Source organism: Vulpes lagopus, chromosome 16, assembly GCF_018345385.1.
Source record: "Vulpes lagopus strain Blue_001 chromosome 16, ASM1834538v1, whole genome shotgun sequence".
In the NCBI taxonomy this organism is placed as follows: Eukaryota; Metazoa; Chordata; class Mammalia; order Carnivora; family Canidae; genus Vulpes; species Vulpes lagopus.
This window is the reverse complement of record NC_054839.1, coordinates 43,814,141-44,102,498: the sequence shown is the minus strand read 5'-3', so window position 1 is coordinate 44,102,498 and position 288,358 is coordinate 43,814,141. Positions and strand designations below refer to the sequence as shown.

The window sequence follows — 288,358 nt, the reverse complement described above, 5'->3', positions numbered from 1 at the left end:
CTATTTTCATTTCCTTTGCATACATACAGAGAAGATTGCTGGATCAAATAGTAGTTCTATTTTTAAGTCACCCAGGAATCTTCATACTGTCTTTCATAGTGACTGACTGTACCAATTTAAATTCTCACTAACACACAGAATGGTTCCCTTTTTTTCTATATTCTTGCCAATATTTATTATCTCACCTTTTTGATAATAGCCAATTTTAACAGGAATAAGGCAATTTCTCACAGTGATTTTGATTTCATTTCCCTGATGATTAGTGAGTATCTTTCATGCATCTAATGGCAACTTGTATACGTTCTTTAGAAAAATGCCTGTTTGGGTCCTCTGCCCATTTTTTACTTGGATTATTTGTATGTTGTTATTGAATTGGGTAAATTCCTTCTATATTTGGGATCATAATCCCTTATCAGATATTTGATTTGCAAATATTTTCGCTTATTATGTAAGTTAACTCCTCATTTTCTTGACTGTCTTTGCTGTGTAGAGGCTTTATAGTTGGATATAGTCTCACTTATTTATTTTTTCCTTTTGTTGCTTGAACTTTTGTTGTTATACTCCTCCAAAAAATGATGCCAAGACCAATATTAAGGAGGTTTTTTTCTTGTATTTTCTTCCAGTAGGTTTGTAGTTTCGGATCTTATATTTAAGTCTTTAATACAATTTGAGTTAATTTTTGTAAGTGATGTGATATAGGGGTCCAATTTCATTATTTTACATATGAATATCCAGTTTTCTCATTGACTATTCCTGGGCCCCTTGCCAAATATTAATTCTATATGAATGAGTTTATTTCTGGGCTCTCAATTCTCTTCCATTGCTCTATGTATCTGCCTCTGTTGATATTATACTGTTTTGATCACTGTAGGTTTGAGGTATACATTGAAATCAGGAAGTGTTATACCTCCAGTTTTGTTCTTTCTCAAGATTGTTTTAGCTATTTGGGGGTCTTTTGTAGTTCCATAGCAATTTTAGGACTATTTTTCTATTTCTATGAAAAATTTCATTGGAAGTTTGATAGAGATTACATTGAATTTATAGATGGCTTTGGGTAGTATGAACATTTTAGTAGTATTAATTGTTGTGATCCATGAGTAAGGGATATCTTTCCATGTGTTTGTGTTTTCTTCAATTTAATTCAGTAATGTCTTACAGTTTTCAGTATAATGATCTTTCACCTCCCTGGTTAAATTTACTCATAAGTATATTGTTGTTTTTGATGCTGTCATAAATGGGATTTTTCTTTATTTTTTTCAGACATTTCACTCTTAGTATATGCAAATGCTACTGATTTCTGTATGTTACTTCTGTGTCCTGCAATTTTACTAAATTCATTCATTAAGTTTTAATAGGTGTGTGTGTGCGCATGTGCACGCGTGCATGTGTGTGTGAAGTCTTTAGAGTTTTCTATATATAAGATCAGTCTTCTGCAAACAGACAGTTTTACTTCTTCCTTTTCTCTTTGGAATCCATTTATGTATGTATGTATGTATGTATGTATGTATGTATGTATGTAAGTATTTTCTTATTCCCTTCAGACTTTCAGAACTATGTTGAATAGAGTGGTGAGATGGCATCATTGTCTTGTTCTTTATTTAGAGGATAAGCTTTTAAGATTTTTACCATTGGAATATGACGTTTATTGTGGATTTGTCATACATGCCTTTTATTACGTTGAGGCATATTATTTCTACATACAATTTGTTGAGAGCTTTTATCATGAAAAGGTGTTGAATTTTGTCAAATGCTTTTTTCTATATATACTGAGATGACCGTGTGATTTTGTTCTTCATTCTGTTAATGTGATGTATATTTCTTGATTTGTTTATACTAAACCATCCTTGCATCCCAGGGGTAAATCCCACTTGATCATGGTATAACATCATTTTAATGTGCTATTGATTATAGTTGCTAGTATTTTGTGGAGGATTTTCACATTTCTACTCATCAAAGATACTTACCTATAGATTTCTGTTTTGGGATGATGTTGTTGTTGTTTAGTGTCCTTATCTGGCTTTTGTATAAACGTAATGCTATTTCCAAGTGTTCCTTATTTTGGAATAGTTTGGGAAGGATTGGCATTAATTTTTCCTTAAATTTTTTGTAAAATTCACCAGTAAAACTATCTGGTGCTGGTCTTCTATTTATTAGGAGGTTTTTGATTACTGATTCAATCTCCTTTACCATTATTGGTCTCTTCATGTTTTCTGTTACTTCATGCCTCAGACTCAGTAGGTTGTATATTTCAAGGAATTTATCCATTACTTCTAAGTTACTCAGTTTTTTGGCATATAATTGTTTAGAATAGCCTCTTATAGTCTTTTGTGTTTCTGTAGTATCAGATGTAATGTCTCCTCTTTCATTTATAATTTAAGTTTTAAAATTCTTTCTGTTATTTTCTTGGTTAGTCTAGCTAAAAAGTTTGTTGCTCTTTATCTTTAAAAAATTTGAATCTTAGTTTTATTGATTTTTTCTATTATCTTTCTAGTCTTCTCATTTTTCCTGCCTTAATTTTTATTATTTTCTTCCTTTTTCTCACTTTGGGCTCAGTTTCATCTTCTTTTTCTAATTCTTTGTGTATTTATTTGAGTTTTTTATTTTTTCTTAAAGTGAGCAGCTATTGCTATTATCTTTCCTCTTTGAACTGCTTTTGCTCTATCCCATAAGTTTTAGTATGTTGTGTTTTCATTTTTGTTTGTTTTGTGATACTTTCCAATTTTCCTTTTGATTTCCTTTTTGACCCTCTAACTGTTCAGGAGTATGTTGTTTCATATCCAAATTTGTGATTTTTTTTAGATTTTCCACCTGTTACTCATTTCTAATTTCATGCTATTGTGGTGGGAAAAGATACCTTATAATTTCAGTTTTCTTAAATCTGTTAAGGTGTGCTTTGTGGTTCAACATGCAATCTATACTGGGGAATGTTCTGTGTTGACTTGAAAAGAATGTATATTATGCTGCTGTCGGTTGGAGTCTGCTGAATATATGTTGTTAAGTCCACTTGAACTAACATATAATCCAAGGCCAGTGTTTTTCTATCTGAATGATCCAAACAATGTTTCAAGTGGGATATTGAAGTCCTCTATTATTATTGTATTGCTTTATACACCCGTCTTTAGTTGATGATATTTGCTTTAAATAAATAGTTGCTACAATACTGGGTGCATGTATAGTTATAATTATCACATATTGTCTTGATGAAATGACTGCTTTGTCACTATACAGTGAGCTACTCTGTTTCTTGTGACTGATTTTGACTGAAAAATCAATATTATCTGATGTAAGTATGGTCACTCTTGCTCTTCCTTGGTTACTATTTACATGGAATATCATTTTGCATTCCTTAACTTTCATTTTATGTGCGTCCTTAAAGCTAAAATGCCTTGTGGGCAGCATGTCATATTATTCTCCTCCAAGACTTCCATTTGATCTTTTTATGGTTTCTATTTCTTTTTGAAACTTCTTATGTTATTCATGTATTATTTTTCTCATGTTATTCATGTATTTCATTTAGTTATCTATTTGTGTTTCCTTGCATTTTATTGAGTTCCCTTAACACGATTATTTTGAATTCTTTGTCAGATAAATCATAGATCTTTATTTCTTTGGGAACAATTGCTAGAGCTTTTTAGTTTTCTTTAGTGGTGTCATATTTGTCTGCTTCTTTGTAATCTTCATAGCTTTGCATTTGTGTCCATGCATTTGAAGGAGCAAACACTTCTTCCAGTTTTTATAGTCTTGTATTAAAGAAAGTAAGACCTTCTGTCAGTTCCCTGGGCTGTTGCAATAATCTCTGGAATCACAGAAATACTGGGTTGAAGCTACTCCAAAGCTGTTATCAGGTGACAGTGGGGTTTGTGATTGGTGAACTTGTTACCAGGATCGTGGGCAAGGGTGGATCCTGTCTGGTTTCTGGATATATAAGACTGCCTCAGTACATTGTTGAGTCAGGTGGTGATGGGACAAGAGTCCTCTTCAGGGTTTATAGTTGGGTCTTCAGATAGGAGGCTTATTACCAGGTGTGCAGATGGTTGTAGCTCCCACCAGGCTCCTGGGAAGGCTCTGCCAAATCTCTGGATGAGTACCTGGGTAGGCAAGACTGGACCTTGACTAAGGAAGTCTAGAGATGAGCCCATGGCCATTTTAATTTAGTTTAGCCAAGATTTAGGTCTTCAGACTTGGCTCTGGAAGCATGGAGATCTCCAGACACAAGTGTGTCACCCACCAGATCTCTGAGTGGACTGGATTGCTCCCTGACTACTACTGGAGGGCTTAGAGTGGAGCATTGGGCCTTTTCAGGAGTTTTAGGGGCACAGACAGGAGTTTCTCCTTCCATGCCCCTATGCCAGCAGGAATGCTCATAAGGTGTGACTGCTGCGGGTGGGGGATGGAACTGGTTCAAGGCCTACTTCTGGGTGCATAGCCAAGGCCAAGATCTGTGTGCCTATTACTCAATACATAAGTAAGAGTAATTCCTCCTAGATCCCTTGGCATATGATACTTAGTGCAGGACCAAGGCCAAACAGGGTTGTAGCTAAGTCCACAGGGATATGGAGCCATGCCTTTGTAGCTGGGACCATGGTTGGTGGTTAGCTGCCAAGAATGAGACTGCCTTCTCACAATGGCTCCCCATGGTCTTGGACTGCACCAGAGTTTCACAATCACCTACCTGCACCCCAAAGCTCCCACAAAGGCATTTTTGTCTTTAGACAGATGTTAAATTATTATTGCTCAGGGAAGACTTGAGTGGGAAATGTCTTATCCAGCCATCTTGCTGACATCCCATAAAATATTGTGATACAACTTACTTCATACATATAATTTATCAGCATCCATTTCTGATATATCACTTTATTTTGCTTTTAGTATGATTAAATTTCTAACACTAAAAATTAAAACAACCAAAAATAAACAGTGTTGATATTGAGAAGAATTTCTAATAAAATACTTGTGAGTCTTCATTGGATCTGGTCATCTCTGCTCAATTTGAGACAGATTGATGATATATTAGCTTTAGTATCCTGTGGGGTTGGTCACAACTATGGTGGAAACTCCATCAGAACTTGATTTCTCTCTCCTAACTCTGCTTCCTTCCCCTCTTTTCTAGAGGTGTGGGTACCAAGGGCACTACTTAATAAGTCTAGTGCACAATAAAGTCTATCTCAGCAGCTGGGAAGCCAAGCAGCAACATTCATCAACTATTTGCCACATAGATTAAAACTCTCCAACAGAAGAGATTACTTTTGTTTCATTTAGCAGTGTATAATCAGCCCCAGCACAGTGGGTAGTACCTGATAGACTCTCAGAAATATTACCTGCATAGATTAAATATGAGTTGTAGAATATATACTAACATAAAACATGTTCATAATTTAAATATTAAGTAAAAAGTATATTGTAAGATTAATAATGTAAATTAATTTATATAAAATATGTATACATATGTAACATTTATCAAGAGAAAACTGTTAGCATGTTTCTGACTGTGGATAAATAGTTTAATCTTCTTGATCATTGATATTAAGAAAACTCTTCAATTACAATTTCTATAATTGAGTAATTATAACCTCTATGATTGATTCATTAAATAATTAAAGCTGAGTGCCTTTCTATGTTGTAATTTGAGACATTAGGTATAGAGAAGTGATCAAAACTGATGATAATTGAGGCAGGAAACAACTGAAGGGTCAGTCTATCATTCACATGTCACATGTTTAGATCTGGAATGGCTGATTGGGTCCAGTGTTGGTCCACATCAATCTCTTGGCTTCCCCATGTAGCCAGCTTGGGCTTTCTTACTGAATGGAGGCCTCAGGATATAAAGACATTTTATATGGTGACTGTTTTCCTCAGAGTGCACATTCCAAACGATTTATATAGCAGATGCCAGGTTTTTTATGATCTAGTATCAAGAGTCTTCCAGTATCACATTTGCTGAATTTTATTCATCAGATTATGCACAAAGGGAGGGCAGGTATGAACTATACTTTTCAGTGAGGAATGGATTCAACATACAGACAGAAGGAATTAATGGCTCTCATCTTGGATACAAGCTAATATATAATATTTCAAAATATCTCTGTTCTAGGTATGGATCCAGTTTTGCTTTCTGACCCATTCCTAAAACTTTTTTTATTTTGATAGATGAATTATCTGTTACACATATTGCTAAGTCAGATGTGTTTGGACTTAGCTCTACTATAATATTTTAGGATGTGTTTTCCCTTTTTGTTTCCTTTAAAATATTTGATATATATATATTAGTACTGATTTTTGGAAGTTTTGAAGCTTAATATTCATTTTCTTTCTATCATTAATAAAGTTTATAATCTGTTTTACTTGTAGTGTTTGCATTTTTAATTTATATTATGCTAAGATGTCTAAATATTAATTTAAATAAATTTATTCTTAATACAACAACTTTAATAACTGCCTAATGGCTCTGTACTGAGAAGCAGAAGAATAAGTACACTTTAAAAGATATTCTCTATCACCGCTTTGCTGATCAGGTTAATTACTTTGATGCTTTGTTAATTACTCAATTCTGGTTAATTACTTTGATACTTTGATATTTTTATCTATTTTAGTTATAATATTTCTTTTTTGTTTCTTTCCTTTTTCTTTTTTTTTTTTCTCAGTTTTATACCTTAATTTGACAATCAGTAATCAGTTCTCATCCACATTAACTGTCAGTAGATTTTTCAATGGGATCACAGGTACATGAGTAACCAATGTGTAGAGCTTGTTTGCTGAATCTTCATCCTTGTTATGTTTTCTGGACAACCGCACATGGATACAGTTTGGAAGATTCCTTATTCCTTTGACCCAGACAGCTTTACTGAGCCTTTGTCCATGCACACATCCAGAGTTCCCATCTCCTTCATGGAAAATTTCCAATATCTTTGAGTGTCTCAGGTGCGTGCTTCTTGGAACCCACTCCATGGATGCACTTGTGAATGTTGACAGTATACTCTCTAGTCACTACCTCATTGATGATTGAATGGCTCTTCTTGCCACCCTTTGAGGGAGCCAATATGCTAGGCCCTGGTTAGAAATGAAAGCAGATATAATGTTTCTATTTAAATAATGCATTTTGATCTTTATAACTTTTGTCTTCAGCTTTTCCTAATTCTAAATATTTATGGGATCCCTGGGTGGCGCAGTGGTTTGGCGCCTGCCTTTGGCCCAGGGCGCGATCCTGGGAACCCGGGATCGAGTCCCATGTCGGGCTCCCGGTGCATGGAGCCTGCTTCTCCCTCTGCCTGTGTCTCTGCCTCTCTCTCTCTCTCTGTATGACTATCAAAAATAAATAATTAAAAAAAATAAATATTTATAATATTTAAACTTTGTAATTAAAGTCCAATGTTTAGCCTGCTATCTCTATTTTAAATGGATTCAAACTTATGTTTAAAGAAATTAAACATAAAGAAATTTGTTTCTTGTTTTCAAGCAGTTTAACAAATATCTATTATTTGAACATTAAGAGAGCTGACATATCTATACCACATTTTCTTTCTCCAAGCACACTATAGTTATGTAGATATTACTCTACTCTCATCTAGCGTTGAACATTCTTCCCAAAATATGTTATTATTCTTTACTGGTTTGCTCATTTAATTCATATTTTATCCTATCATTTTGACTCTTTTTTTTTGCCCTTTTTTGTTTTAAATATGCATCCTTTTCTCTATATGCAAACTTTAGATGGAGTTGCGTAAGGATATTAAAATTTAGCTTCTCCCAAAACCGTCCAAAGAGGCAGAATTGATCTCTACTTTCTTGCTTAAGTTACTGAGAGAGCACAAAAGACTTCACAAGAGACGGAAGTCTTACAAGATGAATCTTGCCCTCCTCAAAATCTGCAGCTAGTTCTGCTGGTCATCTTTGATAAGTTACTATGGGCAAGTCTCAACATAACCTGGCAGTGAAATTGATTTCTTTTATGGGAGGCATTGCTTATTAAAAACAAAACAAAACAAAACAAACCAAAAAAACAACCATAGGTCCCAGCAGTTTTTGGAACTTCTTCTTCAGCTTGTAAGTAATGAAAGTCAGAATTCTCTTAGCAAATAAATGTGGAAAGGGTAGGGAGGTTCAGGAAACTGTGCATATTAGATAGAATGAATTTTCCATGTCAGGCAAAAGCCAGAATACTGAATTGACATCATTAAAATAATAAGAAATACAGTACTGAGTGTAGTGAGATCAGCACTCCCTGTCCTCTATGAGCCAGAGCTGATAGGAAAATATAATTAGGGAAGCTTTCATTTTTTTTCTCTTTTTTCCTTATTCCGTGCTTTCTTCTGTTTTATGTTTTGTTTCCCTTGTGTAGAAAGTTCTTTATTCTAGAAATACATTTTTGCTCATAAAGTACAAATGAATTAACGATAATCTATTCTGTAAGAATCAGTGTTTAGATAGTAGGAAGTCCTTTTAACAATTACATAGCTAACATTTTTATTTTTAAAGAACAAATACCTATTTTGCTAAATTTTAATTCCAGTATAGTTAACATACGGTGGTATATTAATTCCAGTATAGTTAATATATGGTGTTATATTAATTTCAGGTGTATACTATAGTGATTCAGCAACTCCATACATCACTAGGTACTCAGCATGACAAGTACACTCCTTAATCCTCATCTATTTCGCCCATCTCCCAACCCCTCTGATAACCATAAGTTTGTTCTCAACAGTTAAGAGACTGTTTTACTTGGCTTGTGTCTCCCTTTCTCTTTCTCTTTTTCTTTTCCTTGTTTGTATTGTTTCTTAAATCCCACGTTTGAGTGAAATCAAAAAAATATGCTACAGCCAATGTCAGAGACCTTATTGCCTATATTCTCTTCTAGGATTTTTATGGTTTTAGGTGTCACATTTAGGTCTTTAATCCATTTTGAGTTTATTTTTGTGTATGGTGTAAGAAAGTAATCCAGTTTCGGAACACCTGGGTGGCTCAGTGGTTGAGCATCTGCCTTTGGCTCAGGGCGTAATCCCCCAAGTCCCAGAATCGAGTCCCACATCTGGCTTCCTACCTGGAATCTGCTTCTCCCTCTGCCTATGTCTCTGCCTCTCTTTCTCTCTCTATCATGAATAAATAAATAAAATCTTTAAAAAAAGAAAGTGGCCCAGTTTCATTCTTTTCATGTGGCTGACAAGTTTTCTCAACCCTGTTTTTTGAAGAGAAATTCTTTTTCACATTGGATATTCATTCCTGATTTGTCAAAGATGAATTAACCATATAATTATGGATTCATTTCTGGATTTTCTATTCTGCAGCATTGATCTATGTGTCTTTGTGTGTGTGTGTGTGTGTGTGTGTGTGTGTGTGTGTGTGTGCCAGTACCATACTGGTTTGATTCCTATAGCTTGGTAATATAACTTGAATTCTAGAATTATGACACCTCCAGCTTTACTTTTATTTTTCAAAATTGCTTTGGCAATATGGGGTCTTTTGTGGTTCTATCTAAATTTTAGTATTTTGTTTAAGTTCTGTGAAAACTGCCATTGATATTTTGATAGGAATTACATTAAATCTGTATGTCACTTTGGGTAGTACAGCCCTTTTAACAATAAATGTTCTTCCAACCATGAACATGGAATGTCTTTCTACTTCTTGGTGTCACCTTCAGTCATCAGTGTTTTAGAGTATATGGGTCTTTCACTGCTTTGGTTAGGTTTATCCCTAGGTCTATTATTTTTCTTGCAATTTTAAATGGGATTGTTTTCTTAGTTTCTGCTGCTTCATTATTAGTGTATAGAAATGCAACAGATTTTTGCACGTTGATTTTGTATCCTGTGACTTTACTGAATTCCTTCAGGTAGTTTTTTGGTGGAGTCTTTAGGGTTTTCTGTATAGAATGTCATGTCATCTGCAAATAGTGAATGTTTTATTTCTTCTTTACCAATTTGGATACATTTTATTTCTTTTTTAAAAAAATATTTTTGATTTATTTATTCATAAGAGACACAGGGAGTGAGGCAGAGACACAGACAGAAAGAGAAGCAGGCTCCCTGTGAGGAGCCTGATGAGGGACTTGATCCCAGGACCCTGGAATCCCAACCTGAGCCAAAGGCTAATGCTCAACCACTGAACCACTCAGGTATACCCCATTTTATTTCCTTTTGCTGTCTAATTGCTTGCTGTGGCCAGGACTTCCAGCACTATGTTGAACAAAAGTGGTGAGAGGCAACATCCTTGCCTTGTTCCTGACATCTGGGAGAAAGCTCTGCCTTTTTCCCCATTGAGTATAATGTTCACTGTGGATTTTTCTTATTATAGCCTTTATTAGGTTGAGGTATATGTCTTCTAAACCTACTTTGTTGAGGGTTTTTATCATGAATGGATGTTCTATTTTGTCAAATGTTTTATCTGTGTCGTTGAGATGATTATATGGTTTTTATTTTTTCTCTAATTGACATGATATATGACGTTGATTGATTTATAAATATTGAACCAGCCCTGCATACTGGGCATAAGCTCCACTTGATTATGATGAATGATTTTTAAATATATTGTTGGATTCTGTTTGCTGGTATTTTGCTGAGGATTTTTGCATCTAATTTCATCAAAGATATTGGCCTCTAGAGCTCCTTTTTAGTGATGCCCTTACCTGGTTTTCTTATCAAGGCAATGCTGTTCTCATTGAATAAATTGGAAGTTTTTGTTCCTTTCCTTTATTTGGAATAGTTTGAAAAGAATAGGTATTAATTTTATTTTGAAGATTTGGTAGAATTTGTCTGTGAAGCCATCTGGTCCTGGAGTTTTGTTCATTGGGAGTTTATTGATTACTGATTCATTCTCCTTGCTGTTAATCAGTCTATTCCTATTTTCTATTTCTTCCTGCTTCAGTTTTGGTAATTTATATGTTTCTAAGAATTTATCTATTTCTTCTAGGTTGTCTAATTTATTGGCATATAGTTTTTCATAATATTCTCTTATAATATATATTTCTGTGATATTATTGTTTTTTTCTACCCTTTCATTTGAGATTTTGTTTATTTGAGACCTTCCTCTTTGTTTTTTGATGACTCTGGCTAGAGATTTATGAATTTTGTGGATCTTTTTAAAAAAGCAGCTCCATGTTTCATTCATCTGTTCCACTGTTTTGTTTTGGGTCTTTTTGCTTGTCTTGTGGTGTTTAAGTTTTTATAATATTTATTTCTGCTCTAATTTTTTACTATTTCCTTCCTCCTACTGGTTTTGGGTTTTGTTTGTTTTTATTTTTCTATCAATTAAGATATAAGTTTAGGTTGTTTATTTGAGCTTTTTCTAGCTTCTTGAGGTAGGCTTATATTGCTATAAATTTCCCTTTTATAACTGTGTTTTCTGTATCCCAAAGATCCTGGACCCTTGTGTCTTCATTTTCATTTGTCTCCATGTGTATTCTTTTATTCACTCTCTTATTTCTTTGTTGACCCATTCGTTGTTTGGTATCATGTCATTTAACCTCCATTTATTTGTGTTCTTTCCAGATTTTTTCTTGTGGTTAATTTCTCATTTCATAGCCTTGTGGTCAGAAAAGATGCAGGATATTACTTCAGTCTTTTTTAATTTAAGACTTGTTTTATGGCCTAATATGTGATCTATTGAAGACTGTTCCATGTGCACTTGAAAAGAATGTGAATTCTGGTGTTTTAGAATGGAATGTTCTGAATACATCTGTCAAGTACATCTGGTCCAGCTTGTCATTCAAAGTCATTGTTTCCTTGTTTATTTTTTGTTTAGATGATTTGTACATTGATATAATGGGGGAGTGGGATTAAACTACCCTACTATCATTGTGTTTTTAGCAATTAATTCCTTTATGTTTGTTACTGTTTTATATATTTGAGTGCTCCCATGTTGGGTGAATATATATTTACAATTGTTATATCTTCTGTTGTATTGTCCCCTTTATTATGATATAATGCCCTTTTTTGTCTCCTGTTACAGTCTCTATTTTAAGTCTAGTTTGTCCTATGAGTACCTTTATGATCAGTACTTTAAATTCCCTATCAGGTATGTTACTTATATCTGCTTCACTTAAGATATATGGCCTTGTCCTGTTCTTTCATTTGGGGCAAATTCCTTTGTCTTCACATTATGTCTAAGTGTCTGTGTCTGCCTCTGTGTGTTAGGAAAGTCAGCTACATCTCCTGTGCTTGAGGGTAATGGCCTTATGAAGAAGAGGTCCTGTTGTGCCCAGCAGTGTAGGGTCCCCTGTCTCCCAGGGCCTGGTGCTTCCAGGAGTGTCTCCAGTGTGCACTGTGGGCTCTGTATTGTTGTGTCCTGATTGCTTCGTCTTGCAGGCCCACCATCTGCAGAGGCTTTCTTTGTCTGCTGTGAGCAATTTCAACTAGGTGTACTGTGGTCTGCTTGTGAAATGTGACCTGTTGACACTGCTGCCAGAACCATGGCCCTGCAAAACTCCCAGGTCAGGTGTGATGGCGTGGGAGGGGACCCACTGCTTAAGATTGAGGCAAGCATGACTGTTCCACAAGAACAGGATGGGGTGGGGAGGGATAGGGAGGGTGGGCTTGGTGTAAGCAAGTGAGGTAGGGAGTGTTGGCCCTGTGGTTCCAGCAAGGCCCTCTGTGCTTATGCTGAGGGCCAAGGGAGGGAAGTGGCACCTGCCAGTTCCTTGTCACCAGAGGATTCTCTCCCTAAATGCTGCTTCTCTTGGACACACTTCCAAGATGAGCACATAAGCTCCCCACTGTGTGCTCCAGGTGCTCTTCAGATGGCTGCTTCCACACTGTATGTCCACAGGATGTTTGCCTGCCTTCTGTTCACGAGCAGCACAATGCCCTGCAGGCTTTATCTCAGCCAAGCCTCCTGACCTTTAGAGCTCCAGGCTTTAAGCCCCTCTGGTTGCAAGAACTTACAAAATTTGGCCCCTCTGCTTTCCATTGCCAAGTGCCATGGCCATTCGTTTTCCCTGGTCCTCCCCTGTGTGCTAGTGTCTCTTGCCCTTCTCAGTGACCATACCTCCCTCCCTACTATAGTGGCCATGATCCCCTACTCTCCTGAACTGCATTTCCTCACTTCCTACCTTCTTCCATGGCCTCTTCCCTACCTCTAGTTGTGGAGTTTATTCTGCTAGTCTTAAGGTCAGTTTCTGGAGTATTTAAGGTGATTTGATAGTTTCCTAAATGTCTGTGGGATGAGGCAAGCCTAGGGTCCTCCTTTTCTGTCGCCATTTCCCCTTGCCAATAGTGAAGATTTTAGTAGTGTCCCACAGTCTGGATATTTTCTGGACTCATCTTAAGGTATCAAAATGACTGCACTTTACACTTTCCATCCTAAAGAAATAGGTGTGCCATTTCTTTTGGATTTATGAGGCAGCATTGCCTCATATATCAATACTGCTCTGATCAGACAGTTACGATAGATTCATAATCATAGGAAATATCAGTGCCACAATATTACATATTATCCAATAGCTGTCAGTCACATGGAATACTGAAATGACCTCTTTAATGCAGCACCTTGGTGATAAAACTCTATGTGGAAAAAACAAAAAAAACAAAACAAAAAACAAAACTCTATGTGGGTAGGGCAGTATCTTCTAGAATTTAGTATCTATGTTGCACAAATGGCCATCAAATGATGCTGTGTTCTCAGTCTGGTACTCAGTACCAGAACTAAGGAGGAGAAAATTGGACCCTGTCACCCACATATACAGGGATTCATAAGGGAGTTTGTTTCTCCTGTTTCTGGAAGTTAACCCACATCATAATTAGAAACCCCATTTGGAGAGGGCACACAATAGGGGTACCACTAAATTTAAGGCTATTTGGTACTACTAGTGTTATTAGACCAGCAAACAAAGTAAGGGATTACTGTATGTCTAGGGTAATAGACCTTGCTTCTAAGAAGCACTAGATACTGCTACATAATGGGGTTAGGCAGGAAAATATCTGAAACTTGAGGGATTCACTGGGGCGTCTTTATCTTTGGGTGTTTCCATTCTTAGAAATAAAAGCAAAAAAGGCAATTGCAAAAACTGTGTTCTGAAAGGGAGAAGGAGTCAGACTCCATGTTAATGAGGATTTGTGTCACTTCTCTGGGCAGGCATTACAGAAAAATGAAAGTGCTATATGAGGGTGAACAGAATCTAAAATGATCCTTAATCCTTCCAATTTAAGGAATTTTAAAAAGATTTTAAGAAGCCTTTGTCCACAGGTCACCGAGAGAGTGGATTCAGTGCAGATTATGAGCAGAAGTGGATTTCAGACTCTAGCTAACTCTGTTCATACACTGCCTCATATCCCTTCACTCCACCTGCTCTTGAAGTTATTTCGAGCATGTTACTTTTCCCCTTGTATTTCCTAGAAGCTTCCTCAGCCAAATTAAGCTACAGAATGGAAAATTGCATGAGTTAATCCTTATGAGGTATCTCTCACCCAATGAATAAAGGATTTGTTTAAAAGAAGGTTTTTTTAATTCCCCAGCTTCCTTGATTTTTTTTTTTTTTAAGACAGTTCTGAAGAAGGTTCCATATGGTGTTGTGGAAGGTTTGAGAAAGATTAAATCCCTGTAGTCCCAGCAGTAATATGTCCATTAACGTAATTTTTATTGGCTTTTCACCCGTCTGTGTCTCACTTTTTTCACCCTTTCAATTTGTATTTCCTGATATCATGTCTCAAATAAACTATCTGCTGCCATGACTTTGTCTCAGGGATGGATGGGATCCTAGGATAAGATTGCATACACACACACAAATACACACACACATACACACCACAAAATCCTGGATTGCTTAAAAAAATTGTGCATCATCATATTTAACACAGTGCTTTTATCTCTTTGTTCATATGAAAGTCAACTTTTATTCTCCATGCCATCAAACATTTGAAGTTAGAAAAATAATAAATGAAAGCTTGGACCGAAATAAGCTAATTCAACTCTTTATCCATCTAATATGTGTATGTAGCAATAGCAGATTTTGCTGTCTCAAGGTTAAACTGAAAACAAAAGATACTTCCATGAGAAAGCGTAGTGTTTCTTGTAAAGACTTTAACCTTGGGATCCCTGGGTAGCGCAGCAGTTTGGCGCCTGCCTTTGGGCCAGGGCGCGATCCTGGAGACCCGGGATCGAATCCCACATCGGGCTCCGGGTGCATGGAGCCTGCTTCTCCCTCTGCCTGTGTCTCTGCCTCTCTCTCTCTCTGTGACTATCATAAATAAATAAGAATTAAAACAAAACAAAACAAAAACAAAAAACAAAAAAAAAACTTTAACCTTGCCAAATTACTTAACAAAAAGAAAAGATACAATTAGACAATGGGAAAGCATGCTAATTTTCATTCCTGCCTAGTTTAGGCTCATTATCAGAATAAAATGAATATTAAATAGGTTGCCTTAGGCCTTAAACTTTCAAAAAACAAGTTAGATTGTGAACTGTATTATTGTTATATATATATATTTCAGATTAAACTGCCTTGCTCTGCAATCTGAAGCTTCCCTTCACTATTTCACACGTAATTTCTGCAAGAATACTATTAGTTATTCAAAGCATTATACATTTTACCATGACTCAAAGTATCATGTATATCTTAAATTACCTTATAAGCTCCTCTAAATTTAAATAAACCCTAGAAAATCCTACTTCACCACATAACTAAATAAAGGCTTTAATGGAACTGAATTTGATCTGGAAGAGAAATAGGGGAGATTATGCTTCTATTTTTATTCTTATTTAATATCTATAGGGATTAAATTTTTAAGTAAAAATTACATTTAACTTTAATACCCATTAAATATATATTAGTACGTGAATTCCAAATTACATTGCCATTTTGTTTTAAAATTATTTTCTATAAAAATTTTGTCATTACAATTTATAGATCCTTGCACAGATATAAAATATTTATCATGCACCTTTTTGTGTCTTATTTTTCTGAACTGCACAATGAATACACTATTGTACCAGCCCATATATGAGGGCTACATGGACTAATATTGTAAAAACCCTTAGAACAGTATCTGGAATTGTATATGCATTTTATTATTAGTTAAATACATATTTCAAACCTTAAATAACACTTATATGAATCAAAGAAATAAGTAGTAACCCAGTAATACACTATTCAAGAAGGGTAAAATTTTGGCGTTGCAATGACCAAAGCCATCCAGATTTAATTGTCAAGGCTAAATAAAATTTTTGATAATAAATTCTAATCTATGTGAGATATAAGTGATTCCTTATTTCCCACAAAATTCACTTTGTTGGGAATATCTAAGGTGCCTCCAGTAATAACAGCATGTTGTAGCCCCCCACCAACACCACCACCACAGTCATGGGTGGGATCCAGAACAGTTGGATATGGGAAATGTAGGACAGGTATAAAAATAACACCTCTGTTACTAAAAAGGCCTATTAAATGATAGAGTTTTACATCAATTGGTTGGGTGGTTTTATTAATACCGAAGTTCTGAAGTTGTCAACTATATCCAGTGTTAATTAACTGAGCTGATACCAGGTTCAGATGGTGGTTCTTAGTTGTCGGGTGTGGTGGCACTCATCTGTTCCTGCTTAAGTGGTAGAGGATCTGCATTATTTCTTATCACACAGCAAGCATGAATATCAGCATATTCATCTGGGTAGTCCTGGGGTAGCACTCTGCCATATACAGTTACATGGTGTGCCCAAAAGTATTGTGACACACACACAGTGGGTTTATGTAAGAGCTGCAAAGTCCCGAGCTTTTATATACAAGCAGAAAGAAATTGTGCTTTTGGACTCGATGATGATACCTTATCTCTCCAGGTAACTCACTGTATAAACAACTCTAAGAAATGGCCCAGAGGAAAGAGTGGTCAGAGCCTTGATTGGAACATTCAGGAAAATGCAGAGTACCACTGGCGACCCAAAGACCCTGCCTCCCAACCCAGCAATACCTATCTAAGTACCCTGTGTGATGCCTGTATATTACGATGTGTTTGAACTCTAGATGATGGGGAAACAATTCCCAGCTCCCTAGGACTGCTAAGAATCATTTGGCCTATTGATTTCCCTTGGCTCTTTCCTTGAACTTGGCCAATTACCTCAAAAGTACATGGATTAGTACACAGAAAACTTGAGGTTGCTCTCCAAAATTTTGAAATCCTCTCTTTGTGTTATAGCCTCCTATCTGGTGTTCTGTCTTATATGTGTACCTACCTAGGCCTCCCTGAATTCTTCCTTCTACCTCTTTAATCTTGCAATTCAGTGTGCTCTTATTTATAGCAGGATGCCCTTCGTGCAGTAAACTGAGATAATTGTAGGTTCCCTTTGCTTCCTCTCAGGAATCGTGATTTTGCCACTTGATAACTAATATCTGACAACTACTGTTTTATATGCATTAACATATATTAGCTATTTTATTTTATTTTATTTTTTTAAAAACCTATAGGTTTTATTTTTTTTAATTTTTTAATTTTATTTTATTATTTATGATAGTCAGAGAGAGAGAGAGAGAGAGAGAGAGAGGCAGAGACATAGGCAGAGGGAGAAGCAGGCTCCATGCACTGGGAGCCCGACGTGGGATTCGATCCCGGGTCTCCAGGATCGCGCCCTGGGTCAAAGGCAGGCGCTAAACCGCTGCGCCACCCAGGGATCCCTATATTAGCTATTTTAGATTTTTCTTTTATCTTCCTTTTATTCTTTCTTTTCCCTCCTTCCCTTTCTTTCTTTCTTTTCTTCTTTCTTTCTTCCTTCTTTCTTTCTTTCTTTCTTTCTTTCTTTCTTTCTTTCTTTCTTTCTTTCTTTCTTTCTTTCTTTTTATTTCTTTCTTCTTTCTTTCTCTTTCTCTCTTTCTTTCTTTCTTTCTTTCTTCTTTCTTTCTTCTTTCTTTCTTCTTTCTTTTTTTCCTTTTTCTTTCCTTCCTTCCTTCCTTCCTTCCTTCCTTCCTTCCAACAGAAGGATGTTAAAACCTGTTCCTGTTAATCCAGAAGTGGAAATTGTTTTCTTGTTTAGATCAACTATAAAATTTATTAAGAGAAGTGCTGCTATGTTACATCTATATTTTATTCTTGATAAATCAGAAATATATAAATGCTATTTCCATTATTTCTAATGTTTGAATCTGATACTTTAGGAGGAGTGTTTCAAATTATGCATTACTACAAGTTGCCTAGTATGTCTGTCCCCTAGCTATGATGACTTAATAATAAAAATTATCCTTTCATAGGAGTACCTATGTGGTTCATTCTGTTAAGCATCTGACTCTAGATTTTGGCTCAGGTTACAATCTCTGGGTCCTGGAACTGAGTCCCCGCATCTGGCACCATGCTCAGGAGGGAGTCTGTTTGAGGATTCTCTCTCTCTCCTTCTCACCTTGCCCTTCCTTCAGTGTCCTCTCTCTCTAACATAAATAAATCTTTTTTAAAAAGATTATCCTTTCATGGTACAGTGCAGTCTCAGAAAACTGACTTCAGTTGTGTCTCTGTGTCTGTGTATGTGTGAATCAAGCTGTATATTTATATACACTTAGAAATTATATCCTTTAGCATGTTATTGGAACTTATTAGCTAATTAATATCTTATTTGGAGACTTTAAATATACTTTGAATGTGAGAATAAGCTGTATTTTTCATAAGTGATTTTCTTGAACAACTAAAATCTATGTTTGAGCTATAGTTTAGGCAAGATTTTTTTTTAAGAGTTTATTTATTTATTCACTAGAGACAGAGAGAGAGAGAGAGGCAGAGACATAGGCAAAGAGAGTAGCAGGCTCCAGGCAGGGAGCCCACTGAGAGACTTGATCCCGGGATGCTGGGATCACGCCCTGAGCCAAAGGCAGATGCTCAACCGCTGAACCACTCAGGCGTCCCAGCAAGGTTTTTGTTTTGTTCTGTTGGTTTTTTTTTTGTTTTTTTTTCCAATGGCATATTAAAAAGAAAAATCCACCACAGAATGTTGCCCATCAATGCAAAAATGTCTTAATAATAGATACTAATAAAACACTGCATACATATAAAATGAAAAAAAGATATGCTAAAATACATTTGATAAAACTGAAAGCATATTTCTGATAAAAGCTTAGTCTACTGCAAACAGAAGAATGGATCGTTAACAAGATACCTTTAATTATCAGCTCATATTCTATTCAACAATGAAACTATTAGGCTCTTTAATTAAAATCTGGAATATGACAGACATACCTTCTAGTGCCATTATTAAAGAAATGAGGTATAGTTTAGTAAAATATATCAAAATTATTACCATTGTAGATTGTTTGAATATCTTCTTAGACAATTGCCAAAAATAAACAAAATACTATAAAATACTATATAAAGTGTATACTATATAAAGTGTGATGTGCTTGACAAAAATGTGCCCCAAAGTATCCACACATAGCAACTATTACTTAAAAATATACTTGAGAGAATCCCTGGGTGGCTCAGCAGTTTAGGGCCTGCCTTCGGCCCAGGGCATGATCCTGGAGTCCCGGGATCGAGTCCCACGTCAGGCTCCCAGCATGGAGCCTGTTTCTCTCTCCTCCTGTGTCTCTGCCTCTCTCTCTCTCTCTCTCTCTCTCTCTCTCTCTCTCTGTCTATCATAAATAAATAAAATAAATAAATCTTTAAATATATATACATATATACTTGAAATATTCAAAAGTTAAGTTTTGAGATTTGTTGTATTAATAGCAGATGTAATTTTTGACATTGTATAATAAAGTTGGCAGTATTTGAAAGTGCTTCATTATCTTCATTATTAAGTGAACCAATATAAATTTATTCAAAGTGCAAGAAAGATCAGTGGACTTTAGTGAAACAGTACAAAAAGTTTATTGATTTGTGTTTAGACCTGTGTAAGAACTATCCTTTAAGAAACTACTACTTGTGGAGTTGGTGGGGTAGTGTCAGAGAAGAATATAACTACCTAAAAAAATATTTACTCTCTTCCCTCTTTTCCACATGTATGTCTGAGTTAGGCTAGAACTTTTACATACTTCAAACAAAGCAACATATCACAATAGATAAAATATAAAAACAAATATGCAATATAGGAGGTTTTCATTGATTCAGATGTTAAGGGCAATGCTATTGTTCTCACTAATTTATTTTTGTTTTTTAAATATACCTATGGTCCAAATAATATATTATTTGTATTCATTTGTACTTATTATTTGAAATAAAATATTTTTGGGTTTTTTAGTTTTAATTTTTATAGTTACTAATAATAGATATAACCGACATAAACAGTATATCTTTGGGTCCTCAATAATTTCTTTCCTTCTTTCTTTCTTTCATTTTATTTCATTTCTTTCTTTAATTTCATTTCTTTCTTTCATTTATTCATTCATTTATTCATGAGAGACACAGAGAAAGGGCAGAGACATAGACAGAGGGAGAAACAGGCTCCCCGTGGGAAGCCTGATGCAGGACTCGATCCCAGAGCCCCTGGATCATGACCTGAGCCAAAGGCAGACACTCAACCAATGAGCCACCCAGGTATCCCTCTTCAATAATTTCTAGGAATATTAAGTGGTCATGAGACCACAGTGTTTGAAAGGTGCTGTCATAAAATAACAGTAATATACATTTAGTAGGGTTACTGGTAAAATGTACTTAGGACAGAATCAGATAGTGCTTTTTTATACTACTAGTTTTTTTTCCCTTTGTAATCATAATATTCACAATAATCCCTTATATGAGAATAATTGCTTGATATTGATACATTTACAGATTCTTGAGTTCCATCAAAATACATTAAGTAAATGTTCCAGGATTATCATTCATTATAAAGAGCAAGCCCTAAACATTTTATTTCCAATTTTATTTGGAGCCAAGATGAGTTGTGTGTTAGCTACAACACCTGTGCTTTTTGTGTATTTAAATTACAAATTTTCTACTATATAATATCTATTAGTGTTAACCATTCCTTGCATTGGTCTGTCTTCCCTCCAAGATTCAATTAGGAAAATATAAGCAAAAGCAAGTGTTTTAGAAGAACCATACACTGACTGTTAGTTGGCAGACTTGACAGTTGGGGATTGTAAATTCTATTTTCCCTTCCAAGGACAAGTGAGTATGACCGGAGCTTGGCACCATTTGCTTTAATATCCTTCTCTATAAAATGGGAATGATGCTAATGGTTCCCTGTGGTGCTCTGAAAGTGGAAGGTTACTAAAGTACTACTGTGAAATACTCAGATTTGAAGTGTCACCCCGGCACAATGTATTAAGAATTTGTAGAATTGTGAAGGTATAAGCCAATTTAAAGGAAGAATATCATCACAAATGTGGACTCTTTTTATGGAATGAACTTTAAATAAATATTGAGTCCCATTCAGTCCTAGAACTAAAGAAGTGTAGTACTTACTGTCAGGTCATTGGTTATTGAATATAAACACTATTTAAATAACAATATATGCAGCTGAATATTAGCAACATTGAAACCTAAACAAAAGGATGCTGAAACTATTATTTGGTCCTTCTAGGAAACCGTGGAGGTTAGAATAATGTATTACTTAACATGATTTTGTGGTATTTTTCTCAACAAAATGCTCCTCAACCCTTCACACACATTCATAGGCGGTTGGACCCAATCAGAGACATCCCATCTTTCCCAGGGCATAGTTCTTCTAGTCACAGTAGGTTTTGAGTCTTCTCTCATGCCTTAAGACACAAATGGCCTGGTCTGTGTATTTATGCTAGTGAATCACATTGGTAGGTGACTTAGCCTTAGCCCTACTTAGGTAAGAAGTGATTCTATGAGAAAAAAAGAAAACCAAGTGTCTGTTTTGAGAAGAGGCTTAACAGAAATAGGCAGATAACTTAGTATGACATTGAAAGGAAGTACAAGAAGTACAATAGCAGATAGATTTACAGCCAGGACATTAAAATTCAGGAAAACTTGAAATAGAGGAATTTCAGTAGACAGGGGTGGCAGGAAGGAGCAGGAAATAGTGGGAAGACTAACAGGCAATTAGTAGGAGGGGTGTTTCTCTGCAGTGTTTAATTAGGGTCTTCAACCCCTATTGTAAACATCAGAGATAGAGTCAAATCAACCGTAATGCTTTTGATAATTTCTTTATCTTACTGATCTCTTTCTGTAATTTAAGCCCCACTCCTGGTATTTTATAAGCGTTAGCCTATTTAAAACTCCTAACCAAATATGTGGACAAGAAAATGAAGCACTGCTATTTGCCCAGAGTAAGTGTGAGAATTATTTACTAATATGTCTCAATTTAAATCTTTGTGAGTTTGACACCAATGTTGATGTTTTTTTCCACTACAATAAAGGGTTTCCAGAATCTTCAGCATCAAATTAAATATGGAAAATTATAGATTTTTAAAATTCTGACTTGAAAACACCTCAAACAAGACCTAGCAAATAGAGCTGCTTCTACTAAAAAGTTTAGTTTCCAGAAAAGCAGCAGTGTGTCAAATGACATTCTTTGAAGGGAGACATTAATTATAGATCTGTTTTTCCAACAGATATGAACCATTGAGGTGGACAGATATCCACATTCTACACCCTGGGACATATGAATTCATAACCTTACATGACAAAAGGGACTTTGCAGATAGAATTACGTCAGTATCTTCATGCAGGAACATTATCCTGGATTATCTGGGTAGCCCAATGTAATTGTAAGGTTGTTTTTCTTTTTCTTGTAGTGTTTCAAGTTTTTATTTAAATTTTAGTTAGTTAACATATAGTGTAATATTAGTTTCAGAAGTAGAATTTAGTGATTCATCACATACACATAATACCTAGTGCTCATCACAAGTGCCCTCCTTAATAGCCGTCACCTATTTAGCCCACCCTCCCACTTACCTCCCCTCCAGCAACCCTGTTTGTTCTCTATAAAAGAGAGAGTGAGAGCAAGAGCGAGAGAGAGAGAGATGTAAACCATAAAAGAGACTCTAAATTGCAAAGAACTTTGTAAGCAGAAGAGAGAGATGGAAGAGTCTGAGTCATAGAAGGAAATGTAACAGAGGAAGCAGAAGCTGGAGTGATGGGATTACTGGCTTTGAAGATGGAAGAAGGTCATGAGCCAAGAAATGTAGGCAGTCTCTAGAAGCTGGAAAGCATAAATAAACAGTTTTCCTGTAGAAGCTCCAGAAGGAATGCATCCCTGCAGAGACCTTGACTTTTGGCCCATAGGACCCATTTCAGACCACTGATTTCCAGAATTATAAGTAATAAATTTGTTTTGTATTAAGCTTCTAAGTTTTTGATAATTGGTTATAGCAACAAGAAGAATCCAATAAATCATGCTAATACCAAAGTTAGCATCTTGCTTGGAAATTATCCCAAGTAATTTTTGGCTCAGAAGCCTGGGACTCCGGGTAGCAGGTGTAGACATCTGGCCCCCTGGTGAAACTAATACTGTTCAATTAGTTTCCATTGCTATGGTCTCTGAAAATATTGAATACTGGATTTTGTAAACATAGTTTTACCTGAGTTCATTATTTTAAGAACTAAGGATTGAATTGTTTTTCTAAATTGAACAGGTACTGAGTCACTGCTATGAAGATCTAGTATGTTCTTTTAAGGTTTTAGACTCTTTATAAGTGAGGCTTCTGAGGAATTTGCAATTAAATTAATACCACTCCCAGGACCCCAAAGGAACCATACCTATTCAGTAGGAGAGAAAGCCCAGTCAGAGTGCAACTAATGTGAGTCCTAGTTCTATTCAGGAATCAAGAAACCACTGGCAGTCTCTAAGCAAGATAAGAAATTGCATAATATTTTGGATTTTATGTAATTTAGGATTTCAGATACTTGGCTTTTGATACTCAAGGTTTAAAGCAAATGGTATTGAGCATCAATTCCTTTGATCTTTCCATTTTAATTTTCAAAGACATTTATTATTTTAATTTATTTTTCTCCTTCAGAACTTTATAACAAGAGGAGACTTAGATTTAAATTTGGTCCATCTCTATGCTATTTGCATGTTATTGTTGGAGTATCTTTAGGTTTCATCTTAATTTGGCCTTTTATTTTTAGTTTTATGTAAAGCTTTCCCTAAAACTGCTAGAAAAACAGCTTGAGAGTATAGTTACAGAGAAAATTCTGGACAATGCCTGTAATCCTCCCTGTGCAGTTGGCTAACTTGGGAAAGATGACTACTGCCTCAAATTGTGCACTATATCAGAAGACAAACTCTAGTGGATTTTCATTTCTGTATCTGTAGAGGTCTTCCTTCTTCACATGATAATTTAATAATTTCTTTTGTGAGTTCACACAATGTAGACTAATTTGACAATTCACAGGCTTACGTATGTTATTATGATGATATACACTCTCTAAAACAGTTTTCTTCTTTTAAGTGTATTTAGCGAAACTTTCATTTCTTTTCAAAATATGTGTAGGTAGCCCACTACGTACCATGTATTCTCATATGTTGGACAGTGGGGGAAAGAAGACAGGGAAGGGAATACTCCTAAGAAGATAGGGAAGGGGATATTTCAGGTTTAAGGACAACTTGGCCTTGGCATGGATTTAAATAGAACAGCGTTCTAATCCATGGTTTGTGCTGGAAACAAATCCATTCTAATGTGCTGGAAACAAAGTGTGGAGCATCTATCAGAATTCCCAGGAAGACCTTTGGGAAACAGGCTCCAGAATGGCTGAAGAAAACCATTGACTTACTGATTGATAGATAGATTGGCAAAAATAACTGTGTATTCTAAGCTGAGCTATTTTTTCTTTCTTTTGAGAGAAAACCCTGCATGGGTTTTCCCTTTGTCCCTCTATGTAGTCTTATTGAGGTACCTCTCCACATCAGGAAGTTCTAGTTCTGCATAGTAGCCTACAGTTTTAAACAACTTTTCCCAACCTAGTCTCTATTTGTATAAATGTAATATATCAGCCTCCATTTTAATTCCTTGTTTTATCTATCAACTTACTCAGACACAGACAGGGAAGAATCCCATTTACTGGGCTTTCTTCAGAAACTCCAACATGTTTTATGGCAAAAACTATAAGTTAAAATACAAATAGTGTACAGTATCTCAACATGAAGGGTTGGAAAAATGAGGGGGAACACCCAGACATGTGCATGCACACATGAGTGCACACATGTACACACACGTACACATGTACTCCTATTCTGGATGTGAATGGGTTTGTGCTGTGCTTTTTATTTAGGTATATCACTCCTTTGAGCCACTAAGCTTCAAAAAAAAGTATATGCTTACTGAAGAGAATGCTAAGGATAGAACTTGCTCAGGAATATGATGGCAATCTCATCAGAGGGAACCAATTACAAAGGCCAGAAGCAAGACAAAATAAGTGGTAAAGTGCATTAAGGAACAAAAACAAACAAATAAACCAACCCTGGTGGGAAGCCACTGGAAAATGGGCTTACATTTTGAATCAGAGTAATTTCCTGGAAACATCATTCTCCCTGTTTAAGTACCGATGCCATAAGGTTCAGTGACAAAATCTTTAGCAATATAACAGGTTTTCTTACATCGGTTTCTTGATCCATGCTGGCACATTTGCACAATATGATGCCCTGGTGTTAATGGAGAGTGCAGGGGGCAAAATCCATGTTAAGTGTTTTGCAGAGGGGAAACCGTCCACCTGTTAATGCAGAAAAGTTTATGAAAAAACACTCCAAGTACGATAGAGGCAGAAACTCAAAGAGAAAGTACAGCAGGCAACATGAATTGTCAGTTGCCTCATTTCTGTCTCCTGTGAATCTTTCTCACTGCTGTGAATACAGAATGTTCCTAAAATGAGTCCAACTTGGAGCAAAGTTGCATAAGCTCAGAGATGCATGAGGTCAGGTCTATGTCAGACTGAAGATAAAAAAGAAGAAAAAATATATATCTTGGGAATTCAGGGTAAGGTTGTCTTCATTTCCCCACTGTACAGTACTCTGAAAATTCTCATGGCCCTCTCATGGGCTCTGAGCTCTGCGTACTTCTCACTTAACTAAAGTCAATCTTTACCGTTGTATTATTGACCTAATTTAGCACCATGCTGATGTGCTGCAGATTCTGAAAAGTGTAATGACACACATTTAAAGCCTCTGAATGGGATCCTGTTCCTGGCATCACATAAGAATAGCTGAAGGCGGTGACATCATAGTCTCACAGTAACAAGGACAGACTGAAACTAGACTTCCCAGGATTAATGCCCACCTTGATCATACCAGGCTGGGCTACAGTGGGAAAATTTGTACCTTCCTTGCCTTCACTCCCAGATTGAAATAAAATGAATTATTTTCATCTTATAGGGTGGCAATGAAGATGATGGCATTTAATATTTACAATCACCCTTTGTCACAAGTGAGAGATTTATATGTTCATTAAATTAATTTCAAAAATTAATACTCTAGAGGGAGACCGATGTTACATTACAGGACTTCCTACGATCTGAAAGCATTGTTTAGTCATCTTGTATGTATTGTCATAGTAGTTTGTATTTCTCTTTTTCATAAAATTTTTTAATCTTATAAATTTTTTATGTATCATTTACTCCTCAAGAGGGTATAAACTCCAGGATAGCAGTGACTATCTTGTTATTTAATGGTTAACATACTGCATGACATGGTTAAATGATTTTAAAAATGTTAGGGCTGCCTTCAGCCCAGGGCCTGATCCTGCAGGCCCAGGATCAAGTCCCACATCGGGCTCCCTGCGTGGAGACTGCTTCTCCTCCTGCCTATGTCTCTGCCTCTCTTTCTCTCTCTGTGTGTCTCTCATGAATAAATAAATAAAATGTTTTTAGAAAATGTTAAATGAATGGTGGGAAAAAAGAGCTGGAAATCTGGGTGGCTCAGTGATTGGGTGCCTCTGGCTCAGGCCATGATCTTGGGGTCCTGGGGTTCTGGGATCAAGTCCCACATTGAGCTCCCCACAGGGAACCTGCTTCTCCCTCTGCCTATATCTCTGCCTCTCTCTTTCTCTGTGTCTCTCATGAATGAATAAGTAAAATCTTAAAAAAAAAAGAAAGAGCCATAGTTCAAATGATGTCTGATATGTACAAGTGACTGTAATAATACTTAGTAGACACTCATTTTTTGTTGAGTTGAATTGAATGATCTCTAGGCTATTCAGGCAAAAGATCAATAGGCTACTAAATGCTTTCATGTGGATCACACAATGTCTGTTGCAGTCATGAGTGTAATGCTGCAAGAAAACAGCCTGAGAGGATACAAATAGAGCACTTTCTGGACAATTCTCATTCCTATCCTGTGCTGCCTCAAAACTTCTAAAGGTAACTAACAGATTATCCAGTTTGAACTCCCAACATAGGAGAAGGCTGTTGATGAATTTGTAGGGTCATGACAATTCTATGTTTCTAGAGGTCCCCACTCTTTAGATTAAAATGAAAAAAATTGTTCTGTTATTTTTTTGACATTGTAGACAAATAGTCTACATGCCAATATGCATTTTTATGTCAGAATATATTTCCAAAAAGTTGTGGTTTATTTATTTTTTAAAGGTTTTTTTATTTTTTTACTTTTTATTTTTATGAGAGACATATGAGAGGCAGCGACCTAGACAGAGGGAGAAGCAGACTCCCTGCAGGGAGCCTGATGCAGGGCTCATTTCAGGACCCCAGGATCATGACCTGAGCCAAAGGCAGATGCTCAACCACTGAGGCACCCAGGTGCCCTAAAAGTTGTAATTTATTTTTAAATGAACATACAGTAAATGACTATTTTTAGTGTATAGTTCTTTAAATTTAACTCACATAATATATTCATTTTACTACCATGATAATCAGTATGGAGAATGTTCCAACATCTAAAATACTTTCTTATGCTGTCCACTTGTAGTCACACCTTTTATAACCCCTGATGCCACTGATATGTTACTAGAGTTTTGTCTGTTTTTTTATTCCACATAAATGGAATCATAGAACATGTAACCATCGGAGTCTACAATTCATACAAGTAGTGCCTGAATCAATAACTCATTCTTTTTATTGCTAAGAATAGTTTCTTTGAAGGAATTTGTCACTGTTTATTTATCCTCACACTGAAGAAAATTTAGGCATTTCCATTGTTGAGTAATTATGAGCTAAAAATCATAGAGAAGCTTTTTAAAACTACATGTTCTTCTAGTTGAAGAAATATAGTGACAGCGAGGGCAAAAAGTTTCAATGCCCATTATTCTTAAAGTCTATTGAGAAGTTAATTACATTCAAAGGTTTTCAAAAATCATATGGTCACATATGTGTCTTAAAGTTTTCTCTAGATGCTAAGATTTTATTCGAATATATTTGAAAGAATGAAGAATTGAGACTACTGAGTCATTCACACTTTCTTAATCTGCATTATGATTATATGTTAGTAAAACAGACAATGGGGCAGGGGCTGGGTGGCACATTCAGTTAAGCCACCCACTCTGGATTTTGGCTCAGGTCATGATCTCAAGTTCATGAGGCTGAGCCCTGCATCCAGCTCTGCGCTCAGCACAGAGTCTGCTTAAGACTCTCCCTCTGCCCTCCCCAACTGCCCCCTAAAAAAAATACATAAATACTAAAAAACAAAAAACATACAACTAAGTTTATACTTAGAATTATGTAGAGATTTTTCATCATTTTGTTCTGTGTTAAGATTATTGAGCCTAATCCCTCATAATTTCAGAAGAAGGGCCAGGGAACATGTATTTTCTTTACCCCCGTCCTAAGTGATTCAGATGAACACTCCAGGTTAAGATTGATGGCTCTAAATTTTTGAAATTGAAACCAGAACGACACTGGACAATATCTCACTCAAAGAAGATGGAATAAAACTAGTAGATTAGTTTCCATATATCATGTCATCTTAATCTGATTCTTAGTTAACTTTGAAATATTTCTTTTCTATTCAAATATTCAAAATCAGACTATTTTCTAGATGCCAGAGTTTTTATTACCAACCCCCCAAAAAGTTATTGGTAATTAATATTCTAATATAAAAAAGTATATTAACATTATACTGGATGAGACTGTCCTGTTTAGCCATATGTGACAGCTATGGCCCAATGTGGAGCCCACTGTAAAATTGGAGGTAATGTGCTGAGACTTTTTGTGAAGGGAAGGTGGTAGATCAATGCCAGGTCTCCTTTAACACTTGCTGTCATACAAGGATCAAGCACACTTCCAATGTTCAGTCATCTACCCTACATTTCCTTTTCCCTGTACTTCTGATACTCATACCAAATTGACTGAGATACTAAATTTAGCACATTATGCCACATTTTTCAGTACTTCACTATCAAATATGTCCTTTCTGTGCAATTCCCCTCACTGACTTAAATCAAAGTATACACACATGTCTCCTATTGCAGTTAAAATCACTCGTGAGGGATGCCTGGGTGGCTCAGGGGTTGAGCCTCTGCCTTCAGCTTAGGGTGTGATCCCAGATCGAGTCCCATATGAGGTTCCCTGTGAGGATCCTGCTTCTCCCTCTGCCTATGTCTCTGCCTTCTCTCTGTGTCTCTCATTAATAAATAAAATCTTAAAATAAATCTCTCTGAAAGGGGCACCTCAGTGGGTCAGTGGTTGAGCATCTGCCTTTGGCACAGGTCCTGATCTGGGAATCCTGGGATCAAGTCCCATATTGGGCTCCCCTCCAGGAGCCTGCTTCTCCCTCTGCCTGTGTCTCTGCCTCTCTCTCTGTGTCTCTTATGAATAAATTAATAAAATCTTTTAAAATAAAAAAAAATCTCTCTGGAAAAATTCACCTGTTTTCTTTCTTTTTCTTGGTGATATGAGTTGTGCTATTTAATTTCTGTGTTTCACAAGAAATAGTATATACTTAGACTAGTGTATCTGACTCATTGGTAGAAGAGCCAGAAAGGAATGACAAAGGTTACCTGCGGTATTAGAATCAATCAAAAAAAAAAAAAAAAAGAAAGAAAGAAAGAAAGAAAGAAAGAAAGAAGGTAATAGGAATGAGTTTTATCATTATTTAAAGTACCGCTTCTTCCCTAAATAACAATATTTGTTCCTCAAATAGGACTACAGATGACTGATTGGTAGATATGGAATTCATAGTTCTAAATTGGTACTATTTCCATTGAGCAATTTTGGTGTAAAAGAAACAGTCGCTGTGACAGATGATAAAAACAACAGGAAAAAGCAAAAACACAACAGTTGTATTGCTCTTGTTTAACAGAAATGCTCAATTTATGAACACATGCCTACTGGTCTGAACTGGTTAATTCAGCTAATGGAAAAAGTACCTTATTTCCTTTCCTTCTTTTTTTAAATCTATGGATTTATTTAAGAGTATTATCATTGGCCTTCTTAGGATAAATTCACTTTACAAACTGGCTTAATATCTGTTCCCTTCGTTCATGACTACGAGGTTAAGTAGGGATACAGGTAGACATATTATTCACATATGTTTAAGACCCTGATATTTGAAGTTTAAGAAGATTGAGCTCATATGTTCCGTGGCTTATTGGAGAAGTAGTAATATTATTCTTTTTTTGTGGAATGCTTGACATTCCACATGAACATGGTAAGTTCATAAATGTTCATCCTGTTAGAAGGGGAATATGTCAAGTTTATACTGTCAAGGTTAAGGGAAGTGAATCCTTTTACTTAATTTAGGTCATAAGCTTCTTAAACAAGCTTTTAATTTGAGTTTCTTACAAAAGATTATCTGAGCTACTGGGAATTCTTTCTAAAAGACTTACTTATGGACTCAATTAGTGAAGAGTTCCATCATCTTTGTGGCTTATAGTTCAATGAGGCTTTTTTTTAAATGCTGGCTTTGTTTTCATAAATGCCCAACCAGGTTAAAATAACATTTAAAAGCACATTTGTTAATGATGTTCACTAGCGCCACTTACACTTAGTGCTAGACAATTATGACACGATTTACTTATTTCTTTAGAATATTAACATTTCATAATGCTTGAATACTGTCCCACGCAAAGCTTCAAATTTAGTTTAAGAATTTTTATAATGCAAGTGCAGTTACACATTTAAAATCCCACTATCATAAACATAACTATTAATTCCACTTTCAACATCAAAAAGAGATCGAGCTTTAACATGCTCTTTTAAACAATTTCATTCTAATATGAAAAAAAAGACAGAGATGGCTTCTATATAAATTTTCTATTATTTTATCAAGGGGCTTTTTTTCCTTCCTCTTTCCTCTAAGTATGTAGAAATCAGCTTCATTGCAGCTGGTGTAACAATCAAGCTTCCCTTTGAGCACTTTAGAATGACTAGAAAGATCGTTTCTCTTTACCATGTCTGGGGCAACCTGGATGACCAATTAAACAGACAACCAAACAAATAGGCCTTGGTTAGTTTGGCATTTTTATGACATAAAAAAGAAAAATAAGTTTTTGTCTTAGGCATATATAAACATACAGAGCTGCATTTTTCTCTTCTGAGCAAAAAAATGTTACAGTAGATGTTATATAATGTCGGAATAAATATTCACAAGACAGGAGGTTCCAAACTAAGAACGTAATAAACCCGGAGCATGAAAACAGACCAAGCATATAGCAAAAAAAGTTACTTACCCATTTAATCACATTGCACATTTGTGGCTTTTCTGTTCTGAGAAAGCAAATAACTAACTACCTTTTGAGTTTTTAAAGTTTGTGGAGGAGTGAGGAGAATGGTTACTAAACATAAAGTGGGGGTATTTGGGATGGTTTTGATTGTTTTTGTTTCTGAGCAGGTAAAGTTTATAATAGCCTAGTATTTTGGCTTACAGTTGTGTAAATTTCATTTATATGTTTTTTCCCTAAGTACTGATCATTCTCTGTATTTACTATTGTTATTATCTCTTACGCCATTTTACAAAGAAGGAAACAAAACTAAGTACATGCTTAGGATCACAGGAGCATTGAGTAATGGAGCCAGGGATTAAAATAAGGCATTCTGGCTTTAGAACATGTTCTCTTTCAAAACACTATGTATGTAAGCATCCTTCGGAAGACTTTGAAGTGTACACTAATTAAAATATTAAAGGCCCAATGCAGAGTGAAGTAGTGGGCTTTGAAATCTTGCACTAGGATAATCTCTTATAATGAGGTTGGTATTATCTTTCTCCTATGAGATGCTTTTATTTTATTTGTAACATATCTGAGAGAAAATTAACTATTGCAAAGAAGTAATAAATATTATAAAAGGGGTTCTAATAATTCCTCAAGTCCTGTTTTATTTGATATCAAGTTATAAGTGTTATATCTACCATGCTTCTCTTAGTTAAGCACTGAGTGTTTATTATATAGAAAGAAGTTGAATTATCTATACTGGTTATTTGAAGTTCTTGGAAAATCAAGCATTGTATACTCATTACAAGGTATGCATACATCAAAATATAGTTATTTTTAACTATAAGAGGGAATTTTGAGACTTAAGTCAGGTCTCTGGAGGAACATCTCATAACTTTGGTCCTACTTCACACTGGCATCAGCCCTTCCTTTTAACCCATACCTCATGTTTTCTTAAAGTAGTGCTAGTTCAGCAGAGATCCACACTTGGGTATACCACCAATAAACCCATTTGACGGCTTTGTGGACATTTATCTGTCTTTGGTCTGCTGATTTTAATAGCCAGACATCCATTCTTAGCAGAAGAAAGTAACTATCCAGAGAGAGTCCAGGAATATAAAATATTCCAGCTACAAAAAATATTCAGGGTAACCATTATGGCAGGAATATGAAACTTTCTGGCTAACTTTAAGAAAAGGAAATTAAAGTGCTCTACAGACCCTCAAAGAAGTAACAAATGCTGATTTGTGATGTTCTCAAAGAGGAATTCCTTCCTCTCTGTGATTCCCTTGTATGAAAGAATAATTGGTGGATTCCAAATTAAGGATTTTCTTTGAAGTGCGTTTCTATGGATTCCGGCCAAATATATCAGCACATTTAGAAAATCATAATTGCAGAAGTGCCTTTCAGAGTATCTCAAATATGTCTTGGGGCTAGATCTAAGGTAAAACTCTTAAGGCTTCAGAAATTCCCCATTTTTAAACCCAGAAGCCAAAAACCATCTCTTGTGTCAAATGTACTAGAGACCTTCTAGACTACTTAAGAGGAGAATAAAGGACCACTACAGATGTCTATATCCCAGTCTTTAAAAGAAATCCTACTTCCAAAGCCTGTTGTCTAAAAGTGATATGGTCATTGAAAATAAACCTTGACAGAATATGATAGATATATCCCTGTACCTCTGAGTGTTCATCTGTAGCTCTATTTTTATGAAGGGTCTTGAATGCATTCTGTCTCAGTGAAATAGAATCAATATTGCAAATTTGAAACTTTGGAAATTAACCATTTCAGGATTGGGAAAGACCACTGCATGAATGGTTGCTGGATTAAATGCTATTGATTGCAAGTGTTCAATAAAATTCCATACATTTTAAAGGATTCCTAGGAAAAGTTAATGTCTACATATTGAGACTATCTCTTTATTCTTACTCTTTTCCCCCAAGTTTTTATTCACACCATTAACACCTAAAATACAATTTATTCCTAGATATGATAAATAACCAAGTATATCCATTTGATCCTGCATGGATTATTACTGCTTCTATTTCTATGTCTATAAATCTATGTGTGGACAAAATACAACTGGTTATAATTATGTCTGCATATTTCCTGTTTCTTTTAACCTAGTCAAAATATTCATATTTTTACAATTTTTACACTAATTTTCTTAAATTTTTGAGTTAACAAGTTTGTAAATGAACTTCTGATCTTTCTCACACAGTTTGGCATTTTCGTTTTCGAACTTACCCTAAATCTCTGTTAAAATCTTTAATTTCTTCTGTTTCTTGAGTACACAAATAGGTATCATGCCTATTCTGCTTATACCAAACAGTCCCCTTTCGTTTTCAAGTAGTTCCTCAAATACTTAACATGGATTCTTTCAACAATTATTACTCCCATTAAAAATAAACGTAGAACAAATATATCTTGAGATTTGTGTTTACTACCGGAAGAAAGACCTACTGGAAGACCATAATTTAGGCTGTCCATCATCAGCCTTGGGTAGCATTCACACAGGGGAACCATCTCCTGAGCTCCTGGGTATTATCATTCTTTATCAGGGTATCAGGGTATCATAATTTATCAGGGGCAAATTAAGGTATGCCCTAATTTGTCACATGGCTTAGAGTCGAGGTCCTCTGTTTTGTTTTATTATTATTTTTAAAGATTTATTTATTTATTTATTTATTTATTTATTTATTTATTTATGAGAGACAGAGAGAGAGAGAGAGAGAGAGAGAGAGAGAGAGGCAGAGACATAGGCAAAGGGATAAGCAGGCTCCATGCAGGGAGCCCAATGTAGGACTCGATCCTAGGACTCCAGGATCATGCCCTGGGCGGAAGGCAGGCGCTAAACCGCTGAGCCACCCAGGGATCCCTAAGGTCCTCTGTTTTAAAACAATATCTCTTCTAAATTTAGCAATAGGAAAATGAACCCTATTGCATAGATATAATTATAGCATAGATATAATTTTTAAAATATCCAAAATGAAAGAAGAAAGAAGCATAAAGGAATTGCTACTTTTAGTAAAGACATTATCAGTCATAGGAAAAATGTTCTAAATAAGAAAATAATACTAGTTGAGATCCAGAAATCAGGCAATTGTTAAAACTACTAGACTAAACTAATAACTTCAAAGCGTTCTATTTACCATGTATCATCTTAATTCTTTTCTTACTAAGATATTTTATTGCTGATTGTTCTAGATGATTTTCAGTATGAGCATATGGTTCATGTCATAATTAAAGTCAACAAACATTAAGATCTGTTTAAAAATAATTATATTCCACCAAACTTATATGGCATTTGGTTATTTTTTAACTATAGGATTCTAATTGGAATCTAGTTAAGTGTATTTGTTAAAGAAAGGGATGTATTTTGTTTTCACTAAGTTTCTTTTAATTCTTATGAGATTTTAAGCTTTGTCTTCTGCTTTTAAGTCCTAATAAAACAGTTTCAATAGAAAAAAAACTTCATTTTTCTCTGTCTCTCTCTATATTACATATACACATACTTACAGTTACTATATATACACACAGCACACATATGCATGTATATGAATTTGAATAAAAATAAGTTTTAACATTACTAGTTTTAGAGATGTCTATATTTTCTACTTGATTTCATTTTTATTCTGTGAGAAAAGCACTTTCTAGGGGATATCATTGTACATGCTTTGTTAAGGTTGACTTTTTTCCTATGATTTGGATTAGCAAAAATAAAGAAATAAAGGGCATTGAAAAGGGGAAAACTGTAAGCAAAATTGTTATTTTAAACTCTTTCACATATCTAAGTTACCTAGACAGTCTTTACTTATGGGATATTTCTGTTGTGTGTAAGTAGAGAGTTATTTCTTGAATCATTTACTATATTATATTAAATAAATGATAATAAACATATAGCAGGTTTATAATACACTAGATTAAACTTGAATATAGGTTATTATACTTTTTTTCTCAGCATAATCCTGTAACTGCTGCTTTACTCATTTCCTGTTACTCTTTTTTGGTTATTTGTAAACTTCTATCGTGTTAGCCTTCTAGGATGCTAATAATTTTATTGTCAAAATGAGTGATCCTGACAATTTAAACTTTGAGTTTTCAGTAAATTATAGGATGTAAAGAGAATAGAAACAAGTTATCACATTTTGTCTTAAACTGTAGATGACTTTGACAACAATCTTTCAATGTAAGTATTCAGGAAACTTGATAAAATATGCCATCAATTTTGATGCAAATTATTCTCAGACTTCTTGGTGATGTGTTAAGTATATGGCAGATGATTAATCATGCTAAATAAAGTAGATGCATTGATGTCGAAAAACAATTTTTAAGTTTTACTTTTCTGAGCTATAGGTTTACATTTTTATCTAGTTCCGGATCTTGAGGATTATGAACAACAGGTTAAGTCATGTAGTGTTATGTCAGTGTTATGTGCTAATAATCAAAATAGTATAAACACCTAAACTTGGTTAGACAGCTCAAGATCTCTCCTCCACATTATCTAGTGATCCCAAAAATATCCTTAAGTTCTCTCAGACTCATGAATTAAGGTAGAGGTCAAATTTAATTTTATGAATTTCTTTGTCTACTATTTTATGATGGTGATAAGTATGTCTCTAAAATATTGGGATATGGTAATTTTCTGAAATACAATAGGAAGGGTACTCTTGCAGATGCCTGAGAAACGTATCTAGGCATGTAGCCAAAATGTCTTTCTGTATACTTGAGATTTCTTTCCATTCCATTATTTAAGTTGAAAAGTACATGTAAATACCATATTCTATTAATAGTGCATCCTTGTTTTATATTAATATAAGATAATTTGTAAAGTTTCAAAGAACTAAAAATTCAAAATGTTGCACAGAAATCTTAGAGTATAACTTATGATCCTGATCCCAGAAGATATGCAGGAAATAGTCTGTCATTTTAAATATCACCTGGAACATAATCAGTTATCAAATTAAATAGTGAGACTCCATTAATTGTTAAGTATCTAAAAACGGTTAGGTTTTTTATAATAATTTTATAATATTTTTATAATTTATAATATTGCCAAAAACTAGGTGGGTCACTGTTTTGTTCTATGTTACTGAAGACAGTAGTAAAACAATCATATTTCTGGAAGATTTAAGAATTTAAGGAGGAGAGATGATCCCCTCTTTCATATGATTTATAAATAATACTGAAAGAGAACAAAAAACCACTAAATGATTAAAGAATAATGAAGATAATATAGAAGACAATGGAAGGTATATAATTTCTTACTGATTGGGTATGTATTTGTCTACAGACTTTTGTTTTAATGAAAGTTTGCAGTTATTGGGGATAAATAAGTGTTAGAATTGCTGGATATAATGGTAATTACAGGCCTACTGTTTTCATGTACCTCACTTTATTGGACTTTGCAGATACTACATTTTTTATAAATTTAAGGTTTGGGGCAACCCTGCATCAAGCAAGTATATTGGTACCATTTTTCCAACAACTTTGGGCTCCTCAAACTGTACTATATCAGACAGCAAACTTAGATGTTGTATTATTCTGACTGTCCCATCAACCACGCACTCCCTCATCTCTTTTCTTCTCCTCAAACCTCCCTATTCCCTGAGACACAATAGTGAAATTAGGGTGGCTTAGTCAGTTAAGCCTTAACTGACTGGGTGGCTCAGTCAGTTAAGCATCTGAATCTTGGTTACAACTCAGGTCATGGTCGCAGGGTGATGGCTTAGGCTCGTGCTCAGCATGGAGTCTACCTGAGATTCTCTCCCTTTCCCTCTCCCTCTGGTCTCTCTCTCTCTCTCTCTCTCTCTCTTTCTCAAATAAATAAATTAATTAAATCTTTAAAAAAAATACTGAAATTAGGCCAATCATTAACCCTACAATGGCCTCTAATGGTCAAGCGAAAGGAAGAGTCGTACATCTCTCACTGCAAATCAAAAGCTAGAAATGATTAAGTTTAGTCAAGAAGCCATGCCAAAAGTGAGAAAGGCCAAGAGCTAAGTTTCTTGCAACAGTCAGCCAAAGTGGCAAAGGCAACGAAACAGTTCTTAAAGGGAAATAAAAGTGCTACTACAGTGCACAAAAAAATGATGAGCGTGAGACAGCCCTACTGCTGATATGGACAAAGTTTTAGGGATCTAGGTAGAAGATCAATGCAGCCACACCATTTCCTAAAACCAACGCCTAATCCAGAACAGGGTCCTAGGTGAAGGCTGAGAGAAGTGAGGCAGCTGCAGGAGAGTTTGAAGCTAACAGAGGTTAGTTCATGAGACTTACAGAAAGAAGCCATCTCCATAACATAAAAATGCAAGGTGAAGCAGCAAGTGCTGATGCAGAAACTGCAGCAACTTACCCAGAAGGTCTAGCCAAGATCATTAATGAAGGTGGCTGCACTAACCAATAGATGATCAATATGAACAAAGTGGCCTTTTATTGGAAGAAGATGCCATCTAGTGATTCCATAACTAGAGAGGAGAAGTCAATGCCTGGCTTCAAAGCTTCAAAGGAGAGCAGCTGATGCAGCTGGTGAATTTAAGCCAGTGCTCATTAATCATTCCCCAAATCCTAGTGCCCTTAAGAATTATGCTAAACCTACTATGCATGTGCTTGATAAACAGAACAACAAAGTCTTCATGACAACACATCTGTTTACAATGTAGGCTACTGAGTATTTTAAGTCCACTTTTGAAAACTTACTCAGAAAAAAAATTCCTTTGAAAATATTAGTCCCTGCTCATTGACAATGTAGCTGATCACCCAAGAGATCCAATGAAGATGTACAGTGATATAAATGTTTCCTTGCCTGCTAACACAATGCCCATGCTATAGCCCATGTGGATAAAAAACTAATTTTGACTTAAATCCTTATTTAAGAAATACATTTTATAAGGCTACAGTTTCCAAAGATAGTGATTCCTGTGATAGATCTGATCTGGGCAAAGTAAATGGAAAACCTTCTGGAAGGGAATTCACCATTCTAGATGCCTTGAGGACATTCATGATTCATGAGAACACGTCAAATATCAGTGTGAACAGGAGTTTGGAAGAGATTACAATCCTTACAGGTGACTTTAAGGATTTCAAAACTTCAGTGGAGGAAGTAATGCAGATATGGTGGAAAGAGCAAAAGAACTAGAATTAGAAGCGGGGGGGAGGAGGGCTGAAGATGTAACTGAATTGCTACAATTTCATGATAAAACTTCAGTGGATGAAGAGTTGTTTCTTAGAGATGAGCAAAGGAAGTGGTTTCTTGAGATGGAATCTACTCCTGGTAAAGATGCTACGAAGATCATTGAAATAATAACAAAAGATTTACAGTATTACATAAACTTCATTGATAAAGCAGTAGCAGGTTTGAGAGGACTGACTTCATTTTTTTTATTTGATTTAAATTCAGTTTGCCAACATATAGTATGACACCCAGTGCTCAGCACATCATGTGCTTTCCTTAATGCCCATCACCCAGTTACCCCATCCCCTCACTGCCCTCTCATCTGCAACCCTTTGTTTCCCAGAGTTAGGAGTCTCTCATGATTTGTCCTCCTCTCTAATTTTTCCTCACTCAGTTTCTCTCCTTTCCTTTATGGTCCCCTGCACTACTTCTTATGTTCCACATATGAGTGAAACCATATGATAATTGTTTTTCTCTGATTGACTTATTTTCACTCAGCATAATACCTTCCAGTTCCATCTACATTGAAGCAAATGGTAGGTATTCATCCTCTATGATGGCTGAGTAATATTCCATTGTATATGTATGTCACATATTCTTTATCCTTTCATCTGTTGAAGGACATCGTGGCTCCTTTCACAGTAGGGCTATTGTGGTCACTGCTACTATGAACATTGTGGTGCACGTGTCTTGTTGTTTCACTACATCTATATCTGGGGTAAATGCCCATAATGCAATTTCTGGGTCATAGGATAGCTCTATTTTTAACTTCTTGAGGAACGTCCACATGTTTTCCAAAGTGGCTGCACCAGCTTGCATTTCCACCAACAGTGTAAGAGGGTTCCCCTGTCTCCACATCCTTGCCAACATTTCTTGTTTGCTATTCCAATTTTAAAGAATCTACAGAGGGTAAAACGCTATTAAACAGTAACACATGTGACAAGAGAAATTATTTGTGGAAGGAAGAGTCAATCGAAGTGTAAACTTCATTTTTGTCTTATTTTAAGAAAGTGCCACAGCCACCCCAGCTTTCATTAACCACCACCCTGATCAGTCACCAGTCATCAACATCAAGGCAAGACCCTTCATCAGCCAAAAGATTATGACTTGCTGAAAGCTCGGATGATGATTAACATTTTACCGATTCGTATTTTTTTAGATTAAAGTATGTGCATTGTTTTTTAAACATTATGCTTTGGCACACTTATTAGATTGTAGTATAGTATAAACATAACTTTTATATGCACTGGGGAACCAAAAGAGTTTATTTGACTACCTAATTGCAATATTTGCTTTATTGCAGTGTCTGGAACCAAACTCTCAACGTCTCTGAGGTACGCCTGCACTTGTTTGACTTTACTAGAAATTATAAACATGTTTCCCATAGTTCCATTTTCAACTCCAAGTGCCCTCCAAAATATTATCAGAATTAGAAATATATCTACTGTGTATCCATGTCAGAACTCGATATTGTCAGTTCGTTTTTTTAGTGTTTTTTTTTCCCATTCAGTTGTTAAATGGTGGTTTTAATTTGCATTTATCTAATGATTAGTAATGTTGAGCTCTATATGTGTTTATTTTGCAATCCTTTCACACCCTTTTGGTGAAATATCTGTTCATATTTTCTGTACATTCAGTTTTTATTTACATATTCGTCCTGTATCCTGAAATATTACTAAACTTACCTGTGAGTTCTAGAAGCACATCATTTCTTCTTTTTCTATTACACCAGAAAGGACACCAAGTGTGATGTTCAACAGTAGCGGTAGTACAGGACTTTCTGCCTTTTTCCTGATCTTAAGGGGGAATTTTTTGAATTGTTATGTATAATATTAGCTGTGGCTTTTGTGTGCGTGTGTGTAAATAGCCTTTATAAGATGGGAAAGGTCCCTTATATAACTAGATTGCTGAAAGTTTTTATCAGAAGTCAGTGATGAATCTTACCAAAAGCAGAGATTAGTTCTTATTTCCTAGGGTAAATATCAAGTCTCTGAGTCGTTCTCCCCAGACATGTGCCATTTCTGGATGAGTCACTCTGTGAGGGATAATTTCCCACATCCAACTGATGAGCTCCATCTCACAGTATTTAGCCATGCATGCATTGATTGGAGAGAGTGATTCAAAAAGAAATGCAAGGCAATACTTAAATATATATGTATCTTCAGCTCAGATACTGTTTTTGAGTATTTAAAAGACATATTAAATTTTAAAGCTTAGTCAATAATTAAATGCATTATTTCACCCTTACTCAACACCTTTTGTTCTGTATTCAACATCTCAGTCAAGGTCACCCCTATCCACTCATCTTTACAGATTTAGAAGTCTTGCTGTCAGCCTTATCCCCTAATATATAAAATTTGTAACTAGGTTTTATCTGTCTCCTATTCGGGAACCATGAAACAGGGTACCAATGAGTTTTATTGATGCTGTATCTAGGTCCATCCTTGTCTCTTTCTTTTTTCAACTTCATATAATCCTTATCAATGCATCTCTCCTCCAAATTTCTTAACTGTCTAATACATCCACCAAGTATTTCTCTATGAGAACTATTTGAAGTCTATGACAGTACTTAAAACGATTAATACTTCCCCCTTGACTAACATATAGTGTCCAAGATCTTCTGTATTATACTACTTTGTAAAAATGTTTCTTTGGTTTTCCATTTGAGCCTCCTCTCATTGTTCATCACTACTCTGGCCACATTCCAGTTAAACAGAGCCTTGCCTGTTTTTAGATGTGCTGCGTGCTCTGTTGTCTCAATGCTTTTAAAAAATTCTGTTTCAAAAAAAAAAAAAAAAAAAACTCTGTATCATCCTTTTGGATTCCTATGCTCCAACTCCATTTTCAAGATCTAGTCTAAATGCCCTCTTCTCTTCTAGGAGTGTAATGGATTTCCTCAGGGAAAATTTATTCATCTTCTATTGTATCAGGAGAATTTTGTACCCACATTTATTGATATATTTCATGAGTTATTTTATATACTAATATTATATCAATACTATTTATTGAGATATATAGATCTCCTTTCATTATTGTATTTTTCTGATATGTATTCTCAGCTCCTAGCAACTGCTCCATACATAGCAATTTATTAGTTATCTAAACCAATTAGTAGTGGTATGATATATCAAATACAACTTGATTCTATTATCTTCTCTTATACAGGGCTTAAGCCTAGTTATATATGTTAATATTTTCATATTCTAATAATATCATTTCATTCTAACTGCTAATCTATAGTCATTCTATTTTTCATTAGAGCTTAGAATTCTATAATTACAGCTTAATAAAAGGGACTAATGCATTTATGAATGATCTTCCTTAAAAATAATTCCATCATCTCTTAACTTTAACTTAGAGGTTATATTATTATTTTTTATGAGCATTGACATGGAAATAGCATATATTTAAAGTGTTCTTTATAATCATTTATGGATAAATCAGCTATTTTTCCATTATTACACATCTTTTCTAACATAGCATATGTGGAACTATGTAATTTTTAACATATTTGATTTCCAAAAACTGACTTAGAAAGAATATTTTACATCAAAGATTATTCCTTTCTCACAAAACTGAGTTAAATAGCATTTACTCTTTCAATATTCTTAAATGCTAATAAGCATAAATGTCATGAACTGTGATAGACACTGATACTTGCTTTCATAATGAAAGGGAAGATGTACAATAAAGAAATAATTATGATAAGAAGAGATAATGATGATTATAACCTTGAATAATGTTTATTTTATTTCAGGCGCTATTAACTCATTTAATACAATAAGCTGTGAGTGATCTGTTTGAGCTAGAGTAGGAATTCATTATGTAAGAGTTCACCTAATATGGCAGATCAATTTTATTTTATTCATTCTTTTATTCCTAGTACCTGGAAAAAGTTTTTGACAATAGTTATCTCAATAAATAAATATTTTGGAAGTTTATATTAATTGTACTATATAAGCAGTTAGTAATGATAACCAAATGACTTGTATCTTATTAGAAATCTGTACAATTTGTGGTTAAAATAATAAAATTCAGCATCATGTACTTTTATAATTGCTAACGTAAATATTTTATTCAACAAAATTTTCAAGTACAAATATAGATTTGAGAAAGCAATTTTGTGACATTTCAAGTACCCAGGATGTATTTGTAGCTTTTAAAATCATTATCTAAAGTTATGTAACTGTAAGTTCAGTTAATATGTAGTTAAATGACAGATGTAAAAATTGTAAGAATAAACTTCTTTATCTGTAAAGTTGCTCTAATTTTGCCTATATTTGTGAGTGCTCTGTGGATGTATCTTTATTTTTTCTTTTTTATTTTTTTTTGGATGTATCTTTAAAGATGAAAGTGTTACCTTCTGTTCTTTAAGTTTGGAGACTACTTTCTGGATTCAATTCTGAGTTTGGATAATTGTGTTTAGATGCTTTAACACCTAATTGATTATGCTACGTTTGTTTGATCATGGTTGAAATGTAATTTTAATGCTTGGTTGGTGATTCTTTTTTGGAATGTTTTAAATGGATTTGCTGCTTAGGAGTGAATTAGTTTTTTACACAGGTTGTCAGGAATCTTCCAGGCAGGGAAGCACATGTTTTGATTATCATCATTATTATTATTTTAACAAAGAGGGAAGATAGACGATAGAAACCCAGGAGGTAATTAGAAAGCAAGACTTGAACTGAATTCAAAACATGAACTCTGATTTGCTACTGTAATTTTTGCGAGGATGTTTTGGCTACTGCATCAATAAAACAATACTCAAATTTCTTTTATAACATGAAGTTTTCTTGTTAAGATAACTTTATCTAAAACTTTAGTGTCATTCATTAACAAAGTGAAAGGCTGTGAGAGGCAGTCCTTGAAAAATTTTGGTTGAAAAAAATCAAATAGTATTTTCGGTGTTCTTAATGTATTATTAGGTTAGCTATCTTGGTGTAAATATTGCCCTCAAAAGGGAATGAAAAGATACAAGACTTCTTAGACTCTCTTTTTGAAGATTATCTTGAGAACATGTTTTGAGACGCACTAGGCTAATTAAATCAATCTGGGAGTATATTCAGGAACAGGAAAGCATAATACTTATGTTTACAGCAGCCTCACTAACATTGCTTTCAAGGGGACTTTTGAAATTCACTTGAAATAAAATGTTTGTGTTCTAATCCAAAATCTCAGCTTCTAATTTTTTTTCAGCTTCTTTTCCATTTTGTTTCATTCTACTCCTTCCAGCCACTGCTCTGACTATAGTTATACAACATATGTGCTCCACTTCACAGCTGATGTGAAATTTCTTCTATAATTTATTTGATTTTTTTTTCTTTTCCTTAGCTTCCATGTACTATAAAGAAAAGGGTTTTTGGTTTGGTACCAATATTTGAGTGAGGAAAATGATAATTAGAATAAAAACAATGATTTAAATAACATGGAATTTTTCTTCCTCATGAAAAAAAAATGAATAGGTGACAGGGTCATTTTTGATGTTAATGGTTTTGGGTAATCTCTCTTATTCCTCCTTCCTTCTTATTCTTTCTCTGTGAATGATCTGGAGTCATAGTCCATGATGGGGGCTTTTACCATCACATCCATATTTCAGCCACCAGGAGGGAGACAACAAAGAAGGAAAAAGATAAACATTACACTAAACTCTTCTACTTACATCCCAGTTAAATCCCTTTAAATATAGACGCTAATATAGTGAAAGTGAGGCTTAGAAGTGTGTATTATTGCTGACTGATTTCCCAATTGAAATATGATATAGTTTAGAAATTCCATCCAAATTTTTCACATTCTTGATGTCTAGTGAGAAAACTAACTACTATTAAATACGTAGTTAGATGGAAAAGGAAAATGAAGGGGCGCTTGGGTTTCTTAGTTGTTAAGCACCGACTCTTGGTTTCAGCTCAGGTCATGATCTAGGGTCAGGAGGTTATTGAGCCCTCCATCGGGCTCTATGCTCAGCAGGACATCTGCTTGGGATTCTCTTCCTCTGCCCCTCTCCCAGCTTGCATGCTCTCTCTTTAAAATAAAAATAAATATTTAAAAAGAAAAAGGAAAATGTTAAAATTAATTGTCTAAAGAGAAGCCAATTCATAAAAATTACTTCACTTGTCAAAGTTAGCGATAATGCTTACATATCCATGTTAATGAGTAAATTTAGATTTTATCTAACTTGGCATCTGTCTCTCAGTTTCCCTTCCTTTTCTCCCCACCCCCATCCTCTTAATTTGGGAATATTTCAGGCTTTAATTCTTGGATCTCTTCTCTTCTACTTACATTCAGTTCCTTGGAGATTCTTCCACTCTCATGCTCTCATGCTTGTAAATATCACCAATATGCAAAGGAAATAAAAAATCTCTCCCTGATCTCCTGAGTTACATATTCAACTGCTTATTCCACATCTACACTTGAAGGTCTGGTAGATAGCTAACTCTACTTTAACATGTCCATTACTGAACTCCCAACACTACCCCCTCACCAAAACAAACAAACAAACAAACAAACAAACAAACAAAAAAGACGGCTCACCTAATATTTTCCCATCTCAGTTAATGACAACTCCATTCTTTCATTGTACAGGAAAAAATATTGGAGTCATCTTCAACAACTATCTTTATCTCTTGCTCTATAAGCAATCTGTTATTAATTATCCAAATTGGGGCTGTCTGTAACAGACTCTAACCTCTTCTTACCACCTTGACAATCTGTGCAGATCAGGTCAATATTATGTCTTCTCTGCATTGTAGCAGTGATTTCCTCAATGATTTCTTCCTTCCACACTCACCCTTCTATGTTTATTTCACCTCATAGTAGATGCTGAAGAAATGTAAGCCTGATTAAGTCATTTCTTCACTATAAATACTGTAGTGGCTCCCTCTTTCATTCTTAATAAAAGTCTAAGTCCATACAATGGCCTGCAAGGCCTTCCTATCCTTCCAGTAATTCTCCTATACAGTGTTTCACTCCCTCTACCCTACCTACACTAGCCACTCTCGCCAGAGAGATTTTGCAATGTGTGAGTCCTCAGCCTAAAGTGCTATTCATCCAGATTCCATACATCTAAATTTTTTACCACCTCCAAATGTCATATTCTCAATTAGACTTACTCTCACCAATTTAACATAGCAAAATTGCTCTCTTTATTCTACTTAATTTTTTCCCCATTTTCATGTTCCTAACAGACTGTCTAAACTTACTTAGTTTAATTGTTGTTTATTGCTTAATATTTGTCTTCCTGCAATAGAAGGCAAACCCTATAAAGACAGGAGGGGTTTTTTTTTGTACATGTATATTTATTTAATAATTAAATGACTATGCAAGAATGAAATCAAAATGGATTCAGGTAAGCTACTCCAATTAATAATCTGTAAATAGCTGTTTAAGGAATTTCAGTGAAAGTCATATTGAAATCTTGGTGACTTAGGAACAAATCAGGGATTCAGACCCATTAAATTATTATAAATTATAAAAATAAACTCAAATGAATTCTATTTTTCCACCTAACTTTCAGAGTGTTAACATAATTATGATGGCCAGTATGGAGATAAGAAATGGAAGTGTGAAAGTGTGAAAAGTGTTCAAAGGTGTCTTGTTTTCTACTGGTATGGACAATTTGCTGATCCAGTGGCAAGTATGTATTTGCTCAACAGGTTAACATAGTCTACTGAAAGCACCCTCGATATAATGCAGCAAAATTCTCATTCACTGATGGATTTTTGCAAAACAGTGTTCTCATGACAATTTTGCTTTCCTCACCTATTTAACTAGTGGTAGAAAATAAAGACATTTTCAAAAGCACTATACTTGGCAGTTATGATTTAATTTTAAATTACTAAAAGGTAATCTCGTTTTTTGTTTTTTTTTTTTTCAGATGAGCTAGATCCTTCATTACCTCTGAAGATGCTAAGAATTTGAGCTACAAAACCAGGAAAGCTAGTATACAGGAGTAAGGTAAGGACCAAACATGTGCCTATCCAAATAGGGGTTTATACTTTTATGACAAGACTAAGGGTAATATGATAGCATGACTGACTTTAATGCAGGAGGATAAACATGATTTTTTTTTTCCATTTTGAAAGATATCTACCATTGCCCTGTGGAAAATGGATGACAGAGCAACAGAGCAAGAACAGTGGAGGGAGACAGTTGATAAGACCACTGCATTAGCCTAAGAAAGAAAGAAATGTATTATGGTTATGGCAGTTGGGACAGAGACAAGTAGACAACGTAAAAAAAAAAATGTAGATGAGAGGATTGACGCAATTTAGGAAGACTGTCTAATGCAGCAAAGTAATATATCCTGCATTCTCTGTTTTCTAAATTCCATCTTCTTGGGCAAATTAATTATGCGAGAAGCTTTAGTGTCTTCACAATAATAATGGTAATTACCTCAAAGCGTTGTTGAGATAATTAAATGAGATTGTGAATATAAAGCTATTAACACAATGCCTGACACATAGAACTCAATAAGTAATTAATACCATTACTATTTATTGCTGGTATTAACATTAGTTAATGATTTTATATGCAGTGTGAAAATTAGAGAGGGATCCCAATGACTCTTAAGATTATGACTCGAACCAAACTGTGTGGATATGGGAAAAACTGAAGGAGAAGCAGGTTTAAAAGGCGGAGTTGAAATCTAAGATATGAAGTTTAAGTAAAAAAATCCATTTCTTTCTGAAAACACATTTTCATTGTACATTATATGAGAGAGTTTTTTTTTTTTTTTTTTTTTTTTTTTTTTTTTTTTTTTTTTTTTAATTAACTTTTATTGGTGTTTAATTTACCAACATACAGAAAAACACCCAGTGCTCATCCCGTCAAGTGTCCACCTCAGTGCCCGTCACCCATTCCCCTCCAACACCCGCCCTCCTCCCCTTCCACCACCCCTAGTTCGTTTCCCCGAGTTAGGAGTCTTTATGTTCTGTCTCCCTTCCTGATATTTCCCAACATTTCTTTTCCCTTCCTTTATATTCCCTTTCACTATTATTCATATTCCCCAAATGAATGAGAACATACACTGTTTGTCCTTCTCCGATTGACTTATTTCACTCAGCATAATACCCTCCAGTTCCATCCACGTTGAAGCAAATGGTGGGTATTTGTCGTTTCTAATTGCTGAGTAATATTCCATTGTATACATAAACCACATCTTCTTTATCCATTCATCTTTCGATGGACACCGAGGCTCCTTCCACAGTTTGGCTATTGTGGACATTGCTGATAGAAACATCGGGGTGCAGGTGTCCCGACGTTTCATTGCATCTGAATCTTTGGGGTAAATCCCCAACAGTGCAATTGCTGGGTCGTAGGGCAGGTCTATTTTTAACTCTTTGAGGAACCTCCACACAGTTTTCCAGAGTGGCTGCACCAGTTCACATTCCCACCAACAGTGTAAGAGGGTTCCCTTTTCTCCGCATCCTCTCCAACATTTGTTGTTTCCTGCCTTGTTAATTTTCCCCATTCTCACTGGTGTGAGGTGGTATCTCATTGTGGTTTTGATTTGTATTTCCCTGATGGCAAGTGATGCAGAGCATTTTCTCATGTGCATGTTGGCCATGTCCATGTCTTCCTCTGTGAGATTTCTCTTCATGTCTTTTGCCCATTTCATGATTGGATTGTTTGTTTCTTTGGTGTTGAGTTTAATAAGTTCTTTATAGATTTTGGAAACTAGCCCTTTATCTGATATGTCATTTGCAAATATCTTCTCCCATTCTGTAGGTTGTCTTTTAGTTTTGTTGACTGTATCCTTTGCTGTGCAAAAGCTTCTTATCTTGATGAAGTCCCAATAGTTCATTTTTGCTTTTGTTTCTTTTGCCTTCGTGGATGTATCTTGCAAGAAGTTACTGTGGCCAAGTTCAAAAAGGGTGTTGCCTGTGTTCTCCTCTAGGACTTTGATGGAATCTTGTCTCACATTTAGATCTCTCATCCATTTTGAGTTTATCTTTGTGTATGGTGAAAGAGAGTGGTCCAGTTTCATTCTTCTGCATGTGGATGTCCAATTTTCCCAGCACCATTTATTGAAGAGACTGTCTTTCTTCCAATGGATAGTCTTTCCTCCTTTATCGAATATTAGATGGCCGTACATTTCAGGGTCCACTTCTGGGTTCTCTATTCTGTTCCATTGATCTATGTGTCTGTTTTTGTGCCAGTACCACACTGTCTTGATGACCACAGCTTTGTAATACAACCTGAAATCTGGCATTGTGATGCCCCCAGCTAAGGTTTTCTTTTTTAAAATTCCCCTGGCTATTCGGGGTCTTTTCTGATTCCACACAAATCTTAAAATAATTTGTTCTAACTCTCTGAAGAAAGTCCATGGTATTTTGATAGGGATTGCATTAAACGTATAAATTGCCCTGGGTAACATTGACATTTTTACAATATTAATTCTGCCAATCCATGAGCATGGAATATTTTTCCATCTCTTTGTGTCTTCCTCAATTTCTTTCAGAAGTGTTCTATAGTTTTTAGGGTATAGATCTTTTACCTCTTTGGTTAGGTTTATTCCTAGGTATCTTATGCTTTTGGGTGCAATTGTAAATGGGATTGACTCCTTAATTTCTCTTTCTTCAGTCTCATTGTTAGTGTATAGAAATGCCATTGATTTCTGGGCATTGATTTTGTATCCTGCCACGCTACCAAATTGCTGTATGAGTTCTAGCAATCTTGGGGTGGAGGCTTTTGGGTTTTCTATGTAGAGTATCATGTCATCGGCGAAGAGGGAGAGTTTGACTTCTTCTTTGCCAATTTGAATGCCTTTAATGTCTTTTTGTTGTCTGATTGCTGAGGCGAGGACTTCCAGAACTATGTTGAACAGCAGTGGTGAGAGTGGACATCCCTGTCTTGTTCCTGATCTTAGGGGAAAGGCTCCCAGTGCTTCCCCATTGAGAATGATATTTGCTGTGGGCTTTTCGTAGATGGCTTTTAAGATGTCGAGGAAAGTTCCCTCTATCCCAACACTCTGAAGGGTTTTGATCAGGAATGGATGCTGTATTTTGTCAAATGCTTTCTCTGCATCTAATGAGAGTATCATATGGTTCTTGGTTTTTCTCTTGCTGATATGATGAATCACATTGATGGTTTTACGAGTGTTGAACCAGCCTTGTGTCCCAGGGATAAATCCTACTTGGTCATGGTGAATAATTTTCTTAATGTGTTGTTGGATCCTATTGGCTAGTATCTTGTTGAGAATTTTTGCATCCATGTTCATCAGGGATATTGGTCTGTAATTCTCCTTTTTGGTGGGGTCTTTGTCTGGTTTCGGAATTAAGGTGATGCTGGCCTCATAGAACGAATTTGGAAGTACTCCATCTCTTTCTATCTTTCCAAACAGCTTTAGTAGAATAGGTATGATTTCTTCTTTAAACGTTTGATAGAATTCCCCTGGGAAGCCATCTGGCCCTGGACTCTTGTGTCTTGGGAGGTTTTTGATGACTGCTTCAATTTCCTCCCTGGTTATTGGCCTGTTCAGGTTTTCTATTTCTTCCTGCTCCAGTTTTGGTAGTTTGTGGCTTTCCAGGAATGCGTCCATTTCTTCTAGATTTCCTAATTTATTGGCGTACAGCTGTTCATAATATGTTTTTAAAATCGTTTGTATTTCCTTGGTGTTGGTAGTGATGTCCCCTTTCTCATTCATGATTTTATTAATTTGAGTCTTCTCTCTCTTCTTTTTAATAAGGTTGGCTAATGGTTTATCTATCTTATTAATTCTTTCAAAGAACCAACTCCTGGTTCTGTTGATCTGTTCCACAGTTCTTTTGGTCTCGATATCATTGAGTTCTGCTCGAATTTTAATTAACTCTCTTCTTCTGCTGGGGGTGGGGTCTATTTGTTGCTTTTTCTCTAGTTCCTTTATGTGTAAGGTGAGCTTTTGAATTTGAGATCTTTCCAGTTTTTGAATGTATGCTTGTATTGCGATGTATTTCCCCCTCAGGACTGCTTTTGCTGCATCCCAAAGATTTTGAACGGTTGTATCTTCATTTTCATTAGTTTCCATGAATCTTTTTAATTCTTCCTTAATTTCCTGGTTGACCTTTTCATCTTTTAGCAGGATGGTCCTTAACCTCCACGTGTTTGTGGTCCTTCCATATTTCTTGTTGTGATTAAGTTCTAATTTCAAGGCATTATGGTCTGAGAATATACAGGGGACTATCCCGATCTTTTGGTATCGGTTCAGACCCGATTTGTGACCCAGTATGTGGTCTATTCTGGAGAAAGTTCCATGTGCACTTGAGAAGAATGTGTATTCAGTTGAGTTTGGATGTAAAGTTCTGTAGATATCTGTGAAATCCATCTGGTCCAGTGTATCATTTAAAGCTCTCGTTTCTTTGGAGATATTGTGCTTAGAAGACCTATCCAGGGTAGAAAGAGCTAGATTGAAGTCACCAAGTATAAGTGTATTATTATCAAGGTATTTCTTGAGTTTGGTTATTAATTGGTTTAAATATTTGGCAGCTCCCACATTCGGGGCATATATATTGAGGATTGTTAAGTCCTCTTGTTGGATAGATCCTTTGAGTATGAGATAGTGTCCCTCTTCATCTCTCACTATAGTCTTCGGGGTAAATTTTAATTTATCTGATATAAGGATGGCAACCCCTGCTTTCTTTTGAGGACCATTTGAATGGTAAATGGTTCTCCAACCTTTTATTTTCAGGTTGTAGGTGTCCTTCTGTCTAAAATGAGTCTCTTGTAGACAGCAAATAGATGGGTCCTGCTTTTTTATCCAGTCTGAAACCCTGCGCCTTTTGATGGGGTCATTAAGCCCGTTCACATTCAGAGTTACTATTGATAGATATGAGTTTAGTGTCATCATATCTATTCAGTCCTTGTTTTTGTGGATTGTTCCACTGAACTTCTTCTTAAAGGGGAATTTTAAGAGTCCCCCTTAAAATTTCTTGCAGAGCTGGTTTGGAGGTTACATATTCTTTCAGTTCCTGCCTGTCTTGGAAGCTCTTTATCTCTCCTTCCATTTTGAATGAAAGCCTTGCGGGGTAAAGTATTCTTGGTTGCATGTTCTTTTCATTTAGGACCCTGAATATATCCTGCCAGCCCTTTCTGGCCTGCCAGGTCTCTGTGGAGAGGTCTGCTGTTACCCTAATATTCCTCCCCATAAAAGTCAGGGACTTTTTTTCTCTTGCTGCTTTAAGGATCTTCTCCTTATCTTTGGAATTTGCAAGCTTCACTATTAAATGTCGAGGTGTTGAACGGTTTTTGTTGATTTTAGGGGGGGATCTCTCTATTTCCTGGATCTGAATGCCTGTTTCCCTTCCCAGATTCGGAAAGTTTTCAGCTAGGATTTGTTTAAATACATATTCTGGCCCTCTGTCCCTTTCCGCGCCCTCGGGAACCCCAATTAAACGTAGGTTTTTCTTCCTCAGGCTATCATTTATTTCCCTTAATCTATCCTCATGGTCTTTTAATTGCCTGTCTCTTTTTTCCTCAGTTTCCCTCTTTGCCATCAACTTGTCTTCTATGTCACTCACTCGTTCTTCCACCTCGTCAAGCCTCGTCGTTAGGACTTCTAGCTTGGATTGCATCTCATTTAATTGATTTTTAATTTCTGCCTGATTAGATCTAAATTCTGCAGTCATGAAGTCTCTTGAGTCCTTTATGGTTTTTTCTAGAGCCACCAGTAGCTGTAAAATAGTGCTTCTGAATTGGCTTTCTGACATTGAATTGTAATCCATATTTTGTAACTCTGTGGGAGAGTGGGCTGTTTCTGATTCTTTTTTTTGAGGGGTTTTCCTTCTAGTCATTTTGCTCAGTGCAGAGTGGCCAAAAACAAGTTGTATTGGGAAAAGGAGAAAAAGAGAGAGAAGGAAAGAAAAGAGAAAAAGAAAAAAGAGAAAGAAGAAAAAAATAGGGGAAAAAGAGAAGAAAAAGAAAGAAAAAGAAAGAAAGGAGAAAAAAGAAAAAAGGGGGGTGGGGGAAGCAATCAGAAATCAAGAAGAAAGAGAGAAAAAAAAGCACAAAACAAAACAAAACAAAAAAAAAACAAAAACAAAAACAAAAAAACAAAAAACAAAAAAAACCACGGGGGAGTATCTTCCGATTCTGTGTAGTTTAAGTCCCTTGACTTCCCTTGGAACTGGTCCGTCTCGCTGGTCTTCTGGGGGAGGGGCCTGCTGTGCTGATTCTCAGGTGTTGGCACTTGGGGGAGCTGCTCTGCCCCTGCCTGGTGCAGGGCTCGGTGGGGGTTGTTGACCCCGTGAGGCCCCGGGAGGAAGCCACAGTGGCGGGGGCAGCTCTGGGACCCTGGATCCAGCCCCCGCAGTAGCTCCGGGGCTCTCCTTCTGCAGGGCCTCGGGGCTCCGGGGCGGGGCCGCTGATCTGCTCAGTTCCAGGCAGGAGCGTCCTTGCTGTCCTGGGCCCTCCCGGCCTCTGCCTGTCCCGGGGGAGGCCGGATCCTGGGCTGTGTCCCGGCGCCCTGTGCTCCGGGGCCTGCGCTGTTGGATTCGCGCTCCCGGCGGTGCAGCCCCCTCCGCGGAGCCGCCGCCCGAGCCCCTCCGAGCTGTTCCCGGAGCCGCGCAGCCCCCTCCGCGCGGAGCTTCTTCCTCTGCGCGAGCCGCCGCCGCTGAGCTGTTCCCGGAGCCGCGCAGCCCCCTCCGCGCGGAGCTTCTTCCTCCGCCCGAGCCGCCGCCGCTGAGCTGTTCCCGGAGCCCCGCAGCCCCCTCCGCGGAGCCGCCGCCCGAGCCCCTCCGAGCTGCTCCGGGTCCCGCCGAGCGCTGCAGCCCTTAGGGAGCTCGGCGCATCTCCCGGGGCGCAGTTCCTCTGTCACTGTCCCAGGGAGCCCGAGGGCGTCCCCGCCTTTCTGGGGATCCTGCTCCAATTCCCGGGAGCCCCTTTCCGCGGGGAAGGTCGGTGCAGCTCCTGCTCCTCCGGGACGGGGCTCTCCTGCCCTGGGGACACTCGCCCCGGCCTCAGCCCGGCTCCTCGGGGCCCCTCCCCCTCGGAGGCCTTTTGTGTCTTTATTTCTTTTTCCCCATCTTCCTACCTGATAGAAGCGCGAACTCTTCTCCTGAGAGAGTTTTTATGCTGACTTTCAGAGATGCTTAATAGAGGCTTTCTACTGGTGAATAACAATAGCAGTTAATTCTGTGGCTCCACCTTCTTAATCCTCTTGTACCGGATAGAAGATCCCTCACTTTCCTGATCCTGAGGCTAGCGTGAGCACTGCGCCCCAGCAGAATTCCGAGAGAGGAACTGGAGGAGAAATTCACTTGCCTCTAAATCACACCCACCTCTCCAGCTGAAGGGAGGATTGTATAGGATTATAGAGGCTGATGTACCAAGGACAAAAGAACCTAGTATTTTTGTGTTTCATTTTTTTTTTTAAATGTAAGATGAAAACTTTGAAATCATAGTAGAAATTCAAATTATATTTAGCCAAAGCTTACAAGTTTTTCCAAAATAATAATTATTTTATGTTTACAGACATCTTAAGGTTACTCAAACAGATAGCATACTGATAATAAAAATCAGGGATAAAAGAGGGAGATTGTCCAGAACCAAAAATCACTGAGAGTGTAAGAAAAGAATTTCTGATCTTTTTCTCTCCTCAAACTTACAAGTAATAGCATTTTTTAATGAAGTTTCTTCCAGTTTGTCAGGCAAAAATTCTTGGTGTTATCCCTGATTCCTTATTTTCTCTCTCACCACATATCTAATCTATTAGCAAATATCGCTGGCTATCTTCAAGCTTTTATGAGAATATAACTGCTTTTATCATCTTCACTGCTACCACCCTAGTCCTAGACAGCTCCATCTCCAGCCTGGATTAGTACCATAGATTTTGGTCTTGAATCTTTGTCTCTAAATTTGACCCCTGACCTCTATGCTTCACATATTCTTTATATATCCAAATGATCATTTTAAAATGTAAATCTTATCGTATTACTCCTCTGTTCAAACTCTTGCAATGGTTTCTCACTTCCCACAGAGTAAAAGCCACAGATTTCACAATGCCCCACAAACCCTACACATCCTACCTTTCCCACCTCATTCTGCTCCATCCTGCTTGCTCTTCTTGATGTCGGTGTCTACCATACTCACCTCAGTCCAGCCACCCTGGGCCCCATTATTCTCTTTAGCCCACTTCTGGCAAACCCCCTTCTCCTGTGCAGTCACTGCTTCTTCTTTCTGAAGCACTTTTCCACCACATATCTGCTAGCTCTGTCATTTCTTCCAGTAGCTTATGAAACACTATCTTCTACATGAAACCTATCCTGAGTACTCTAGGTTAAGAGTTGACTCCTTTTCCAAGGAAAACCTCTTCCCCTTACCCTGAAGTACCTTCTTATCTATAGAATATAGCCCGTCTAACATGCTATAATGTGTAATTTTTATAATTATTTCTATTATTTTTTGCTTGGTGTCTGTGTCCCTCTCACCTTGGGCAAACTATATGATAGCGCTGAACTTTGTACTGATATCAAATATTGATATCACATACTAGTAGCCGTTCAAAAATACTACTGAGTGAATGAATGAATGGCGTCAGCTACATGAAAATCAGACAGACATTGCTGTGGTATTAGCTTCTATCTGGTATGCAGGCCAATCAAAGGTAACCTTTTCATTGTATTATACTGGTTAGAGCACTAATCAGAGCTTCTGAGTTTAACTGAAGTAAAAACTGCCCTAAAGTCTAGGTGATTCATTGGAGTTTTCATATGTTAGATGAGTCCTACCACTCTTTGATCCAATTAAGCTATTTGTTATTAGAGAAGTAAATAGATGCAAAGTTATGAGATCTTGCATGTGTGAAAATGCTGTCCAACAGTATAGTCCATGTATATATTGTTATATACTGTGTAATGCACAATGATGTTGAGATTTTTAATGCTGTCTCTCCCGTACAAAGCAAAATAAAGAATAAGTGAGAAGAGCAAAGGAGATCTTTTAACAGCTTGCTATAGCAAGGGGATCCGCCAGGTCCCTTGGATTTTGGCAGGAACTCAAAGGCAGGCAGGGAAATGGGAAGTCTTTATAGTGGAACAAAGGGAAGACTTCAGGTGTGTTTTGATTAGAGGCCATTGGCATGGGGGAGCTGGAGGCAGGCTAACTAGAAGCAAGGTACACAGTGGTTTTGATGAGGGGGTTGTATATTTGGCTTTCTCTGGTTGAGTCTAAGTTAGAAGGGGGGACAAAACTCAAGAAAGCTGTCAGTATTTAATCAAGTCCTGGACAGTTTAGGCTGATTGTTCCAGAAGTTATTGCTTAGCTTACCAGATTGTTACAAGGATAGCAATTGGGCTTCCTTCAATTCCAACTTACAGCAGGCTGGCTTCCTGGACTGGTTATTGCAGATAACGAGGCTGGTCTCCTAGGTAAGTTGCTGCAGGTTGTGGGGCAGAGTTCTATTTTTATATACATTCTGGCCATTGCCTATTTGTATATTCAGTCTCTCAGCATGTTCATGACCCAAGATAACATTAAGTACTTACTATGAATTTATGTTGTTCTCACAAAAACTATATATTTTATACTCTTATAATCTATATGCTATTGGTGAGATGCTTAAAATTTGGTAGTTCGGAGATTTGTCTTTGGTGATATAGTTAAGTGGTAATAATCAGATTAAAATTTAGGTATATATGACTCAGGAACTTTAAGAATTTTTTAACTCAAAATTATATACTTCCTACCACGATATAGATTTTAGCATATATTTTAAGGCTTGATATGAGGAATTATCACAGGTATTGTATAAATATGGGAAAATAATTATTGTGCAGGGAAAATAAAGACCTAAAAATCATTAATTAAGAAAAACTTGGGGCACCTGGTTGGTTCAGATGGTTAAGCATCTGCCTTCAGCTCAGGTAGTGATCTCAGGATCCTGGGATCCAGCCGCACACAGGGGGGAAATCCCTGCCTAGTGGGGAGTCTTTTCCCCTCCCCTAGCCCATACTGTCTCTCTCTCTCTCTCTTTCTCTCTCTCTCTCAAATAAATTAACAGATCTGAAAGTAAAAGAAAGGAAGAAGAAAGAAGAAAGAAAAGAAAGAAAGAAAGGAAGAAAGGAAGAAAAAGAAAGAAAGAAAGAAAGAAAGAAAGAAAGAAAGAAAGAAAGAAAGAAAGAAAGAAAGAAAGAAAGAAAGAAAGAAAGAAAGAAAGAAAGAAAGAAAGAAAGAAAGAAAGAAAGAAAGAAAGAAAGAAAGAAAGAAAGAAAGAAAGAAAGAAAGAAAGAAAGAAAGAAAAGAAAAATTCAAACTGAGGAGCCGGGTAGCTCAGTCTTACTTAAGTGTCTGACTCTTGATTTCAGCTCAAGTCTTGATCTCAGGGTCTTGAATTAAAAAACAAATAGACAACTCAAACTAGAATGATGCTTATGTAAATAGCTTACGCATACACAGGTTTATATATATGCTTACATATAGATAGATACATGATAGACAAGTAGCAATATTAATTTTTATACATCTATGTGCAAAATAGATAAAAATTAAATTTAAAGAAGCATGGCATTTATTATAATATTTCATTGCATCTTTAAACAAAAAAATCCTTAATATCACATTTCAAAAAATGTAAGAAATTTTAGTCTTTTATGCATTATCTCTACTTTCTCAGTACATGATATTTTCAAATAAAATCTTTCTCCAAGGACTATATATCCCAGTCACACTGTCATAAATATTCATGATGACTACATTCCACGTACTGATTTCATGTAAACAAATTTTATTTAACCTTTCAGCAAGTCTGCTTTCTTGCAGGAATTAAATACCCACAAGATCAAGTATGTTAATAACTAGCTAGGTCAGAAACCAACCAAACTGGGCCATAAAATATCATGTGAGTAAAAGGGAAAACTCAAAGATAAATTTTCCATATTAAAAATTCAGTGTAAGTTAAGTCCTGAATAAACTACTAGATTATTTTTTTCCACAAAATTAACTTTTACAGTGTGAAGTGAGTAGGCTTTCACCAAATTAATGTACAATTAATTGAACTAATCAATAATCTTATATTTTCATACACTCTATCATTTTAAAACCACAAACTAAACTGGAAAGATCATTAGAAATTCTAAGCATTACAAAAGAGGAAAAGAAGTCATTGGTTTATCTCCACAAATACATAGCTAGTCAAAGATCAGACTTAAGCCACAGATCTCTTAACTTCCATTTATTTTTGCTTTACTATCACACTGTCATTACCCTACCATAAATGCTTCCATCCTTTGTCCAGATCATATTTATAGATTCCAATATAATTTTAAGAGGTGTTGTCCAGTGGAGCATAGAACATGATTTATTCACGGCCATGACAGGGCAATTCCTCCATAATCACTTGTATTCAATGGCCCTGGAAATTAATAGAGTCAATATTATTTGTAGACAATCTACTATAGAAAACCTTGTGAATTATATTAATGGCTTTATTATAACCATAAACATCTTTATGTCTCTCAATAATTAGCATTTAAGAGGCCCAAACACTGCTCAGATGCAGATGGGAAAAATCAACATTAGTTTAAATATGCTTATTGTGCTTGTATATAGTGTTATTAATGGTGGGCATCAACAAATCAGGATTATTAATGATTTATTCAAACTCTCTTTAAAATCAAAGTCTAGTACTATACTTTCATATATTCCTTTATAATTTTGTATTATTTAGAGATAATATTCTCTGCAATTGAAGCAGTGGGAAAACTGACGGATGAAAACTTTACCCAAATGTCTTATCTGTTTTCATTATCACTAAATAAATGCAATCTGCTCTGGATAATCTTTGAACCAGTTAACGTTACAAAGTGAGTATCTGTAACATAAATATGATTGTACCACAGGAGTAAATTTTGAAATAATTTCTTTATGAATCTTTTTAAGGATTATAAATATGTTGATCTTATAAATACTTTTAAAGCGTGTCTTTAAAGGACTATACTCAAAATATCTTAAAATTATTCATATTTTATATTAATGAATATTAATACACTTTTAAAAAAGATTTATTTATTTATTTATTTAGTCATGGCAGACACAGAGAGAGAGAGAGAGAGAGACAGAGAGAGACAGAGAGAGAGAGAGAGAGAGGCCAAGACAGGAAGAGGGAGAAGCAGGCTCCATGCAGGGAGCCGGACGTGGGACTCGATCCCTCGTCTCCAGGATCATGCCCTGGGCTGAAGGGGGCGCTAAACTGCTGAGCCACCCGGGCTGCCCTGAATATTAATAATCATAAGTAGGAAGAGCCACCTTAAGGTGATTTAAAAACACCAATAAATGTATTGGTGTTTAAATGTATTTTTTTTTTTGTTTAAATGTATTTAAATGTGTATGTATAAAACAGCTTATATCTAGTAACTTCATTTAATAATGTAAAATGCATTATAGGCATTATTTATATATAATTATTTGTCATTTATATATGCTATATTTTATATTATTTATACACATATTTGTGGAAATATTTAGTTGAAACCATTATATTTTTTCATTTCCCATGTTTGATATTTAGAAATATTCTAAAGTAACATTTCTAAATGAATTAATCTATATTTTCATATTCTCATGCATAATCTTTTTTTTTTTCAAAAAGAACAGTTGTATTCAGAAAAAGCCATCCAATATAAAGTACACGAAGACCATTCAAACAGCTAACTCTGGCCAAAAAAAAAAAAAAAAAAATGCACAGTAGGATAAGCCTATAAAATTGTATAGTCAGAATTCAAATAGACTTAAATTCCCTAATCAATCAACTTAAAATGATACTTACTTAACCTTATAAAAACTAGTCACCTTCTCCGATTGATCTATTTCACTCAGCATAATACCCTCCAGGTCCATCCACGTCGAAACAAATGGTGGGTATTTGTCATTTCTAATGGCTGAGTAATATTCCTTTGTATACATAGACCACAGCTTCTTTATCCATTCATCTTTCCAAACATTATATGGTCTCATTCATTTGGGGAATATAAAAAATAGTGAAAGGTAATAAAGCGGAAAGGAGAGAAAATGAGTGAAAATATCAGTGAGGATAACAGAACATGAGAGACTCCTAACTCTGGGAAATGAACAAGGGGTAGTGGAAAGGGAGGTGGGCAGGGGGTTGGGGTGACTGGGTGATGGGCACTGAGGGGGGCACTTGACCGGATGAGCACTGGGTGATATGCTATATGCTCGCAAATTGAGCTCCAATAAAAAAAGACTTAAAGTATGTGAAACATAAAAAGTATATATATAGGTGATAACACAGTTATCACCAGACCACAGAGACACAGACCACATACACTTCTTCCTTGATTACATCTTTTGTATTCTAATGGCACAAGTTCATTTAGTGAAAAATGAAATATAAATCACTTAGGGTGATGCACTATAGGTGGATGTATGGAAACACCGCTTTAGTGCACTGTGTTCAGTGTACTTTTTGCACAACTTGTTCAACTATGAATCACTAATGAGGAATAGCACATTTGTTAAACATTGTTGAAGTATCAGTAAACTTATGGCCACCTGAACAATTTAATTTGGAAAACTGAAGAATAATCATATATGTTAAATCCTATGAAAAAAATCAAATTGAAAAAGATTTATTATACTGCAAAGCACCTTTTATAATAAACAGGTTTTCCTAATTGAGCCCATTTTATTCTGATCATTAAACTTATCTGTTTCAGTTGAACTACAAAAAAATAAAAACAAACAAAACAACAACAAAAATTAGTCACCAATTGGTGATGTCACAATCTATTTGGTTATTTATTTTTATCTATTTTTTATTTTTTTATTTTTTTTAATTTATTTTTAGATACTGCACATTTTTCTTTTTTTTTTTTTAAAGATTTTATGTATTTGTTCATGAAAGACACAGAGATAGAGGCAGAGATATTGGCAGAGGAAGAAGCAGGCTCCCTGTGGGGAGCCCGATGTGAGGCTCAAACCCAGGACCCCAGGATCATGACCTGAGCCAAAGGCAGCGGCTCAACAACTGAGTCACCCAGCCGTCCCTAGGTAATGCACATTTTTCAACCCTAATTCAAATAGATCAAACTAAACACTTAATTTCATTCATACACGTATTTATCACCTCGAGATCTCTTTTCCACATTCCAAAATGGAATAATTTCCCCACTGCATTGCTCACCATTTCACTCTTGCTTTCAGGGTGTTTGTATGTATGGATTCATATATTATGTTTAATTCAATTAAAATCTTTCATAAATACCAAGTTCTACTCTATTAAGCATCTCCTCAAATTAGGAAATGGTATTATTTCACAGCATGACTTGTCTAATGAAATCTAGTCAAACCTTTCGTTGTACTATTTTCACTGTACTTGTCCTACCTAAAATGTCTTCGTAGCTTGCTTTCTTCATCCATTCCATGTTTTATGCATTATTTCTATGGTCTGTCGCCAACATCTTTTCCCCATTTCAACATGTTCTGAATGCTCCCTTGCTTATTATCCTCTTAGAAACCCAGAGAGTCCATAATCTAATGTGTTTGGTTTTTTTGGTTTCAATTATACCCACAATGAAATTATAATCATTTGAGGTGAGGTATTAACTAATTCATTCTCTTCTTTTCTCTCTACCTCACTTTTTCTCCCCCCATGTTTTTTTTTCTATTTTTGAGAGAACTACATATAATATTTTCTTTTTGTTTTTTTTAAGCATTTAAGCATACTAAACACTAGTGAATTCAATAGAAATATTAATGGTTTTCTTGCTACTTCATTCTTAGAGTTTGCAGTTGATCTCATTCTCAGGAATGAAGAAATTTGAAGAGCTTGTTTTGTGTCAATTAATGCATTTATATATTAGTATATAACCTTCATGCCTATCTAAGTTGTACATGAATGTGGTATTTTATTATGATTTTAGAGATAAGGTAGATATTTATTAACATAGAAAGTGGTTCTGTGCAGTATTATTATGAAAAAAACAAAAGAAAAACATTGAAAAGGAAGAAAAATAGTACTAGGAAGAAATGAAAACTCCTACTCTCCTTGTCCCATCTGGCAACAATTATGGGCTGTGATTATGGGATGAAGGAAGAGGACACAGGTTGTATCACTGGGCACTCCTTTACTTCCTATTTATAACACAATTAATCTGGAAAATAAATACAGAAATAACATAGATTACTATTTTCCCCACCTCATCATCCTAATTCAAGCCACATATTACCTTAATATACTTTCTACATTCTAAAGATGTCTTGTTTTTCTAAAGTTCTTTTGAGGTTTAACTTATGTCACTATAAAGGTGAGACCCAGGATAAAACACAATATCACAGTAAATTTTAAGTACCATGGCATAGAAGAATAATCACCTCATATTTTCTACTTATTATTCATTCATTTCCAAAACATTGTTGCAAAGATATTGAAGACTAAAATACTTATAGGTCACCGGACAATTGCCATTTCAAGACACTCAATAGGACAGTATATTTATGCATTTGAGCAAATGGGCTTTGCAAAGTTATTACCCAAAAAATATCTAAAAGGAGACAATCTATATTTAAAGTGTTATGATTAATTCCTTTTGACATGGATTACAATGTGGCAAGACCCACTCTGGTCACTAAATTTGGAGATAGGTTATTTCCTGTTTATTATAAAAAAAATCACTAATTAGTGTAAACATTAAAATCAATGATTAACATTTGATTATTGAAGATAATAAAGGTAATTGTAAGAATAGTGACATTAATAGGTAATAGAGAAATAATATCCTCTCAATTTTTGTACCTGACTGTCAAATTTATTTCAGAAACAAAATTAATTAAATTTTATCTCAATTTTCTTTCTGACCTTGATTCCTTACCTGAGAGATGATATGTATTAATTGGCTTATTAAGAATCTTTCATAAGCTGCTGCCAGGATGATGTTTAACCATGTTACACTAGGAAATATTAGAACTCCCAAGATCCAGGGCAACAGAAAAATCAGTACACAGCTGGGTCTTCAGTTAAAAAGTTACTCCCTCTGCCAAAAAGGACAAAAATAAAATAGCTTTATCACTCTAAGGAAAAGATGGGTCACCTAGTTCTGATGAAGATGGAAATATATTCATATGAACCTTTCTAAAATATCCAATAATCCCCTTTATAATGAAAATACATAAAGATTGCTTTTTGATTTCCAGGTAGTTGTGTAGAGAATTTGCCAGTTAAGGGCCCTGCCACTTTACCTCTTGGAATTTCTTCTGTGTACCTTAGAGAAATAACTCCAACCTTGACTGCTACCACAGACTAATCAGTGATTTTTGTATATTTAATCTTGATGAAATATTAAGATTTAAATATATAGATATATATTGATTAGGCAATCAAGATATAATTAATTCTGAAAAATGATGGGCAGCCCAGGTGGCTCAGCGGTTTAGCGCCACCTTCAGTCCAGGGCGTGATCCCGGAGACCCGGGATCCAGTCCCATGTCAGGCTCCCTGCATTGGGCCTGCTTCTCCCTCTGCCTGTCTCTCTCTCTCTCTCTCTCTCTCTCTCTCTCTCTGTCTCTGTCTCTATGAATAAATAAATAAAATCTTAAAAAAATTCTGAAAAATTAAAAGAACACTTATTATGTATCAGGAAATATTACAGAGAGACAAAGGTACAAATGAGTTCTTAAGTCCAGCATTTTGGTTAACTACATGCACATTGGGAATTCAGAGTTTGCCTGTTGTATTTTAACACTATTTATATTTAACTCTAACCTTGAGAGCTTATAATAAGTCTTTGCGGAAGGGTGTTGTCTTTAAATTTGTAATTCATTATGAATTTGATTCTTAAAGTATTGAGTAATCTAATATCTGGAGAAAGAGCCTATAATGAATAGTACAGGAGCACCACTCTTATTTTACAGAAGAGATCACTGATTATCCTGTTTCTCTGAACAAGCTATTGTGTAATACTTTCAACAATATTTCCTATAGGCTTTCACAGCTTTTATCTTTTTTTTTTTCCTGAACATCGAGATATTGATCACTGGCTATTGGCTTGAAGTTCTTTGAGTGCTTTCTTCATAGGCAGTAGCATAATCCAAACAGGAAATAGTGGAGCATCTTGTGATAATTTTCTGCTTGCTACTTGTTATTTAAAAACAAAATATCAAAATGCATATCCACGTGGCATATTCTGTTTTCTGATTTTTGGTTTTGTTTTATCAGTATTTTTCAGTAAATATTTTATCATAATTTATTGTATTCTCAGCACTTCTGTGAATGCCTGGAATATAGTAAACACTCAATAAATGGTGGCTGAATTAATAGTCACTGAACTCTGAAAATCTAGAAAGATTCATTAAAAGCCTGATTCATTAAGTATAATCCAAGTGTATTGATTTATGGAATATATATTTTAGTCATTAGTACCCCCTCCAAAAAAATTCTTCACTTTTCCTAAGCAAGAACAAAGCAAGTAGCAATAGAAATTCACCTTGAAACTAATGTTATTGGTTTAAAATGTTAGTGATTAGTTTTGTGGGTTTTTAGTTTAAACAGAAAGAATTGATTTTTTTTTAAATGGGCTTTCTGTGGGTAAAAACCAGGGAGAAACATTAGTAGGGGAATGATGATGATGTGGGCATAAAAGGCACAAAACCTAGTGTTAAGTGAAAGTTTGTTTAAAATTATTTATTTATTCATGAGAGACACAGAGAAGCAGAGACCTAGGCAGAGGGAGAGGCAGGCTCCATGTGAGGAGCCTGATGCAGAACTTAACCCTAGAACCCCGGGATCACAACCTAGGCCAAAGGCAGAGGCTCAACCACTGAGCCACCAGGGCCCCTAAGTGGAAGTTTGATTGTCATTATTAAAAATATTTTCTAGCACAAGAATTAAGCATTTGTTCATTATTCATCATTTTGTAAATGTCTAATTGCAGTGATAAGAAAGTCATTTCATTTGTTTTGTTTTGTTTTGTTTTTCCTAAGGAGCATCATTCTATTAATTCATTTTCATTTCATGCTTCTTTCAAGACTTCATTTCTAAATATTTAAAGTTCAAACAATTCTCATGGCATTAGGGAATTTGTCTAGTTATTTAAAGATGCAAATGCATTTTGAGGAGAGCTGCACATCTCTAATTAATATTTCTATTTAAGAAAGGTAACCATTGTAAAATATTTATCAGAAGATAATCATAGAAAATTAAATTAATTAGAAAGATTACTTTGAACACTATCTCTTCATTATCTTTTAATATTTAAGTGCTATTAATGAGTATATATTTCTAAGATGAAATCTCAGTATTTTCTCTGTCTTCCTACCTTGATAGAAGCGCAAACTCTTCCCACTGTAGCATTCCAGCTGTTCTCTCTTTAAATCTCAGACTGAATTCGTAGGTTTTTCAGGATGATTTGAAAGTTATCTAGGTAAGTTGGTGGGGACAGGTGACTTGGGGACCCTACTCTTCCGCCATCTTGCCCCGCCTCCCAAAATCTCAGTATTTTGATCTGCATGGCATTTAGCAATGCATTTTCCTTTTAACTCTGAAAAATTAAGTACACATAAAATTACCTTTATGTACATTTTTCAGGAGGAAATTGAAAGTTTTAATAAAAGCATTACATAGGTTTAAATGAACTATTTATCAATGCTAATAAATTTTTCTTTCTAAAACTAAAACACAAGATGCAGTGGCTAATAGGGAAAAACATCTGTAATTGAATGATGCCAGTAGTAATGAAGAGGATGGATATGAACAGCTTTGGATTTTCATGTTTCCACTTCCCCGTCTATATTGCAGATTTAAAATGACAGGGTAGAAAGCAAATTTAGATGAAAATCTGACTTCTTCCCCTTTTGTGTAGATCTTTATTTTTCTAGAAGGATTCTAAACTAGTGTTCTGAATAGCAAATAATTACTCAGGTCTGCTCACCCTCACCTCCACCCTGACACACACACACACACACACACACACACACACACACCCCTAATGAATTGAGTAGATTAAACTCTATATCTCATGCATTGAATTTTATATTTCATTTTATGCTCTCCAATCGGTCAGCACAATAGGAAAAGATTTTTGGTTATGGCTTATACTTTGGAACTAGTTTACTTTCTGGATACCAAAGAGGATCCCTTTCTCTTACCAATGACCTGTTTTTCACAAATGAGATTTAAGATATTATCAGGAATTGCAAGGATGAAAACCTAACAAGTATAAATTTATTTGACCCCTATGTAATTTAATAGACATAAAGAAAAATAATTTTAATGCTTGTAACCATAATGAAAGGCTCAAGAAACAAAATTAAGTCCATAGCTTTAAGGGGGAAAATATAAACAAATGCTACAAGACAATGTCTTCTGAACAATGCTTTTAAAAATAGGTAACTTGGGCACCTGGGTGGCTCAGTTGGTTAAGTGCCTTTGGCTCAGGTCATGATTTTGGGCTCCGGGGGTGGAGCCCCACATTGGGCTCTCTGCTCAGAGGGGAGTCTGCTTCTCTCTCTTTCTCTCTCTGTACGTCTTACTCTCTCTCAAATAAAAAAAAAAATTAAAAATCTTTTAAAAAGTAAGTAATTTATTGCCTGTGGAAATCCCCACTTGACTCCTTCTCCACGCAATAATGTCTACGGAACAGCAACAATACCACATGTCTGAGTACCAGCGTAAGAGCAAAATTCAACTTTTCATCATCAAAAAATGATGTATTACCAAAATGTGGTTTTAGGGCAATATGCTCACAGTTTGGGAGAAATACATCTTACCAATTATTAAACCAAACATAAATGAGTTTTGTAATTTTGGGGAAAATATCACTGAATATTTACTTTCTTTAAATAACATGTCTGTCATGATAATATTGTTTTAATAAAAGAAGTAAAATGAGATTCCTGCTACTAAAATATTCTGTACTGATTTTGCCCCTCCATATAAAGCATTTCTTTTTATGTGCACGTTTTTTACAAAGCATTCTCACTATAAAGAATTCCTACATTCTTTTCTAATCAATTATAAAATAATAAATGCATTCTCTTTAAGGGATCATTTGCCAATGAATCTCCACTAAGAAGTGAGGGTGCTTTATATTGGCCAAGGTAGAGCTTGGGCATATTTAAACAATATTATCTTAATGTCAAAGACATTATGATTTGGTTTTGAGTAATAGATAAGGAAAAAAATCAAAAGACTGGAGAAATAAAAACATAAACATTCTATCCTATTAGGTTAAAAAAACTTAAACTCTAAGTTTTAAGAGTGCAATTAATTCAATAATCATTTATGTACAACAGTAATTTCATTTTTTATATTCATCTGTTTATCATATTTTAATTTATTTCATCACATTTAATGTTGAAATGTCTCTGCTATCCAGAGGCCTACTGCTCATAGAAGAAGTTATATGCATAAATTTCTGTGAAAAATAAACTTACTAATTGGTCTCCTCTATTTATTTAGATTTAGGACTGGAGGCACAAGCTGATTATCCTAATATTTTTTTAATGAAACACGTTTGCTAAGCAGTTTAGTAAATTGCTTATATATTAAGTAAATAAAGTAAGTTACTTAAAATGATAATTATTAATTAAAACATCCAATTGCCTTGCAACTTTTATTGTGATTACTAATCACCTATAATCTTTATTAATGCCATGACTCTAATAATCTTTACAATGCAATAGTTTCTTTCTTTTCCTCCATAAAATATTAAATTATAAGCAGTATTTCCTTTTGAAAGTTCCAAATTCAGTTCTGACTGGTGTTTCATCATAAAATTTCTCATATCATTTTGAGTTACATAATCTTTATTTTGTAGTAATATACATTTTTGACTATCTTGTAGACTCACCCCTGAAGAATAAGTGATACATATATTATCTACGAAATCATAGATACAAGACAGTAAAACTCAACTGTATCTTATTTCCTATGTTAAAAAAAGCTCTTTTTGTTATTAAGCCACAGTATATGAATACAGCCCCAACTTGGAAGGCATGTAGCTTGGATACTCTCATTTTACCTACACTGTAAATCCAGTATTTTATTCTAAATCATTCTTTTTCTTGCATTCCCATCAAAGATACTTTCCTAGCTTTATCTTTCTCTTTAGTGTCCTGCTTCTTGAAAGAGTAGTATCCAGATGCTGTCTCAGTTTTTACCTTAACTTTACTCCCAAGCCCATGTTATTCTGGCTTCTTATTTTATTGTTATTGTAATGAAATGTCCAAATACTAATTAACTAATGAACTCCCAACCATAATTTCCAATAAAGAATCTTAAGGCTTAGCTGGAATGTTCTTCCATATTTAACACTGTTCATCATACATATTTTCACATTATACCTTATTTATATTTTACTGGATATCATTCAAATCACATATTGTACAGTATATAGTAAGTTCACAATAAATCATTTTTATTATTTTTTAAGATTTTATTTATTTATTCATGAGGCACAGAGAGAGAGAGAGAAGCAGAGACACAGGCAGAGGGAGAAGCAGGCTCCATGCAGGGAGCGCGCGGGACTGGATCCCGGGTCTCCAGGATCAGGCCCTGGGCCGAAGGTGGTGCTAAACCGTTGAGCCACCTGGGCTGCCCAATAAGTAATTTTTAAATTTACTTGTTGGTACTGAAATTTTTGGACAAGTTACACATGTAGCTCGTTAATAGCAGTGGCTTAGTAAGATTGCTGTCCTCCTGTTTTCTAGTGTTGGAAAATTTAGCGTGGAAAACTTAACCACCTAAAAATAGGACTAGAGTAATTTTTGTATGGTCAAAGCATAATCCAATAAATGTAATATTGAAATATGTTACATTTTTTCCAAAATACATTTTGGTACTTAAATCACATACTTTTTTTTATATTAACAATTAAGTTCATTCTATTGTGAAAAGTTTTAGGAAATTACTAGTTTTTTTCCTTTTTTTTTTTTTTTAGTCTGAAAAAAACTTTTTTGAAAAGGTATTCAAAAACCATTTATAATAATGGTAAATAAAGATGCAGAATTCATTTTAGTGGTATTATTATTAGTGCTAACAATAAAACTTTATCTGCAGTTTTCCCAAGATATTTAAGGAAGAATAAACTTATCAAATATGAATATGTACTTTTTCTATCACTTAATATGAACTAATAAAATGCATTTAATATCTGTGATTAAAATGCATGAGTTCCCTCATGATTAAATCATTCTTGGTAATAGCTAGGTTCAAATTTTAATTATTTTAACTACTTGCTTAAAACATGGAGTTTCTATTTTATGCTCTGATTCTACTCCAGATTTCATGGGGGGTGGGGGGGGGTAGGAAGGATGAAAATTCAAGCTGTGAGATGGTCAGAAGGGGCTTTGGCGCCATCTTGCGGTTAATTATATTTTTGGTCCTGGTTTGTTTTCTTTCCCAGTTGCTGGCCAGGCCCCACAATGAAAGCAACAACATATATTTTGAATTCGTAAATTCCATGGCAACCCAGCACATCTGTAAATATCTTTTAATAAGCACGCAGGCTAGGCATCTTCTACTTAATCATTCGATGTTCCTTCTGGCTTTCATGCATTTTCTAAAGCAATTTCTGTCTCCTGACATGCTGCACTCTTTTATTCCCTCATCCCATATATCTGACTCTTATCTACTCTCCACTACCAAGGTGAAAATGACACTTCCTCCACAGAGCCCTCATAAACTCTTCTGTGTCTCAGTGGTTCATTTCTTTAAATAGGTATTATACCTAAAGTCAGTGAGAAAAACACAACTTGGGACCTCACTGTTTCAGAGGCAGCATGATATTATCTGCTCAACTGATTTAGAAATATTATTTTAAACAGTTTTTATTGTATTATGAAAAGATTAAAAATATATAAAACGAAGGAGAGTGTTTCTATGGGGCCCCATGTAGCCACTACTCGGGTACACAATTACTGATTCACGGCCTTTCTTTTTATCTGTAACCTTATAGCTCAAAGTGTATTCTAGGGACCAGTAGCATTGCCTTTGCCTAAGAGCTCGTTAGACATGAGGATTCTCCTTGTGCCACCACAGAAGTACTGAATCCAAGTCTGCATCTTAACAAGAATCCTAAATGAATCCTAAATGTTCTTATGCATTAAAGCTTGAGCAGCATTGGTCTTCAGTATGGCCCGCTTCTGTACCACTATCACAGTGGATTATTTTGAAGGAAGTTCCAAGGATAATCATAATATCCTTGAAAATATTTCAGTATATGGCTCACAAAGATTAGGAATGTTTTTAAAAAACATAATCACCACCCCATTATTATACCATTAATAGACTAAATCATTATCAATAGTTTTTAATATTAAATCTTCCTATTTAAGTCTGAATGTTTTCATTTAGGATTTGTTTATTAAAATTAGGACCCAAGGTACGCCTGGGTGGGTCAATGGTTAAGCATCCGTGTTCTGCTCAGGTCATGATCCCGGGTCCTGGAAAAGAGCCGTGTGTAGGGCTTCCTGCTCAGCAGGAATCTGCTTCTCCTTCGGCTCCTCCTCCTGGTCTGGTTCTCTCTGTCTGTCTCTGTCTCTGTCTCTGTCTCTCTCAAATAAATAAATAAAGTCTTTAAAAATAAATAAATAACTTAGGATCCAAACACAGCCACATATTGCATTTCGTTGAATTGTGCCTTAAATCTGGAAAGTTGTAGGTTTCCCCCTCACAACCGTTTTCCTTTTACTTAATAATTTATTTGTTAAATAAAGTGATTAATTTTGAAGAGTTTTTCATATGCAGTATCGTGCTGATTTTATGTCTAGGGTAAGAATGCATATAATAAGTCTGTTTCAGTTACATATAGCCACAATAACATGGTGTAACTAATTGCTCCAAAATTCTTGGCTTCACACAGCTGGACTTAATTACGTGTCTATGGTCAGTTATAGAGTAGCTAAGATGACTTACTGTTTTAATTTGTTTGGGCTGCTGTAACAAAAATACTATAAACTAGATGCCTAACAAACAAACAACAGAAATTTGTATCTCACAGTTTAATATATGGATTTTGCAGGGACATAAAAATTCATTATTTTGCACATACTGATACTGGCCAATCTCTCTCATATATTTGGGTTTAGCTTGAACAAGTAGGATGCCTTGGTTTTGTTTCTTCTGGTCTCTCATCCTTCAGAAAGTTATCCTAGGCTGATTCTCATAGCACATGTAGGAGTCAGAGAGAGCAAAAGCAAGCAAGTTTCCCTTGGATGTAGGCCCAGGGTGGGGAAATGAATCCACCTTTTAATGTGAAGCATTGCAGAAACATATCCCAAAGATTGTGGAAGAAGGAGGAGTGGAGAACCAGTCTCATTTTTTTTTTATTCAGTTGATCACATATTTTTTTAGAATATTTTACTGCAAATTTGAAAAATAATGTCAATGCCATGCCATTTCTAGGGAAGTTTCACTCACTTAAATATTAATTATTATATATTATTCTACCCTGCCAGCAGCTTTACTTTGGAGGTTATTATAGGTAAAATAATATTTTTTCATATTCTAGATTTTATTCTGAGTATCTTCCTAGATGTTTAACAAGTGTTTTCCCCTTCCAGTAAAGTTAATTGTGTTTTTTGTTTATTTTCCATAGCATTATTGGTCATTCTCTCATATATTGATCAAAACTCCATGTTAGGGGCACCTGAGTGGCTCAGTTGGTTAAGCCTCCAACTCTTGGTTTCAGCTCAGGTCATGATCTCAGGGTCCTGGGATCAAGGCCTACATCAGGCTCTACACTCTACCTGGAGTCTGCTTGAGATTCTCTCTCTCTCTCCCTCTGCCCCTCCCCCTGCTCATGCTATCTCTCCCTAAAACAAATTAATATAGTTTGGAAAACTTAGGTGATACACACACACACACACACACACTCACACACATACACACTCAAGTATATAAAGGCAAAGAAAAGAAAAGCAGAAATTTGATGTCCTTATACCCTGGTGGCCATCACCATCACCATTAGTCTTCTGCTACTCAGTAACTGAATGTCAGGATCTTCAGCCCTGGGCTGGTTTCTCATTCCTGTCTATCAGCTCGGATAAATACATACCTACTACTTTTCTTAAGGCCTCAGTAAATAGTACTCAGATTCCACAGGTATCCCAGGCAGGGTTCCATTTAGGCCAGTTTTTGCAGATGTTAGCCTGATACAACATATCTCCATTCCAGAACACCCAACTTAACCTACCTTTGAGATACTGATTAAGGAAAATAATAGAACATATATTGTTTTTGTAGGATTCATTAACAAGCCATTAATAAATAACACCTTATATAGAGTAAGAATTTCTAAATACAACCATTATTTATTTGAATTATTAGTACTCAAGTTATATTAAATAATGTTTTTAAAATATTTTATTGATTGATTGATTCAATGATTGATTTATTTGAGAGTGTGTGTGTGTACAAGTGGAGGGAGGGGCAGAGGGAGAGGAAGTGAGAGAATTTTCATACTGTGCTAATTAATTTAAATTTACCTAATACCACCATATGGAAATAACTTTTTATTTTAAAATATAAAGTTTTCTTTCTCTGGCTTTCCAAAAGAGATTTTTGTGGAGTTGTTTGTTTGTTTGTTTGTTTTGTTTTGGGGGGTGGGTTTTTGTTTTTCATTTCTCTTTAAAAAAAATTAAGTATAGTTGACACACAATGTTACATTATTTTCAGGTGTATGACATAGTGATTCAACTTCTTTATGTTATGCTGTGTTCACCACAAGTGTAGCTCCTATCTGCCACCACACAACACTATTACAATATCACTGACTATATTCCTTATGCTGTGCTTATTCCTGTGACATACTCACTGCATAACTGGAAGCCTTTTCTCCTACCTGGCCTTCACCCACCCACTATCCCATTCCCTCTGGTAGCCATCAGCTTGTTTTCTGTGTTTATAGGTCTGATTTTGCTCTTTGTTTGTTTATCATTTGTTTTGTTTTTCAGATTCTACATATGAGTGAAATCATGTGGTATTTGTCTTTCTCAGTCTGACTTATTTCACTCAGTGTAATACCTTCTAGGTCCATCGCTTGTCACAAATGGCAAAATCTCATCCTCAAAAAGAGATGTTTTGATTTGATTTCTTCATACACAATGAGCTGTTATCTTAATTATAATGCCTGGAAATTTTTATTGCTTTTTCTTATTTAAAAGACACATTTCTTTTATAAGCAGTATTCCTGAGGAGACTAAGAAATAGATTTTAAAGTACAATTGATTGTGATTTTCTCACTTTAAATACAATACATAGTACTGGACCAGAGACCTTAATGCCAAAACTAGAGACCCTAATACCATTTTAGGTGATACCCTTAATATGTCTGTGTCACCTAGGATAATACTATATCCTATAACAAATAAACCCACAAATGTCAGTAGTTTAATTCAGAGAGGTATATTTTCTTCTTTACGTGGAATCTAAAGATGGATATTTCTGGAACCTGTGAATTCCCCAAAGTCCATGAACTCACTGCTTCAAAAGAGTATTCAGATTCTCAGGCCGACAGAGGCTGCTCCATATGCATGTGGCCTCCAGGTTTCCCTGACATCAACCATTATCGAACAGACAAGAGAAGAAACAGTTTGAAAACTCAGTGGGAGGTTATCATGGCCCAGGTCTGGACATATTGTTATTACTTCTACCCACGTTCCATTGGCCAGAGCTGAAAGTCTCAGCCACACATAACTGAGAAGCGTTGATAAAAGTACTGTAACCATGTGCTTGGAGCTAAGAGAAAAGGGATTTCATGAAAAAGTAGCTTGTGACTTCCAGTGTTCTTGATACACATTGAACTTAATATGAGGTACATCAGGTGACACATAAAAATTGGTGTTGGGGAAAAATAGACTGTTAATTTGAAGGTCAGTTCTCTGACTTTAGCTCTACCATAACTTAGCTTAATCTCACTAGATCTGTATTTTCTCATCTGTAAAATATAATTCTTGGACCAATAAATTGATTTAACCAGTCTCAGATTTGTTTGAAAACACAAGACATTCTCCCTCTCTCCTTTTTCTTTCTTTTTTTCTTTTTCTTTGAGAGAGAGAATGCAAGCAGGGGGTAGGAGGAGAGGAAGGAGAGGGATAAGCAGACTCTGTGCTGAGCGTGGAGCCCAAGGAGGGGCTTGATCTCATGCCCCTGAGATCATGACCTGAGCTGAAATCAAGGGATCCTTGGCTGACTGAGCCACCAAGGTGCCCCTCCAAGATACTCTCTTAAAAATGCAAATACAGGGACACCCGGGTGCTCAGCAGCTGAGCATCAGCCGTTTGGCTCAGGGCATGATACCAGGGTCCTAGGACCGAGTCCCCATCAGATTCCCTACAGGGAGCCTGCTTCTCCCTCTGCCTATGTCTCTGCCTCTCTTTCTACGTCTCTCATGAATAATTTTTTAATTATGTACATAGTACACATATACCATATTACACCTAATCCCATATAGGTTGCAGAAATCCTATAATGCAGGCCTAATATTTGTAAATATAATAAAAACAAGTTATTTTAGGAAGTAACTTCCACATCTTGCATAAGAAATGCTTTATGCTTGCTTGCTATTAATACACTTAGTGAGAAAGTGTCTGCAAACATTGATGTATATATATTAATGTTTTTATCAGTGGGTGGAAGAAAGTTTGAGGAAAATGGAAAGCATTGCTGGCTGGCCAACCTTGTGTGACTTTAATAATAACTCATTGCAACGACAGTATTAGTTCATACCTATGTGAGGTACATATTTCTAATTTTGTGTCTTAATTATTTTTCAAAATGGGATAGACTGTGGGAAAAGATAGATTGATCAGATCTTTAAAAATCTGATAGATTTTGGAAATTGGGAATGTTGCCTTCATAGAAACAACATTTTTCATTTTTTTGAGTTGAATAGGGAACAGAGAAAATATATCTTTACTCTTACTTTCTTTCTCTGAATTGCTCATATATCACAGACCATAACATGGCATGAGAAAATTGATTCCACTGGGTATAAGTATTAAGGATCAAAACAATTCCATTAATTTTATCCATTACTCTTTTTCTGTCCTAACATTTGGACTAACTGGACAATGTCAGCTATTTTTGTGGTGATAAATAATAGGGCTATTATAGAACTAAGGTGTTTTTGGATCATTCACACTTGAGTTACAGGATGAAAAATGTAAGTTAAACTTAAAGGCTTTTAAAATATCAGTTTCCACCAAAATTTATAGTTAACCTATAATTTCTACTTGTATTTATGCCAATTTCATGAAAATTCTCCATTTTCTTAATTGACAACAAGATGTTTATGTAACTGCATACTCCATAATACCTACGTTGTTAGTATGCACAGAATTTCTGATTCTCCATCTCCTTAGTGAGGCTAACTATTTTTTGTGAGTTATGGAAAATTGAGATCTTAATGATCTTAATGGACATGATGAGTTGCCACAGAGATGTAACGAGGTAGAAATTCTGCTCACTCCCCCCCCCCCGAATTTATTCTTTCTCAGAAAATTTTATTTTCTTTTAATTCTGGAACATGTTTTTTGTGTGTGTGAACAAATCAAATGGAAAGAGAGAGTGCACTCCTAATTTAAAAAATACTTTGGGGGTCCCTGGGTAGCTCAGTCAGTTAAGTGTATGTCTTTGGTTCAGATCATGATCCCAGGGTCCTGGGATGGAGACTCACAGCTTCGAGCTCTTTGCTCAGCAGGAAATCTGCTTCTCACTTGTAAGTAAGTAAGTAAGTAAGTAAATAAATAAAATCTTTAAAAGAATACTTTGGAAACTAATGGTAGACAATAGCTTTCAAAGATAACATCTAAGGGGCAGCCCGGGTGGCTCAGTGGTTTAGCACCGCCTTCAGCCCAGGGCGTGATCCTGGAGACCTGAGATCGAGTCCTATGTTGGGCTCCCTGTGTGGAGCCTACTTCTGTCTCTGCGCCTCTCTGTATCTCTCATGAATAAATAAATAACATATATATTTTTTTTTTACAAAAAGAAAGATAACATCTAAGAAATGGATGAGGGGGCAAGGGATCGTACATGGGAACAATTCTGGAGATGAGTCTTTAGCAGTTGTATTTCCAAAGTTGATGAGCAATAGAACATCCTACAAAGCTTGGAGGCCTGAAAAAGCAGAATGGATGAATGCTGATCAATACAATCAAATCCAACATGTTAGAGGGCCTCAGCTTACTCCTAACAGCAGGGTGAAAAGAGATGAGAACATTCTGAAGTGACTTGTTCCAGTAGTGAAACTGACTAAGCATATCCTGAATTTACAAAGATTGTGTCTTTATTCCTCAGATGGAATGGGCTCTGACTAAAGAATAACTTCAACTTGGAAAAATGAAATTATGTTTTTTTAAAACATAATGCAGGGCTTAAAAATATATTCAGTTGATTTGTTTTGCACTATATACTTCTAAAAACAGTTTCATTTCTGTCTCAATGTTCCTCATTAAACAGACACATTATATCCGTAATAGAGAGGAGGAAACTGAAGGTTTTGAGGCTATGGGAGTAGCATAATACAGCCAGTATGTGGAAGAGAGGGAAGTCCATTTCAGGATTCCCGATAAACTCTCTGATTCTATCAAGCAGTGCTCCATGCCCTTACTAGTTAGGACATGCGGAGGTGGGTAAAACCAAACAAGCTTTTCTATGCAAAGATCACATTAATGATGTTATACTATGTAGTTTGGAAAGCACTACTCTGGATAGTTCTCTGATAATCATCTTGTACCTTGAGGTAATGCTGATGATGGAAACCAAGACTTAAAGTGGATAAATCAGAAATAGATTGTTTCCTCATGTCCTCAAACAGCCACCATGCATGCCTTGGACTACTTCTCTCCATAAAATTATATGATGTTAACATCACTATTATTTTGAGTTTTCATATTAGATTATATAGAACTGAAATTCATTTTACTTTACACACCCTATAAAATTTAAACTGTAGGGCATAATAAGAAACATTAAGTAATAAATAAATAATGGATAATATACTATGAAAAATAAGATCATACATAAAATTTTTCTATGAATGACAGAAGTAGAGACTGGGTCCCAGGACAGTGTGAGACTTTACATTATTTAGCTAACTTTAACATACCTTAAAAAAAATAAAAGAATAGATCATAGAGAAGGAGGAGAAGGTCAAAGATGAGAAAGAGGAAGAGGAGGAGTAAAAAATAGAGTAAGAAAATTGAGTAACCGGGGAGAAAGGTTGGCCGTTCACCTCTGCACTGTGCAAGGAAAATAGAGTTGTGACATAAAACTCCACTGTCTTGGTGCTTATGGCAGACACCTTTCAGTTTTGGAAATCTGTAAATGAAGCAATCAGAGCCTGATGCTCTGTCATATTTGAAGCATGTAAAATCACTTTCCCTATTGTGATTTGCATGCTTACAGGAAAACCTTCCGACCGTGATTTGGTTTGCCAAATTGATTTTTTGGCCGCCCAAGCAAGTATTAGTTTGTGTGACAGGTATATTGCTCACTGTGGATTAGTATATTAATTTATCTGCTGATATATATTTTAATTTTTTTGTGAGTTTAGTTAGTGTGAGTCAGCCTGATTAAATATGGGGAACTCTGGAACCCAGATAGAAATGTGTTTTTTCTAACCTGTTTGTTTCTACATTTTGCGTCTTTCTCACAGGATAGAAAAAGTTAAAAGAGTAATGCTTTTAAAAGAACCTGATACAGGAACTGGCCTATAAAAGGCCCCCGCAAATGTTCTCCCAGCTTTTTCCAGCACTCACTACCTGAGTGATCATTGATGAAGTGCCCAACTTCTGATTTCCTGTTTCCTCATAAGTATCAAAGAAATTAGCTTGACATTGTCGAGTCTTGTGAAGAGAAAACCTATGTGATGGTTGCATATTACAAAATGTTTCACCAATCTTAGCTTTCTCCCATATGGATATATAGTCCATTCATTCCAGACATTTTTGTGTAAGAGCAGCAAAAAATAAAATGGGGGGGGGGGTTGAGTTTCTGGACTGTTTATCAGGTTGTTTCATCTACTACCAGTATTACGGAGTATTTAAAACAGTATTATAGGAACGCCTGGGTAGCTCAACGGTTGAGTGTCTGCCTTTGACTCAGGTGTGATCCAGAATCCCAGGATCGAGTCCCACATTGGGCTCCCTGCATGGAGCCTGCTTCTCCCTCTGCCTATGTCTCTGCCTCTCTGTGTTTCTCAGGAATAAATATATAAAATCTTAAATAAAAACATATTATAAATATTCTCTAATAGTGCTGTAGATTATAGCGTATGTCAGGATACAACAAGGCCAACTATAAAAAAGTCAACTCAGAATTGGTTTGTTCAAAATTAGGCTAGTTTCTATGGAACCATCAGTAAGGACAGATTCTAGTACAGTAACCTTGTCTATAATTTGAGGACAATTATATTATTTGTTTATTTTTAAAAATATTTTATTCATTTATTCATGAGACAGAGAGAGAGAGACAGAGAGACAGAGAGAGAGGCAGAGACACAGGCAGAGGGAGAAGTAGGCCCCATGCAGGGAGCCTGATGTGGGACTCGATCCCGGGTCTCCAGGATCATGCCCTGGGCTGAAGGCAGTGCTAAACCACTGAGCCACCTGGGCTGCCCTGAGGACAATTTTAGATTTTTTTTTTTTGCCTCCTTTGTCTAGTTTTCATACTCTGCCCTTAGGCAGTTAAATTTTAATAATATCTGCTCTCCTTAAACATCACTTCGTCCTTTCCTAGGTGTTGATGAGAATCACTATTCTTAGAATCTTAAGTTCCTCTGTCATGTTAGTCTTGATAAATCATGTATATTTTCACCACTATAAGTCTGAGATCTAGGATGCACATAATCAAGAAGAATGCTATTCTCATAATTATAGCTTCTAACCTCTGATTCAGTGAGTTGACATAATCATCTTCATCAAAGATGACTTACACATATATTGGGAATGTAGGACAATTTACTTTGTCATTTTGTGGAAAGATGCATCTTAGAAGTAGAATTCAGAAGGTCTGTTAATATATTGTAACCACAGTGTAAGGTCTACTACACTTACCTCCACTTACACATCTATGGATAGCATCTTGAATGTCATTGAGTATGACATCTGATACTACTTTGATACTATTTTATTTCCAAAACCAATTTATAGTTATCAAACTTCCCATATTTCAGGGTAGACTTCACTTCTGTTTCTGCTATAATCTGTTTAAAAATCTAGTCTAGATTGTTACAGAATCATTTCATCTGTCCCTGACCCAGTACATTTTTTAAAAATACTTTTTTCTAATGTCTCTGAAATGTCAGTATGATGGTAAAGGATACTTTTCATCTCTGAAAAACTATTTTTTCTTAACTATTTTGATAATTATAATCAATTAGACATTTCATAAATACATAAATACATCTCTGGGTTTTTTTTCAGAGGAAAAAAACTCTTTTTTCTAAGTAATGATAAGAAATAAAAACTTTTACTAATTAGTAGTGTAGATATACTCAAGTGTAAACTCCATGAGAGCCTCAAGTTTATCTGATCAGTATTATTATCTGATCAGTATTATTTTCTCAGGACTCTCACAATGAACGAGAAGGTGGATGGATGCATGCATCTGTCACACACACACACACAAACACACACGAAAAAGCTCTGTGCATTCTGAAGATAGGAATTTTGGAAAAAGAAATGAGAAAATTTCATTTTACACTTTCTCAAATCCTCATCAAGCACATTGCCTATGTTTGTTTTTTAAATAATTGACTTACAGTGATAGTAGTAGTAATAAAACCTATTGATTTTAGAGCAATTATGGTAAGCCAGTCATTTTAAGTACTTTCATATATGAGTTCATTTAGTATCCACATTATTAATGTCCCAATTTTTCAATTGACGAGAATCAGGTATAGGAAGATAAATTATTGTACATAAATTCAAAGAAGCAAATGATTATCAAACCATTATATGGAATCTGTGCTCTTAAGCCTAAGACTATCCTGTCTGTCAAAATCTGAGTGGGGCAGTATTTATAAATCCAATTCCTGGACACCAATCCAACATTAAAACAGATTATGCATATTTAACATTTTTTCTTATTATCTGAGAATTTTAGTAAACACTGATTTAGAATAACTCCTTAATGTGAAGGATGTATAATGTCTTTTTCCACATTTTTTTGAGGCAGATTTAAAATTTTTTCTATTGATGCTATAGATCCACATATTTATATTTTAGCAAGCTGGCAAGCTTGCTAGATATTGTGAATTTGGATGTATACTATAGCACTACTTTGACAATAAGTGAGACTAAAATGTATATGTTTTAAGGATCTGTATTTCATTCAATAAAATTATTTTAAGTTTAATATTAAATGCAAATGAATGAAATGTAAAAGTTTAGTTTTACCCATATATTTTAGATTTTAATTCCTCCAGAGAAGTATCTAAAATACATAGCACACCCACATTCAATGTGCTACAAATAATATTTTGTATTTACATCTTGAAGTCAAGGCAGTGTTTTTGAAAAATGTGATACTCAACACACCATCAATTAGTCTACAGGTCATTTTTTGGTCCCAGGGAAAGAAGGGATGAAACAATTATTCTCCTATACATTTCACAAATTTGAAATGTAAGGTTAAGGTAATTGCTAGGAGCTTCTAAGCCACCTACAAAGGTAATAGTACATAATACATTCCGGGACAAAATGAGGTTCTGGAAAATAACCTTGCCAAATTACATGCTTGACTATTCAGAGCAGTGACATATAATGTGCAAGAGCAAATAACACCAAGAGTTTGGGCTATCTGATAATTTAGCTTACAATGGGTAAACACACTAGTATGGAGAGAATATGCCATCTTTTGTAAATGTGTTTTGACACAGGAAGGAAAAGTGCTTAATGACTTTTTGATCTGTTCATCATTGAGAATATATGCTACAGGAACAGGAATATTTTCTTTAATTCTTAATACTGGACACCTGGGTGGCTCAGCAGTAGAGCATCTGCCTTGGGCCCAGGGCGAGATCCTGGAGTCCTGGGATCAAGTCCTACATTAGGCTTCCTGCATGGAGCCTGCTTCTCTCTCTGCCTATGTCTCTGCCTCTCTCTCTCTCTCTCTCTCTGTGTCTGTCATGAATAAAAAATTCCTAATACTTCTTGGTCAGTATTGACAAAACTACTATGTGAGCAGCAGAAACCTTAATATAGACATAAAAGATTTTGCATCTGAATATCAATCCCAAAACTGCACTATTCAAAAAATAATTATCAGTCAAAAATATTCCTTTTATTTGGAGTCAGTGTTAAAGAGAATAGTGAAAGTCACTTGTTAAAATATCATGACCACTTAAGTTTTCTTGGATACCTGTTTGAATAAAGGGATGTAGGATCAAAACATATATATATATATATATATATATATATATATATTTTTTTTTTTTTTTTTTCAAATCTGGAACGCTCTCATGGTTAATGAAACACATGTTCTTAAGAATGTCTAAATTAGGGGGCAGCCCCCTTGGCTCAGTGGTTTAGCGCTGCCTTCAGCCTGGGTGTGATCCTGGAGACCCGGGATCAAGTCCCACGTCGGGCTCCCTGCATGGAGCCTGCTTCTCCCTCTGCCTGTGTCTCGGCCTCTCTCTCTCTCTCTCTGCTTCTTATGAATAAATAAATAAAATCTTAAAAAATAATAAAAGAACGTCTGAATTAGAGGACAAAGCTACAGATATTTTCTCATGGTATTCAATACAAGGTTAAGAGAAACTAATATTTCAGTGGGCCTCTTACAGCCAGTGTTACCACCACGGGTTTTGTAGCTTGAGCCAACTAAGAGTCACAGCCAAAATGTGATAACTTTTAATATAAAATAAGACCTTTAAGATTTTAGGATTTTTTAATAGGATTAAAAAGCCAATGTGTCAGTCTCTGAATTTAACTTCTCCCCATCAACTGATAATTTTTGTCGCGTATCTGTGAAAGAAATGATAATGAGGACATACTGAAAGTGTACATTGAAGCATGGGATTAAAAAAATTGAAAGACTTTTCAAAGTGTGAAGCTAATAAAAATATACACTTTAAATCAATTTTCCAGTATCTCCAAAGTCTCCTTATACCTAATGACATGCTTTTTAAATTGAAAAGAGTTGAAAGTAGTCTTTAGTCAGTATTTTCTTCATAACTCATGGATACAAATTGACCCCCAAAACTAAGGAAGCCTAGCAGAGCTGCAAATGACATGCTACTTACCATTCTTGACACCATATAATTTTGAGGTAAGATTTCTAACATGGTAACAGATGAATAAAGGTGTGATTATAGAACCTATGCTTTAAGCAAGCTCTTACTGGGTATACATATCTTGGAGAATATTTTACACATCATTTTTGCACTGTTCAAAAATAATTATGAATAATTTTAATATATGTTCTTTTATATTTACTGTTAATATTGCAAATAACTAAACTTAATGATCTGCATGCACACTAACTTTTGACTATTATTGAAATGTTAAAATTGTAAGACACAATGGTAGTATCTAATCAAAAAAATTATTTGAAATGCAAATATGATAGGGCACTTTAGTAACTCACTGAGAAATAAAGATGTTTCACAATAAATTAAATTATTTTATATTTTTTCCTTCAAGATATTGATTCAGCTTTGAAACATGCATCCTGTTATCCTGTAGAAATATGGCTGTAAAGACAAATCCTCGTGCTGGGAACAGGGACTCTAAGTAGGGGCTATAAAATAAGTGGTAAATTTCATTTAGCACATTTGGATCTAGAAATAGTCTTAATATTCTACTATACAGAAGACATTTCACTCATAATCACTAAAATAATGGTTTCTGTCATGGTATATGAGACACAATTCATAAGATTTGAAAGCAGTACTCAGCATTAACTGTAAACCTATTATGAGAGTCTTGTCCTGGAGCCTACAGCTTATGAAGTCATGCTCTTATCTCCTTCCAGTCTTATGCTACCCCATATGATGAGGCACTTAAAGGCCAGAGTAGACCATAATTCAGATCCTTCCTCTGTCCCTGCAGCCCCAAGCAAGTAGAGTGAACTGGAACATTGAATTTCCCAACCAAATAATCTTGAGCCTAATTCAAGGGGAGGACCTTCTGTCCTCTTGAAAGTCTGCTAATGTTGAGTCATTAACTCAAAGGCAACTCTGGTGGAGATACAGGCGGATCTTGGATATGTGTATGAGTTCCTTTGTAGTGCAGAACAGACTGGAAAAGAGAAGAGAAGAGGGATGACAAAGCACATGGATCCAGGGAAATGGGGGCCAGAAGCATAGGCCTACTATTCCCACATCATTCAATCCCAGCACAGAAATCCAAGGATTCTGAGAATTTGCATATTCAAAATTGACCTACCAGCTTATTCATATATATATGAATAAGCTGTATTTCTACATTAGGGAGGACAGACTTTTTTTAAATGATTTTTTAGCTTGATTAATAATTTTCAAATGCTTAGAAATATACAATGTGAGCCTTTGTTTATTATCAGGTATACTTCTTGTCCATAAAAATGAAGACCTCAGAGTATTCAGACTTCATGCATGGGAACTGATTTGCCTCAGAGTGCAAAATTGGAAGATGTCAAACCTTCATAAGGCTTAGCCTGGAAACTGACACAGCATAACTTCTGCTATATCCTATTGAGTCAGGCAGGTCACAGGCCAGTGCTGATGAGAAGGGATTACACTAATCCCTGAGTCATGGTTCACTGGACATCACTAAAACCTCTCAGAACATACTTAGAAAGATTAACTGGCATATTAAGTATTAGATCAGAAATTAATATAGTCAAAACTTAAGGCGTAATGATAGTTAGGAACCTGCTACAACTTTTCAATTGTGAGGTAAAAAGTATGAATGAGGAGGAAGATTTCACTGCACTTCTGTTAGAAACCATCAGGTGAACAAAGTTGAGTTTGTTGACTTTTTGCGACAAGAAGAATGTCCTTAGTGAGAAGTCATGCAGCATTTCAGTAAGAGATTATTAGGTAAGACTAGGATTTGACCTTGTGTAATGTGATTTGGGGGGAGCTTACCTATGGATTCAATGTTGTTGGGAGCCAGGGTAATTTTGGGATTTGTATCTAAGGATTTGTATCTAAATTAGTTTCCTGGGGCTGCTGTAGCAAAGTTTGACAAGCTGGAAGGTTTAAAACAACATAAATGTATTTTTTCACCATTCTGGAGACTAGAAGTTGAAAATTAAGGTGTGCACAAGACCATCAACCTCTGAGACTCTAGCTAGAATCCTTCACTGCTTCTTAGCTTCTGATGGTGGCTTTTAGTCTTTGTTTTGTAGCTGTGTCACTAGTCTCTTCCTCTGCCCTCCCATAGAATTAACCAGCATTTCCTCTTTCAAGGAGGACCCAACCTTACTCTAGTATGACTTCATCGTTATTGAACAAATGATACCCGTGATGACCCTATTTGCAGTTAAGATCACTTTCTGAGGTACTAGAGAAGGATCTCAACATATTTTTTGGTCCATAATTCAACCTGTAACAGTATTCTAATAATTGTTATCTAAAAGGTGAAATAATAAAGCAAAGTGAAAGTAGCAATTTAGGAAAGAAGCAGAGGTCATTCATATTAGCCAAGATTGGGGGAGGTGGGTAGGGGCGTTTGGTCATTTTTGTGGTTTGCACAATGAGTATGTTTTGTTTCTCAGTGTATAATAGATATGGTAATGGAGTGGTCTTGTTTTGTTTAGTTTCATCACAGCTACAGACTGGCCTTGTTCTATAAAATTACTGTACTCACCATGAGAACCCTGTGGCCTGGCTGGGAGGGATGGGCTGGTTTCTAGCAACATGAAGGCCAGTTGGTAGTGCCAGGTCAGCTCCCAGCTGGCGGGGACTACTTTGTTCTTTGTTGCAGTTCTAGGACTAAAAAAAAATAAAATAAAGTAGAGAGTCATCAACACTTCTAAGCTAATTGAAAGCAGAAAGTAAGAAAAAGGAAAAGAACCAATTACTCATATACTAAATAGAGATGTAAAGGATTAGGACTGGAGTTTAGGCAAATAAGGTTTTTTACTATTATGAGTTGGTGGGCCACTGGAATATTTATATGGGAATGTGATCAAGGAGTTAGAAATGTGATATGGAGCTCTGGAGTGTTTTAAGAAGAGATGGATTCACTATAAGAGATTATATGGGAAGACAAGATGGAACTTTGGATACCTATAATTAGGTTTTGGGAGAAAGAATGTGAGGCAACTAAGAGCATAGTTAGAGCTATTCCATTTGGCTATAGGACTCCAACAAATGGGAATATATTCCATAGGATAGGTAGACAAACCCTTATAGTAAAAGTAGAATAGTACTTAGAGATACATTGAAAGAAAACAAGGTGCTTTATTAAAAAGTTCATTCTCTAACAGAATTTTTAAAAGAACACCAAAATTCCTGCCTTTTGGTAAAGTTTCCAGACTGGACTTTATGAAGCCGGGTCCCTTATGATCCTGAGTCCACGATTCTATTAGAGGTGATGTAAACTGGTGGTGAGGTAGAGGAGATAAGTTGGACACTGATGGAGAGGTGGTTTACTGAAGCAAAATACTAAATCTTTGACCAGATGTTCTTAATTAGTACATGCAAGAATTTTTTTAGGGGTGCCTGGCTGCTTCAGCCACAAGACCCTACAATTCTTTTTTTTTTTTAACTTTTAATTTATTTATTCATAGGAGACACAGAAAGATAGAGGCAGAGACACAGGCAGAGGGAGAAACAGGCTCCATGCAGGGAACCCAACATGGGACTTGATCCCGGGTCTCCAGGGTCATGCCCTGGGCTGAAGGCAGATGCTCAACCACTAAGCCACCCAGGTGTCCTGAGCCTACGACTCTTAATCTCTGGGTCATGAGTTCAAGCCCCATGCTGGGTACAGAGATTACTTAAAGAAAAAAACAAACTTAAAAATTAAAAAAAAAATTAAAGCAAAGAAGGGCACTCAATAAAGAGTGATAATGTATGAGGAAGAGAGTTGAACAATATCTCTGAGTCAGGATAAAGGAATCAAAATTGCAGCGTTTCAAGTTACAATTGGCATAACAATTGGCATCCCTTTAAGAAAAGAGTTTAGAAACAGTATGTGGAAGCTTTTCTTTTCACAGATGACTTTTGTCTTGTTTGTAACAAAGCCAGAGTGTATAGGAACTTGGTAAGTGAAGATGCTTTCACACGGTAGGCCAAGTGTCCTCAGTATAGCATGAGAGGAGGACCTCTGCTGACATAAGAGGATCTGGAAGTGTTGAGGTGTTTGAAGCTTGGGGAATAAAACCATGGAAACACTGAAAATAGGGGGGAGGGTAGGAGATAAAGAACATCAAAATAATACCGGTTCCTAAGACTATCCAGGCAGGATAGTGCCTTTCTCTAAGTTTCAATGTGTAGAAGCTGACAAGGTGAATTTCGAAGTGATGTAGATTTTTAATTGGCATAGATGAAGTTCAAAAATAAATAAGTACAAGTGGAAAATTACTGGAAAGTGTTGCTCATATCATCCTTACAAAGGAGGAGCCAGGTGGAGCCTGAAAGCAAGTGAGCATGTTAAAGTGCCGTGAGAGAGCGGCAGTTCAGTGGTATGAGGTTATTGGCAATATTTCAGGAAATTGTAATCTGCTTGGTAGCAGTAGTCTATTTAAAATAACCATTTTTTTAAATTAAGAGGGTTAACTTAATGTTTATTGAAAATAGTGCTTATACTTAATAACATACTGAAAAAGCTCAGATAATTAATTGCCTTACATAGAAAAGAATAATTTACACTTGAGACGATATTTCAAGTACTTAGTATAACTTATTAAAATGGTTTTAATCAGGAATAATGCCAATTCAATTAGGAGAATAAAATAGTCTTTGCGGTAACAGGCCAAAAATCAAGTTTAGTAATGAATAAAGAATATCAGCAATAATGCCTCTATTTGCTAAAACAAGATGGAACCAAATCATTAATCTTCATTTATATTCTAGTTTAATAAAATGGCAACTATATATATGGTAAATAATTGAATAAAATAATTGAATACAAATGTTTGGTTTTATTCTCTGGAGGATTATGCATGGAAGTAGAGAAAATATGTAGAGATTGTGCAAAACCCCAAAGCATATGTCAGAAGAAAATTACTTTAATTTTTTGAAGAACAGATATGGTACAGTAGATGCATGGTCAGTTACATTTGATGGAATTGTATTGGTCAGCTTCGTGTGGTAGGAACACAGGGCATTTGGGATTAATCCTATACAGATTCTGTTTCTTTTACTAACTAGCTGTGTAACCTTGGGCGTTTATTGGCCTTTCTGAGATTCAGTGCCTCTTCCTCTTTGTAAAATGGTAACAATATTTATCTCTTAAAATTGTTGAAAAGATTAAATTGTTTCATGCAATTGGTATGTAAAAATTTCCAAGTATGGCATCCTTCACATAGTGGATAATAAAAAATGTTATCCTTCCTTTCTCACATTTGTCCACTCTACTTAATTTTTCCCCCTTTCAGAGAGCAAGTGTTACGTAGGAGACAGAGTCTGTAGAGCTCCTTGGCTCCATGGTGGCATGATCCACATTGTTCTCCTTGTAAGTACAACTCCCTGGGGACAGTGCAATGAGAATGTTGGCACATTTAGTCAAGGAGGAAGAAGAGAGGAAAAATGAGATTAAAATGAATCTTTGCAGATAATTATTTTTAGATGGAAGATTTATTATTATTTTTAAATGGAAACTAATGAAATGTATTATGATATCAAATAATCATTTGGGTTTGGAGGATTTGTCTTTGTTGTCTTTTGGTTGACATACAAAGAATACTCAACATACATTAAAGTCAGTACCAGGTGTTTGCTTGGTCTCTAACATCAAAACTACTACCAGAAGAAAACTGGCTGGTTCTGTTTTTTTAAAAACATGGTCCCTTTAGGGGGTGCTTTTCTCACAACAGTGAGATGACTGCCTGAGTGGGTTTATTCTAAAGTCAGCATTCTTAACTCCTCCTGAAGGTAACTAATTGTCAAACTCTTCAAAACTTGAAGGAGGCCCACAGATTCAGACGGTATGCAATCATGTCAGAAGTCCTCTAAACTAGCTCTAACATGTGTTTCAGAGAGATAATCACTTGATGATCCTGGTAGCAGACTGGCGAAAATACAAGGGCAAGAGAAAAAACTCCATCAGCACAGACATTTCTCTCATTCCTCAGTCCATAATGTGGTACACTTCTGGAATGAGGATATCAGAAATTGAAGAATGTATTTAACATATGTTTTTTTAAAAAAATGAAGTGCTACCAATGCAATTGCTGTCTTCATTGCTGTTCACATAGATGTTGTTTTTTTAATTATATATTATTTTTAAGATTTTATTTATTTATTCATGAGAGACCTTGAGAGGCAGAGACATAGGCAGAGGGAGAAGCAGGCTCTGTGTGGGGATCCCAGTGCAGAACTCAATCCCAGACCCCAGGATCATGACCTGAGCTGAAGGCAGATGCTCAACCACTGAGCCACCTAGGTGCCCCAGATGTTTATTTTTAACCAAATGTAACATAATTTCCTAGAATTCTGGCATTTATCTTAGATAGATGTACTTTCAAGAAATGTGTTTTCAATGTTTTTTATTAGTATTATGAATAATATAATATTAATTTTTAATAGTTTTGGTTAACTAGGAACAGCTTTCTCTAGCTATCTAGCTAACAACCACAAAACAAAAATGAACAGAGAATTTATTTGATTTCAAGTAGTCATAACTATTGCTATGTTCAAAAGCATCAATTTGAAATTATTTCATAAATAATTTTTGGTTGAAATGAGTGAAGAGATATCTTAAGCAACTTTACATAACAAAAATTATGGGTTTCAAGTCTATAATATTTGCTTATCTTGTTAAACTGTCCTCTTTTGAATTGATATAAACTGTCAATTTCCCTTGATAAGTTCAAATGTGCAGAAAGTACTTTCCCAGGCCAGATTGCCTTTAGACCATCTCCTTCTGTGAACTGGGAACTGTGAATTGATCTCTGGCTAGTCCTGAGCCCACCCCACATTCCTGTTTCTGATCACCATTTTCTTCAAGCCTGTTTATTACAAAGTTCCTAATTACCAAAAAAGAAAGAGGGTGGGCTCTCAGACTTATCCTCCCACCAGCAGATGAGGCTTTCTGTTCTCTCTTATTCTAAAACCCCCAACAGAATAAGAAAATAAAGCTTCATTTTAGAAGAATTTGTGAAATTTGGAGAATCAGATAGATGAGGAAACTTTAGGGGTATTTTTACATCAATTGGATGTTACCATTAATAGCCCTCATCCAGATAATTGAGAATTGTGGAATTTGTTCAATAGGCACCAATGGTGTGCTTGGAATAATACATAATTTTAAAGGCTTTTTAATCACAAATATTATATTGATTAAGTTTTGTGTGTGTTGCATCAAAGCTAGTTATTTAGTATATAGCTAAATTATAGTTTTTGTTTTCACATGTTGTAATGTCTTTGTATCACTACTATTATTTATGGGGCAAGGGTAAGATTGATGTTTTAAAGTTAGAAACTTTACTATAAATTAAATTATCTCTACCTGAGATCCACTTTCTTCCTTTCCCAACTATCAAGTGTAAGAGTAACTTGTATTCACGTCTATAGTTATACCAATCCTGTTTTACTTTGTCTTCCCCACTTGGATGTAAGATTCTTGAGTAAGGGAAATGTCCTTTTGTATCTTTATATCTTTAGTAACTAGAACAGTCACAAAATTCTGACTGGTACATAATTTTATTGGTGCGTTTACTAAGTAGATAATTCATGAAAGAATGGAATTATTTAGGAGGTTTTCTATTAAATCAAATATAAAAAAATAAACTGATGATTCTTTCAATCATTTAGTTACTATTTTAAGGACCCTGATACACCTTATTTTGTGAGTGCTCTTGAATGAAAATACAGTGTTGGGGCAGCCTGGGTGGCTCAGCGGTTTAGAGCCACATTTGGCCCAGGGTGTGATCCTGGAGGCCCGGGATGGAGGCCCACGTGTTGGTCTCCCTGTATGGAGCCTGCTTCTCCCTCTGCCTGTGTCTCTACCTCTCTCTCTCTGTTTCTCATGAATAAATAAATAAAGTCTTTAAAAATAATACTGTGCTAGTAAACATACTTTATTTTTCATTATATTTGCATTTTATATTTACCTTTTACCAATTTCTGAAGTTCAAACTACTTGATATATTTTTTTAAAGTTAGCCATCTGCTGTTCAAGCTCATTTAACATTGCAAAGTGTCAGAATTCAATCAGAGATCTGCAAATTAAGCAATGGTAACCAATTACTTGAATTAAGTGAGAAGTGAGAATGCATCATTTACTCTTAGACCTCCATTAGGTCTTGGCCTTCTGTTTCTAATAGAGTGGGAAGGTTGTATAAAAATGCTGAAGATGGAGGAGGAAGAGTCAAATACTGCAATTATTCATAGAAACAACTTACTAATTGAGAATAAAAAACACTGACCCTTCTGTCTCTGTGTCTCTTTCTCTCTCATCTCTCTCCTCTCAACTCTAGACTACCTGTTACCTTCCTCCAGAAGTAGACTTTAAGATCCCGTCGGATATAGTAAATTGCTATATTTGCACTGGTAAGAAAATTAGCATCAAGAAGAATTTAATCATCTTCAATTCATAATGCACATGACTTCATTTCACATATCATTTTGTATACTTTGGGTCCGTAAATATTGTAAATCATACGTATCACCTAAGATATTGGCAAAGGATGTTGCCTCCCACCTGGACATGTGAATTAGATTCTGATTGCTTATGTAAAAACTTACCATGAATTTAGTGGCTTTAGGAACACAAAAATTTTATCTTGTACTTCTGGAGGTCAGAAGTCTAAAATCAAGGGAACAGCATTGCTGTATTCCTTCTGGAAGCTTCAGGGGAAAATCTTTCCTAGCTCTTTACAGGATTTGTATGGATTGACTGAATTAGTTTGTGGCCCTTCTTTCATATGCAAAAATTTCTGACTCTGATACTCTTGTTTCTCTTTCTTAAGGATGCTTGTAATTACATTTCAATTATCAGGACAATCTAGGATAATCTCTCCATCTCAGGATCCTTGACTTGATTATATCTGCAGGATCTTATAAACCATGTAGGGTAACATGTTCATAGGTTCTGGGGCTTAGGGCATGAATATCTTTAGGAGGCCATTATTCAGACTACCACATTATGGACTTAAATGTTACATAAAAGATATAGTAGAAAATGAACTCTGCTTCTGTTAGGATATCCATATAATAGGATTACTCAAGAATAGAAATGGCCATATGGTTATATGACACTTGACAATATGGTCTCCATTTTAATACCCCTGCAAACTAATTGCATATCTTATGCTTAAATAATTTCACCAATAAGTTTGTAATGAGCTAAAACGTGTCTGCTGGGAAGTTATGTTCATCATGCCTTAGTATACAAAGACTTGGAATTTAATACTAATTTACTAAATCTATAGTGTTAGAAAATTTTATAAGCCTCTATAAGCCCTCTACCTTACTTTCTCATTTTTAAAGTGTAGATAATTATACATAACTTATAATTTAAAAGAAGAAAATTATAAAAATTCAAAAGTTAAATTATTTGTTATTAATATTAAAATAATTCTCATGCTCAACTTCATTTCCATTTCCCTTATGAGAGCAGGGTAATCACCTCCTATAGGAACTGGCAAGAAAAGTAAGATGGGACAACTTTTATTCCTTCAGTTTCACTAAAAACATGATATCGATTTTTGCAGTTAAATTTAGAATTTCCTAATTAAAAACTAATTTTCTACAGAGTTAAAATTGATATGAAAAGTTAATACTCTACTAACCAAATATTTTATCTAAGGAGATTATAGAAAAAAAGAAATAGAAGAAAAAGCTGATGGAATGAACTAATAAAAATTAAGGCAAAATCAATGATACTGAAAATAGAAAAAAATTGAAAAAAAAAGCTGCACAAAGTCAATATATGGTTCTTTGAAAAGATCAACACATTTTGTAGCATCTAGCCAGGCTAACCAAGAAAAAAAGAGAAAATATCATCTATGAAATTGAGGATCATCAATTTTTTTTGTTGTTGTTAAGATTTATTTATTCATGAGAGAGAGAGAGGCAGAGACACAGGCAGAGGGAGAAGCAGGCTCCATGCAGGGAGCCCGACGCGGGACTCGATCTGAATCTCCAAGGTCACACCCTGGGCTGAAGGTGGCGCTAAACCGCTGAGCCACCCGGGCTGCCCAAGGAATAGTGTTATAACAGGACATTAAAAGGATAAAAAAGGAGTATTACAACCAATATTATGCCCACAACTTTGATTATTTAGATAAAATTGACCAATTTTTAGAAGAGGCAAACTAGCAAAAATTATAGAAGGAGAGATAGATACTATTAATGTACCTGTATCAATTAAAGGATATGTCACTAATTAATAACTATCTGAAAGAGAACTTATAGTGCCCAAAATTATTTTACTCTTGAATTCTACCAAGTATTTAAGGAATAAGTGATACCAATTTAACAATAACTTCCAGAAAACAGAAACAGAGGAAAATTCCGAGAAGCCAGGATTACCCTAGTACCAAAATCAGATAAACCCAGTACAACAAAGGAAAATGACAGCTCAATATCTTTAATTAGCAGGTATAAAAATCCTCAACAAAATATCAGTAAATAAAATCCTTAATATATTTTTTCAAGATTTTTTAGTTCATGAGACACACACACACACACACACACACACAGAGGCCCAGAGACACAGGCAGAGGGAGAAGCAGGCTCCATGCAGGGAGCCCGACGTGGGACTCGATCCCGGGTCTCCAGGATCACAACCTGGGCGAAGGTGGCGCTAAACCGCTGAGCCATCCGGGCTGCCCTATATAAATTTTATACACAGTGATCACTGTGATTTATTACAGGTATATAAGGATGGTTCAGTATTTGAGAATCAGTGTAGTCTCCCACATCAACAGACTATGATAACATCAATGGATGGAAATAGAAGCATTTTATAAGATTCAACAATAATCCAAGATAAAAGCTCTTAGCAAGCTAAGAAACATGAGCATAACTTAATTTTGATAAAAAATTATAAAATATACAGCTAACATATTTTGAGAAATTGGATACCTTACCAAGATAGGGAAAATGGGAAGCATTTCCTCTTACCTCACTCCTGCTCAAAACATCATACTAGCAGCCCTGGCTCATGCAATAGGAAAAAAAGAAAATAAAATGTGTTCAGATTATGAAGAAATAAAACTCTCCATGCAGAAAACCCCTAAAAACCAACAAAATTTCCTCACACTGAAAAGTTACTACAAAAAGATTGTAAAATGCAAGGCAAGTTACAAAGGGCCATGGCTGTCATATATAGCAGCAATGAACTTTCAGAACTTGAAATTAAATATTATTTACAATTGCTCTCAGAAAAATTACATACTTAGCTATTAAGATTAACAAAATATTTATAGGGTTTCTATCCAGAGAACTACAAAATACTAATGAAAAAAAAATCAAAGCAGATCTGAATTAATGGAAAGCTAGTCCATTCTCATGGATTGGAAAGGTCAACATTGTATCAATTCTTCCCAACTTAATTTCCCAATTTAATTATTGGGAAATTTTCCCAATTTAATTTTTTTTTTCCAGAGGGACTGGTTCTTTATTTCAAAAAAGACACTTGTCAATTTTCAGTATCAAAACAGTTTGCACTATTGGTTTCTTTCTCCCAATCGGCACCCAAAGAGAGGCCACCAAAGGAAGAGTGCATTTTATGCCAATAAGCTGCAGGATGCACACCTAACAGAACTCACGGAAACCTCACCTAAAAGGGGAGTTGGGGAGGGAAAGAAACTTTTAAAAGATCAGCACACTGTCAGCCCACAGACTGTAGAGAGTTCTCAGCCAGACAGGGGTGGTCAATGTGCCCCACACCTAAAGAAGCAAAGTTTCAAAATAATATAAAATTTAAAAACAATTCTGTACATAAGCTATTCAAGATTTCTCCAGCACTAACTGATACAAAGCACAATGAAATGGCACTTTTAGAGGCAGCAGCTTTGGACCCAGAAAAGGGTGATGAGATGAGTTTGTTTCATGTCAAATCATTGAGTTATTCTTGCAAAAGAGTCTATCACTTTGGCAACATACAAGGAAGTCTTTATTTTCCGCAGATTGATACTTTTCTTGCTTCAATTAGCTTTTGTTTCTTTGCATAAACTTCCATGTATTCACAAGAATTACCATTTCTAGGTGCGTGTGGGTGGCTCAGTTGAGCGTCTGACTCTTGGTTTCTGCTCAGATAGTGATCTCAGGATCATTGGATCAAATCCCAGGGCGGTGTCACACGGAGCAGAGTCTGCTTAAGATTCTCTCTCCTCTCTCCTTCTGCCCCTCCCCACTGTGTTCTCTCTCTCTCTCTAAAAAAAAGAGACCATTTCTAAATTCCACATAAAAGTGAAATCATGTAGTGTCTGTCTTTTTCTGTCTGTATTTCACTTAGGGTAACACCCTCTATGTGTATGCAGGTTGTCACAATGGTAAGATTTCCTTCTTTTCTGGTGTAATGTATAGGATTGTTGAATCACTACTTTGACAGTTGAAACTAATACAACATTATATGTCAACTACACTTCAATTTACTTATTTTTATTTTTTATTTTTTTTTACACTTCAATTTAAAAAGAAAATAAAAGGAGTTACCATTTCTACATAAAATTCTTGAACCTGGAGCTCATCCTATCCTCAAACATATACAGAATTATGAGTAATTATAGCAGATTAGGGAATCCTTCAGAAGAGCAGGTGATGGTGGTAGGGAAGGGATCGGCTAAACCTCTATAGCTCAAGACAGACATAGATTCTTTCAGTTAAGTGTCCTGTGAAGTCATTTCACCATCATGTTCTTCAGACTTTTCACTAGTTATCTTATTTCTTAGATTAGAAAAGAAAAGCAGGGCAGTCCAGGTGGCTCAGCGGTTTAGCGCTGCCTTCGGCCCAGGGAGACCCAAGATTGAGTCCCACGTTGGGCTCCCTACATGGAGCCTGCTTCTCCCTCTGCCTGTGTCTCTGCCTCTCTCTCTCTCTCTCTCTCTCTCTCTCTCTCTATCTCTGTCTCTGTCTCTCATGAATAAATAAGTAAAATATTTTAAAAATTTTTTAAATATAAATTTTAAAATATTTTTAAAAATTTATATATAAGAAAAATAAAAGCATATAAGTGCATTCCACAAAGAAAATGATTCTTGGGGTGGTTATGACTTAATAAATCTTTAAAATACAAACAATAAAAAAAAATACAAACAATAGTTCAATAGCCTTATAATTAGCAATTTGAACTCCTTCCTTCCTCTGGAATCAACAGGAACCATTATTGTGCACAATACTGATTGGTCTCTTCCTGACCATCTTCAGAGATGACATGAATAAAAATAAGGCCAATTTACTACCCAGTAGCTGCTAACTGATTAACAAGGAAGTCTCTGAAACTTTTATTTTAGTTAGAATAATAAATTGTCTCTGTGAGCCTTCCTTATCCATCTTCTTCTGTAGTAAAACAAAAAATGATAGCCTGGACTACTAGCTCTATTATTACTGTTTTCATTATTATTACCAGGGCAAAGTTTAATCAATTATTTATAGCAAAATGTCATAGTAATTCTTAAAAGACAGCTACAGTGACCTCTGAGTTTGCATTTTTGAAGGTTTGAATGTTGTAGTTTGTGTAGATTTTTTTAAAATTTTTAACACCCAGATAAATTATGACAAAGGAGGATGAAAAATTCCATATTTCTTTTATAGATGCAGTATTTCTACTAATAAAGTATTTTTTTGCATTAGATTTACTGGAAGCATATTGCATTATTCATTTGTATTGACTGTGAGCTACCACTTGTAAATTATCTTTCTGGATGTACTTGTTTACCTAAGTTCCTCTCAATTTAAAATAAACAGTTGATATTTTGCACCAAAATGCAGGACAGATATTTATCCATATTAAATTTATTTAAAATCAGTTCATCATCCTACCTAGTAGTCTTTGGGTTTTTGTCATGTAAGGTGACAATTATTCTTCTCTGTGTTTAACAGTCCAAAAATCAGATGAAAATGTCTTTATGCATTAGATTAAAATATTAAGCAAAATAAGACTGAAGAAAAGATGCTGTACCACAAAATTAGGTAATATTTACCTATATTATAATCTTAGGCTCCACATCTTTATATCTTCAAACATTATCATAAACTTCCTGACAGAATTTTGTTAAAATCTGGATACTTACTCTATCAAATTTGTATCAACTACTAGAATAGTATTTATAAATAAAATACATGAGGGATGCTTGGGTGGCTCACTGGTTTGGCACCTGCCTTCAGCCCAGGGCATGATCCCAGAGTCCTGGGAGTGAGTCCCACATCAGGCTCCCTGCATGGAGCCCGCTTTCTCCCTCTGCCTGCGTCTCTGCCTCTCTCTTTCTCTCTGTGTCTCTCATGAATAAATAAATAAAAGCTTTAAAAATAAATAAATAAATAAATAAATAAATAAATAAATAAATAAAATCTACTATGCCTCTCCATATGTAGAAGATACTTTGTCATGCTTTATTTTTGTTTATTGATTAAAATCAATTCAAAAATTTTCCTAACACAAATACCACAAATTGTAATTAATTGTAATATTAATGTGAAGGAGAAAAATTTCCTCAAACATATATTTATGTCTCAATAGTCCTTATATTACCTAACTATAAAGGATCTCACCTCTAGCAGGCAGAATTTGGCTCCATGGTCTTCACTGCCTGTTATAATGTTTATAAATATGTTCTGCTATATGCAAAATGAAGTTTGCAGATAAAATTAAATTCATTGACCAGTTGACTAAGATTAGGGCATTATCTTGGATTATATGAAGGAAAGCCTAATATAATTGTATGTACTCTTAAAGTGTAGAATTTTCTCTGGCTGGATACAAGAAAGTATGACAGAAGGGGAAGTCAGACATTGAAAGCATGAAGATTTGATACCCTTTTGCTAATTTAAACATGGAGGAGCCCAGGAACCTCAGTCCCACAACCACAAGGAACTGAATCCTGCAAACCATCTGTATAAGCGTGGAAATGGAATTTTCCTTTAATCATCTAGGTAAGAGTCCTGCAGGGCCAATACCTTTATTTCAGTTTTGTGAAACCCATTCTGTGTTGGGCCTCTGACCTACAAAATCTGTGAGATAATGCATTTGATAATTTAAACATTATGTAATTTTGCTAATTTGTTTCAGCAGTAGAAAATGAATGCATCCCCTGATTATCAAATAGAGGTTTTGTTTCTGAATTATATACCTTATTTTGCAGTTTTCTAAATCTTCCAAAATAACAAATGAACCTATAAATATTTCTGAAAGCAGAATATTTCACCATAAAATGGTTTAAACAAAAAAACTTAAGTATATATATTTTAATATTAGCCAGAAACTACATTTTGACACTGCTTTAATATTATTTATTTTCCAAATAACAAACTTTAAACCTTTGATTTGATGTATTAGACTCCTCTCTAATGTTATTTTGGACACCTCTTTGACACTTGAATTTACTGCCATGTTCAGAATTATACATTTATTTAATCAAATATATAGCTCCTCTATTTTTGAAAGCATTAAAAGTAGTAAAAGAAGTGGGAAATAGGTAGGCTACTAAAAAGGTTATTTATTAGTCATAACCAGCAATCCTTAGTTGTGTTAGTGTATTCTGCTCCTTTTATTATTTATATCATTTTGAAAATCTTTCGAATTCTATAAGACTGTGATATGTTTATTTTATAGAATAAAGTAACTTTACCTGTATCTTTTCTTGAACACTACTTGAGAATTTGATGCTATTTTTAAAATTTCTTCTCACCTAACTATAACAAAAACAAAGTTAATAAACTATCGAGATGCCTGGGTGGCTCAGCAGTTGAGCGTCTGCTTTTGGCTCAGGGAGTGATCCTGGAGTCCTGGGATCGAGTCCTGCATCAGGTTCCCTGCATGGAGCCTGCTTCTCTCTCTGCCAGTGTTTCTGCCTCTCTCTCTCTCTGTGTCTCTCATGAATAAATAGAATTTTAAAAAATAATAATAATTAGTAGATATTGATATATAAGCATTAATTTATTCATGTAATCAAGCAATGATTGTTGTCATTTTTAAATACTAGCTTAGTCTGTTATTTTAAAAGTCTGGTAAAGTTTTGTTTTATTATTTAGAAATAAACCTCTGATTTACTATATAATAGAGTATTGATATTGGTAATGAATTTATAAATAAGTTCAATTACATAGGAATTTTTATAAGTAAAAATTATATTTAAAAAATTATTTGTGTTACAAAAAATATATACCTTAAATCCACAGCAATGTGATTTTAACTATTTCTTCCCTTACTATCCATACTTATTTAGAATAGAATAGACAGCAACATTTTTCTCTCACCCTTAATAAGCAAAAACTCTACTTTTATGCAATGTTTTAGAAGGAGTTTACATTTTCCAACATACATGTTCAATGTTACTATTGTTTTTTGAGGAAACAAAGAGAAGGAGCAAGCACATTTTTAAAAATATTTTATTTTAAAATGATCTCTACACCCAATGTGGGGCTCAAACGTCCTACCTTGTAATCCAGTCACATGCTCTAGGGACTGAGCCAGCCAGGCACCCCTGGGAGCAAACAAAGTTTTGATTAGTTGCATAAATCTTCTCATTGAGCCTAAAGGTAATTCTCTCCAATGTGTGCCATTCTTTATTGTCGTTTAAAAAAAAAATGACTGTTCTGAAGTTCAGAAGATTTAGGTCACACATTTGAATCATATCATTGGGATGATTAGGAGCCAGCCAGTCTTTAGAAACTAAAGTGTATCTGATTACAAAGATTGTGTTATTTGTACCACAGCAAAATGCTTCCAAATTCTCTAGATTGCCACCAAATTTTCTAATTTGTTTCTTTCCAGACCAACATCTGTTTACTATTATTGAATGTAGAATTTTAGGATTTTATAGCATAAATTCTTACTTAGTTTTGGAGCCCTTGCAGAATGGTTACCATATAATCAATGATAAATTACTGTTTAAGATCTTTAAGAATGTGTATATAATAAGATTTCTTCTCTTTCTTGAAACCCTATAATTTGAGTGTAGAGGGAAGTTTCAGCTTTGGGATCACACATAACTAGGAACTCTCAAAGATCTTTCCACTCTGAAACAGTCTATATACTTTCTGACTTATAAGGGGAAAGAAAATGACTCCTTATGAACTACCACTGTTATAGAAAGATATCAACAGTAGAAGAGCTGATCTGAATTGTGAGCAACAAGGAGAAACAAGTATCCTTGAGACAAAAGCACTAAAACAGCATATAAATCCTAGGGATAAGACATATTGTTCTACTTAAATTTATCCTAGAAATAGGAGGAGGATTAAATAGTAAAAAAGAATCTTTAAATGGCAGTTACTTCATTAATTTAAAGGAGAAAAGCTGTAAGATAGCCTTCGTCAATGAGATATTATTTCATAAAATTAAACAACCATTCATGATTTTTAAAAAATACTTTTGTTAAGAGTAGAATATAGTGATTCAGTGACAGGCCAACATTCCACTAATCAAATATACTAAAATATATTTACTAAAAATAGTAAATCTATAATAATTTTAAATAAATAAATAACGAATAAATTTTAAAAAATAATAAGGAATAAAAAGTAAACTATTATCTTTAAAGCTGTGGAACCAACCTGGACCAGAGTGCATAGAATTCTGGAAAGAGGAGAAACTTTAATAGATTATGTGAGAATTTGAAGGCCTCACTGGTGGTATCTAACCAACGCTGGTTCCGGCTGGTCTGGGAATTTAGTCCAGACACAGGCAAAGGGTTACTGCTTTGATGGAGAACTTTTGTCAAACCATGGAGTGGAATGACAAAACCAGGTATCTGAGGGGTCTCCACTTGGCTAGTTTTCCCCTCAATATAGATGCTAAATTTTATAGCTATGCCAGACAAGGGACTTGAGAACTAAACCAAAGACCTTAGAAAATCAGGGTTTTTCTCTTGAATAGACAAGTGTTTATTCAAGAGAGAGTCTCAAAGATTATATATAAGAAAAAAGCTTTTGAGACAGTGACACTGAACATCCTTTTTTGCTCTTTTTCAAGAAGTTTGCCTATTTTGGTGGATTTGGAATTTGGCTGGGAACTAGACCCGGAGGAGAGAAAACTGGGTAAGATTTTAGGTACTGTTAGGGTTTGAAATCTAAGAAATAGTGAAATGGATTATAAGGGAAAGGAGGGGAACTGAGTGGGAAAAATTAGAGAAGGAGACAAACCTTGAGAAACTCCTAACTCTGGGAAACAAACAAAGGGTGTGGAAGGGGAGGTGGGGGGGTGGGGGGGTAACTGGGTGAAGGGCACTGAGGAGGGCACTTCATGGGATGAGTACTAGGTGTGATATTATATGTTGGCAAATTGAATTGAAATTTAAAAAAAAAAGAGAAAACTATGAAACATCAAACTAGAGACTTGAAGATTCTCAAAAGCACAGATTGAAAACATTTGCCATATTTTAAAGCTATGTCAGTCTAAGCCAAAACTTCTAAAAAGCAATGCAATATTTTCACTCTCTTGTGACACTCTTGTGACATGCCAGGATCACAAGGAACAAAAATATAGAGGACTACGTATTAGATACAAGGACAGAGTAAAGAGGTAGTCTCGCTTTTACTGAAACTGCAACCCACGTTGACCTCAGCTTTGGGATTGTCTCTAGTATATCTGCTTAGCAAAGAGTAAACCTTCACTGGTTGAAGATATTAGCTGGACTCTCTAGATTTTTGTGAAAATGTGAAGCTTCTTATTCAAAACCACTTGTTATAAAAATAGACATGGCTATGTAAGAGAAAGAATACATGATAAAGGCAATAAATAACTATGTTGTTTAACAGCAGATTGAGCACAGGCATTAGCATCAGTGAAATGGATAATGGGTCATTAAGAATATCTAAGCTGAATCAGATTCCCTTAAATGAGGGGAAAGGCAAGAAATATGATGATCAACCCTCTATGTCTATTATAATCTGAACAATAAAACAAGAAAAATATAAAAAAAATTCTAAAAAAGGAAGTAGAACTATCATCTTTAGATTACTGGTAATAGAAAACACCAAAGACTCCACGAAGAATTTCATAGGACAGTTTTAAAAATAATGTACTATTTACCAGTGAAGACATAAAAACAAGCTTTAAAACTTCCCCTACTTATTTGAGCAATATACTTAGGAATAAGTAAAAAAAAAAAAAAAAAAAAAAAAAAAAAGTGAAGTCTAATTATTAGGAATTTATACAACTTTTCTGTAAAGAGTTAAAGAAGACAGAAATCATCAAAAGATATTGTATATCCATGAATTGGAAGAATTAATTTTGTAAGAATAATAGTTTTCCACACTTATTCTGTGGATATAATCCAATTCCAATCGGATTGTCCAAAGAATTTTCATGGACCCTACAAAGCCGATGGTACACATTTTTAATGATAAGAGCCAATCCTTTCCATCTGTTCTTTAAGTTTAATCACACTGCGATTCATAAAAAGCTAGATATTTTTATTGTAAAAAGTAACATGTGAAATATTAATATTCTGCATTTCCAATTATGTTTTGGGGGGACATAGAGTATATTGATAACAAGTATGAGGTTTTGAAGCTTTTGATTATATGTTTGAAATTAAAGTTTAACCTGGTATTGAATATAATATCTTTTAAATCTTATTGCATTCGTAATGGATGGTCAAAATTGGGAAAGGATACATTTTTGTTGGTAGTTTGATTAAATTCTGCAAAATCACTGATTTTATGTTTCTATATACTTTTGTTTTCTTTGTACTTTTAGAGCCACTTCATGAATTCAATTGAGATTTTTCTCTTCTAGTAACAATATGTTACTTTCAACAGCACAGTGTTAGCTTGATAAAATCATGTGTATCTAGATTTCAAGTGTATTAGCATTTCATGTGTTGGGTGCTTATATTTAAAGCCAGATCACTTTAATTGTTAACCAATTACAATTCATCTCTCAAATATTGTCTGTATTCAGTAGTAAAGACAGAAAATAAATGAGGTCAAACTGAAAAACTTGGGAAATCTAATTGAGATCTTTTCCTTGAGCCAATTCCAAATTAATGTTCTCTCAACCTTTCATAATTAAAATGTAATATTGTGTGGAGCAGTGCAATTAAACAGCAAAGCAGATGGTGGCAGAGGGGATAAAAATTAATCCTTAGCCACTTGTTGAGTCATAGGCTGTAGCTTCAATTTTAAAGAAGCATTATTGTAAAGTACCTAATTCACTAATGGAAATTCTCCAAGTTCCCAAAGTCAATCAAGAATTGAAAGTCTATGTTATCTTACCTATAAAATTTAGTGCAGTCTATCATGATGAGCACTGAGTAATGTGTAGAATTTTTGAATCATACTGTACACCCGAAACTAACAGAACACTGTATGTTAATTATACTTGAATTAAAAAATATAGAAATTTAGTGCAACCTAGGAAATATCATAATGAATGTTCATACATTTTTTTAAAGAATTTGTTTGTTTATTTGGCAGAGAGAGCCCAAGGAGAAGGAGCGACAGGCAGAGGAGAGGGGAGAAGCTGACTCTTTGCAGAATAGGGAGCCTAATGTGATGTGGCCTGGGATCCTAGGACCTGGCGATCACGAACTGAGCTGAATGGAGACGCTTAACTGACTGAGCCACCCAGGCACCCCTGAGTGTTCATAAATTATATCTCCTATAGTTATATGGCTACCATCAGAGGCTATCCAAAGAACACATTTTTTTTTTTTTTTTTAGTTCTCTTAAGTGAATACCCATTCAATTACAGCAGAGTTTCTCGATCTTGACACTTTTATCATTTCTTTCTTAGATTTTGGTTTGTCAATCATATTATAATATTACATTGCTGTGAGGGCTAGCCTGCGCATTGTAAAAGCTGCTAGTGGCAGCCTCGGTTTCTATCCACTAGATGCTATTAGCAACCCCCAGCTCAAAATGCAACAAACATGTCTCTAGATGCTGCCAAATGTTCACTGAAGGACAAACTTACCTCCGATAGGAAGCCACTCACCAATACCATAAAGTTGAAGTTTTTTAGGATAATGTCAATGCCTGTGATAACTTCATCTCTTTTATTATCATTTCTTTCTTAGATTTTTGCTCTATGAACACTAATCCTTCTGTGTGTTTCTGCATACACTCTGTGATTTCTAGCCTCTCTGTGGTTGCTTCTGTTTTCCTGCCTTCTAATCCTTTTGTGGCCACTTCATCTAACCATGTGATAAGCATCTTTTAGAACTTGATTAAAAAATATCCTCTCAAAGAAAGTTTTTCCTAATGCACAAAAGATGGACTAAATGCTTTGCTTTGGGCCTTCTTTCCTGCCTTGGTCTGTCTCTGACTTTGTACTCACTGCATTGCAGGCATGTCTGAGCAGAGAAGCATAATTCAGACCCTTTAACCCAAGCATCTAGCTCCACACACAAACTTTGGATGTTATTCAAATAAAGAACTGTAGGAGTAAACTGGAAAGATGCTTTGCCAGCAATATTAACTTTAATGTTAAACTATGATCTACCTATTTATCTATCATCTACTTTCTATCTCCCTGTCTGTGTCTATCCATCCATGCATCCATTGACTCATCCATCCAACCATCTATCTTCCTATCCATCTATCTGTATTTTTCTGAATGTAATTGCCCCAGTTACAGAGCTTGGTGGTAATGCTATACACCCATATATTGATGCGCTCATGCACACATTCATGCATTCATGCATACCATCCCATCCATCAAGTCATGGGGCAGGGCTCTGGGCTCCTGTGAGTATATGCACTCCCCCACCAGTATTCCATTGCCCTAAGGAATGCAATATTAAATAACAAATTAAAAATACCATGATAGGTAAGGAAAGGGCCTCAGAAAAGGAAAAGAGTTTTTTCCTGTTTTTCTTTTTTAACAAGGTTCACTACATTTTATTTTGAACTGAACCCCACAAATTACGTAGGTGGACCTCTTCCAGATGTATGAAAGTTTCATTTCTGTTCAATTAGAAAAATCAGAATATAACCACCGCTTAGGTTGTAACTATTTTAATTAATTTTTAGTACCATTAACATGCTTATGTAAGTGTTTGAACTTTAAACCCAGTCTTTGAAGATTATATATGAACAGATATCAGCATCATAGTTCATGATCTTTTATGACCCAATATTGAGTTTTAAATTTTAATAGTTAACATCTAAATGGAATGAACTACATTTGCATGCATCAACATAAATGTTTCAATAAGAAAACTCCTGGTTTAAGATGTAACTTTTAGATTTTTATAACTCAGTCTAATTTATATGACCCTATACTGCTTCCCCATTTTACTTGCCAGGTACTGCCAAATTTCAATTTGTGAGAACACTAATTTTCATTAGCAAGTCCCAAAATGTGACATAAAATTAGGATATGTAATCTTATAACTGCTGAGTAGCTAGTAAGATCACATGAAATTAGTATCACTACATACAAATGTTAGGCTTAGAAATAAATGAAAATGTCAAAAAGTACTTTTTCTTAACTTTTTTGATAACATGATTATTTTACATTTTATTAGTTCTCATTAAGACTTTTCCTTTTAAAATCTTACATTAGTTTTGTATTTGGAAGCTTATTATGTAAACAAAATCAGATAGATGATAGAGACTAAAACTTCTTTTCTCACTTCAACTATATTAAAGTTACAGCATGTAGTATTTGTCCTATGACTGGCTTATTTCTTTAGCATAGTATCTTCCAGATTCATTTATGTTGTCACACGTGGCAGGATTTCCTTCCTTTTAAAGGCTGAATAATACTCTATTATACATATATGCCATACGTTCTTTATTCATCTATCAGTGGACATCTGGGTTGTTTCCATATCTTACCTATTGCAGGGAGCAATGGGTATGAAGTTTCACTTATGCTAAATGAATAAGTTCTAGAGATCTCCTTTACAACATTGTGCCAATAGTTAACAACAACGTATTATACACTTAAAGATTTAAGAGGGTAAGGATACTTAGGTGACTCAGTTGAGTAAACATCTGTCTTCAGGTCAGATCATGATTCCAGAGTTCTGAGATCAAGCCCTGCATCAAGCTCCCTGCTCAGCAGAGTGTCTGCTTCTCCCTCTGCATCTACTCCCCCTCAAATAAATAAATAAAATCTTTTAAAAAGTAAAAAATAAAACTTGAAGAGTGTAGGTCTGATATTAAGCGTTCTTACCATAATAAAAATCAATCAATAAGACTAGCAATAGTTTGAATGTTATTTTTCTCAGTAACTGCGTATCTCTGATAAATGCATTGCTCTGAAATCTGCTTTGTTGGACTCTAAGTCTGACACTCCAATTGCCCCTCCCCCTCTTTGTTAGTTTTCTATAATTTTCTTCATGCCTTTAGTTTTAATCTAGTTGTGTATTAATACATAAAATCTGTTTATTGTGGGCAACATAGTTGGCTTGTCTATTATATTTACAACATGAATATTTTGTATATGTTTTAAGTATCTCAATTACTAAAAAGAAATTTGTGTTATTTGGGGGTTTCTGTGAGTTACTTCATTTCTTCCTAATAAATATCTTCTTTTCACACTTCTGTTAGTCCTATCTCAATAGGATGCATTAAAAAAAATAGGATGCATTTGTTTGGATCGTTCAATGCAATTTCCACTTTTTCAAGGCTAACCTTTACAGTAGTTGAATTCTTTGTAGACATAAGCTTAGATATAAGCATAGATATAAGGCAAACTTGGAATGCTGGAATTCCTCTTCAGTGACAGACGAGCAGTCAGGAAAATCATGACTTCCTTGTTCTTGTTTGTAGCTAAAATGATGGACTTACCCATTAGCAGGATTGGAGAAAGAACTCTATTTCTTATCAGCATCTTTTAAAAGTAAGCACAAGAGATAAATTTTCTTGCTAGTCGAACAGAGCTTCAGCTCTCAAATTCTGACTCTCAATACTTCTAGGAACAATCAGAGTAATTTACCTTTGCATATGAAAGCAAATTTTCAAAGAAATTAACAAATTTACCCCAGGACATAGTAAATGAATCATAATATGGCAATAAACTTATTCTAAGAATGTGGGACTGTTCAGATTAATTTATCCATCAATACATCATTTATGGTTCTAAGGACCAAATGCTTATTATTATATCCATAGGAGACAAAAAAAAAAGTTTGTGCTGAGTTAGATAATTCTAATTATAATTACACAAAACCCTACATAGGATAGGACACACTGCGAAATGTGTTGGATGCAGAAGGCAGGATGAAGCTAAAAAAATATCTATATATTAAGGTCAACTGTACAAAGATTTTTCTAGGAAGGTACTTGACATCCTCATGTGAAATAGCCCAGAAACCCTGAGGACAGGACCCCATAGATCTCTTGGAAATTTGAATTTAAGACCAGAGAAGAGAAAAGTCCTGATCCCTGACAACCTGTTGCTGGGCAACCTTATCTTACTGGGTCGCTTAGTAACAATCCTGCTGGTTCTTCTCCAAAGGATATTTTCATATTAAATAAATGCATTTTGCCAAAATCTTCTAAAATTCTATTTTAGCACCAAAGATCATAAATATTTAACATTTGTGCCTTTCAAAATATGATCTAAATAAGACTCTAGGAAAATCACAAGGGCTATATTCATCCGTAATTTTTGTTTTAATTTTACTGCCTAATATGGCGTAAAAGTCTTTTTAACATTATAAAAATTCCATGATTTGTATTCTGTGTATCTCCCGAGAAGATATAAACTATTTATTCTCCATTTTAAGGTAAGTCTTACTCTTCAAATTGACAGAGAACAACAACTCTATTTATCGGGAAAAACTCTTAATTGCAGGACATTTTTAAAAGTAAGAAAAAAGGGGCAATCATTGGTGACATTTTAAAATATGTTTATAATTTTATAGAAAATGCATCTCTCTTTTTTATTTCTTCTGAAAGCATTCAAATTCTTATATTTTTTAAAAAAATATCTACTGAATCTCTTCTTTTGGAAAGTGGCATAATTATAATATCAGTTTCTAGAATCAGACAAAATTGGTGGGGTGGGGAAAACAGCCTTATTTCAAATCTAGATAATCTGTCATAGACAGTTTTTCAGGTTAGTATTTCTCATCTTGCAAATCTTGCAGGAAAAGGATGAAAGTCCAGATTAAGAAAAAATTCATATGCTTCAAATTTATTCATAATATTCAGGTCAATTTTCCCATTTCCTATCCATCAAGCTGCAATGTAGGGAATGCTATGAAAAACAAGTATTACAAAAAAGACCGTTTCTTCAATACATTGATAGTTTTTACCTAATTTCTCAGATTAATTGAATTTAGCTAGTAGGTTTATTTTTAGGAAACATATGAGTGTCTTTATTTTTTATTTTTTTATTTTTTTTAAGATTTTATTTATTTATTCATGACAGACACACACACACACACACACACAGAGAGAGAGAGAGAGAGAGAGGGAGAGAGAGAGAGAGAGGCAGAGACACAAGCAGAGGGAGAAGCAGGCTCCATGCACGGAGCCTGATGTGGGACTGGATCCCTGGTCTCCAGGATCACATCCTGGGCTGCAGGCGGCCCTAAACTGCTGGGCCACCAGGGCTGCCCTATATGAATGTCTTTTGAGAGGAATTTATGCGATTATAGTTGCATGTAAATTTTTGAATTATTTATATTAGCTTTAGATATCAGTTGTATCCATTTCTTGGTAGATTAAAACATCCTAGAATTCATATAGTAGAACAGGTAAGGAAATGTCGGTGTATAACAACCCCTGCCCATTCACTCTCCCATATGGAAGCATTTTTTTAACTGAAAATGAAAATAAAGGGGTGAATATCCGTGAAAGCCCAAATTTAAATGGTCCTGAAGCTTTATAGTTTGTATTTATAAAAACAGGATCATATAATAGGTAAACTTTTGTGTCTGGCTCCTTTCACTTCACTTAATGTCATCAAGATTTATATTATAGGGTTATTACTACTTCATTCTTCTTGTTTGGCTGGATAATATTCCATTGTCTGACCATACTATGTTCTGTTTATCCATTTAGCAGTTGATGAAAATTTTGGTTGTTCCTAGATTTCTAGTATCAAGAAAAATGCTGCTATGAATATTTGCATACAACTTTGGGTGGATATGTTTTATTCCTCTGGGATATATATGTAATAGTGGAAACGCTTTACCATGTGGTAATTCCATGCAAAACATTTGAGGAATTTTAATCTTTTTTTTTCTCTTTGCCTTTCCATTTGGGAATTTTCTACTGACATATCTTTAAGTGCCTTTAAGTGCATGGATTCTTTTTTTTTTTTTTTTTTGGCTGCTGGTGAGCCCATTAAAGGCATTCTTTATTTCTGTTACTGTGTGTTTGATTTATAGCATTTCTTTCTGATTCTCTCTGAGTTCTCAGATCAGCTTATATAACATGTTTTCTTCAATGCTATCTGCTTTTTCCATTAGCTCCCTGAGCATAGTAATCATAGTGAATTTAAATCCTTATCTGGTCATCTCAAACTCCCTGCCATATTTGACTTTAGCTCTATTGCTTACTTTGTCTCTTACAACTGTTTAGCTTTTTAGTATATCTTTTAGTGTTCTGTTGAGAGCCTGACATGATATGGAGTGTGAAAGGAGTTCAGGTAAATGGGCCTTTAAAGGAAGTTTTCTGTTTTATCTGTTTAGGGGTTATGCTGTATGTGTTGTTTGCAATGGCTCCAAGTGTCAGAGGTGTACATTTCTGTCAGTTTCCTGGATTTTGTCTCCCTTCTTGGCTTTGAACTCCTCTAGAGAACTCCTTAGGTAGAATGTGAGCCTTGCTGCTCTTTTAGCTCTAATAACTTGATACTATATAGCAGCCCTATGGAAGTGGCGGTAAGGCGGTAAGGTGTGTGTGTGTGTGGGACCCATCCCATATTCCACTGATGAGGTCCCAGTCTTTTCCTAATGCTCCTTGGGCTATGACCTTCACAGAACCTAGGCCCCTAGACTATGACCCTCACTAAAGCTTCTCTGTCCCTGCCATACCCCTATCCTTGGGTGACACCGAGGTCAAGAGGAAGCTGGAGTTGGGTTTGTCCTTCTCTCAGGTTGGTTTGGCTCTACTAGAAGAGTTTCTGTGAGGCAGATTCAGTTAAAGAGAACAGAATGGTTTGGAAATATTTCCAAATGAAAACTTTTCTCCTTCTCTTACCCGTTTCCCTTCCAGGATGGAAGGATTTTTTTTTTTTCCTGATTGTCACTATGTGAGCCTGGTGAGGTTCCTAGAGGTAAAATTCAATAAAGTATGAGGGCCGCCTAAACCTGAGCCTTATGTAGAATTTTTATCTTACTGACTTGTCCACACTGAGCCTGCAGCAATTTATCAGAGTGTAAATCTTCCTACCTTGATACTAACTGCAGCACTTTCTGCTCCAAGCCTCCTCTTTGGGTAAGCTATGATTTTTGGTATTCACTTGTCTCTTCAGTATTCAGAGTGGTGGTTTGTCATGTGACTTTAATTCTTGGGTGGAATTAAGAAAAGTTGATTTTTAGTTTGTACAGCTTTTGGCTTGTTGAGAGACAGGTAATGATTTCCACACTGTTTATATATTAGGACAGAAACAGGAAGCCCCTGGCTCATCTTAGCACTTTCTGACAGTCCTTTATTTTGATGAAGCCAATTTATTGTTTTTTCTTTCATTGTTTTTGCTTTTGCTGTCATATCCCAGAAACCATTGTCTACTCCAAGATCATGAAAATTTAAACCTGTGTTTTTCTCTAAGAATTTCATAGTTTTAGTTTTTACATTTATGTCTTCGTATACTTTAATGTATATGATGTCAGATAGGGTTCCAAATTCATTCCTTTTTGTATATGTCCAGTTGTCCCTCCACAATTGTTGAAGACTTATTTCTCCCCTTGAATTGTCTTTGATGCCCCTGCTTAAAATCAACTGGTGATAAATTTTTGGATTTACTTCTGAATTCTTTATTCTATTCCATTGATGTATATACATCAATCCTATGCTGTTGTGAATCTATCTTGCTTGTTGTAGCTTTGTTTAAGTTTTGAAGTCAGAAAGTGTTGGTCTTTATATATATATAAATATATTGGACTATATATGTGGCTATCCACATCCCTTGCCTTTTCATATAAACTTTAGAGACTCATAAAATTCTGCAGAGGAGCCAGTGTGGATCTTGATAAAGATTGTGTTGAATCTGTAGAACAATTTAGGAAGTATTGTCATCTGAATGATACTGTCTTCAAATTTATAAGCATGGGATATGTTTCCATTCATGTAGGTTCTTAATTTTTTTCTAAGATGATTTAAGGTTTTGAGTGTACACGTCTTGCACTTCTTTTGTTAAAACCGTTCTAAGTATTTTATTCTTTTTGATGCTATTGTAAATACAATTGCTCTATTAATTTTATTATTTGTTTATTGCTAGAATATAGAAATACACTGATTTTTCCATATCAATCTTGTACCTGCAAATTTGCTGAACTCATTTACTAACATTTCTAATTTGTTGTTGTTATTTGTATAATGTTACCTAGAAATGGTGAGCATTGTGCTTGATCTTAAGAGAGAAGCCTTCATTCTTTCACAGTTCAATATAATACTGGCTGTGGATTTTTTGGTAGAGGTTGTTTTTTTTAGGTTGAAGTGTCTTCTATTCCTACTTTGTTGAACAATTTGTGATAAAGGAATACTGTTGTTTGTTAATGCAGTTTCGTGTGTGTTTGTGAGCTGAGATGACCATATATATATTTTCCCCCTTATTCTATAGCATATTACATAGATTTGTTTACTTCTATTGAATTTTGCTTGCATACCTGGAGTAAAGCACACTTTGGGAGGGTGCAACATTATTTTTGTATTTTCCTGAATTTGGTTTGAAAATATCTTGTTGACAATTCCTGCAACTACAGTCATGTGGGATATTGATCTGTTAACTTTTTTCTTGTGATGTCTTTGGTTTTATGGAATGAACTGGAAACTGTTACCACCCCTTTGAATTTTGGAGGAACTACAGAAGGATTCACCGTAATTTGTCTTTAAATGTTTGAAGTAATAACCAGTGGAGCCATCTGGCCCTGGACTTTTCTTTATTGGAACAGTTTGATTACCTATTCATCATATTTACTTGTAATAAGTACACACATATTTTCTATTTTCCTGAATTCAGTTTTTGTAGTTTGTGCATTCCTAGGAACTTGGCAATTTTATTTAGGTTATACATTGTCATAGAATTGTTTATAGTATTCCCTTATAGGACTGTTTTTATTTCTGCAAGGTTGATATTCACTGTCTCCTCTTTTTTTGAAAAAAAAACCTGATATTTGTCATTGATCTCTTCTCATTTGCTTGGTCTTTCTAGCAGTTTGTCAAGTTTGTTTATCTATTCAGAGAATCCGCGTTTTAAAAATATTCTTTACTGTTTTTCTCTTTTACCATTTATTCCTTTCTGCTCTGATCATTATTATCTCCTTTCCTCTTCTTGCTTTAGGTTTAGTTAAATTTTTTTTGTTTAAGTTTTAAGGTGGAACTTATCTTCATCCTATAGGATTTGGTATATTGTGGTATATTGGTTTTATATATTTATTCATTACAAAGTGTATTCTAATTTCCCTTGTGACTTCTATGGTAGTTATGTTTTAAGTTCTTATTAAGGAATATGTTTAATTTTCAAATATTTTTAGATTTCTCAAAGTTCCTTCCATTACTAATTTGTCTTTTTATGCCTTTGCGTTCAGATGAGTTTATATTATTTATTTCTGTTTCAATGTATTGAGAATTGTTTTATGGCCTAGCATATGGCCTATGCTGGTACCTCTGAACTTAAGCAGAATGTATTTTCTACTGTTGTCAGAATCATCTGTAGATTTCTCTTGGTTCTACCTGATGCATAGTAATTTTTAGATGTTTTATTTTCTCATTGATCTTTTTTCTAATTGTTCTAATATGATAAGCATTTACAGTCTTGAAGTATTATTACTGAATTATTTTTTTCCTTCCTTCAATTCTGTCAGTTTTTGTTTCGTTTATTTCTGGACTTTGTTGTTAGGTGTATGTATCTTTATAATTGTGATTTATTTGTGATGTATTGCCCCTTTTGCCTTTATAAGGCAATCTCCTATTTTTCTGGTAGCAATTTTGTCTTAATGTATATTTTGTCTGATGTTAATGGACCCCTCCAATTTTCTCTCCATTATTATTTGAATGGTATGTCTTTTTCCATTCTTTTATTTTCAAATCTCTATTTATATAAGTAAGATATATAGGTAGAGGTTATGAAATATGAGAAATCTCTCATGAAAAAACTATGCCATTCTTTTACCAATTAATATTTTGTGGCTTGCCATAGACTTTAGAAAAAAAATATGTCATCCCAAAAGACCTTCAAATAATGCAAGTATGTCCTTGCATCTCTTCGATATTTTTCTTATCTTTGGAATATTTCATCCAGTATGCATTCTGATTATAATCTGAAGATTTTTCTATCACTTTTATTCATTATTACTCTTATTGAATATTTTTGAAATAAATTTATATTTAAAATATCACTGGATCAAAATTATGACAGTTATCAGAAATATAAATTAAATTTGTTATTTTATACTAGGAATTGGCAGAAGAGAAAAATATTTTGAAATTCAAAAGGAGAATAAAAATATCAAAAGAATAAAATATCTAAAATAGTTAAAATAATATTATAACAAAATATTGGCATTGTGGTTTCTACCAATAAACTGTTGAAGAACAGAGATTGTATAGCAATTATAACTTGAAAGGATAAATGCATTTGAGGCAGTCAATTAGAAGTGAGCATGGTGGAACACATTATTATAGCAGAATACAAGATTATTTTGGAAATTAAGAAATTAACTAGGAAACAGCCACACAAAATTATAAAATGTATTCTTCTTATGATTAAAAGTAAAAAAAAAAACTTTGCTATGATATTTGGTAAAGTGATAAATAAGTAGATACTGAAAAAAGAAATTGACATTAAAATTAATTATAATTAATTTAGAATAAAATATTAAATCAAAATATAGAAAATAAATTAGTATTTAATCATACCATTTTAAAATATAAATTTTATAATACTGGATACCATAATTAGGCAAAAATTCTGTATATCTTTTAAGACTATAAAAACCGTAGGATTTTCTTTCAAAAGTATAAATTTGTGGTCCTCATGGTAACATATATTTTCCCATGTGCCAGAAGCAGTAACCAATACTAAACATTATTTATAAAGCATTTAAACATTTCTGTTAACATTTTAAAGTTAGTACATGTGCTAAATCAACAGTATTGGCCATTTGCTAAAATGATCCTTTGGTGTATTGATTTCTAACAAACTGGTTTCAGGCAAATGGCCTTTTAACCAATATGGCTAGATCAGAACGGAAAGGAATGTGGGAAGCATCTCAAGTCAATTTTTGTGGCGACATAGGGTGACTATTTCTTGAAGGGATTGAGAGCAATTCCATGCTGGAAAAGAACTAAGTTTTCTTTCACCTTCTCTGGATATATGAGGTCTATTTGCATAGCTATCTATACATGTATTGTACTGTGTTTATTTAAGCAAAAGAGTAAGGAAAAAAAGATAATTGGAGAAGAAAGTGGAAGGAAAGAGGAAAGTTAAGCAGAAAAGGTGAATAATAATAGAAAAAAGCATGAGTTCTAAACAAAAATAAATAAAATAGGAGATTTATGTTTGCTATTTAGTCTCCCTTTGTGAAGATCTGCTACTATCTTTTGATCAACACACAACTTTGGTAGTGCTTAGCAAAAGAATAGTGCTATCATTCTGTTAGTTCCCTGTACTCCCAGGAGAAGGATAACTAGTTTATAAGTGGGGTCAGAAACCTTACATGCTAAGTTTTTTATTTTTAAGCTAATAGAAGCATGCACACAAACACACACTGATAGAATAAACATTACAATGTATTCTATATAAACATCAGTATCAGTAAAAGGAAAAGAGATTAAAAATATAAAATCAAATAAACTAGCTTCAAGAACTTTACAGTTTTTTATTTGAATGGAGCTACTAACATATTTTCTCTTAAAACTAGTTATTTTGAATACTGTGTCAAAATAGACTGAAAGTGAGCAAAAGCAAGGACAAAGGTAGGAAAGATATTCCAATCATCCAGGTAAGAGATATGGGTTTGCTGTGCCTAACCAACGGAAGCAATGTTTCCAGAAAAATATAACAAAAAATAAAATGAAACACAAACCTGTAAGGTATGGAGTGAAGTATGATAGAGAAGGGAGGAGAAATTCAGCAAAAATATGGTAGCTGGTAAACTCTAATATTGTCCAATAAAAGGGAAGCTTCTGCAGCATAAAAGCATAAACCACATATTAGAATTCTTGTATGCCTCCATCTACAAATACTGAATTTGGTCACTTGAGAGCTGGAAGAGATTTAACTTACTCCGTAATATGGTTTCCCTTAGTCACCTGAAAACAACTTTCACAAAAGCAGAGTATTGAATGCCACCCCTGTAAAGGAAATCTGTGAGGGGTATCAAAACACCACAGAGAGGTTGAGAATTGCTTAGATTTTAAGTTATATGTTGAAGATAGATAAACAGGATTTGTGAGAGATTAAATATTAGAACAAGACAAGGTAATCAGCAATTACTAAAAAAATCAATCCAGACAATTAGAAGAATGGAGTGTCTATTTACTGAAATGTGAAAGTTTCCAGAAATAGTAAATTTGAAGAAAGAAGGAATCGGGAGTTCAGAGTTTTATATTATAATTTTAATATACCTATGAGATACCCAAGTGGTAAGTGAATATCCAAGTCTGGAATTCAGGACCTTTGTGGAGATGTACATTTAGAGTGGTCTTCATTTAGATAATGTTGAAAGCTAAAATATTAGGGGCACCTGGGTGGCTCAGTGGTTGAGCATCTGCCTTCACTTCACGTCCTGATCTGGGGTTCTGGGATTGAGTCCCACATAGGGCTCCCTGCAGGAAGCCTGCTTCTCCCTCTGCCTCTGCCTCTGCCTTTCTCTCTCTCTGTGTCTTTCATGAATAAATAAATAAATAATCTTAAAAAAATAAAGCTATCAGATTATATGAGGTAACAAAGGAGTGAATGTAGAAAACATGGCTAGGTCTATGCCCTGAACTTTGAATTATTAAAAAAGTGGGACACTGAGGATGAAGCCACAAAGGACACAACAATGATGACTGTAAACTAGTATTGAGGAGTTTTGCTATAAAGGGAAAAGTGAAATGGGAAACACCGGCAGAAGGAAATAGGTCAGGAGAGCTTTATCTTGAAGACAGAATGAATATTAGGATACTTGTCTAGTGGTGGGCTGAAAAATCTATTAGAAATGAAGGGAAACACAGTGATTCAGAAGAGAGAGCAGAGAGCAGTATCATTAAGTAGGTTGAGAGGGGATGGGATCTGCTCTACAAGTGGAAGTACTGATCTTTGCTGAATAGCATGAGAATCCATCTAAAGTACCAAAAAAAAAAAAAAAGCAGAGCATAGAAACAAAGAAATAGATAAGCTGTTCAGGTGGGAGAAGCTTGTGGCAGGATGTTTTTCTATTTTCTGAAAAATCTTTGAATTTTGTTGAGATAATTATTAAATCATTCATTTCATACCAAAAAAGGATTTATATTTAAGAGGTATCTGCTTAGTGAAAAGCTATTCATGAGGAGCAATCACAGGAATTAATTTGTACTAGGGACCACAGACAACTCCAACAGAAATTCTCTACTGGCAGTAACAGGTATGTCAGGAGGAGGAGAGGGAGAGTTGAAACTCATTTTTATTGGAGGGCATTGCTATGCTATGCTATGCTGATCTATACAATTTATACTCTTTCAAATGTGTATAGTAAATATTCATAAAATATCTTCTTATCTCCATGTTATTGCAAGAGATTGAGTCCCTGTGAAGCAATTTTCTCAAAAGCTATTAAGCTAGTTTCTAACACAAATTAGCCTGATACTAGCATGCTATTAACATGTTGTTGCTTAACATGTTCCTCTGAGTCTTGAATTTGATTTGAGTTAATGGTTACAATCAGAGATTTGAACAAATTCAAACTTCATTTTTTTGGAAGAATATTTTATACATTGTTCATGTACTTTCTAAAGCATCGCATCAAGAGGCATGTCCTATATGATTGTTTCCTCCTTTATACTCTTGACTCCCTTGGTTTCTGATGCATTAAGATATCCTGAATTTGTTCTTCCACATTTTCTGTACCTAGGTTTGGCCATTAACAGAAAAATCCTACTTCTTTTCAATGGGGAATGTATGTACCTAGTGAACCCAAATTTGATGCTAGAAGTTTTCGTTGCTTTTTGGTTGTTGTGGTAGATAATTTCTAAACATCAAGGCTGTGCTTCCTTCTATTCTGTATGCGCTTTTGTGTTATATCCAAACATAAACCTGAAGAGGCCTTCCAGCATCAATTGTTTGCCCTCTAGGAGGCCAGAAGTCTGGGCTATCTGCCTGATGAGAAACATCCTGGAGGATAAGACTCCAAATGATGACACACACCATGTGGAGAACAGCCAAGGATCCAGTCATCAAATGACCTTGAAAAGAAAGCCAATGGAATGGAAAACATAGATGAGCCATCTCTGATGACCCTTTCCTGAATTTCTGATTCTCACAATTGTGAGCTATTTATTGTTCATTGTTTAAAGCCACTAATATTTATTTAATACACCAACGGACAACTGAAAGAGTTGTCAGATGACTAACATTGGCATTTTATTTATTTTTTTAAAAATTTTTATTTATTTATTAGAGAGAGACTGTGCACACACACAAGGGGGGTGGGGTGGGGTGGATTGCAGAGGGAGAGGGAGAAGCAGATTCCTTAATAAGTGGGGAGCAGGAGTTGGGCTTGATCCCAGAATTCTGGGATCATGACCTGACACGAAGGCAGATGCTTATCCCACTGAACCACCTACCTGCCTCCTTCTTATCTCTCTTATTTCAGCTGATATTCTCTTCTCCCTGACTCATTCCAGTGCAGTGACTCTGGCCTCTTCGAGGTACCTTGAAACATTAATTATATTCTCAAACTCAGAGTCTTTGTGCTTGCTGTTCCCTCTGCAGGAAAGTACTTCTGTAAGATATTTGCATGGCTCGCTCCCACACTTTGTCCTGATATTTAGTCATTTGTCAATATTCCACTGTAATCTCCCATTACCACCTTGATTAAAACTGCAAACCCAACTTTACGGCTTAACATTACATATATTTTTTCTTCAGCTTTTTTCCCCAGAGCTCATATTACTTTCTAACTATAAAGTTAGAAAGCAAAATATAATTTTCAAAATATAGTTTTAAATATATTTAATTTTAAAATATACACTTTTATATATTTGCCTATATGCACAATATATTTAGAAACATATAAAGATATTCAAATATATTTTAATAAATATAAATATAATTTAAAGTACATTTTATTTTTTATTGTTGCTTTAAAGAGTTTTTTATTTATTCATGAAGGACACACAGAAAGAGGCAGAGACATAAACAGGAAGAAACGGGCTCCGTGCAGGGAACCTGACACGGGACAGGATCCCAGGACCCCGGCATCACGACCTGAGCCAAAGGCAGACGCTCAACCACTGAGCCACTCAGGTGCCCCTAAAAAACGTTTTAAAAATGCTCTTTAAATAATTTTCTTACAGTTACTATCCATTCACCAGAATGAAATATTCATGAAGACTGTAAATTTGTGTGTTTTGTTCACTGGTCTATCATCATTGACTGATAGGTTCTCAACAAATACTTGTTAATGCAAAAGGTTATCTTATCGAACTGAGCATCAAAATCTGGTAATTGTGGCTACAGCTCTTTATAACCCAGTGATATGTGGTACATGTGTTTAGCATCCACCTTTCACATCAAAATTTAGATTTAGGTATTTAAGAAGAAATATCAAACTGCTTACATTTTTCTATAATAAAATAAGTGAAACTGTACTTTCTTGCTGCTCACAATTATTCAAGATATAAAGGAAAACTAAACTTTGATAATGTCATCAAAGAGCTGTAGCTGACACAAAACCTGTATGTATTATACAACAATAAAGGGGAAAGAAATTAAATATGCCACTTTCAACATCTATTTTTAACTTCTTCAGCACTGTGATATTTACAAACCTTATTTTTTAAAATATAATTATCTAAAATAAGTCAAAGGTGTCATTTTGTAGCTATAAAACAGATGGAGGATGATGTTGAAATCTTGAAGCATAATTTCATGAAATGCTAATTGATCCCAGAGGTTGATTATTGCTTTAGTATTTCAAGAACGTTTCACTTAGATTTTCATAAATTTTCTCTTTCCCTCTCTTCTCTCTTCTTCTCTATCTACCTTTCGATAGATAGATGATAGATAGGTAGATAGATGATATAAAACCTATAAGCATCTGAAGACCTGTAAGGTATTTTGGTGTATGCAAAATCACATATAAATATCCTAAAGAGACATTGTAAATTGTTGTTGAGTTACTGTTAGACATTTCCTTCATATATAAATAAGGTATTTGCTATAATCACAGAGGGGCTGCTATTTACACATAATAATCAGGTTATTTGGTGTTGACTAGTTGTTTCCATGTCAACTGCATTCACTAACAGGAATTAGTCACCGAATAGTTGAGAGAGCCATCTGTGTACTCCAAGGACTAGCTTGTTGATGCAAATGGAATCGTGTTTTGTAAAAGGTTGAAATGACAGAAATATATGGATTATGTAATGTATCAATGAGGTTGCACAAAGTACATTTTCTTAATTGTTCATATTAAATTCTCTTGGTTATTATTGAATAATGCCATTTTACTTTAGGTGAGAAATACCATAATATATTAAACAGACTTTTAAAAAAATGAAGAAGGAAGAAAACAACAAATTAGCTTAATAGTTTAAACAATTTTGCCAAATTACCTTACCATGAAATTCGCTGTACATTTTGAGGTACCCAACCATTATGTACATTCTAATTCTTCAACTGGCTACATGCAATATTTTGCAAGTTTGAGAATTTTTAAATATTGGCAGGAAAACAAAAACAGTATATTTCAGTGGTAAAACGTTAAATCCATCCTGAATCTCTTTCCTCTTTACCGAGGCCACTTCTGTAAGCATGAATTTTTCTGTTCCAGGAAGATCAATTTTTAAGTAAAGATCCTTTATGACTATTTAGGAAATTCTTTAAATCTAATTTATTGAATCAAATTGGTTGCTCATCTGGGTTAAATACTCCTTTCTCAGGATAATAAATTCCCCACCCAGGCATCCAGTTTACTATCAAACAACTTTTGTTTGATCACCAAGATTTAATTTAATTTCCTCACTAAATATTTTATCACAGAATTTGCCTAATCCCAACCAGATAGCCATATTGGAAAATCCAATTTAAATCTTTTGAGTGTAGCTCCTCTTCCAGCCTATGAATATCAACCCATGACCTCTCTTTCTGAGGTATTATTAAGTCTCTGTCAAGATAGTGTTCTCTCCATCTGAGTTAGGGCTCATAAACAGATCTGTTTGATCAGTGGAGGTCATTTGGGGACGTTTGCTGTCAGGAAGCCCAGAAACCTCAAGTATATCCAATTGAAAGCCCCTTTTTGCTGAGGCTCAGAACCTTAGCTTAAAAGCAGCATGTTCCTCTGAGACCCTACAGCCTCCCTCTTAGGGATCCATATAACTGCAACAATAAGATAAACCACATAATGGTTTGTGCTATAATTTCTTTGTTCTGCTCCCAAATTTTGATTTCTAAGAATTAAGAAAGAAACCTTTTTAGTGTATCTTCAATTAACTTATCTTAGTTAGAAACATATTATTTTTTTTAAGATTTATTATTTATTTATACATGAGAGACACACAGAGAGAGAGGCAGAGACATAGGAAGAGGGACTTGATCTCGGGACTCTGGAATCATGCCCTGAGCCGAAGGCAGATACATAACCACTGAGCCACCCAGGTGTCACAAAACTTATATTCTTAATTTTATTTTTAACAACACTATTCTTTGTCTCTCTCCTATCCCCATCCCTTTTGTTAGAGTGTCTTTAAGCAAATATTCACAGGGAAGAGAACACACATCATATAAGATCAAAAGGTCTGAGAGATTAGATACTTTATAGCATAAACTTTGCCTTGAGTCTTCCATCAAAACCTTATAAAAATTTTCTTGAACCTATCTCATAATATCTGTTAAAAATATGGCATTAGGAAAATCTCTGCTCCAAAATTTTCCTCTTCTATGAAAAACAGATTTATTGATACCACTACAGAAAATGATCCCTCACTAGTTTGAGGCCCCCAAATCACAAAATGGACAAGTGTTATATGTTACGAACTATGGCCAAACTCTTGTGGCTTAGATCAAGTTGAACTCAGTCTAAGAGTACTCACTCTTGGACTGATTGCTATGATCCTATCTTAACCCATGCTTCTTCCCATCTTATCTACCAACTGGCCTTCTCAAATGGTCATTTAGAGATCAGTGCAAATGCATTATAGTTCATGTTAGGCACTCGTCTTTTTCAGAGTAACGAAATATTGTCAAAGCTTGTTAGTAGTTACACAAGATATGTAGACATTTAGAGATTATTTAGAATGGGTAGTATATAATCTGAGGCTCTATAATATGTACTAATTCTTTAATATGTAAGTTGGACCCTTAGATTAAAAAGACAAACAAGCAAATAAAAAAACAGAAACAAGCAAACAAACAAACAAAAAACCCTTGAACAGAAAAGTCAAAATGGGGGCACCTGGGTAGCTCAGTGGTTGAGCATCTGCCTTTGGTTCAGGCACGATCCCTGGGATTTGGGATTGAGTCCCGCATCGGGCTCCCCAGAGAGAGCCTGCTTCTTCCTTTGTCTATGTCTCTGCCTCTCTCTACCTCTCATGAATAAATAAATAAAATCTTTAAAAAAAAGTCAAAAATGGGAAAACCATGATAATAACTTTGGAGTCCATGAATTTCAGACACAAGGTCTTTGGAGGCTATCCCCAGTTCTTTCCTGTGTAAACATATGGGACTCTCATGCAGTTTTCATGTAATGAAAGGATGAATCCGCTGGGAAGTTCAAGGATAAATTTACTCTTTAATGTCTTTGTAAGCTTTGAAATATATCCTTGAGAAAATGTGACCCTAACTACCTATCTCCTGACTTTTTAAAAATAGACTAAATCTAGAAATACAAGATTTAGCTGGCAAACAGAAACTAATAAGAAATTATCCCATTGTCAAGTCTCCAAATCTTTGCTGAACATTTTGAAAGAGACTTAAAACAAAAGTAGAATAATACCCAGCATAAACTAATGACCCAGATAAAACAAATTCTCCCACTAAAGTTAGTAAATAACATCAGAGGAGGAATCCATTTGATAAAGATACCTATAGGTATCATATGCAAAATTATTTTGGAAAAATAATTGCTTTGCAATAGCTTAAGAAGATGAAGAAAAACATAGTAATCAATGAATGTGCTGTAAGAGAATCAAGTACTCAATTATTCATTTTACTCTTAACCTCAGAAAGAGAAATTTATTGAAATACTTAAAGATAGCTGTGGTACTTAATTTTATATATCAATTTGACTGGCCCACAAGGTGCACCGATACTTGAGTATGTCTCTGAGGGTGTTTCTAGATGAGATTAACATTTGAGTCAGTAGAATTTGTAAAGCAGACTTCCCACTCCAATGGCAGTGAGCCTGATCCAATCCATCAAAGACCTAAATAGAATAAAAGCTGAGTAAGAGAGAATTGTCTTTCTGCCTATCTTTGAGATGGGACACCAATCTTCCGTGTTTAGACTTGATTCAGACTAGAATTTACACCATTTGCTCTCCTGGTTTTCAGGCCTCTGGACTTGAACGGGAGCTCCACCATTAGCTGTCCTCAGTCTCTTGCTTGCCAACTGCAGATTTTAGGATTTCTCAGCCTCCATAATTACATAAGTCAATTCTATTTCTCTGGCAAACTAATACAGATTTTTGGCAGTGAGACTGGGGTTCTAGAAAAACAGAATTTTAAGGATGAGTTTTCTGAATTGCTTCTGGAGTTTCTGGAATTGGCTCTCTAATTTGCTTATATTTAAAGATGCTAGTGACTATTTCCAATAGTAAAGAGTACATGATACATGATCTGGCATTAGAGATATGCAAAATATCTCCCGGTTGGATTCTCCTAATCGAGCACTTATAAGAAATAAGAAGCTTGGTGACTGTGTATATGATATTTTCAAACATTTTTGGAAAACTAATGAATATTATGAAGCTAGCTGGTTGCTCCTAATGTCTGTCAACAAAGTAGTAAAAGAAAAGGATGCGCTCAGGGATTCAAATTCCCAGCTCAATCACCCCAGAAATGGCCTTATAGCTTCTATGTGTGCACTGAAGGAAATTTTTATCTTCTGTAGCCACAGGCAGAGTTTGCTGAAAATCACAGGCAGAGCCTCATTCTGTGATTGGCTAAATTACAATGCAAGTAGAACTCCCAATCTTGCAGGTGTCCATTAAAGTGAGGGCACTTACTGGGAAAGAATGAGATATTTTAAGTTGGAATGGGGATGACTGATATGCCTGATGAAACTGGAAACATCGACCTTGTAAATTCTGATAAATCTTCTTTGCTAACCGAAAGGTACCTCACCAATCCTAGCAATAGTAGCCTCCCCATCCCAGTTTGCATTGCTAGAGGAGATGATAATCGGCTCCCCTGAGGCAGTTGCCATTCAAGACAGTGCTGATTCTCCTCAGACTCACCCCCATCATTCCACTCTGCTTCTAGATCTAACTAGATTTAAGTCCAGCAGGCTCCTAAAGGTAAAGTACAGGATGTGACCCATAAGGAAGTGAGCAGTCCAAAAGGACTTCTTATGTTTTTGTTTTTTTAAATGTATATACACAGAAGCCCAGGAACATATGTGGGGATGGATATTGAGGGTATGATATAATGATGGAAGGAACATAAAGTTGGATGAGGCTAAATTTTGATATGGACTCACTAAAGCAGAGATTTTGCATTTAAGGCTGCAGCTTGGAAAGCTAGGATGGGCTCTAATTGATTTTTGGTTGGTTGGCTGAAAGATGAACTAAATAGTGGCCTACAGTGAGTAAATTAGAAATGCTAGACCTACTAAGGGAAAGATTCAAAGCCTCAAGGAGATTGAAATGTTAGAGCAGATTTATCCTGTGAGACATATGTGTCCACACTTATGCTGGGAGGGTCCAGAAGACATACTTTTACTCAACTATGAGAAAGAAATTTGGGAGGTGAGTTCCAGAATCCTTGAAGAGCTCTGTCATTGATCCTACCAATAGGCCAGACCTAACAGTGGTGCCTGGTGACTGCTGTCAATGAATTGGTAATTGGATCCCAGTGGGAGGACCAAGGGGCTGCCACTTGGCTGTGGTTACTATAATGGACAGCAGAGTTAAAGCAACAATCAGAATAGTCTGACTGACCAGACCCTATGATGTTGGCTAGTTAATCATAGTGTTCCTAGAAGTGACACAGATAGGAAGTCTAATAAATTCTTACTTGGTGTGTGTAAGTTAAAAAGTTTGAGATTAAAAAAAAAAAAAAAAACAAAGATCTATCCTGAATCATAAAAATGGAGAGTCATGTCTTCAAAATCAGTTCCCAGACTTGAGCTGGTGTAAGGGTCCAGAACTTTTTTTTTTTTTTGGTTTGTTTGTTTCGTTTTTATTTATAAATGTATTTTTTTATTGGTGTTCAATTTACCAACATATAGAATAACACCCAGTGCTCATCCAGAAATGTTTTGAATGAAGGGAAAGTTGTATCCCTTTGAGGAAGGACCTTTGCACACTGTCAAAAATTGACACTGTTAGTCTTTCTCACAGCCTTCCCCAAAGGGCCCTACAACCTTTTACCAAGGTAATTGTGCACTGGGGAAAAGGAAATAACGACTTCTTCTGGGGACTACTGGACAATGGTTTTTAAATGACATTAATTCCAAGAGCCCCAAAATACTACTGTGGTTTACCAGTCAGAAATGACTTACAGACATCATGTAATCAATGAAATTTTAGGTTAGGTCTGTCTCATAATGTGTAGAGTGGTTCCCAAACACACCTTATGGCTGTTTTGCTGAAATGTGTGTTTGGAGAAGATATTCTCAGAAGCTGACACAATACCCACATTGGTTCCCTGACCTGTGAAGTAAGGGCTATTATGGTGGGAAAGACTGAATGGAAGCCATAAGTGGACCTTTTTAAGTGTGTAATTAATTCCAACTTTTACCTTCTAACTGGTAGAGAATGTTTGACCCATATAAAGTTTATAGACAGCTGTACTATTCATTTTTAATCTCATGATTTGTTTCTCTTTTTTTTGTCTTTGTCTCTTCTTTTTCTCTTTCTCTTTCTTCTTTTCCTTCTTTACTTTCTCCTTCTCCTCCCCAGCAATATTAGTGTATATGTCTGTGTTACATTTGATGCATATCTGTAAGCCACATTAGATCATTTCTGGAAGATGATCAGATTTAAGTAAATGCATGAATAAATAAATGGCCGTATAAGCTATAATTTATATTTGGATCCAGTTCAATTCCTTTTTGTCTATTATAGTAAAATGTTACTTCAAAATTATATCATATTGAAAAAAATATCAAAAAGTAAAAAAAAAAAATTAAGAGTAAATATATTTGGAGACCATAAAAAAAATAAATAAAAGGACAAATCTGTTGGTAGTTAAAGCCACCAGCCGACTGAACTGTATATCTAAATGCAAGTAAATAACCACAACATATTTTGATTACTACAGAACGAGAAAACATTCCCATTTAAAGAAGAAGACTATTTGCTTGAACATAAGAATGGTATGCATACTCCCCATACTTCTGTTTTAGGCTGAAATATTCTATTGTTGTTTGCCTCTTGAGGATACACTTAAATTTTAATGAACATATCTGAAAGAAGGATTGAGTACAGTTCTATTTAGTAGGAAAAAATTATCCCCCTATGAGTATAATACTGAAACCAAGAATTGACACATAACCTGCTGCTTGGTAATAGAACCATCATTCTGGGGCAAGAGCTCTAAAGTTATCATATAAACTTTCATTCTGTACTGAATACCTCAGAGAGCTGAGCGGAGACAACCATAAAACCAAAGATAAACCATTTTATTCAAAGATCTGCAAACCTGAATTCTGAATTAGATATGTAAGAAAAAAAAACATCTAGCACTAGAAAGGCATCCATCAGAATAAGCTACATTATTAGTTCATGTTTTTAAGAATTAATATCATAAAATAATTTAAAATACTCTAAGTGGATTTTTTGAAGTATTCTCAAAAGAAAATGATGAGGTGATATCCATAATTAACAAGAACTAAAGGGCAAAATCATACAGAAATGAAAGAAAACTGAAAGGAAATTAGAAATCTTAGGAAGAGCATAGTCATTAAATTGATAATATAGTTAAACAAAGATGCAAACCATTAGATTAATCTTTTTTTTAATATTTTATTTATTTATTTGACAGAGAGAGAAAGAAAGAGAGAACAAGCAGGGGGAAGAGCAGAGGAAGAGGGAGAAGCTGACTCCCCACTGAGCAGGGAGCCTGATGCAGGGCTGGGTCTTAGGGTCCTGGGATCATGACCTGAGCTGAAGGCAGATGCTTAACTGATTGAGCCACCCGGGTGCCCCTAGATCAATCTTTATTAAAAACAATTCTGATCTATATCAGAAATAACCAATCTGGAAATTAAATAAAAAGCAAAAATTCTATTATCCATAATGACAGAAGTCATAAACTACATGGAAATAAATTATACAAATATTGTGCAAACTTTTTAGGAATAAAATGATAAAAAATAATATTAAAATAGATAAAAGGCATTAATAAATTGAGACATAAAATCACAGTGAAATGGCAAACTCAGCTTTATAAAGATGTTAATTCTCAATGAATTAATTGGCAAATTCAATGAAACTCCAGTCAAAAATCAAATAATTTGGTTGGTTGCTTCGTTAGTTATAGTTGTCCAGGTGATACTAAAATCCATAATAAAAATTATAAGGGGCTTCTGTTGCCATCCAAGACGGACCAACAGGGACTTAATTTATCTTTCTGTTTGAAACAAAGACAAAATAGCCAAAATATTTTAAATAACATATTTAAAGACACCAGACAGCCAACAAGGGGCAGTGACTGTGAGAGGTAAGAAGCAAACAAGATTACCCCTATCATTGCCTACCCTTAATTTCTTGATAGTGTTTCCAGGCCATGGTACAAGGGAAAAAAGGCAGATGACCCCAACAGACTTTTTGATTTGAGGAGAGTGAGCTGGAGGTTAATAAAGGCAGAGGTGACAATGGTGGTTCATAGATCAGAGTAACTAAGTGGAGGTAGACATCTAGAACACCTCACAGGGTACCTCCCAAATATTCAGCTAAATATTGATAAGCACACATGTGTGAGAATAAGGCCAGGAAAAGATCTAAAGAATGAGTGGTGACAATGCCAGTGTCCTGGACTCAGGACCTCCTCCTATAATCCATTGTGGAAAACCTCATGATTCAAGGTGCTAGGGTGAGCACACAGAGGGCATTGTGTGAGTAGTGAGAAGTAATGATCCCTAGTGGAGCACTGCTCTGCTTTTACCTAACAAATTTGGTAAACATTAGGTCAATTATCCTTCTAGGAAGCTTCCTCAAAAAACGAAGTGTACTTCATTTTGGAGACATATTTATTGCTGAGGGTGGTTTATTGAGTGGTTTCTCAAGATTCAAGATCTCTTACAAATGAGGGTGCATGTGTTCATGTTTTTAGGAGGTAGGTGTTTTAATTACTGACTTCAACACAATAAATAAAATTTAATGAGCTAAGTATCCCAGAAAGAAATTTTTTTTTTTAGATTGTTGAGACCACCCCGCTTCGAACCAACCAACATACACATACGGGATATACATCAATTACTGGGTACAGGTAATAGTACATCCAACATCCAAAGGGATTTGCCAGCCAAAGAGTAGGTCGTAAGTTTCACAGTTGAGTTTCAATAATTAAGTTGAATTTTTGTTTTTCAAGGACTTCTAAGGGCCATTGGACCAATCTGTCCTAATATCCAGACCATCAGTCAGGTGACACTCATCCATTCCATGGCATAACAAAGTGATAGTTTTAGGAAAGAAGGTGGAGAAGAGATCTAGAGTAATTGTAGGTGTTTTGTCTGGGAGGTACAGGAGTTGAGAACATTTGTTGTTTGCTAATACGTCAGAACAACTCAACAGGAAATGTCAGACCTAAGAGTGAGTTAAATTTAAGGTCCTTGCAGTGGTTTTTAAGATTTGTACCATGGTGTTTTCCTTCATGAGGAAGGATTCAGAAATGGTTCTAAGAGACAGAGATGACATTAATGTCCCTCTATCCTACTTGTCCTATATTCTAAGGTCGCCCCTCTCTAGGAGTCAAGTTGTTGTCTTCCTTCCACCATTACAAAATCAGTGTGTACCATTCCAGTATGTGTAAATTTACCTTTTGCTCAATTATCATCTCCCTTCATGAAGATCTTTTGTCTTGAAGGTTAGATAGAAAAGGAACAAGGTGATTTTCATAATCTTCTTTTTTAGAGATTTTATATATTTATTCATGAGAGACACACAGAGAGAGGCAGAGACACAGGCAGAGGGAAAAGCAGGCTCTCTGAAGGGAGCCCAATGTGGGACTCCATCCTGGAACTCAGACCCTCAACCACTGAGCCAGCCACCCAGGCATCCCTATAATCTTATAGATATCCACTGTCTTCCGCTTTGACCTACTGGTAGAAAGGGAACTCAGCAAGGAGTGTACTCAACAAATGCTAATTATCTTTATTGTATAAGACTGTTTCAATCCTAAATGAAAAATGTAGGTGTCTGGAACAAAATGACTATTGAATCCCTGAGGCCTTCTTTTGACTTGCTGATACCTGGAAATTCCGTCAACCAGATCAGCCTGGATTGCCACAGGGGAAGAATAAAGCATAGTACCCAGGAAAAGTCAGGATGGAATTACAAATTTTTGAAAAATGGCTATATATCCCCTGTACTTTTTGTCTTCATCATTATCTAGACTGAGAGGAAATGATCCCTTTCTAGAAATAGCACATTCAGGGACAGAACTGCCTTATTAAGGTCAAAGAAGTGAGGAAGATAGAGTCAGAAATCTTTGAGTGGATTTTTCGAGGAGTCTATTCTACTGCTCAGCAATACCAGATATCAGTGGATAGTGGGGAATGTGGAGCATCCATTAAATAACTTGACATGAGTCCAGTATTCAGAGGCTTCTGGGATAATGGCTGCACCATTGTTGGATGGGAAATAATCTGAAAAACGGAAAAGATGGCAAATAATAGTTTCGGTGCCAATGTGATGTAGCCAAGTCAGATGATTGACTGAAACGGCATCATCATAACCTGAAAACATATCATCAACTATACAGCACCACTGACAGCCCCTGAGAGGGGGCTCAAAATCAAATGTAGTCAACATGCCAAAAGCAGGTGGAGACAACACTTCTGTCAACCTGAGACAACTGGGTCAGCTTTGACAATCTGGCAAGCAGTTGTATCCTCTGCATTAGAAACAGAATTGTTTGCTTAGAACCTGGTTTGTGTTGGTGATGGACTTCCATGCCTGGTATGATGATGAATTCAGGCAGAAATGGTAGGAATCTGAATGTTGCTTGATTAGTAGATCGACTTCAGTCTGTCTCATCAGAGATTGTTTTCTTACAATGGTCATCTACATGCATAACTCAGCTCATCCAGTGGCTGAAATCAGTTTCAGTTTTAAATCTATCAGCCAATAGTTTTCCAAATGTCAGACAAATAGGCAGTCTATTAGCAATGGCCCAAGAGTTGGTAAAAATATAAGAAATTTCATTTGATAAAGTCTTGGGCAGAGCTATGAAAATGCCCTTGATATCTGTTCAATGAGGGAAGAAACAATATTCATGTTTGGTCCTGCTTAGCTGGTGCTGAGGTTCAACAGTGTTAGCAGCCTACTGTACACTATCAGGTTTTGACTTATCTAAATCATCATTGAAACAGGCCTGGAATTTAGGGCAAGATCTGTGAATTGAGAGTCTAGGTAATTCAATAGCTTTGCTTCAAGTAGCATAGTTAGGGCTAAATTTTCCCTAAAGTGATAGCTGCCAATTTTTCAGGTAAATATGAAATAATGCTGGGACCCAATTATCTGCATTCTTTAATATTGCATATCGATTTCCCAGGTAAGCCTCATTGGATCCTTTTTAACTTGCTGACCATTAGATTTGTGTTGACTTACTCTAAAATGGCAATATGATGAATGACAAGGTCTCATGAGTCAGGAGTTAGGTTTCAATCGGAGTAAAGTAGCAAGCTAATAACTTCTTTATAAAAATTGGAATAATTATTAACCATATCTGGAAAGTGAGTCCACAACTCAAAAGACGCATCCAAGTAGAGGCTGTTTCTCTTTGCTAGAAGCTCTAATCAGCAGAATCATCATTTACCAAGACATGTGGCTTTAAGAGATTACTAGGCTTGCAGTGCCCTAAATATAGAACATGTTCAGTTTACTGGATGGATTCTAAAGAGTTAGATCTGTTTGGTTTGGGTAACACTCAAAAAAGTGTGATGTGGGATGCCTGGGTGTCTCAGCAGTTGAGCGCCTGCCTTTTGCTCGGGTCATGACCCCGGATTCCTGGGTTCGACTCCCACATCAGGTTCCCTGCATGGAGCCTGCTTCTCCCTCTGCCTGGATCTCTGCCTCTCTCTCTCTCTCTCTCTCCTCCCCCCTCCATGTCTCTCATGAATAAATAAATAAATAAAAATCTTTTTAAAATGTCTGATGCGTGGTGTCCTATATATATAAAACCTCAGTTTAAGGTAGAAGGGAGCCAAGGAGAGACTTCGTTCCTCAACTGTCAAATAATCCTTATGAATCTACTCACATAGTTCTGAGAAACATTACTTACCAATAAGGCCCCTAATTTTCATCAGAATTCATCATTGACACCTTCTGGAGGAAGGTCCATGGACTAAGTCATGGTCATTGGATCCTAGTCTTCTGATTAGTCATACAACAGCATATCATCTACATAGTAAAGCTTTGGACATTAGAAATTAGAACCATTCATGCTAAACCCTCATCCACTCCAAACTGGCAAATGACAAGGTAGTTTAGATGCTCCTGGGGGAGTATTATGAACACATATTGGATACTTTATGTTATACCGTGAACTTTTCTTGAACCTGGTATGTCCAAGACTGCTTACCAAGTACTATCATTTTGTGTAATGGATTTGGATATAGTTGCAAAGTCTGTAGCAGCCAGGGCTATAGAGGCAACAAATGAGTTCACTTAAGCAAAGATCCATTCTAAGCTCCCTTTACCACTGAACATACAGGGCTAATGTATTGAGATACTGCATCTCACACTCCTGCTGCCTTTAAGTCTTTGATCAAAGTCATGATTTTTAGTTTCTCCTCTTGTATTCTATACTGAATGCTGGACCACCCAGGAAGTTGTAGAGAGGCAAGTTGGCATTTCTAGAGAGGTGGTTGTTCCTGATGAGAAGAACATCTTTTGGCACTCTAAAACAGGAGGCACGTACGTACAGCACATTAATTCCTGCTAAGCGTTATAGGTAGGAGCATCAATAATACAACTAATTGACTCAAAGGACCCTGTCAACAGAGTCATGTTAGCTCTCCTTTTCAACTGTGAACTCTGCCCAAGCAGAATAAGTGGAATAAGGGCCCCTTTTCCTTCCACAGTTGTGGGTAAAATAACAGCTTTAGTTTCTATATTCAACAGAGCTGTAATTGAGTCCCTTGCTTCAGAATTCCCCAGCATACTCAGACAGGTACATGTGGACATTGATTTTCTTTGATGACAAGGTGTCCTTAGCCCCACCTTATTTATCTTTTACTATAAAGTCTCTGACTTGTGAATAGAGGGGGAGAGATTGAAGGAATAAAGAGGGAAAGGGGTGTTCCATGCCATTAAACAAGGCTTGGCATTTACTTTTCGTTTGAACTTTATGGCGACAGGTGTGATTCAACCAAATAAACTGTCCTGTGTTTTGGTCTGATGTTGTATATTATCCATAGCATGGATCTCATTGCTACCATCATCTATTACAACCTTGGGAATCCCTGATTCAACCCCAGAAGGTATACAAGCTATATTTCTCAGACTTCTCATTTTACAAACATCCTTGAAAAGACAGTCCGGTACAAAGACAGACTGTAAGACTTGTAGTGATGCAGGGGACCCACAGTGGGTCATCTCCTGACAGTTGTAATTGACGTGAGTTTGTTGATGCTGTTTTTCTTGTGGTTTTCAGAAATGAATAGAGAACTTAACCCACCATATTTTACTCTTTCTTATATTAAGCAATTCGGAGACAAACGTACATGCTTATCCATCGGAATGAATTTTTGAGAAAGATTACTTACCTGTGTTTGCACTAAACAATACTAGGGTTAGGCAAAACTTATCTCTTTGTTCTGGAGAATGCCTATTTCTGAAAGATAAGAATGAACCAACTAAAATAACTTACTTATCAAGATTCCCAGTTCAATTATCAAATATACACATCAGTACACTTGCCTTCCTTTGCCCACCAATCAAAGCTCTACATTATAAACTAATGCCAACTGAACTATATCTCCACCTTGCAATACCATCCTTAAAAGTACACAGACCAGACTCTAATGCTCAATGCTCTCCACTGCATAGGTGATTATAATGCAATCTGTTACTAGGGCCCTGGCACTTTTTACCTGGCAAATCTGACAACAGTTTCTTTGCTATCCAGCTTTTTCCATTGCTTATTTTTACAAATGACATATTCTATTTTAGGAGAACTCCAAAATGACAATACTTAAAACTGTGTCATTTTTAAGCAAATGTCTTTAAAAATGTATATTGTGTATAGTTTTATTCACAGTAGGTAAAAAATTTATTTATACTTTGTATTTATATTATCACAAAGATAAATGATTTTCTTAGACCAATTTAAAAACATTTATAGCTTTTCATATACTATTCCACTGAAATAACAAATATTTAAACTTATAGTTCACTTTTTTATTCTTCAAAATTCTGCCACCAAATCAAATAATGTGCAATCAAAAGATTATATATTTTTATGCTGTTGGATTAAATTGGCAGTATTGAGGAATAAAATGAAAATAAATTGCAATAGTAAAAAAAAATACCTCTTTGAGGAATAAAATATGGGTAACATAAAACAAGAAAAATAAGCATAACCAAAGCAATCTATGCATTAAATTATCTCATTTCTTGATTTCTGAAATGTAATATTTTCAGTGGCTCTTAGATTTAGCCTGGGGATTCTGAGATGCACTTTTTATGGGATATATTTCAGCTGCTTAATTGGTACTAATGTTATCCCAGTATTGTTTTTATTTTGTCTTCAAGTGATCACTTCAGAGAGAAAGTAAAAATTTCACCACGTGGTGGTGCTGGTGGATAATATAAAAAGCGAATTATTCCCGGAGCACATCTTGAGAGAGCTGGTTATGGTGAGTTAAATAAAATTAAGGGAAGGACAGCTTCATTCACCTCTGTCATCCCCTATTTTTCATTTCTCCTTTTGACACAAAGAGTGTAAATTAGGCAGAATGGTTACTACCGGTGGCTTGGGTCCTTGCTAACTAGCAAGAGGAACAGAGATCTTTAACACAAATTTCATGGCTTTGGAGATTGACGATTAATGAGGCTATTATTTTCATTTTTAAATTGTCCCTGCTGCAGTATGAAAGATTGCTTCAATTACATACACTATTTTCATCCTTCCAAAAGGACAAATTTTTGTGTGACTGCCCATGTTTTCACCTAGCATGATGACCACTGGATTCTATTATCCTGTTCTGGATACAAATGCAAGTATTTTAACATGCCATCGAATGTTTTTATACCAAAATGAATAGTAAATACATGTACAAACTTGAGTAACTGCTCAATTATAGTTGATGTCAGGATATTTTCAGATGGGGAGTGGGTAAGCAAATGGCTCAATGTCATTTACTATTTATAATAATTGTTAGCGCTTGCCTCCAGAAATAAATTGCTTTATCAAAAGCAAGCTCTCTTAAAATGGTAACAGTTTTTCATATTTATTTGGCACTGTTTTTTACTAAGCTCAGCTTTGGTTTTCACATTTTAAAAAATGCATATATTATACAATTTTTATGAAGTGTTCAACCATGTATTACTTCAAACACTTAAACACAAGAGAAGTATGTCTCATATATATATATATGAGTATATATGTATATGTGTATATTTTATTATCTATTAACCAGGGGCAAGCTCATGAATTTCTTTTTTTTTTTTTTTTTTTTTTTTTTTTTTTTAATTAACTTTTATTGGTGTTTAATTTACCAACATACAGAAAAACACCCAGTGCTCATCCCGTCAAGTGTCCACCTCAGTGCCCGTCACCCATTCCCCTCCAACACCCGCCCTCCTCCCCTTCCACCACCCCTAGTTCGTTTCCCCGAGTTAGGAGTCTTTATGTTCTGTCTCCCTTCCTGATATTTCCCAACATTTCTTTTCCCTTCCTTTATATTCCTTTCACTATTATTCATATTCCCCAAATGAATGAGAACATACACTGTTTGTCCTTCTCCGATTGACTTATTTCACTCAGCATAATACCCTCCAGTTCCATCCACGTTGAAGCAAATGGTGGGTATTTGTCGTTTCTAATTGCTGAGTAATATTCCATTGTATACATAAACCACATCTTCTTTATCCATTCATCTTTCGATGGACACCGAGGCTCCTTCCACAGTTTGGCTATTGTGGCCATTGCTGATAGAAACATCGGGGTGCAGGTGTCCCGACGTTTCATTGCATCTGAATCTTTGGGGTAAATCCCCAACAGTGCAATTGCTGGGTCGTAGGGCAGGTCTATTTTTAACTCTTTGAGGAACCTCCACACAGTTTTCCAGAGTGGCTGCACCAGTTCACATTCCCACCAACAGTGTAAGAGGGTTCCCTTTTCTCCGCATCCTCTCCAACATTTGTTGTTTCCTGCCTTGTTAATTTTCCCCATTCTCACTGGTGTGAGGTGGTATCTCATTGTGGTTTTGATTTGTATTTCCCTGATGGCAAGTGATGCAGAGCATTTTCTCATGTGCATGTTGGCCATGTCCATGTCTTCCTCTGTGAGATTTCTCTTCATGTCTTTTGCCCATTTCATGATTGGATTGTTTGTTTCTTTGGTGTTGAGTTTAATAAGTTCTTTATAGATTTTGGAAACTAGCCCTTTATCTGATATGTCATTTGCAAATATCTTCTCCCATTCTGTAGGTTGTCTTTTAGTTTTGCTGACTGTATCCTTTGCTGTGCAAAAGCTTCTTATCTTGATGAAGTCCCAATAGTTCATTTTTGCTTTTGTTTCTTTTGCCTTCGTGGATGTATCTTGCAAGAAGTTACTGTGGCCAAGTTCAAAAAGGGTGTTGCCTGTGTTCTCCTCTAGGATTTTGATGGAATCTTGTCTCACATTTAGATCTCTCATCCATTTTGAGTTTATCTTTGTGTATGGTGAAAGAGAGTGGTCCAGTTTCATTCTTCTGCATGTGGATGTCCAATTTTCCCAGCACCATTTATTGAAGAGACTGTCTTTCTTCCAATGGATAGTCTTTCCTCCTTTATCGAATATTAGATGGCCGTACATTTCAGGGTCCACTTCTGGGTTCTCTATTCTGTTCCATTGATCTATGTGTCTGTTTTTGTGCCAGTACCACACTGTCTTGATGACCACAGCTTTGTAATACAACCTGAAATCTGGCATTGTGATGCCCCCAGCTAAGGTTTTCTTTTTTAAAATTCCCCTGGCTATTCGGGGTCTTTTCTGATTCCACACAAATCTTAAAATAATTTGTTCTAACTCTCTGAAGAAAGTCCATGGTATTTTGATAGGGATTGCATTAAACGTATAAATTGCCCTGGGTAACATTGACATTTTTACAATATTAATTCTGCCAATCCATGAGCATGGAATATTTTTCCATCTCTTTGTGTCTTCCTCAATTTCTTTCAGAAGTGTTCTATAGTTTTTAGGGTATAGATCTTTTACCTCTTTGGTTAGGTTTATTCCTAGGTATCTTATGCTTTTGGGTGCAATTGTAAATGGGATTGACTCCTTAATTTCTCTTTCTTCAGTCTCATTGTTAGTGTATAGAAATGCCATTGATTTCTGGGCATTGATTTTGTATCCTGCCACGCTACCAAATTGCTGTATGAGTTCTAGCAATCTGGGGGTGGAGGCTTTTGGGTTTTCTATGTAGAGTATCATGTCATCGGCGAAGAGGGAGAGTTTGACTTCTTCTTTGCCAATTTGAATGCCTTTAATGTCTTTTTGTTGTCTGATTGCTGAGGCGAGGACTTCCAGAACTATGTTGAACAGCAGTGGTGAGAGTGGACATCCCTGTCTTGTTCCTGATCTTAGGGGAAAGGCTCCCAGTGCTTCCCCATTGAGAATGATATTTGCTGTGGGCTTTTCGTAGATGGCTTTTAAGATGTCGAGGAAAGTTCCCTCTATCCCAACACTCTGAAGGGTTTTGATCAGGAATGGATGCTGTATTTTGTCAAATGCTTTCTCTGCATCTAATGAGAGTATCATATGGTTCTTGGTTTTTCTCTTGCTGATATGATGAATCACATTGATGGTTTTACGAGTGTTGAACCAGCCTTGTGTCCCAGGGATAAATCCTACTTGGTCATGGTGAATAATTTTCTTAATGTGTTGTTGGATCCTATTGGCTAGTATCTTGTTGAGAATTTTTGCATCCATGTTCATCAGGGATATTGGTCTGTAATTCTCCTTTTTGGTGGGGTCTTTGTCTGGTTTCGGAATTAAGGTGATGCTGGCCTCATAGAACGAATTTGGAAGTACTCCATCTCTTTCTATCTTTCCAAACAGCTTTAGTAGAATAGGTATGATTTCTTCTTTAAACGTTTGATAGAATTCCCCTGGGAAGCCATCTGGCCCTGGACTCTTGTGTCTTGGGAGGTTTTTGATGACTGCTTCAATTTCCTCCCTGGATATTGGCCTGTTCAGGTTTTCTATTTCTTCCTGCTCCAGTTTTGGTAGTTTGTGGCTTTCCAGGAATGCGTCCATTTCTTCTAGATTTCCTAATTTATTGGCGTACAGCTGTTCATAATATGTTTTTAAAATCGTTTGTATTTCCTTGGTGTTGGTAGTGATGTCCCCTTTCTCATTCATGATTTTATTAATTTGAGTCTTCTCTCTCTTCTTTTTAATAAGGTTGGCTAATGGTTTATCTATCTTATTAATTCTTTCAAAGAACCAACTCCTGGTTCTGTTGATCTGTTCCACAGTTCTTTTGGTCTCGATATCATTGAGTTCTGCTCGAATTTTAATTAACTCTCTTCTTCTGCTGGGGGTGGGGTCTATTTGTTGCTTTTTCTCTAGTTCCTTTATGTGTAAGGTGAGCTTTTGAATTTGAGATCTTTCCAGTTTTTGAATGTATGCTTGTATTGCGATGTATTTCCCCCTCAGGACTGCTTTTGCTGCATCCCAAAGATTTTGAACGGTTGTATCTTCATTTTCATTAGTTTCCATGAATCTTTTTAATTCTTCCTTAATTTCCTGGTTGACCTTTTCATCTTTTAGCAGGATGGTCCTTAACCTCCACGTGTTTGTGGTCCTTCCATATTTCTTGTTGTGATTAAGTTCTAATTTCAAGGCATTATGGTCTGAGAATATACAGGGCACTATCCCGATCTTTTGGTATCGGTTCAGACCCGATTTGTGACCCAGTATGTGGTCTATTCTGGAGAAAGTTCCATGTGCACTTGAGAAGAATGTGTATTCAGTTGAGTTTGGATGTAAAGTTCTGTAGATATCTGTGAAATCCATCTGGTCCAGTGTATCATTTAAAGCTCTCGTTTCTTTGGAGATATTGTGCTTAGAAGACCTATCCAGGGTAGAAAGAGCTAGATTGAAGTCACCAAGTATAAGTGTATTATTATCAAGGTATTTCTTGAGTTTGGTTATTAATTGGTTTAAATATTTGGCAGCTCCCACATTCGGGGCATATATATTGAGGAGTGTTAAGTCCTCTTGTTGGATAGATCCTTTGAGTATGAGATAGTGTCCCTCTTCATCTCTCACTATAGTCTTCGGGGTAAATTTTAATTTATCTGATATAAGGATGGCAACCCCTGCTTTCTTTTGAGGACCATTTGAATGGTAAATGGTTCTCCAACCTTTTATTTTCAGGTTGTAGGTGTCCTTCTGTCTAAAATGAGTCTCTTGTAGACAGCAAATAGATGGGTCCTGCTTTTTTATCCAGTCTGAAACCCTGCGCCTTTTGATGGGGTCATTAAGCCCGTTCACATTCAGAGTTACTATTGATAGATATGAGTTTAGTGTCATCATATCTATTCAGTCCTTGTTTTTGTGGATTGTTCCACTGAACTTCTTCTTAAAGGGGAATTTTAAGAGTCCCCCTTAAAATGTCTTGCAGAGCTGGTTTGGAGGTTACATATTCTTTCAGTTCCTGCCTGTCTTGGAAGCTCTTTATCTCTCCTTCCATTTTGAATGAAAGCCTTGCGGGGTAAAGTATTCTTGGTTGCATGTTCTTTTCATTTAGGACCCTGAATATATCCTGCCAGCCCTTTCTGGCCTGCCAGGTCTCTGTGGAGAGGTCTGCTGTTACCCTAATATTCCTCCCCATAAAAGTCAGGGACTTTTTTTCTCTTGCTGCTTTAAGGATCTTCTCCTTATCTTTGGAATTTGCAAGCTTCACTATTAAATGTCGAGGTGTTGAACGGTTTTTGTTGATTTTAGGGGGGGATCTCTCTATTTCCTGGATCTGAATGCCTGTTTCCCTTCCCAGATTCGGAAAGTTTTCAGCTAGGATTTGTTCAAATACATATTCTGGCCCTCTGTCCCTTTCCGCGCCCTCGGGAACCCCAATTAAACGTAGGTTTTTCTTCCTCAGGCTATCATTTATTTCCCTTAATCTATCCTCATGGTCTTTTAATTGCCTGTCTCTTTTTTCCTCAGTTTCCCTCTTTGCCATCAACTTGTCTTCTATGTCACTCACTCGTTCTTCCACCTCGTCAAGCCTCGTCGTTAGGACTTCTAGCTTGGATTGCATCTCATTTAATTGATTTTTAATTTCTGCCTGATTAGATCTAAATTCTGCAGTCATGAAGTCTCTTGAGTCCTTTATGGTTTTTTCTAGAGCCACCAGTAGCTGTAAAATAGTGTTTCTGAATTGGCTTTCTGACATTGAATTGTAATCCATATTTTGTAACTCTGTGGGAGAGTGGGCTGTTTCTGATTCTTTTTTTTGAGGGGTTTTCCTTCTAGTCATTTTGCTCAGTGCAGAGTGGCCAAAAACAAGTTGTATTGGGAAAAGGAGAAAAAGAGAGAGAAGGAAAGAAAAGAGAAAAAGAAAAAAGAGAAAGAAGAAAAAAATAGGGGAAAAAGAGAAGAAAAAGAAAGAAAAAGAAAGAAAGGAGAAAAAAGAAAAAAGGGGGGGTGGGAGAAGCAATCAGAAATCAAGAAGAAAGAGAGAAAAAAAAGCACAAAACAAAACAAAAAAAACAAAAAACAAAAAAAAACAAAAACAAAAACAAAAAAAACAAAAAACAAAAAAAAACCACGGGGGAGTATCTTCCGATTCTGTGTAGTTTAAGTCCCTTGACTTCCCTTGGAACTGGTCCGTCTCGCTGGTCTTCTGGGGGAGGGGCCTGCTGTGCTGATTCTCAGGTGTTGGCACCTGGGGGAGCTGCTCTGCCCCTGCCTGGTGCAGGGCTCGGTGGGGGTTGTTGACCCCGTGAGGCCCCGGGAGGAAGCCACAGTGGCGGGGGCAGCTCTGGGACCCTGGATCCAGCCCCCGCAGTAGCTCCGGGGCTCTCCTTCTGCAGGGCCTGGGGGCTCCGGGGCAGGGCCGCTGATCTGCTCAGTTCCAGGCAGGAGCGTCCTTGCTGTCCTGGGCCCTCCCGGCCTCTGCCTGTCCCGGGGGAGGCCGGATCCTGGGCTGTGTCCCGGCGCCCTGTGCTCCGGGGCCTGCGCTGTTGGATTCGCGCTCCCGGCGGTGCAGCCCCCTCCGCGGAGCCGCCGCCCGAGCCCCTCCGAGCTGTTCCCGGAGCCGCGCAGCCCCCTCCGCGCGGAGCTTCTTCCTCTGCGCGAGCCGCCGCCGCTGAGCTGTTCCCGGAGCCGCGCAGCCCCCTCCGCGGAGCCGCCGCCCGAGCCTCTCCGAGCTGTTCCCGGAGCCGCGCAGCCCCCTCCGCGCGGAGCTTCTTCCTCTGCGCGAGCCGCCGCCGCTGAGCTGTTCCCGGAGCCGCGCAGCCCCCTCCGCGGAGCCGCCGCCCGAGCCCCTCCGAGCTGTTCCCGGAGCCGCGCAGCCCCCTCCGCGCGGAGCTTCTTCCTCCGCTCGAGCCGCCGCCGCTGAGCTGTTCCCGGAGCCCCGCAGCCCCCTCCGCGGAGCCGCCGCCCGAGCCCCTCCGAGCTGCTCCGGGTCCCGCCGAGCGCTGCAGCCCTTAGGGAGCTCGGCGCATCTCCGGGGCGCAGTTCCTCTGTTACTGTCCCAGGGAGCCCGAGGGCGTCCCCGCCTTTCTGGGGATCCTGCTCCAATTCCCGGGGAGCCCCTTTCCGCGGGGAAGGTTGGTGCAGCTCCTGCTCCTCCGGGACGGGGCTCTCCTGTCCTGGGGACACTCGCCCCGGCCTCAGCCCGGCTCCTCGGGGCCCCTCCCCCTCGGAGGCCTTTTGTTTCTTTATTTCTTTTTCCCCGTCTTCCTACCTGGATAGAAGCGCGAACTCCTCTCACTGTAGCGTTCCAGCTGGTCTCTCTTTAAATCTCAGGCCGAATTCGTAGGTTTTCAGGATGATTGGATGGTTTTCTAGGTAATTTGCTGAGGACAGGTGACTTGGAGACCCTACTCCTCCGCCATCTTGCCCCTCCCCCCCGCTCATGAATTTCTTATGCCCAAAGTTAACCTAGACTGCAGTCTCTGCAGGGGGTGTGAGATGGAAGACTTATATGGAAAGGATTTTCAAATGACAAAGTAGTTTTCAGTTTTCACCTCACTTCAAAGAAAAGAACCCAGCAGACACATATTCTTTGTCACATTGGTAGGCAGATACATTATTAACATCTTTGGCATGGAAGAAAAGGCAGCCTGAAGGCCTTAAATTCTCATTCTATATAGATAAAAGAATAAGCAGTCAACTCTGCTACTGAACAACAACTGTTTTAAATATAAGGCAAAGAATGAACCCAAAGCTTATTTGTAACTCTGCGTGCCCATTTAACCTCTGGGTCAGATACTACTTGATTTGAGTTTCTATTACTGCTTTTGATTCTTTCAAATGCAGTTGGTAACAATAAGGGTGGTTAGTGAAAAAGTTACCCCCTACAAAACGCTTGCAAAGGTTAATAATATAACAGTCCATAATTCTAAAAAATCTACTGATACAGATAGAATCAATCATTCACCTTCCCTAATACACACACATAATGAAAGTGCAGTGTATGTTCATTAGCAAGATTTACTCAGAATTGATTAAAGGAAATGCTAGACCGCCTACTAGAGAAATCTGAACTTAAAAAAAAAAAAAAACTAATTCCAATATAGTTAACATACAGTATTATATTAGTTTCAGGCATACAAAAGGGAGAATCTAAACTTCTGTCATAATCTTGTTAATACTATGAAATTTTTTAGCCATACCAGAGAGTAGCTTTGTTCTCCCAATAATAATCTCTTATATTATTATTCTGTTATTCTTTGTAAAAAACAGCAAAAATAATTCTCTTTATTTGATCAAGTACTTTTAACTTGCTTTCACATCACACTTTCTTTTCCGGTGCATATTTTGCCTCCCTTCTTTCTTCCTCTTGATTACTGAAAACATGATAAACAAGTAAAACAAGCAAAAAATATAACAGATAAAACCCAGCAAATTAAAATTACTTAGAAAAATATGGACAAATTTTTACTCCGATCACACTGTACTGTATCATTTTGTGTGTTAGAATAGAAAAACAGAATTGATTTTAAGTCAAATGAAATCTAATGCAGTCATAGTTCTAACATTGCAAGTTGATAAATTGTTGATCTTTCACTTCAACTCTGGCATGCAATTTTCTCATTTATAGAACGGTAAGATATGGCTATTGAGAAATTGAAATGTGGCTACTCTGAACAGAGATGTATGTTTTTGAAATTTATTTTATTATTTTTGTTTTTGTTTTTGAAATTTAAAACTGACTTCAAAGGCAGCATAAAAACAAGAGTGTAAAATACTTTGTTAACAATTATGGATTGGGTTCACGTTAAAATGATGATAATTTAGACATGGAGTTAGATAAGACATTATCAAAATCATTTTAATTTGTTTCCTTTTGATATTTTGTCTATAAGAAATTTAAAATTACATGCTCAGCTCACAATTTTGGCGTGCCTTACCATTCTATAGGACAGTGCTGTGATAAGAACCAAAGATTTTTCTTTTTTTAAGATTTTATTTATTTATTCATGGCAGACACAGAGAGAGGCAGAGACACAGGCAGAGGGAGAAGCAGGCTTCATGCAGGGAGCCCGACATGGGACTCGATCCCGGGTCTCCAGGATCACGCCCTGGGCTGAAGGCAGGCGCTAAATCCCTGAGCCACCCGGGCTGCCCCAAGAACCAGTCTTAAAAATATTTTTGCTCATGACAGAAAACTTGTCAGATCTCAGTGAATCTTCATCAGTTACTTTGAACAAGATCTATTTGCTATTTCGAAATATTCCTTCCATATGTAACTTGTCATTTGAGTGGTTGTTATTTCTAACTAAGTGTTTCTTTCAAATAGATTTCAAACTTATATTGCTATTTATGTACTCTAAGAATCCAACCGCTGGTACTTTGTTAGTAAAACTGTTTTTACCTGTAAAGTTGATTCTCTTATGCTAAGGACACATTTGAAGAGAAATACTGGTAACTGGGAGAAAGGAAGGGAACCTACTTAAAGCAGCCATCTCAGTTGTGCTGTAGGTGTTCCTCAGATAAATGCCTCCTATCAGTTGTGACTACTAGATTCGGATGCTAATAGAATTCCCAATGTTAAAAAAATAGCATGCAAAATATTACAGCATATTTTCTGGATTAGGTTGATAAGTTTCTATTAGCCTTTCATTAAGAATTCATGATAGTGTGAGTTAACCCATCTGTCCTTTATCAAGAACATATAAAAGAGATGTGTTGCAGTTATTTATGGATTGCTGCTTTATTAAAGCAAGTGATTACTTTAAAGGGATCCCTAACTCATGTCAGAAGAAAAGTCCTATTGTCACTATTCTTTAGCTAGAAATGTCTAGCTGCGTGTTTGTAAAACATATCTCCTTTTTAAGCTTTAGATTAAAGTAAGATCCTTTTAGAGCTAATTATATATATTTCACAGGTAAAAAATCATTTTATTCTCAAAGAAACACTTTCTTTGTTTTTTTTTTTTCACTTTCTTTGTTAGGTTGTGTCATGTTCAAAATCTTCATTTGTTCAAAGCACAGCCAAAGTTATTTTCTCTCTTACAAAAGTATAGCTTCATTGTTAACATATGCATTCATTCAGAAAATGCTGTCTACTTCCTACTGACTGCAAGGCATTGGGTTATTTATAGCACCAGAAAATAAGATAAAACCCATAAGATTGGAAACTATTTTCTTAATGGTAATTCTTTCAGATGATGAGTTTGAGTGCAATAGACTCCAATTACACTTCTAGTTTTGTTGAATAAATGAAAACTACTGAAGACTGTTGATATTAAAAAAGTCATTAAGAAATTTTGTAGTTTTCAAATTGAACTCTACTGTTGAGACATACTTGTTTATTTGTATATTTGATGGTAACAATGGAGGATGACAACCAGAACAAATTGAATTATTTTATCATGATACACGATTGAAAATGCCAGGATATTGTAAATAGACTTCTATCATGCTTTTCAAAAATATAAGTGAAAAGTAATAAATAATAAATATTTCATAAAGCAGTGCTAAAGCATTCCAGGCAATCTTAATTTCTAACAATGATTTCTAGAAGTAGGTTTTTTCCCTATTTAGGTTTGTTATATATATGTCTGTGTGTGTGCATGTGTGTGTGTGTGTGTGTGTGAAAATAAGAGTCAGATGCTTAACTGATTGAGCCACACAGGGGGCCCCCGTGTTTAAAATATTAATGGCAGAGTCCAGATAGAATATTTCCTAATAGTATTGAATAATTATTATAAAATTTAGACTCAATTTTTCTCCTTTCCTGCAATTTTTCAATGCAATATAATTGTTTACAGAGTAAACTGGAATACTGATATTTCCATTTAAATATTGCAATTTTAGAGAAAATAAATATGTAATGTGTTTGTTATGAGAAGGTCTCAATGACATCTTTAACATTATCTCATTAAGACCATTTTATTATTAATGATATAACTATGTAGGTAGTAGTTTTTCATATTTTCTTTTATTAGTTTAAAACTGGAGCAGAGAAGATAAATCACTTTCCTATAGGAATAATGCTTTTAATTGGTGGTTTGAACATTCAATTTATGGAAAGCTAATCCATAATTGAACTGTTATATTAGAGTATTCCTTTATATGTTTTATCTTTTTAGTAAATCTCTTTAAGACTTTACCTTAGATAGAGAGACAGAGAGAGCGGAGAGAGAGAGAGGGAGAGAGAGAGAGGAAGGGAGCATGAGTGAGGGGGAGGGGCAGAGGGAAAAGCAGACTGTCTACTCAGCAGGGAGCCAGATGCTGGGATCAGTCCCAGAACCCCCGGATCATGACCAGAGCCGAAAGCACATGCTTAACCAACTGAGCCACCCAGGCACCCTTCTTTTTAAATCACTTAACTAATAAAACCTTACTTTGTTTATGTGAAATATTCTGATAGTGATGATTTTTATCTTGTTGTGAAGCAGTAAATGAAGATAGTCATTTATGACCAGCACTAGTTTCACAGACATAATTTGCTTTTGTTTCTCAACTTCAAATTTTAAGCAATAAAAATATAAAATAAAAACTATCTTCAAAAATTGGACTAGTTTTCTTTCATTGCTTAAAAGAAAATATAATAGAAATCAATGGATGGCAGTGAACTTAAAATGACAAATCACATTACTTGAAAAATATTTTTTCCATATATAAAAATTCCCTACATTTGAATTATCCTAAAACAACTGAATACTTTGGAGCTAGGATGAAATTGGATCTGCAACCGGTGCAGTCACTTATAATATATTGGACCTTGAAAAATACCCTTTATTTTTAATGTTTGGTAGGCTTTCTAAAGCAATCAAATAATATAATTTGTTGCTTTTATTTTTGCTTAAAAAAGAAGAATATTGTGGACTTGGAGCAAAATGAATCTATACATATTCATATTGCTGCTTAGCTGCTATTGGTATTGTATAGGAATATCCAGTATAAAGGCACACAACTAACAATCCTCTGGAAAATAGAAAAGTAGCAAATGTTGGTCAAAATGATCCAAAAGTATTATATGATGGAAGCATGAGGGGTTTAAGAATTTGCACAGACCAAGATTCTGTGGCAACATTACTGCTATGGAGAAGGACGAAATGACATAGGAACAAAGATCTTTCCAATATTGCAGCATATGAGCCAATACAAACGGGTTAATGTTAAAGATGACACTACCAGTAAATGCTATAAAAAACAGAGTTCCTATAGATCAAATAGTACTTTCACTTCGCACTTGCAAAGTATTCTTTTTAGTTGGACTGCAGTATTGTTTTCCATCATTATGACCTTAATGGAAATGTTCTGATAAATTATTTTAGTTTTAAATCAAATCCTAATGTGCCCTCAAATGATTTGACCCCTAACTGTCTTTCCAACATTTCCAACTATATTCTTTTTCTCAGTTCCTCAAAAAAGCCAGATACCGTTTTGCTTCAGGGTATTTATAGATGTTATGTAAGTAGAGAATGAATGTCCATCCCCAAATAAACACAATTTTGTCTCTTTATTCACCTTCTGTTCAAACTTTAACAAAACCCAAAGACCTTTTCTGATTATATTATCTATAATAGCCCTTTCTCCATATATCTTATTATGTTGATGCTTTTACACAGTATATATGACTACTTGCTAATAAGTTCGTACATTTGCATTAGTGAGTGTAATTAACTCTATAGCCTCTATAACAAACGATCAACAAAAACATAGTAGTTTAGTTCAGTACAATGAGAATGACAAATTGATTTCTCATTCACATTACACTTTGGACCCTTGTCAATGAGATTCTGCTCCGAGCTTGGACACTTTGGGTCATGAATTTTTCCTTCATGAGTCTCTGCCATTTTTTAAGATCATCAGCATTGTGTCAGTGAATTAATGGCAAGAGAGTGAAGAAAAAATACAGGGCTTGTCATGGGTAGGTTTAAGAGTGGCATACACAATGCTTCCCATTAGCCAGCACCCAGTAATATGTCCCCATTATCACTGAAAGGGAAGTTGGAAAAAAAAAATCACTGCATGCCGTGGGCGCAGGATAAGGAGATGGGGTTGGGAATCTTTAAGGAAGAGTCTATCATGATATTTATTTGTCCATATGTTTCTATTCTGTCTCCAGAGCTACATCTTATGCCCCTAGAAGGCAGCCTCATTATTTGATTTGGTTCCTGTTCTATCCTCATTGCCTAGAACAGAGCTTGGCATGTGGTAGCTGCTCAGTAAATATTTTTAAAATGAAAAAAATAAATGCAATATTTTATCTTTTGCTTCACATTGGCCTAAAATCTGATAACATACATTAGAGGCAAGATAATCTCCTAGGACTAATATTCCTGAGCTAACTGGCACTGATCAGAAATGTAGTCGAGCTAGTAGCTCTGACTTACTCTTAAGGTGGGCAGTTCAGGTTTTTTGGCTCATTTTGGTCATACACTGGCATCATTGCATGCATAGACTAAGTTCCTCTGACTATTAAACAGAATTTGGAAATACATAATTTTGTTAGGAAATTTTATTACAAAGTGCAATTAAAAATTTGATTAGAATTTTGATTTGTTTACGTTCTTATTTTTGTAACGGGAAAGTGTTGGGACTGAATATTATATTTAATTCATCAGGGCACTTCTTTGTTTTTGTAACATTTGCATGGAACTTAACAAAACATTTGAAACTTTATCAGTCTCTGCCACAATATAAGAAGGCTGTTGTTCTAAATGCTTCTGTTTTACAGAAAAGCACATGTGTCTCAGAATCTATCACTTTCACAATTTCACCAACTCATGAGCAGCTAGGTTTTAATCTGATGCTCATTCCACTGCATTTATGAACAAAGCTCTCATAACCTCCAAAGCAATTTGCTTAGGAAGATAATCATAATCATTAATTTTCAAATGCATTTTTTGATCTATTGACCTAATTTAGTGGTTCCAAGAAAGTATGACTTCAAAGCTCACATGGACCTTTTTTGTCAAACAGTGCTGAAACCTTCATCATGAGTTTTCTAATAGAGGAAAATGCCAGAATGGGGGGAGGAAGGAGATATTGTACTTTACAGAGGAAGGTCTAGCTCCGAAATGTGGTTACCAAAAGTTGGACCAGCTTACCAAAATAGTTCTGGGACCACTCACAGTATAAGAGCAGTAGTCTCAGCACTTTTTTACACCATACACAAAAATAAACTCAAAATGGGTTAAAGACTTCATGTGACACCTGAAACCGTAAAACTCCTAAAATAAAACATAATGATCTCTTGGACATTGGCTTGAGCAACACTTATCTAGATATATTTCCATAATATATTCCCATATATATTCATATATATATATATGTTATATATATATATATTCCCATAAGCAAGGGAAACAAAAGCAAAAATAAACTATTGGGATTACATCAAAATAAAAATTTCTGCACAGCAAAGGAAACCACCAATGAAGCGAAAGACAACTTAGTGCGAGAAGATATTAACACATGGTATGTCCAATAAATAAGGGGCTAATATCCAAAATATAAAAGGAATTTCTACAGCTCAACACCAAAATCCCCAATCTCATTAAATAATGGGCAGAGAGACTGAATAGACATTTTTCTAAATAATACATACAGATGGGGATCCCTGGGTGGCGCAGCGGTTTGGCGCCTGCCTTTGGCCCAGGGCGCGATCCTGGAGGCCCGGGATCGAATCCCACGTCGGGCTCCCGGTGCATGGAGCCTGCTTCTCCCTCCGCCTGTGTCTCTGCCTCTCTCTCTCTCTCTCTGTGACTATCATAAATAAATAAAAATTAAAAAAAAAATAATACATACAGATGGCCAACAGACACATGAAAATGATGCTCAACATCAGTAATCATCAGGGAAATGAAAATCAAAACCACAGTGAGATATCACTTTCTATCTTTCAAAAGGGATAAAATAAAAAAGACAAGAAACAAGTGTTGGTGAGGATGTGGAGAAAAAGGATCTTCATGCACTATTGCTGGGAATGTAATCATTGCAGCCATTATGAAAACAGTGTAGAAGTTCCTCAAACAAATAAAATCACATATGATCTAGAAATTCCACTTCTGAGTATTTATGGAAATAAAATGAAAACAATTCAAAAAGATGTAGGCTATCTGCAAAAAACTCTATGGTTTTTGCAGCATTATCTACAATAGTCAAGATATGGAAGCAACTCACATGTCCATCAATGGATGAATGAATAAGGAGGATGATATATATGCTATATATATATATATATATGCAATATATATATATATATATATATTGCTCCATATCATGGGTATTGTAAATAATGTTGCAATAAGCACCCATTATTATCATGGATATATATTCCAATTAATTATCCAATATTATCCATTATAATATATATCCATTGAATATAATGAGTATATATATGTATATATATATATATATATTCTACTACATATATATGTGTGTATATGTGTATATATATATGTGTGTATGTATGTGTGTGTATGTATATATAATGGGATATATGTAATGGGATACTACTCATCCATAAAAAAAAGAATGAGATCTTGCCATTTGCAACAACATGGATAGGCCTAGGGGGCATCATGCAAAGTGAAATAAATCAGAGAATGCCACATGATTTCAATTTGTTGTGGGATCTTAAAAAAAAATAAAGGTAAATAAGCAAAAAGCAGAAACAGACCCATAAATACAGAGAACTAGTAGTTGCCAGAGAGGAGGGAGTTGGGAAGTTGGTCAAAATGACTGAAGGGTAGAGGGTGATGCAGGCTTCCAGTTTTGGAATGAGTAAGTCACGAGGATAAAAAGTATACCATAGGGAATAGAGTCAGTGGTACTATAATAGTGTTGTGTGGTGACAGATGGTAGTTACTCTTGTGAGCATGGCACAAAGTATAGATTTGTTTAATCTCTATATTATATGTTGGAAGCTAATGTAACACGGGGTGTCAACCATACATCATTAAAAAAATTAAATTAAAAAAAATTAAAAACACACCAGAATAGTAATCTCAGAAAGCATATTTTTCAAACAGTGGTTGTAGGAATGCTGACAACACGGACTTCATCTTTGGCCCTTTATCTTATTCTCCCCTCTGGCACACAGATAGCACCACTTTAGATAACTAGTAGAGATGACTGGTGCACAGAAGTCTCCACTTTAGATAAATGCCCTGTGACCTCACCACCATGCCCTCACTCTAAAAGCTCAAGGTTGCAGTTTGGGCTTGGTAGAGAATAGCTGCGTGGTGATCTGAGTCCTCCGTCCTCCCATCCCCGTCAGTAAGTTACCCTGACTATAAAACTCTGTAAGTGATAGGGAGTGGCTTGCTGTGTAGTTTGGTATTAAAATGCCCTCTCGGGGTGGAGGATACTTTATTGATCCTCCTTCGCCTTCTATCCGTGGTTTTGCGAGAATTTAAGCGAGGTTAAATCAGAGCTCATGTTAGAGGGAGGCATTTGAGTACAAAGTTCTCTTTCCATGATAGTTGTAGAAAATCACAAAGTGAACTGTGACTCACAGTGGGTTGTGACAACAATGGGAAATTAGGTTTATATGCCAGCAGTAGTCTAATGAGGTAGGGAACAAAAGAAGGAACTTGGGATACTAAGCATATTGTAAGATGGGACGTTCTCAATTCAGTGCTAACACCCCAGATTGCAGGTTAGGGGCTGCAGAATATTCTCAAGCCTCACCATTAAAGAGACAAACATGTAGAATTGCTTCGTGCTCTTGGCCCTGAAAACCTGGACAAAATTGAGCCCAGAAGCTAACGGTTTTCAGACAGCTGTTTCAGGGCAGGTCAGGATGAGGCAGGCAAGCAATGGCAATGTAAACGTTCTAGGGGGTGGTGCATGTGGAACACAGGATGACGTTGAGAATTCTATAGCATCTTCTTTTAGAGTTTGCATGCACTGTGTTTTTAACTCCTCCATCTGTTCAGGAGAGAGAGAAGTAGCAACATGATCTATAGGAAACCAAGTTGTATAAATCCATCATGGTTTTCTTGTGGAGAGTATGTTTGTGTAACCGGTATAAAGTATTAACCAACAAGTCTTTTAATTAAGAACTTTTAATTTCTGTTTTATAAACTTAGAATTTAATTAGTAAAATACTGCTCTTTAAATTTCACAGTGTGTTGCCTTTATTTGGTAATAACGAAAAGTTGTTTTGTTTGCTTCTCTTTACAATAGTTAACATACCGTGTACTATTAGTTTCAGGTGTACAGTACATTGAATCAGCATTTTTATACAACACCTGGTGCACATCACAAGTGCGACCTCATCACCCATTTCAGCCATCTCCCACCCCACCCCCCTCCTCTCTGGTAACCATCAGTTTGTTCTCTAGAGTTAAGAGTATATCGCTTGGTTTGCCTCTCTTTGTTTCCTTTGCTCATTTGTTTTATTTCTTTAATTCCACATAGGAGTGAAATCCTAAGATATTTGTCTTTCTCTGACTTATTTCACTTAGCGTTATACTCTGTAGCTCCTTCCATGTCATTGCAAATGGCGAGATTTCAGTCTTTTTTTTATGGCTGAGTAACATTTCATTGTGTGTGTGTACACCACATCTTTATTCAACAGGTAGATGGACACTTGGGCAAAAGTTCTGATACAAAGTATAGTCAAGGGTATTTATGTCAATAAATGGCCATCTTACAATGTCATTAGAGACAGAACAAAATTTAGGTCCATGCTTATTTCCTTTTACTAATGCAAGTATAGCTTTTAACGTTTTGTTTTGTTTTATTTTGTTTAATGATGGAGCAGTCTGATCACTATCTTGACTCTTATTTGGGAAATGCCTGGGTGACATTGGTTATTCTGAAATATTTTCCTGAAAATTTTCTTTTCTTTTTTTTTTTTTTTGAAAATTTTCAGGTATGATTTGACATTCTAACAACACTAATTCAAGCTAATTACTTTTTTCTTATATTGGAAATTTAATGGTTTAAATGAGTTTGATTTGTAAAAGCTCTGGATAGTGATTTCTTTTATGTGTTTTAATATTAAATCTCCTAGTGTATTTTTCTTAAAATCTTATGACCTTGCTAATTGTGTTTTTTAAAGAACATTTTAATGTATTCTAATATATTAACCTTACTTCAATGATTTATAATACTACTGCTGCCTTATAACAAGTTTATGTATATGATTGGTCTAACTTTAAAATTTTTTCCTATTGTATTGATGACCCCTATTCTTCACCAATAGTACTCTCTTAATTTTTGTAGATTGATAGAGTATCTCTGCTAGAATAAGTCCTACAACCTCTGTAGATCAATTTAGGGGAGGTTTGAATGTATTACTTCATTGAGTCTTTTAGTTTATGAACAATAGGCTTTCTGTCTTTCTGTTATTTCTGTAACTATTTCCTAAGAAATGTTGTGGGTCTTTTTTTCTAGCTATATTCCTAGCTATGTTTTGATTTTGTAGTCAGTTAAGAATAGGATTTTTGCTTTGCAAAGAAAGATAATTATTTTTGTATGATAATCTTTAGCTACCCAACTTGCATAATTATCCTATTAATTCAAATGGTTTGTATATATGAGGTTTTGGATTTTCCCCTGTAGTCAATTAGTCAATTAAAAGCAAAGAAGTTTTCATTTCTTCTTATGAATCATGACCTATTGTTTCTGATTTTATTGCATTGGCCAGGGCCTCTAATACAAGGCTAAATAGACATGGTGGAAAGGGCTATATTCTCCTTATTTCAATTTGGTATTCCTCAATGACAGGTTCATTGTTTACTTTTAAGTTAGGAACATTTTATTGCTAGTTTCCTACATTTTCTATAGGTAATGAATGAATGTTGACATTTGCTAACTATTTTTAAGCATCTACTTGTGGCGATCATAGCTTTTCAACTTCTAACTTCTCATTACACCATATTTAATTGGTTTTCAAACTGGAATACACACAATCCTTAAAAATGTTCAAAAACTTCCCAAAGACTACATAGACTTAAATGATTTTAGGAGAATTAGTTTCATTATCCTCAATTTCATTCATGTTCTTTCTCAATAGAAACATCTGAAAATGTGCAATTTGCCCTTTTATAGATGCCCTTTGAATGTAATCAAAGTCCTAATTTTAACCCATTTAGGATTTTTTTTCTTCAAAATTTTATTTATTTATGATAGTCACAGACAGAAAGAGAGAGAGGCAGAGACATAGGCAGAGGGAGAAGCAGGCTCCATGCACCGGGAGCCCGACGTGGGATTCGATCCCGGGTCTCCAGGATCGCGCCGTGGGCCAAAGGCAGGCGCCAAACCGCTGCACCACCCAGGGATCCCCATTTAGGATTTTTCTATGATGAATTCCCACTAGTTATAAAGTATGTTAGAACATAACATGGAGGGGAAAATTAAACGTGTTTGTTTCTTCAAAGACTACTTTAGCTAAGGTACAACAAAGCTGAGAAGGGCATTGTGTCATTCTCTGTCCTATGCATGTTTTGCTTAAGGGTGCCTAGTGTGACATAAAGATGGGCTGTTTTGACCTGTACTGAGCTAGTCAGGATTCAGAAATGTTCTAATGAAGGGGCAGTGATGAAGTTTCATCTAATAACTTCACCTCTTCAACTCTACAATTACTGTACAAGAAAGCCTCCCTGCTAAGAAAAATTCAACAAGAAAAATAAAAGCATCCTTAAATAGCAATGAGTACTATTTATGTGATCTTTATTTCTTTTATGTTATAAATTCATAGCAACCCTTTCTAGTTTATCTGTCTTCTATAGGTTGGGTTATTGTTTTCCTCCCTCTCTGAAAATTGAGTGCCTTTGTCCTGTGATGTTGCTTTGATTTCCATTAGAGTTAGCTGAGTATTTATCCTGACCCCTTCATGTGGGGTATGGCCTTCTTTGACCAATGGAATATAATATGGAGAAGAGAAATTAGCAGTGTAAGTGTTGCTGGCTAATGCCTTCAGGATCACGGAAAGCTTCCACCAACATTTTTATATGTTCTCTCTCCACCATGAGGAAAACATATTGCAAGCAGTGTTTTCTTCAGCCTGGGTCCCAGAAGGAGAACAGGTGCAGCAGAACTAAATTGCCTCCAAACCTCCCCTACTTTCAAATGACCAGGAAGGCAGACCTGAAAACTCAATTTTGTTTATGTGAAAAGTGTGAGGGCCTGGTTATACCTAAGAAAATATCCCCCCTGCCTCATAAGAAGGGGATATCTCTCAGTAAAACAAAGCACTAAAATAGGTGGTGCATTCACAAGTCTATTCGTGTGATGTTTAGTAATTGTGGAGAACACTCCCTTTTTGATCATTGTGAATAATGAACACTGTTATGGGTAAAACTAGGAATTACTTTTTTGAAGTTGTTCTTCTCTTTGCTCTGTGAATCAAAACAAGGCATACAGCTCTAGATTTTCCCATGAGCACAGATAAGAACACTTGAAAAGAATACAACTGGGACCCAGATGCATGCTTTTTATGTATGTGTTTTGCATTCCACTCTTCTTTAAAGGATAGACTTCTCTTTAGTGTTATTATAAATTGTATCTAAATTTAAAGCACTGCCAAAGGATGAAAAACTAGTGTAGTGTATTCCTAAATGAAGCAGATCTATTCACTGACAAGGCAAACTGTCAAACTGTTAGGAAGAACAAGACTTAAAAAAAAAAAAAAAGCAGACGTGAAAGCTAATATTTTTCTGCTAAAGGGACTTGGATGAAATGGAACACTGAGGATTGTATTTAGGCACTGGTATTTTTGTACTAAGAGGATGCACAGGAGAAACTTGAAACTATTAGGACTGCTTCCCCACATAAAGTTGCTGTGCCTACAGATGCTGCAGTGGGCAGCTTAGATTTTAAAGGCAAACAGACGTTGTGGATGTCCTTGTGTGCATCACAGGGGAGCCCAGATAACCAAATCCATATCTCCCCCTTTCCTAGATAAGGTCAGTGGAGACTATTTTAGGAAGGCTGATGCATGTGTTGTAAATTCTAGTTCCGGAATTATAAATATCTAAGTTAACAACCTGGATTCATTTGGAGGCCTAAATTTAGGGCATTCTAATGTTGCTGCAAAGTGTTGATTAAAAATGTTGTAAAAGGAACTCTAAAAACTATATGAGCAAACACAAAAGTAGTACCATTCTGTATGCATTAAATGTCAGTCAACATAGTTTCAAAAATTACAGTCCAAGTTATGTATTTCTGAGGGTTACAAATATCTATTGAACAGATTCTGTTGTTAGGTGGATTATCATAGTATCAACCTATTCTACAAAGAATGAAAGAAACTGAGTTTGTTAAGGTCCAACAACTGTTAACTCAATTTTGGAACTGAATATTCAGAATCATGCTGGCCATTGCACTGGTTAAAAATAAAAACAATAAAAATGTAGGGTAATTAATAGCATTATGGGAAGAAAAAAATCCTAGGAATAATGGAATCATAGGCCACAGCTCCTATTTCTCCAGAGATCTTTTTGGAAAGTTAAACAAAGGGGGAGGGGGCAGTTAATCAAAAATGAAACTAACATAACACCTGGTAATTTATGCTTGTACCTAAATCTCAGTGCAGGAAATGGTAGCAAATCAGAAAACCTGGCTTAGGCTCAAACCTTCCCTAGTCTTTTCTTCTCCACAACTCACACCTACAATGAATAGAAAAGTTAGAAGAAAGGGTCCTGGATTTCAGGAGAGAAGAGGGAGGTGTTTGGCTCACCCTTAAAAGAACATGAATCTGATTTCCACTCTGAAGCCTGTGTACCAAAGAGATATCAAGAATTAAATGATTTTATAGGAACCCAGATAATGAAAATGGCATTTTTGTTGTCCTAAAATCTGACCAATCAGATTAAACTGCCCATCCTTGAGATAGGATAGGGAAAGGATAAAGAAAGGAGTAAGTGTAAATGTGTATTTGTCAAAATCATATTTAGTAATAATTTTGATAAATAACCATCTTAAAAGGAGCAGTGTGCTATTTTTCTAGGCTGTAGCAATTCAACAGGAAAACAATATTTCTAGGCTTTTCTGAGACTAAAAGGGAAAAAAAATAGCTTAGGGATGCTAAGAAATTGTTGGGAAAATGCATGGCATCTTACTCATGAATGAATCAAAGATGGAAAAGGGAAATATGTAAAAAGATTGGATATAGCGAAAGACTGATAAATCAGATTAGAAGGCTAGTGAGGAAGAGACGGCTGGTTTTAAACAGGAATACTTAGCAAAAAAAAAAAATGTACGTGACTAACACAAAATGTATAGAAAGGTTAAGCCAAACACAACTCGAGTCTTACAAAAATTTTAAGGGAAGAATCAATGATTTCAACTATATTCAAAATACCTATTTTTGAGGGGAACAGTCTTTATAAAAACTGGAAAACAAATATCTAAAATACATAGATGTTTTCTCTCAACGAAGACTTATCCAAATGAAAATAAGTTTTTAATTTCTGGCAAATATTATTTAAAGGCAGAAATCTAAAAACAACAGCAAACCAATACCAACCAATGGCAAACTTTCTTCAAAGAACGATAGCCATCAAAATTGAAACACTCAAGAAATGTTGGAAAAGAGTTGGTAGAGAATATTCTTCCGATACAGTGTTGTTGATATGAGAATTTGAGATCAAGTGCATGGTGTAAGTCACTTGTAAAATTCTAGAATCATTTAGAAGATATAATTTGGTTGAATGTTTTAAAAGGATCAATAACTAATACATTTTTACCAAGAAAGATTATACCACGCAAACCTCACTTCTTCTGGGAATGCATCTCATCCATTCTATATTATTAAACCTATGACAACATAGATATATATCAGGTAAGATTGCAACAAAAGAAGGTTTCGCATGAGACACTCCAGAACAAAATCTGTACTCTAAAGGTGGAGTGAAAAGTTTCAGTTGACTTCTGTTCTCTGCTCTGTGGCTTTCTCTGTTCACTATCATCAGAAATAATAAAAATAACTAATAAAAGTTGAAGTTGAAGCAGCATTCATAAAATCTTCAGGTACTGGATATGGTATGGTTTAACTATAACCCAAATGCTTCAGTTGAAAGAAGAAGGCTTAAAAATGTGATTCAGGAAGTTGCTGGTATCGGTATCTGCTTTTACCTTATTGAAATAAAGAAATTGAAATTGTGGCATGTATCTCACTAAGGAAAGAGCAATGAGAATGGAAAGCCAGGAGCAGGTGGATGTGAGAGATACCATTGGGGGTATGATGATCAAAATCACTTTCTTGACTGTTATCACGAGAAAAACTAAGAATTCAAGATGATTCTTGAGTTTCAAGCCTTGATAAGTAGAAGTGTTTTCAAACTAGAGTTGAGTGGAAATCCTGAGGAAGATTTAGTTTGTGTGTATTGATTATTATACTGTTTTTTTTAAAAGAGATTTTATTTATTCGAGAAGAGAGAGAGAGAGAGGCAGAGAGACACAAGCAGAGGGAGAAGCAGGCTCCATGCAGGGAGCCCGACATGGGACTCGATCCCGGGACTCCAGGATCATGCCCTGGGCCAAAGGCAGGCACCAAACTGCTGAGCCACCCAGGGATCCCCTGATTATTATACTGTAAAATGCACTGAATTTACTTAGCTATGGAGGTAACTGAATACATTCCTCATTAATAAGTTATTTATATAACTTTCCTAGAGAACACAGTACATACAAAAAACCCTCATATATATCAAAGTGGGGAAATACAGAAGTTAAGAGAGTTTAGGTACTCCCAAAGGATTAGAAGTCAGCAAGGGCAGGACTGAAACTCCTGCCTAGTTGACTCCAAATTATAAGCAGGAAATATCTGCTTATTCAGTCATTGCTGCTTTTTTTTTTTTCTTTAAATACTTATTTATTCATGAGAGAGAGGCAGAGACACAGGCAGAGGGAGAAGCAGGCTCCATGCAGGGAGCCCGAGGTGGGACTCATCCCGGGTCTCCAGGATAACGCCCCGGGCTGAAGGTGGCGCCAAACCACTGAGCCACCCAGGCTGTCCTACTTTTCTAAATCCCAGGGTTTTGTCCTATCCTTCAGAGTTAATTCGGGTTTTCTCAGAAGCAATATACCTTTTGAGCTCAGAGGTTTCAGTCATGTGTGGGTTTGAAACCAGACTCCCTATTAAACAGGTGTATGACCTTGAATGACCGCTTTCACCTCCCTGAGGATGAACAGAGCTGTTAATGAGCTCACAAAACATATCACTAAGTAGTCCTCACAAAGTACAATTAGAGATAGCAAGCAGGCCAATTAGTAATCAGAAACAGGAAATGATTCAGATAGGTATCAAGGATGCTCACTACTGAATTAGATCACTCAACCAATCAATCAGTCTGGGTTAAGAAAGGAGAAAGAATCATGAAAGATCTCTTGAATATATATGACTGATTCTGACTTCTGTATCTGAAGTCCATGACCCCTGTTTTTTTTTTTAAGATTTTATTTATTCATGAGGAGGGGGGGAAGAGAAAGAGAGAGGCAGAGACACAGGCACAGGGAGAAGCAGGCTCCATGCAGGGAGCCCGATGTGGGACTCAATCCCAGGTCTCCAGGATCACGCCTTGGGCTGAAGGCAGGTGCTCAACCACTGAGCCATCAGACGTCCCCATGACACCTGTTTTTAAGGGATGTTCATCTGAGAAGCAGTAAACAGTTGGAAAAACCAGAGCACTGAACTAAGAACAAACAATTTACTGTATCTTAAAATATGCTCACTGTCAGTATTTGGTGTTGATTATAAAAATAGAAATACATTAGAAGTAAGGGGATCTGCCTCCCAGCATGTTCTATCAGGAATATTTGGGTGACCAAAAAAAAAGGAATATGCGGGTGACTCCTACGGACGGTCCTTGAATATCTCTGAACCCACTTCTCTGCTCTGTGGAATGACAGTTTGGGATGAAAAATTTTCAAAGACCCCTTTGACATTAACGTTTCTATGATTCTATTACTTGAGTTCTAACAAAAACAAGAGAGATAGAAAAGAAAGCTTCAAACAAAAACATAATATTAAAGATAAGCTGGGCTTGAAAGGGAATAGTCCCACATTAAGGGAAAGATTTTAAATTAATGCATCCTTTAATCAAACATGATTGGAGGTAAAGGGTGTTTTTATTTATACAATACAAATAAGTATATAAAACATAGGCAGAAAGAAACCAAAAGCAAGATAAATATTTAGATATATTAATTGGATAACTACAAGACTATTTGTCTAAACAATCTATAAATTTGTGGTAGTAGTGAAAGGAATGAAAACAGGTTATTCACCCCTACCAAAGAGAACTAAAGGAGGATTGCTGTGCTATAACTTAAATGAAGGGATCTGAATATTATATGTAATATAATGGTACACATATTTACAATTTATCACACTTAATTGAAAAGAGAAAAAGAATTTTGATTATTAATAGAAAAAGTTAATCAGAGATGTAAAATTTTAGATCAGTCTTTAGTGAAATTTTGAGACATTTCATTGTATCAAAAATAGTTGCTTCATTTTTATCCTATAATCCTAAGAATTAAAAAAATTTCAAGTGCACTGCATTTCAATCCATTTTTTTCATCATTTCATGAATCACATAATGCCCACACATGATAGAGCCTTATATTCTAAGGTTGTAAGATGTTGACAATGAACTACCTCGCCACCTGATCCCGGTGCCATTATTCAATGCTTTTTTGTTATACATGGGATTTTTCTATCACTTTTATTTAAGTCAACCTGAAAGGGCTGTTAAAAGTGCTGTGATTGTTGTTCTTGTATCCTACCAGCATGGACGGCTATGAGACATGGTTTGAAATTGGATTTCATTAATAGCTCAGCAGCCTATTAGTATCCCCTCTGTATGAAGGCATGTCAGATTCATAGAGAACAAGCAGGGACCTGTCTTAGTTTGATCTCACAGGCATCATCCCTTCTAAAATAAGGTAACATGCTCAATCAAACCACAGGCCTTGATGCATGTTCGTTCCTGAAGACCCAAACCCCAGGCATATGGGTTTGTCTCATTTTTAGATACACATAATAAAACGGTCATTCTGAAAGTTCATTCATGTGTGCGTGGTACAACTGCTGACACAGTAAGCTTGCATTCTTTTAGAACGCAGGGCACAGTGGGGGGCTGCAACAGGCTCTAGTTGCTAGTCAGCTCTCACAATGGATCACAGTCGAAGTCCTTTCACTCCAGGCTTCAAAATTGAAACGCGAACCCTCTGAGAAATCTTTCATGTATCCCTTTTAAGCTGGGCTGCAAAAATAATGAGCAATTAGTTCTTGTAATGATGCACTGCTGTTTGGATGAACGACTTGTAGATATTTCAAGTAGCCCATTGGGATCCTGGAGAAAAGAAAAGAAGTCTACTTAGGATGAGCCTTCCTATTTAGTCTTCAAAGTCCTAGGTTGCTCACCACCAAGCTGAGCTTCTGAATAAAATGGTTGCTTTTAGCCTCCATGAAATGCTGGCCCCCTGTGAGAATCATGTATTTCAAGTTACATTTTCTAGTGCCAAATTTTCATGCTATGTAACTCTTTAGGTAGCCTCCAAGAAAAGTTAAACCTTTTTAATATATAAAGTCATATTATTTTCTACAGACTAAGTTCTATTTAATAGGTCTGTTTGTAGCTTTTACCATACCTAGACTTTCATTTAAAAAAAAAAAAGAGCGAGAGATACTCCATCCTTGAGCTATTTCTTCGAAAGCCAGTCAAGGGCTCACCTGGGATCTGATATTTTGTTTTGTTTTCCTGCGTGTGTGCGTGCATGTGTGTGTGTGTGTGTGTGTGTGTGTGTGTGTATACATAGATTGATCTGGACCATATTCGATTTAAATTTATCTGAAACCCTTTAATCCCAATTTATATAGTTTAGTAATCCGTGATTGATTAATTTCTATTTGACTTTTTTCCCTTTCATAAAAGATGTGAACATTTTCAGAAAGCTCTAAAATTCCATTATTAGCATTTAACTAGTTTTGGAAAATCTTAGAAAATTCTTTTAGGCATGAACACCTGTAATAGAGAATCCAGACCCTCATGGTGAGTGGTACTGTTCCATTTCTAATTTGTATAAATGGTGCTTCCCAACAGTCTTATGATGAAAAGGCAAGAATTAAATATGCTTTCTCTACTGTCATTTAATCACATTACTTCTTTTAGGTCACCTTATTTTACAAAAATATATAAAAATTAATACATTGAGGCAAATACTGGCAGTATAATTTATTAACACTTTGAGTCCAATTAGTTTACCACATCCCTGAGAGAAATATAGAAAATAAAATGAGACACTGTTAGGAAACTTTTAAAGGAAAAAGAAAAATATACATGTATAGTTAGAACATGGTGCATAAGAACCATCTCTAAATGGTCTCCCTTAATAGATAGATTATCAGTAACCAGGAAACAGAGGTTACCATGAGACAGCAAATACCCCTTTCCCAGAAACTATGTGTTCTGCATCTTTACCTAGCACAAGATACATCATTCAATCCCTACCACTTAGCAAATATTCAGTCTTTGCTGAATTAATAATGTGTGGCATTTGTTTTATGGCATAATCTTCTGACAAAGTGTACTGGGTGAAAGTGGGGTACAGAAAGTAGCAATAGGTGCCATAACCAAAGGATGTTTTCCATCCTAATCTTTCATGGGTATGTTCGTCTGTATGAACCTCCTTTGTGTGACTATGAGAAAAATGCCTCTCTTCAATATTATCTGCCATATTCTCTCTAGAACCTTATTCCGTTTGAATGGCAAATCATCTTAGGTTTTGCTTCCTTGCACATTGCTGATGACAGCAGAATGTTCCTGTTTGAAGCCACCAACCTCCCTGGACAGTGGGAAGGCACAATCAGAGAAGCTAACGACTACAGTATTCCAAAGTAGGAGTTGGAGAGAAGTTCCCTCCATACCAGGCTCCATGTTTTCTGTAAATCTGTTTTATCCTCTCCAGGGAAAGATTCAATATGAATGACATAATTTGGATTTCTGCAAAGCAGGAATATCTCTCTAGTGGAGGATTAAGGACTGAGAAAATTAGAAACACTCCAGGAGCTGAAGAGGGTGGGAAGTTAATAGGTAATGGAGAGATCAGAACAAAGGGCCTGGGGAGGATTATGAGTCTAAAGACCACTTCATCAAAAATCTGAAGTGAGGAAAACCCATCAAATAGGAAAGCAATGGAACCGTTTATTCAGCTCACAAAAGAGACTTTTTAGAGGATTCTTATAGAGACTTTCTAAGCAAAACTTGTAGTGTAGGCACAGCAAAAACTTCACACATGAGGAATCAAACAGAATTGTAAATCCACCATTTTTCTGCATGGAGGGCTTTAATGTTAGAAAATTTCCTGACAAAGAGGATACAAGGCCCACAGGCTCCTTGTTCTGCCCCCAGTAATGATCTCATGCATTCCAGAACTACAGGCACTTAGAAAGAAGCACAAAATGCTTACACCTGGAAAATAAGTCTGGCTTCTCTGTTTGCAGAAGCATATATCTTTCTTATTTTAGATATGTTTTCCTGTCTCAAAATATTCGTTTTTAAAGCTAAGCTCCCTGGACAGAGTTTCAATATCATTTTCTCCAACTGCTCATACAGTAAGTAAATGCTTTTTTGTTTGTGTCTGTTTTCACCAAAGCAGCTGCTTGAACTCCCCATGATCTGTAAACATAAGCTTCCTGGAGGAGAGGTTTGGTAGTACCAGGTAGGAGTTGAATGAATGTGGTTTCCCCATGGCTGTCACAGGCAGGCAGCTTCTTTGTCTTGTTCTGATGCTTCAGTCTCTCTGACACCCGGTGCTCCAACACCTCTCTCCTTCCCAAATGGAGTTCCAATTCAAATGGCAAATTACCATCCTAGAGCTGTCCAAGTATTATGGAACAAGTCCAAACAGATAGAGCCTGTTTGCTGACTCACAAAATCCTCTCCTGTTTTTACATTTCCAAACTGTCAAATGATAAAGAAAGAAGCAAAATGAGAATGCTTTTCCATCCTACCTTTTCTTGTAGCACACACCTGGATTATATTCGGGGAGGTTGAAGGGGAGGCGGGAATAGAAGTATGAAAGTCTTGCATCATACTCTTTACCTGGATATTACTCTGTACCTCCCAATAAAGTATCAATAAAGTATACTGGGTAAAGGTGGGGCATAGAAATTAGAATGGGGTGCTATAATCCAAGGATCTTCCCCCTCCTATTCTTTCATAGGTAAATTCTTTTTTTTTTTTTTAAGATCTTATTTATTCATGAGAGACACAGAAAGAGGCAGAGACACAAGCAGAGGGAGAAGCAGGCTCCATGCAGGGAGCCTGATGTGGGACTTGATCCCGGGACCCCAGGATCACGCCCTGGGCCGAAGGCAGGCACTAAACTGCTGAGCCACCCAGGGATCCCCTCATAGGTAAATTCTTGTGTATGATTTCCTTTCTGTGATTACAAAGACTTCTTAATATCTGCAAAATTCTCTCTCTAATATCTGCAAGAATTTTGCTCCCTGAGCATTGCCGATGACAACAGAATGTTTAGTGCAGAGTCCTGTTTGGTGTCATATACTGTGCAGGATGTGTTTTTTTTTTGGGGGGGGGGCACTTCTCCCAAGACTGCATTCCTATTGTGCCTGATAGGTAAAGCCAATTCCAAATATGGGTAACTGCCTGCATCCTAAGTGACAAGCTTTTTTCTTCATATGTAAAGAAGAAAATAGGGAAACCTGGGTGGCGCAGCAGTTTCGCGCCTGCACATCGGGCTCCCGGTGCATGGAGCCTGCTTCTCCCTCTGCCTATGTCTCTGCCTCTCTCTCTCTCTCTGTGTGTGTGACTATTATAAATAAATAAAAATTAAAAAAAAGATTTAAAAAAATAATTGAGAAAGAAATCTAATTTCATTAAAATTATCATGAGTCTCTTCATTCAATTACAGTCTATCATAAAATGAAAGTCATTTGAATCTCTAAAGGACTATCAGGAAACAAATATTTCTCCAAATACCATTGGAGTTAGAGTCTACATGCTTAATTGTTGGAACTTTAAAAGAAAACGTAAAGCCTAAATCCATCAAGATTTTCTATTTGCCTCCTCAGTAATCTCTAAGAGCAGTTGATGAGAGAGAAAACAAAGTGGGCTAATTCAAAGGACAGTACTCATTTTTGTCTTTTAAAGCCTGGTTTTCAATAATTTCAATAATTCATATTAAATACTGCTTCATTTCAAGAGTGAATTTCTAAAATGTTAGGCTTGACACTGAGAACACCATTGGAGCAGAGGACAAAGACTGTACAGAATAGAATTTTCTTTTTCCTGATTTTTTTCTGCCACTCTGAGGTCAGACTGACCTTTTATCCCTCTGATTTTTACCCTTAAACTTTTCTATCTCATTAGTGAGTTTTTTTTTCTAATTTTAATGATTAAGCCTTTTTCATAAAACTAAAAGTGTTTACCAAAAAGGGATCTTGAATTCCAAATGAGAATGTCTTAGACCTAAGGAGAAAGAGGTCAAATTCTGTAATCAGATCAGATCATCCTATCTATTGCAGTGTTCTTTGATTTTTTTTTTTTTCTTCTCATACTGTTGTCCAGTCTCTTAACAGAAGGATTTTGGTCTATTAAAATTCTCCAGAGTTCATTGTCACAAATCTGATTTAAAGAGACAGGTTGGTATTTCAACTTCTTAAGTGCTACTATTTAATAAAGTATTTACTTTTATATTTCATTACTTTTTAAACTCAATAGTTTTTTTTTTCTTTCTCGTGTATTCATTAGGTTCTTATTTGCTAAATCATATTCTTTTCATATCTAGATTTAGGGAAATTTTAATATATAAAAAGGAAATTCCCAGCTCATGTATATTCCTTTCTGATTAGATTCCTTTCCCTTCTTTGATCATGAACAGCATTCCTTTGCCTGCCCTTATGTGCCTCTACTCCTGACAGGGATGTGTGTTGTTTTGAAATCTTGGGACTTACTGGGGTGAGATCCAAAATTGGTTTCTGTACATAGAGGACAAGGAGAGATTGAAAAAATAGGCAGACCACTCCAGATTGGTGGGTAGTGGATTTAATAAGCAGGGAATTTACATACTAGGCTTGTCTTGGGCAGCTGCAAGACAAATAGATCTCCACAACTGCCAACCAGAATCTAAAGAGTTTATTTAGAGCACTTAACAGGGTTCAGTTTTGTACTCAGTCCAAATTGTCTCTACCACACAGTACTGTCTCAAAGCTGCATCTTTGTAGTGTCTTCTAGTGTGGGAACATGGGTAGAATGTATATTCCAAGGATGGAAGGAAGGGTAAGGAACCTCTGGTTGCCTGGGTTCTGCTTGCAGGTCAAGTGGCAGTCATGACCCCTTGATGATCACCACCAACCAAGTGTTACAGAACAGAATCTTTGGGACTCAACTTCTAGATTGCCCAGTTCCAAGTTGTCCGTGTGGCAGTGAGCAAGGGCTCAGCATCTTTCCTTCTGTTTTCTTATTCCTTATTATAATTTATGGTTAATAATAATAATGTTTAATAGTAATGTTAAAAATGGACTAAGATATTTCAATTAAAACAAGTAGTGTAGGGGCACCTGGATGGCTCAGTGGTTGAGCGTCTGCCTGTGGCTCAGGTCATCCTCCCAGGGTCCTGGGATTGAGTCCCACATCAGGCTCCCTACAGGGAGCCTGCTTATCCCTCTTCCTGTGTCTCTGCCCTTCTCTCTCTCTCTCTCTGTCGTTCATGAATAAGTAAATAAATCTTAAAAAAAAAAAAAAGATTCATAGTGTAACATGTAACACCTAGGAAATGCAATCAGCTTTAATCTAATGTGAAGAAATGGTGGTGTTAGTCTTGAAGGGCCTAGAATGCAGTGTGCACTCTCTAACTATGTAATAAATTGGAGCTAATGCATCACATCTAAACTAGAGCAAGCTAGAGAATGAGCAAGCCACACAGTGCCTAGAGCCTTTGTATAAGAAATTTATGTCACATGGGCTGGAGATAACAAATAGTAAAATTAAGACTCCTAAAAGTTGAGGATGAGATTTACCAGCTTCAAATTGTTTGTTGTAGTTGTAATGGGTCATAATGTGATGTGTGATGCAGATGATGGATTGAATATGTTATAGGAGAAAATTGTATTTACTATTATTAGGTCTACTGTTAAAAAACATACAGTAACTTTTAATAAAATTAAGAGAAACACAAAATCTCACTGCCTTTAATCTGAAAAGAAGATAATATTCTGATATACAGAAAGATAGACAAGAGCTGGAATACAGGGGGCATTTTGTACTACATTTAGAGTTTTCTACTTGGGAAAGTGAACCAAGAAGGGATTTAGATAGATCTGTGATACAAATTTGCAGTCAGAGTCCTCTTCAGATTGGTTAAAAATGATAGCAGAGGCCAAGAGGTAAAGAGATGGCAGTAGCAGTCACCAAAAAAGGGAGATGGAAATGCCAGACTTCAATAATTACAGTGGGACTATTAAGAAGCTGAAAAACTAATGTAATTCAAAACCAGAAATTTCTTCTATATAAAAAGAAAAGAAAAAAATGGATTTCTGTCCAGGTTACCTAGACATGACAGTTTGTAGTTCTGAGTTAGAATATGTGTAGATGAGTGCTTCCACATCCCATACATTATCAGGGAAATAATAGTCTGAAAAGAAGATTAAATCTCTATCTAAGGCACCTATTTAAGATGTTAATCTGTAATATCCTGAAAATTACCCTTGGAGGAAATACATCAATTTATTCAAGCAATAATCTAAAGTGTCTAGCATATGAATGACCTTGCAACTCACTGGACATGTCCAGTGCATTACTGGACCTAATTGTTGATTGTGGGAGCCTGAGCCTCTCCAGAATTTAGCTTCTCTGTATGGTAAACCAGCTGAACAGAAGAACAAGTAGCATTAATGAAACTAACTGCACAAATAACAAATTGGTGTAATGCATTTCAAATTAATTGTTACAATAATATCAATGTATTATGAATAATGAATGCATTCTGAATGCAATGATCTTTACTAAAGTTTACAGCTTCTTGAAGGTTGTTTCACATTTCAAAATTGGTGCATTTGATTCAATTTAGTAAACACACATTGATCTCTTTCTATGTGCCAATCACTACACCAATGCCAGGACTATAAAGGGGTCACAGGAGGAAATAGACTCAGCCAATTATAGCCAGGATGTAAACCAATCCATTAAATCGAAACAGTTTGGGGAAATATATAGTGTACCTCTCTTTACAGGAAAAAAGAAAGTATCAACTCTAGAGATAATCTCCCAATATAATTATTAACTAAGATTAATAATCATATTACACTTCAGAACTTCAGAAAAAGGGATTGGAAATATTCCCATTTAATTAAAATACAAATATAGGTTAACTGACACGGTAAATGTATATGAACATAATTTGTATTTTAACGTTGCTTTGGCGAGTATTTGGTGAGTGAGTAGCCCCTTTTAGCTATGTTTAGATTCTATCAGATTTTGCTTGTATGGTTTGTAAATGAGAATTTACCTTCCCTACATTCAGGATGAATAATAGGTATGATAAAAAGGTTTTAGAAGTGCAATAATTGAAATAATCCACAGCTTTACACTGAGATCTGAAGTCTTTGTGAATCCTGCTTAGCTTCCTTTTGTTGTTGTTGTTTAATTTGAAAGAGATCTAGCAATCCATGGAACTATTATAGGTGAACGGGTACAGAATTCACATCAATGGTACTCTCATCTGTCAAGAAGATCAAATTCATTCAGTTTACCTATCATTTCTCAAGGTTAAGATGGGGGAAGGGTATTTTTATTTAAAAATATTGTGTTCATGCTGGCACAATGCAAAAAAAAAAAAAATCCACAAAGCTCCCTTAGTCCTTTGCAAGCAAACAGTAAAATTGCAGAAGTGTGGAGTAGAGCAGCATGCCCTAGTCACAGTTCAGTAGCAATTACTGAGGATGATTGTGTTTGCTCTCTCCAGGAGATGTCAGTAAAGAGACTGGCAAAGACATGCTTCACCTATTTGTGGCAAAAATACAACCAGGGGTGGTGGTGGTAGCAGGGGAGACGTAAAACTTCACTATACTGAAAATACATTTGTCCATTTTAAGTGTGTTCTTCCTTTGAGTAAAGGGGAGAGAGAGAGAGAGAGAGAGAGAGAGAGAGAAAAAAACAACGTATAGCTTGCTTTGTAGAAATTTTTATTTTTTGTACCTTTCATTAAGGAAGGCCACTTTTAACTAGATTTATAGAAGTATTGCTGATAAAAATACCTGACGAGGGAAGTCCTTGGTTGGTGTGAAACACAATAAAAGCATTTTATTTTTTCCAAAGAGAAGTCATATATGCTTTATTAGAACCTCAGGGCAAGAATTTGTTTGTAAGCTTTTCAGTATGTTTTTCATGCATTGGTTTCCTTAAATATAAAGGAACAGAAATATATTTCTTTGGCAGAGTTGAACATTTATTTAGCTTTCCAACTCGAAGGATCAAAATCTTTACAACATGTATGATTCAAATCTAGAAAAGAGAGTGCAGATTTTATCCATAAGATTTCTCTCCTAGTTCCACAAATATTTTAGTGTAGATACTGTCATAGGAGATGCATATGTTATTGATTGCAATATAAATGTTAAAATCAAACATTATATTTAGGCTTTGGATTATCACAAGTATCACAAGACTAATTTTACTTGATGCATTTAATCTATTTAAAAGTCTAGGAATTGAGGCTCCTGGGTGACTGAGTCGATTAAGTGTTCAACTTTTTTTTTTTATCTCAGCTCAGGTCTTGATCTCAGGGTCATAATTTTGAGCCCTGCCTTGGGCTCCACATTGAGTGTGATGCCCACTTAAAAAAAAATCCTGTTAAATACAGGAATGTTTATAGACTAACTAAAATTTGGTGTTTGAGATTTTGTTTTATAGTTCATAAAAATTTTATCAAACTCTGGAGCCTTGGGACTCCACCTGTAATATGTTTATGGAAGAGGCTGCTAAGCCAGGTCCTTCTTGCTCTCTCATTCTACTTAACTGAGCTAAAGCCCCTCACACATCCACAAAGGTATTTCAAGCTTATGATAGTCACTGACTCACGTGGGACCCCAAAGGTCCTATCAGGGCCTTTGGAGGAACAGATGCTACTGAATCCCAAATCACTATTCTCTATCTGCTTATAATAATGTACAAAGGATACATCTACTCCTTCAGAGTGAAGGGGAAAAGTAAAAAATAAAAACTCAGTAGCATAAAATGACAAAATCATAATCATGTAGCAAAAACTACAATTTTTTTCCCAGTCCAGATTTCCAGGAAAAACATAAAGAACCTAGGAAGAAAGCATGCCATCTGTTTTCCTTGGCTCCTTCCTCTGTAGCAGAGGTTAAACAATCTCTTTCTCAGAGGGTACACATTTAAAACAAAAGACGTATTAACGATATGTAATTGATTTTTAAAACATTGATTGTAGATGGATCTGTGTGTGGATGTACAAGAATCATGGAGACCTCAGGAGAGAGCAGCTTGCATGCAAAATGACAGTTGCCACTAGCAATTCTTCTAGAAATCAAGGAATTAAGAAAATCCATTCCAGCTTGGGATTCAGCTGTTCCTGTCTTTTTCTAGAAGATCTAGAGTGGTCAACTATGGCCAAATGGGATCAGTCATAGTTCAGACCATATTGAAAGGCCTAATCCATGCAAGTGGGTTAAACTGCTTGTAAAACAGAATCTCAGATTGTGATCTCTTGGGTGTCAAAATGGGCTGAAAGTCCAATCCTCTGGAGAGAAATTACACTTGCTTCTGCTGGTGCCTTTTTAGAAGGAAATTCCTGGCTTGTGGTTTCACAAATAGAGTGAATTATGTCCCACACCTTTGTGCAGGGCTTCCTGTGGATTCAGTGATGGGGGAGCCACCTCCCTCCTCATAGTCATGTTTCCTCTCTATTGCCTCCACGAAGACAATGCCTTTTCTCATTGATGCTTCCTCTGAGGCTGCAGCACTGCATAATCTTTGAGCAGGGACAGAGAAAGGTTGTGATCTGACTTCCTGCCCTGCATGAGCTCCTGACTTTGATGTTCCTCTTCTGTGCTCTGAGTCACCTGTTATCAGTAACAGGTGGCTTCAGCATCCACCTACCCTAAGTAGACTTGTGTTCTTGCTTTGTTCTTGGTTTTAAAATTTACTTCACTATCTTTTAAGTTCATGTATGCATGGAAAAGAGTGATTTTTTAAAAAAATATCTGACCTGGCATTTTTAGTGTGAAGATTTCAGGCCATTCTGTTTATACCATATATCCAGAAGCTGAAATTTGACTCCTTGGATATATTCTCTTTAAAATTCTGATGATTGCATGATTAGATAGCAAACAGTGCTTAATATAGGTGTGTTTAGTGTAAGTAATTATGATATGTTAGAGAGAGTGCTCTACATAGAGGGAACAGAAATTTAAATGGGGTGGACAAGCTGGCATGAGAATCACCCATGAGTTTATGCTAATGAGTGGCCATGGAAAGGAAGACAGAAAACTGCTTTCTAATGATTAAATTCAACTTCTGCAGGACTTGTAATTGTTTGAGAATATCACAATGCACAATGCAGTGCAGAGAATATCACAATTTGTGTTCAAATGCACAGTACAGATTTTCATATCATTTGGTTACTAATGTTTATCTCTAATCATCTTAAGAAACCTCAATCTGTTTCAATGCCAGAGGAAAAATTGTTGAACCTAATTAATAAGGCTTTTTATCGTTGGCTTATGTGACTTTTAGAAAAATTTTGCTTATGCTAATTTATTTTACATTCAGAATTTAGAGCTTAATTTCCAGCCTTATCATTGCATTTATAATTTCTAAACTGTCTTCTAAGGCACGTGCATGTTTCTAATAAGAAAATATTTTTTAAAAAGCAAAAGTGTTCATATTATATTCTTTATACCCTTGAAGAAAACTTGACATGAATATGCTGAAAAGCAAAGAAAGACAAGCATTGTTAGTAGCATCTTGATTATCAATTAATTGCCATAGTGATCCCCAAATTTCTTTTCACCACTTTGACAAAGTTGAGAAATATTTCACAGTGCCCTCTGGGGAATGGATTTTCAAATGGAAATTGAGCACTCTGAAACAAACATTAGGAAAATGAAGGAGCAGAAACTTGGAGTTGGGGGGAAACATTCACAAGTGGTTCTTACATACTTTCTTGGGAGTTCTGTTAAGAATCATTGCCAAGAAAAACTAGAGGGTATTCTAAGTGAAATAAGTCAGTCAGAGAAAGACAAATACCATATGATTTCAATTATGCATGGAATTTAAAAAACAAAACAGATAAACATTGTGGAAGGGAAGGAAAAGATAAAAACAGGAAGGGAGACAAACTATAAGAGACTATAGCGAACAAACTGAGGATTGCTGGAGGGGGTGGGGCGGAGGGATGGGGTAATTGGGTGATGGGCATGAAGGAGGGCACATGATGTAATGAGAACTGAGTGTTACATGCAACTGATGAATCACTAAACTCTACCCTTGAAATTAATAGTAAACTATATGTTAAATAGAATTTAAATAAAAACTGAAAAAAAAAAACCTTGCCATGAAAAGATGAGTGCGTGTGCTTCATAATTTTAATTCACACATAGACCCACTTGGAAGAAGAACAAGAAGAAGGAAAGAGAAATGATACAATTAGAAGCAAGACCCACAAATCAAATATTGAATACTTTACAGCTTTATCTAGTGGCAACTCATGTATATCATCTATCTCATCTTAGATACTTCATGAAAATGTCTGAAATGAAAAGATTTATGATAGATTCTTAATTGGAGGCCAGAGGTGTAAGAAGTAAGATTGGCTATATGGCCCTGGCTGCTTGAGCACTGACTCCCGTCACTGAACCACCCAGGTATTCACATCCCACATGAATATCTTATCATACAATTGCAATAAAATACATGAAACATTTCTTATTGCTAGGGAAGTTATTAATGGCACACAAATTAAAAACTTCCCAAGCTTCAATGTAGTTGATAAATCCAAGGAAATCAAACAATAAATATAAAATAGGAGACTTCATGCACTTGATAATGGTGGCATTTAGTTTTGTCTCTTTAGCATTCAAATCTTTAGAAATATTTGATGTCCCTTTGAACTTGAATTTATTAAGATTGCTTTCTTTTCTACGTACCACAGTAAAAGTTGCCAGAATATTAAAATCAGCAAATCCATGAATTCTAAACTAATTCCAAGAGATAATGTCCAACATGGCCTTAACATTCCCCTTAGTTTGACAACACCCTGCACAAGTTTCTTGCTGCTCTTGGCCTCTGACCTCCCCTCTGCTACAGCTCTTATGTAATACAGGTGCCCTAACCACAGAGATCCCTTCCCTTCCATTTCTTAGACCACTTCCTTTAGGAAACTTGTAATTGTAAAGTGGATGTAAATCCTTTCAAAAAAGAAAAACAAAAACAAAAACAAAAAGCAAAACCTGTTGCTAGTTTTCTAACCCAGGGATATATTTTCCAAGGATCTGGGAGCCATCACTTTGAAATGTAATTATTAGGCAAGATTGTATCCCTAGTTGCCAGTTTCTCTGGGAAGGTAGGATCCTAACTTGTACCACCTCCTTGCTCCAGTGGTGAAACTAATGTCATGAGATACTAGGCTACCTATGTTAGGAAACATAGGTAGCCTACAGCCTCCTTTACCCCAGTTCCTAAAAACTCTCCTGCCCTTCCTTCCAGTGGAGTGGAGTTGAGAACACATTCTGCTCTATATCTAAGTGCAATAGCCTTGAATATAGTTTTTCTTACCAGTTTAACTTTTCCAGGACAATCTTTGCTTTGATAGCTAACATTATTAAGGACATAAATCTTTAACATTATTAAGGATTTAGAATATATTAAAGATATATTAAAGGCCTGAATTCTACTACAGATAATCATTTATTTGAAATTCCTCAATGCTATAATCATTCATATATTTTTAGTGTTTGGTATTAATTACATTCAGTGATGATTTGACAACAAATCCAGCAAATCTTCAAATATTCATTGGATACAAATGTCTATATGATGACTGATAATAGTAACTTAAATTTAATGAATAATTTGTTATGCAGTAGAAATTATGCCTAATTATTTTCACACATTGCCAAGTGGAATCTTTGTACAACTATGTAAAGGAACACTATTATCTTTTCTCAATTTCCCCAAAAAATTGAGGCTTAGAGTAGCTAAGAAACTTGACAGAGATTAAACCCATTATAAACTAAGAACCTGGCTAAACTCAAAGCCTGAGTATCTATTATTTGGCTTATTATTTGTAGGGCAAGTTATGATTTTTTACAACCATTTTTGGTCATTTTTGTAAAGATTTCTTTGGAATACATTTATCTCAAATACCAACTGTACATTAATGATATACACTTTTGCTTATTCTAGAAATTATGCTTTCCATGTATATTCATTCTATGAATATTTGAAATTTATGCATTTAATCCCCAAACTTATTTTATTTCTAATTGAAACCATCCTAGTTAAATACTTTTCAGATATGACATGTACCATTTTCTATTTATGCCGGCTTTGTAGCACACATACTGTTTTAATATGCCAATAGTATGTGATCTTTGATGTATATAAAGTGGTTTGTCACCACATCAAATGGATCCAAATTGCTGCTGATGCTTTTGCTGTGCAGATTTATAACATATTTCTTTTTTCTTCATTTTAGGTTTTATAAGCACCATCAAATATACATGTTTCAGCTCTGAGTCTACCATTCATGATAACTAAAGTAAAATTGAAAAAGCCAAGTAGCCATTTTTGTGCAAAGAGTAACCCTAATTAAACAGGATATTAAGTAAATGCCTCTTGTTTAAAATCATCTATGTAGGGGCACCTGGGTGGCCCAGTAGATTAAGCATCTGCCTTGGGTTCAGGTCATGATCTCAGGATTCTGGAATCTAGCCCCACATTAGGCGAGGGGTGGGGGGTGAGGGGGTGTCCTTGCTCATGGGGATGTCTGCTTCTTCCTTTCTCTCAAATAAATATAAATATATCTTGAAGATAAATTATCTATGTATTTTTTGGTAAGTTTATGTATACATATGTGTCCATATAAGCTATTTTCCTCTAAGATTTTTTTTTTATTTTACTTTAGAGCCTTTAATGATATTATGGATACTGTATGGCTTTTGGAGTCAAATGGATTTAGGTTTCAATCCTCTCTCTAATACATAGTTTCAAGTATTATGAAGTTCCACAGATACCAAAGAATTTTCTTGTATGTAATGGGAAAAAACAAACTTTCTATACAATGAGATAATTTAAGATTATTGTTAATTAATTTACAATACTACTCTTTGTTTTCATCTTTACTTCCTTTCTTCTGCGTAGTTCACTTGGAATTTATATGATAAATATATCTTGTATAATCAGGACTATTTCAGTTCCAATTAATGGAAATTCATTTCTGCAATGCCAAAACAACAGAAGTAAATTATATTTCTTAATTAAAAAATAAAACAAAACATGATTTCAGTCTTAGAAGTGGCTAGCCCAAGGTTTTTAATGAAATTAGGGACTTTCTCCTCTCATCTCTGTTCTTCTTTGATGGTTTCATGATCTCAGGTAAGCTCGATTGATGGCTGGCTCTTTCCCTAAGTTTATATTCTTATAGTCCTATGATCAAAGAGGATCTGTAGTACTAGATTAAAGAGGAAAAGTAGCTACTTTATCAAAACAATTTGAAAACTCCTAGGGAAGGACCCAAATGTACCTGGTTCATGTCACATGCCTATACTTTAGACTAATACCATGATTGAGGAGGTGGCACAGAAATTATTATGGATGTGAATATTATGAATAGATGGCTCATGTGTGAGTGTGAGAAACTAGTCAGTCAAAAACAATATCCCTGGTTTTTCATGCTTTTGCAGCAAATAATTGTCAAGGGCATGTGTCAAACAACTGAATATGAAATTTCCTCTGAAAAATTATTTAGTGCTTAATTTCCATGTTCTTTATCAAGAATTAACATTTTACATACAGATTGTTAATTGCAAATAAAATAACATCACCACTGAGTAATATAAATGCCATAGGCTAGCTTCATTAGATTAATGAGCCAATGACTCCAACCTTGATGTCTCTTCTAATTATGCACAATGCACTGTTTCTTTCAAAAGAAGACATCTAATTAATTAGATACAAATGTCATCTATAGGTCATTGACAGCTAAGATGATCACTGATGATTCAGTTTATTCCAAGGTAACTTAATACTCCTCTGGGATTTCCAGGAAATGTCATCTTTAAATCAAAAAGTTCTCCTGTAATGAAGGATTATAGAAAAGCAAATCTCCAAATCCTTAACTTTATCACACAGAGTAACTTGTTACCTAATCTGAAAGGTAAATGCAGTCTTTTACACACACACACACACACACACACACACACACACACACGTGAAGATTTCCTCTTAGTCATGTCAACTAGTTAGATGATTGAAAAAGCATGTGCTTGAAAAATAGGGCATTTATATTTTTCATTGTCAATATTTTAAATGTCATTCTTCTTTAGAAAAAGCAATATCAAATATTTGATAAAAATACATTTTTCCCACCATTTGGTGATGAAAACTAATCCTTTCCAAAATTTTTATGTTCATATGTAAACATTATAAAATTGATGCTCTGAGAATATTTGTTAAATATGTTCTTTGTAATAGTAGTAAAATAATACTCCATTGAATGATTGAAAACAGTATAAATAGTGTAGCAAAGTAATCACAAAATGTCTACAAACTCTGTTATTTAATGTGTCATGAAAAGATTAAAATATTTTCTCCCAATATTCATGCTAGTTGTCTGAGTATCATGATGTCAAATAATGAACATGATTATTAATAATGTAGAATATTTCTATATTTAGAGTATTCTCAAAATGTTTTACATATTTGTGGTATTTATGAACTTTGGCAAGGAAACTACTCTTTATAGAATTAGTTATTCCACAATGACAGTGCACTAAACACCCGTGTTTATATAGGTAAAAACTTTAGATTTGGCATTTTATTATTATTACAAAGAAAAATTTTATTTTTTTTCTCAGTGTTGTAATATCCTAAAGGAACAAAATCTTATGTTATTTGTGGACTTAAATTTTAAAAATCAGAAGAGGTGATAAATGCACATATATACTTTGTTATATTTTTAATCCTCTTTTAATAAAACTATAGTGGAGTTATTCTACTTCTCTAAGAAATGATGTAACTAAAATTTGTTTTTCTTAGATTGTTTTTAATTCAGAAGTCCAGACTCCTTTTTATGTGTACCTATAACACATGGACTTGAACAAGACACTTCTATTAAGAAAATATTGCTGTATGTTAGCCAGGTAGATTCTTTGGGGTCTTCTAGATTCTAGGTAGCCTTATCTAGCACTTATTTTTACACAGACTTTTAAATCAAGCACCTTTCTGCCTATATAAAATCATATACTGTCAAGTGTAACATGGAAGAGATTTGAGAATAATTTTTAAAAGATATTTTGACAGAAGTTATAATCTAAAGGGATCACTAGGCATAAATATAAGTAATTAAAATACTAAGTAGAAGTTTTCTTTTTTTTTTTTTTTTAAGATTTTTATTTAGGAATGAGAGAGAGAGGCAGAAACATAGGCAGAGGGAGAGGCAGGCTCCACGCAGGGCGCCTGATGTGGGACTCTATCTTGGAACTCCAGGATCACTCCCTGGGCCAAAGGCAGATGCTAAACCACTGAGCACCCAGTATCCCTAAGTAGAAGTTTTCTAAAGCACTAGGAATATTGCTAGGTCCTGGAATCAAGGAAGATATGATGAAGGGAATAGAGTGACATTTATTTCGGGCCTTGATGAGAGGTTATTACCACATGTGATAGCATGTGGAGAATAATCTAGGTAGAGATTGGACCTTAAGTGAAGACAAAATGCAAATGAAGATGTGACATTTCTAGGAAATGGCAAGCAATAGATAATTCCATTGGTGTCTAGAATGTATACATGGGGGTATATAAGACCATATGCTTTAAAAATATGTTGAAGATCAATTATTCTCTATAAATTCCTGTTTGGTTTATTTTAGTCAGTTTTCACTGAGTAAATGACTCATTTGGAAAACCTTTGGAGATTAATTTCATAGTATGGTATAGGATAAATTACAATAAAAGAAACACATGTAGTAATTTTCGCTTTTTAAATTTATACCTCTCCCCCATATAAAATCATTATATTCCCTCAGAGCTTCCTTTCTATTATACCAGTAATGTGGACTTTATTTGAAATTTAAAATAAGTTACTATAACAAAAAGAAAACCAAAGTTAGTGGGCAAAATTACATGCATATAAAAGCTAAACTTTTAACTAATAAGCTTAATGCTTTGGAATATTGCAAAGATACCCTTAAAATACTACTTCAGTTTACATGACTTACTGATTTTAATTTAACTACGTGTTAAATTTGAATTTAACAAATGTATGTCTATACATGCTTATAAATTTTATCTCAGGATAGAGATTATAGGCCAAATAGTGTTCAAATGAGGAACATGATCAGCAAAATCATTAAATGGCATACTGTTTACATTTGTGGTCCACAATTTTTAAATCATACATTTTGCTTTTATAAAAGAATTAATAATTCTGGGGGCACCTGGTGGCTCAGTTGGTTAAGTGTCTGCCCTCTTAACCAACTCAGGGGGAGTGTTAGGGTCATGATTCCACAGTCCTGGGATCCAGCTCCACATCAGGCCTTCTGTTCAGTGGGGAGTCTGCTACTTCCTCTTGTCCTCTCCTCACACTCCTCTTACTCTCTCTCAAATAAACAAAATCTTTAAAAAATAATTTTGTAGCACCACAGATTAAGTTCTACCTCGAATTTCATAACAAAAAACTATTCAACATAGATTATTTCCATTTAATTATTGAGCACACGATATATTCCTGTGTTGATGGTAATGGATAGTAATCTAGAGAACAGAAGTGTCAAAATCATTGCCTTATCGTAGATTTCAAACACAGCTAATGTATTTTGAATATGAATAAAAGTGAACAGATTAATATCCTGGAAGAGAAAAAATAGGAAACACTGGATATATGTAACAATATTTGAATCTGCTGTAAGAGGCTGGGAGAAACTTCTGTAAGGAATTCATATCTAACTGGAAGCCTAAAGAAGTGGTACTCAAAGTGTGGTCCCTGGAAAGCCTATGGGAACTTAAAAGAAATGGAAATTCTCCAACTTGACTCCAGACATACTAAGTCAGAAACTCTGTGAGATCTAGGAACCTGTGTTTTAACATACCATCCTGGTGATTTTAATGTGCAATGAAGTTTGGGAATGTATGGTCTAAATTCCTACAGGAAGAGTAGAAATTGAGTGAGCAAGAGGTAGGAGTGGAATGCTCCAGGCCTCGCACTTCATGTATAAGGAGAGAGATGTTTGCTCAAAGAACTAAAAGATATAGCATGGGCAAAATAAAGTGAAATAATGGCAGGTGTGCAACCAGGACCTCAATTGTGAAGAAATCAAAGAGGGCTTTGAACTTTATTTTAAAAAGGATTCAATTATGTATTTATAGTATGTCATTTAATATAAAGTCTCAAATATTTATACCTTACAAAAGTAATACTTTTAAGAATATTAAAGAATCTACAACCCATTCCCATTATGGCACTAAGCAATAGTGCCTTTTCCTTCCGTTATATGTACCCTATTAGTTCCTTTCTTACTTTTATGTGTTACTGATAAAAACAAATAAATGTAGTAGATAACTAAAAATCACTCTACTTTCAACAGTTTGAGCCAACAAATTTAAAATAACAAATATGCATTAAGTAAATCAATTATTTACATACAATATTCTATATCAGACACTTTAGAGTTCAAAAGGTAATATTTCATATATTAACAATGTCAATATCCTTTAAAAGATCTAATTTATACTTATGAATTTAAAAAGCCTGTTCTAAGATTCCATACTTAGTAATATCTCTAGTGGGCCATGCATGCCACACATTTATGTATTTTTCATCTGTTTTCTTTACCAGTAGACCTCAAGAACTTAGGAGTATCTGAACCATATGTTCTTTGGGCAAGGACTTTGAGAAAGTATCTTAATAAGCAATTGAGTGACTATAGCATTATCAGCTACTAGATGGATTTTATGTCAAAACGCTTATTTGGCCATGTAATTTTAAAATCTTCTGTTCCCCATCTCTGTCTTTCTCCATTTATATAGCATGACAGGCTATTTAAAATCTTGTGTATAATGTTTTATTATATGTAGATTCTTCTTTTCAATAGACATATACAACATATATTTCCTTTTTCAATTTCTTATCAACTGACCGTCATACACATTTTTGTTGGCCAGGGTGAAACAGCACTCAATGTTTTCCTTAATAGCTACTATATATATAGTATACACACACACATTTTAAATCTAGTTTGTTTTGTGCAGTCATGTGGAGTGAAAGATTCATCTATCTTCTGCATAAAAATCAAGCAGTGAGTAGTCATTGTGACAATACGTAAAGGATGAGCTATTTGCTCATCCTTTCAGCCATGGCAAAGAGAGGGATTAAAAAGAGAAGAGGAAAGATGCACATTTTTCCGTTATGTTTTTATACAGCCCCAAATAAGCTTGTTACACCTAGAGGTTTAAAAAAAAAAGTATTTTTCCCAATATGCCTTATATTAAAATGTATGACTGCCTTGGCAACCTTCTACATATTTATATCCTACTTCCATTGGGTTATGACTTTCTCAAAATACAAATAAACAATAAAGCATTGGAACACATTGGATGAAGCCAGTGAACAAAAGTAATTTTCTACATTTGTATCACATTAGGAACATCTTAACAGTTTATTTCTGGGTTTTGCTGTAAAATCAAATGTATACATTCCAATTGGAAGGATGACATAGAACCAGTTTATAAAGCATACAGATAAGGCAATAAGATAATTAAAAAACACATTTACATTTGACAATATCTTTCATAAATGCCAAGCAGGCAATATGTCCGGGCCCCTCATATGACATACATCTCTATACAAACATACATGCCAGCTCTATGGAAGACCAAAATAGGTTTCATCATAAATTTAGTTTTTTGTATGTGAAAAAAGAATTGTGTATACATATGTAGAATACAACATGCTTTCATTGTTTTGGCTCTCCTCTTTGAAAATGAGTAAGGAAAAATTCTATAATAAGTAAATATGGATTAAATTCTAAACATCCTCATTATTAGATTCTCATTTGTTCCTTAGCCGTAGAGATCCTCAGGGATAATGGTGGAAAGTTTAGCTCTAAAATACATTTACTTGGCGGGCACCTGGGTGGCTCAGTTGGTTAAGCATCAGGCTCTTGATTTTGGCTCAGGTCCTGATCTTGGGGTTCTGAGATCAGGCTCCATGCTCAGTGGGGAGTCTGTTTGCGATTCTCTCTCTCCCTCTCTTTTTACCTCTTGCCCTCAATAAATCTTAAATAAAGTACATTTATTTTGTTTCAATTTGAATTTTGTCACACCCTCTAGATGACTTGAACAAGGCATGTGACACCTTCTTATTTGGAATGGGGTATTATAGGAGCAAATTAGATGTGAAATAAGAATAATATGTAATGTGTATAATTTTTTAAATTTGTGAGATCCACTTTTACTGTTTCTTTTACATCCATATCTAAATTAAACCCATTGTGTTATTTTAATAGTATGTGCAGCTTTTATCAGTAAAGCAAAAGTGAATTTGTGATGCCTTTAATTGTATTAATGTAGAAAATACCACAGTGTAAATCTGAATATTTTTTTTTTGCTTTTCATTGCTTGATTCCTTTATACACTGTTCCCATTTCCTTACCCTCTGAAAAACCACTTATGATTTTTCAAAGATCAGATTCTTTGTATTTCCTTAATATTTTAGTCTTGACTTTTTAAGACTGTGATCATTATTGAGCAAAAGAATTTAAATTCTGTAACACTGGGCAACCCTGGTGGCTCAGTGCTATAGGGCTGCCTTCAGCCCAGGGCCTGATCCTGGAGACCCAGGATCGAATCCCATGTTGGGTTCCCTGCATGGAGCCCGCTTCTCCCTCTGCCTGTGTCTCTGCCTCTCTCTGTGTGTCTCTCATGAATAAATAAATAAAATCTTTAAAAAAATAAAAAAATAAATTCTGTAACATTAAATGCCATCATGATCTTGCAAATCTGTGTGAATTTTGGTTTTTAATGTTTTTAACTATTTATCTCTTTGTTATTATAATACCTTAATTGTTTTTTCACATTTGTATCTCTTTAGTTATACGCTTATTTGTTCTTCAAACTCTACTTTCTCATTTATATTCTCACCTTGGTGCCCTGATTAATGGTGTGACCCTTAGTAATTTGCTCTGTGACTCCACACATCTCTGTTAACTCTGCAGGGTATTATGATCCACAATATTTCAAAAAGAAAGGGCTGTGTGTATAAGTCTTTGGTGATGTTTAAAATATATATTTCTGATGATATAAAGTAGAAGTACTTATTGGAGGTATAAATGGGCTTCTGTGGATCTTTGTGACATTTTTCTAAGAATGGAATCATTTTGTGAAGTTTATTGATTGGGTTCAAGTGAGATCAGTGAATCAGTTGTAAAAACTGCACCTCATATTTTGTAATCTTAGCAATGAATGCACTGACCAATTTCAGGGTTTAGAAGAAAAGAATCAGAAACAATGCTGCATTTGTTTAGAAATGTGCAGAATGTGTTAGATAAACCAATCAATACCTAATTACTAGTCTGCAGCCTTCTCTATTTTAATGCTTAGGCTTTCACAGAGATAAACCACCTGCTGTGTGACCTGATGTATTTGTTCTGACAGCACTTTTAAAGGGACTGCTCAAAACCTGGCAATAACTTCCAAAAGAAAAAATTTTCCAAGAGGCATATTTCCCCACACATATTCAACTAAATATACAAAGCCAAAGAAATTCATGAACAAATATATAAACCCTAGAATCTCCAATTCCATATAATGTCAGTGAAATGCAATTTTAAAAAAAGGCATTTTTTCTTACTGTGATTAATAAAGTCCAAGGGTATTAGTTACTATGTACCATTCTGTGACTATGCAGGTTGGTTAACAGTTGAAAGCTAATTCTAACTATGACATTTGCTCCAGCCTCAGTGTGATCAGTCCACACAATCACTGAAATCTCTCAATGGCTCTCTGTGATTCCACCAGAATAGAATTTAGAAAAAATTCAAAAATTTTCTTTTCGGTTATTCATGCATTGTTGTCATATATTACAAACAAGACTCAGTGCTAAGCTCTGAGTAGATTTCATGTATTTATAAACTCTGGCCTTTATAACTCCTATTTATCTAATAAATATGTACCCAGAGTATTTGATTACAAGACAGCATTTTCCATTTCCTTGAAATGCCAAAAAAAGGAGGATGCTTCAGCCAAAGAAGTCTTCAGGGGAAAGGGGAAACGAATGCACCATAAGAACATTTTTTTCCTCTTAGGGTAGCTTGAAAACATTTTTTTTGGTATTGAATTAATGTAATTAAGATGCCTGCATGCAAAAATTGCCTATTAGAATATATTTCATCTAGATTTTATATTAAAGCCTCAAGAAAACCATATCTAATTTAAAAAGTTACTTAAAAACTTAAAAAGTTACCTTAAAAACTCAGATGCATTATAAACAGCAGATGCCACAATGATGTTCAGCATTACTGTTCTGTATTATTTCCTTGGTAGTTCATATAATGGTTGTTAATTTATTTTTAAAATGAAACATTATCTACATATCTTTAAAGTGTCATTCTCTTCTACATTTTCATTTCTTTTTAAAACCATTTCATTTATGTGTTCTTTACTTCTGGAAGAAGTTTGTCCTTTTTAGCAGTGACTGCAAGTTTTACAATGTAACCGTTGTCACTAATTATTTCAAATATTAATTGTATTACATTCTTTTGGATCTATACAGATATTTTTCCCAAATTCACATAACTTTATTTTCAAGTCTGTCAATTCCAGCCTGTTTGATACATGTGGCACTCTAATCCTAGCTCAGAAAGTCCACATAGTCGAACATTGAGAGTAAGAATGTAAGTACTCCTTAAAATTTCATTCTGTGTAATAGAGCAATTTTGTTTTTTGACTTGTGACTTTCCTCCGAGTATCCTCTTGTGATGCACAATTGTTCCCTAAGAGTATGCTTTTTTTGGTTCATTTTAGTTATTTTTGAATGAAGAGAGATTTAACCAGACCCAGTATTTAAATATTTGCAGGTAATGAGGAAGCTACCTCTCTTATCACTCTTAGATTTTATTTCTCAGGGTGTGAACTGGAGCAGAGAGAGAATTCTTCAGCTTCCAGTAAAGATTTTAGGACCTGCAAACTTTGATCTAGTGAAATAAGATCTGTCCTCTCTCTGCTTTGATTAATTTTGAAATTGATATGTAATGGGTAGGAATTTTATTGAAGCAGAATTTACAAAATTATGCCAGCCCTGTAACCAGCACACCAGAGCGAACTCTTCCTCTACAATTTTTCCTATCATTTTTCTAAGATAAAAAGAGGGCTTGCCGATTATAAGGTATCAGAACCTAGAACAGACCATCTCCTATATCTTAACTTTTTAAAGTTTCCAGTTGTAGCTATATTTAGAGAAGAGCCTGGGGGCACCTGGATGGCTCAAGTTAGTTAAGCATCCTGTCTTTGGGTCAGGTCCTGATCCCAGGCTCCCTGCTCAGTGGGGAATCTGCTTCTCCCTCTCCCTCTGGATTCCCCCCCGCCCCGCGCTCCTAGTGCTCTTCAAATGAATGAATGAATGAATGAATGAATGATAAGAAAAAAGAGGCTGTGATCTTGTGACCATTATAACTGATAGTTGAACAGAAATTGTATATGAGTGTATGTGTGAGAGAGAGAAAATAACTCTACTTTAATACAGCTGTCTTAGTCCTTCTGGACTACTTTAACAGAATACCACAGACTGGGAAGCTTATAAACAATGGAAATGTATTTCTCAGTTCTAAAGACTGGGAAGTGCAAGATCCAGCAGCATGGTCCATTGTAGGCCATCTTCCTGGCTCCTAACAGTGTCCTTGTCGCTGTATCCTTATAAGGTGGATGGGTCTAGGAGCTCTGCTGAAATGTCTTTATTAAGAGCACTAATCCTATTCATAAGGGCTCTACTTTCATGACCTAATCATTTCCTAAAAGCCTCATCTTCTAACACCATTACATGAGGTGCTATGATTCCAAACTATGGATTTTTTGAAGATAAACATTCGCACCATAGCAATAGGCATGTATTTTTTATAAGATTTATATATAATCATGTTATATATAGATGTGCATATATGGTTAATTCATATACACATGCATAATAAGCATATCTATCAATATATGCGGACATTTATATTCATGTGTATATATAAGATATATAATCATGGTTATTAGTTATATATGTGATAATATATGCTTGACATAATGCCAGAATTGTGTGTACATGTGCAATGTGTGTACATGTATGTGCACATGCACGTGCAAACACATGCTCTTTAAGTGATTAATCAGTTGCGAAGTAACAATACATATGCAAGTTTATGCAAAATGCATAAATAATGATTGCATTTTTCTCTTATTACTGTTGATCCACCAAGTAAAGTTTTCTCTCATCACTCATAAAAGTTCCACTTTTCCCCATAAAGTCTGTTTCTCTGAATTATAATGTGCTTCCGGTGGGTATAAAAGGAAGACTCAAAACTGTTTTTAAGTCTTGAATACTTCAAGAGCTCTTTTTTTAGAGATAGTGATTTTGTGGACCCCTTCAGTACTCGCTTCCAGGCACTTCCATTTTCCAGAAATCACAATAAAATATATCCTTAAATATAATGTTATAATTTGATATATTTAGTGCTTTCTCACTCTCATGCCTTACTCCTAATTCAATAGTGGCTATCTCCGTGCCAACTGGGGTAGGGAGGGCAGACATACCCTTAATCTGAACTTTGTTTCAAAGATGAGTTTTTCAAGGGCTTTTGCCATTCTAAGGCTTTGCCAGTTATATTTCATTTGGATTCTACAAGTTCACTTAATACTATAAGGGCCTATATTTCTCGATTTTTCTCTATTTCTAGAATTTGTTTAAAAACCACTTAAGTTTTTCTTTGCCTATTTCCTTCACATAAAAATCTACAATAAGGAGTTAATAGGACCCAACACATAATATCATACTCTCATGCTGACTTTTTCTTACCACTTTGCCTAGGGCCTCCCTTCAAGTAATTGAAGGCAGCAGGTTGGCAAATATTTTTCCACAATAAATCACAGTTCTACCTTTGATCTTCATTGCCATGTTCCCCATCACTCTACTGCTAATCCAAGGACACTTAATGTATTTTTAAGCATATATTCCTAAATGAAAATATCATTTTGCATTCAGGAGGAATATTTGTGATATACAATACCAAAATAAAGGTGACTTAACACAACACAAAATTTTTCCTAGCTGTCATAACAAATCAAGGAGTGTTCAACAGGCAACTTTCCAACCTGTAACTCAAGGAGTAATCCCTCCTCAGTCTTGTGGATCAGTATTCTCTAGGACCTGGGATTTCTCTCTTTATTATTCTGATGATGGAGAAGAGAAGATTCTACAGGAAAAAAAAATTTTTTCCTTTCTTGTTGGGCAGGACAGGAAGGGGCACCTATTATTGGGCCCATATTATATTGGCCAGAACTCACTGAGGTGGCCAAGGCTCACAGTGAGGGAGTTGACAAAGTATGGTCTAGCTGCATCCCAGGAAAGAAGGGAAACACTTAAATATTGGTGAGCACAGTCTCTTCTGCAGGTGCTCTAACGTTAAGAGGCCATATTCTCTACATTATGTGAGTGCCAACCAGGAATATAGAATCACTTATGATAGCTCATAAAAGGAGACAATATTATAAGGTGCAGTGACTATCATGGTGATTTGAAGTTAGCAATCATGATTTGACAAGTTCTCATAAAATTTACAGTTGGGAAATCATTAGAAACTAATGCTTATGTTTTATCCAATATTTGAGCTACATGATCATGTCATTGCTCCTTCTCCCTGGATATTTAGCTCCTAGTCTTTCTCCTAGCAAGTTTTTTTCAGCTTTATTTTGCCTATGGACCCTTAGGGAGGCAATGTTTTATAGTATGTGCTTGCTTAGGCAAAAAGATCTGTGTGCAGAGTCATTATACTTATTTTCTGTATATTCACTCCCTGCGTGTAATACATAAACCTTGATTTGCATAAAGTTGTTCCAGAGATCCCTGCCAAATATTGTCAAATTATTATATATTCATAATAATACGTATTATAAAAATTTAGGCTTTTCCAGATGGAAGTCTCAACTCAGCTCCAACATTAAATCCCAGAGCGGAAGGGATTTACCACCCTCTAGACAAAACAGCATAATATACATTTCCATATTCGCCCTATTCCTAGCTTAACTTAGCGTCTTGCTAAAACTTGGTTAAGTTACAGGGAATAGAGTCTTACTCAGGGTCACTAAAAAGTAAATTATTTCAGGTGCCCTTATTACTGGATAATAGTAGACCCTCCCCCCCTCCAATATAACAAAACTTTATAGGAAGGGAAGCAGGGACACCATCATGGCTATGAAAATTCTCTCTCTCTCTCTCTCTCCCTTTTGGGCCAAATGGTCATTGTTTTTCTGTGTATTATTCTGCTCTCGTTGGAATGACTTCCTAAACTTCAGCTTTGATTGCATGTGGTTAAATATTTTCTGCTTTTCAATATAGTATAACAACTCTTAATAATGATCCTATTAGTATATTGTCTTTATATGTCTTTTGAGTTCTCTGTTATTAATGAGTCTCAGATCTTGAAAGTCAATATTCTAAATTTTTCACATAAGGATACAATCATCTCAGACAACAGTGAGAGCATATCACTGGCTACAGGTATATTGCTCCTTGGTCAAGTATACAAATATAGTTCTATCATCTTTAAGGGAGTGGAGAAAAATAATACAGTGCACAAAACAAAAGTGAATACTTGGCATGTACCATAATCACACTTTTTATACAAGGAGTTAATCATACAAAGCTCTTAGCTTTCTATGCTGTGTAACATGCTACAACAAACTTAGTGGCTTAAAAGAACACAAATGTATTATCTCACAGTTCTGTAGTTCAAAAGGCCAGGTAGGGCTTAACTGCTTTCTCTCCTCAATGTATCATAAGGCCGAAATAAATGTGTCAACTAGCTATATTCCCACCTGGGACTTGGGGTTTTTACCCAAGGCCATGTAAGTTATTGGCAAGATTCAGTTCCTTGTAGTTGTAATATGAAGGTCCCTGTTTTCTTGCTCTCTCTTGGCTAAGGGGTGCTCTCAACTTCTATATGTTATTCCCAAATCCTTGCCATGTGTGCCCCTTCACCTACGAATCCAGCCATTCAATATGTCTCTCTCATATCACATCTTCATATCATCAAGAAGTGCCAATCCCATTTAAGGGCTCCCTGTTTGGGTTAGACCCAACAAAATAATCTCTTTTGATTAGTGTAATTAGTAACCTTAATTACTATTAGTTTAATATTAATTATTAATTAACTACTTAGTAATTTGTAGCTAATTACTAAATGGTTAATAACCTTAATTCTAATGATAAACTGATTGGAGTTACCTTAAATCGGCTAACAATAATTAGATCTGAAAGAACCGTTTAATGAAATACAATCACAAGAATGATATTCCATCATATTTAGTAGTCCTGCTCTCCTTCAAGGAAAGAGAATTATACAGGCATGTGCATTAGGGAATAGGCACCTTTGGGTCCATCTTAGAGTTCTGTCTATGGACCATCCTCTGACCCTCAGTGATTCACCTCCCTCCCAAAGGCAAATACCCCCTCCCTAGTTCTTTACTAGTCTCATTGCATTGGGGCACCAGCTCAAGTCTTAAATCATATCACTTAAAGATAAATCTTATCAGTTCGAACCCATAATTTTATCATTAAAATTATTTACATCTACATCAAGTATGAATGAGGTTCCCAAGTATAAACCATTAAGTAGAGCTCCTAGGCCCAAAATGTTTTCCATTTTTGGATCTGAAACCAAAGAAAGAGGATACTTCCAACACATACCACATACAATGGTGAGACAGGTATAGAATAATAGTTATGCATCTTCTGGTTCAAAAGAGGGAGAAATGTTGAAACAACCTATTATCCTTTTTAAATTTTTAAAAACTTTTTTTATTTTTAAAGATTTTATTTATTTATTCATGATATATATATAGAGAGAGGCAGAGGCACAGACAGAGGGAGAAACAGGCTCCACACAGGGAGCCTGATGTGGGACTCAATCCCAGCACTCCAGGATCACATCTTGTGTGGAAGGCAGGCACTAAAGCACTGAGCCACCCAGGGATCCCCAATTTTCCTTTTTTATAAAAATTGAAGTACAGTGTTATATTTCAAGTGTTCAACATAATGATTCATCAATTCTATTTATTACTCAGTACTCCCCAAAATAAATGTAGTCACCATCTGTCACTAATGAATGTTATTGTAATATTATTAACTCTATTTCCTAGGCTGTCCTTTTCATCTTTGTGACTTATTTATTTCATAACTGGAAGTTTGTATCTCTTAATCCACTTTATGTACTTCACTTATCCCCTGCCCCACTTCCCCTCTGGCACCCATCAGTTTGTTCTCTGTATGGAGTCTTTTTTTTTTTTTTTTTGGTCTGTTTCCTTGTTCATTTCTTTTGTTTCTTAGATTCTACATAAGAGTAAAACCATATGGTGTTTGTCTTTCTCTGACTTATTTCACTTAGCATTATATCTGCTAGGTCCATCCATGTTCTTACAAATGACAAGATCTCATTTTTTTTTCTTAGCTGAGAATTATTCCATTGTGTATATATGTATATATGCCGCACCTTCTTTATCTGTTCATCTATGGATGGACTCTCGGGTTGCTTCCACATTTTGGCCAATGTAAATGATGCTACTATAAAGGAAGATATATCTTTTTAAATTAGTGCTTTCATTTTCTTTGGGTAAATACCCAGTAGTAGAATTACTGGATCATATGATATTTCTATTTTTAATTTTTGAGGAACCTCCATACTATTTTCCACTGTGGCTATAGCAATTTACATTCCCACCAATGATACACAAGTATTACTTAAAAAAAAACATTTTTGATATATTAAATAACCATCATCTTTTAAAAAATATCAGTTTTAGTCACTTCCCAATTGTTTGCATATGAGTCTAGGAGTACTGTGACATTTTCTATTGAGCAGCAAGAGTTTTTAAAATCATTTTATCAATTCTAGATACAAGTCCAGTGTCAGGTATAGGTATAGGCATTAGGAATAGTTTTTCTGAGTTGGTACCTTTCTATTTTGTTAATGGTGAAATTTCAAGGATTGGAGTTTCAAATTTTGAAGTTCTACCTATTTTTTTTTTCTTTAATCGTTAGTTCTTGTAGTTTTATGTGCAGGATATCTTTGACTACACCAAGGTTGTGGGAGTGTTTTCCTATTTCTTATTCAACACTAATAGTTTAAGATTTACATAGATCTAGGATTAATTTTGAGTGAATGTTTGTGTGTGGTATGGTATCAAGTTTGAGAATCTTCTTTTCCCATTAGAGTACTCATTTCTTCTTTCCTAGCACAATTTCTTAAAAACAATATTCTTCCCTTTATCCAAATACCTTGGGACTTCTGTAGAAAGTCAATTGGGCATACTTTCATACATATCAGAATCTGTTTCTGTACACTCTTTTGTTCTACTAATCTATCCTTCCATACAAAAATGTACAATTTTTTATTACTATAGCTTGTAAGTCTCACAATAAGGGGATGTAAATTCTCCAAATTTGTTATCCTTTCAAAATTGTTTTGGCTCTTCCATGTCTTTTCCCTTTGAACACAAGTTATGAAATCAACTTGCCGATTTCCTCAAAAAAAGCCCTGTATGAATTTTGCTTGTAATTTCTCTGAATTTATAGGTACTTTGGAAGAGAATAAACATCTTTACAGTATTGAGTTGTTGGACCATAAATATGGTATACATCTATAAAAAATTAGGTCTTCATTAACATCTTTCAGCAATATTTTGCAGATTTTTTTGTTTTATTTTTTAAGACAATTATTAATTTATTTGCGAGAAGAGAGAGAAAGAGCATGAGTTGGGGGTAGGGACAAAGGGAGAGGGAGAAGCAAACTCTGGGCTGAGCAGGAGAGCCTGACACTGGATTCAATCCCAGGACCCTGAGATCATGACCTGTGTTGAAGGGCAATGCTTAACCAACTGATCCCCCCCTAAGGTGCCTGTTTTGCAATTTTTAGTGCAGAGGTCTTGTGTGTCTTTGTTAACATTACCCCTAATTATATTTTAATGCTATATTATTTTTAAAATTTCATATTCTACATATTCATGTGATTGTATAAAACTAAATATGATTTTTAGTTTTTTATCATACGGTCTTATTAAATTTACTTAATTCTGGTAGTCTTTCTATAGATTCTTTAGGATTTTCTCCATATTTACAATCATGTTGTCAGTGAATAAGAATAGTTTTGCTTCTTCCTTTCCAATTTAGGGGTGTCTCTGTGTGTGTGTTGAGTGTGTGCCTGTATGTCTGTGTGTCTGTGTATGTATATGTACATTTTCTCATGTTTAATTCACTCAACAGGACTTTCAGCATTATGGCATATAGGATAGATGAGACTAGGGTTTTTTTCCCCCAATTTCTATTCTATAAAGAAGACATTCAGTCTTTTACCATGTTCATAGCCAAGTATGATATATATTGTGGGTTTTTTTTGTTGTTGTTGATATACTTTATTGGATTTAACTTGTCTCCTGTATTCCTAGCTGGCTGAACATTTTAATGACTGGATATAGAATTTTGATAAACTATTTTGAGGTATTACTGTGATCATGTGGGTTTTGTTATCCTATTTGTATGGGAATTGCACTGATTAATTTTGTTTAATTAATTAATGTATTTATTTGAGAGAGAGAAAGTAAGAGAGCAACGCGCAGGCTTGTCTGAGAGTGGGGGAAAGGAGAGGAAGAGGGAAGAATCCCAGACAGACTGCATGCTGAATGCAGAGCCCAATGTGGGGCTCAATCTCAGGATCCTAATATGACCTGAGCCAAAACCAAAAGTCAGACGCTTAACTGACTGAGCCACCCAGACACTTCTTCAAATATTAAAGTAATTTAACATTATGGTGCTAACCACAATTAATGACTTATGATGGATTATCTTTTTTATCTATTGCTAGATTCAATTTGCTATTCAAGTAGAGCATTGCATTATAGTATATTACTAGAAAATCTCTACCAGATTTATTCATACACACATGTCTGTGTGTATGTTTAAATATATATCATGTCTTTTTAAAGACATTTCCATAGTATCCTCAAAGTCAAATTAAGAAACTTTGTAAAAAGGCCTGGTTTAATGCTTTTAATATTTCCTTAATTTATTGTATTATTAAGTATACTGTTTTTTTTTTTTTTGCTTTGTTATTTATTTAAAGCCAGTTTATTTAGAAGTTATTTTTTTTTAGTATATTCAACTTGCCACCAAAGATCACTCTCTTTTGAAATATTGTAATTTATATTTTAAATATTGAGCCAACAAGGGATCTGGTGATAAATTCAAGCAGTTGGTATGTTGTTCCTAAAAGCTATGACTTTTGTTCTCTATTGATGATTGAGAAAACATGTGCTTTTCTCACTGTTTCCCACATAACCTCAAGGTTAATTTTTCATTAAGCTTAGTCAATTTTGATGGTGATATTTTATTTATTTTCCCATTCATGCATTCAATAAATATTTAAACATCAATATTTAGGGATCCCTGGGTGGCGCAGCGGTTTGGCGCCTGCCTTTGGCCCAGGGCGCGATCCTGGAGACCCAGGATCGAATCCCACGTCAGGCTCCCGGTGCATGGAGCCTGCTTCTCCCTCTGCCTGTGTCTCTGGCTCTGTCTCTGCCTGTGTCTCTGGCTCTGTCTCTCCTTCTATCTCTCAAGAATAAATAAATAAAATCTTTAAAAAAAAACAAAACAAAACAAAAAAAATAAACATCAATATTTAGAAGACCGTTTCCTAGAACATCTTTGTGATTAGATAATTAAGCAAATGCATATTTGCTTCTCTATTGTAACCTTTGCATTTAGGTTGGAGCCATATAATAATGCTAAATAATATAACATGAGTAGAAGTAAAGGATGATGATTTTGGGAAAAGCATTAAGGTTGGGGGTTTATATATTTTGGTAATTTAAATTTAACATCTTAATCTTTATTTGTTCTTTACCACATTGTGTACTTTTTCTGAAACTATAGATTAGAATTGTTTTTTTTTTTAGAATTGTTCTAACAATGCAAGTTATTTTTTAACCATATCCACCTTTATTTTAGATTTCAGTGTCTTTGTAAAGCTAACTTTTCCATACCTTGCATTTTGAAAATTATATTATATTCCAAAGACAGAAGCACATATGGATTATGTGACATAATTATTAAACCTTTTCACCAGAAATCACCAGTTTATCATTTTTATTACAGATTCCAATATACTTCCAAATTCTTCATTTCTTTCTGTTGCATTGCACTTTATTATACCAGAGCTGAAGTATATTTCCCCATCCTGCTGATATTTGGCTTCGTTATATGACTTACCTGGACAATAGAATGCTGGTAGCAGATCTGTGTGTCCTGTCTGTTCTGAGCCTAGACCTTCAGAGGTATCACATGAATTCTTTTCCCTCATACTTCTGCCACTACATAGTAATGAACCTAACATGTATTTAGAAGTAGATCCAACTGGACCAGTGAGCATGTGAAGAAAAGTTAAGTTATTGTAGTCGCAAGCTACCAAATTTTGGTGTGATTTGTTCTACTGTATTATACTTATAGGTTTCATTATTTTTCAAAAAAGATTTTATTTATTTGAGAAAGTGAGAGAGAGTAGGGGAAGGCAGAAGAAGAAGGAGAAGCCGACTCACCACTGAGTCGGAGACTGACCACACTGGGGCTCCATCCCAGGACTCTGGGATCTCTACCTAAGCCCAAAGCAGAGGCTTCACTGACTAAGCCACCCAGGAGCCCCATTGATTTCATTATTTTTGCTAGGTCATATTGTATGTATTTCAAAATTATGTAAGGAGAGAATACCTCAGCAATTTGGAATTTGAACATAGTAATGCAGTAGCCTCCCCTTATGAGCAGTTTTGTTTTCTACAGTTCCAATTACCTCCAGTCAACTGTTCTCCGGATCCAGGTATACCTTCAAAAAGTCAAGAGTGGCCTGACACTACATCACAGTGCCTACATAATTCCCCTCCTTTATCTTATCACCTGACCATTTCATACCACACATCATCACAAGAAGGGTGAATACAGTACGATAGAACATCTTGACAGGCCACATTCATATAACTTTTATTACAGTATATTATATTTGTTCTATTTTATTATTGGCTGTTGTTATTAGTATCTCACTGTGTCCAGCCTATAAATTAACTTTATCATGGGTAGGTATGTTTCGGAGAAAATATTGTGTATAGAGAGCTCAGTACTATCTGTGGTTTCTGGCATCCACTGAGGATTTTGCGATTTATTCACAACAAAATATAGAGAGCTTTCTTTTTTGACAATCTCAAATCTTGCTTGATTTTCCTTCTCTTCTTTAGCTTTTCGCCTCTATTAATTAGCTCCTTATTAGGCGTTGCAGTCATTTACATGTATATATCAATTAGATGATTACATGTGTTAACTATTTTCATTAAAGTGAAGTTTTTCCAGTGATGATGATAATGATGATGGTATGGCTGATTATTTTCATTTTTGCAGTGAAAGATGAGACTATGTAATCATGCCCTTTTTGTTAATGAATCTCTATTCATTTTCATCATCATTTTATTTATTATTGGTGACACACAGTAAAATTCCACAGAGTTATTCATATTTATATCAGTGATCCGTGTTATTTATTTCTAAGATGTCTACCATATAATAACATACAGTAGAGGAAACCAAACAAACTATATATGTAGATATACATATAATTCCAAGATCCCGGTCCTATTTTCAGTATTTATAACATAAATTTGAGCAAATTATTTCATTTTTGGCCTCAATTCTTTCACTAATATTGTAGAATTATTACTGTCTATAATGTAGTATTATATTTATTTATTTGTCATTCTTTTCCATAAATCATAATACTGGTAGTAGTGAGGGAACATAAAAACCAGTCACATATAAAATCTCCCTGCTTTCTCTATTTGCCCAGACCACCACACTCTGGTAGGTTTTTACAGATTCCTGTGTTCTCATCATCCTATTTACAATTCATCTATCTTTTGGTGTATCTGTTATATTTACATATATACATATATAGATATAGAAATATATATATCCTCTATCATGATTTATAGTGAAGTTTTGGACACTCATGGCTTTCTACATTAGCTTTGTATATAAAACATCTTGATATTTTTCATGTAATTTTAGGCAAAAAATCAGGGATATTAATTGAGTTTAAGTTCTTGGTGGCAGGTATATGAGTTTTATCTGTAATTTCATCTCCCTTAAGAAGTTACCCAGCATTTTGCTTATTAAATGAAACATATTCCACACTTGGCAAGATGAAATATCTACAAAAGCATGACTTTCAATAATTGAACTGCTTTTCTTATTTAAAGCTAAGTGTTGGGTCTTTTTTCTGTTTTAGAGATTCTTAAAAATAAAGTTTTTATGCCTGAGAATTCCACCTCAGGCATAAACTAACAATCTAAATCTGTCAAAAGTAAAGTTTTTATAATTATAACTTAAGGATTTTTCTTCAATACTATTTTAAAATTCGAAGGCAGTATTCCTTGTGCCCTTATATTCTTTATTTTCCTCAGCTCTAGCTGTTTAAGTGGATGAACATTTTATTTATGCTTCTTATTATTAAAATAATATTCTAAAATGGTCATCTAAAAGCACTTGATTATTTTAAAAATGAATTAAGTTATCATTTGGAGTAATGCAGTCTTGAGGGAAGTTCAAATATACATATAATTAAGAAGTAATATATACACATAAGGTCACTAAGTTTAAATTTTTTTTTTAATTTCAATTATTTTAACTCCGGTATAGTTAATATACAGTGTTATGTGGGCTTCCGATATGCAATATATTGTTTCAACAATTACAAATAATACGGTGCTCATCACGACAAATGCCTTCCTTAACCCCCATCACCTGTTTCACCCATCTGCCCACCACCTCCCCTCTGGTAAGCATCAGTTTGTTCTCTACAGTTAAGAGTCTGTTCTTGGTTTCTCTCTCTCTCTCATTTTCTTTTTTTTTTTTTCCCCTCTGCTCATTTGTTCTCTCTGTTAAATTCTACACATGAGTGAAATCATATGATATTTGTCTTTTTTCTGACTGATTTATTTCACTCCAAATTATACTCTCTAGTTCCATCCATGTCATTGCAAGTGGCAAGATTTTATTCTTTCTATGGCTGAGTAATATTCCATTGTGTGTGTGTGTGTGTGTGTGTGTGTGTACTTGGACTGCTTCCATAATTTGGTTATTGTAAATAAGGCTGCTATAAACAGAAGGGTGCATTTATCTCTTTGAATTTGTGGTTTTGTATTTTTTGGGTAAATACCCACTAGTGTAATTACTGGATCCTAGAGCAGTTCTATTTTTAACTTTTTAAGGAACCCTTATACTTTTTTCACTGTGGCTGCACCATTTACATTCCCACCAACAATCACCGACCTTTTCTATAAGACATATTTTTTTTAATTTTTTTTTAAATTTTATTTATTTATGATAGGCACACAGTGAGAGAGAGAGAAGCAGAGACACAGGCAGAGGGAGAAGCAGGCTCCATGCACCGGGAGCCCGACGTGGGATTCGATCCCGGGTCTCCAGGATCGCGCCCTGGGCCAAAGGCAGGCGCTAAACCGCTGCGCCACCCAGGGATCCCTATAAGACATATTTTTGACAGCTTTTGCTCAGTGTTTCATGTTATTGTCATAGTTATTATTACATTTACATTCCACCTTTTTAAAAATTAATGATTTTAAAATAAAATTGTATAGATTATATGTTGGATTGTTTTTAGCAGCTACTGACAGCAGCGTGCTTGCTGTACAAATGATTTTCATCTGAGAGAATTTCAAAGTAACATTTGACATTTAGCAAATTAAATGCCTTCAAATGTCTAAGGAACAGAGATGTTTATGTTATAAATAAATATACCAGATTTTCAAATATTTTCATGCCAAATTTATTATATTTTAATTTGGACAAAATTGGCTTTGTCTTGTCCATTTCTGTCTGTATGTTTATCACAATTGGTGATTTTTTAACTTCTGTAACCCATGTTTAGCTAGTACTTTAATGGATGCCTTAGATCAAAATAATCTAAGTTTCATATAATGATCATAACTGATTTTTTTCTTTCACTATAAAATTAGTTACTAGAGAAAAATAACAAAGCCTAGAGATGTTTATCCTCTTTTTTCAAATAATTATACAAACAACACTGTTGAATATCATGTCACTTATAAAGCACCTGTAACATATTTATTTAAAAACTTTTATAATGAAGATAGTATGTTTTCATAATCTATTGGTGTGCACCAGAATATCGCTTGTAGTAGCTACTACACTGGACCCCCAAAATAGCTCTAAAACTCACTACAAATGTAGAACAAATTCTGAAATGATTTTAGTGATTTTGCTTTTTATCTGAATTATACCAAAATGTAATCACTGACACTCTGTTGCTAAAAATTATCCATATTTGTTCACTGGAATCATATTAATGCTTCATGTTCTTGGTTGACTTATATTTGAAAAATACATTTCCAGAAATAAATCGATATTAGCATACAGATAGAATTGAATATTATGTCAATAGTGATTGACAAAGTTGATATGTTGCTGGTTGCCTCATTTTAGATTAGTTATATTTTTTTCTTGGAGGCAGAAAATGTAAAATAGCATTTCAATTTTCCAATCCATTTAAACTGAGGAGAAAGTAATAATCTAGAGAAAAATAATAAAGGCTTTGTGGTTAGGGTATGATTGACATACAGCGAAAGTATGTTTCAGTTGTAAAGACAAGCCTGTATCAATAAAACTGTGTTGACTCAGTTGGTATCCTCAGGCTCCTACTGCCCACATAATAATTGATTTTAAATTTTAAAGCTATGAGTACAAAAGAAAAAATAACACTTTGTTATGTCTATATGGTTTTCCACTGATGTGGCCTTACTGTTTTATTTGAAATGCATTTGAAAAGAAATGAAAATGTTACCTAAAGCAAGTATAACTAATTTTTCTTAAACATTTTTCATAATGGAAAATAAACTTTAAAGCTTTGTATTTCATTATAACAGAGAAAAAGGATATCTATATATGTACATGTATAATGAAATGATAAATAATATATAACAAAAATGGAATGGGGAGACAGTTCAAGATGGCAGCACAGGAAAATCCTAAGCTCCTCTCTTCCTATAGACACACTACATCTCCAGCCATATGTGTAACAACTTTCCTCTGAAAAAGACCGAAGAACTAGTTAAATAGCTCCTTCGTAACAGTAGTATCAGGGCCACATTGAGACAAGTATGAGAATCAGAGACACGGTCTCACCAAATACCCTATCCCAAGTGTGGTAAGCCACAATTTGGAGGTATCTCACAATTCTGGAACTTCTTCCTGGGGACCAAGAAGTTTGTGCTCCATATCAGGAAACCCAACTTTTGGGACCTTCAATGGAGAGATGAGCCCCCAAAACATCTGGGTCTGAAAATCAATGGGGCTCACATCCAAGAGACTGAAAGGACTGTAGGGAATTGAGAAACTTCTCTTAAATGACTTGTGCATAGACTCATTTGCCTCAGGGACCAGTGCAAGAGAAGTAGTTTGAAAAGCACCTACTATAAGTGAAGGAGGTGTATTTGCTAATCTTAAAGCATCTGGTGGATGGGCAAGAGCCTGTTGGGACTCTCCCTAGGGATAGAAACAGGTTCTACTTTTGTGCTATCCCTCTACTTTGATACCCTCTTAGAGCCAGCAGGTGCCCTCAGCCCTGTGCTCTCCTGAGGCCCCACTAGAGTGGGTGGGCGCACCCTGGCCCTATGCTCCCTTATAGTCCTACAAAAGCCAATAGGCTTATATAATCCATACAGGAGACACTCCTTGATCACTAGGTTCTGGTGGCTAGGGATTTGTGTTCCTGGGTCTCATAGGACTATAACAATAAGAATGATAGTTCTGGGTCGGCTACCATCCACGGTCAGTCACTACACAGAGGGCCAGACTGAAGCACACTCCCAGTCTTTCTATTAAAAAGCTCTAATAAACTGTCTTGGAGCTTCAGCCTGAGGGGTAGTCTTTAGGTTTGCCACACATCTGGAAGCTACAGAAGTGCTCTCAGGGAATGTAGGCTGAGAGTTGCCATCTTTGCTCCCTTGGTCTTGCTACAGCTTGCTAGTATTTCCGAGAAAGAAGCTTATACACTTGTCTGAATCCCTGATTTTTACAACTTTGGCCAGAGAACACAGGATTTTCCAGTCTAGAGGCCAGCAGGGTTTGTGACTGCAGTCCCATAGGACTGGATATATTTGCATTCTTTCAAAGGTGCAGCTCAAGGGCCTGGCTTCTAATCAGACCAAAACTAGATCCTTCCCTTTGGAACACTGACAAGTCTTCACACAACCTCCACAACTGGGACCTACAAAAATAAATGGGGATGCTTAGACAACCACAAAGAGTCAAGAGTCAACCAAGAGCTAGAGCAAGGTTGAACAATAAGATCCATTTTATACACAAGGCTACTCCTTCAAAACTGGGAGAATTAGTACATAGAAACAAACACAGAGATTCAAACAAATTGAGGAAACAGAGGAATATATTCCAAATGAAAGAATAAGATTAAAATTCAGAAAGAAAGCTTAATTAAGTGGGAAAAAATAATGTGCCTGAAAAAAGAGCTCAAAGTATTGGTCATAAAGATGTTCACCTACTTTGGGAAAGAATGAATGAACATAGAACTTCAACAAAGAGATAGAAAACATAAGTCTCAACCAAGTCACACAGTTGAAGAATACGTCATTGAACTGAAAAACAAACTAAAGAGGTTCAACAGCAGACTGAATGAAGTGGAAGAAATGATCAATGATCTAGAAGATAAGCAGTGGAATTCACCCAAGCAGAGAAGCAAAAAGAGAGAAAATAAGTTTTTAAAAAGTAAAGATAGTTTAAAGGACCTGTCAGACATTAAGGGAAATAATATTCACTTTATGGGGTCATAGAAGGAGAAAAGAGAGAAAAAGGGACAGAAAATGTATTTGAAGAAATAATGGTTGAAAATGTCTCTAAGCTGGAGAAGGAAACAGACATGCAGATCTAGGTAGCACAGAGTTCAAATGAGATGAACCTAAAAAGATTCACTCCAAAAAAAATTGCAATTAAAATGTCAAAAGTTACAAATAAGAAAGATTTTTAAAGCAGTGAGGGGAAAAAAAAAAAATGATGTGCCTGGATGGCTCAGGCAGTTGTGTCTGACTCATGATTTCAGCTCAGGTCATGATCTCATAGTCCCGGAATCAAGCCCTGCATTGGGCTTAATGCTCAGCAGGGATTGTGCCTGAGATTCTCTCTCCCTCTCCCATTGCCCCTCCCCAATTTGACTTCTCTCTCTCTCTCTCTCAAAATTTAAAAAAGAAAAGGCAGAAAGAGAAAAGCAAGTTGTTATGTACAAGAGAACCCCTATATCAGTAGATTTTTTTTATCAGAATCTTTGCAGTCTAGAAGGGAGTGGCACAATATATTCAAAGTACTGAAAAGAAAATCTTCCAACCAAGAATACTCTACACGGCAAGGTTATCATTCAAAATTGAAAGAGAAATAGTTTTCTAGAAAAGCAAAAACTAAAGGAGTTCATTAACACTAAGCCAGCCTTAGAAAAAATGTTAAAGGAACTTCTTTAAGCTGAAAGAGGGGCATTGATTAATAACAAAAAAAAAAAAAAAAAAAAAAAAAGAAAAGAAACTATAGAACTTACAGGTAAAAGTAAATATATAGTAAAAGTAATGGACTAATCACTTAAAAGCAATTATGAAGGTTAAGAGTAAATATAACTGAAAATCAAAGGATATAAAAAATAAAAAGATCTAAAATATGACATCCAAAAAGCAAAAAATGGGGAGAAGGGACTAAGGATGTAATTTTTGAATTCATTCAAACTTATGTGGCTATCAACTTAAACTGTTATCTATATGCAGTATTATATGTGAGTGTCATGGTAACCACAAAGCAAAAATCTATAGTAGATACACAGAGGATAATAAGAAAAGAATCTAAGCATAACACTAGAGAAAATCATCATACCACAAAGACAGCAAAAAAAAAAAAAAAAAAAGAAAAAAAAAAAGGAATGCAGACCCAGAAAACAATTTTTTAAATAGCAATAAGTACATACTTATCAATAATTACTTTTTTAAAATTTTTTAATATTCTATTTATTCATGAGAGACACACAGAGAGAGGCAGAGGGAGAAGCAGGCTCTACACAGGGAGCCCGACTTGGGACTCGATCCCACGTCTCCAGGATCACGCCTTGGGCTGAAGGCAGCGCTAAACTGCTGAGCCACCCAGGCTACCCTCAATAATTACTTTAAATGTGGGTGAACTAAATTCTCTAACCAAAAGTCATAGTGTAGCTAAATGGATAAAATATCAAGACTCACTTATATGTGCTGTGTACAAGAGGCTCACCCCAGTTGGAAGGATATGCAAAGACTGAAAGGGAATGAAAATCGGTGATCCACACAAATGGAAACCAGAAGAAAGCTGAGGTAGTTATACTTATATCTGAAAAAATACACTTTATTGATTTTTTAAAAAAAGATTTATTTACTCATTTGGAGAGAGAGAGTGCACACACATGGTACGACACAGGGGAAGACAAGAAAGAATCCTCAAACAGTCCCCACTGAGTGCAGAGCCTGACATGGGGTTTGATCCCAGGACCCCGAGATCATGACCTGAGTTGTAATCAAGAGCCAGCTGCTCAACTGATTGAGCCACCCAGGTGCCCCAGAAAAAAAAATACATTTTAAAACAAAGACTGTAATAAAAGAAAAAGGAAAATTTCAAATGATGGTAACAGGGTCAATACAACAAAAGTATATCACAATTGTAAATATCCATGCACCCAACATAGAAGAACCTAAATATATAAAGCAAATATTAACAGATCTAAAGGGATAAATTGACAGCAATACAATGATATTTGAAGATTTCTGCCCAATTACATCAATGGATATATCATCCAGACAGAAAATAAAATATTGGTTTTAAATGACACATTAAACCACATAGATATATATGGGCATATATACATTTATAGATATATTCAGGACATTCCATCCAAAAGTAGCAGAATACACATAGTTTTCGAGTGCAAATAGATCATTCTCTGATATAGGTTATATGTTAGGCCACAGGACAAGACTCAGTAACTTTAAGAAGAATGAAATCCTATAAAGCATCTTTTCTGACCACAGTGGTATAAAACTAGAAATCAATTAAAAGGAACAAATCAGAAAAAATAAAAATATGTGGTGATTAAACAGCATGCCACTGAACAACCAAAGCATTAATACATAAATCACAGGAGAAATACAAAAACCTTGAGATATATGAAAATGGAAATACAGTTGACCAAAATTTATAGGATGCAGCAAAAAAAAATCTTTTTTTTTTTTTAGAGAAAGCAAAACAAATTCTAAGATGGAAGTTCATAGTAATATAGGCCTATCCCCAAAAACAAGAACAAGAAAACTCTCAAACAATCTAACTTACTCATAAACAAAAAAAAAAAAAAAAAACATTAGAAAAAGAAGAACAAATGAAGCCTGAAGTTAATAGGAGGAAGAAAATAATAAAGATCAGAGAGAAGGGGCACCTGGGTGGCTCTGTGGTTGAGCGTCTGCTTTGGCTTCAGGTCCTGATCCTGGGGTCCTGGGATAGAGTCACACATCAGGTTCCCCACAGGGTGCCTGCTTCTCTGCCCCTCTCTCTGTATTCTCATGAATTAAAAAAAAAAAAATCAGAAAAAAAATGAAATAGAGACTAAAAAGACATCAGTATAATTAAAGGTGGTTCCTTGAAAATAAAAACAAAATTGATAAACCTTTAGGTAAATCCAACAAGGAAAAAAGAGAAAGGGGTCAAATAAAATTATAAATGAAAAAGAAGTTACAACTGATACCAAAGAAATACAAAGGATCATAAGAGACTATTATGAACAATTATATGCCAAAAAATTGGGCAACCCTAAGATGGATTCCTAGAAACATAGTCTTCCCACACTGAATCATGAAGAAATAAGACATCTGAATAGACCAATTATTAGTAAGAAGGTTGAATCAGTAGTCAAAATCGCCCAACAAACAAAAGCCCAGAACCAGATGACTTCATTAGTGAATTCTACCAAACATTTTTAAAAAGATTTATTTACTTATTTGAGAGAGAGACAGAGAGAGAAGGGACTATCTCCCTCAGACTTCCTAATGAGCATGGAGCCTGATGTGAGGCTCTATCTCACAATGCTGAGATCATGACCTGAGCTAATATCGAGTCAGATCCTTAAGTGAATGAACTACTCAAGTGTCCCCAAATTCGACCAAACACTTTAAGAAAATTTTATTCCTGTCCTTTTCAGTTCTTCCCCAAAAAATAGAAGAAGAGGGAATGCTTCCAAACACGGGTTATAAGGCCAACATTACCTTGATATCAAAACCAGACAAACACAGCAACAAAAAAGAGAACAAAAGAAAAGAATTATAGACCATTATTCCTGATGAACATAGATGCCAAGATCCTCAACAAAATATTATCAAACCAAATTCACCAATACATTTCAAAGGACAATTATGAAATGGGATTTATTCCAGGGATGTAAGGGTGGTTTAAATCTGCAAATCAATCAGTGTGATATACCACATTAATGGAAGAGAAGCATCACGTGAGCATCTCAATAGATTCAGAGAAAGCTTTTGACAAAATTTGTGTGTTTATGATAAAAACCCTCCACAAAGTGGCTATACAAGGAATGTACCTTAACATGATGAAGATCATATATGACAAGCCTACAGCTAACATCATACTCAATGGCGAAAGTTGAAAGCTTTTCCCTTAAGATCAGGAACAAGAAAAGAATGTCGACTCTTGCTATTTTTATTCAACATAGTGTTAGAAATCCTAGCCAGAGCAATTAGTTAAGAAAAACACATAAAGACATTCAAATTGGAAAGGAAGAAATAAACTGTAACTATTTGTGGGTGACATCAATTTAGATGAAAACCTTAAAAACTCCACCAAAAAACTGTTAGAATTAATAAACAAATTCAGTAACATTGTAGGGTACAAATCAACATACAAAAATCTGTTGCATTTCTATATACTAATAACTAACTGTCAGAGAAATTAAAATAATCCCATTTTAATTTAATCAAAAAGGAATAAAAAGTCTAGTAATATAATTAAGAAGGTGAAGGACCTATACACTGAAAATGATAACAGTGATGAGAGTAATTGAAGAAGACATTAATAAATGGATATATACTCCATGGTCATGAATTGGAAGAATTAATATTGTTAAAATGTGCATATTACCCAAAGCATTCTTCTGACTCCGTGCAATCTATATCAATATCCCAAAGGCATTTTTCACAGAAATGTGACAAATAATTCTAAGTTTCTATGGAACCACAGAAAACCCTGAATAACCAAATAATCTTGAGAAAGAACAAAGCTGGAGGCACTAGGCTTCCTGATTTTAAACTGTATTACAAATCTGTAGTAATTCAAAACAATATCGTATTGAAATAAGAATAGACACATTGATCAATGGAACAGACTAGAGAGCCCAGAAATCAGCCCAGGCATATGTGGTCAATTAATTTATGACAAAGAAGCCAAGAATATACAATGGGGAAAGGACAGTCATTTTATTTTTATTTCTTTTAAAAATTACTTTAATACTATATGTATACCTGAACAATTATTTAATATCATTAATATCCAGTCAGTGTTTAAATTGCCCAAATTATCTGATAAATGTCTTTCTGTTTTTGTTTTGTTTGTGTTTTACAGTTTTGTTTAAGGTCTAGTCAGGATCTACAGGTTTCATTTGGCTGATAAGTCTTAAGTCTCTTAACATTTACTATTTCCCTCATTCTCTTTTTTTGGAGTCAGGCCATTTGTTTTTTAAACACACTAGATCTTCTCTCCTGTAATGCTTTCCCCATTTTTTGATTCTACAGATTGCATCCTGTAAGCTGGTAGGAAGTCTAGAGGCCTGCTGGAATTCTGGTTTGATTTGGAGGCAAGAACATCCTGCAGGTGGATGAGGTTCTTGGGTGAGGCTCAGGGAGGCTGGTATTGGGCAGGAGGCATGGGCTGCTGATTGATTGGGCGTTCTCAATTTAGTCCTGAATTATAAAGTTCCCAGTGGCTAGATCCCATAGAGGAAAATGAGGCAGGGAAACTGAAGGAACCTCATCAAAAACAAAAACAAAACAACATAAAAACACCTGTTTTTTTTTTCTCTTTTATTTCCTTTCCAGCTTCTATTCTTGCTGAGATCTGCACCCCCATCCTATTGGATCTGTATCTTTGTAATGCAAATAGCATATGTCCTCCTTGTAAGGGTCAAAGAGATAATGATATCTTTAGTCTTCCAGCTCAATAGATAACATCTAAGGAGTGACCAGGCAGGGTTATCAAAAACAGGATCCTCCCTTGTTCTGACCAGTTTCTGGATCACTGCACCGGACCACAATCACCAATAAAAAGCCCAGATGCCAAGCAAAGACAAAACTTCTGATCTTCCTTTCTGAGTCTCCTGGATGCGCGCTCTCTACGCGCGCTCTCTCTCTCTCTCTCTCTCTCTCTATATATATATATATATATATATATTTATATATATATATATATATATATATGTCTTCAGTAAACTTCAGGGAAACTTCATTTCCCTGCTTACATTTGATACCCGTCTTGCATAAAACCAATGATCCTCTTGGTTAGTCCTGTGGAACCCCACTCTGGGTCCTCAGGCAGCCTGCCTGCATCAATATAATTAATGTCATTAGGAACCAAGATTTTCTACATAGAAAAGACACAGATATAAAATTTTAAAAATCAAAGCCCTGTGGTCCTGAATTTTAATTGGAAATAGCAGTATAAACTCATGACTATTTTCCTCTTATAAGATATACATCCTAACTGCTCCCCCTAGAAAGACCCAGAAGCAAAGAGCTGCCTAATGGTAATTATTCTGAAACCTAGTAAAAGGAAAGCATTGAAGATTAATCCAGCCTCTCCAGTACAGACTAAATTTCAAGGTAAACCAATAATTGGTGAGGGAATATTCTTTATGGGATAGTTTCTGCTAATAAATACAGAAGGAATTCTCAAGTTTTAATGTCCTCACCATTAAATACACACATACACCTATACCTCTGTGCTCATTGCAGAATGATTTACAATAGCCAAGACATGGAACCAACAACCTAAGTGTTCACTAATGGATAAATGGATAAAGATTTGATGCACACGCACACAGGCATGCGCGCGCGCACACACACACACACTGAAATATTACTCAAGCAGAAAAAAGGAATGAAATCTTGCCATTGGGGATCATATTGCTAGAGCTTGAGGGCATTATGCCAAGTGAAATATAGACAAATACCATATGATTTCATCTTATTTGGAATCCAGAAAACAAAACAAATGAACAAACAAAACAAAACTCAGAGATACAGAGAATAGAATGGTAGTTTCCAGAAGAGTTGGGATTGAGGAGTAGGTGAAATGAGTAAGGGGATAAAGAGCTACCAACTTCATTTATAAAATACTTAAGTCATTGGGATGTAATGTATAGTGTGGGAATAAGAGTCCATAATATTTTGGTGTATATTTGAAAGTTGCCAAGGGAGTAAGTCTTAAAAGTTCATATCACAAAAAAAAAGTCCTTATCACAAGAAAAAAATTGTAATTTTGTTTAGTGATGCATAGTAACTAGATTTATTATAAATTACACCGAGAGGGGTGCCTGGGTCACTCAGTGATTGAGCGTCTGTCTTTGGCTGAGGTCTTGACCCCGGGGTCCTGGGATCACATCCTGCATCAGGCTCATCGCAGGGAGCCTGCTTCTCCCTCTGCATATGTCTCTGCCTCTCTCTGTCTCTCTCTAGTGAATAAATAAATAAAATCTTTAAATAAATAAATAAATAATCAATTTTAATTTTAAATTGCACCAAAGTCTTTTCCTCACCCATCAGACTGGCAAAATTCAAAAGCTTAACTATATATTCTGTTAAGGAACCTTAGAGAAACAGTCCATCTCATACATTCTTGTTAGAATTGCAAAATAATCCAGAAAGTGGAGGGGAATTTGGCATTATCTAATAAAAGTATATATACAATTATTAAAAAAAATTACAGCGTGTACAAACATTGAATCATTACCTTGTACACCTGAAATTAATATAGAATTGTATGTCAGTTCTACCTCAACAATGGAAAATTAGAGTGTTAGTCAAATGCAGTTTTAGATCTAGAAAATGAATTATAAATATTGATAAAAGGATAACAGAAAGGAATTAAAAAGGGAGAGGTAATCTGTATTATATGTAGAAAATAAAGATAATCTGCAGAGAACATTTAGTTTCCCTAGTTAAACAAAATATGAAATCACATATATGTAATAACTGAGCTCCTATACATATGGTGAAAGGCAGCTTTTTATTTCTGAACTACCAAATGAAAACAATGAAGCCATATCAGTTCAAAGTACTTCATAAACTATCTTAGATGATATTTTGTGTGAAAAAGGTATAAAAGCAGTTAAAATTAATGGTAATTTATTATTCTTAGTATACTCTATTGAACACTGAAATAATATATCACCAAAGCATAAAAAAGCAAGACACAAATTTCAAATTATACATAATTTTAAATATACTTTTTAATCAATGAAATTCCAACTATGGATTAAAAATACAATTTCATAAATTTGATAGACAAATTTCTTAGTACAATGACAATATATGCCTCATGGGCTGATAAACCATAGTGAATTTATTCTAATTAAAATCCCCATTTGTGCCACTCTTTCTCCTTGACTTATTGTATGAATGTTGAGTTTTAATCATCTGGCCAGGGTACCACTGAGGAAATGTTAACTTTTCTTTTCTTTTTTTTTTTTTTTTTTGTCTTTTTACTTTCTACCACCACTGGGCTTCCTGTAAACTCATAAGTCACTGCAGAACCAGGCACTTCAGGGAAGTGATTTATGATAGCAGCTACTGTCCTTGACAGATTTTGATCCCCACCAGAAATTTGGCATCCATCATGTGCCTGAAATACTCAGTTGTTCCTTGATGATTTAGTATCCCAAATTCTGTGTTCCACAGCTTCTATTTGAAGTGGAAAAAAATCTGTCATTTTGGAAAAGATGCAATGATTTCGATTCTTTTTGAGTATCAGCAAGCTAAAAAAAAAAAACCACATTACAGTGAAAGCTACATTGTGTCATATTTTTCCTAATTAAAAAGACAATCAATCACATGCTATTCAATACTTTGTAAATATTATAGCAGGTAGCACCATCTTCCAACTAGAAAAAGTCCATTCTGTGCATCAAATCATAGCATATGTAATATATGAAGGGCTGTGTACATCAAGTTATGCTGTGATACAAAATATAAAATACATTTTTCTAATTTAGCATATTCTCATATTTTTCTTTGTCAATATTTACCAAATGCCATTTTCAAGTAGTTCAAGATGCCAAATCAATGTAATTAAATATTGTACTTCACTGTTGGACTAGAAATTTTAATACAAACACTAACAAGAATGTACAACTTTTTAAGTGAAAGAAAAGGTTCAAACTTAAGGAGAAGTTGAATGTTATGAATAGGTAATAAGAACATTTGTTTATCTTCTGCTTATTGTTTTCAAAGTTGTCTTTGACTTTCTTGAAGAAAATTTTTAGAGGCAATACCGTAAGAGCCATGTAAGAGCCATGAGGCTATTAGTCTGATGAAAAGAAGATGTTTTATGCATAAGAAATGACAATTCACAAAAAGAGAATAACTTAAAAAAAACAAGGCAAATATAACTGTCTCACAAGATATTTTTGAAAATATTCTTTATCTTAATGTATTCTCTTTTGTAACTTTAATTCTTCATGTGTGATGTTTTATGGAATACTTCACATCTTTAGCATGCATGAGAATGATTTGTATAACATTTTAAAGCAGAATCATGGAAATAACTCCAGAGATTTTGACGTAGTTGGTCTAGGGTATGTCCATAAAATTTGCATTTTTAACAAGTGCCCAGATTGTGAAGATTCTTCCTGGAAGTGGACCATACTTTGAATATGACTGCTCTAAGACTCAAATTTAGAAATACATAAGCAATCAGATATTGGTCCATAGGGAATTGAGCTCAGAGATAATGTGAAGTATTCTTTGTCAGTGAACAGTATAATGCAGGAGGCCTGCTATGCCCAGCTCTCCTCGGAGTACAACTTAGTCCCCTTCTTACGGAGCTAGTTTCTCCCAGTGTCCAGAAAACGTTTGCTAATCCCTCTTCATGAGTTTGTTCTTCTAACTTGCCCATGAATACTCTAGAACTGCTTTTCAAGTTTGAGAGTATTAGACACAAGCTATTTGGTAACAGGTGTCTTGTCTTTCCTGAGCATCCCAGCATCCCAAGGGCTTAATTAGTGTCTGTCACCAAGTGAGTCTTCAAGTGTTTGTGGAATAAATACATAAGACCTGAAATGTGATACATCGCCTGAGTTAGTTGGTCCTTATCTAAACCCCCATCTCTCCCACAATATCTTGTAAACTTTTATAACCCAACTCACTAATGGCAATTATGACACATATAATCACTGAGGTTCTCACTTGTCTCCTCAGTTAGAATGTTTTCTTTGAAAATCTCTGCTTTCTTTTTTTTAACCTCTAGATTCTCAGCACCTTGTGGGTGATTGGCATATTGTAATGAGCATGATTAATCAATGCTTAGAATATGTTTTGAGTGATGTCTGAAAATATTGAGTGATATCTAAAATATATTTTAAATATAAAATAAAAAATTTTAATATATAAAATATTTTATATTTTATATTTGAAAAGGTACAAGTGGGTATCTTCTTTCAAACTTAATTATCTTCTTCTCAACTTCTGTTCTAAGCTCACACTTTCAACTTACACTCTGCTTTCTAAAGCAGACTTTAGAACTCCTTTTCTAAACCTCCAGGCTATGTAAGGTTCTGACTTCTATTCACTGACAGCACTCTGTTCTATGTCTGAGTACTGATCTAAATGTCATTATATATCTCTTTTGTAATGTTTTATTTAAAAAAAAAACTACCTTCTTTAAGTTAAAAATATGTCTGTCATGGTCTATTATTTTATTGCATAATGCAATTTTTAAAAAAGTTTTGAAGCAGTATATTAGATTATTAAAAGAACCTAATATTAGAATAATTATTCAAATGAGTAAGATCCAATTAAACAATGATAAGTTTATTTTCCAATTATGCTATATGTTGCTGTACTTTTCTTTCGACTTTGTCCCAAATTATTTATTTGCTCTCAATCCATAGGTCAATGTGTTATTTGATTGAAAATTTCCAATAGCTTTCAAGCAGAGTTTTGAGATAACAGTGATAAAAGGTTTATGTTGAAATAATACAGTCAAATTGTTCAAATAGGCAGTTGGGTAAATGGTCCCACCAAATAAAAAATGAGTATAAGCAAATTAAATTTACAGCTGAAATAGGCTCACTGTAATAATATTATAGATTAACCAGGAAATCAATGGCTATAACTTTATCAAGAACAGGGTAAACTGGGAAACATATGTATAATATGCATAAAATTGAGTGCTTACCCTAAAGGAGCTCACAATTTTGTCAGAGGCTAAAAGAGTTAGATATAAGAAGGAAGGAATGATAGGATAGGGTGCAGAAATGATTTTATTTTATTTTTTATTTTTTAATTTTTATTTATTTATGATAGTCACACAGAGAGAGAGAGAGAGAGGCAGAGATACAGGCAGAGGGAGAAGCAGGCTCCATGCACCGGGAGCCTGACGTGGGATTCGATCCCGGGTCTCCAGGATCGCGCCCTGGGCCAAAGGCAGGCGCCAAACCGCTGCGCCACCCAGGGATCCCCCTTTTTTTTTTTTTTAATTTTTATTTATTTATGATAGTCACAGAAATGATTTTAAATGGAGTCACAAAATAAAGATTTCTAGAAAATTATCATTTAAAATGATTATTGAATTAGGATTTATAGTGATGAGAAAACTTTTAAAAGAACATATAAAAAAACATAATTTGTAAAAGAATTTTATGCTTATATGTATATATAGAGAGAAACGAGACAGAGAGAGAATGAGAATGAACAAAGACTTTGCTGTATGAAACACAGGTAGGTATTTTAAGTAGTTCATTTTAGTTGTGAAGCAGGCAGGGGAGAAGTAGAAGGTGATGGGTTAGGAAAATAAATAGGAGTGACTGATGAAGGGGTCCTGAATAGCATTTAAGCTATTGTTCTAGCACCAGTGCTAGAAAATAATAGATTCTACATGGAAACTAAGGCCACCAAAATTCTTTGAGTAGCTATTAGTTGAAATTTGAAGCCTTATAAATTCCTGGAAATAATCATAAATGTAAGTCTTGATGTCAACTTGTTAGTTTACAAAAGCGAGTGTACTTTTTGAGCCCAGATATCATATTTAATCCTAGGTATAGATGTAGTACTTAGTATTTTAACAGATATTGTATCCTAAATTACCTTCATTCATTTGTGTGTCTAACACTATAATTTATATTCTGATTACCCAGAAAGGTTAGGTTATTTTCAGTTTCTAGTTGAAGTGAAAAGGAAATGAAACCTACTACTTGCAAAGAAAGATGGAGGTTTTTGGTTTTTTTTTTTTTTTTCAAATTTACCTTAGAACTGCACAATAGTATTAGTGACCTAAATGACAAAGTAAATTTTAAAAAATTGCCTACATGGAAGTATGTTATCACTTTTGACACTCTCTTACCAGTTAAATGCTATTTTAATGGGTACTTTGTTTAGCAGCAACAACGTCTCAAAGAACAGCAAGCTGTGTAACCTTGATAAGACTTATGTGAAAGGAATACATATGATTTAAAATGAATTAAACCTTGGCTTCCTCATGGAAGGACTCCTTCAGTGATTACCCAAAAAAGATATGAGAACAAAATACTTTTAATTTTAAAACACTGATAATTTCACTCTCTCCTGTCAAAAATTTTATAAGAAATAGTGTGAATGTGTTATCCTACAGCAAAGATAACAATTCTGATGAAATCCTTAAAAATGAGCCTGTTCCTATTCTTGCAAGAGAAACTTATCATGAAATTAAAATCATAAATTGTACTCCAATGTGGTTATCACCACCTTAAAATATACCAATAGTAATAAATTCAAAATATTTACAGAATTTTGTCCGTATAGAAAATAATTAATGCTAAAAATTAGGAGAAGTTTGCAAATGGGAAAAGGAGATAAATTAACCATTCTGATTGAAAATCAAACATTACCTTCTCTGCTTCTCACAAGAGAAGGTCTTTTGAAAAATTTTGAAAGACCATGTTTTAGGGAGCCATTTAAAGAAGTCACCTGTCTTTGATATTTCTGTGCTTTTTGTTGTGTTTTGTTTTGTTTTGTGTGTCTCAGATGGCATATTATTATTTTGAAAAGTATTGTGAAAAAAGTAAAATGACAAAAGCAGAAATATCCATAGACTAGGGAATAGAGGTATTTATACACTATCAAGATAAAATACTTTAAGTAAGATAAGGTAGGATACATTTATACACACAAACTATAAAAAGAATATGGACATGTCCCAGCAATGTAAAGATTTAAAAAATCACAGATTTCCTGAAGAATTTAAGGTAGAGGCTGTATATTATTTTTTTTGTGCTATCAGTAACATTCTTCTTAAGAAATCAGGAATACATAAAGTTTGTTTTCTGGTTGAGCAATTATTGAAGATATTTTGAGAAATGAAAGCCAGTTTGGAAAATCTGCCTGTATTCCCTAGAAATGTGTTTAATACCTACTTGAAAGGCATTCTGTTCACCGCAATTATAATTGATTTATCTATAATTTCCCAAACCCAAGAATCCAAAGGCATTGGCATCACCCATTACATTCTCTATGGCTTCTATAATTTCTACCCTAGAATTCCCATCCTCTATGCATACAGTGAACACATACAATTAGAAAGTTATTTTCTGTCCATTTCCATAATATAAAGATTTTTGATATTCTTAGAATGATCATGGCTGGGTATTCTCAAAACATTATATTCTTCCATTATAAAAAAAAGAATTTACCTCAGTCATTCCAGATTTTATAGGGATATTGTACTTTGTTCTTTACTAAATTGAGTAATTTATAAATGATATAAATGAATCTTTATTTAGCTTTCCAATTTAAGAAAATTGTATCCAGGCCTCTGCTCAGGGGAAGATAGAATACAGTTAAAAACAAAAAAACAATTTGCCCCATTAATATGAAGTCTCAATTCTCTTTTTTTAAAATTATTTATTTATTTATTTATTTATTTATTTATTTATTTATTTATTTATTTATTCATGAGAGACAGAGAGAGGCAGAGACATAGGCAGAGGGAGAAGCAGGCTCCATGCAGGGAGCGCGATGTGGGACTCAATTCCAGGACCCTGGGATCATGCCCTGAGCTGAAGGCAGACACTCAACCACTGAGCCACCCAAGCATTCCTGAAGTCTCTTCTTATATTCACAGTACATAGTGTAGCTTGCTCTATAAGGCAAAGGATTCAATTTTTTTTTCAACTTAAGCAAACTTTGTCTCCCTTATTAATCTACTTGCTGTAGAAGTTGATTTAGGTTTGTGAGGTTTTTTAAATGTATTTAAAAAAATAAAAAACAAAAAAAATGTATTTTTAAAAACATTCATATATTTTTTGTTTTTTGAATGAATTTATACAATGTTTCCCACTTAAGGTGAGGTAAAATAACTTAAAATCATTTTACAAATACTGAAAACAAATAAATTGTTTACTATGTGATATTATGGGAGTTTCTTGAGAGTTTCTTTTGACTTTCTCTAAGGTCAAATAATGCTGATGCTGCCATGAAAGATTTGCCCTTCCCATGGTGTATCTGCTCATATTTGCTGTGTAACGAGCCACCAACAAAACTTACAGTCTTGAAAGAAAAGCCATGTTTCTGATACTTTTCATTTCTGATGCTTCAGCGATTTAGGCTGTTCTTCAGAGTTGTAATAGTGGAAAAGTATCTTGCTTAAAACAGGGATTTCTTTCTAATGTTTTATTCAATGAAATAAAATAAAGAAAATACTGTATTTCAGAAATAAAATCAATTTCTTTTAACATGCACAATGACAGTATGAAAAGACTCCAAGAGGCTGCCCTATTAAAAAAATCTGTTCCTCTCCTTGTACACAATCATGTATTTCCTGTGCTGATCATGATCAGTCACCTCATCCAACAGATTAACCACATATGTTAACCACATATTAACCACATATCGACTCTTTCATCTGTGACATGAGAAGTTCCAAAAGTCCAGAAGCAAAACTCAAATTTCAGTTTAACAGATAAACAGTTCACGCACATAATGTAAACTTCCCTCCCTCAGGTACAAAGGCTTAAAAAATTCAGAAGACAGAGTCACAGGGTACAGGAAGCAATACTTTGTTTTGCGAGGAGAAAATCATGTGCTGCATCACTTTTACCTTCACCCTGTTTCCTAAATTCAGGTGCTCTGGCTAGAGTTGAAGCATCATCATCTGTATAGTATACTGGATAATAACATATGTGCCTTCCTGCAGATAAACATCCCACACACTCAACAAATGGTATCTTTCATCCAAAGCATAAAGTAACTTTTTAAAATATTTTTATTTATTTATTTGAAAGAGAGAGAATCTTAAGCAGATGCAGTACTGAGTGTGGAGCCCATGCAGGGCTCAATCTCAGGACCCTGAGATCACAGACTGACCTGAAACCAGTAGTCAGTTGCTTAACTGACTGTGCCACCCAGGCACCACTAAACTTAATCTTCATAGGCCAGAGAGAAAGAGGAGCATCCTTCCTGGCCAGATACTTCTGATGATGAGGGAGCTTAAGAGCTATGAATTATAAGATCTTCAGTTTATTGAAGGGCTTATTTGATTTAGTATCAGAAAATTTCCCATTATCATAAGCAATGCTACAAAGGACAAGATGGTGATGAATAAAGCTTTCACCAAGTTTCCAGAGTATGGTTGTAGCAGAATCATAGATGACAAGGAAGATAAATCCATATTCTATTCCAAAAGATAAATCACTTCCAGTTACATAATAGTGTGTGTTCAATGTAATCACCCTACCATCAGTATATTCATTTAGGGGCCTATAGTTGGTCACTGTTAGAGGCAATTAGGGCACTCAATAGTGGTAGGTAGCCAAGACAGCCTTGGTGAGAAGCAGTTCATATATTTTTTTGCATACACAACTTTCCACCTCTATGCCTTCTTTTTTTCATACGACTATCATGTGAATATTGCTGTGGCTGGGGAAACAAGTCAACTGATATCTACCAAATAAGAGATCTTAGATATTTATTGAAAGTATTTTGAACATTTATATGACACATAGACAGTGTCACTATTTACAGCTTATTTTAAATTTACCCATACATTTTTCTTCAAAGTTATTTTCAGTCTTCTAATCTAGTATCTTATTCCTCTAAATCCTTGCACTATAACAACTGTTCTTTTTTTAAAGATTTTATTTATTTATTCATGAAAGGCAGAGGCAGAGACATAGGCAGAAGGAGAAGCAGGCTCCATGCAGGGAGCCTGATGCAGAACTCGATCCCAGATCCCAGGATCACACCCTGAACCGAAGGCAGAGGCTCAACTGCTGAGCCACCCAGGTGTCCCTATAACCAACTGCTCTGTGTTTCTTATCAGAACTTGTCAGTGGCTGATATTTTGTGTACCACTGGATTCTCTAAATGAATACAAGCCAGCCAACCATTCTTCTTGGTGTCCCTATTCAAACCTAATAACATAATGTGCAATGCAATATATAGATTAGAGTTATATATTTCTTCCAAATTTAAGAAGTTTTAAGCATTTTGACACATTCTTTGGGCAAATGATTCAAATGAGGCAATTTGCTTTTCCCTTTGGAAAGTAGATCCTAATATACTATGGAGCACAAGACACTAAGTAGCTTTATTGAAATGACAGATCCATCGCTTTGGGTGGGATTTATTCCTCAGTTGAGTACCAATGTTTTCCCAATAACAATATGTGTCAACATATTATTTTGACAAGGTGTCCCAATGTAGCAGATATGAGTGATGATCTATGGAATAAAGAGATAATTATATGCTATGGTGTAAATAAGTCACTAATCCAGAAAGGTAACAGCCCCTGAGGCAAAATGTGGAAGGTAGCTTGCTATCTTTGCTAGGACTATTTATTGGATTTAATAAATCCAAACCAGCTGCTTGTATATGAGGTGCTAGGACAGTGATATTTTCAATGCTTTTTTTCAGAATCCACATCTCTAATAAACACTGTAAATGGAGTCACTATTTGAATACAGTAATTCAGTTAGGTAATTTAAATGGGGATGTGATAAAAATTCATGATCTTTGCTTCTTTCAAATCTTTGATGAAGCATGTCTTTTGATTGATCGTGTTGGTAAGCAAGATGAGCTAGATTCTTACGTGTCAAGGGAGCTAGTAGGAGGACTCTACCAGTCATTTTATAAACCCATTTCAACTATATATTTAGAAACTAGAAAATAATTAGAGATTATGTTTACAGGATTACTGGATTCCCTGAAATGAAATAGGCCAAATTCAATATTTGTTTTGGTCATTAATTACTAAAACGATTGTTATTTTCCTTTCCCTGATATGGTTACCCTGGTTATAAGTGTCAGGTATCTGGTACCTTGTATAAGTCCCTTCAGGAAATTCCTGGGAGATTTACAATGTACAATTTTGCTAAAAATGCAGAGACTTTTCCAAGACACTTTTCCAATGTTCAAGGGTTTGAATTGGTATATTCAAGGGACACAAAATTGGGAAATTTACTAGAGTCCATAAATCTTTGGGATGACTCAAGTTATTGGTCGTTGTTATTGTTTATCTTGCATATCTTGTTTGTTGGTTGTTGTTATTGTTTATCTTGCTTATCTTGTTTCATTTAAAAATATTTAGTTGACAAAAAAATTGATGAAGAAGTTTTCTATTATTCTAGTATGGATGATATATCTATTTTTGTCTTAGGATACCATGATCAATCGGTCATTATTGTATATACCTATTGTTTTGCCATTTTGATGATAGTATTGACTCTGCTGTTTATTGTGACGACCACACCAGTGTCTCTGGTTGCTGAGTGCTGCTACGTTATTCTGGGTACTCTGAGACCTCATCATCCTCATTGAAATCAGAGAGTTCATTACAATGGAAATATAGTTCTTTCATACATGACCTAGAAAACATAGATACTAAAATTATTTTCAATGAGAGTTAATACTCCTATCACCAATATATATTCAATTATTGCAGTATAAGGGATATGTATTGTATTTGCTTGTGGAACATATTTAGAGTTTGTAAAGAGGCATTTGATATGATAAATCTACTGAACATTTCCATAAAAATAATTTTAGTTTATTTTTTGCATCAAGAGGTTTCTAAACTTTATTATCCCATGTTTCTATTGAATCCAGGTTTCATTTAACCCATGTTTCTATTTAATCCAAGTTTCATTTAACCAGTAAAGTATCTAATCAGAATAGTTTTTAGAAATGCAAGTTAGACATCACAGTCATATTCTTTAAAAGGCTCACTTTTATGGATAATTATTACCTTGTCAGCATAGAACACAAAAGGAACATGTAATGTTTTGGGAATATCTGAGCCTTTGGATTGCAACAAAAATGGTTCAAATCCACCCTTTGAAACTTATTTGATCTATTATATTGTGTAAGTTATTGAACCTTTATAACTATTCTTATCAACATAGACATCATTGTATATAATAGAACTTAATTTCATATAAAGGTAATTGTGAGAATTATATGTGTCTAATAAATGGTGATATTATAAAAGAACCTTATTAAATTAAGGTGAAAATAAATAAAATTAAATGGTAGTAATTCAATTCTAATTTTCATAGTATCTACCAGGTGGCTACAAGGCATTTAACTACAATGCTTTGAAACTGGGGATATGAATTTTTTTTAAACTATAGGATAGTTAAACTTCCCTGTCTAAACCATGTGTATGCTTTTATTGTTAGTCATAAGTGGTAGTTTAAGTGCTTCTGAAACTGAAATAAAAAATATATATACTGAAACAGTACATGTACACAGGCAATCGAAGCACAACTCTTTAACTTGAATTACTGCACACAAAGCAGTTCCATGTTGACAGCTAACTATTATTTATGAGAAGATGATATATTACTTCAAGTTCTCCTGACAGTCTTTATGTATATTTCTTTTACCCAGGACAGTTGCAATTTAATAGTGCATTAAAAGACCATGTGCTATGCCATTTGTCATATGCTATATTTGTATAATCCATGCTATTTCCTGCTTGAGTCCTAATTAATCTAGCAAACACCTCATTACCTTTTTAAAAATCTGACTATTTTAAGGTTAATTATTAAACTATCGCAACACTGACACATTAAGTACGCATACACACACATATTTTGATATCCAGATAATTCACAGGGTATTGGGAAGACTATGTTCTCACTTTAGTCATGTTTAATTTTAGCTTTACCTTGTAGGTCTGGCTTTGCCTTATGCTAGATAATATTTACTTTTACAAGCCATGTAAACAAATAGACAATTTTGTAAACTTTTTTTATGTCACATACCTACACACAGATTATCCTGATAGCAACATTGAAATGCCCCCCCCCCCATTTTAAGGAGGTCTTCCTAAAATTTTTGGCCCTCCCAGACTATTTTATGGACTCTGACTATGAGCTTTCCAAGTTATAAAAAACATAACAATACTCCAAAATATTCAGAAGTCTATATTGCAAAACTGGGTATATTGACAACCATTTTGCTAAGCACATTATCTCCAAATTCCACAGAACAAACAAAACAAATATATAAAACCCCAGGTATGGCATAAATCAGTGGTTCTAAACTTTCATTTAAGAATTGGTTAATAGGGATCCCTGGGTGGCGCAGCGGTTTGGCGCCTGCCTTTGGCCCAGGGCGCGATCCTGGAGACCCGGGATTGAATCCCACATAAGGCTCCCGGTGCATGGAGCCTGCTTCTCCCTCCGCCTGTGTCTCTGCCTCTCTCTCTCACTCTGTGACTATCATAAATAAATAAAAAATTAAAAAAAAATAAAAAGAATTGGTTAATAAATTAAGTCCATGTTTTAAGAAAATGACACCGAAGAGTCAGTGGAGAAGAAGTCCAGAAGCCTACATTTTGAATAACCTAAGGAGAAAGTTCCTTGGGTAAATTTTGAAAAACCCAGTTCTAAACTGTCTGTTCTATGCTACTCATTTTTGTTTTTCTTCTAGATCTCTATTATATCAAATCAATGGGTTTTTAAAATATTCTTTAAAACATACTTGTTTTTTTTCTTAAGAATAACATTTCTAAAAGACACATTTTGCTGCTTTCTTACCACCATTTGGAGGTAAGCTAGCATTAAAAAAAAAAAAAAGTAGATTTTTTTTTAACCAAGTAGATTTCTTAAAACAAGAAATCAAGAATGAATCCTTCATTTGTCCCATGTGCACAAAGGACAGTTTAGATACACACCAATGTACAATAAATAGGGATGAAAAGAAACCCACAGAACCATCAAAAGCTGAATGATTGAATATATGATTCTCAGCCTTAAGAGACTTAGAAATATGTTGTTATTTGGATAATAATTGGTTTCCTATGCATTAAGGATGAAAACTTGAAATGTCAGTAGCTCATCAATTACCATCTAGTAGTGTCCTGTGATGGCTTTCTTATCAGACTTCAATTTTGAGCCATAATAGAATTTTATAAAAGCCCTTTTACTTGTATTTAATTTAGACTTTCAATAAATGCTGTATTTCAGGCAGAAAAAAAAAGCATGTTTCTAAAAGCAATATTTTAAGATCATCTTGGTCCTACTTGAGACAAAGCCCTTTGCTAGTACATCTAGGATGAAAAAAAAATACAAAGCTTGTCTTTCTCAGTGAAGGAAAAAAATGAGCTCAATAAAATTGGTGAAGTCTTTCTATATAACCAATTTTACTTGGTATCCTGGAGTCTTTGTAATCAGCTTTATTAGCGCATATAACAAATACTTAATAAAAGCTCATTTTGTGCCTAGGGATCATCTAAAGTACTGAAGTAATAAGCATAGTTAACCCCTTGACCCATCATTGCCTATGGAAAAAGAATAGTTGGAAGGTTTATTTTTACTGAATATGAGTTAAAGATAATGAATTTTCAGAGGTATAAATAAGAGGTTGAGATTAAAAATAACTGAGATTATATTTATATATTATATATAATATATATTATATTTATATATTAAATGAAAATAAGACAAAAATCTGAGTTTATTTGCAGGTGATATGCAAAAGAAATTCTATAGATTCCATGTTTGCTATATGAGACCCTATGTAGTAAACAAAAGAATAAAAAGATAAATACATAAACATGTAAAAAGAAGTTGAGCTTTATAAAAGGAGAATAGGGTAAACCAGGATCACATGTAAGAGGAATTTTTTAAAAAATGAATGTATACATTGTGCACCAGATAAAACTTTAAAGTGTATGCTACAGGAATAACTAAATAAAGGGAAAAAATCTCCCTGTAAATTAGGCCAAGATCATGAATGAAATATCATCTGAAGTAGCCTTTAAACAAATAGGCTAAGGACACAATAAAATACAGGCAAAAATACATTTCATAAGTAGACAGCATACATTGAGAAATGAAGTAAAAATCAGTGAAATTAAAATGAAGTGTGTATGTTAAAAAATGATTAGTATTAACCAGAATACATTACTATATTAGTTATTTTGTAAAATAGACTATCCTGATCTTTTCTTGTTGTGAACTGTGATTGAAACCTACTCAAAGTTCTTTGAGGGGGTAGGGCATATAATCTTATGCATTGAACATCAAAAAACCATATGCAAAAAGATTGATTTTGGAATGCATTCATCATGTAGAGAAGCTGAGAACTTGTAGTAATAACTTGTAGAAATGAGTAATTTGACTGTAGTAACAAAAACTTGACAATATCTTCTCCCACACCCAGGGAAGTCACTGGAAATGTGACAGAAATGGCTCTTGTGAGAAAGTCAAGAATTTGCAGTAGTTAAACAAGAAAAGAAAAAGAATAATCATTCAGTTTCAAGAATCGGACAAAGACAGACAATTATTTGCCAGACACTGGGGTGGTCACAAAGTAACGGGTTGCCCATATTGAGAACTTTTTCTTGTTGCTTGACTCTTAAATTCAGAGATGTCTGTGGAGTCCCTACGATCCTGAGAACAACAAAGAACAGGTGAAGTTAGTATAAAGGAATGATAAGGATGAACCAGAGGAAGGAAAGCACACATGCAAGGCTACTGAAAACAAGTGTACCCTGTCTTCTTCCAGAAATGTTGGTTACTTGAGTATTTAAGAGAATATATGCATATATCAGATAATATCAGTGGATGAGGCTTGATATTCACACACAGCACAGAAGAAAGAAAATAGTATAGGTTACAATTCCACTTGAGACAGAAGTAAGTTAAGTGAAAAGGGAAGGTAATTAGGAGGCTGGAGATTCATAAAGCAAGTGACATAAGTAGATAAAAAGGCAGGCTGGTGCCAGCAGTGGTTTGGATTGTGATGTGGGATGTAGGTAGGTGGTGATCAGAGAGAACTGCATTGATGATGAAGCATATTGGTTTATAATGAAGAATCTTTGTCTTGCTTAGCAGTCTAATGATTTATAAAACAATGTAAAAGCTAATTAGAACATTCTCAAGATAATGAAAAAATTTTTACAGTATGTCCAATATGCCATTCAGAGGAATTAAAATAAGTGGCTACAAGGTTAATATACAAAATTGTTGGAACGAACAAAATGTATTTTTACATGTTGCAATACACCCTGGGTCATAATCCTCTAATTTTCTATATATTCTCTAAGTTCTTCTCTGTCATTAAATTTGAAATAGAAACAGTATATGAAGTAATACAGTTTTAGTTAGAGAAGCTACATATCAAACTATAATTGGTCTACTGAGTGATATAAAATTTCTCTAATGCATTTTATCCAGACATTTTCTCTTAGGGATGACTGCTATTCAAAGATTTCATGCATTTTCTGACAGTGAGTTCTAGAAATTCTTTGCCGACAACTTAATTGTGGACCATTTCACAGTATATACAAATATAAAATCATGTTGTAGACCTGAAACTAACATAATGTTATATGTCAATTATACCTCAATAAAAAAAAAGTGACCCACTTGGAAAATCACAATAGTATACAATTTGATAGCTTATAAAATTGGAAAAATAAAATTCCATTTCATTCATTTTAAAAAATACTTATTTTAGAAAGAAGAGAGGGAGTGGGGCAAGGAGAGGCAGGGAAGAAAGGAGAGAGAGAGAGAGAATCTTAAGCAGATTCCCCACTGAATGCAAAGCCCGACTCAGGGCTTAATCTCAAGACCCTGAGATCATGACCAGTGGGGAAATCAAGAGTCAGACACTCAACTGACTGAGCTGCCCAGGGTACCCCCATTCACTTTTCCCAATTTTGTTGGTAGTGTATTAGTGTCCATTTAAAATACATATTTATTTCAAATGAAAATCTTTAGGATTTTGATTTTATCCAAATATAATTAACATACTAGTTTCAGGTGTACAATATAATGATTCAAGATTTCTATACTTTCCTCAGTGTTCATGAAAATAAATATCCTCTTAATCCACTTTATCTCTTTTATCCATTCTCTCACACTCTATCTTTGACAATCACCAGTTCTCTGTATTTAAGAGTCTGGTTCTTTAACTCTTTCTTTTCATTTGTTCATTTGCTTTGTTTCTTAAACTCCACACATGAATGAAATTATATGTTATTTGTCTTTCTCTGACTTATTTTACTTAGCATTATAGGGACTAGGTCCATCTATGTTGTTGCAAATAGCAAGATTTCATTCTTTTTTATGGCTTAGTAATAGTCCTGTGTGCGTGTGTGTGTGCATGTGTGTGTGTGTATGTGTGCACCACATCTTCATGTGGTGTCATCTATCTGTCAAGGACACTTAGGTTGCTTCTGTATCTTGGCTATTATAAATAATAATTACAAAAAACATAGGGGTAATTTATCTTGTAGAATTTTTGGATTCTATGGTAATTCTATTTCTAATGTTTTGAGAACCTTCCATACTGTTTTTCATAGTGGCTGCACTAATTTGCATTCCCAGCAACAGAGCACTAGGCTTCCTTTTTATCCATATCTTCCTCAATACTTGTTATTTCTTTTTTAGTTTAGTCATTGACAGATGTAAAGTGATATCTCACTGTGGTTTTAATTTGCATTTCCCTGATGATTAGTGATGTTAAGCATCTTTTTCATGTATCTGTATGTCTTCTTTGGAGAAATCCTCTCCTCATGTTTAACCAGATTATTTGTGGGTTTGGTCCAAGCTGTGTAGGTTTTTTATATATTTTGAATATTAACTCCTGATCAGATATATCATCACTTACAAAGATCTTCTCTCATCCATTAGGTTGTTTTGTTTTGTTGATGGTTTTGTTTTGTTTTGTTGATGGTTTCCTTTACTATGCAATAGCTATTAATTTTGGTGTTGTCCTAACCATTTAATTTTGCTTTTGCTTCTCTTGCCTAAGGAGACCTATCTAGAAAAACATTCTTACACCTGATGCCAAGGAAATTACTGCCTATGATTTCTTCTAGGAGTTTTACGGCTTTAGGTCTCACATTTAAGTCTTTAATCCAATTTGAGTTTATTTCTGTGTATGGTATAAGAAAATGGTACAGTTCCATTATTTTGCTTGCAGCTGTCCAGTTTTCCCAACACCATTTGTTGAAGAGCCTGTCTTTTCCCCATTGTGTATTTTTGTCTCCTTCATTATAAATTAATTGACCATATGAACATGGTTTATTTTGGACTCTCTTTGATCTTATTTTTATAGTTCTGTTTCGTGTTTAGTTTTGCAGTTATTTTTTAGATTACTTACTTTCAGCTAGAAATCACTTATTAAACCAACTTTTAAATAAGTCTCCAGGAATGTGATGAAAATCAGTCTCTGCTTGTGAGGATGTCTAAAGTTTAACTTCATAGTTTTTCTTACTTCTGTATTATTTATACATTCTTTCTTGGTTAAAGCTACTACCCACCAGAGATTAGGATACACGATGGAATGAACAGGTTTTTCTTAACACTTTAATTTTTTAGAGCAATTTTAGGTTTTCAACAAAAGCGAGAGGAAAGTACAGATATTTCTCATATACCTCTTGTCCCTACACATGCAGAGCCTCCCCATTATCAACACCGTTCATTGAATTTTTTACCAAGAATGAACCTACATTGACATGTAATCATCCAGAGTCCATCATTTACCTTAGGATTCACTCCTGCTGTTGTATATTATGGGTTGGAACAAAAGTTTAATGACTTATATCCATCATTGTAATATCACATAGACTATTTTCACTACCCTAAACATTCTCTGTGCTTGTCTTATTCATCTCTCTTCACTCCCACCCACGGCAGCCACTGATCATTGTCCTGACTCCACAGTGTTGCCTTTTCCAGAATGTCATCCAAGTTAGAATAAAATAGTATGTATCCTTTTCAGATTGGTGACTTTCACTTGGTGATATGTCTCTGCATAGCTTCATAGTTCAGCTTTTTAAGGCTGCCTTGAGACCTGCTCAACTTGTCTGAAATTCTGTACCTGCAAGTGACTGGATGGGTGAACCCCAACACCCCTGCACTTCCCTGGGCAGTTTGCCTTGGGATGAGCAGGGCTTGCTCCTTAAACTGCCTCCTAGGCTAAAACCATGACAGAAAAAGCAGGGAAACACTGTCCTTCCCTTCTTGGATCCTAAGCCAGCCAGCTTCCAAACCTGGCCTCCCTGTCCAAATTCAACACTGTATGACCCTGGGAAAGTTACCTAACTTCTCTGTGCTTCAGTGTCCTTTTCTGAAAATATATATGGAAGCATACCCCGTACTAAGGAGGATCCTGGGATTAGGGAGATCTGAGGCTGCTGCAGAAGGCTACACTCACCCCTACCTGCTCCTCTCTCTCACCTTTCAGCCCCCTCCCAAGGGCTCACCTCTGAGAGCATTCACCTGATTGCCCATTCCTGTCATTTTAGAGCACCCTTCATTCACCCTACAGTGCCCATCCTTGTTTATACACTGTAAGTGTGCCCTCTTCTAAACACCTCACACCCCCCAAAGCCTTGATCCAGTCATTCTAGCTGCCTGCCTCATCCTTTGATTCTCTGCTTTGCTATATGGAAAAGTTGTTCACCCACCACTCCTCCCTGTCACTGCCTTCTGATCCTACCTGGTCTGGAATCTCCCTCACCATCCCTCCAGTCAAGATTTCCAATGTCTTCACGCTCCTTAATCCCCATCATCTGTTTAACCCATCCCCTACTACCTCGCCTCTGGTAACATCAGTTTGTTCTCTATAGTTAAGAATCTGTTTCTTGGTTTGCCTCTCTCTCTTTTTCCCCTCTAAAATAATCTGTTTCATTTCTTAAATTCCACATATGAGTGAAATCATATGGTATTTGTCTTCCTCTGACGAATTATTTCACTTAATACTCTCTAGCTCCATCTATGTCATTTCAAAGGCAAGATTTCATTCCTTTTGTGGCTAAGTAATATCCCATTGTGTATCACTTCTTTATTGATTCATCAGTTGATGGAGAGTTGGACTGTTTCCATAATTTGGCTATTGTAGATGCTGCTGCTATAAACATCCCTGTTTATAGGTGCATGTATCCCTTTGAATTAGTACTACCTATTGAAAATTCACATTATATAGATAAGCTTCCCTGTGGATTTTTGGGGGTACGTTGGGAGAAAGATTATTTTAAAGACTGAAATTCCTACTTGTCAAACACATGGAAGCCAGAGGAACCAATCTTTGAGGGCTTATATCAATAAATATTACTGCCTGTTTTTGAAATTACTTCTTGGTGAAACCCTAGTCCTTTAGCTGACAAATGTGATTGTTAGCAGTTTACACAAAAGAATTCTTAGACCTAAGGTCTGGGTGAACAGCCGCAGCAGATTTTGCATTCTACTTTCAGTTACCTTTACTGTGCTTTCCTAACAAAATAAATATATTTAGTCTGTTTTTCTTTATCTCCACTGGCATTCACTTGTCAACACCACCATCATCTGGAGAAGACAGCCTATGCACTTTCCATTTACATGCTTTTCCTGCCCTAAGCCAGTTTCCACTTTTAGAATTTATAGTTAGTGCAACTTTTTAGAGCCATAGATCTGACCAGTTTGCAAACCTAATTATTATCCATTTATGTCTTTTCACCATCATATTTCAAATAGGAAAATTTTGCCTCAGAAGGCAAAAATCTAGGAGCACCTGGATGGATCAGTCAGTTAAGCATCTGACTTCAGATCAGGTCATGATCTCAGAGTCCTGGGATGGAGCCCCACATCGGGCTCCCTGCTTAGTGGGAAGTCTGCTTCTCTTTCTCCCTCTGCTTCTGCCCCTGCTTATGTGCTCTCATGCTCTCTCTCTCTCTGAAATAAATAAAATCTTTTAAAAGAAAAAGGCAAAAATCCAAAAGATAGAGCTATCTGATGTTAGAATACACATTCAAGCAAATGCTTCCATGTGCAATTTATTTCCACTATAAAGGTATTATAAACTTTGACAGTAATATTATTTTGAAATACTGTAAGTCTTGAGATATATTATTATTACTATACATATTTCAACCTATTAGATTTTTCTATGTAAATTACAATGTACATTTTGAAAAGTGCTTTGCAAGATATGAACTGTCAAATCATTTAAAAAGGCTATTTTTCATATTTTTATCATTTCATTTATTTTTATCATGGTAAGTGTATTCTTTAATCCCTATTCCCTATTTCCTCCATCCTCCGACCCACTTCCCCTCTGGTAATCAATAAAGACTGAGAGCTGCCAATTTTTTTTTTATTTAAAACAAAAAATTTAAGAAATAAGAATAAAAAAGCTATTTGAACACTTGCTTTATGAACACTTGCTCCATATTTTTTTAATACAATGAAACTGTGTAGTCTAAAATATATGTGTCCCAATTAAGTCAGTCTTGATAAGGTTATTAAGGTTACAAGGGAAAGATTTGCAATTGTATTCTCAAAGAAAAGAGCTACCGTTATTACGATCTTTTATAAAAAGCTTATTTTATATATTTGGTTATAAGTTTCATTTTTGAGACAGAATATTGATTATCAACAGTTACAAGTATTTCAAGCTAATAGCAAAATAAATTTATTAGAATAATTGGTTAGAATTTTTTTTCTCATTGAAAGTCATTTGCTACATCTAAGTAAGGAAACTAATTTCCTTTTTTTTTTAATTTTATTTATTTATTCAGAGAGAGACACAGAGAGAGAGAGAGGCAGAGACACAGGCAGAGGGAGAAGCAGGCTTCATGCAGGGAGCCCGACATGGGACTCGATCCTGGGTCCCCAGGATCACACCCTGGGCCGAAGGCAGCGCTAAACCGCCGAGCCACCAGGGCTGCCCAGAAACTAATTTCCTATTGTCAAATAGGAATTAGCTTTGAACTAAACTGGCAGGAACTGACAATTTTCAGCTATATGTAGACATAATTATATATATATATATATATATATATATATATATATATATATATGTGTGTGTGTGTGTGTGTGTGTATTTTTAATTAGGTATTACTTGCACACATTAAAGTTTACTCTTTTTAGTTTCATAAATATATTCAGTCTTGTAACTACCACTGGTAATGAGTTAGAGAACCACTCAGCACTTAATCAGTCCATGTTCCTTTATAGACAGTGCTTCCTCTGGTATTACCATTAGCTTGTTTTTCTGTTTCTACAGTTTTGTATTTGTAAGAAAGCCAAATAAATTGAATCATGCAATATAAAGCTTTTTACTCTGGTTTTTCCCAATTTGAGGTTTTTCCATATCATTGCATGTATTATTAGTCTATTCATTTGTATTCCAGAGTTGTATTCCATTGTATGGATGTAAAACATTTTGTTTATTGCTTTCACAGTTAAACACAATTAGCCTATTTTCAGTTTTAGTTGATTACAAATAAAACTTATAAATACTTTCATATAGATTATTGGATGAGCATACATCTTTTATTTCATGTAGATAAATATATAAGAATAGGATTGATGGATTGATTGGTCATTTTGTGAGCGTCCTTTTAACATTAAAACTAGTTGACAAAAAGTTTTCCAAAATGACTGTACAATTTTGAATACCAAAGAAAAATGTTGTGACTTCCATTTGGTCCATATTTTTGGCAATACTTGGTATTTTTTTTCGTTATTTAATAAGCAAATACCTGTGTCTTGTTATTGTTTGAATTTATTTTTCCCAAATGATGTGATGTTAAGCATCTTCTTTTACACTTATCTACCATCCATATTTCTGTTTTGGTGAAGTGTCTGTTCAAACATTTTGTCCAATTTGGAGAATATTTGTTTTCTTATTGTTGCACTTTGAGAGTTCTTCATATTTGTGAATATGCTTATGTGATTTTAATATATTTTTTCCCAGTCTGTAACTTGTCTTTCTCTCCTTTAATAATATATATTTTGAGGATACCTGGTGGCTCAGTGGTTGAGCATCTGCCTTTGGCTCAGGTTGTAATCCTGGGATTGAGTTCCACATCAGGCACCCCACAGAAAGCCTGCTTCTCCCTCTGCCTATGTCTCTGCCTCTCTCTCTCTCTGTATCTCATGAATACATAAATAAAATCTTTAAAGAATATAGTATATACTTTGTCAAACTGTATAACATTTTGATTATGGTAAAGTCCAACTTATCCATGTTTTTTCTTATTGGTTGTACTTTTAAGATCATATCTAGGAAATCTTTGCCTAATGTAAGATTTCCCCCTATGTTTTCTACTAAAGATTTTTGTTTGTTTGTTATTTATTGTAAAAATAAATTCCATTTAGATCTATGATACGTTTTAAGTTTTTATTTGGATAAGAAGTATGAATTGAGTTTCTCTTAGCCAACATATGTGCAATAGTTCCAGAACTAAAAACTATCCTTTCTCTGAAGAATTATTGAACTTTTATTTAAGTATCTTTTTCTGGACCTTCTTTTTCCTTTCACTGATCTATATAGCCCATGACTTCTCCAATCCCTTGCTGTCTTGACTACTGTATCATTTAATAGATTTACAGAGTAGGGTAGTATGAGTAATCTTTGCTCTTTTTAAAAATTGTTTTCCCCATTATGGTTCCCCCAAATAGTTCCTATATATCCTTATCCTATAGTTCCTTATTTATAATGTAAATTTACATTAAGTTAGATTTGTTTATTATTATTATTATTTAGAATTTGTTGATTTCTTTAAGGAAAAGCTTGCTGAGGGTTTGATTGAAATACATTAAATCTAGAAAGCAGTTATTTTTAAAAATATTTTATTTATTTATTCATGAGAATACACAGAGAGGAGAGAGAGAGAGAGAGAGAGAGAGAGAGAGAGAGAGGCAGAGACATAGGCAGAGGGAGATAGAAAACAGTTTAAAGAGAATTGATTAATTATATTGAATCTTTAGATCTGTGGCAATGGAATATCACTCTAATTGTTTAGGTATTTTTTATTTCTTTCATCAGTGTATTGTAGTTTTCAGCATACAGATCTTGCACATATTTTGCAAGTCTTTTAGGTAAGTAGGGCTTTTTGCGCTATTGTAAATTTAGTGCTATTGTAAATATTTTTAATTTATTTTTTTATTTCTGGTCTTTAGAGATATGTGATTTTTATATATTTATATATTATGACCTTACCTTATTCAACTTCATTTAGTTCTAATCAAGTTTTTTATAGAATTTTTGGGATTTAAAAAACAGTTTTATTTCTTCTTGACCTATGGATGTGGCTTTTTAAAATTCTTTGTTAATTATTAAAACAAACTAATACCTCCAGAATGTTGCTGAATAGGAGTAAACAAATTTGCCTTGTTTCTGACAATGGGGTATGGCACAAAAGGCACACTTAGTCCAATATATGTTATCTAATGTGTGTGCTAGGTTTATGGTAGTTCCCTTCATCAGGTTGAGGAAACTCCCTTCCATTTCTAGTTTGCATAAATTTTTACGAACAATATGTATGAATTTTGTTAAGGAAATATTTCTTTATCTGCTGAGATGATCATATGGTTTCACATCTTGAATGTGTTACTGAATTGAATCACCGTGATTAATTGTTGAATTTGAACTAACTTTTCTTTTTGAAGATGAAACTCACTTGGTCATGTGATATCTTCTATATATATTTCTGGTTTCTATTTGCTAATGTTTGGTTGTGAATTTTTATATTTATGCTTATAAGGGATATGAATGTTTTCATAAGATGTTTTTATTGAGCTTTGGTATCAGACTAATAGTGGCCTATTAAAAAGTATTGTTTCTTCTCTATGGAGAGAGTCTATAAAATTGTTATGATGTCCTTCTTGAATGCTTAGAATAATTTTCCATTGAAGCCATCTGGGACTGGAGTTACCTACGTGGGAAGATTTTTAACTGGGAGTAAAATTTCTTTATAAAAGATAGGGCTATGCAGTCCATTTCTTTTTGAGTGAGCTTTGACAATTTATTTCTGTCTTCTATTTCCTTTCTTGTGCTAGCTTTGGAATCAATTTACTGTTCTTTGTCTAGCTCCTTAAGGTGGAAGCATGGTTCATTTATTGGAGAACTTTTTTCTTTTATAATGTATTTAACACTATGCATTTCTCTTTAAGGATTACTTTAGCTATATTCCATACTTTTCATATATTGTGTCTTTATGTTCATTCTATTCAAACTTTAAAAAAATTCTTTTGTTTTTATCTTTCACTCATTTGTTACTTAGGAGGAAGCTCATTTCCAAATATTTGCAGATTTTCCAGATATATTTGTTACTTCATTTTAATTCAATAAGGTCAGATAACTGTCTGATGACTAGTCTTTTAAATATTTTAAGTATTATCTTATGATCTACAATATAGCTTTTCTTTTTGATTACCTCTTTTCCCCATTTTTTTTCATGTGCACTTGAAAACAATGTACATGTTTCTGTTCTCACTAAAGAGGAGTTATAAATGTCAATTAGGTCAAATACTTTGATATTGTTGTTCAGATCTTGTTCAGTCAGCTTTTGAAAGGGGGATATTAAAGGCTCCAAATATAATTGTGGATGTGTCTACTTCAGTTTTAGTGTTACTAGTTGTTGCTTCATGTTTGCTTTGTTTTGAGATACATAAACATTTAGGAATTCTATATTTTCTAGGGAGTTATCATCTTTACCATTGTGTGATGTCATTATTTAACTCATAATCTTCCTTGTTCTGAAGTCGACTTTATATGACATTAATATAGCTGTTACAGCTTTCTTTCAATGTGTGCTTGCATGGTATGTTGTTTCATCCTTTCACTTTTAGCCTATCTCTATCTTACATTTACATGGGTTTCTGATAGACAACATACAATTTCGTATATATAAAATATCCAATATGACAGTATCTGTCTTTTTTTAAAGATTTTATTTATTTATTTATTTATTCATGAGAGACAGAGAGAGAGAGGCAGAGACAGTGGCAGAGGGAGAAGCAGGCTCCATGCACCGGGAGCCCGACGTGGGATTTGATCCCGGGTCTCCAGGATCACACTCTGGGCCAAAGGCAGGCGCTAAACTGCTGCGCCACTCAGGGATCCCACACTCTCCGCTTTTAATTGATTCTTTTGTGTAATGTAATTATTGAGGGTGGCTTAAAATCTACATTTTGCTAGCTGTTTTTTATTTGGTCCATCTACTCATTTTCCCTTCTTTCTCTCCCTTATTGGATAGTAATAATTTCATTGTTTTGATTATCCTCACTATTGGCTTCTTTTTACACATTTTAAATAATGGCTACAGGATTGAAAATACCCACCCTTTATTAATCAGTTTCTACCTTATAAAATTATGTCTGCTTTACATTTAGCATAATGACCTTTGTGGAGTACACTCTTAATTCAGTTCTTTTTCTTTTATATTATTATTGCTATACATTTCCTTTTTATACATGCTACAAACACACAATACATACATTACCATTAATTTTGCTTTAAGCATTCAGTTACCTTATAGAATAGTACTGTAAGTTCCAGCACTTGTTACTAATTGGGTAGATCCATATTTTTGTTTTGTATTCACTCTTCTGTCTGAAATCCCTCCTTTAACACATAGTGCAGGTCTATTAACAATACACCCTCTTAATTTTTCTGCCTGGTAATTTTTCTCTTCTTCAATTTTGAAAAAAATTTTGATGAACTTATAATTCTGATTGGACCATGATTTTTTTTCTTTTCAGTGTTTCTTTTATTATTAAAGTTATTAATGTTTTAAAAATATGTCACTATGTTTTTCTTATCCTTACTAGTGTCTGATAGAATTAGCTCCAAGTGAACAATGGCTTGTATTTTATTTCCTTTTGGAGGCATCTGACCTTCCTTAGTTTAAGGTTTAGTTGATTGCCCTGTTACTTTGGTTCTTTGATGGGTTAAAGAGAAGTTAGGAATTTAAAGGCTGATCAGAGTTCGTTAGTTGCGGTGATGGTAGGGTGAAAATGATACTTGTTCAAATCCTACCCTAAGTGAAAGCCAGAAACTAGTTAAGTACTATCTTAAAAAAAAAGTTAATGGAGTTTTCCAAGAAGATATCTATGAGAACTACTGTATTTTACCATTAGCTACTCATGCTTAACTGAAAAATGGAAGTTCACCTTTTTTTCACATCTGCATTTCAAATTGGAGATACAGAACAGCCTGTCCTCCTCCTCCATGTGATGACTTTTCTTTGTTGATTGCTTTCTTTTAAATTGGTTTATACTTTAAGTGAAAAAAGTACAAATGCCATAGTATTTATTACATAAACAATGGATTTATGAATGTTTGTTATATAGTTATAGCTTCAAACTATTTGATACAATATGAAGTCTCAGAAGAATGTTGCATCCCACTTCTAAAAAAATTAAACCTAAAGATTTAACATCAGGTAATGAAATAGTACCTCATACAATAAATTTTTTAAGATGTCATATTGCATTTTGGAGGCATCAAACTTTTTTTAAAAATATTTTATTATTTTATTAATGAGAGACCCAGAGAGAGGCCAAAATATAGGCAGAGATATAGGCTCCTGCAAGGAGCCGGTTGCGAGACTCAATCCCAGAGCCCTGGGATCATGACCTGAGCCAAAGGCAGATACTCAACCAGAACCACCCAGGCACTTGGCATCAAACTTTTTTATTAATCTTTGTGGATATTTAAAAACTGGATAATATAATCTTTTATATATCTTTACAATCTGAGAAATTATGTGCTTGCCAAATACAGGAAGTTAATACATTTCATTCTTCACCATCCACATTTTCCCTGATCGATGCTCTCTTGTAGTTGGTGAAATTGGTGACAAAGGAGGTTTCCTAATGCTCTTCTCCTAGAACTAAGAAAAGAAAAAAAGAAGAAAAAGGTTTAAAAGTCTATTGTTAATAGAATATCTTTAAAAATAGTTATGCTATCCTTCACCAGTGATTATAACATTAATTCAACCTAGAGAGATAAAGAGTTCAATTTTTTTAAGAATGGTGATGACTTCTCCTGATATTGCCTTTTGCATCATTTACAATAAGCATTACTAAACCATAGCATTATATGCATAACGATAAGGTATCTTGAATTATTTAATACACTATATTTATTCAAGCTAGGCAACCATATGGATGAGTTCCATTTTTTATTATATAAGCTTTAACTTTTGTTCTTTAAATTTTTTATCAGTGTCATTCAGTATAAAGAGTTTAAACATTTTCTTTAATAAACCAGTGAGGGAACAAATATTCTGCACATTTTCTTCGTATTCTCTTAAGCAAAATAGTAATCAGTTTTTATTTTAAATTTCAAATGAAAAAATATAATCTGATTTTTCACTGGTATATCATAAATTATGTCAAATTTATCTTGTGAGATGCAATAAAAAATTTATACAACTATGACAATGGAACATTTGGTATTCAGAATTCCACTGGGATTACTGTGTATTACATAAGGACTTTTCTGATTAGGCATAACCAAGTGATTCTAATTTATGAAATTTTCTTAAACTTAACAGCTGCATCATTTTTAAAATGTGTCTCACTAGACTCATCAGTATGAAAAATATCAAAAGATACCTCATTTTGCAAATTGAGGCTGGTGGCTCTTCTTTTCCTAAAAACAAGGAGCACACCATATTTTGAAATAATATATATTTTTACCTGTGTGGTCATAATCTTAAAAGTTGGATTACAGGAAGTTTTCCTATTTGGAGATGCTGAAAAATGTTAGCTTTTACTTTAATAGCATTAAATTTACATCATTGTGCCTAATTCCAAGAAGCAAAATAAAATAAGCACATTAGCTGCATATTCAATCATTTCTCTACATTGTTGTAAGTAATTAATATAATCAGTTTGTTTAAAAAATATACAAGCTCCTAAACAAAAGAAAACATAAATACCCAATTAACCAAAAATGTACTAAATGAAAGTTGGGCCTATGTCAGTGGCTTGGAAAATGAAATAGAAAAAAGTAGCTCAAAGCATAGGAAAAAATATAAAGAGCTATGAATCTAAAATGAGAAGCCTAGGAACTTGGATGATATATTCAGAAAACAAAATGGAACAAAATGAAACAGAAGTCAATAATTACAGAAGACACAAGAGAAAATTCCTTGAGATTATTAAAAATCCAGTTTTGCAGATTGAAATCTCATTAAATTCTGGACTGGATTTAGAAGAAAATAAATGTTCTTATGTACATATTGATAGATAAGATTACAGATATAAAAAAAGAATCATACTAGGCTTTTAAGCTTCCAGGTTTCATACAAAGAGAAAAAAGTCAGACTAACATTGAGTAACTCCTTTTCCAGTCTTGATGTGAGAAAACAGACTAAACAAAGTATAAGACTACAACCCTTAAGTACTCTAACCAGTGAATGTGAGAGTATCTTAAAGACATGTAAAAATTTAGAAAGCATATTATCCATTATTACTTTAGAGACTAGTTTTGAAGAAACATCACCTCCATAAATAATAATTAAAAATGTTAAACAGTGGTTGGAAGAAGATGAAAAATAGAGGAAGATGTAGTTAGCAATGAAGTTTAATAAGCAAACTCAATAAGTTTAATAACAATAAGCAAATAAAAATCTTAAAATCAATAAGTATATTTAATATATTTAATATTGCATTGTAGCTGGAATAGGAAGTGTGTTCACACATTAAACATATAACTAAATTATAGTACATTATAATTATTAACATAAATAAAAATAGGAGAAAATAAAAACTAGATAAGGAGGACTAGAGTATAGGCAAGTGATGAGGTGTTTTAATTTCAAATATGGTATTGCAAAATAGGCTTCATCAGGAAAATGACATGAGACCAAAGACTTGAAGGAGAAAGGGGATTACCCATGAAGATACCTAGTGGAAGGACTTTCAAGTCAGAGGGAACAGCCAGTGGCAGTTTGAATGGAGCATGTGGGTAAGAAGAAAATAAATAAAGGATGAGGTGAGAGAAGTAGCTGGAGAAAGGGGCAACTAGAGAATAATCCATAAGGCTTTGTGTTGGAGGGCAGGTACCTATAGAATAACTGGTAGGAGCCTCATGGGTCATTATAAGAACTTAATCTTTGATTCTGAATAAAAAAGGAGAGTCATTGCAAAGTTTTAAGCAAAAGAATTATGGAAAATAAAGTGAATGTACCTAGTATATATTAATTGTTTCAATCTGGTTTTGGGTATGAAATAAAACTTATATATAAGTAAGTTCATCAGCAAATAAAAACATTCAAGTAGTTTGACAATATATTATACATAAGGGGATAGAAGGAAAAGATGTAACTTCAATATAAATATTGAAAAACTTCAAATTTTATGTATAAGGAAAAAAAACTTCAGAATATTTACTCTAAAATATTTACTTTTGTGTGTATTTTTATATTTATAATAGATAATGTGTTATAGAATATATACTCTAAAATATTTGCTTTTGTTAAACAGCAAGATTTCAAATTGATGAAATGTTTTATTTTGCATTTTAGTAAAGAAATATCCAGAAACCTACTTTTTTTCCTGCATAGCTGTTTTAACTAAAATATTTCCATGATAATATAATTTGTCAAATTTTTATTTTAAAATATTGTGTACAGGGACACCTGGGTGGCTTAATGGTTGAGCATCTGCCTGTGGCTCAGGGCAGATCCTGGCTTCCCGGGATCGAGTCCCGCATTGGGCTCCCCGGGGGAAGCCTGCTTCTCTTTCTTTAAAAAATAAATAAAATCTTTAAAAAAATGTTGTGTACAATATTAGTGCTACATCATGTATGTGTGTGTATGTGTGTGATTTCCTTGATTCGCTGATGCTGAATAAAATGAATATTTTAATCATAAAGATACATCTTCTTTTCTTTGTTTTTTGTATATTTTTTATTGGAGTTCGATTTGCCAACATACAGTATATCACCCAGTTCTCATCCCGTCAAGTGCCCCCTCGGTGCCCATCACCCAGTCACCCCATCCACCCCTTCCACCTCCCCTTCCACCACCCCTTGTTCATTTCCCAGAGTTAGGTGTCTCTCTGAAATTTCCCACTCATTTTCTCTCCTTTTCCCTTTAATCTCTTTCACCATTTTTTATATTCGCCATATAAGTGAAACCCTATAATGTTTGACCTTCTCCGATTGACTTATTTCACTCAGCCTAATACCCTCCAGTTCCATCCACTTTGAAGCAACTGGTGGGTATTTGTCGTTTCTAATAGCTGAGGAATATTCCATTGCATACATAGACCACAGCTTCTTTATCCATTCTTATTTTCTGATCCTAGATAGCGTATTGTGTGAGGGGTTATATTTTACAAATGCCAAAACTCAGGAGTAACTTCTTGAGGCCCCTGGCTCTATTTAGAGAAACTGGGATTCACACCTTGCTCTGTACTTTCTCTTAAACCATCCATGAGTGCACGTAATATTATTATTGCAGTAATGGAACAGAAGACATGATCTTCTCCTCAAAGCAGAAATTTAAACATTTTTCCTTTTAAAGTAAATGCCAGTTGTACACTTTTTCATCATGTCCTCTTAATTTTCATTTGAGGTACGTGAGTTCATGGGGAACTTTTTTAGTGTCGTCAGAATGGTTAATCCAAAGTCAAATTAAGCTTGAGTCTGTAAGTTTCCATTTTCTTGATTGAATTAAATGCAGAGTGCTCATGTATATGCACAAACACTGGCATTCAGCAGAGCCCTCATTACCATGCTGAGAAGTGTGGATTCAAATTAGAGCTGCATGTTAGACAACCGCTCGCATAAACCAAGGCTTGTTAAAACAATGTTAATGAGCCCCCATTGTATCGAGCAGCTTCACTTCCCCAATCTTTCATATGTGTTCACACGAGACCTGGGAAGATGCTGAACTGATTAAGTCTGAAATAGAGCTGGAGACTCTCTGCTAAGCCACTGGGGTGAAGGGAATTAGAAAAATTGGGAACAAAGAACCATATAAAGTTTACTTTAGGTTAAAAACATGGTGATAGAACTTCTCCCATGTGTCAGATTTTTTTTGAGGCGTATTTAAAAATCTAGCCAAACAAACAAGAACTAAGATTGTTAACCTAACAGTTATCCTCATTTATATCTTCTAGTATAATTTGGACAGAGTTTTCTAAGGGTTTTCTGACTTGCTTGCTTCTTTTACAATTATTTATAGTAAAAATCTTTTCATGTGGTTAGGTGAAATCTGCTCTCGGGAGAAAAGTACCTTATAAAGAATGAAAACGAGCACCTCCTTTCACTGGTTATCCTTGATACGTTACTTTATACGTATGAAATTAGAAGGGAAGACGAAAATAAATTTTAAACTCAGCATAGTCTATTTCTAGCAACTTCCAAATGATACATAATGAAATCTCAATTTAAGGAGCATCCTACTAAGTATGAAACATTGATACTTTGCATGATCACCATGCCACAGGCATTAGGTAAAACATAAACATGCACTTTGAAAGACTCCTAATGTCCTTGTTTATATTATGGACATGAAGGCTATCAAGTTTAAACTTTTCAGATTACAGATGCCAGAAATTTAAAGTTGAGTTTTTAAATGTAATAATGATCTTCTAGAACTCAAAGAATATATTGCCTCTCGCCCCACTCAGGATTTTGGTAATTACTGTATGAGGAGCTCTGGTCCCCTGCCTTTATGGTATTCGTCTTTCTCCCACCTTCAATCAACATTAGTTGCCACTCAGTCTTGAAGACTTGAGAAGTTCTACATTTTTAAAAAATACGGATAAAAACATACCAATATAATGATATGGGAACCGGAAAGGAACCTCCCAGCTATTCAAGAATAATGATAAATGATTCATGATAAGATTCACGATAAGAATCATGATAAAATGTTGTATACTTATTTGTATGTTCATTTACTGTCTAGCAATCCTGCTAGGTGGTAATTTCCAAGTGGATATGGGTGTGGCTATTTTGTTCATCATCATGTATCTAGTACATAATATATTTTCTGGCACATAAGAACTCAATGAATACACATGGTATGAGAGAACCATCAGAGAAATAAAAGGATTGAATTATCAGATTTCAATTGGTATATTTAGAGTTAACCATGTGAAAACTATGTCGAAGAACAAGACTCCAAAGCAAGACCCTGAAGACTTTACAACAGCACTTGTTACATGCAGCATCTAAAGGTCAGCAAATGCTTCGTGAAAGCCTTTTGATGACAGCTGTCATTACAACTTTACTACAAAGTAAGCTATAGTTATAAAAGCACTCATGGGGAATGGTAACCACTTTGAGACCAAAGGTTTACCACTAGAGCTATTTTTACATGTCAGGTCTACTTACAAATAGAGCGGTAAGCAAGACAAATGAAGAGTGTGTTCAAACGTGGCGAACAATGACTGTGTGACTTTGAAAATTTTGTAATTTATTATTTCTGATCCTGAGTAGATTTCTCAATAGGAACTGAATATTAAGAAGGAGATTTAAACCCCCCTCTCAAAAAATAATCAGTGATTTGTTTTATTATCAATTCTCTAAAATGTAGAGCAACTTAAAAATCTCAGTCCCTAGATGGAGGGGAGTAGATTGCCGCATTTATAAGACAAAACTAGGGGCATCTCTGTTGTGTTTCCCGTTTGTGAGAGAAGAATAGCTGTGCATCATTGGGAAGTAAGATTTTTCCTTTACAGAGTTAGTCATTTTGTTTTTTTATAGCAAAAGAATTCCGGAGGCCAAATAAATTACAAGAAAGGAACATAAAAAAACAACGCTAAAAAATAGCCACTTGATCTCATTTTTTCATAGAGGATGAACCTGGAGCTGAAAGGTTAAGTGATTTGTCAAAGGTTGTGCAATTATGTGTGTAAAAGACAGAAAATAATTCCTGCTGAGGATCAGATGAGATGATACTGCTTAACAATGCATAAATCGGATACACCAATGTGCCAGTATAACTTATATGTAAGCTGTGCTCCTGACAGTGTTTAAATGTTTTTATTTTGATTGATTTAAAAAAAAATTCTACAGCATAAGTGCCCTGTATTAGAAGGGCTCAGTTGACAACCAGACTTAGTGGCAAGTCCTTGGAATTCCAGATTTTATTTTCTGTGCCTTCTAAAGTAAGAGGAGGTCATAAAAGCTAACATGACATAGTTTATGAATTAAAAGTCAAGGAATGGGGAGAAAAATATTTGTAGTTGAGATTCCCATGTCCCTCAGGTCTTGGCTCTTCAGTGAACACCAGTTCCCCTCACAAATTCCTCTGCACTGAGGGGATAGAGTGTTTTTTCAGCTCTGAAGACTCCCCCTTCAAATAGAAATTTCAGGAATTACTCAGAAGCTAACTCCTAGCTCAGGTACTAAGAGAAGAAAGATCATAAAAAACAGCAATATCCACAATAACATAACACTTTGACATGATCAAATTTTCCATTTTAAGCATAGAGAATTTCACTAAAGTTAACCTGAAAATATTCTGTCCTGTATCCAGGGTCTGTCTTTCCCAAATTGCAGAAACAGTAAGTATACCATAAATCCTTTGTAAGCCCTTCTTCCAAACTATATTCTGACAGATATGTGCCCAGGTTCACCTTCTACAGAAATGTCAAACCTATCGCAATAATAGGAATGGCTCCCCTAAATCACTAGGGTTTACCCTTTTCCCCACTTTGCCCCAAATTGCTTCACCTTTAATCTCATCATTGTTCATCTCCACATCCACCTCTGAATCTGTCTACCCAGGAATGTGCTAGTGATCATCCCAAAGACCTTTGTTATAATGCAATCTGCTTCATTAAAAAAAAAATCATTTAACATTAGAAATTACCTCTCAGTTTATTTTTGGCCTACTATTTTTAGAGCTCTATAAACTTTGCCTTTCCTGTGATTTTTCTTGCAGTCTTTTTTCTTGATTTTCTGTCTTGCAGTCAGAGGTAGTTTGCAATATGCAGAAGGCTTAAATAATAGATAAAGAGAGGCAGAAGGCCAGTGACCGTTAAGCTGAGGGTGCTGCTAGGCAAAGCAAGGCAAACCTGGTTCTACATGGAAGAACAGACCCTCGTGGGAAGGGTTCTGATCCATCAAAGAGTAATCCCATGATCATTAAAAGAATTGGTTCTTTTCTTATATTTAAATATAATGAAGGAAAACAACCCCTGGGACGTGAGCAAGACAAGAGTGGGACTCAGGAGAAGCTACCAGTTGTTCAGTTAAAAGTAGTCCATCCCCAGGCAGTTCAGGATCGGTTAGTTTATAGGAACTCCACTCAGGTTCATGCTCTCCCCTCAAGTTCTGAGACTTGGGAAGTCCAGTTGGTGGTTTTTCAAGAAGACTGCTCAGTCCATTAGCTAGAGTTAGAAGCCATAGACCACAGAGAATTGTAAGTTGCAGCAGCAGCCTGTTTTTATGCCAACCCTGGTCATGTTTCTGAGAAGTTATTGCTATATATTCTTCTCCTTGGTCTTTGACCACTAGCTGGAAATTTGTCATCTTCCAGACTTGGCATCATGAGCAGCCAGATTTCTCAGCACATCGCTCAAGGATCATGGCTCAGAATTGCATTATCATAGGAAATTATGTGATTCTTTTCTTATTTATAACTCTAGATTCCTTTAAAGACAAGGCATCTGGTTGAGGCTTCCAATCACTTTAGGAGAAAAGTATGTGTCCACTCAACGTTGTGAGGAAAGATCTTCAAAGAAATGATGTTTTGAGATATAATAGGAGTTTCTTGGGTCATTCTTGGATTATGTGCTACTCATACATTTTAAATCCCATTACATTATTATTATTATGGAGAGGGGACTGGAGCAGCAGCTCTCTTCTTAATATTGAATGCACACACAAACAGTGAAAAAATGAACGAGAGTTTACTGAAAGATTAGTGTGTACATTTTAGGCAAAGATATGTAGTGTTCCCTTAAAGCTGTCAAACCTGAGCAACTGATTTAAAACAAAGTATATATTTAAAGTGTCAGTAATGACTTCTTTCCCCTAACAATATGTTAGAATATTTAGTTTAATTCTGCTCTCATCTTTGACAGCTAGCAAGTTTCTCAAATAATTGCTGAATGCCCTATTCAGCAGAAATTCAATCTGTTAGGGATTCTGGCTGTAAGTCATGCCTAGATAACTAAAGCATGAGTAACTATGAACCTAAGCACTATTAAGAAACTGAAATATATAATCTCTCTGTAGAAGAAAATCTTCTAAGTCATATTATCACAAAATCCTCACAAATACTTCTGCCTTTTCCGTAATCCAATGGGAAAAAGAATCATATGAGTATAGTAAGCACCATTCTGCTATAGGTTCAATCAGTTCTCAGATATCAAGGGAAGAGAAAGAGGGTTTGGGAAGAATATCTTCAAAGCTGCTTAACACTAGAATAGTCTCAAACAGCAAAGAAAATCTTCCAATTTGATTTATTTATATATCCAGTAATCCTTGAGCTGAAGAAGTGATATATATTTATTTATTTAGGCATGCTTATATTATCACCTTTCTATGCAAATGTATATTCTACAAACAATTATATATGTTTAACAGAAATATAATCTTATATGCATGTTATGTAACACATTACATATTATAAAATTTCATATATATTTAATACCTTAATTTATATATATATATATATATATATATATATATAATTTCATTTTAAACTTTATATATTTTATGTATTGTGTGTTATTCAAAATTTTCCTCCTGGACAGAACTCCTGCCTCTAATAACTAGCATCTCCAACTAAGCAGATACTGGGAGCAATAAACAACTTCATGGAGAGTAATTGTGGGGATTGTCTTTTTTTTTATTTTATTTATTTATTCATGGGAGACACAGAGAGAGAGGCAGAGACACAGGCAGAGGGAGAAACAGGCTCCCTCTGGGGAGCCTGTTGAGGGACTCCATCCCACGACCCCGAGATCACACTTGAACCAAAGGCAGATGCTCAACCACAGAGCCACCCAGGTGCCCCAGTTGTGGGGATTATCTTAATAACAGCCCTATGAGATAGGTATTTTTACACAGAGCATTTTTTTTTAAATAAGGAAACTGAGGCTCAGAGAAGTAAAGTAACTTTAAAGACAAATCATTAGTATATGGTAGAAACTGGATGAGAGCTCAGGTCTCACTAACTATAACATCCGTACTTTTAACCATTGAGTGACAGTGCCTGTACAAAGAAATCCTGTGTATTCTTGTCCTGTGTATTCATTTACCATTTTGGCACATTGCCAGCACCTGTCAAAAATTTATTGACCCTCTATGCATACATGATTCTGGTCAGTCAGTCACTGCAGTTCAATCCAGATGAGAGATTCTTCATATCATACTTTTTCTTACCCTAAGTGGGGAGTGACATTTTCTCATAAGCCGTGGTACACTGAGATCTCTGACTGTAGATCACGAGTAGATTGTCAGAGCTGATTTCCATATGTAAAGGGAGATCATTCTCTTTTGATCTTTGAATTTCTCTTAAATTCCAAAATTTCAGCATCTTAAAAACACTTCTAAGTGGATTGGTGTTATTAGTATCTGGGAGGACTAGAGAGAGGAAAGTTGTAGTTTAGTGAGTATAGAGTTTTAGATTTGCAAGATGAAAAAGTTCTAGGCATTTGTTTTACAATAATGTGAATATACTATTGAACTGTACCCTTCTTGGAGTTAAGATGATAAATTTTAGTTATGAAATTTTTATCAAAAGAAAAAGGGAAAATGCACATTATATGTCAATATATGTTTATTGGAGATATACCATACACATTGCAGTACTTTACATTCACTCATAGCTTAAAAGTTAAAGTCTTGGTATCCAGAAGAAAGTATGGTAACGTAAATAGCTAGCTGTTTACATAAATCATCTCTTTTTTTCCCAGATATGACAGTTAGCTTTCCATCTAGCTAGTTATGGCCATATGGCCATATGAAAGTGTTTTCTTTCCCAATGAAAGTGTTCAGGGATGACACATGAGTCATTTTTGAAAGCTAGATATCAGACTGGATATCAGAAATAGGATGTGATGTGGAATTCAACAAGATAATTCTAAATTTCACATGTGAGGGACACCTGGGTGACTCAGTGGGTTAAGCATCTGCCTTAGCTCAGGCTATGATCCCGGGATCCTGGGATAGAGCCCTGGGTAAGACTACCTGCTCATAGGGAGTCTGTTTCTGCCTCTGCCTTGCCCCCAGTTCCTTTTCTCCCTCTCTCTCTCTCAATAAATAAATCTTTTTTAAAAAGTAAAATTCACATGTGAGAACTGAAAGCTAAAATTAGCCAAAGGAAGACACTTCTAAAAAGTAAAACTGAAAAGCAAATTGATGTTGTATAGTAAAGGAGGACAAATCAATAGTCTAAAGAAAACATACAGATCTAGACATGTATAGAAACTCTTTAGCCAATACTGCTCAGGGATTTGGTTATAGAGAAGGAGAAAAAATGAAATTGGATCTCTGTGTTGCACAATATCTGAGATGTTTACAGTTGGATTAAAGACATGACTATAAAAAAAAAAGACATGACTATAACACTTTAAGAAATTATGAAAGAATATCCTATGATTTTGTATGTTTAGGCAAGGATTTTTGTAACAAGACACAAAATTTGGTAAGCATGTGGAGAAAGACCAATACATTTTACTGCATTAAAATTAAGAAACCTGGGGCACGTGAGTGGCTCAGTAGGTTAAACATCCGACCTTTACTCAGGTCACGATCTTGGGGTCCTGGAATCTAGCTCCAGGATTGGCTCAGCACTCAACAGTTTCTCTGCTTGTCCCTGTGCCCCTCCCCCCACTCATGGACTTGCTCTCTCTTTCTCTCTGTCTTTCAAATATATAAAATCTTCTTTAAAAATTAAGAAATTCTGTAATTGAAAAGACAATTTAATGATAAAATGTATGCCAGAAAGTGGAACAAATTATTTGTAACATATGTAATTGATAAAGGTTTTGCATTTAGAACCTAGAAAGAACTCTAATACATTAATAAGAAACAAGTTATTTGGGAAATGTGCAAAAGACTGGAATTAGCAGAATTATTCCAAATGATCCATAACATTTAAATGGATGCTCATCCTCATTAGTAATAGAGAAACGTAAATTAGAATGGCCATAACATAAAATACCAGATCTATCTAATTAGGAACAATTCAGAGTTTTCTCAAAATGTAATATTTTCAACAATGTGTGGAATGACAACTCTCACTAAAATTCATGGACTACAAATTGGTAGAAGTTAATAAAGTTTCTAAAAAGTTGTACATGTGTATATATCCTACAATTTAACCATTTCCATTTTATCTATATGCAAAAGACATGATTTTACATATGTACTAGGAAATATTTTTAAGAACATGTATAAAAAAATATTCATACCAGAAGAACTTCTGGTGTAATGCAAATATACTTTAATTGTAAAATATAAAGTTTAAAACATTATATATCAACTTGATAAAATATATTAGTAAAGATTAATGAAAAAGCTACATACTTTTTTTAAAAAAGATTTTATTTATTTATTCTTGAGAGACATACAGAGAGAGAGAGAGAGAGAGAGTCAGAGACACAGGCAGAGGGAGAAACAGGCTCAATGCAGGGAGCCCGATGTGGGACTCGATCCTGGGTCTCCAGGATCAGGCCCTGGGTTGAAGACGGTGCTAAACCACTGAGCCACCCGGGCTGCCCAAGCTACATACTTTTACATAGAAAAATATTAAAAACAATAAAAGATACAAATGACAAAGTATATACAATTTTATGCCATATGTATTAATTTGAAAAATAAGGAAACTAAATAACCTGTTATTTGGGAATTATCGAAGAATTGCGAGAATGATAGAGAAAAATAATATTACTTAATTAGGTAAGTCTGTTTCATTAAAAACAAACAAACCTTAGTATCTTTACAGAATTTAGGCTTAATTTTTGCTCATTAGAATTTTCAGGGCAAATGATTGCATCCTCTATATGGTAACACACATCAAATCCAGGCTACTTAAATCTTGTGACTTACCACTTTTTCCTAGCAAAAGGCCAAAGAGAATTGAGGACCACATAGAACTTACATTTGCTTCACAGAGTAGTAAGAAATTTCATTTCCAGTCATATTTCATTTTTCAGTAGTACATAGCCTTAGCTACCTATTAGGTGGGGAGGGACTGGAAAATTTTGGCTTCCTATATGTCCAGGTAGAAAAGGTATGGAAAGAATTAACCCTATTAATGTCTATCAGAGCAGTTAACAAAAATCCATTATCAATGTTCTCTAGTAGGAGACGTAGGGAAGAAGGAAGAGGTATATATATGGGAAGGGAACTATCCAGAAGAGGAAGGCATCTAAGCTACCAGTAATATTCTTTTTTAGCCTAGGTAGTAGTTATATGTGTTTTCATTTGATTATTATCATATAAGTCATATATATATATATATATATATATACACACACACACACTCACACACACACTTTTTATGTATACTTCAAAATAAAAATATAATACATTATATATATGTATAAATATGAATATGATGTGTCATGTATCATAAACTATCATATTGTGATAGTAGAATAATGAACACTAAAATGTCCATAACCTAATGTATAAAACCTGTAAGTTACCTACATGATAAAAACAAAAATTAGCAAGTGTGATTAAAGTTAAAAACATCGAGAAGGGGATATTTTGCAGGATAATCTGAATGGGCCCAATCTAATCTCATGAGTCTTTGACAGTAGGGAACCTTTCCTAGTTGTGGCTGGAGGAAGAGGTAAACTGAAGGGTCAGCGATAATGCATCTCTGCTTGCTTTAAAGATTGAGGAAAGAGAATGCTAGCAGCTTCTAAGAGATTGGAAAAGGCAAAGAAGAGGATTCTCCCCTAGAGACTCCAGAAAGGAACACAGCCCTACCCACATCTTGACTTTAGCTTTAAATAAAACCATATTAGACCCACAGATCAGAACTAATAAAATTGTGTTGTTTTAAGTCTGTAAGTTTGTGATAATTTGTTATGGTAGCAATAGAAAACACATACAAATTGTACATTCACACGCATACATGTTTATTATTTTCATAAACAAGTCTAGATTTCACTTCACTAAGTTGCTTATCCAAATTTATACACATATTCTGTTTCCAATTTTTGCTGAATATAGAAATCATTGTAATGTATGATCCATTAATGTGGTCTGAAGAATGCTAATTTTTTTTTCCAATCTAGCTGCTTGCTGAAATGCTCAAAGAAATAAAGATAGCACCAAGAAAATTTTAGAAAATTTAGGATGTGGATGTATAAAAACATAGCAAGATATCACTTCTGGGTCAAAGAGTATGAAGTAATCAACCTCTCCAAGAACAGGGCAGTCAGAATGTCAAAATTGATTAAAGTTAAAGCTGACTGAAGAAATGGTTGTTGAAATTGTTCAAGTCAGGGAACATGTAGCAAAACAAAAAACTTGGAACTTTTTTTTTTTCTGTTAAAAGGAATTGTAGAAATAAGCACACAATTTGGAAAGGCAGACAGCTACAGGAGAGAAATTTTGATATAAACCAGGTCATATTTCTGAAAGCCAAGGAGTGATGATTTATTTTTTCAAGTACTGTATGTGGGAAGAACATTCCCAATTATTTGTGGGAATAGAAAAATGAAACTAATTGCAAACAATAGGTGTATGCTAGTACTACTTGAACGTATCAGTCACCTCTTATTTCTGCAAATGTAGCCTTTTGTTTTCATGCATTCTACAAAGTTTTTAAATCATTATCATTGTTTAGCTTTCCATCCTAATCAAAAGTTATTGGGCTTATATCTAAGGTAACTGTGCTTTATGGATTGCCTTCAAAGAGCCTTGAACATATCAAAACTATATGTAGGTATTGTTTATCTGTGTCTCTGGTTTGTTTTTGGAGATAAGACTCAACTTTTACAGTATTTTCAAAAGATCCATAATGTCCTCCATCTGAATGAAGAATCAAAGAAATAATTGCCTTGAATATTATGATACGGTTAAATGACCTTGAAACTAAGATATAGAAAAGGGAAATAAAAGCTATATCGTATTTCTAAAGATCTAAAGAGAAAAACAAATATTATTACAGTTGTATGTAGACAGCCTTCTTTCTGAGTGTACTTTGTTTATCAACTGAAGTGGGTATTTGCTGGGAGGATTGGGTCCTTTTTTTTTTCCGTGTGAAAGGAAAAAATAATCTCCCTATGTTCTCAGAGGATTAAAACTCAATGGTATTTGCTTAAACAATTACACTAAGTTAGAACTTTGAACACACACAAAAAAATTTAAAAAAGGGCTTTTTTTTAAAAAAAATATGCTTTTCAAAAGCTTTCCTATTCAAAAAGGAAGAAGCAAACAAATACCTAGTGTTTTACTACTTCCACTTCTGAGCTCTTACTATGATTGAAATAGTTACCATTTAATTTATTTTAACTAAGATCCAAAAATTAAAAGACATTAACAGGCCTATTCAAGAAGTTAAAATCTAGTACAAATCAGTCTATATGGTGAGCCTGAAAGAAAGAAGTTATATTACTCAAGTGGAGCAATGGAACAACCCAGCAGCATCCTCGGTGTATCCCATTCCTCTTCTTGTATGTGTAGAAACAGTAAGAACATATCTCCAGTTTTGTTAGGAATAATAACTAGTGCTTCTAAGGGAACTGTAACCCTAAAATATCCTTGGAGATCCACAGTCCTTCTGCCTTCCTTTTCCATGCAGCTGGGGTGCACAGGCTGAATTGGAGAATACACAAAATGGAAGATTGAACCCCTGCATCTTCACTTAGAGAAGAGCCACCCTGAAAAAAATATGGCTTGTGTTTGTTTCCAAGAATCACAGTTATTGCCTGACTACTACACAGTGAGTAGTTGAACAGAGAGCACAGCCCTAACCTGTAATATTTTATGTGAAAGGAAGGAATGAGCATGAGAAATTTTGGAGAACAGAGAGCTGTTCCTTGGGTTATAACAACAGCTCACAGGTTGCACCATGCAGACTGCAGGAGAGTAGGGACACTTATATACAAGTGTATGTGGAGTATATCAGTGATACAGTTTCCACAGGTTTAGAATCCTTCCTAAAGATTCTAAAGCCTGCCAGAAACCGAACTTTCATGATACACCGACATAAGCTACAGGTAGAAAGAAAAGGGCTGCCGATGGCATGCATTGACTAATCAGTACTACTCACACTTGCTGAATCAATAAAACCACCCGGGGTACTCATTAATAATTGAATTTCCTGAACTCTGCTTCATATCTACTGAATTGGATTCTCCAGGGAGTCTCAAGAATCTGTATGCCTAACCACCAGCCTTGCAAGTGATCCTCATGATTGGACACGTTTGAACACATTGGTATACACCAACAGGGGCCTATCTGTGGGAGAATTATGGGTGGTGACAGGTCAGTGAGTCCACTAGGCTGCTCCAAGATTCTCATACGTTGGTCCTATCTTGTTGTGGTTGTTGTTTCTGTTCCTGCCTTACAGCAATATCTCCACCAGTGTCACTGTTAAATCCTTGTCATTTATAAATCTTGCTCTCCACTGATTGAAATTTCAAGCTCTGACTCTGAAGAGGTTAAACTTCCTTAACAAACAGGTTGCTTTGTGACAATGGGTGTATCTTGGGGCACAAAGTGACAGCTGTGAAAAGAATTCACTATTAAGGCTCATACACCTGTAAATAGCAAGTGTATTTGGCCTATTAACTTTTCATCATGCTGTCAGGAGATGCAGTACCCAAAAAGACAGCCTTTCTCAAATGCCGTGCTTTACATCCCTTGTGGAGCCTGAACCTCACTAATTTGGAACACATAGCCAAGGGAACACTGAGAGAAGAGAGAGAGAGAGAGAGAGAGAGAGAGAGAGAGAGAGAGAGAGAGACCAAAAAATAAAAAAATAAATAAAAACTCCAAACAAACTGTCAAATATACAAACAGTTCACTATTTATCTAAATTTAGAATCATCTGGTATATTTTTGACAGGGACATTTATGAAGTTTTAGCATTATGATATTAATTGAATATTTCAAACAGTATATATGTTTTTCTCAGAGGGGTGAAAATGCATGCTACTTTTGAAGGTCAAATTTAAAAATCTGGAAAGATGGCTCTAAAAAGTAACATTAATGCTTCCCTAGTGCTAGTTTTAGTGGGTGAATCACTGCTGACTCTAAAGCAATCCATGGTGTCTCCTGAGGAATAATACGATGCAAGCATGCACATAAACGTTGCCCTACAAGTGGGACACCGCCTAATAGAACTTATAATTCTCAGTGTACTTTTCCCTTTGGAGCTTTGATGCATTTTTAAAATTTGCTGTTAAGAGTGGATTGTAGTTTTTTACTCTGTCATTATAGCCATGGAAAATGAAAAAGTGGGTTTGGCTATGTAACCCCAGGGATTTCAGGATTAAAAGCAAAACAAAACAGAACAAACACCAAAAACTGCAAAAAATGTTTTCTGTTGGGATAATATTTTTATTTTATGTATTGAGCTTTTTAAACACTGATAAAAAATGCCATACTAGTTATTGAAGTAAAAAGATCTAGAGGAAAACTTAAAACATCTTTATTGAAAACTAAGAAATTTATTTTTTTTTCTTCTTTTAGGAAGGCGAGGTTAACATAAAAAGACATGAATCGGTGAATAGAACAGAGATCCCAGAAACAAGCGCAACAAATACATGGTCAATTAATCTACAACAAAGGAGGCAAGAATATACAATGAGGAAAAATCTCTTCAGCTAATGATGTTGGGAAGACTGGACAGCCCCATGCAAAGTAATGTCCATTCAGAATAGGTGTTTAATCCATTTTGAGTTTATATTTGTGTATGGTATAAGAAAGTGGTCTAGTTTCATTCTTTTTACATGGGGTTGTCCTTTCAAAATAGGTGTTTAATTCATTTTGAATATATTTTTTTGTATATAATATACGAAAGTGGTCCAGTTTCATTCTTTTGCATGGAGCTGTTCAGTCTTCCCAACACCTTTTGTGAAGAGACTGTACTGCTTTGTTGAAGTTTTGTTAATCATATAGTTATGGGTTTCTATTCTGATCCTATTCTATTCTATAGCTATGGATTTTTGATTCTGTTCCATTGATCTAAGTATCTGTTTTTGTACCAGTACTATACTGTCTTGATCAGTTCAGCTTTGTAATATACCTGGAAGTCCAGAATTGTGATGCCTCCAACATTGCTTTTCTTTTTCAAGATTGTTTTGGCTATTGGAGGAAATTTGTGGCATCATAAAAAATTTAGGTTAGTTTATTCTAGCTCTGAGAAAAATATTGGTGCTATTTTGATAGAGATTGCATTAAATACGTAGATTGCTTTGGGTAGTATAGACACTTTACCAATGTTTGTTTTTCTAATCCATGTGCATGGAATGTTTTTCCACTTCTTTGTGTCATTTTTTAATAAATTTATTTTTTATTAGTGTTCAATTTGCCAACATATAGAATAACACACAGTGCTCATCCCATCAAGTGCCCCCCTCAGTGCCCATCACCCAGTCACCCCCACCCCCCGGCCACCTCCTTTTCTACCACCCCTGGTTCGTTTCCCAGAGTTAGGAGTCTCTCGTGTTCTGTCTCCCTTTCTGATAATTCCCACTCATTTTTTCTCCTTCCCCTTTATTCCTTTTCACTATTTTTTTTATATTCCCCAAATGAATGAGACCATATAATGTTTGTCTTTCTCCGATTGACTTATTTCACTCATCATAATACCCTCCAGTTCCATTCACGTTGAAGCAAATGGTGGGTATTTGTCGATTCTAATGGCTGAGTAATATTCCCTTGTATACATAGACCACAGCTTCTTTATCCATTCATCTTTTGATGGACACCGAGGCTCCTTCCACAGTTTGACTTTGTGTCATTTTCACTTTCTTTCATCAGTGTATCATATTTTTCAGAGGACAGATCTTTCCCTCTTGGGTTAGGTTTATTTCTAGATATCTTATGGTTTTTGTTACAGTTGTAAATGAGATTGATTTCTTGATTTCTTATGTAAAAATAAATTCAAAATGGATAAAAGACCTCAATGTGAGACAGGAAGCTATCAAAATCCTAGAGGAGAACATAGGCAGCAACATTTAACATCAGCTGTAGAAGCTTCTTACTAGATAGGTCTCCTGGGCAAAGGAAACAAAAGCAAACATGAACTATTGGGACTTCATCAAGATAGAAAGCTTCTGCACAGTGAGGGAAACAATCAACAAAACTAAAAGGCAACCTATAAAACCAGAGAAGATATATGCCCATGACATATCTGATAAAGAATTAGTATCCAAAATATAGAAAGAATCTATCAAACTCAACACCCAAAAACAAATAATCCAGCTAAGAAATGGGCAGAAGACATGAATAGACACTTTTCCAAAGAAGACACCCAGATGGCTAACGGACACATCAAAACACACTCAGCATCACTCATCATCAGGGAAATACAATAAAAACTGCAATGGGACACTCCTTCACACTGTCAGAATGGCTAAAATTAACAACACAGCAAACAACAGGTGTGGTTAAGGATGTGGAAAAAGGGGAACCCTCTTACACTGTTGGTTGGTGGGAATGCAAATTCTTGCAGCCATTTGGAAAACAGAAATGGGTAGGAAATATCAGAAAGAGAGACACAACATGAAGACTCCTAACTCTGGGAAACGAACTAGGGGTGGTGGAAGGGGAGGAGAGCGGGGGGTGGGGGTGAATGGGTGATGGTCACTGAGGGGGGCACTTGACGGGATGAGCACTGGGTGTTATTCTGTATGTTGGCAAACTGAACACCAATAAAAAATAAATTTATTATTTTTTAAAAAAAGGAAAACAGTATGGAGTTTCCTCAGAAACATAAAAAAAGAACTACCCTAGGATCCAGCAATTGCCCTAAAGAAAAATTTCATATGATCTCATTTATATGTGATATTTATGAAAGAAAACAGATGAATGTAGGGGTAAAAAAAAAAAGAGGCAAACCACTAAAGAGACTCAACTATAGAGAACAAACAGAGTCTCTGGAGGGGAGAGGGTGGGAGGATGGGTTAAATGGGTGATGGGGATTAAGTAGGGCACTTGTGATGGGCACTGGGTGTTGTATATAAGTGATGAATCACTAAACTCTATACCTGAAACTAATATTACACTACATACTAACTGGAATTTAAATAAAAACTTGAAAAAATGGATTGAACACTGAATGTTAAGCCATAAAATTTCTAGAAGAAAACATATCCAGTAAGCTCTTTAACAATATTTGTCTTAGCAATATTTGTTTGAATCAATCTCCTCAGGCAATGGCAACAAAAGCTAAAACAAACAAATGGGATTAGATAAAACTAAAAAGGTATTGCACCAGCAAAAAAGATACCAACAAAAAGGCAACCTACTGAGTGGGAGAAGATATTATACAATTATGCATCTGATGAGGGATTAATATCCAAAATATATAAAGAATTTATTCAACTTAATATCAAAAAAGCAAACAATTGGATTTAAAAACAGGCAGAGGACCAGAATAAACATTTTTCCAAAGAAGACATATTGGATGGCCAACAGGCACATGAAAAGATGTTAATGAACAGGGAAATGCAAATCAAAACCACAGAGATACCATCTCATACTGGTCAAAAGTAGCTATTATCTAAAACAAAACAAAACAAAAACTAACAAATCTTGGTGAAGATGTGAAGAAATGGGAAACCTCCTACACTGTCTTTGGGAATATAAATCAATGCAGCCACTATGGAAAACGGTATAGAGTTTCCTCAAAAAATTAAGAATAGCAGTACCTCCATGGTGCAGTAGGTGAAGGGTCTGGATTCAGCTCAGGTCATGATTCTGGGGTCCTGGGATTGAGCCCTATGTCAGGCTCCTTGGTCAGTGGGGAGTCTGCATCTCCCTCTCCCCTTCCCCCACACTCATGTCCTCTCTAGCTCTCTCTCTCTCTCAAATAAATAAAATCATTGTAAAAATTTAAGAATAGAACTACCATAGAATCCAACATTTTCCCTCCTGGCTATTTATCCAAATAAAATGAAAACACCAAGAAGAAGAGATATATGCACTCCTATGTTCATTGCAGCATTATTTACAATATCCAACATACAGAAGCAACCTAAGTGTCCATTGACAGAAGAATGGTTAAGGAAGATGTGGTATACATTTACAATGGAACACTACTCAACCATAAAAAGGAATGAAATCTTGCCCATTACAACAACATGGATGGATCTAGAGAATATTATCCTAAATGAAATAAGTCAGACAGAGGAAGACAAATGCCATATGATTTCACTTATGGCATATGATTCTTTTATATGTGGGATCTAAAAAAAATAATCTTTAAGAAAAACAAACCCAAATGAACAGAACAGAAACAGGCCATAGATAAAGGAAATTATTGGTTGCCAGAAAAGAAAAGGGTTGTCAGGGGCAAGTGAAAAGGATTAAGAGATAGAAACTTCCAGTAATAATTAAGTTATGGGGATATAAAATACAGCATATGTAACATAGTCAATAATATTGTAACAACTTTGTATTTTGGGAGATGGTAACTGGACCTACCATGGAGATCATATTGTAATGTTTAAAAATATTGAATGACTATGAGGTACACCTGAAACTAATGGGATATTGTACATCAATTATACTTCAATAAAAAGGGGAATATGAAGTTAAAATTTTATTCTGACCTTTTAACTTTTATTCTAGTCAAATATTTGAGATGAAAATTGTATACTGTGAGAAGAAATAGTATCAAGACATTTTCTATAAGTTATCTGACTTTAATGTGGCCCTTTAGTGTACTAAAGTTTGTTCTAGCCTAGGTATTTATTACATTTATAATATTTGTATGTTACTTAGTATATTTTATTTACAATAGGTATATTATAGTTACAATAAGACAAAAGTTCAAACCTATTTCATGATCACTTGAGATTTATATGAATAAGTCCAATGCTAGGGATTATAATATATGTTCTCCTTTGTAAAAATATATTTAAAATACTATCTTACCTCAGAATCATGGGAAAAAAATATTCTGGGCAGCCCCGGTGGTTTAACGGTTTAGTGCTGCCTCAGTCCAGGGCCTGATCCTGGAGACCCAGGATTGAGTCCTGTGTCTGACTCCCTGCATGGAGCCTGCTTCTCCCTCTGCCTGTGTCTCTGTATCTCTCTCTCTCTCTCTCTCTCTCTCTGTATCTTCCCTTACTCCTAAAAGATGCACTTTGTGCAAGTGTCCTAAGTTAGGTTTTTCTACAAAACTTTTAATCTCAGGAGAGAGGTTTACACATAATAACAGGAAACTGAAGAGCCTCATCAGCTTTATACGCTTTGCATTCACTATAATGGCACTGCTACCTTTCATCTGGATGCTGCAACAGGAAAGCTTCCCTCTTCACAACTGTCTTCACTTTGTTTCCAAGCCTCCCAAAATGCTACCATTAAAGAAGCATTATTCAGAGAAATAAGTGCTTTATTTTAAAACAAAATCCTTTGGGAGTGCAACAATGTTCCAAATTGTTTATTCTTTTCCTTCCAGATCATTTATTTTATTTCAAGGATATGATTCCAGCTCTCTAGGTAAATAATTGTAATTAGTCATTTATTCACACTCTTCTAAGAGCTTTTGGATTTTAAAATTATGGTGACATGTTTTTTGTTGTTGTTGTTGTTATTATTATTATTCTTTTAGTTTATTTTGTTTTGTTTCTTTGAGGAGGGATGTATCAAAACTCTGAATCTCTGAAGCATCTGAGCAGATATCTATTACTGTTGTAGGATCCCTGTGGAGAATGGAGTGTGAAATGACAGAAAAGTGCCCATTGTTACCTAAAAGCCTCAATTTCTAGCCCCCGTGTAGAATCCATGTCATACTAAGGTGGCCTTACCATGCAGGACACTGTAGTCCTATCTCTCAATATTAATTTTTATTCTGAATGTCTTTTCCTCAGTAGCTCTCATTTCTTTCTATCACCCCCTGTATGGATCATGGTCAAATACAACAAAGTCTACCTCCAAAATAGCTATAACCTGTGCGGTTGTCATCGCCACCATTGACACTGCCCTTACCTGAGCATCACACCCTCTCTGGAACATTCCACAACCTCCTACACAGTCCTATTGCTTTTTCATCTCTCCCCACTTGATCCACTTTCATTGACTTCTCCTTTTAACCTATTTTGCCATTAGCTTTTTTGGTCACTGGGCTCAACTCTAGACCTACAAATTCTGCTTCCATGCTGGATTTTTCCCCTTTTGTTTACCTTTCACCCAGCTCTCATCATGGATTTTAGTGCCTTGGAAACTTTCAGTTAAATGCTCTTCTCATGTACTGTATATTAGGCAATCCTGCTGGGGCTGCCTGTAGATTTTTCAGCACAACAGCATACCAGTACTCAAATTTTTAGTCCTTACATTTCTGTGTAACAGGTAAGCTCTGTAAACCCTTGTCTCTGTCTTGCTCAATCATGCACCATCAGTGCCCGGGGTGGGGCGGAGGGGTACTGGCAAATATACTTAATTGTGGGAGGAAAATGTTGATAAATAGTGAAGAAAACACCCAAATTTAAAAGGAAACAGAACTAATGGACATAAAAAGAAACTGCCCTATTGTAGGAGCTTTAACACTCCTCCCCCTAAAACTTCCACCCCTTAATATGGCTCTATTGTATCCTTGGTTTTGACCCACGCCAGAATTTCTCCTTATAAGTACTTGAACCAATTTTAAAGGAGCACTTGAACCAATTTTAAAAGTTAGGTTTGACATGCAATTTAATTAGAATATTTAGTGATTAGGAAGGGGGTCTCTGTGGTCAAACTATTAGATTCATTATCAAGCAAAAGACTTAAGGCAGATTAACCTTAAGGCAGATTAAACCTCTTTGTAACACAGTTTATTCTTTTACAAAATGATTCTTTTAAAATCATTCTGAAGATTAAATGAGATTATATACACATATAAAGTATTTAGAACAGTGCTAGACAAACTGATACAAATTTGTCAACTATGAGAATCTACATGGTGTATTAAATTATGCAGACCTTGAGAGGTTAAACTGCATTTTAAGTAAGAGTGAAAAGGAATACATATTCATATAAGAAAGTTCAGATATACAACATAAATGTATATAACATATAAATTAAATACCCATGAATCAATCATCCAAATTATGAGCTTGAACACCATCAATAACTCTTAAGAACTGACAGCATAATTCCCTGTCCCTGTGTTAAACAAAACTGGGACATGGAGTTTAAATTTTTGTCTCTTTTAATCTAATACAGTCTATTACCCATATTGCTTGTCCTTTTTTCTTTTGTTTTTAGTTTTCCACGCCACAAAAATTCTTGAAAAGTTCAAGCCCATGTCTTATCATTATCTCACTCTGAGCATTTTTTTCAGTTGTTTCTTAATAATTAGATTCAGATTAAAAATATCTGCAAGAATACATCTTTTTGTTTTTAATACCCATTGCCCATTTAGCCCATTCCCCCGTCAACCTCCCATCCAGAAACCCTCAGTTTGTTCTCTATGGTTAAGAATCTCTCTTATGGTTTTCCTCCCTCTCTTTTTTCCTTTTCTTTCCCCCTCTGTTCATATGTTTTGTTTCATAAATTCCACATACGAGTGAAATCATATATAGAAGATATGGTATTTCTCTTTCTCTGACAGACTTATTTTACTTAGGATAATACACACTAGCTCCATCCATGTCATTTCAAATGGCAAGATTTCATTATTTTTGGTGGCTGAGTAATATGCCAGTGTGTGTGTGTGTGTGTGTGTGTGTGTGTGTGTGTGTGTATGCCAGCTCCTCTTTGTCCATTGATCAGTTGATAGATATTTTGACTCTTTTCACAATTTGGCTATTGTTGACAGTGCTATAAACATCGGGATACATGTGCTCCTTTGAATCACTATTTTTGTATCTTTTGAGGAAATACCTAGCAGTGCAATTGCTGGATCCTATGGTACTTTTATTTTTAACTTCTTTAAAAAAAGATTGATTGATTGGTTGATTGATTCATGAGAGACACAGAGTCAGAGACATAAGCAAGGGGAGAAGCAGGCTCCTAGCAAGAGAGCTCAATGTGGGACTCAATCCTGGAATCCAGGATCACACCTGGAGATGAAGGCAGACACTCAACCACTGAGCAACCCAGGCATCCCTTTTTTAACTTTTTTGAGGAACCTCCATACTGTTTTCCGAGTGGTTGCAAGAGTTTGCATTCCCACTAACCAACAGTGTAAGAGGGTTCCCCTTTTTCCACATCCTCAACCACACCTGTTGTTTGCTGTGTTGTTGATTTTAACCATTCTGACAGGTGTGAGGGAGTGTCTCATTTCAGTCTTGATTTGTATTTCCCTGATGATGAGTGATCCTGAACATGTTTTTTTTTTTCCTTTTTTTATTTTATAAATTTATTTTTATTGGTGTTCAATTTGCCAACATATAGAATATCACCCAGTGCTCATCCTGTCAAGTGCCCACCTCAGTGCCCATCACCCAGTCATCCTCACCCCCCGCCCACCTCCCCTTCCACCACCCCTAGTTTGAGCGTGTTTTGATGTATCCATTGGCCATCTGGGTGTCTTCTTTGGAAAAGTGTCTATTAGTGTCTTCTGCCCATTTCTTAGCTGAATTATTTGTTTTTTTGGGTGTTTAATTTGATAGATTCTTTCTATATTTTGGATACTAACTCTTTATCAGATATGTCATGGGCATATATCTTCTCTGATTCCATAGGTTGCCTTTTAGTTTTGTTGATTGTTTCCCTCACTGTGCAGAAGCTTTCTATCTTGATGAAGTCCCAATAGTTCAAGTTTGCTTTTGTTTCCCTTGCCCCAGGAGTCCTATCTAGTAAGAAGCTGCTATAGCTGATGTCAAATGTTGCTGCCTGTGTTCTCCTCTAGGATTTTGATGGCTTCCTGTCTCACATTGAGGTCTTTTATCCATTTTGAATTTTTTTTTTGTAATGTGTAAGGAAGTGGTACAGTTTCATTCCTCTGCATGTTGCTGTCCAGTTTTCCCAACACCATTTCTTGAAGAGACTGTCTTTTTTCCATTGGATATTCTTTCCTGCTTTGTTGAAGATTAGTTTACCATATAATTGTAGGCTCATTTCTGGGTTTTGTATTCTGTTCCATTGATCTATGTGTTTGCTTCTGTGCCAGTACCACACTGTCTTAATCAGTACAGCTTTGTATTGTAGCTGGAAGTACAGAATTGTGATGCCTCCAACATCGCTTTTCTTTTTCAAGGTTGCTTTGGTTATTCGGGGTCTTTTGTGGTTCCATGAAAATCTTAGGATAGTTTGTTCTAGCTCTGTGGAAAATGGTGGTGCTATTTTGATAGGAATTGCACATTAACATGTAAACTGCCTTGGATAGTATAGACATTTTAACAGTATTTGTACTTCCAATCTGTGAGCATGAAATGTTTTTCCATTTCTTTGTGTCATCTTCACCCTCTTTCATCAGTGGTTTTTTTTTTTAAGATTTATTTATTTATTTATGATAGAATAGAGACAGAGAGAGAGAGGCAGAGGCACAGAAGGAGGGAGAAGCAGGCTGCATGCAGGGAGCCCGATGTGGGACTCGATCCCAGGACTCCAGGATTGCGCCCTGGGCCAAAGGCTGGCGCTAAACCGCTGAGCTACCCAGGGATCCCCCATCAGTGTTTTTATAGTTTTCAGAGTACAGATCTTTTACCTCTTTGGTTAAGTTTATTCTGAGGTATCTTATGGTATTTGTTGCAATTGTAAATGGTATTGATTCTTTGATTTCTCTTTTTACTGCTTAATTATTGGTTTTTAGAGATGCAACGGATTTCTATACATAGTCAATGTATCCTGCAACTTTACTGGACTTGTGTATAAGGTCTAGCAAAAGACTCTACTAGAGTCTTTGGGTTTTCTATGCAGAGTATCATGTCGCCTGTCAATAGTGAAAACTTCTTCCTTGCCAACTTGGATACTTTTTATTTCCTTTTTTTGTTTGATTGCTGGAGCTAGAATTCCAGTACTGAGTTAAATAACACTTGTAAGTGTGGACATCTTGTCTTGTTCATGACTATAGAGGAAAAGCTCAGTTTTTCTCCATTGAGGATGATATTAGCTGTGTGTGGCTTTTTATGATTTTGAGGTATATTCCATCTATCCCTGCTTTCTTGAGGATTTTTATCAAAAGATTGATGATATATTTTGTTAAATGCTTTTTCTGTATCTATTGAGAGGATCATATGGTTATTAATTATCCTTTCTTTAATTAATGTGGTGTGTCACATTTAGTGATTTGTAAATATTGAACCACCCTGACAGCCAAGGAATAAATCCCACTTGATCATGGTGAATAATTCTTTTAACGTAGTGTTGAATTCAATTTGCCAGCATCTTGTTGAGAATTTTTGCATCCATGTTCATCAGGGATATTGGCCTGTAAATCTCGTTTTTACTGGGATCTTTGTCTGGTTTGGGGATTAAGGTAATGCTGGCCTTGTAGGGTGAGTTTGGAAGTTTTCCTTCCAATTCTGATTTTTGGAACAGTTTGAGAACAATAGCTTTTAACTCTTCTTTATATGTTTGGTAGAATTCTGCTGGGAAGCCATCTGGCCCTGAACTTTTCTTTGTTGGGAGATTTTGATTTTGATTACTGATTCAATTTCCTTGCTGGTTATCTGTCTGTTTAAATTTTCTATTTCTTCCTGTTTCAGTCTTGTTAGTTTATATGCTTCTAGGAATTTATCCATTTCTTCCAGATTGACCAATTTGTTGGCATAAATTTTTTCATAATATTCTCTTATACTTGTTTGTATTTCCGCGGTGTTTGTTGTGATCTCTCTACTCTCATTCATGATTTTGAGTTTCTTCTCTGTTTTTTTTTATAAGTTTGGCTAGGAGTTTATCAATTTTTATAAAAGTGTTTTAATTCTTTCAAAGAACAGTCTAGTTTCGTTGATCTCCTTTTTCTTTTTGTTTCTATATCATTTATTTTTGCTCTAATTTTATTATTTCCTTCTTCTGCAGGCTTTAGCCTTCATTTGCTGTACTTTTTCTAGCTCCTTTAGGTGTAAGGTTAGGTTGTATATTTGAGATTTTTATTGCTTCTTGAGATAGGCCTGTATTGCCATGTACTTTCAGGATTACTTTTGCTGGAATGCCTGGGTGGTTCAATGGTTGAGCGTCTGCCTCCAAGGTGTGAACCTGGAGTCCTGGAATTGAGTCTCATATCAGGCTCCCTCTGAGAAGCCTGCTTCTCCCTCTGCCTATGTCTCTGTGTCTCTCATGAATAAATAAATAAAATCTTTTTTTAAAGGATTACTTTTGCTGCATCCCAAAGGTTTTGGAACTGCATGTTTTCATTTTCACTTGTTTTCATGTATTTTTTATTTCTTCTTTAATTTCCTGGTTCTTTAGGAGGATGTTCTTTAACCTCTATTTATTTGTGATCTTTCCAATTTTTATCTTGTGCCTCAATTCCAATTTCATAGAGTTGTAGTCCAGAAATATGCATGGTATGATCTCAGTCTTTTGTATTTATTGAGACCTGAGTTGTGACCTGGTATGTAATCTATTCTGGAGAAAATCTCACGTGCACTCAAAAAGAATGCAGATTCTCCTGCCTTAGGATGAAATGTTCTGAATATATCTGTTTAGTCCATCTGGTCCAGTGCATCATTCAAAGCCATTGTTTCCTTGTTGATTTTCTGCTTAGACTATCTGTCCATTGCTAGGTGGAGTATTAAAATCCCCTACGATTATTATATAATTGTCTATAAGTTCCTTTATGTTTCTTATTAATTGTTTTATATATTTGGGTCCTCCCAATATGGGGCATAAATATTTACAACTGTTAGATATTTTTGTTGGATGGACACCTTTATTATGATATACTGTCCTTCTTCATCTCTTGTTACATATTTGGTTTAGAATCTAGGTTGCCTAATATAAGTATGCCCCGGGCTTTCTTTTAAGGTTCATTACCATGAAAAATGGTTCTCCATCTCCTCACTTTCAATCGGCAGGTGTCTTTACGTCTAAAAAGAGTGTCTTGTAGGCAGCATATGGAAAGGTCTTGTTTTTTGTCCAATCTGGTATTCTTTGCCTTTTGATTGGAACATTTAGTTCATTTACATTCAGAGTGATAATTGATAGATATAGTTTAGTGCCATTATATTACCTGTTAAGTCATTATTTCTGGAGATTCTCTCTCCTTTCTATTCTTTCTCACTTTTGGTCTTTCATTCTCTCTCAGAGTCCCCTTTAATATTTCTTGTAGGGCTGGTTTAGCAGTCAGAAACTCCTTTAGTTTTTGTTTGTCTGCGAAACTCTTTGTCTCTGCTTCCATTCTGAATGACAACCTTGCTGAATACAGTATTCCTAGCTGCATATTTTTCCTGTTTAGCATGTTGAATGTATCATGTCACTCTCTTCTGGCCTGCCAAGTTTCTGTGGAAAGATCTCCTGCTAACCTATTTGTCAGCCCTTGTAAGTTAGGGATTTCTTTTCCTTGCTGCTCTTAGGATTTTTTTTTCCTATCTCTGTATTTTGCAAATTTTTCTACAATTTATCTTGATATTGGCTTGCATTTGTTGATTTTGGTGGGAGTTCTCTGTGCTTCCTAGATTTAGATGTCTGTTTCCTTCCCCAGATTAGGACAATTTTTAGCTTTAATTTCCTTGAATAAATCTTCTGCCCCTTTTGTCCTTTCTTCTTCATCTGGGATCCTATAATACAAATGTGACCATGCTTTCCAGAGGTGCTGAGTTCCCTAAATGTACATTCATGATCCAATATTTTTCTTTCCCTCTTCTTTTCAGCTTCTTTATTTTCCATAATTTTATATATTATATTCATGTATTCTTTCCTCTCTTTGCTTCTTCTGCCCTTGTGGTTATTACATCCAGTCAGTTTTGCATCTTGGTTATAGCATTTTTCATTTTAGCCTTACTAGTTTTAAGATCTTTTATCTCTGTGGTAAGGGTAAGGGACTCCCTGGTGTCTTCTCTGCTTTTCTCATGCCCAGCTAGGATCCTATGATTATTTAAAATTCTAGATCAAGCGTATTACTTATATGTACTTACTGGCCATGACCTTTTCTTGTTCTTTCTTTTGGGATTAATTCCTCCACCTTGCAATATTGTCTAGGTCTCTGTCTTCTTCTCTGTGTTAGAAAAGCCTGGTATGTTTCCTGCTCTGAGAGTGATGGCTTTATGAAGAAGGACTTGTGCTTCAGGAATTGTTACTGGTGTGTGTTGCATGCACTCTGCTGCTGTATTTTGGCTGCTCTTTCCCTCAGGCTAGTCGTCTGCAGTTTCTCCTTGTCTAGAGTGAAGAGTGTTTGGACCTTGTCTAGAGTGGGGTGAGTTTTAACTAGGTGTGCTCTGATCTGCTTGCTAAAAGAGGCCTGCTCCTATTTCCATTAGAAATTGAAGCTTTGTAGCACTCTATGGTCAGTAGACATGGTGCGTGTATGAGAGTTTGTGCTGGTCTTCTGGGGAAGGAGCCTGCTGCTGTGGTTCTCAGGCATATTTTCCCTAGTAGAGAGGCACCTGAAGAGCACAGGGGTAGGTGGGGCTTGGTGTAAACAGCTCTGGTCTCCACTGTAAGGTCCCCATGCTGCTCATTGAAGTCAGTCCCTGCTGATAGGTGGGAGATAAAAATGGTGTTGTCTTTCCCCCTTATCTCTGGGGAAGGGAGTTTGCATCTACCACTCTTTAGGAAGCCCTCAGAGAAAAGTAGAATATCCCCCCTCCTGTGTCCCAGGAGTCCTTCAGATCCCTGCCTTCACTTTGTCTGTTTCTGGGCTGTCTGGCCACCTGGTAGTGCAGGGCAGTGCACCTGTGTCTTATCTCAGGTATGCCAACTGAGTTTCAAAACTCAAACTGTAGGGACCCAGGTCATTATGGACCCACAGTGGTCCTCTGGGGAACTATCTTGCCATCCTGGGGATGGTGCCGGTTTGTCCCAGAAGGGAAGTCACACCAATGTGTGGAAACTTGGAGTTTAGAGTGAAGCACATTAGAAAGCCTGAGTCCAGGTTAAGTTAGATTGTCTCCGAGTCCAGAGACAGCTGCTAATGGTGGTTATCTCTGCCCCTATGCTTAAGGGGCAAGGGAGCACAGTGGGGCCTGTTAGCTCTTTTGTCCCCTGACAGACAAAGCCACCTCTTCTATATGTGCTCCAAGGAGGGGAAAGATCTCTCTCCATTTGTCCCAGAAGATCCTCAGATAGTGTCAACCACTCCCAGACCTCTGACCTCCTCCACTGGGACACTGCAGTGCTCACTGGGCTCCGTACCAGCCATGGTGCTGAAACTCTAAAACTCTAATCTTTGAGCAACGCTGGTTGTAAACACTCAAAATAATCAGCCCTTCTTGTTTTCCCAGTCAGTGACTTTGGGGAAGAGTTTCCCTTGTGTGATCCTCTGTGCACTATTCTCTCTCCCTCCCTCTCTCTCTCCCTCTTTCTCTCCTCTCTCTCCTTTCCCCACTATCAGGACTCCCTCCTCTCTACAGCACCCCTGATACTTTTCTCCCCCAAATCACATATTTGCACCTCCTACCCTCCCTGATGTGGCCTCTTCTCTCCCTCCAGTCATGCAGCTTGTTCTGTCAGTCCTTGGATTGATTCCTTGGGTGTTCAGAATGATCTGATACTTATCTAAGGAATATTTCATTGTTAATGTTTTGTGTATCTCGTATCACTCACCTCAGGAAGCATACACTATCAGTTTATCCTGTTAGTGACATTTCCCCATTTTGAAAAGTAACTTTCTTCTCTGTAATTAAAAAGTGAATCTAATGGATGACCGTCAACAAGAGATGTAATGAGCAGGTAGAAAAAATGCTATTTTAAACATGTGAAACATAGTTCTCCTAACATTGTATTCAAGTAAGTGTACTTGTTTGTCCCTGAAGGTTAGAGGTAACATGCTTTCCCCCTCGGTTTTAATAGATGCATTAATGCTAAATGTTTTCATACTACACCTGTATGAGAATTCAAATCAATGACTGGGAAAATTTGACATATTTTACAATGATGGCTAAAACTTGTAGGTTCAATATCTTTATTTTTATTCTTTTAAAGATTTTTTATTAATTTATTCATGGGAGGGAGGGAGAGAAAGAGAGAGACAGAGACAGAGACACAAGCAGAGGGAGAAGCAGGCTCCATGCAGGGAGCCTGACGTGGGACTGATCCCTGTTCTCCAGGATCACACTCTGGGCTGAAGACGGTGCTAAACCACTGAGCCACCAGGGCTGCCTGGTTCAGTATCTTTAGAACCATGATCCAGTTTATCATAAAACTTAACATTAGATCTATTAAGTTAGTGAATGCTCACTGAGCATCTATCTGTGGCAGACTCTTTGGAAGCCATTTATTGGAATATAAAGATGACTAACACATTCTACCCTTAGGAGTCTCAGGATACAGAAGGGTTTAAGTATCTTCTAGTGAAGCATTTTTAAAAAAAATATTTTATTTATTTATTTATTTTAGAGACACACATACACACACACACAGAGAGAGAGAGAGAGAGAGAGAGAGAGAGAGTACACATGGGGGAGGGAGCAAATGAGAGGGGGAGACAGAATCCTAAGTGGACTCCACACTGAGCACAGAAGCTAGATCCCAGGATTGTGAGATTGTGACCTGAGACAAAATCAAGAGTTGGACACTTAAACCTACTGAGCCACCATAGCAACCCAGTGAAGCATTTTATACTATTTTCCATGCTCTTCAGCTAATTCTTCTCTTTGATTTGCAGATAAGCCTAAAAGCAGAAAGAGAAAACAAAGAAAATGACATTTGCTTTCATTCACACTGCAAGCAAAGTGAGGTAGAATAGATCATAAATCAATGACTAAGACAGAGTAAGGGGGGTTTCTATCATTAATTTCTGTTGTTAAAAATAATATGTATATGATTACATATATAACATATATATAATTATATATATGTAACAGGAATATGGAGATATAAGAGTGAAGTAGCTAAAAATCATGACCTTTTGTCTATGCTATCCTGATTTTGTCTTTCTTTTATTTATTTCTTTTATTTATTTATTTTTTAAATTTTGTCTTTCAATTATTTTACCTCACTGTTTTTATTGCCACTCTTCAACGTCCAAATCAGTGGTGTGTCGGTAAATTGACTCTATTTAAAAAAAAAAGAAAAAAAGAATAGAAAGTGGTGTGTTGGTAAATTGACTCTATTTTAAAAAAAAGAAAAAAAAAAATCCCTGAGTTGTATCATTTGCCAGTTGTATAGTATAAATGCTCCTATCATGGCCAATTGTGAACTACCAAATGCAGTTTGGCAAGAAATGCTAAAAATCAACTTTTATAAGTCAGCAGAAACTGGCTCCACTCACCGGTGGATCCTCTTAACAGATGTGTGACTTGACAGACACAAATCACTAACTTTACCTTCTGTCATTATCAATGGATATTACATCAGGTATAACACATTGATGTGAATTCTAGTCATTGTATTAACTCTCTCAACCAAGGGCATTGGTGTATAAATATTATTACCGAATTTAGAAAGAGCAGTAACAACCATTTTTTCCCCATATAATAACTGTAGGCCTCATAAGCAACTGGGAATTATCTGGATTGGTAAATTAATACGCTGTTTATTCTGAGCAGGTTGTATGACTATTTGCTAAAATCGTTACATTAAAAGGCTTAGAGATGGTTTAGAAAGATTACCATTTATACTGTTTAATATAAATCTTAACAGCTTAAACTGCATGCATCAATTTCTGGTTAGAACACAAGCATTTTTTTATGTCATTTCCTGTGATTAGGAAAACATCATTATTAACTCAAAATTTAATGCTTGAGTAACTTCATGAAAATATTTTAAGGCCAAATTCATGGGGATTAAATGTATTTAAATAACAATAAAAACAAAATATACTATGGACTAGAACTTTCTAAATGGTTAGCAATAATATGCATTAAATTAAAAAACAGAAATTGGTTACTAATTCACCCAGCTAGAATCTGAAAGGCAATGTACAGTCACTGAGGAAAATATGTTACGAAGGCTTTCACTGATTTTGCAAAATGAAAATGAAAATGCCTTTAAGTAAGAGTCAGAAATAAGTAAGAGAAAAATTAAATAGCTTAGTAATTGTTGGTTTTTCAAATGAATCACCTTCATAGAGTGTAATGCATTCAGCAGATTTCTGCCCTTGGCAGTTAAATTAATTGTGTATTTTAATATAAATGCTTTCTAACTGCAATTCACTTTAATCATTTAACATGTCCAATATTGAGTTCTTTCGACTGAGAAAAGCTGTGAGAAAAATTCTCCATGATATCCTTTCATATTCTGATATTAGTTTTCCTCTTAAATAAATTTCTTACAATTTCCCTAGTAGAATATTAAGTACTTATGTTTGTAGTGATACACAAATTATTTCATGTGTTCTACATTTTTAATTATACAAAAACATAAAATAAAGTTGTAAGGAATTTATACTTCTGAGAGGCATTTCTTAAATAATCTGAAATATTTTATCTCAATGGGTTCATACAGTATAAGCCTTTTGTCTCAGTTACAGATATATAGCATGCTCAGAAAAGAAAATGGTAAACAATATTAGTAGAGATGTAATTGGGGTTGTGCTTAGGTTCTGAAAAACAAATGTACCTGTTTAAAGTATGTCTGGAAGTGATCCAGGCATTTGTTTTACTATCATATACTTCTATTTAATCTTTGTTTTCTTCCTCTTTTACATTACCTTTTAAAAACTTTTTAAATATTACATAGTGCTTGAAGATGTTCAGATGTGCAGCATCTTCATGTTTTAGATTTTTAGAATTGAGAATTCTGTGTGTGTGTGTGTGTGTGTGTGTGTGTGTGTGTGTGTGATGCTGATCTTAATCATTGGTGCTCTTTCAAGATTAATACTGAATAAAAATCTCATTGGTGAATACCTTTTTTATCACGGTTAGTAGACGTTAAATTATCTACCATGTTCTGGGGTGCCCAGATTGTTTCTAGGATAGTTAGACTATGTGCATTCTAAAATAAATGCTGCTTTTCGCTTTTCTCTCTTGTTTCTGTTGGGACTGGGTGAGTTTATATATGAGATCCCAATGTTCTTATCATTTGGAAATAACACAAGTGTTTCCTTTATCTTGCAGCTCCAGGGGACCCAGTGTTTTGCAGTAAGACTCTGGAGCAAGACTGCTTGTGAAGAATAGACTGCCAGGTTTTTCAATAATAGAAGCAATTGTCAAGTAATTGTGATTTGCATTGAGTTACCAAGGATTAGGATTTTAATGTGCTTTTGTTTCATTAAAATCCTTAGAATATAGTGTTTATAATTCAATAAGAAAATACCTACGATGAAAATCAAATGTTTTTGAAATGACTAAAAATTATTTCATTATGCTAGGTGCAAAGCTTACAATGCAAAATATACATCACCTATTCCTACATGTATTTGAAGAAGTACCACTATTCATCCTTAAATACCCTACTCTTATATATTGTTTTTTGCATGTATTTACACTATCAAATAACAATCATTTAAGAAAAAGAATGAATAACAAAGTGAGTCAGAATGGTTCTCAGAGACACCAATCATGCATTACCTTATGGTTATTTAAATCTTCTTTTATTTTCCTTTCAACTTATCCTGTCAGTCAATTACTAGACTTCTAACACAAAACAGAAGGAAAGCTCTAGAGTCAATATATTGCTATACTTCATTAGTCCCAAAACAGAAAAAAATAAATCCTTTCCACTCTTCTCTGTCATCAATTCTAAATGTTTACATTTCACTGGCTCTGAGAGACTTCTATGAAGAAAGGGTGCCAGAGCTAAGTGAGTTCGGGAGCTCAAGCCTCCTATATGCCACTTACAGAGAGTCACAACCCACAAAGCAAGGGGTCTGAATGATCCTGCAGTAAAAAGCAAAAAAACAGAAAACAGTTTAACTCTGTTGATCCTAGTTTCTCAAAAATATACTTGACCAGAAAATGACATTTCAAATAACCTCTCTAAACATCCCCTAGATCTAGCGTTCCACACAAAACTCCTTGTGGAATGTTGTTATGAGGTTAGCAAATATGTAACTCTATAGAACCTATCTTACTTTGTGATCTTCTTATCGTTTCAGGACAGACAGCAAAGCTAAATCTGAATCCCTTCTGTAGAGTATTTGTACACATGGATTGTCTCTCCAAAGCCCCATGTGGCCACAACACCTTATTGCTACCAATACATAAGAGTTGCCTATGTCCAGGGAAGAACTCATCATGTTACATAAACATGGATCCCAGTTTCCATGCATGTAGACTGTGCATCCAGAGTCAAATGTATAATTGTCATCCCAAAGACCGACATGTTAGATTTTCCAAATTTACATGGAAAGATAGATAGAGGGAAGTTTCTATCTCTCACACACACACACACACACACACACACAGAGAGAGAGAGAGAGGAGAGAGAGAAATACTATCTCAGCACCTGTTCCTCTCTTTTAAGTTTGAAGCAACTGCAGATGTCATTTGCAACTAATTTTCAACCTTCCAAGTGATGGGTCCTGGGATTTCTCAACACGGACAAAGAACGAAAAGATGAATTATAACATAAACAATTTTCTGCTTTGAGGAGAGGAACTCTTGGCTGTGGGAATCATTTGGGGAATTTCATTCTGCATTACTCATTGTAAGACTAGTTTCTTGGGTGAGTAATCCCTCCCCACTAACCCTCCCCACTATAGTAACCCCTCTACACTCTCTCCCTACTTGGGTGAGTAATCCCTCCCTACAGCCTTGGAAGATAATTTCTCACATCTGATATGAGAAATAAAGGAAAAGGTTAAATATGGGGAGTATTGATTTGGAGAAGGAATGCAATAGAAAATTCTATTATTGTTTCTTTACCATTTGAGTTCATAAAGTATGCTGTGCCCTCACATATAGAAAAGATAAAAAAAATCACAAAAGTAATTACAGGATAAACATCTTTGTATTTATCTATGTTTATTTATTTATTTACTTATTTTCCAAATAAAAACCTCTAGATGATAAATATATGAGTCTGAGTTTTGGAAGGTCTATCAAATATACAGGCTTCTTTATACTTACTATGAGTTGGTTTTTACTTTAATGATAATAAAGCATATTCAATCAATATTTACTTTCACTTCTCTAAGATCCAGAGGAATATTTATTAAATAATAATACATTTTTATAAATTTTGAGTGGTTCTATAAGAATATATTATATTCTCAACTTTTCTTGTTGCTAGTTCATCCTAAACGCAGAACAAAAAACATGTGTCTAAGTGAAATGTATGATTTTGAAACCATTGTTTGAATGGATAACTTTAGCCTCTCTTGAGTGAATTTGTTCTAAAATCATGCAAATAAATAATTATCTGCCTCCCCTTTCCCATACTTTAGAGAAGATGCCAAGCTGAAGTGACATTACTGAGGAAAGGACAGACGTCCTACCTCAGTTATATGCTAGGTAACTTTGACATTTCACATAGATAAGAGGTAATTCTAGACCTGTTAAGCTGTTAGCTTTAAAGCAATATTAATTCATAGACAATGGATAATATAAGAGGAAATATGAGAGGAAAACTAAAATACTATGGCTTAGCTCTTATCTATTAAGAGCTCAAAAATGTATCTTTTATTTGGACTGAGAGAACTGAACAAAAGCAAAATAGAGCAGCCATCGTTAAAGAGTTCACTCTTTAGTATTGAAGAGCACTGCTCAAGAGTATTTCTCTTTTCTAAAACTCTTTTGGCTAAAGATTTATGATCTTAGCCTGCTCACAATATTGCCTATTTTTTTCCACCTCCCTGTGAAAGTGCAGTTTTTTTCTCTATATATAGATACATTCTAAGTAGTTAAATTATGGATGCCAGTGATCTTTATTTCAGGTGACACTAGTCACACTATTTCTTTTCCTGGCCTACTCTTTACTCAACCTGGTTTTCCTCATAAATCTCTATAGAGTTCTACTTTCTCCAACTATTCCATTCCTTCATCTTGTTGGATAACTAAGCACTGTCTCAGTTTTAGTCTTTAGACTTCTCTTTTGTAACTGATTATCCTGCCTCTATTACAAAAATAGCATTTGTTAAAAAAAAAAAAAACGTTATTAAATGAGTGTGTCTACCTAGAAATAAAAAGAAGTAGGAGGGGTTTTTTTCTCCCCCCTTTTTCAACTGCTCCTAAAAAAAAGTAGAGCATGCGGGAAGTATGGTGTTGAATTATACAGAGATTTAATTAGGCTTTAAAAAGATGAAAATGAAGGGGGGGGATTTCTATTCGGAATTTAGGCAATTTTTAAAATTTCAGAAATATTTTTGCCCTTCTTCCATGCACCAGTCTTTTATCCTAAGGCCATGTGCTTTCTCTCATATCTCTCTCCATGTTCTTTTCTAAATATTTCAAAATTCAATTGTCTCCTTGCCAGCTCTGCTTCACTCATATCTTCTTTTTATAGACACTGACAACATAGCCTTAAAATTAGAATATTATTTCAGGCAAAAGAAACTGATTAAAGAATTGTCATAAGTAATATATATTTTTAGTATCACTTCTTTAGCTGTGTGAATTTAGTATGAGGTCAGCAAGTGTGGATAACATTTCAGAATCTGAAATGAATTGTTTACTTGAAACTCCCATTGAGAAAGTATGTGTGTGTGTGTGCGTGTGTGTGTTTGCATATATCACTGTATAAATGTATAATAAACATGGATGACTCTTAGTTTACTTTCAAAAATTTTGAGTACAGATGCATACTAAGCTGAAAACTAAAAACAAATTGTCCTTTAATATATGTGCTGCCAAAGCAAGCACCGAATTGTCCTTTAAAAACAAATTTTTTATTTCTATTTCTAGAAGAAACAACATAGAATATTCTAGGAGAAATGTACACCGATGCATATGTATGCACACTTTTTTCATTGTTCTATTTAAAACTGGGGAAAAAAATTTAAAGCTGGAAATTTTGATTAGAACATTAAATGCATTCTTGCTACCCTGAGAGATAAAGCCATTGAAATATTGAAAAGAATATAGGATTGAAATAAACAAATCAGCCGTTTGAGTTAGAGTAGGATTGCAGAGTAAGAGAGCAGAATTTTTTAAGATATAAGTGATTAAGTTAAAGACTTAACCTTGAACTCAGTCGATAGCACAAAGAAGAATCACTGGTATCAGGTGTGTGATCTCTACAATACCTCAAGTGGAACACTAGGTGGCAATGTTTACCCACTTTTTTGTTTTATATTTTTAGCACTTCAAAAGCTATAATAGGACAAACTGAACTTTCTGGTCTTCAAGGTTATTTGTGGGTCCTAAGACACTGAGAAAAATCCTTTCTTTTAAAAGTGTTCTGGTTTCTTTGTTTTTCGCACACAAGAGAGTTCTGTAGTCTATCCCTGAAATACTGTTCTCAATCCATTAATTGATCCTAGCAAAGAGGGACATGCTATAGAGAATTAGCAGTGGATCCAGAAGAAAGAAATAGGAATTTCTAAGGAGTTAGGAAAAGTATATATATATAATGTAGCAACATAAAAATACCTTGGAATTTTTATTCTTGTGATATAAATGTTGAGGAGTGACAAAGAATCATTTCTGAATCAGAGTCAGCATGGTGGGCTTCTCTTTCTGATTTTGATCGATGTTCAGAACTATTTAACAGAATAAGTCAGATTAAAAATTAAAAACACATTGATCAACACAGTCAAAACTAACTAAGTTCTTCAACTTCCTCGACCTACATTTCCTCTGCCAATTCTTACATGCAGATGGAGCTGGCCTAGGAAGGAAGTTAGGCTTCAGCAACTTCCCACTTCCTTTTTGGGGCTCCCCTCCTACCTTTCACAGGAAACAGAGAGGGCCCTGTTGCTTTGCTGGAGAGCACCAGGAAGCTTCAGAAGATCAGTTGTTTCAGCTTTCTGGTGAATGGATTTCCTGCTAGTGGCATCAAAAGTTTTTAATGGCAATGAAAAAGGTTTCCAACCTGGTTTCCACACATAAGATTTATTTTCACAGTATTAGTAATTTACTTTAGACAAAGTCAAGTTGGATATTGTATCATTTCCTGCCCTAGAAGTAGACTTTTAATAATTGATTTGGTTTCATTGTGTTCTCTGCATTTATTTTTTTTTCTACTGTAATAGTTATTACCTTCTTGTAATTACCTTGTACCATTTGAAATGGGGAGAAAAAGATGACAAGAAAAGAAAGGAGCTTCCAAGCCTCTCTATCAAAATTAGAGCAAAAATGTTCCAGAGAAAAAAATAGAGGAAGACATTTTCATCCTGGTTGGTTTAAGGGAATTGAGGACTGCAAGGAGTATACCCATACTATAGCTCACTGGAAATAAGAAAGAAGGGACTCTGCTACAGTATTTTGCATTGTTCTTCTATTGTATAGGATGCATTACTGCAGAAAGAAAGAAAGAGTGGGAGAAAGGAAGAAAAAAATAAAGAAAGAAAATGAAAGAAAAAAAGAGGAAGCAAAGAAAACTCAGCTGAGTCAGAGCTCAATTCTCTAGAGCTAACATAGATATAAATTTTTTAAGATTTATTTATTTATTTATTTATTTATTCATTTATTCATTTATTATAGACACACAGAGAGAGAGAGAGAGAAGCAGAGACACAGGCAGAGGGAGAAGCAGGCTCCATTCAGGGATCCTGACCCGGGACTCTATCCCGTGAGACCCCAGGATCGCGCCCTGAACCAAAGGCAGGCACCAAACTGCTGAGCCATAGATATAATTTTTAAAAATAATGAAGATGCAAACAATAGAGTGAGGCACATTGAAATTGGAAACTCGTCTACTTATAGCCTTTGGAAAATATCATTAATAGAAAAACTACATGAAAATGAAGATTAGAAATAAATATGCAGACTTCCACTTCCAGTTCTTAGTGAAACCACCTCACCATAAACCAGTAGAAAATAGATAAAAATATATGTGAAAGAACAAGGAATAAAAACTGGAATCTTGGATGGTGACTCTCCTTTTCATTCACTTCATTTGCCCATCAGAGTTGATCTCTCACTCACATTTTAGACTCACCATTCATTTGTTTTACTAAAATTTTATCCCTTAGGTATGCAGCAAGTGCACATAGTATATTAATTTCCTCTTGTTTTGAACTACTTAATGTAAACATGGAATCATGTATTCATTTTAAACCTATCTATACACTATGTTTTCTGAGTTTCTATTGATTCTACATTTGGCTTTTTCTTGATATGTATACTCCACAATTTATTAAGCTGTTTATCTCATGATGAACTGTAAAATCCCAAAACAAAATAAAACTTGCTTTTGGACTGACTTATTTCAGGCATATGGACTAATTTGTGTTTTGTAAGACCCTCTGTGATATTTTGATGAGTAAAAATGCAATCATGTATCTCTTCACTGTTTTTTTTGAAGATCATTTATGAATTTAGGATGTATCCCATTAGTATTGATATCTTAAACAAGGTCAAATTCAGTATCCTTTAACTTATATTCACTTAATCATACATAGATTTGAGTATTTTTCTCTTGAGGTGCTAAATGGGAAGAGGCAATGAACATGGGCACAAGAGATTCATGTCCTTAAGCATGAACATGTGCTCTCAGCCTTTATTCATACCCTTTTCCCTTTTCCTCTTTCATGGTAAAACACAGGGGGTGAAGTTAAACTCTGATAAGGGCTGTGATAATGGCACATGAATACATGAACTTGCTATCCTCAAACAATCCACAGTATTCTTGGCATTATCCCCTAGCAACTTTACTCTTCTTTGATAGTACAGCAAGGAAAGAAGTATGATCCTTGACCTGTGTTCATGAAGCTAACCCAGCTGTAGGAAAAAATATGTAACAATCTATGTATTAGTTTTAAAGTTAGAGAATCTATTTAAAATTAACTATAATCTAATGTCATAGCAGTTCACCACCATTAATTTTTGGTATCGTTAAAGTCTAGAATCCCAATGTCTCAAAGTATTTGTGGTCCTTTAAACAATAAGAATATTCAAATGTTTAAATCCATTTTATTAAGGTATAACTTAGAGTGTCTCCTCAAGTTTACGGGCATAGTTTCATGAGTTTTGACAAATATATACAATCATATAACCACCAGAGAAATCATGATAAGAGAACATCTTTATTAATTTCACCAGTTCTTCCATTAATATTCTTTTGTTGTTGTTCCAGGATTCAATAGAGCTGTATTAGTCTCTTGGGCAGCCATAGAAAATACCATAAACTGAGGTGGTTTTACATACAGTAGTTTAAGGTCAAGTGCCAGTAAATTAAGTTTCATCCTGACAACTCTTCTCTTGGTTTGTAGATGGCTGCCTTCCTGCTGTTTGCTAACATGACCTCTTCATTGTGAATGAAAGAGACCTCTCTCTCCCTCTTGATATAAGGCCACCATTGGATTTGGCCCCACACTTATAACCTACCTTAATTATCTCTTCAAGGCCTGTCCCCAAATATAAGTCACACAGGGGGTTAGGGTTTTAACACATGAATTTGAGTTGGGGAGATACACTTCAGCCCATAGCACTAGATTATCATGCTGAATTTATTTGTCATGTCTCCCTAGTCTCTCTGATCTGTGGCATTTTTCAAATTCATTTTTGATCATAGCATAAATTGGGGTTTGAATTCTTTTTATTTTCTTCTTTTATATGTGTGAATGTGATTTGATTCAATTTGGTTTGTTGAAAAGACTATTCCTTCCCCATTAAATTACTTTGTATTCGATTGAACATATATCTGTCTATTTCTGAATTTTTAAAAATTTTTAAATAATTTGTTAAAGATTTGTATTTATTTGAGAGTGAAACAAAGTGCAGGAGAGAGCAAGAGACAACATGAGTAGGGGGAGAAGCAGAGGCAGAGGGAGAAGGAGAAGCAGACTCCCACTGAGTAGGGAGCCCAATGCTGGGTTCAATCCCAGGACCCCAAAATCATGACCTGAGCCAAAGACCGATATTTAACCGGTTGAGCCAACCAGATGCCCCTATTTCTGAATTTTATATCCTATTCCATTTACTAAATGCCTGTCCTTGAGTTTAGTAGCTTTATAGAAAATAGTTTTTTAGGATTTATTTATTTTAGGGGAGGAGGAGCAGAAGGAGAGGGAGAAAATCTCAAGTAGACTCCCTGCTGAACATGGAGGCCTATGCAGGGCTTGACCTCATGACCCTAAGATCATGACCTGAACCAAAATCAAGAGTCAGATGTTTGGGGCTCCTGGGTGGCTCAATGGTTTAGCATCTGCCTTTGGCTCAGGTCATGATCCCGGAGTCCTGGGATCGAGTTCCATATCAGGCTTCCCACAAGGAGACTGTTTTCCCCTCTGCCTATGTCTCTAGCTCTCTCTCTGTGTGTGTCTCATGAATAAATAAGTAAAATTAAACATAAAAAGAGTTGGATACTAAACTGACTGAGCCATCCAGGTGTCCCAGCTTTATAGGAAATACTAAATCAGGACGTCTGGGTGGCTCAGTGATTGAGCATCTGCCTTTGGCTCAGGGCATGATCAAGGGGTCCTGAGACCGAGTCCCACATTGGGCTTCCCACAGGGAGTCTGCTTCTCTCTTTGCCTATGTTTCTGCCTCTCTCTGTCTCTCATGAATAAATTTAAAAGAATCTTAAAAAAAAAAAACGAAAATACAAAATCAAATATTTTAGACATCCAATGTAGTTCTTCCTTTGAAATATTGTTTTTGTTATCTTTGATTTATTTATTTATTTATTTATTTATTTATTTATTTATTTATGATAGTCACAGAGAGAGAGAGAGGCAGAGACACAGGCAGAGGGAGAAGCAGGCTCCATGCACCGGGAGCCCGACGTGGATTCGATCCCGGGTCTCCAGGATCGCGCCCTGGGCCAAAGGCAGGCGCCAAACCGCTGCGCCACCCAGGGATCCCTGTCTTTGATTTTTATTAAAATTATCTTATTAATATCTACAAAATAAGATGACTTAGGTTTTGAATGTAATTGCATTAACTCCACATATCAGGGCAGAATTGACACCTAAACCGTATTGAGTTTTCCAATCCTTAACACAGTACCTCTCTTCAACAAGATGTCATCTCTACTATTTCTCTATAATGCATTGTAGTTTTTATTGTACTCTTTTGCACATTTTTTTTCAAAACTTTCCTCAGTATTTTGATGCATCTATAAGTGATAGGTTTAACTTCAGTTTTTGATTGTTCACAATAGCTTACAGAAACTGTGTATTAACCTTGTGTTCCGTAACCTTACTCACCTGCTAATTCTAGTAACTGTTTTGAAGATTCCTCAGGATTTTCTACATTGAAAATCATATTGTCTATAAATAAAGGCAATTTTATTTCCCTTTTTTCATAACTGAATGCCTTTATTTCTTTTTGTTGTCTTGCTGCACTGCCTAAGACTCCCAGCAAAATGTTGAATAGAAATGAGATAAAAATGTTCCCTCTTCTCTTCTATAAAAACTTTGAGAGCTTCTGTAGAATTTTTATGATTTCTGTCTTTACAAATTTGGTAAAATTTACCACTGAAGGTGTTCTGTTCTGGAATCTTTTCTTTTTCAGTGACAATGTTTTTAATGACAAATTCTATTTATTAAATATATATAAGAAGGGTGTTTTGGATGAACTCTATTTTAAGTGAGTTTTGGCAATTTTTTAAAGAAATATATTCCTTTGATCTAGTTTGCTATATTTATTAGAGTAGAATTATTTATAATATTCCAATTTATCCTTTCCAAATTTGCAGGATTTATCATTTGTCCCGTCTTACACACCTGACATTGTTACTGTGTATCTTCTTCTTTTTCTTTTTTTAACTGATCAGCCTGGTTAGAGTTATATTTTTTTTTTTATAAATCTGTTCACGAGCACCTGAGTGGCTCAGTCAGTTAAGGATCTGTCTCTTGATTTCAGCTCAGATCTGGATCTCAGCTCAGGTGTTTATCTCGGGGTCATGAGTTCAAGCTCGATGTTGGGCTCCACGTTGGGTGAGGAGCCTACTTAAAAATAAATACGTACATACCTACATATATACATAATGTATTCAAATAACTACTTTTAAAAAACTGAAAGCAGCTTAGATGATTGATTTGAGACATTTCTTGTTTTTCTTTGTAAATATTAGTTTAGTTGCATCCCATAAATTTTATGGTGTGATTAATTTCCACTCATTCAAATTAAGTGGGAAAGATATATAAATGTATAACACATATATTTTCTTGTTTTGCTTCCCTAAACTATAGGTTTGCTTAAAAGTATATTGTTTAATTCCTGAATATTTGGATATTTTCCATATATTTGTCTGTTTTGGATTTGTAGTTTAATTTCTTTTTGGTCATAGAACATAATATGTACGATTTCAATAACTTGTACTTATTGAGTTGTGTTTTACCAGCCAGAATATATTCTACCTAGGTGAATATTTTATTTATATTTGAAAAAAAATATGTTTTTTGCTATTTTTAAGTAAGCATTCAGCAAGTATCTACAAAGACCAGTTTTTTTTTGTTTTTTTTTGTTTTTGTTTTTGTTTTTGTTTTATCAGTGTTGTTCCAGTTTTTCGGAGCCCTATTTATTTTTTCTGTATTTGTTGGTCAATTATTCACAGAGGAGTGTTAAAATTTCCAACAGTATTTGTGGATTTGTATATTTCTCCCTTTATTTCTCTCAGTGTATTTCAGTTATTCTAAAGCTCTATTATGGGGTGAAAATACCTCTTTGGGGTCCTTCTGATATTTTGATTCCTTTATTAATACAAAATATACCTCCTCATCCCTGGCAATATTCCTTTTCTGAAACCTATTTTACCTGGCAAAAGGATAGCTGCTACAGCTTTTTTGGTGTATATGTTAGTGGTATTTTTCCATCCTTCTGCTATTATCTGAATTTTAGCTTTATATTTAAGATGATTTTCATGTAGCTACATATAGCTGGTTATGGTTTTTAATTCAATTTGATGCCTTATGTGTTTATTGAAACTTCAGATTATTTACATCTAATTCAGTTACCAACATCTTTAATATTGGTTTAAAACTACCATCTAGTATGTCTTAGGTGTGCTCAATCTCTCTCTTATTTTGTCCACTTTATTATTATCACTATTAGAATATTTTTAAGTATTTTATTTTACTTCCAGCATTGCCTTTTATTTTTCAAATTGCTTGTGGTGATTTTATTTTTTTTAATTTTTATCTTAATTCTAGTATTTCTTATTTTATTTTTTAGTTGCTGCTTTAGGATTTGTCATATATGTTAAGCATGCCACAATCTACCTTCAGATAATACCATACCACTTTATGAATATTTTTAAATCTTATAACTGCACATTTCCATTTTTTCTCCTATTTTGTGATGGTTATCACATTAATAGTGCTTTTGTATTTATATTATAAATTTACAATATGCTTATATTACTACTTTTCTTTAAGCAATTCCTTATATTTTGAAGAAGTTAAGATATGTAAGATATTGTATCATGTCTCTAATACCTAAAACATCTCTTTAGCATTTTTGGGTTTCTTGATAGTGCAGATTTTCTAGCAATAAACTCTCAGTTTTTGTTTTTGAAAGATATTTTACTGAGTATAAAATTATAACTTGACTTTCTTTTTCAGTGCTTTAAATATGTAATTTCATTGTCTTTTTATCAGCATATTTTCTGACAAGATTAATTTTTATTCCTTTATTCATATATTCCTTGGTCTGTAATGTGTTTATATCTCCCCATTTTCCACAACTTTTTAAAGATTTTATCTTTTTCACTGTTTTTCAGTAATTTGATTACAGTGTGCCTTATGTATTTCTATGTTATTCTTCAGTGTCCTTATGTAATCTGAAAGATTGTCGTTTTCCTTAAATTTAGATAATAGTTGGCCATCATTCATGAAATTTATTTATTCTTTGTCTTATCAAACCTTTCCTTCAGGGATTCCAAAGTCACTTATATCAGACAACTTGATATTTTTTCCATGGGTAATTTATGCTTTGTTTATTCTCACCAGTTTTTTGTTTTGTTTTTTGTTTTTTTTGCCTCTCTCTGCTTCATTGTGGATAGTTGCTGTTTGTTGTATCTTTAAGTTTATTAAAGTTTTCTTTACCAGTTTCTCACCTGCTGTTAATCTCATCCAAAATATGTTTCATATAAGATACTGATTTTTAAACTCTACTAGTCTTACTTGTGTGTGCTTTTGTCCTGTATCTTCTATGTTTCCTCATATTGTTTCTGTGTTATCTTTCGTCAACATATAGAGCTTTTTTATTTTGTTTTTTTTTATAAATTTATTTTTTATTGGTGTTCAATTTGCCAACATATAGAATAACACCCAGTGCTCATCCCATCAAGTGCTCCCCTCAGTGCCTGTCATACAGTCACCCCCACCCCTCGCCCACCTCCCTTTCTACCAACCCTAGTTCGTTTCCCAGAGTTAGGAGTCTCTCATGTTCTGTCTCCCTTTCTGATATTTCCCACTTATTTTTTCTCCTTTCCCCTTTATTCCCTATCACTATTTTTTAGGTCCCCAAATGAATGAGACCATATAATGTTTGTTCTTCTCCGATTGACTTATTTCACTCAGCATAATACCCTCCAGTTCCATCCATGTCGAAGCAAATAGTGGGTATTTGTCGTTTCTAATGGCTGAGTACTATTCCATTGTATACATAAACCACATCTTCTTTATCCATTCATCTTTCGATGGACACCAAGGCTCCTTCCACAGTTTGGCTATTGTGGACATTGCTGCTAGAAACATCGGGGTACAGGTGTCCCAACGTTTCATTGCATCTGTATCTTTGGGATAAATCCCCAGCAGTGCAATTGCTGGGTCGTAGGGCAGATCTATTTTTAACTCTTTGAGGAACCTCCACACAGTTTTCCAAAGTGGCTATACCAGTTCACATTCCCACCAACATTGCAAGAGGGTTCCCCTTTCTCCACCTCCTCTCCAACATTTGTTGTTTCCTTGTAAAACTCAACAGCAAAGAAACAAACAATCCAATCATGAAATGGGCAAAAGACGTGAATAGAAATCTCACAGAGGAAGACATAGACATGGCCAACAAGCACTTGAAAAAATGTTCTGCATCACTGGCCACCAGGAAAATACAATCAAAACCACAATGAGATACCACCTCACACCAGTGAGCTTTTTTATTTTGATGTTTTAACATAGTTGTATTCAAAACTGAAAGGAATGAAATTTTACCACATTTGCAAGGTACTAAGTTGGTCTGCCAGTTTTATGGGTGATTGCAGAAGACATGATACTAACAAGGCCTAAAAAATGGACAGTTGGGTACTCACAGTGATATTATCAACCAGAGCACCAGCATTTTCACACTGTCCTTTAAACCCCACTGCCAACAGGCAGTGCAAACAGGGTTGGATGGCCCCTGCACACAATATGTTTTGTATTCCAGGAGAGAAACCCTGAGTTAGGGAATGCAAACTTTTTTTTAAAGATTTTATTTACTTATTTGAAAGAAAGAGAGAAGGGAGAGAGAGAGAGAGCAGGGGGAGTCGACAGGGGGAAGGAGAGAGAACCTCAGGCATACTCTGCACTGAGCATGGAGCTGGACATGGGGCCCAATCTTATGACTCAGAGCCAGATCATGACCTGAGCTGAAAACAAGAGTCTGATAACTAAATGACTGAGCCACCTAGGCACCCTAGAAAATGAATATTTTTTAATGGACTGGATGCATCCCTTTCCTTTGCTCTAGGGAAAGACATTTTCTTCATTATTTTGGGCACTGAAGATGGCTGTGCTTTGCTCTGGAGGGAGGCACCTGTCTTTTAAGGCTATAAGAAAGCCTACTATTTGCTCAGAAGAAAGAAAATGTCTCTGTCATGAAAGCTGTTATCTTTTCAAAGATTGTTGAAAAATAGTTGAGAAGCACTATGCTATTCTCTGTTTCTGCGAGTAAATTATTTTTTCTTTTTTAGATTCCACATATAAGTTATACCATACAGTATTTGTTTGGCTTATTTCATTAGGGTAAGGTGATATTTAAAATATAGAGCAACAACTAGAACAGAATGAACACTGAATAATCTGACATCAACCATAAACAAATAGGGTTATACTGCTATGTTCCTGAAAACACTATGTTTAGTACACATATACACATACACACAATGTACATATTTTTCATTGATGAAATATTTTCTACATTAGAAGTAAAAGGTCATCATCAAGACAGTATGGGACTTGCACAAAAGCAAACACAGAGATCAATAGAACAGAATAGAGAACCCAGGAATGGACCCTCAAGTCTATGGTCAATTGATCTTCAACGAAGCAGAAAAGAATATCCAATGGGAAAAAGGCAGTCCCTTCAACAAATGGTGTTGGGAAAATTGGACAGTTACATATAGAAGAATGAAAGTGGACCATTTTCTTACACCTTACACAAAGATAAGCTTAAAATGGATGAAAGACCTCAATGTGAGACAAGAATCCATCAGAATCCTAGAAGAGAAGACAGGCAGCAGCCTCATTGACCTAGGCTGCAGAAACTTCTTGCTAGAAACATCTCTGAAAGCAAGGGAAGCGAAAGTAAAAATGAACTTTCGGGACTTCATCAAGATGAAAAGCTTCTGCACAGCAATGGAAACATTTGACAAAAACCAAATGACAATCTTCAGAACGGGAGAAAATACTTGCAAATATTTTATCACATAAAGGGCTAGTATCCAAGATCTATAAAGAACTTATAAAGCTCAACACCCAAAAAATAAATAATCCAGTCAAGAAATAGGCAGAAGGCATGAGCAGAAATTTATCCAAAGGAGACATAAATAGCCAATAGATACATGAAAAAATGGTCAACATCCTTGGCATCAGGGAAATACAAATCAAAAGCACAATGAGATACCACCTCACACTAGTCAGAATGGCTACAATTAGCAAGTTGAGAAACAACAAATGTTGGCAAGGATGTGGAGAAAGGGGAACCCTCTTACACTCTTGGTGTGAATGCAACCTGGTATAGCACTCTGGAAAACAGTATGGATGTTCTTCAAGAAGTTAGAAATAGAGCTACCTGATGACTCACCAATTGCACTACTAGGTATTTACTCAAAGGACACAAATGTTGCAATTAAAAGGAGAACCTGCAATGTTCATAGCAGCAGGTCCACAAGCCCAACTATGGAAAGATCCCAGATGTCCATCGATAAATAAATGGATAAAGATGTGGAGGATATTTATATATATAATGGATAAAGATGTAGAGGATATTTATATATATAATGGAATATTACTCGGCCATCAAAAAAGATAAAATCTTACCATTTACATTGATGTGAATGGAATTGAAGGGTATATGCTGAGAGAAATAAGTCAGTCAGAGAAAGACAATTATCATATGGTTCCACTCACATGTGGAATTTTTGAAACAAAACAGAGGATTGTAGGGATAGAGAGAGAAAAATAAAATAAGCTGAAAGTAGAGAGGGGGACAAATCATAAGAGACTCTTCACTATAGGAAACAAACATGGTTGCTGGAGGGGAGGTGGGTGAGGTGATGGGCATTAAGGAGGGCACGTGATGTAATGAGCACTGAGTGTTGTATGCAATGGATGAATAACTAAGCTCTACATTAGAAACTAATGACAAATTATAGGTTAACTAATTGAATTTAAATAAAATAGGTTTAAAAAAGAAGAAAAGGCAAAACATTTATTATTCTAGTATATTTAAGTACATATTAACATATTACAATTTAACTTATTTTTACTTACATATCAAACACAAAATTTAGTTTGCAAAAACTATCAAATCACCTTTTCATTGCTCAAAAAGTCATTTTCCTGGTTCTATATTCATTGAAATTGTTATTGCTTCTGTGTTTTCATATTGTCTTTATAAAGTTATAAAACCTGAGATTACCAGAGATCCTACCTTTCAACAATTTGGAGTAATTATGAATCTCAAGATAAAACGAACATGATTCATCCAGTAAAGGGGCTAAGAGTGAACATAGGCTACGGAATGACAAGGGCTAAAGGTATTTTTATATCAAGGTGAAATAAAAAATAGTTAATTTCAGAAAAATTGTTTGCATACATGATTTTCTTCTATTTACCTACTTGTCTATTCTTCTGTATCTGCTAATTTCCTTTTTCACTTTCAGGTGTGTTTTCATGTATGAAGCCACATCAGGTCCACACATTAGATATAGTTATTCCTCACTTAAAATGGAGATGATATTTATACCAATAACAAATAGAACTGTGGTTTTATAACAGATAAATTTGTGAAAGAAAAAAAGCAATATAATAAAATATGTTGGTCAATATGAAACAAAGTGACCTGTTTATAAAATCATGCTTATTGTTTCCATAGAGAAGCCTACCATCTCCATAAGTTCACTTTTTTTTTTTTTCTGAGTAGAAGTTAGGATTTATGGAATAAAGAAAGCAAATGTCACCACACTAAGACCTCTTGGCTGGCTTCCAGAAGGTCAATAGGGTACCATTTCCTTGATGATTTTACCACAGTCAAGAAAGTACATCTAAGACTAGCCGGCTCAAAATGTAATTTCATTAGGATACATGGAATGCATCCATCTCTCCAGAGTCATCTTAATTTAATTGCATTCACAAAACTGATCTATAAAATGAGAATTGCTTTTTTGGCAATAGAGTCATTCCAGCTGTAATCCAATATATGCACCCCTTAAATATCTGCAAAGCATTAACAAAAACAATAGTTTGTATTATTGAAGCTAGCTTGGGCTGCCTGAGCAGACAATTCAGCTTGGGTGGAGATTGTCATAATAAATGTTTAAAATGAACAACAACAAAAAGGTAGTAGAAATGCTTATATCACTGTAGTTATTACATTCCTGGTAGATAGTGAGACAACGAGGAAGAGGAATTATTTGACCATGAGACTGGCATCAGGAGGGAGAGAATTGTAGGCCAGACCCACAGAGACTGATAGGGCTGAAGGTGCTCTACTCAAGAGCTGATGCTCTTGAGGTTTTAATTGTCTTAAAAACTCCCACTGCCAATGCCAGCAGCCAGGCATTGGTGTGTGTTTTGTTTTGTTTTCCCCTACATGTAGGTAAGAAAAATACTTACATATGAAATAACACAACTATATATTATACCGATACATTTCTCCATTTACAAACCATTTATATATTGTGTTACATGCACAATTATGAAAGAAAGGACTGAATAAAAATAAATACAACCTCAAGCTAGCAGGAATTTTCTCATTAACAGAGTCAGCTCCATTCTATATCTTCAGAAAACTTTAAAAAAATGGAAGAAGTGAAGTGATGCTTGGTGTATTATAATAAGGAGAGAAATATGTAAAATTCATTGTTTCATAGCATCAAGCAAAAATAGTTGTTCTCTACGGTAGGCATTTCTTGACAATGGGCATTATACACAATTTCATTGGTTAAAGCTTCATTTTGAAGTTTTGTATGAACATTATTAAGTTTTTCCCTGTGACAGCTTTTTCTGTGATTTCAGGGCTCAAGAGCACCTAATTCTGTTGATGGGTTATTTCTTATTATATCCTAACACTGCCATCCAAGTTATTATCAAGATCTACTTATCTAAACTTACCTGAATGTATTTATATTATTTTAGTTGAATTTGAGTATTTCAGCATGAGTTGACTGAAATTTTAATTCCAGATCCAGGTTTCTTACCATTGACATTTTGGTCAATTTTTCCTCAGCAGGGACTGTCCTGTGCATTATAAGATGTTAGCTATGTTTCTGGCTTCTATCCACTAGATTCAGATAATACATATAAGGTCCCAGGAATGCTTTCTCTCTACTTGTGACAATGAAAATTGTCTCCAGACATTGCCAAAAGTTCTTGAGTGTTAAAAACCACACAAGTTGAGAGATTGCCTTAAATGGCAATATTGATAGTGAAAGAGCAAATTAGGGAGTTGACTTTAACTCCTACTTTCCTCCACCATCTATCCCACAGGATCCAGGAATAGGAAGGACTAGAAAACAAAACCTTTGCCCTCTTTAATACCACATCTTATTAAGGAAGGAAGAAACTTGAAAGCTAATGGATGTAAGTATGGGTCACTTGATTGTATGATTTTTTTTAAATTCCTTTGGCTGCATCCCTAGAATGTCAGTTACTGCTTCTGTATTCAAGATTTAGTAACAGTGATGTATATGTTCATAGGCTTTCTGCTCCTCTTTTATTTTATTTTTTTTTCTGCTCCTCTTTTAGAATATATTTTGCTAGTGCATACCTACAATAATCCTATCAAAGAGAATTTACCTTACAAGATTAAAAAAATTGATATTGTGGGGTCCAAAGCAGACATTCGCAAAGATCAGCTTTTACAAAATATCGTTATCCAATATATTATTTTTCTCCTAGATGTAATATAGCCCTCACAAAAGATAAAATAGTTATATTGGATGCTATCTCATCTTAAAGAATCTAAATACATACTAAAATAATAAATGTTATGTACTTTCACAAAGAATACTCTTCAATGGGGCTTAATATTTTTCAGTGTTGTTTAAAGTATGAGAATTTCTATAGATAATCTTTATCATTCAAAGCTGATAAGAAATGTTTTTTTCATGTTCCCTAATTCCATCTGAATACTTTGCTCTATTTTGTGTAAGAGTAGAGAATGTTCATAATCTGAAGCAAAACAGATATGAAGGTAAAACTTTGTAGAATCTAGTTCATTTACAAGTTGAGCCCTTTTACACTTTAACTAGTTTACAAGATTTCTTTGTTTCACTGTGTTCCATTTGTGGTACATAAATATCTTGCTGTCAACACAGGGGTTCTGAATTATTAGCTTGCTTTCTATTGCTATAGTTTTTTTAACCTTTCTCTGCCTCAAATTCTTTATTTTTGAAGTGACTATAAAAAGAAATTCTTACATGTATATATGAATGACTCAAGATTTACCTAATCCAGAGTGGGTATTTGGACTTCTCTATAATGGAGGAAAGGAAAATCATAAATTTTATAATCAAATAGACGAGTCAAATGCAATGTCTGCTGATTACTCTGTGTACGTGTAAGAATCACTTATTCATTTTAATTAGTCACTTCATCCTTCAAAACAGTTACATAATGATCCTGCAAATGTGTTGTAAGGAAATAATTCAGATTATAAATATAAGATTGCTAATATGCTTTCTCGTTTTTTCCCATTTCTTTCATTCCACTAATGTATGTTGAGTCTTGATTTATGCCAGGTATTGGTTAGAACACTTGAGTAAATCAGAGAACAAAGAGCAAAAATCTCTGTCCCTGTAGATCTTACATAATTTTCCATGGTAGAACCTGGCTCTGATAAGTGACTAAAACCAGAAAGTACACATTTATGTGAAGATTGAGCCTAGCAGCCAGGCTTTGGGAGAGTTAGATGTATGGAAGGAAATTATCTCTCACGATAGAGTACCCTTCATATTTGCTGTAGGGATAGCAATAAATAAATTGCTTAACATCCTTGAATGGTTTTTTTTTACTTCTAAAATTAGAATAGTATCTATTTTGAAGATTGTTCTGATACCCTAGTAATAGATTTATGGTATTCAACACAGAAACAGGCAGTGAATGAAATGCCAGTATCCCTTAAACAAAAGGTTCTCAAACTTTAGCATATAAATCACCTGTAGACTTGTTACAACACAGATTTATGAGCTCCACTTCCAGCATTTCTGAATCAGTAGGTCCTGGATGGTAACTGAGAATTTGCATTTTTGACAAGTTTCCAGGTGACCTAAGGATGGTGGTACTCACTTTGAGAACTATTGCCCTGGACAAGCACTTTTGCAGGACAGCTTGTGCCATCCACACGTATCACATTCAAATTTAGAGCTAGTATTTTCATATGTTAAAAAGAACAAAGAACAAATACACTTCTTATAGTATCTTCTACTTACGTGTCATTTTAATGTATTAGTTGTACCATGTGTCCTGGGATCTGCCTAGTGGTAAAATTAATACACTACTTCATTTACATATTTCAGAAAGGCCTACACCATTCTAATTCCAGTGGTCTTTCTGTTCAGAACAAATATAAAATCTAAAACAAAATGTGATAAATAAAATTATGTAAAATTAGAAATTTTACAGTTACGTTTTATATTTATAATTTAGCATGTTTTATATCTTCTTATAATTTTCTTTTACAACTGTTTCCTTTGCAGTCTTCACTAGTAGAAGGGTATTTGATGATTTAATTATAATTTTTATTTGAAGGTACAATGAACTTAATATACTTTATATTTAAGGCTGGACTACAGGAAAACCAACTACCTAATTACAAATGAAGTACATTTTTTTTTTTTTTTTTGGTTTTGCTAAATTAAGGGACAGCAATATTTTGTCCTGGGACATTTCCCAGCGAATTACTATGTCCATAACCTTTTGGTTAGGACTAATCCAATTATGCTTAGAATCTTTTAAGTTGTCTGATGATCTAAAGGAAAATCCTATTAATATGTGTTATCTGCAATTTCTGTAATATGATTAAACTATGTAGGACGCCAATTTTTTTCCTTTATTACATCTTTTAATTCACTTACATACATTTTAAAAATCAGATCATATTCAAGTAGATACATACACACACTCTTTAGAGTTTGGATTCAATTTTAGCCCCATGATTTTGAAAATGTATTTGATCCCACTTCAGAGCAGATAAATAATTTCTTTCATAGAAAATTAGTTTTCTATTGTTGCTTCAATATTGCTTTCATGCATATAAATTTGCAAGAAAAATAATTATCATCAAGTGTGATTCAAAGTTCTATAACCAGAAGATCACTAGCAAAGGACACTTCTGGAGTAACTGTGAGAAATAACCAATACTACATTCTTTTATTTAGCTCTGCCTATGTTCTGTGTGGCTGAAAAGGGAAGTAAAATTACAGATTTCTCCTACTTAAAAGAAGAAAAATGTAATCAAATCAAAGTAACTCCTAGCAAAGAGAAAACATTGGATGAATAACATGCATTTCATTACTTCTTTACCATTGAATTCTGGACACAGCCTCTTTTCCAGCTGTGAAATTAAAATTTTGAGTAGTAGTCAGCTACCTTGTTGATTCATATAATTAATGTATGCCAACCATATCCAAGCCTATATTACCATAAGCACTCTCCCCGTCTCATGAAAGAATAAAGGAATGTACCTGTTTAATATATTGCAATAATAGACATTAAACTCATGTGTTCATAAAAGAGAATAAAAATATAACTAGCAAAATATTCTCTTCTAAATGAAATGCAAAGCCCTAAATATATTTTTTAAATTCCAATTTTTATTTTTCTGCCACATTTCTGAGATCTACTTTGACTTGGTCAGGAGATTTTCTTTAATTCTGAAAATAAATAAAAAATAAACAAATATAGTGACAACAATGAAAATGAACATAGGCCATAGGCATAAGACTGAGAGCCTAAAAGACTATTAAATTTTAAGAGAGTTGTATGTGAAGTTGTGAGGTAAGAATAATTAAAATGTTGGCTGATAATGAGTGTCTTTAAAGGATTGTGTAAGGCATACCTTTATACCTCTGTGTTACAAGACCAAGGACATACTTTCCTTCCAAAGTTATCATACTTTTCATTAGCATCTTTCTCTTAATTCTCGAGTGGTCCTCAGAAGGTTCATTAGGCTTGTCATTTCCAAAATACTAACCCAATGTTGACAAATCCTTTGAAACAAAATGTAAGCTACACTTTTCATATTTTGTGATCTATCTGCTCCCTTTTCAGTAATCATAATTTTTTAAATGGTTTGAATGTCAATGATTAATTCTCTCTTGGCCATGCAAATTGGGGTCATCTAATAATTTTAAATATTCATGCAGATATGAAAAATGATATATTTGACAGAATAAAATATAAACTTGGGGGGGAAAGCATTATAAACTAAAAAAATTTCCAGGAATTTAAGCAGTTAGAATCCTGAAATAACTATATTGTGTTTTCATTTGTCCTCAAATTTCATGAGAAAAATACAGCAGGCATGTAAAAATGATGGCATCTTCATGAAAAAAAATCTAGGGTTTTATATAAAGTCTGTACAGACCTAATTTAACTCTTGTACTTACATCTAGAGTTCCATATAGTCATTGATTTTCTCCAAAACTTGCCTTTATAGTTTATTGCCTTCATTTATTCACTTGATTTTTTCTGCAATAGCTAAACCCTGTCATTTCTACCTATTGAAATCCTATTTATCTGTCAAGCTTCAGCTAACATGTCACCTGCAAAGAAGCATTTTGCAGTCTCCATCCCCCAGTAGTCAGCAGGGTTTGCTCCATTCTCTCAACTCCCATAGTATTTCTATGCTACTTGTACAATGGGTTACCATGCATTATAGTCATTTGCAACCCATAAAGATTGCATGCTTCTTGAGGATAGATATTATTCATTTTTAGCCCCCAGAGTACATTGAAGAGCTTTGGTAATCTATAAACACTTAGCAAGGAAATATAAGGAAGTATATGAGGCATTTCATGTGTCTCACACAATTCAAGAAAGAATAAATTTCATGCATTTATTAAACATATATTAAAATGTAAGGATATTTTATAATCTCTCTATATGTGTTAAATTACTTAATATTATTCGTGATAGATTGATTTCACTGATGGCTCTAATTCTTCACCTAGCTCTGCATCTAAACCTTCTCTATCACTCTCCTGACTCTGCAGCTTCTGCCATCAAGAGGATGATTGGGTGACTTGGCTCCACTCCATATGTCTATCATTTCTCATCAGATATGCAGGCATGCCTTAGCCTAGGAAGCCTGGAAAGGTGATAGCCAACTGATCCACACTCCCAAACATGAGTCAAACCAAGATCAACAAAATCATCTGACAACCATTCTAGATATGTTACAGGAAATGCTTCTGTTTTTTTCTCTGATACTTCTCTGAGCACTTGCAATCAACCACAGGTCTGAATGTTCATTTTCTCAAAAGCTCTATGCCAT

At 35.1% G+C, this 288,358-nt stretch overlaps 1 long non-coding RNA gene across 1 annotated transcript; it reads left to right on the top strand.

Annotated features, from left to right (window-relative positions):
• The first annotated feature begins 148,433 nt into the window (after positions 1–148,433).
• LOC121476801 lies at positions 148,434–248,050 on the top strand. The gene is made up of 3 exons (XR_005984036.1): positions 148,434–148,506; positions 246,055–246,195; positions 247,950–248,050. It is a non-coding gene; the product is annotated as an uncharacterized LOC121476801 (long non-coding RNA).
• The last annotated feature ends 40,308 nt before the right edge of the window (positions 248,051–288,358 follow it).